We start from the raw sequence: 216,738 nt of genomic DNA on the forward strand, positions 1-216,738 counted from the left end.
GGGCTGATTCCCTCCTTTTTGGGGATCCAGGATCTGGTATAAAAATGAGACCCTTAATTTGGGGGGATCTGTTTTGCCTTCCAGCTGTATGAGCTTATTAGGTCCTAGAAATTAGCTAGGCGTGGTGGCTCACGCCTGTAATCCTAGCACTTTAGGAGGCCGAGGTGGGTTGATCACATGAGACCAGGAGTTCAAGACCAGCCTAGCCAATATGACGAAACCCCATCTCTACTAAAAATACAAAAATTAGCTAGGTGTGGTGGTGCATGCCTGTAATCCCAGCTACTCGGGAAGCTGAGACATGACAATCACTTGAACCTGGGAGGCAGAGATTGCAGTGAACTGATATTGCACCATTACACTCTAGCCTGAGTGACAGAGTGAGACCCTGTCTCAAAAATATGTAAATAATTTTTTTTTTTTTTTTTTTTGAGATGGAGTCTCACTCTGTCACCCAGGCTGGAGTGCAGTGGCCGGATCTCAGCTCACTGCAAGCTCTGCCTCCCAGGTTTACGCCATTCTCCTGCCTCAGCCTCCCCAGTAGCTGGGACTACAGGCGCCCGCCACCTCGCCTGGCTAGTTTTTTGTATTTTTTAGTAGAGACGGGGTTTCACCATGTTAGCCAGGATGGTCTCGATCTCCTGACCTCGTGATCCGCCCGTCTCGGCCTCCCAAAGTGCTGGGATTACAGGCTTGAGCCACCGCGCCCGGCCGTAAATAATTTTTTTAAAAGAAACTACATGCTCTAAAAAGAAAATTAAAAACTGGCAAGTGAAAAATCTTACAACTACTGGATCTTCTGTGTATCTTTATGTGTTGTGTGTGTGATGTTTGTATAAGAAAGAGCTCTGAGGCCGGGCGCGGTGGCTCAAGCCTGTAATCCCAGCACTTTGGGAGGCCGAGACGGGCGGATCACGAGGTCAGGAGATCGAGACCATCCTGGCTAACACGGTGAAACCCCGTCTCTACTAAAAATACAAAAACTAGCCGGGCGAGGTGGCGGGCGCCTGTAGTCCCAGCTACTCGGGAGGCTGAGGCAGGAGAATGGCGTAAACCCGGGAGGCGGAGCTTGCAGTGAGCTGAGATCCGGCCACTGCACTCCAGCCTGGGCGACAGAGCGAGACTCCGTCTCAAAAAAAAAAAAAAAGAAAAAAAAAAAGAAAGAGCTCTGATTAATTGGTTTAAAAATAATAAGCACTTAAATATTTTGTCAGAAAAATAAAAACCGCAATGCTTTTTAGTTCATGTGACTTTAGTAAGCTTTGGGAAATAACGACAGTTTTAAAGATTATTGGTAAAATAAAAATGTCTTCGAAATTTAGATATTTGGTCTAAATTAGGCAGGCCAGCTATTAGGTTTGCTAAATGCTTTAATATCATAAACTGCTTCTTTGACTTTTGAAAATCTTTCCACTGACCTGTTAAGTCATTAAAGTCTGGGGACAGGTGGAGTTAGTCATGACCCGCAGCTGGAAAGAGTTAAACCTCATCTGCATTTCTGTCTGGTGTCTTAGGTTCTACTCCTGGTACATAATTAGAATCACTTACCAGATTTTTCAGCAAAAATAAAAGTTGCTAAGAGTTAACATTGTAACATGTAATTGAGACTACTGAAGAAGCACTTCTACTTGCAAGGTGTGTAAGAAAAGTGAAATGTGAGGCCAGGCCTGGTGCCTCACGCTGTCATCCCAGCACTTTGGGAGACCGAGGCGAGTGGATCACCTGAGGTCAGGAGTTTGAGACCAGCCTGGCCAACATGGCAAAACCACGTCTCCACTAAAAATACAAAAATTAGTCGGGTGTGGTGGTGCGCTACTTAGTCCCAGCTACTGGGGAGGCTGAGGCAGGAGAATCGCTTGAACCTGGGAGGCAGAAGTTGCAGTGAGCTGAGATCGCGCCATTACACTCCAGCCTTGGCAACAGAGTAAGACTCCGTCTCAAAAAAAAAAAAAAGAAAAGTGAAATATGTGTTTGGTAAAAGATTATAAGAAGGCATGGGAATGTGTGTGCTTTCTTTTTGGCCTAGTTTATAGGGTTAAAGGATTGTTTTTTTTTTTTTTTTTTTTTTTTTTTGAGACAGAGTCTCGCTCTGTCGCCCAGGCTGGAGTGCAGTGGCCAGATCTCAGCTCACTGCAAGCTCCGCCTCCTGGGTTCATGCCATTCTCCTGCCTCAGCCTCCCAAGTAGCTGGGACTACAGGCGCCCGCCACCTCGCCCGGCTAGTTTTTTGTATTTTTTAGTAGAGACGGGGTTTCACCGTATTGGCCAGGATGGTCTCGATCTGCTGACCTCGTGATCCACCCGTCTCGGCCTCCCAAGGATTGTTTTAAGTTAGATAGGATAAAGCTGAAGGTTTGAGCAAGTTGCATAAGATTTGTGAAAAATTAATCTTGTAAAAGAAATTCCACTTAGAAAGTAAAAAGTTTCCTCTTCAAAGTTTCTCTTCTTGTTAAAAAATAAATCATAAGTGTTAGAAAGAATATTTCTTTTAAAAACTAACTTCTTCCCAGCTACTCGGGAGGCTGAGGCAGGAGAATGGCGTGAACCCGGGAGGCGGAGCTTGCAGTGAGCTGAGATCTGGCCCCTGCACTCCAGCTTGGGCGACAGAGCGAGACTCCGTCTCAAAAAAAAAAAAAAAAAAAAAAAAAAAAAAAAAAAAAAAACTAACTTCTTTCAAGCCTCCTTGCTTTGTGCTAATAACTCTCTGTTAAGCCCTATTCTATGTAGCTATTAAATATTTTTTTAAAAATACATTCGATGTACTTGTACTTTAATCAAACTATTTATGCTAAACGTGCTCACAGGCATGTTCCAACTTGCAGCTTATGCCTCTTCCTTATTTAAAAATATAATTACTTTTCTAAGTCCTTTCGCAAGCAACTTCCTCTTTTCCTTTGTTCTCTATTGCCTTTACCTATTTTAAAAAGTTTTAAAATATTAGCCAGTCAGGTTTTAGTTTAAATTGTAAGGTCTAGCTCCAGCCAGTGAAGACAAAACACAGTAGCAAAAACAAGCTGCTTAAAAAATAAACAGTGCTGGCCGGGCTCGGTGGCTCATGCCTGTAATCCCAGCACTTTGGGAGGCCGCGGTGGGCAGATCACCTGAGGTCAGGAGTTCGAGACCAGCCTGACCAATATGGAGAAACTCCGTCTCTACTAAAAAAATTAGCCGGGCGTGGTGGCACATGCCTGTAATCCCAGCTACTAGGGAGGCCGAGGCAGGAGAATCGCTTGAACCCAGGAGGCGGAGGTTGCGGTGAGCCGAGATGGCGCCATTGCACTCCAGCCTGGGCAACAAGAGCAAAACTCCGTCTCAGAAAAATAAAAGATAAAAAAAAAGTAAACATTGCTTCCCTCAGTTCAGGTGTGCTCTCGTTATTGTTCCATCTGCAAAAAGCACCCTTTCTGCAAAAAGTAAAATTACCTTGCTAAAAAAACTTTTTGTCTAAATGCTAATTTTTCCTTACAGTACCAAAAAACAAGCATTTTACATATAACATTCTGTGTGTAAACATATTGGCTGAAATTAAAGTTTTTCCATAAATTGAACATTGGAATAAAAGCACAACAGGGTTTTCTATTTTTTCTTTTTTTTCTTTTGAGCCAGAGTCTCTGTCGCCCAGGCTGGAGTGCAGTGGTGTGATCTCAACTCACTGCAACCTCCACCTCCTGGTTCAAGCGATTCTCTTGCCTCTGCCTCCCGAGTAGCTGGGACTATAGGTGCACACCACTCCGCCCAGCTTTTTTTTTTTTTTTTTTTTTTGTATTTTTAGTAGAGACGGGGTTTCACCATGTTGGTCAGGCTGGTCTCAAACTCCTGACCTCTAAAAATCCACCCACCTTGGCCTCCCAAAGTGCTGGGATTACAGGTATGAGCCACCAGGCTTGGCCATGAACAAGATTTGTATGTAATATTAAAGGATAATGAAGATTTTTGTTTGCCTTTTGAATAAACCACAGGAAAAAGAAAGGAAAGACAAGAGATAGATTGTTTGGAAAGCTAAGTCTTCCCTCTATCAATAAGTAAAGTTTTATGCCTTTTAAAATGTTTTGAGTTATTTTTGGCTAAATGAATAACTTAGGGTGACCTAGAATTCTATTTTATAATAGCAAGTATTTTAAACCTTTGATATTTGACAAACTTTCCAAAATCAAATTATAAATTATATCTTTTTCTGACTTAATTAATGTTTTAGATATTAGATCCCCTAAAGTCCAAAAATGACATATTTGACTTATTTGTATAAAAAAATCACCCAGAAGCAGAGCTGGAAGTGGAGTTGGTCAGGTTATCCCCATGGGTGGAGAAGAGGAGGCCCAGGAGGAGGGGGTAAAAAGAAGGTGGAGGATCCTGGCTACCACTGAATCCAATACTGCTTAGCCTAGACCTCAGAGGCATAAAAAGAGAAGGGTGTCTCATCCCCCTTCCTCCTCTCCTCCCTCTCCTGAGCCTTAAGCCATGGCCGAGGCAGGGGCTGGGCTGAGCGAGACCGGCACTGAGACAACGGTTACCGTGACAACCGAGCCCGAGAACCACAGCTTTCCCATCAAACTTTGGAAACGGAAGCCAGAGAAAAAGGTGGAATGGACAAGTGACACGGTGGACAATGAGCGCATGCGCCGCCGCTCATCAAAATGCTGCTGTATTTATGAAAAACCCCGGGCTTTTGGCGACAGCTCCACGGAACGTGATGAGGAGGAATAAGAGGGCTGTGGTCATACACACTGTGTACGTGGCCACCTCAAAGGATGGCGTCGTGCAACCCTGGGACCGACCCCCACCACGCCTTCCGGGCCTCCTGACCCTTCCCAGCCCCCAGCAGGGCCATTGCAGCGCTAAATTCCTCTTTCCCCCACCCTTCCTGAATGTATCCATGTGGCTTCTTCTCCAGTACCCTCCTTCTCTTTCTTCTGCCTGACAGAGGGAAGAGGAAGAGGAGGGTAGACAGATCCTGGAATTCTGACTTGCTGCTATTTCAGAACTCAGACTCCTGAGTTCCCCCAGTTCTCATTTTTCCTCCCAATACCCACCCTTCTCTCTCGAGGGATCTAGGCACCTTGGTCCCAGCCTCTTCCTTTTGTTCTCGCTGTCAAACTGCCTGTCCTGGGATCGGGTTATCTTGGCGGTGCACTCTCAACTTGAGTAGCAAACACGGAAATTGGGTTTTCAACAGTCCCAGCTTTCACTGCCAGGGTCCCAGTCAGATTCCAAAAATTCTCACCCTGACTGTGCTTGCTAATACTGGTTTAGAGCTATCCCACTAAAATATTTAATCCTAATTCTTAGTCCTTGCCTGTGGGATATGAGGTCCTACAGGAGACCTCAGGGCTCCCAGCCCTTCTGCTAACTCTCCTCATGCCCTCAAGAGGAGTTAGTCAAGAGAGTTCCTTGTCATTCTTACCTCTAATGGAAGATGGAACAGAAATAATCATATCCTTTCTTCCCACCCCTCTCCTGTGATCTAGGATTTCTGACAAAGCTGGCTTGAAACTGGTCACTTAGAGCCAACTATCTCCTCAGCCTTTTGTTTTTCAGCTTCAGAGACAGATTCAGTAGAGTCCCAAGGACCTGGGTCCCTGGGAGAGGAAGGAAAAGGGAAGGAGCAAAGAGATGGGGGTATATCCCCTACACTACACTCTTACCTCTTAATTCCTAGGCTTTGATTTCTCTGCCAGCCCAGATGTTCAGTTCTCTTGGCCCTCCCTACCCCTTTGCTGGGATCTGGTTGTCATTTTCTTTTGCCAGTTCTTTCGCCATACACAGTTGTAGAGACCAGTCAAATCCACACCACCACTGAGATCTCATTCATTGCCACAGAGGCACAAAATAAATAACCCAAAATCACACGCACAAAAAGTCATACAGGAAGCATTGTCAAATATGAAACGGTGTTTGGCTTTCTTTGGGTTAGAGTTGTATAAATATGTTATTGGTATGAGTTCCAAAATTATGGGAAACGCCTATGTTATTAATAGTTATCATTGTTATGTAAAATCATTGAAAGCCATAGAAGTAACCACAATTCCTAGTCAAATGTGACTTTAACAATGGCTGTCCTAAGACTTTTTGTCATCCACAGACAATTGTTGTCTTGTTTTAATCCTCTTTGAAAGGTGGTTTATAATTAGCTATAGGTCTTTGACAGGTGCTCTTTTTTTTTTTTTTTTTTGAGACGGAGTCTCACTCTGTCGCCCAGACTGGAGTGCAGTGGCGAGATCTCCACTCACTGCAAGCTCCGCCTCCCGGGTTCACACCATTCTCCTGCCTCAGCCTCCTGAGTAACTGGGACTACAGGCACCCGCCACTGCGCCCGGCTAATTTTTGAATTTTTAGTAGAGATGGGGTTTCACCGTGTTAGCCAAGATGGTCTCGATCTCCTGACCTTGTGATCCGCCCATCTCGGCCTCCCAAAGTGCTGGGATTACAGGCGTGAGCCACTGTGCCCAGCCTTGACGGGTGCTCTTAAAGGCAGGTTTCTGATAACTTTGGAGATTGTGACATTAGAATAGAGGAAAAACTTTCAGGACTGTCATAGAGAGCTAAAATGTTTATGAATATCAAGCAGAACAGGTGTTAATTGCATGGACTGAACTAATAACAGAAGACTGAAATAATCCTTTTATGACTTTTTGCTTAAAATGTTGCTGATCCTTTGTTTTGTTTTTCAGAGGCAAGATAACTTTTAAGTTATTTACATTTTTTTTTTTTTTTTGAGACAGAGTTTCACTCTGTTGCCCAGGCTGGAGTGCAGTGGCGCAATTTCAGCTCACCACGACCTCCACTTCCTAGGTTCAAGCAATTCTTGTGCATCAGACTCCTGAGTAGCTGGGACTACAGGTGCGCACCACCACACCCAGCTAATTTTTTATATTGTTAGTAGAGACAGGGTTTTACCATGTTGACCAGGCTGATCTCAAACTCCTGACCTCACGTGATCTGTCCACCTCAGCTTCCCAAAGTGTTGGGATTACAGGCATGAGCCACTGCGCCCGGCCTAGGCCTATTTGCAGTCTTTGATAATTGAGTGAAGTATACTCCTATAAACAAAAGTTGGGGCATATTCGTTTCTCTCTATCTTATTTATCCAGAATTTGGAAACCACTTGTGAGTATTTTTAACTTATGGCAATATAGTTATTTGCATAAGTGCAGTAAGAATCTGTCTTCATTTGTAACAGGACACAATTGGAGAAACTGGTAATTTTACCAAGGCTTTGACTGGAATGGCATGCTTTCCTTTAAGGAATCAAAATTGACATATAGAGCCAATAAAAGCCCCTTGGGAAAACTGGCTTTATACCTTGTCTACACAGTCCCTGTACAGGGTTCCTGACCTGTGGTAAGTAAAGAATGTCACTTTCTGACAGGCCCAGGAGCCCCAAGTTATATTGGGACCTCAAGAGGAAAGAAATTTACCCAACTCATACAGGTATTTGACAGTAATAACTCATGGCTTGGCTTGACTTTAAAAAAAAAAGTCTTATCCAAGATTCCTTATGGAGCAAAGTTCCATCAAAGTCAATTTTAAAAAGGAGCCTACATGGCAAATAATTATTCTTGTTGCACTTTATACAAATAATCAGGCCAAGTATAATAAGACTAGTGCTTATTTTGCAAACAAATCAGTCTTACAATGATTTGTCTTTAGTAAAAATGAGGGCTGGAGAGAGAAAAATTGTTTCAAGAACTATGGTACACTTGTTATTAAGTTCTAGTCCCGTCAGTTGTTTTGAGTTTTTTTCTACAATTTAGACTGACCCTGCTTATTCCTGTGAACCAACCAATGATCTCTGGCTACAGCTAAGAAGAAACAAGAGGGATGGCTAATGTAAAAATCTAGACCAATATTCCATTTCTGGGCACGTATTGGAATCAGCTAGCAACCTTATGTCAGCTTGGTTCCAACAGTTGCCTGGTTCATGGGAAACCTTCTTAATTTACTTTACCTGGGATAATTTAACTTATTTTGCTTTACTGTTGTGGAATATATTGCCATTGTACTCTTTGTGTAGGAATGCAGGATAAGCTTACTCAATGGTTTCTTAAATTGAACACTTATTAATCTTCCAGATACCACCTTTTGTCAGAACTCAGAGTTATGAGTAGCCCTCACCATACAGATGATTTCTGACCGAACTCCTCTCTACCCTAAATACGAGACCCTAATAGTTAGGCAGGAATATCATCTCCCCTATCCAGCCTGAAGAAGTCACAGAAGATTGATCTTTGTCCCTCTATAACCCTTAGGATTAAGGGGACCCTTGTAAAAGGGAGGGGGAAAATATGTCAGAGGCATTTGAAACAGAGCAATTCCATCTTGAACAGGGAGTGGGTAAAATAAGGCTGAGACCAGGCTGGGCACAGTGGCTCACGCCGGTAATCCCAACACTTTGGGAGGTCGAGGCAGGTGGATCATGAGGTCAGGAGTTCGAGACTAGCCTGACTAACATGGTGAAACCCTGTCTCTACTAAAAATACAAAAATTAGCCAGGCATGGTGGTACACACCTGTAATCCCAGCTACTCAGGAGGCTGAGGCAGGAGAATTGCTTGAACCCGGGAGGTGGAGGTTGCAGTGAGATGAGATTGTGCCATTGCACTCCAGCCTGTCCTGGGATCAAACTGCCTGGGTAACAGAGCAAGACTCTGTCTCTAAATAAATAAATAAATAAATAAATAAATAAATAAATAAAGCTGAGATCTACTGGGCTGCATTCCAAGGAGGTTAGGCATTCTTAGTCACAGAATGACATAGCAGGTCAGTACAAGATACAAGTCACAAAGACCCTGTTGATAAAACAGGATGCAGTAAAGAAGCCAGCCAAAACACACCAAAACCAAGATGGCGATGAAAGTGACCTCTGGTCATCCTCGCTGCTCATTATACGTGAATATAATACATTAGCATGCTAAAAGACATGGCAACAGTGCCATGACAGTTTACAAATGCCATGGCAACACCTGGAAGTTACCCTATATGGTCCTAAAAGGGGAGGAATCCTCATTTCTGGGAATCACCTGCCTCTTTCGTGGAAAACTCATGAATAATTTATCCCTCGTTTAGCATATACTCAAGAAATAACGATAAGTATAATCAGTTGAGCAGCCCATTCCGCTGCTCTGCCTATGGAATAGACATTCTTTTATTCCTTTACTTTCTTAATAAACTTGCTTTCACTTTATAAATTCACCCTGAATTCTTTCTTGTGTGAGGTCCAAGAACCCTCTCTTGGGGTTTAGATTGGGACCTCTTTCTGGTAACATTGTTATCACACTCAAGAATTTTTTATAGCAAATACATTTAAATAGAATTCACATCTCATACAATTCACCCATTTAAAGAATATAATTCTATGCTTTTAGCATACCCAGCGTTATGAAATGATCAGCACAATCAATTTCAGAATATTTTTATCACCCTAAAAAGAAGCCTGTACCCGTTAACAGTCACTCCCCATTTTTCCTTCAAACCTCTTCTCCTGCTCCTTACCCCCCACCCCAGCACTAGGCAGCTACCAATCGACGTTCTGTCTCTGTGGATTTGCCTATTCTGGATATTTCAAAAAAATGGAATTATACAATATGTGGTCCTTTGTAGCTGGCTTCTTTCAGTTTGCATAATGTTTTCAAGATCTATCCCTTTTGTAGCACATATCAGTTCTTCTTTTCTTTTTTGAATTGAGGTAAAAGTCACATAACGTTCACCATTTCAATAATTTTAAAGTGTACAATTCAGTGGCTTCCAGTACATTCACAATGTTAGGCAACTGTCTTATCCTGTTCCTGCTGTTACAACAAAATATCCTAGACCAGGTAATTTATAAACAACAGAAATTTATTTCTCACAGTTCTGGAGGCGTCAGAAGATTTGGTGTCTGATGAGGGCCTACTAATCGTAGATGGTGCCTTCTCTGTGCCTTCACATGGCAGAAGGGTGATAACCAGCTCCTTCTGACCTCTTTTATTTTTTAATTAATTAATTATTATTATTTTTTGAGTCAGGGTCTCATTCTGTCACCCAGACTGAAGTGCAGTGGCAAGATCAAGGCTCACTACAGCCTCAGCATCCCGGGGCTCAGGTGATCCTCCCATCTCAGCCTCCCGAGTAGCTGGGACTACAGGCACGCACAACCATGCCTGGGTAGTTTTTGTATTCTTTATAGAGACAGGTTTTCACCATGTTGCCCAGCCTAGTTTTGAACTTCTAGGCTCAAGTAACCTACCTGCCTTGGTCTTCCAAAATGCTAGGATTATAGGCATGAGCTACCGCACCCAGCCTTCTGACCTCTTTTATAATGGCACTAACCCCATCGTATGACCTTGTCACCTGCTAACGGCCCCACCTCTTAATACTATCCCATTGGGTATTAGGTTCCAACATATACATTTGGGGGGCACACCAACATTCAGACCACAGGATTTTCCCGTGGCTCCCCAAATTCATGGTCTTCTCCATGCAAAATTCCATCTCAATAGCTCCCAAGATCTTGTTCTAGCAACGACTCGAAAGTCTTCAGTCCAGAATCTCATCTAAATCAGATATAAGTGACTCAAAAGTGTGATTAAGGCCAGTTGCAGTGGCTTAAGCCTATAATCCCAGCACTTTGGAAGGCTGAGGTGGGGGGATCAATTGAGGCCAGGCATTTGAGACCAGCCTGGCCAACATGACAAAACCCCATCTCTACTAAAAATACAAAAGTTAGCCAGGCATGGTGGTGCATGCCTGTAGTCCCAGCTACTCTGAGGCAAAAGAATCGCTTGAACCCAGAAGATGGAAGTTGCAGTGAGCTGAGATCATGCCACTGCACTCCAGCCTGAGCAACAGAGCAAGACTCTGTCTCAAAAAAAAAAAAAAAAAAAAAAAAAAAAAGGCCAGGCGCGGTGGCTAACGCCTCTAACCCCAGCACTTTGAGAGCCTGAGACGGGTGGATCACAAGGTCAGGAGTTCAAGATCAGCCTGGCCAAGATGGTGAAACTCTGTCTACTAAAAATACAAAAATTAGCCCAGTGTGGTGGTGGGTGCCTGTAATCTCAGCTATTTGGGAGGATGAGGCAGAAAATTGCTTGAACCTGGGAGGTGGAGGTTGCAGTGAGCCGAGATTGCACTACTGCACTCCAGCCTGGGAGACAGAACGAGACTCCGTCTCAAAAAAAAAAAAAGTGTGATCTATCCTGAGACAAATGGCAAATTCTTCTTCAGCAGTGAGCCTGTGAAATCAAACAAGGTATGTGCTTTCTAAATACAATGGTGGGACAGGCAAGGACAGACATTTTTATTCCAAACAGGAGTAGGAAAGAAGAAAGAAGTAAGAGATCTCAACCAAATAAAAAACCCAACAAGGCAAACATTAAATCTTTTTTTTTTTTTTTTGAGACGGAGTCTTGCTCTGTCGCCCAGGCTGGAGTGCAGTGGCCGGATCTCAGCTCACTGCAACCTCCGCCTCCCGGGTTCTCGCCATTCTCCCGCCTCAGCCTCCTGAGTAGCTGGGACCACAGGCGCACGCCACCTCGCCCAGCTGATTTTTTGCATTTTTAGTAGAGACGGGGTTTCACCGTGTTAGCCAGGATGGTCTCGATCTCCTGATCTCGTGATCCGCCCGTCTCGGCCTCCCAAAGTGCTGGGATTACAGGCTTGAGCCACCGTGCCTGGCCTACATTAAATCTTAAGGCTCCAGAATATTCTTTCTTGACTCGATATTCTGCAATCTGGACACACCAGGTTAGGGACTGGACTCCCAAGCCTCCAGACAACCTTGTTCCCATGGCTTTGCTAGGCCCAGCCCATACCACACCTGTCATAGGTTAGAGTCTGGTGCCTACAGCTGTCCCAAGCTGGAATTGCATGCCCATGGCTCTACCTTTCTAGGGTCTTGGGAACAGCCCCACTCCCACATCTCTGCTAAGGATTTCCCTGTTGGAGGCTCTCTGAGGTGGTCTCACCCTTGTGATAGCTTCTGCCTGGGTCATGATGCCAAGGTTCCGGGTGGCTCCATCCTTTAAAATGTAGGTGGAGACAGGCATGTCCCACATCTCATGCACTCTTTGGACCAGTGGAGATGGCACCATGCAGACTTCGCAAAGGTCTACTGTCTGTGCCTTCTGGAGGAGCAGCCTGAGCTACGCAGCTGGGGTGGCCAAGGAGCACTGAAATCATTTTGTTCCCAAGGCCTTAGCATTCTGGGCCTGTGCTGGGATAAGCAGCCCCAACAGTCTCCAAAATGCCTTTGGGGTCATCCTTCCATTCCAGATGAACAGCGTCTGGCTCTCTTCTATTTGCATGAATCTCCTTACCAAATGGTTGCTTGGCCACACCCTTGGTGTTCCCTCCCAACCATGATTTTTCTTTTCCTTTTTTTTGAGACAGGGTCTTTCTCTGTCACTCAGGCTAGAGTGCAGTGGTGCAATCTCAGCTCACTGCAGCTGCAACCTCCCAGGCTCAAGCAATCCTCCCAGCTCAGCCTCCGGAGTAGCTGGGACTACAGGTGCTTGCCACCGTGCCCTGCTGCTTTTTTTTTTTTTTTTTGAGACAGAGTCTCGATCTGTCGCCCAGGCTGGAGTGCAGTGGCACGATCTCAGCTCACTGCAAGCTCCGCCTCCCGGGTTCACGCCATCACGCCATTCTCCTGCCTCAGCCTCCCAAGTAGCTGGGACTACAGGCAGCCGCCACTATGCCCAGCTAATTTTTTGTATTTTTAGTAGAGATGGGGTTTCACCTTGTTAGCCAGGATGGTCTTGATCCCCTCACCTTGTGATCTGCCAGCCTCGGCCTCCCAAAGTGCTGGGAATACACAGGCGTGAGCCACCACGCCTGGCCCCAGCTGCTTTTTTATAACATGGCCAGGCTGAGAATTTCCTAAATTTTTAACTTCTGCTTCCCTTTTGATTAAACGTTGTCTTCTCATGTTTTACTATAAGCATCAAGAGAAGCTATGCTGCACTCTCACACTTTGCATAGAGATTTCTTCTGTCAATTATCCTATTTCATTGCTTTTAAATTCCTGCTTCCACAAAAAACTAAGACATGAACACAATTCAGCCATGCTCTTTAAAGACCACTTTATAACAAGGATGGCCTTTCTTTCAGTTTCCAACAACATGTCTGTCATTTCCGTCTGTGACCTTTATCGTCCATATTTCTACCAACATTTTAATCACAAGCACTTAGGAAACCTCCAAGAAGATGGAGGCTTTCTCTACAGCTGTCCTCTTCTGAGTCCTCACCAGAATCACTCTTAATGTTCTGTTCACAGCAATAAAGGTTTTTTCTAGTATTCATTTCCAAACTCTTCCATGTCCTTGCCTATTGCCTAGTTCCAAAGCTACTTACACATTTTTAGGTAATTGTTACAGGAGCACCTCACTTCTTTTTAAAATAAAAAAAATTTTTTTTGAGACAAGATCTTGCTGTGTCACCCATGCTGGAGTACAATAGTGCCCTCATGGCTCACTGCAGCCTCTACCTCCCTGGTGTCAGGCATCTGAGCCCAAGCCAAGCCATCATATCCCCTGTGACCTGCACATATACATCCAGATGGCCTGAAGCAAGTGAAGAATAATAAAAGAAGTGAAAATGGCCATGGCGTTCCTGCCTTAACTGATGACATTCCACCGTTGTGATTTGTTCCTGTCCCACCTTAACTGAGCGATTAACCTTGTGAAATTCCTTCTCCTGGCTCAGAAACTCCTCACTGAGCATCTTATAACCCCTGCCCCTGCCTGCCAGAGAACAACCCCCTTTGACTGAAATTTTCCATTACCTTCGCAAATCCTATAAAACGGCCCCACCTCTATCTCCCTTCACTGACTCTTTTCGGACCCAGCCTGCCTGCACCCAGGTGAAATAAACAGCTTTGTTGCTCACACAAAGCCTGTTTGGTGGTCTCTTCACACGGACATGCGTGACACCTGGCTCAAGCAATCCTCTGGCCTCAGCCTCCCAAGTAGGTGGGATCACAGGTGCACTGCACCACACCTGGCTAATTAAAAAAAATTTTTTTTTGGTACAGATGAGGTCTCATTATGCTGCCCAGGCTGTTCTTGAACTCCTGGGCTCAATCAATCCTCCTGCCTTGGCCTCCCAAAGTGCTGGGATTACAGGCATGAGCCATCGCACCCACCTGTCAGCACCTCACTTCTTGGTACCAATTTGTGTCTTAGTTCATTTCTGCTGCTATAACAAAATAACTTAGACTGGGCAATTTATTAACAATACAGATTTATTACTTACAATTCTGGAGGCTGGGAAGTCCGAGATCAAGGCACCAGCAAATTTGGTGTCTATTGAGGTTCCCTCTCTGCTTCTAAGATGGCACCTTCTTGCTGCATCCTCACATGGTGGAAGGGGTGAACACTGTCCTCACATGGCAGAAGGGAACTCACTAACTCCTTCAGGCCCCCCCCTTTTTTTTTTTTTTGAAACAGAGTCTCACTCTGTTGTAGCAGGATGAGCTGAAGACAAAACTCCTCAGACACCGAGTTAAAGAAGGAAGGGGTTTATTCAGCCGGGGGCATCGGCAAGACTCCTGTCTCAAGAGCCGAGCCCCTCCCCCAAGCGAGCAATTGCTGTCCCTTTTAAGGGCTCACAACTCTAATGGGGTGTGTGTGAGGGTCGTGATTGATTGAGCAAGCAGGGGGTACGTGACTGTGGGCTGCATGCACCGATAAATAGATTGGAACAAAACAAGATAGGGATTTTCACAGTGCATTTTCTTTTTCTTTTTCTTTTTTTTTTTTGAGACAGAGTCTTGCTCTGTTGCCCAGGCTGGAGTGCAGTGGCCGGATCTCAGCTCACTGCAAGCTCTGCCTCCCGGGTTTACGCCATTCTCCTGCCTCAGCCTCCCGAGTAGCTGGGACTACAGGCACCCGCCACCTCGCCCGGCTAGTTTTTTGTATTTTTTACTAGAGACAGGGTTTCACGGTGTTAGCTAGGATGGTCTCGATCTCCTGACCTCATGATCCGCCCGTCTCGGCCTCCCAAAGTGCTGGGATTACAGGCTGGGATTACAGGCTTGAGCCACCGCACCCGGCCTTCACAGTGCATTTCTATACAATAACTGTAATCTATAGATAACATAACCGATTAGGTCAGGGGTTGATCTTTAACTACCAGGCCCAAGGTGTGGCGCCGGCCTGTCTGCTTGTGGATTTCATTTCTGCCTTTTAGTTCTTACTTTTTTTTTCTTTGGAGGCAGAAATTGGGCATAAGACAATATGAGGGGTGGTCTCCTCCCTTACTGTCACCCAGGCTGGAGTGCAGTGGCATGATCTCGGCTCACTGCAACCTCTGCCTCCCAGGTTCAAGCAATTCTCCTGCCTCAACCTCCCAAGGGGCTGGAATCACAGGCGCCCGCCACCATGCCCGGCTGTTTTTTATATTTTTAGTAGAGACAGGCTTTCACCATGTTGGCCAGGCTGGTCTCGAATTCTTGACCTCAAGTGATCCACCCGACTTGGCCTCCCAAAGTGCTGGAATTACGGGCATGAGCCACCACGCCCAGCCCCAGGCCTCTTTCATAAGGGAACTAATTACCTCCTGAAGTCCTCACCTCTTAATAGTATTACGTTGGGTATTAGGTTCTAACATATGAATTTTGGGGAGAAATGAACATTCAGACCATAGCAGCAACCATCATCACAAGAACATTGTCATCACCCTAAAAAGACTCCTTGTAGCTCTTAAACAGTCACTCCCCATTCCCCACCCCCTCAGCCCTAGGCAACCGCTAATCTGCTTTCCATCTCTATAGATTTGCCTATTCTAGACATTTCATACAAATGGAATCGTACAATATGTGGCTTTTTATATTTGGCTTATTTCATTTGGTATAATGTTTTCAATATTTTTTCCAGGTTGTACTGTATATTAGTACATCATTCTGAATAGCATTCCATTTTATGGATATACTACATTTTGTTTATCCATTTATGAGTTGATGGACTTTTGGCTTGTGTCTACCTTTTGACTATTATAAATAATGCTGCTCTGAACATTGGTGTGCAAGTTTTTGCTTGAACACTTGTGTTCAATTCTCTTGGATATATATCTAGGAGTGGAAGTCCTGGGTCATATGGTAATTCCATGTTTAACTTTTTGAAGAATTGCTAAACTGTTTTTCACAGAGACGACACCATTTTACATGTCCAGAAGCAATGTATGAGGGTTCCAATTTCTACATATTTTTACACTTCTTTGAGTCTGTCTTTTTTTATTACAGTGAGTGTGAAGTGGTTTTGTTGGCATTGACTAATTTGGTTAACTTGAATCTTAAACTCAGCTGATAAAAAAAGAAATAGATAATTTCCGTTGACCCTACTGACTAATGATGTTGGGCATCATTTCTTGGCTTATTGGTCATTGTATATCTTCTTTGGAGAAATGTCTATTCAAGTCCTTTGCCCATTTTTTTTTTTTTTTTTTTTTTTTTTTTTTTTTGAGAGAGAGAGAGAGTCTGGAGTGCAGTGGTGCAATCCTGGCTCACTGCAGCCTCAAACTCCCAGGTTCAAGCAGTCCTCCCACCTCAGCCTCCTGAGTAGCTAGGACTACAGGTGTATGCCATCATGACCAGCTAATTTTTGTATTTTTTTGTAGACAGGGTTTCATCATGTTGCCCAGGCTGATCTCAAACTCCTGGGTTCAAGTAGTCCTCCCACCTTGGCCTCCCAAAGTGTTGGAATTACAGGTGTGAGCCACTGCACCCAGCCTTTTGTCCATTTTTAAAATCAGACTGTCTTTTTGTTGTTGTGTTGTGGAAGTTCTTTACATATTCTGGATACTAGATCCTTATCAGATATATGATTTGCAAATATTTTCTCTATTTCTGTAGGATGTCTTTTTACTTTATTGTGTCCTTTGATGCACAAATATTTTTTTTTTTTTTTTTTTTTTTTTTTTTTTTTTTTGAGACGGAGTCTCGCTCTGTCGCCCAGGCTGGAGTGCAGTGGCCGGATCTCAGCTCACTGCAAGCTCCGCCTCCCGGGTTTACGCCATTCTCCTGCCTCAGCCTCCCAAGTAGCTGGGACTACAGGCACCCGCCAACTCGCCCGGCTAGTTTTTTGTATTTTTTAGTAGAGACGGGGTTTCGCCGTGTTAGCCAGGATGGTCTCGATCTCCTGACCTCGCGATCCACCCGTCTCGGCCTCCCAAAGTGCTGGGATTACAGGCTTGAGCCACCGCGCCCGGCCGATGCACAAATATTTTTAATGCTGATGAAGTTCAATTCATTTTTTTCTCTTGTAGTTTGGGCTTTTGGTGTCATACATAAGAACTCATTGCCAAATCCAAGGTTATGAAGATTTACCCCTATGTTTTCTTCTAGGAATTTTTTAGTTTTAACTCTTACATTTAGCCATTTAATCCGTTTTCAGTTAATTTTTCTTTGAGAGAGAGGGTTTCGTTCTGTCACTCAGGCTGGAGTGCAATGGTACCACCATGGCTCACTGCAGCCTCAACCTCCTGGGCTCAAGTGATCTTCCCGCCTCAGCCTCCTAAAGTGCTGGGTTTACAGGCATGAGCCACTGTGCCTGGCTCAGTTAATTTTTGTATATGGCATGAGGTAAGGGTGTCTAAACTCAGTCTTGCATGTGAATATCCAGTTGTCCCAGCACTATTTGTTGAAAAGACTATCCTTTCCCCCATTGAATGCTTTTGGCACTCTTGTAGAAAATTATTTTATCATACATTTATGGGTTGATTTCTGGACTTTCATTTGTATTCCATTGATTTCTATATCTGTCCTCCTGCCCAGCACTACACTGCCTTGAATAATGTAGCTTTCTAGTATGCTGTGAAAACAAGAATTGTAAGCCCTCGGCTGGGCGCGGTGGCCCACGCCTGTAATCCCAGCACTCTGGGAGGCTGAGGTGGGCGGATCACGAGGTCAGGAGATCAAGACCATCCTGGCCAACATGGTGAAACCCTGTCTCTACTCAAAATACAAAAATTAGCTGAGCATGGTGACAGGCGCCTGTAGTCCCAGCTACTTGGGAGGCTGAGGCAGGAGAATCGCATGAACAAGGGAGGTGGAGGTTGCAGTGAGCGGAGATGGTGCCACTGCGTTCCAGCCTGGACAACACAACGAGACTCTGTCTCAAAAAAAAAAAAAAAAAAAAGAATTGTGAGTCCTCCAATTTTGTTCTTTTTCAAGATTATTTTGGCCATCATAAGTCTCTTGGGTTTCCATATGCTTGTTCATTTCTGAGAAAAATTTTGATAGGCAGTGAATTGAATCTATAGATCAATTTGGGGAATAATACCATCTTATAAAATAATGCCATCTTATAAACATTAAGTTTTCCAATCTACGAACATGGGTTATATTTCTATTTTTTTAGGTCTTCTTTAAGAAGATTTGGGCGGGGCACAGTGGCTCACACCTATAATCCCAACACTTTGGGAGGCCGAGGCAGGTGGGTCACTTGAGCCTAGGAGTTTAAGACCAGTTTGGATGACATAGTGAGACCTCCGTTTCTACAAAAAATAAACAAAATTAGCCGAGTGTGGTGGCACACGCACCTGTAGTCCCAGTACTGGGGAGGTTGAGGTGGGAGGATCACTTGAGCCTGGGAGGTCGAGGTTGCCTGGGAGCCACTGCACCTGCACTCCAGCCTGGGCAACAGAGTGAGGGTCTGTCTGTCTCCCTCTCTCTCTCACATGCACACATAAAGATTTGCAATGGTATGCAGTTTCAGTGTATAAGATTGCATTTCTTTGGTAGAAATTATTTTATTCTTTTTAATCCTAATGTAAATAAAATTGTTTAATCAATTTTACTTCAAGATTGTCTACTGCTAGTGTATAAAAATACCATTTATTGGCCAGGCGCTGTGGCTCATGCCTGTAATCCCAGCACGTTGGGAGGCCAGGGCAGGCAGATCACCTGAGGTCGGGAGTTGGAGACCAACCTGACCAACATGGAGAAACCTCATCTCTACTAAAAATACAGAATTAGCCAGGCGTGGTGGTGCATGCCTGTAATCCCAGCTACTCGGGAGGCTGAGGTAGGAGAATCACTTTAACCCAGGAGGCAGAGGTTGTGGTGAACCAAGATCATGCCATTGTACTCCAGCCTGGGCAATGAGAGCAAAACTCTGTCTCAAAAAAAAAAGGAAACAAACCAAAAAAAAATTTCTTTTTATATATTAATTTTGTATCCTGCAGCCTCGGTGAGTTTATTTATTAGTTCTAATAGTTTTTAAAGTGGATTCCTTAGGATTTTCTATATACAAAATGATGTCACCTGAGAATTGATATTGTTTAATTATTCCTTTCCAATCTGTATGTCTTTTATTATTTTTTTTCTTGCCTGATTGCTTTGGCTAGCCTCTCCAGTGCAATGTTCAATAGAAGTGGTGAGAGCAAATATTCCTGTGTTCTTGATCTTAGGGGAAACACCAGTAAGTATGATATTAGCTGTGGGTTTTTTATAAACATACATGGTATGGTTTGGCTGTGTCCCCACCCAAATCTCATCTTGAACTCCCATGTGTTATGGCAGAGACCCAGTGGGAGGTAATTAAATTATGGGGGCATGTCTTGCCCATGCTGTTCTTGTGATAGTGAATAAGTCTCACAAGATCTGATGGTTTCAAAAAATGGGAGTTTCCAATTGCACAAGCTCTTCTCTTGTCTGCCATCATATGAGATGTGCCTTTCACCTTCCATCATGATTGTGAAGCCTCCCCAGCCACGTGGAACTGTAAGCTCATTAATCCTCTTTCTTTTGTAAATTGCCCAGTCTTTATGTCTTTATCAGCAGCATGGACTAATATCATCCATTATCAGGTTGAAGAAAGTTCCCTTCTTTTTCTCATTCATCAAGTCTTTTTAACACAAGATGTTAGATCTTTCCAAATATTTTTTTCTGCATCAACTGAAATGATCATATAGTTTTATTCCTTTATTGTGTATTAATATGGTGTATTATATTGATTGATTTTTGTATGGTAAACCAATCTTGTATTCCTGGGATAAATCCCAGTTGGCCATGGCATATAATCCTTTTAAGATGCTGCTGGATTCTGTTTGCTGATATTTGCTTGAGAATTTTTGCATGTTTATTCACAAGAGATATTGGTCTATAGCTTTCTTTTCTTGTGATGTTTCTGTCTGGCATTGGTATCAGGGTAATACAAGTGTCATAAAATGAGCTGGGAAGTGTTCCCTCCTTTATTTTTGGGGAAGGGTTTTAGAAGGACTGCTGCTAATTCTTCCGTAAATGGTTGATATAATTCACCAGTAACACCATGTAGTCCTGGGGCTTTTCTTTGTTGGAAGTTTTTCGACTACTGATTGAATCTCTTTACGTGTCATAGGTCTATTTAGATTTTTTTTTTCTCTTTTTGATTCACTTTTGGCAGTTTGTCTTTTGAGAAATGTATCCATTTCATCTATGTTATCTAATTTGTTAGTATACAGTTGTTCATAGTATTCTCTTATATCCTTTTTATTTCTGTAAGGTTAGTGGTAATGTTCCCATTTTCATTTCTGATTTTTATAATTTGAGTTTTCTCCCTTTTTTGATTGGCCAGTCTAGCTAAAAGTTTGTCAATTCTGTCAATCTCTTCAAAGAAACAACTTTGGTTTCGTTGATTTTATCTATTGTTCCTCGTTTTCTACTTAGTTTATCTCCCTCTAATCTTTATTATTTTCTTCCTTATGCTCGCTTGGCTTCCGTTTGCTCTTCTTTTTTCTAGTTAAAGTGGAAGGTTAGGCTATTCACTTGAGATTGTGGGACATGCTCAGACTCTAGAGTTGACATAAAGATTTTTTTTTCTTTTTTGAGACAGAGTCTTACTCTGTCGTCTAGGTTGGAGTGCAGTGGCACGATCTCGGATAACTGCAACCTCCGCCTCCCAGGCTCAAGTGATTCTCATGCCTCAGCCTCCCAAGTAGCTGAGATTACAGGCATGCACCACTACACCTGGCTAATGTTTATATTTTTGGTAGAGATGGAGTTTTGCCATGTTGCCCAGGCTGGTCTTGAACTCCTGAGCTCAAGTGATCCGCCCGCCTCGGCCTCCCAAAGTGTTGGGATTACAGACATGAGCCACTGCGCCTGGCAGCACGATTGTTTTTAAATGAAAACATTTAAGCCAAAGAAGATGCAGAAATAAATCATATCTGAAATTCCCTTATTTGGCTAGAACAGAACATTATGAGAGTCAGTTGCCAGAAATCCTCCTCTGGGAAGGTCTCCAGTCAGGGAGGCACTAATCTAAACAAATTTCATCAGAACCTTCCATCTATGGAAACTTGAAAACTCCCTGCTTTGTTAAGTTTGATATGTAAATCCTTTATCTCTGAATATTCCATGAGTTCCTTGTCACTGAGTGGATCCTGTGCACGCATAAATAAGACTCGTCTCTTGTTCATCTGCCTATTGTTACCTAATTTGCAGGCCCCCAACCATCAGATCTAAGTTGGAAGAGTAAAAGTTTTTCTCCTAACAAGATTCTTCTCCTTCTTCTACTCCTCCTTCTTCTACAGGAGGCTACAGGAGTGTACTCGGCTAATTTTAAAACTTTTTTTATCGATACGGGATCTCACTGTTTTGCCCAGGCTGGTCTCAAACTCCTAGCCTCCTTTTTTTTTTTTTTTTTTGAGACAGAGTTTTGCTCTTGTTGCCCAGGCTGGAGTGCAGGAGCAGCTCGGCTCACTGCAAACTCCACCTCCCAGGTTCAAGCGATTCTCCCGCCTTAGCCTCCTGAGTAGCTGAGATTACAGGTGCCTGCCACCATGCCTGGCTAATTGTTTTGTATTTTTAGTAGAGACAGGGTTTCACCATGTTGGCCAGACTGGTCTCCATCTCCCAACCTCAGGTGATCCACCCGCCTCAGCCTCCCAAAGTGCTGGGATTACAGGCATTGGCCACCGCGCCAGGCCCTTTTTTTTTTTTAAGATAGGGCCTTGCTCTGTCACCCAGGCTGGAGTGCAGTAGTGTAATCATAGTTCACCGCAGCCCCGAACTCCCAGGCTCAAGAGGTCCTCCCACCTCAGCCTCCCAAGTAGCTGGTACCATAGGCATGTGCCACCTCACCCAGCTAATTTTATTTTTGTGGAGATGAGGCCTCACTATGCTGCCCAGTCTGGCTCTTTTTTTTTTTTTTTTTTCAATGTAGAAGTTTACAGCTATAAATTTCCATCTGAGCAACGCTTTTCACTGCATCTCTTTGTTTATTTTTTATTGCCAAATAATATTCTCTTGTATGGCTATACCACATTTTATTTTCAGATGGAGATTTTCTTTTTATTTGTCTTTGAAGATAATTTATTCACCTTCTATTTGTTTTATTTTTAGAGCAGTTTTAGTCTCATAGCAAAAGTGAGCAGAAGGTACACAGCTATCCCAGATACCCTCTACCCCCTCAGATATAATACAAAGCCTCCACCATTATCAACATTCCTCAGCAAAGTATTAATACCTTGGTTATAATTAATGAACCTGCATTGACATATCATCACCCCAAGTCCACAGTTCACATTAGGGTTTACTGTTGGTGTTGTACACCCTGTGGGTTTGGACAAATATATACCGACAGGTGTCCACCATTGTGGTATCACATAGAGTAGTTTCACTGCCCTGAAGAGCCTCTGTGCTCCACCTGTCCATCCCTCCTTCCCTCCAAACCCTGGCAGACACTGATCTTTTTACTGTCTCCATAGTTTTGCTTTTTTCAAAATGCTGTGTAGTTGGAGTCATAGTCTTTTCATATTGTTTTCTTTCACTAATATACATTTAAGTTTCCATTGTGTCTTTTCATGGTTTTTTTTTTTTTTTTTTTTTTTTTTTTTTTTTTTTTGAGATGGAGTCTCGCTCTGTCGCCCAGGCTGGAGTGCAGTGGCCGGATCTCAACTCACTACAAGCTCCGCCTCCCGGGTTCACGCCATTCTCCTGCCTCAGCCTCCGTCTTTTCATGGTTTTATAGCTCATTTCTTTTCTTCTTCTTCTTCTTCTTCTTCTTTTTTTTTTTTTTTTTTTTTTTGGAGACAGGGTCTCTGTAGCCTCAACCTCCTGGGCTGAAGCAATCCTCCCACCTCTGCCTCCTGAGCAGCTGGGACCACAGGCACAAGCCATCACGCCCAACTAATTTTTGTATTTTGTAGAGATGGAGTCCTAGTTTGTCGCCCCAGTCCTACTATGTTGCCTCAGCCTCCCAAAGTCCTGGGATTATGGGTGTGAACCGCCGGTGCCTGGCTGCTCATGACTTTTTAGCACTGGATAATATTCTGCTCTCTGGGTATGCCACAGTTTATTTATCCATTTACCTGCTCATGGACATCTTGTTTGCTTCTAAGTTTTGACAATTATGCATAAAACTTCTGCAAACATCTGCGTGTAGTTTTTGTATGGACACACATTTTCAACTCATTTGGTAAATACCAAGGAATTAGATTGCTGGATTATATGATATAACAGTATGTTTAATTTTGTAAGAAACTGCCACTATCTTCCAAAGACATTTTGCATTCCCATCAGCAAAGAAAGAGAATTCCTGTTGCTCCACATCCTCGCCAGCATTTGGTGGTGTCAGGGTTTTGGATTTTGGCCATTGTAATAGGTGAGTAGTGGTATCTCATTGTTGTTTTAATTTGTGTTGCCCTCATGACATATGATGTGGAGCATCTTTTCATATGCTTATTTGCCATCTGTATATCTTCTTCTTTTTTTTTTTTTTTTTGGAGACAGAGTCTCACTCTCTTGCCCAGGCTGGAGTGCAGTGACATAATCGTGGCTCACTGTAGCCTCAACTTCCCGGGCTCAAGTGATCCTCCCACCTTAACCTCCTGAGTAGCCGGGACTACAGGTACAAACCACCATGCCCGGCTATTCTTTTGATTTTTTGTAGAGGTGAGGTCTTGCTATGTTGCCCAGACTGGTCTTGAACTCCTGGGCTCAGGCATTTCTCCCACCTTGGCCTCCCAAAGTGCAAGGATAGGTCAGGTGTGGTGGCTCATGCCTGTAATCCCAGCACTTTGGGAGGACAAGCTGGGCAGATTACTCGAGGTTAAGAGTTCCAGACCAGCCTGGCCAACATGGGGAAAGTACATCTCTACTAAAAAATACAAAAATTAGCCGGGTGTGGTGGCAGGTGCCTGTAGTCCCGGCTACTTGAGTGGAAGCTGAAGCAGGAGAATCACTTGAATCTGGGAGGCGGAGGTTGCAGTGAGCCAAGATGGTGCCACTGGACTTCAGCCTGGGAGACAGAGCAAGACTGCATCTCAAAAAAAACAAAAAACAAAAAACCCAAATGCTAGGATTACAGGCGCAAGGCACCACGCCCAGCTGCCATCTGTATATCTTCTCTGGTGAGGTGTCTGTTAAGGTTTGGCCCCTTTTTAATCTTTGTTGTTGTTTGTTTTGTTTTCTTATTGTAGAGTTTTAAGAAGTCTTCGTAGATTTTGGATAGCAGTCTTTTCTCAGATATGTCTTCTGCAAACCTTTCCTCCCAGTCTGTGGCTTGTCTTTTCATTCTCCCGGCATTGGTTTTTGCAGAGCAAACATGTTACATTTTTCTGAAGGCCAGCTTATCTTTTTTTTGCTTTCATGTATCATAGCTTTGGAGTTGTATCTAAAAGTCATCACCAAACCCACTATCACCTAGATTTTCTTCTATTTATTTTCTCTGGTATCTTCCAGGGGTTTTATCGCTTTGCATGTTACATTCAGGTCTGTAACCCATGTAAGTTAAGTTTTGTGAAGGGTGTAAGGTCTGTGTCTAGATTCATTTCTCTTCATGAATGTCCAGTTGTTCCAGCACCATTTGTTAAAAGCCTATTCTTTAAAACATTGTTGGCCGGGCGCGGTGGCTCAAGCCTGTAATCCCAGCACTTTGGAAGGCCGAGGCGGGTGGATCACGAGGTCAGGAGATCAAGACCATCTTGGCTAACACAGTGAAACCCTGTCTCTACTAAAAATACGATAAACTAACTGGGCGCGGTGGCGGGCGCCTATAGTCCCGGCTACTCCGGAGGTTGAGGCAGGAGAATGGCGTGAACCCGGGAGGTGGAGCTTGCAGTGAGCTGAGATCCGGCCACTGCACTCCAACCTGGGTGACAGAGCGAGACTCCGCCTCAAAAAAAAAAAAAAAAAAAAATTGTTAGCATATTTTATTCATTCATTCATCAGCTCATGGACATTTGTGTTGTTTCTACTATCTGGCTATTCTGAATAATGCTGCTAGGATATGAACATTCATGTACAAGTTTTTGTGTGGCTGTGTTTTGAATTATCTTGGGTATACCTAGGAGTGAATTGCTGGATCACACAGAAACATTTGCCATCCAAGAATTTAGCATTAATACAATAATATTATCCAATGTAGATATATTCAAATTTCCCCAATTGTGCCAATAATGCCTTGTATAGCTGTTTTCAAAAGGGAACATTATCAAAGGAGAAACTTTGCATACAGTGAAATTCACAGATCTTAGGTGTACATTTCAATGACTTGCACTAAATATATACTCTTCTACCATCATCCCTATATGTTGATATAGGACATTTCCACTGCCCCAAAACTTTCTCCTTCCAGTCCCTCCCCTTTCCCCTCAACATCTTTTAATTGTGATAAGTAGTTCTGAGGATGATCAATTCATCTACAGCTTTAGAATTTGCAAAACATATCCTCTTCACCTTTTTAAATGGAGGTAGACTAGAGAAAGGGTGAGATGGTGAGTGCTGGAGCTAAACAGACCCTGCCTTTTTTCTCCCCCGCCAAGACGGAGTCTCGCTCTGTCGCCAGGCCGGAGTGCAATGGCGTGATCTCAGTTCACTGCAACCTCCGCCTCCCAGGTCCAAGCGATTCTCCAGCCTCAGCCTCCCCAGTAGCTGGGATTACAGGCATGCGCTACCATGTCGGGGTACTGTTTTTTGTATTTTTAGTAGAGATGGGGTTTCACCATGTTGGCCAGGCTGGTCTCAAACTCCTGACCTCAGGTGATCCGCCCACCTCGGCCTCCCAAAATATTGGGATTATAGGTGTGAGCCACCGGGCCCAGCCCAGACTCTGCTCTTATCCTAATTTTACCTTATTAGCTATGTTCTATGGACAGGTTACCTAACATCTCTGAATTTCAGGTTTTTTCCCCATGTAAAATGGGTCTTCTGTAAAAATTAGGACAACATATCTCAAGCACCTGGTACTATGGTGAGAACTCACCAAACATTGATTCCCTCCCCATTTCCCTCTTTCTCTTTACGTGATACTCAAAATAATCTTCATTCAATCTTTATTCAACAAATTCTTTTTTTTTTTTTTTTTTTTTTTTTGAGACGGAGTCTTGCTCTGTCACCCAGGCTGGAGTGCAGTGGCCGGATCTCAGCTCACTGCAACCTCCGCCTCCCGGGTTCACGCCATTCTCCTGCCTCAGCCTCCCGAGTAGCTGGGACCACAGGCGCCCGCCACCTCGCCCGGCTAATTTTTTTGTATTTTTAGTAGAGACGGGGTTTCACCGTGTTAGCCAGGATGGTCTCAATCTCCTGACCTTGTGATCCGCCGGTCTCGGCTTTTTTTTTTTTTTTTGAGGTAAAGTCTCACTCTGTCGCTCAGGCTGGAGTGCAGTGGCATGATCATGGCTCACTGCAGCCTTGACCTCCCAGGCTCAAGTGATCTTCCCTCAGCCTTCTGAGTTGCTGGGACCACAGGCACGTGCCACCATGCCCAACAAATTTTTTTTTTTTCGTAGAGACAGGGTCTCCCTATGTTGCCCAGGCTGGTCTCAAACTCCTGGGTTCAAGTGATCCTCCCACCTGAGCCTCCCAAAGTGCTGGGATTATAGGCATGAGCCACCCACACCTGGCCTGTGGCTATTTTTACTCATATTGTTTCCCATGAGCTCAGAATCTGACATACAGTAGATATTCAATAAGAATTTGTTGGGCAGGCCCTGTGGCTCATGCCTGTAATCCCAGTACTTTGGGAGGCCGAGGTGGGAGGATCACTTAAACCCAGGGGTTTGAGATCAGCCTGGGCAACATAGGGAGACCCTGTCTTTACAAAAATTAAAAAATTATCCAGGCATGGTGGCACGTGCCTGTGGTCCCAGCTACTCAGGAAGCTGAGGTGGGAGGATTTCTTGAGCCCAAGAGGTTGAAGCTGCTGTGAGCACACCACTACACTCCAGCCTGGGCAACAGAGCAAGACCCTGTCTCAAAAAAATAATAAAATATAAAAAATGAAAAAAAAACAAAAACCCAGAAGTACACCCCAGTGTGCAAGAGGGTATAATGGGGGCTCTAACTCTCTCAGGGCTGCTGATCAGGAAGGGTATGGCATCCAGGAGGAGGTGAACCTTTATCGGAAAACAAAGGAAACAGGACAGAATGAGGCAAGGCTTTTAGAGAGTAGAGCAGGGCTCTCCAGGAAGAAGAGACAGGGTGTGCAGATGTCCTGTGGCAGGAGACAGTATGGTGCATTCAAAGAACTAAAAGGCTCAGGTAGCTATAGCAAGGAGCAAGATGTGGCTGCAGCTGGTAAGGGCCAAGCTTTGCAGGGCCCAGCCAACCCTAGTTGGAAATCAGGTCGTACAACAGCAAGGAGGCGCTGTGGGTGGCTTTTCAGCAGGGCTGTGGTTAGGGGTATGACATGATCAGACCTGCCCTGGGAAGAGAGAGCAGTGTCACTTCCTGAGACCACAGGGACACCTTGCAGCCATCCTGGGGAGGAACTAGTTGACTGGACCAGGATGGTGGTGATGGAGATGAGGAGATGGTCAGATTTTGGAAATATTTAGGGATTATTGGTAAAACTCATAGGACTTGGAGATGGTCTGGACACAGGGAGGAAGGGACAGGGAGGAGGACCAAGTCTCAGGTGTGAGGAGTTGCAGTCAGACAAAGACTGAAGGCTGGAGAGGAGTTGGGTACCATTATCCTACTTTTGAGTTGAAAAAGCCAAGGTTCTATGAGGTAAAAAGACTGAACATGGCCAGAGAGTTCGAGGGGGCCGGGGGTGGTGGCAATGATGCTGTTCTGAACACCTGCTGCTCCGGGACTTCCAGCCGGGGAACGGGGGTGGTGGTAAGAAATGCTCTGTTGCTGAAGGTCTGGGATCATCCACGTCTGGGCAATCTGGAAAAAAACTTCACACCTCATATGGAAGACAGAGCTAGCAAGAATGGAGCCAAGAAACCGTTTCCTGGGAGCACAAAAATATCCTGGGCAGCAGCTGCCCCACTAACGGCACATGGTATGTGGCACACAGTAGGCGCTCAATGGCCCATGACACTCTGCTGAGGCTGGCCCAGCACCTGAAGCCTGGGGGTCGTCGGGGCGACTGCTCTGCCCACTCCCGCTCACCCACCTCTTGGCTACCTCAGATTTTGGGGTCAATCAAGAATAGTAACCTCTTCCCCTACCTGGAAAGCCCAGGTACTAGGACAAAAAAAGAGAGGGTGAATGCTTTTGAAAACCTATGGCTGGGCACAGTGGCTCATGCCTGTAATCCCAACACTTTGGGAGGCTGAGGTGGACAGATCACTTGAGTTCAGGAACTTGAGACCAGCCTGGTCAAAATGATGAAACCCCGTCTCTACTAAAAATACAAAAAAATTAGCTGGGCATGGTGACACATGCCTGTAATCCCAGCTACTTGGGAGGCTGAGGCACAAGAATCACTTGACTCTCAGAGGTAGAGGTTTCACTGAGCCAAGATCAGGACACTGCACTCTAGCCTGGGTGACAGAGTGAGACTCTATCTCAAAAAAAGAAGAAGAAGAAGAAGAAGAAGAAAAAGAAAACTTACTACGTGACAGGGACAATGTTAGGTCTTTACAACTATTCTGAGGATTTAATTACTAGATTGATTTAAGAGTAAATGAATTCCCATTTACTTTTTATTTTTATTTTTTTAGAGACAGGGTCTTGTTCTGTCACCCAGGCTGGAGTGCAGTGGTGCGATCATAGTGATAACAGCAGGAGGCAGACAAATGCTTAGGTAGATATGGGTGGGTCTCTGGTAAAACCCCAGCTTCAAGCCAAAAACAGCCTGGACTGCTGGTTCCAGATGAGTGAGAACTTCTGTTCCTGTTTGCCTACCCTTTACTGACTGATTCTTTCTGAATAATGCTCTTTAAACAATCAAATGTTGCCTTTTTCAATACTACTTACAGCCTGCCCCTCCCCCATTCCATGCCTGTAAAAATCCCAGACTCAGCCACTCTGAGGCAGATGACCTGACTTTGGGTGAGGGACCACCTACCCATCCCCTTTCCTCCGAGAGCTGTTTTGTAGCTCAATAAAATTCTCAGCCCTCATCACCCTTCAATTGTCAGCATGACTTCATTTTTCTTGGATGAGGGACAAGAGCTAGGGACTTACTGAATGTGGGTACTCAGAAGGCTGTGGCACTGTGGCCCTCTGCCCTCTGCTGGTGGAGGGCAGCCACTCCATCTGACAGAAGCAGTGGTGAGGCTGAGCCAGTTCTGGAGCCCTGGGCCAGACTGACTGAGCTGCTAACACACTGCTGTCCATCAGGCTGCAGATGGTGGAACTGAGAGCTAATTAGCACACTGTAACACCCCCTCTGGGGCTTTGGGGTTGAAAACACCCCTGCCTGGGCACCACTGTGTTCCCTTCTGGGCAATATGTCTGGTCCAGCCACCAGACTTACACGGAGCCTGCTCCTGTATTGGTGCTTAGTGCTCAGAACAGCCAACCAGATCCCACAATCACTTACTCACACACCCCCCCCCCCGGGACTGAGTGCACAGTTGCAGGGGCCACAGGATCCACGCTGGAAGCTTGCCTTCAGACACAGCCCAGCGGGCCAAGTTGACAGGGCATCTCCTGCTATGAGCCTGACAAAGGGATCAAGAAAAATCCTGTGTCAATAGCTCACTGCAGCCTTGACCTCCAGGGCTCCAGCAATCCTCCTCCCACATGAGCCTCCTGAGTAACTGGGACTACAAGTGCGCACCACCATGCCCAGCTAAGTTTTGTGACTTTTTGTAGAGATGGGAGTCTCACTATATTGCCTGGGCTGGTCCTGAACTCCTGACCTCAAGCAATCCTCCTATCTTGGCCTCCCAGCATGCTGGGATTACAGGCGTGAGTCACGTTCCCATTTTTATAGATAAGGAAACTGAGGTTCACAGGGGAACACTTTTGGTTGAGTGGACACAGGCAGCAAGTGACAGGGGTGAGGTTTCAAATCCTGTCTGTCCAACTCCTCAGCTCGAGCCCTTTTTGCTGCAGGCAGGACAAGAACTAAGTATTGGGTCAAAGAGGTCAGGATTGGCTCTGAAGCTCCCCAGGGTTCAGAAATTTGGAAACGTAAAATTGATGCTGATGTAATCAGCAGAGTTCAATTTCAATTTCCTTAGCACCTCCCTGCTGCACTCCTTGAGAGTGGGGAGGAGACAAAATTCCCAAGCAGGGGGAAGTGATTACATTTCATTCAAATACTTGGCAACCTGCCCCAAATGGTAATTAGCATTGAGTGCTGAAAATAGGGAGAGAGCAAAGGCTGGGTGGGGCCCCTGGGAGAAGTGGCAACAGATTATTGTTTAGAACTGGGAGTTTCAACAGCAGTGGTTTTCTTCCAGAGAAGAGGTCTGCCTTGCCTTCCTCTCCAGAGCCCTCTAGGTTAGATAAGAGTGGCTCCCATCCCTGCCATTAGGACCCTAGGACCCAGCAGCAGTTCACATCAGTGAGGCTCTGCCTGCGACACTTTTATCCACAGGCTCCCTAAACCTCACTGGTTAGTGCCCAAGAGAGCCTGTTGGTCCCTGGGTTGCTGTGTCCCATAGCAGGCTGCTGTTGTGTGTAGGACACCCGACTGCAGGAAAGGTTTACTGGGCACTTAATATGTGAAAGACCTTGTGCTATTGCTTTGTGGGGAACAGAGGTTAGATCCATCTCTCATCCCCAGGGAGCTCACAGCCTCACAGAAGCTCTACTCCTTGCCCAGAGTAGAAAACTCTCCGGGGTGGTATTCCGATGAGGTCTTAAATAACCCCAACCACAGATTAGGAAGGTTTTCCTTTTTCAGTTTTGTTTCCATCTATCAGAGCCATTACATCTTCAACACTTCCCTACCACTGGCTAAAAGTCTGTGGCAGGCAAATGAGATTGGTTTTCCGTTTATAATGGTGATTTAATTAAAAAATAAATCTATTGCAGTTAAAAAAAGAAAAGGTGACTGGATGCTGCAGCTCACTTCTGTAATCCCAGCCCTTTGGGAGGCTGAGGCAGGAGGAGTACTTGAGTCCAGGAGTTCGAGACTAGCCTGGGCAATATAGTGACACCCTATCTCTACAAGAAAAAAAAAATTATCTGGATGTGGTGGTGCACGCCTGTAGTCTCAGCTACTTAGGAGGCTGAGGCAGGAGATTGGCTTGAACCTGGGAGGTCAAGGCTGCAGTGAGCTGTGATTGTGCCACTGCACTCCAGCCTGGGCCACAGAACAAGACTCTGTCTCATAAAGAGAAGGAAGGGAAAGGGAAGGGAAGGGAAAGGGAAGGGAAGGGAAAGGGAAGGGGAAGGGAAAGGGAAAGGGAAGGGGAGAAAAGGTGCACCCAATTGAAGAAGTATATCCACTAAGTAATAGTACAAGTGGTGACCTTTGGATGTGCCAACAACTAAGAAAGAGGTAAGCAGCTATCTAGAATTTGAGAGAACTCTCTAGAAGGGAAATACACTGCCCCCACCCAGCACCACCAACTCACAAGTATCCTGTGGAATCCCTGTCCCACGTATTTCCAAAATATGCTAAAGATTCGAGGACTTTTCTTTTGGCCCAGGATCAACTGGTAAAGGACCTACTTGGGATAGGAGACCCATGAACAAGTTTGGTATTGTTTTCTGTGAGGATGCTTCCCTCCCTCCACCAACTCCACTCCCTGGGAAAAAAAAAATTAACATAAACAAAAGCACTTGGACTCAATTAACACTGGGTGAGCTGAAGATTGTTTAGAAACTAAAGGTTTTTTTGTTTGGTTTTGTTTTTTTGAGACAGAGTCTCGCTCTGTCGCCCAGGCTGGAGTGCAATGGTTCGATCTTGACTCGCTGCAACGTCCAGCTCCCAGGTTCAAGTGATTCTCCTGCCTCAGCCTCTCGAATTTCTGACCTCGTGATCCACCTGCCTCGGTCTCCCAAAGTGCTGGGATTACAAGTGTGAGCCACTGTGCCCGGCCGAAACTAAAGTTTTAAGTTAATTCAAGGGGCAGTGGTAAAACAGAAAAGGTCTTCTACCCAGAGGGAAAGAGAGAGAGAGAGAGAGATGAGGGCTTGGGGCCACCAGTTCCATTGTTGAAGACTCAACTCCCAGCACTAAGGTCCACTTTAGACCTTAGACTCCCAGAGCGTGGTGAGACCCCCTCACCCACCTCTTCTATGTAATTAGAAATGTCAGCGACAATCACCCACAAACACCTAACATGAATGCCAACGTTGAAAGTAGTTTATACTTTGGGATTGCTAACTTGTTGAATGGACTTTTGTTCTTGGGTTTTGTATAGATTTGGGGGGGTTCTCCCAGTTTCCTAACCTCGCTTTTTATAGTAAACACTGGTTCCTAAGGGAGGATGGGGCTGTGACCTGGCCCAGCTCAGGGGCTGCCGCTGTGCCCAGGTTCAGAGTGTGAACATGTCAACTGCAGGGTCACTCTGCTGTCAGTTCCCTGCTGGTCTGCTAGCCAGTCAGTCAGGAGCCTGTCCCCTCTCCTCAGCACCAGCTGGATTCCCAGGCAGGCAATAATCATCAGAGTTTTCTCCACACAAACCCCCTGCACTGGGGATACTGGGAGATCAGGAAACAGTGTCTGCCTTCACAGGTGCAGACAATGGCCCAATAATAGGGAACAAAGTAGTCTCTCGTTGGCTGGGCATGCTGGCTCACATCTGTAATCCCAGCACTTTGGGAGGCCAAGATGGACGGATCACCTGAGGTCAGGGGTTCGAGACTGGCCTGGCCAATATGGTGAAACCCTGTCTCTACTAAAAATACAAAAATTAGACTGGCGTGGTGGCGTGTGCCTGTAGTCCCAGCTACTCAGGAGGCTGAGGCAGGAGAATTGCTTGAACACAGGAGGTGGAGGTTGCAGTGAGCCAAGATTGCACCACTGCACCCAGCCTGGGCAACAGAGCAAGACTCCATCTCAAAAAAAAAAAAAAAGTCTCTCATCCATTGTCATGACACACAGTAGCAATGAAAGACACATTCCTAGACCAGCAGAGCAGGGCTGGGCCCCAGACCATGCCTCGTCCAACCTTGTCATTTTACAAATAAGGAAGTAAGAGTTCAGTGTTACTAGTGGCTCACATAAAGGAGGGCCAGAGCGTGTGTGCATGTGTCATTTAATTACGGAGGAAAAAATCTTCATTGAATCAGAATAGAACTGTGTTGTAAGTTTGCTAGAGGAGAGAAGAGGTTGGAACCAGGTCTAGTCAAGCTACTTAGGCATGGTGGGGAGACCGTGAGGTGGAAGGAGCTGGGGAGGGTGTACCTGTGGTGGATTCTGACCCACCTCTGTCCATGCGAATGGCTGCTTGGTCTATGAGCAGCCTCTGTATCTAAGCCAGTACAGAAGCACTAAGATTGATACTCCTTTGGTGGAAATATTTTGACGTGCCATAACCAGCCCAGCCCTGAGGCCTGGAGAGAGCTCCCTTCTGCCTGCCCAATTCTGGGGAATGTCCCCTTCTGCCCTCAGGGATGCAGTGCCCACACTCTGGAGCTGGTGGCCATAATGATTGTCTCTACAGACCATTTTGGGCAAGTTGCTTTCTGTCCCCTCTCTCCTGGGGGGAGGTCAGGTGATACTGGGACACGGAGAATCTTCGAGTGTGAACCATCCTTAAATGGAGATGATTCTGTACACGCTCCAGGCGCACACATGGGCACATGCCCGCCCACATGCCCACAGGGCTTGAAGCAGGAGAGGTACAGGGGTGGGTGGGTCGTGTCTTCTCTCCTTGGAGAAATAAAAAAGTTGGATGATTTGTGGCTCATTTTAGAGAGAAATAAGGAAGTGAATTTTTTGAGTAGAACATTTTTTAGTAACACGAAACTAACATTGGGGTGGGGGAAATTGTGAGACTATGACTGGAAATTCCGGGGATCTCCATTGGCTTAGGAAAGCTCCATTTGGTCAGGCTTCTCCCGTACTGGAAGTGGGAACTGGAAAGTCAGAGACTGAAGCTATTTGTCCGGTGTCTTGGGCTCTAGGTGTCTCTTACCTCAGTCTCTCTCTCGGTAACTGCTCTCTTCTCCTCTCTCAGCTCCTCAGATTCCATCAGCTAACCTTGACCCTCAAGACCCAGGAGATGGCCGGGCGCGGTGGCTCACACCTGTAATCCCAGTACTTTGGGAGGCCAAGGTGGGTGGGTCACAAGGTCAGGAGATCAAGACCATCCTGGCTAACACGGTGAAACCCTGTCTCTACTAAAAAATACAAAAAATTAGCCAGGTGTGGTGGTGGGCGCCTGTAGTCCCAGCTACTCGGGAGGCTGAGGCAGGAGAATGGCCTGAACCCAGGAGGCGGAACTTGCAGCGAGCTGAGATCGTGCCACTGCACTCCAGCCTGGGCGACACAGCGAGACTCTGTCTCAAAAAAAAAAAAAAAAAAAAAAAAGACCCAGGAGAATCTGATCTTTCATCCTTCATGGCCAATTTCCCTTCCCTGAGTTTCTTAGTTCAGATTCTGATTGTGAATCTGATTGGCTCAGCTCCTCCTTTTGAGTCAGTAGACAAGACCAGGGATTGTCTGAACCCCATCTAGTCAGCTATGGCTAGAGGAGTGTGTGTGTGTGTGTGTGTGTGCGTGTGTGTGTGTGGTGTCCTGGGATGGCTGCTTAGTGCAACAGGTACTGTGGTAGCTTCCCCAGCATCAGGGAAGCTGCAAGAAGGCCCTCTAGATGTGTCTTAGTTTGTTTTTTGTTGCTTATAATAGAATACCTGAAGCTGAGTAATTTATAAGGAAAAATAATTTGTACCTTACAGTTATGGAGGCTGAGAAGTGCCAGGTCAAGGGGTTGCGTCTGGTAAGGGCCTTCTTGCTGGTGGAGTCCTGAGGCAGTTCAGGGTATCACATGGTGAGGGGCTGAGCATGCTAGTTCAGGTCTATCTTTCCTCTTCGTTTCTTTAAGAGACAGAGTCTCACTCTGTCACCCAAGCTGTAGTGCAGGGGTGTGATCATAGATCAGTGTAGCCTCAAACTCCTGGGCTCTAGAGATCCTTCTGCCTTAGCCTCCCAAGTAGCTGAGACTACGGGAGCTCACAACCACACCTGAATTCTTCTTCTTCTTCTTATAAAGTCATCAGTCCCACTCCTATGATGACTCATTAATCCATAAATGGATTATCTATTCAGGAGAGCAGATCCCCTTATGAGCACTTCTTAAAGGTTCCACCCCTCAATACTGCCACATGCAGGATTGTCAACCTTACTCTTGGAGGGGACATTCAAACCAGAGCAGTGTGTGTCCTCTTAGTTGTAGAACCAAGGGGCAAAAGTAGTTTGTGGCAGAGGCAAGTAGGATAACTGAATTTCATCATCTGGGGGCAGGGGTTTGAGGGTGTCTCATCCCATTCACAGGCCAGTCCCCTCTTCTTTGGGAGCTGCCGTGTTGGCATGATCCTGCCCCTATCCATGGTTGACTGAACCAGGAGTGGACCCAGCTGGGCCAATCCAATTGTCTCTCCTGGGCACTGGGATTGCAAGGCACTTGCTTGGGGAGCCCTGGGGAAGCAAGGTCCTGCTGCAACAACCAGGAGGAGGAGAAAATGGGTCTACAAGTAGAGAAGAACAAGGCAGGCACAGAGAGAAGAAACTCAGATACAGGAAATTGGTTGGACTGGTAACTGATCAAATCTCTACTTCCAGTCTCTTCTGGAGTACTGACGGCCTTCCTGCCCTTGGCTGTCATGGACGAACCCCCCTTTTAATAAAGTGTTCTCTTTGGTTATGCCAGTGGAGAGGTTTTCCATTACCTGCAACTAAATTTTCATTAATATAGATATGCAATCAAATAATGCTTGTAATAGCAGGTATATCTCTTCCAAGGGACTTACAGGTATTATTTTATATAAACTTCTCAACAACCCTATGTGGAAGTTGTTATCATTCCCATTTCACAGATGAAGAACTGAGGCACGGAGAGGCTCACTTGCTCAAGGTCACGCAGCTAGTGGAGCCAGATTTGAGCCTAGGTAGTCTGACTTCAGAGCCTGGGCCACAGTCCATCACTATAGACTTTTTCATTTGCAACTGCTAGGAGATGAGGGCTCAGGGCTTCTGAGCCCAACCCATCACGCGCTCACTCTAGCCCTGCACACACACAGAAAACTGGAGGAGTTGAAATGTGAGGAGGGATGTTTGCCCTCTGTCCCCCGCTGCCCTAACCACTCCCGCCCCCTGGAGGTAGGTGAAGAGTCCAGAGTCCCTGGGATTCCTGACACTGCACTTTGAGGTGACAAACATTAAACCCACTGATCTTCCTTTCTCTGAGTGCCCAGAGACATCTGGGACCACGTAGAAGGAGGCTGGCAAGGAGACAGGACTGTCCTGGAGGTGCGCCACACAGTCACTCTCACCTTCCTTTTTTTTTTTTCGTCTTTTTATTTCTTTGGATTCTCACTCTCACCTTCCAAAAGGGCTTGTGGGCACACACTCTCTCTCCCCTGACGGAAACTATGAGGCCCCATGGTTAGGGGCCTAGGCTGGGAGCCACGTGCTAGGTGCCTGATCTTGATTTAGCCTCCAAGCCTCTGTTTTCATTGTCTGTTGAATGGGGATCATAATAGGCCCTAGCCAGAGGAGTAAATGAGATAATGCATCCAAAGGACTTAAAAACCTGGACAGGATTAGGAAAATGTTGGCGTATGATGGGAGAAAAGCAGGGACTCTCAATATGTATCATCCTACGCACCTATCCTTTTAAGGTTTTTTAAAAAATTAGATTTGGAAAGATAAAAACCAAGGTGTTAAATGGGATATCTCTGTGTGATAAGATTACCAGGTTTTTTAGTTTACTTGACTTTTTGCATTTACACTTCTAGCATGAACCTAGATGATTAATATATTTTAAAATATATTGGACTTTATATATATACAATATTTTTATTATTATTTACTTCAAGGTGCTTTGGCAAAGTGATTGCCTAAATCCTAAAGCACTGTGTGTGGGACATTTGTGAGCTGCCTCTCCAGCACCCACTCCCCTCTTCTCTTTTCAGGGCAGATTGGGTGGGTTACACTCCACTCCATCTCCAAGGGTGGGCCTGGATTGGCTTAAATCAATCACTGTGGTGATAAGCTTAGGGAGTTCATCATGGAGGCTGGGTCCAGGAGATGCAATTCCAAGACTTGTGTTTGTTTGGGGAAATAGGTTTTCTTTCTTTCTTTTTTTCTTCTTCTTCTTTTTTTTTTTTTTTTTTTTTTGATATATTAACAGTGACTTCCATATATCACCTGGGAACCTCTGCTTGGGTAAGAATGGGGCCAAGAGGGAGGAAGAAGAGCTGAGAATGGAAAGACAGAAAAGCAAGGTCCTGATTGTATCACTGAACCACTGGGAAGATGCTCTGGATGTAGACTTTTTTTTTTTTTTTGAGACAGGGTCTCACTCTGTCACCTAGGCTGGAACACAGTGGCGTGATCACTACCCACTGCAGCCTTGACCACCCCATACCCCCCCCCCCCCCACCAGCTCAAGTCATCCTCCCACCTCAGCCTCCAAAGTAGCTGGGACTACAGGCATGTGCTGCAATAATCAACTACTTTTTGTGTTTTTGTTGTTGTTGTTGTTGTTTTTGAAGAGATGGGATTTTGTCACATTTCCCAGGCTGGTCTCCAAGTCCTAGGCTCAAGCCATCCTCCTGCCTGGACTCCCAAAGTGCTAGGATTACAGGCAGGAGCCATCGTGCCCTGCCTCTGGTTATAGACTTTTCAGTTCAGTGAGCCAATACATTCCATTATTTTCAAAACCAGTTTGAGAAGTTGGATTTTCTGTTACTTGGAACTTTCTAACTGGTGATGAAACTGGTACCAGAAGCAGGATGTTGCAAGCAACAGGCCCTGCACTGTGGGACTTGTAGAGCTGACCAGGTAGGTGCAGGAGACCTGGATCCGAGGCTCTTGGCTGGGAAGGTGGCAATTCTCAAATAGTTGGTAGTTAAGGAATTGGTTACTCCACAACCTGCTGAATCTTGGAATTTAAACCATGTGCTACATAAGGCTACTTCTTTAGGAGACTTGTGGGAAAATTTTAGCATTTTGAAATGTTTGGCTGGCCACTTCTTATGGTCATTAGTAAATTCCTACAAGAAAGAAACATTCTTCTTTTGAAACAAGCCTGCTTGAAAGGAGAGAGGGAAGAACTATAGTTTTGCTAAGAGAGGCCCTTTGGACTTGAGTCCTGCAATCCAAGCTGATGGAGAGTCTAGGAGTCCAGCCAAACAGCTAAATTCTCTACTCCAAGCCATATTTAGTGTAAGGGGAGGCCAGGAGGTAGGAGAGAGCAGAAGATAAAACTGAAGAATCTTCAGGCCCCTCCTAAACACATCCTGTTAAGTATTCTTTGTTTGATAAGCAGACCCAGCTCCTCTTCTCATGTCCTTGCTGGGATGTAGACGGTAGATAAGAGGCCAATTACTGGTACCTCTCTGCTCCTATCCATGGCTTTAACCTGCCAAGATAGAAGCCATCCATTAAAACAAGGCCTGGAGGAACTCATAGAGCTCAAGGTCAGTTGTCAGGAGATACATACTCCCAGGTTGTGTTCTGGACACACAGATGTTGAAGGTCGCTGGGTTGGGCTACTGGTCCATGCATTTCAGTGGAAGCAAATAGTCAGGACACCTATTAAGGCGTAAGTCTTTAAAAATAAGCCTTTAAAAATACTGCTGGTTGGCCAGGCACGGTGGCTCAAGCCTGTAATCCCAGCACTTTGGGAGGCCGAGACAGGTGGATCACGAGATCAGGAGATCGAGACCATCCTGGCTAACACGGTGAAACCCTGTCTCTACTAAAAAATACAAAAAACTAGCTGGGCAAGGTGGCGGGCGCCTGTAGTCCCAGCTACTTGGAAGGCTGAGCCAGGAGAATGGTGTAAACCCGGGAGGCGGAGCTTGCAGTGAGCTGAGATCCGGCCACTGCACTCCAGCCTGGGCGACAGAGCGAGACTCCGTCTCAAAAAAAAAAAAAAAATTGCTGGCTTGGGGTGGTGGGTCACACCTGCAATCCCAGCATTTTGGGAGGCCGAGGCGGGCAGATCACTTAAGTTCACGAGTTTGAGACCAGCCTGGCCAATATGGTGAAACATCATCTCTACTAAAAATACAAAAAAAAAAAAAAAAAAAAAAAGAAAACAAAAGTTACCTGGACGTGTGGCATGTGCCTGTAATCCCAGTTACTTGGGAGACTGAGGCAGGAGAACTGCTTGAACACAGAGGCAGAGGTTGCAGTGAGCTGAGATCATGCCACTGCACTCCAGCCTGGGCTACAGAGCGAGACTCCGCCTCAAAAAAAGAAAGAAAGGAGGAGAGGAGAGGAGAGGGGAGGGGAGGGGAGGGGAGGGGAGGAGTGGAGAGGAGAATTGCTAAAAGAATCCCCAATGTGGCCAATACCAGCCTGCCATTGTGCAGGCCCTAAAGCCTCCTTAGGTCCCTGAATTTGCATCTAACAGGAAGCAGGATGCTAAAGTGGTACAGCATCCCAGGGGAAGCACCTCCAAGGTTTATATCCGTTGTATTCATGGAAGACAGGGAGATGATGGCCAGGCTCAGTGGCTCATGCCTGTAATCCCAGCACTTTGGGAGGCCAACGTGGGTGGATCTCTTGAAGTCAGGAGTTCAAGACCAGCCTGGTCAACATGGTGAAACCCCATCTCTACTAAAAATACTAAAATTAGCTGGGCATGGTGGTGCACACCTGTAATTCCAGCTACTCTGGAGGCTGAGGCGGGAGAATCGCCAGGAGGCAGAGGTTGCAGTGAGCTGAGATCGCACCACTGCACTCCAGCCTGGGAGACAGAGTCTTAAAAAAATAAAAAATAAAAAAAAGAAGAAGAAGACAGGGAAATGGACAGGCAGGCTGAGGTACAGGCAGGAAGATGGATGAATCTTAAAGAAGATTTTATCAGAGTTGATGAAAGCCCTGTGTCAGAGGTGAAGGAGATCTTCTCTCTGACATCCTGGGTATAGTCAAGCTTTTGTCCTACTTATTAGGGATGGCTTCTTCTTCTTTTTTTTTATTATTTATTTATTTATTTATTTATTTATTTATTTTTTGAGGCAGAGTCTTGCTCTGTCGCCAGGCTGGAGTGCAGTGGCGTGATCTTGGCTCACTGCAAGCTCTGCCTCCTGGGTTCATGCTATTCTGCCTCAGCCTCCTAGTAGCTGGGACTACAGGCACCCATCACTATGCCCAGCTAATTTTTTGTATTTTTAGTAGAGACGGGGTTTCACCATGTTAGCCAGGATGGTCTCGATCTCCTGACCTCGTGATCCGCCCGCCTCAGCCTCCCAAAGTGCTGGGATTACAGGCGTGAGCTACCGCACCTGGCTTTTTTTTTTCTTTAAATGGGGTCTCACTATGTTGCCCAGGGTAGTCTCAAACTCCTGGGCTCAAAAGCAATACTCTAACATCATCAGCCTCCTGAGTAGCTGGGATTACATGCATGTGTTACTGCACCTAGCAGCGATAGCTTGTTTCCTGCCTCCGTTCTGGAAAATACCACGGACTGCTAAGGCTGGGCCTGCCTGAATCTGTTTTGGCCTCTGGAATCCAGCCCCCAGCACACTCCTTGACCCTTCCTCTTGGCTTGCCGCCTTCTCCAGGGCCAAGAATAGGAAGCAACATGCTCTTTCTGAGCTTGGCACTTCTTCACAAGTCCCTTTAGAAATAAAAGACAAAATGAGGACACTGTTTGCCAGACAATGGGGTTTTCTCACAGGGCAGCCTCCACAGGCCTTTGTTAGGAGGACTTCCTTTAAGGGCAGCTGGAGCTGGAAGACAACCCGGGCCAGGGGCTGGCCAGCTCTTAGGGTACTGAGCTCAGAGCTGACTGCTAGGAGGGACCTGGGGCCTGGGGATGGAGCTGTGGGTGTGAAGCGATATGGTGGATTGGAACAGGAGACTGACTGAGATAGAGAAGATGAGGCTGGAGCAAAGGCTGGAGTCAAGATAGGATGAGGTCAGAAGCTGGGGCAGGATTAGAGGAACAAGCCTGGGACTGGGGGAAGGCTTGAGGGTCAGAACTGGTCCTGGGAGGGCATGTCACACACTGCTCAGGAGCCCAGGCATCAGACACAGGCAGCCTAGGTTCCAACCCTCCTTCTTCCCTGGTTATCTGGGTGGTCTTCATCTCAGTCCCCACTTCCCTCATCTTCACTCCCCTCACCTTCCCTCCAAATCTGCCCCACTTTGGCGCTCCTGTCCCCCTTATCTGCTCCAACTCCTTGTCCATAATCTTATGGTCTTTTTAAATTTATTTATTTATTTATTTATTTATTTATTTATTTATTTATTTTTTGAGACAGAGTCTCACTCTGTTGCCCAGGCTGGAGTGCAGTGGCACAATCTCAGCTCACTGTAACCTCCACCTCCCAGGTTCAAGCAATTCTCCTGCCTCAGCCTCCTGAGTAGCTGGGACTACAGGGGTGCGCCACCACGCCCAGCTAATTTTTGTATTTTTTTTTTTTTGAGACGGAGTCTCGCTCTGCCGCCCAGGCTGGAGTGCAGTGGCCGGATCTCAGCTCACTGCAAGCTCCGCCTCCCGGGTTTACGCCATTCTCCTGCCTCAGCCTCCCGAGTAGCTGGGACTACAGGCGCCCACCACATCGCCCGGCTAGTTTTTTGTATTTTTTTAGTAGAGACGGGGTTTCACCGTGTTCGCCAGGATGGTCTCGATCTCCTGACCTCGTGATCCGCCCGTCTCGGCCTCCCAAAGTGCTAGGATTACAGGCTTGAGCCACCGCGCCCGGCCTAATTTTTGTATTTTTAGTAGAGACGGGGTTTCACCATGTTGGCCAGGATGGTCTCGATCTCTTGACCTCGCAATCCGCCCACCTCAGCCTCCAAAAGTGCTGGGATTACATCGTGACCCACCACGCCTGGCCTATTTATTTATTTATTTATTTAGAGACAGAATCTCCCTCTGTTGCCCAGGCTGGAGTGTAGTGGCACAATCTCGGCTCACTGCAACCTCCGCCTCCCAGGTTCAAGTGATTCTCTTGCCTCAGCCTCCTGAGTAGCTGGGATTACAGGTGTGCACCACCAACCCCAGCTAATTGTTTTTTTTTTTTTTTTTTTTTTTTTAAAGTAGAGACCGGGTTTCTCTATGTTGGCCAGGCTGGTCTCGAACTCCTGACCTCAAGTGATCTGCCCACCTCAGCCTCCCAAAGTGCTGGGATTACAGGCATGCACCACTGTGCCTGGCCCCCTGTTATCTTACTAACTTACTTATTAATGTTTGTTGTTTATTATCTACCTTCCCAACTAGAGTGTCAGTTCCATGAGGATAAACATTCTGTTTTGTTCACTGGTATGTCCAGTTCCTAGAAGGGTGCCTGGTGCAGAGCAGGCATCCAATAAACATTTGTTGAATGAATAAGGTTGCCAAGCCTGCCTGGGATAACAGCCTGCTCACTGGAAAGGTGACGATAACAACACTGACGGTGCTTTGGTGTTGCAGAGAGGAGCAAGTTAAATCTCACATATAAAAATCTTTCCATCAGGCTGCAGACACAGAGGAAGTCCCCAGCAACAATAGCTCATATATGCCTCAGTTTCCTCATCTGTAAAGAGAGAATAAAAGTCCCTACTTTTATTAGCATTCAATTGCCCTGGCCACAGCAGCATTGTCGGTTTAATGATGCTGCTTCAACTGTCGTAGTCTCTTCCACCTGATGCCTTTTGGTTCATTTTTTAACTGAGTTAAAGGTAGGGCTGGACGTGGCACTTGGAATCAAATGGCTGAACCTGTGCTCAGGCCTGGGGTTGAGATAAAATGACCCCTCAAGTCCAAGCATCAAAACAGACCAAGGTTTCCAGGCCCCCTTGCCTTTAAATAGATTTCAGGCATTCTTTTCTCCAGCCCTAGGCAGAGATCCTCACTGCCTCTCCATGAACAGACCTCAGCGTTTTGTTTTTTCTGTCTCTCCGTTCTTTCTCCTCTATCCCTGTCCACTGAGGTCCTGGCTGCCCCCCTTCCCCACCCTACCCTATGCTCATGGGCTTCTGGCCTCATCTCTAACTTAGCTTCTAGTTTTTCCTTTCTTTTTTTCTTTTTTGAGACAGTCTTACTCTGTCACCCAGGCTGGAGTGCAGTGGTGTGATCTCAGCTCACTGCAATCTCTGCCTCCAGGGTTCATGATTGTCGTGCCTCAGCCTCCTGAGTAGCTGGGACTACAGGTGTGCACCACCTTGCTGGGCTAAATTTTATATTTTCAGTAGAGACGGGGTTTCACCATGTTGGGCAGGCTGGTCTCGAACTCCTGTCCTCAGGTGATCTACCTGCCTCAGTCTCCCAAAGTGCTGGGATTACAGGCATGAGCCACCACGCCCGGCCGAACTTCGCTTCTAATTCTAATGCCTGGTGAAATTCTTAAAAAATTTTTTTTTTCCTAAGACAAAGTCTCACTCTGTCGGCCAGGCTGGAATGCAGTGGTGTGATCGTAGCTCACTGCAGCCTCTAACTCCTAGACACAAGAGACTCTCCCATCTCGGCCTCCCAAAGTGTTGGGATTACAGGCGTGAGCCACCATGCCCGGCCTGCCTAGTGAACTTGAAAGTCTAGTTTGTAGGCCGGGCGCGGTGGCTCACGCCTGTAATCCCAGCACTTTGGGAGGCCGAGACGGGTGGATCGCAAGGTCAGGAGATCGAGACCAACCTAGCTAACATGGCGAAACCCCGTCTCTACTAAAAAATACAAAAAACTAGCCGGGCGAGTTGGCGGGCGCCTGTAGTCCCAGCTACTTGGGAGGCTGAGGCAGGAGAATGGCGTAAACCCGGGAGGTGGAGCTTGCAGTGAGCTGAGATCCGGCCACTGCACTCCAGCCTGGGCGACAGAGCGAGACTCCGTCTCAAAACAAAAAAAACAAAAACAAAAGAAAGTCTAGTTTGTGGCATAGGCTAATGGCATGCACTTAACAGATACGGAATAAATGAATGAGTGGGAAAAACCCTGGACTGGGAATAGTAAACCTGGCAACCAAACCCAGTTCTGACGCTGACCTGTAAGTAACTACTGTCTCTGGTCTTGGCATACTCCATCGGTAGTGGGGATTATAAACACCCTCCCTGCCCACCTATGATACTCCTGTGAGACTCAGAACACATCATTAGCTCTTAGGCACAGGGAGCTTGGAGGTTAAATCCAATTTGCTTAGTTTTCAACAAGGAAATGGTGCCCCAGGCACAATGGTGGAGAGAAATCGAATGTAATGAGCTATTGCCACCAGCTGAGTGGTCCTGAAATAGTGGCATCTGGGTTATACTTAGAGATTGTCCAGTTCAAAAGGCCAGAGGGAATCTGAACCTCGATGGGAAGAGTGACTTGCTCAGCTCCCCAGCAAGCCAGGGCAGAGCTGGAGGGTGAACTGGAATCTCCTGGTTCGAGGTCCAGGACTTCCTTCCTCTGTGTTGACAGAGCCAGGAGGAGGGGCACCCGGGGAGCAGGGGAGGCAAGGGCTGCTGGGTGCCCCATCTCACTTGAATTCTCCTTGAGGGACCCAGCCTAGGAGCAGAGTAAGAGGGTGTGAGGGCAGAAAGTGGCAGGGCTGGCCAAGCAGTATAGTCCCTGCTGCTGATAACCAATCCCTGAACTCCCAAGGTGGAGGGACTTGAGGGCAAATCAGACACAGGGGGGCTAATGCTGGTCATGTGGCTCAACCAGAAGTGCCCATCCCTCATAGCTTTGGGGAGATCAGAAGTCAGGGGTAGGGTTGGGTGTGGTGGCTCATGCCTATAATCCCATCGCTTTGGGAGAACAAGGCAGGGGGATCGCTTGAGCCCAGGAGTTCGAGACCAGCCTAAGCAACAGAGCAAAACCCTGTTCTCTACAAAAAATACAAAAATTAGCCAGGCATGGTGGTGCATACCTGTAGTCCTGGCTGCTGGGGAGGCTGAGGTGGGAAGATCGCTTGAGCCCAGGAGGTTGAGGCTGCAGTGAGCTGACATGCCACTGCATTCCAGCCTGGGCAACAGAGTGGGACCCTGTCAAAAAAAAAAAAAAAAAAAACCCGTCAGGGGTGCTGGCACCACGATAGGTGCAAGGGTTGCCTCCAATTCCCTCTGGCTCTGTTTCCCAGCCTCTGTCCAAGCAACAGGCAGATTTTCCAGGCCTGGGGACTTGTCCCTGGCTCACTAATGATTATACCATCTTAAGTCTCCTGGAATCCTTAAACCCTTTTGCATTTGTAAGCAAGTATTGAGCCCCTCCCATGTTTTAGGCCCAGTGCTGGGTGCTTTCACCTGCAATTTCTTACAGAGTACAGCATTTCCTAAACTTAATTTGCTACCTCCATGATTTTTGCCATCATCACCCAACCCATGAAATACATAAACAGTATTTACTCAGTATTTTGACTCACTTTTAAAAAAGATAAACTTATCTGAAAAGGGAAACTATGTCACTCCTGTAAATAAGCAGTATCAACCAAAAATACAAAAAGAAACAAAAATAAATGCAAAGACATTCTTGGTTTCTGGCACCAGAGCCCAGTTCTGGCTCCTGCTTTACTGAGAAGTCACGTGATCTCTCTGGGCCTCAGTTTTCTCCTCTGGTAAATGGAGCTGTTGGAAGTTAATGCATGCACAATGCCTGGCCCTGAGCCTGGCATGGAGTAGGTGGAAGAGAGGTTGCCCAACCTGGCTAAAATTGATCTCTGGGCACTGACACTTTCTCTCTGCTCCAGCCTCAGTTTTCTCCTTAACGATCTTCAGGGGAAAGGTGGCTTCAGGAAGACTGGGACTTGGATGCCCAGGAAGGCAGGGCTCCTGGGGAATCACAGTCTGCGCCTTCAAATGTCTGACTGGCTTCAAATTTCTGACTGGCACAGATTGTTTCAGACAGTCCCAAGGGCCACTGAGAAGACCCTCCTGTTAGGAGTCAGTGAGCTCTCTGTCACTGGAAGCATTCAAACTGAGCCTGCCCACTTCTCACTACGAAGCTGTCCAGAGAATTCAGTGCTCAGAGGAAAGGGAGTGGTTATTCCATCAGAGGTGGAGGTGGTTCCCCAGGAGCGGGAGCAGGGCCTGTAGCACCCAGCATCTGCCCCTGGCTCCCATCTATCCGGGATTTTAGCGTTTCCTCTGTAGTTTTCAAGCACTGTCTCATATGACTCTTGCACCAGCGAGAGGCCAGGGGAGATGGTGCCTGCCTCTTAAAGAGGGGCAGGCTGGTCCACATAGGTCAGGTGACTTGACCAGAGCAGAGTTTTGAACTTGAGCTGTCTGACTCCACTGCCTGGGAAGTGCCTATCCCTCCTCTGGCATCCAGGGAGCATGTCCTGGGGCTCTGGCTGGGACATAGCCCTTTACGTCTCTAAAGAGAGAAAGAGGGAAGGCCTCCTGTCTAGGGGGTGATTTCCCTCCAGATGCCACCCCTCCGAGGTCCCCTTCTGCTTCTTCTTGCGGTAGCCAGGGAGGCAGCCCACGGGCAGGGAAGCGGGGGTGGGGGTGGAGAGTCAGAGGTGCACGTGGACAGAGACAGAGAGACAGGGACACGTGGGTAGAGACGGATAAAGACAGAGACCCAGAGAAAGCCAGATACGTTGACAGACAGAGACAGACGCCAGAGAGGAAGGCAGACAAAGACAGACGGGTAGAGACAAAGACTCCCACCAAGAGACGCAAAAGGAAGATGCCGACGGTAAAGACAAAACAGGAGTCGCGCGCAGGGAGCGGGTCAGAGCCCAGGCTCGCTGAGAGGAAGGGCTGCGTTGGGGCAGCCCGGGGGCAGAGAGCCCGAGAGCGCGGGGCGAGCGAGGGACGCCAGGGCCGCGCCACCCCAGCCCGTTCCTAGCTCCGCTCCCGGCAGGGGGCGCCCTGGCCTCGTGACACTACGCACCAGCCGGGCGCGGGGCTCGGGCCGGGGGCGGGGCCGGGCTGGGGAGGGGTTGGGGGAGGGGGCGGGCTGCCCGGGCCTCGCTCGGGCCCCGCGGCCGCCTTTATAAGGCGGCGGTGGAGGTGGCCCGGGCCGCGTTGCGCTCCCGCCACTCCGCGCCCGCGGTCCCGGCTCCGCGCTCCCACGCGCTTGTGCCTGGACGGACCCTCGTCAGCGTTCTGCGCAGGTAAGGACTCGATGCTGCCCCGCGCCCCGGCTCCCCAGGGCTACCCCGGATGTGGTGGATGCTCGGCCCCTTCTGCATCCTCAGCTGGCCTCGTGTTGAACTTTAATGGGAGGGCCGGGGTCTCCAGCGCCACACCGCCCACAGCAGCCCATTCGGGATGTCCCGCAATTGGTCCTGCCTCTGTCCTCCCGCGCATCCCAAGCTCCCGGCGCGCGCTTTGGGCGGGACAGGAGGTTGGACGTGGCGCCCGCGGAGCCGGCGATATCGGGGGACCGCGCTCGGGACCGCCCTGCAGTCCCAAGGTCTCCTACTTCCCGAGCCGCTGCCTGGGACCCTGCCCTCTGTCTGGGCATCTGCCCTTGGTGCCCTGTGACTGAGCCCCTCCTGGTGCCTCCCTAGCTGTAGCTCTAGAGACTTGGACTGCCAACTCCCATGCCTCGTGCCTGGCAGCCCTCCCAGGCGTCCCACCTGACCCAGTGGGGTCTAAAGCAGTTTGGTTTGGCAGTAGGAGAGGGAGGGAGGCGCTTGGAATGGGGGGCATGGCGGGAGGAGACAGAGGACACCCGTGTGGGCGTCTGTTTGAGAGTGGGCACCCACTGTGGGCACCGCAGCTGTGGGGCAAAGCTCCGGAGCCCGCGAAACCGAAGGAGCCTGCCGCCCTCTTTGGGCTGTGCGAGGTGGACCGCCCAGGGCTGTTTCCCTGCCCAGTCTTGGGAAGAAAGGGTTAAACGCAGGTCACAGCAGAAAGGCAGGAGGCCGAGGTCAGCCTCCCCCACTCCCCATTGTGCCTTATGACTCTTTTTCGGCACACAATGGGGTTGAAGGCGGGGCCTTTATAAAGGCCTCTGGGTGGAGGGTGAAAATCATTGAGATCAAAAGAGGGGGCGATTCTCAGGCCAGGAAGGGCTTTGGGCCCTGGGAAACCATCAGACGGCTCAGGTGGGCCCGGCTGCCCAGGGAGGCAAGGGTTGGGTTCCAGTCTCAGTGTAGATAACTGCAACTATTTTTTGAAGGCCTACCGTGCGTAGAGGGACCTGCTCTGACATCTCACGTACATAATTTCATTTTACAAATGGGGAAACTGAGGCTTAGACAATTTAGGTAAGTGGTGGAACTATTGTTTGAATCCAGACTCCAAACTCTGCAACCCTAGCCTCCTACTCCCACTGTGCTGCCTAAGAGATATGGGGCTGAGCCTTGGTTTTGTCTTCGGGCTCCTCCTGGGCTTAGCCCGCTCTTCCTCCACTCTCCAGTCTTTCCCTTTCCAACTCTTTAGTCCTCCCCACCTATGGGTGTCCCCACCCTGTCCTGCCCCAGCCATCCCACTGCTTGGCCCCATGCATCTTGTTCCTCGGTCACCTTTTTCTTTCTTGAACTGAACACCTGTGAATTCCCTCAGAAGAGGCCCCTGGACACAGCTTCTCACCATCCCAACTGGTGAAGACTAGGCTGAGTGATGATCCGGGTCTGTGTCCGTGAGCCCATTTGTAAAAAGGGGTGTATTCCTCTCTGGGGACTATTGTGAGGAATAAAACTGAACTGAGACCAGAACAAGATGCTGTCTTCATTCAGCAAATACTTAAGCAGCTGCCATGTGTTAAGCTCTGTTCTAGGTGCTGGGAATGCTGCAGTAAATCAGACAAAAGCCCTCTTCTGGATTGGATGTTTGCATAACAAAATTCTTTCAGGTTTTGAGACTATCAAAATTCACGGTGTAGACTTGAAATCAAGCTATTCGCAAGGAAGGAGATTAAGATGCAATCACCTGTTAAATGGATCGACCAACCTTTGGCCCTCATTTTAGCAAAGGCAACCTCACTGTGGGACCTGGGTTCAGTTCTGTTTCCTCTCTGTGCCTCGGCCTCCTCCCATAAACTGTGGAGATCAATAATGCCTACCAGCGGTGAGGTCTAGATATGGTGAATGCTTGCGAAGGGTTTAAGCTGGTACCTGTGCTTAAGAAAATCCTGGCTATCCCCAGCTCTCTTCTCAGCAGAAAATGCAATGCGGAGACCGGATGTTGGGTTATGTCCCTGCCTCTGAACCTGTCACCCACTTCTGCTCAGGCTCTTCCCATCCTGTCAGGCTGCACGTGTGGGGTGGCATGGTGCCCTCCTTGCTCACACTCAGATGCCACCTTCTGTCGCCATCCTAAACACAGCCTGGGCTGGGAGCGCAGAACTCCATGACGAAATCAGCCCTGGAGCCATCATCTCCACAGTGCTTCCTGCCCTCTGCCTGTTCTTGTGCCTCACCATGTCCCAGCTCAGGACCAAACTTAGCCCTGTTCTGTCCCATGACTTACATACCCAACATTCCCTGCAAGCTGGATATGATCTTGGAAAGGGGAAGTGAGTTGCCCAGAGGCACACAGATGCTACCTGGGGAGCTGGGGCTGGATCATGTGTATCTAGAATTCCAGCTCTAGCGATCTCCATGCTGTACCCATCTCTGGGAATCAGGCCTTTTAATCCAGGGAGTAGAATCCGGTAGCAGAGCCCAAGTTCTCACCTTGAAATCAGTCTGACTTGGCCTTTTAATACAAAACCCAGAGCTCCGAGAGAACATTGCTGGGAGAGTGAGCAAGCTGGGCTGAGAACCAGCACTCAGAAATCTCCATGTGGCCACAGGAATGCTGACTTGGCTTCCCAGCACCATGTCGTCGTCATTGGCAGGCTGGAGCTGGGCTTTGTGGTATGTTAGGTTTGTTTTTTTTTCTTCTGGAGATGTCCTCACTTTCAGAGGGCAGTTAGGGGCAGTAGACTCATTCCCAGCACTGCCATGCGACCCTGGACAAGTCACCTTCCCATTCAGAGCCTCAGTTTTCTCATCTGCAGTATGGGTTAACATTATAATATACTTTGCAGGGTTGCAAGATCATAAATGGTTTTCCAACTTTGGGCTGAACCAGCATTGATGTTATTAAGACATTCATATTTCCTGTGGAGCAATTTCAAAAGCAGTTACCTTTATCCCTACCAGGTGATCCTGAGGGCCTGAGGGAAGTCCACGTTTAGGTTACAAAAGCCTATACAGCAGGGAAAACACTGGTTTGGGGGCTGGCGTCTTGGATTCCAGTCGCCAGCTGTGTGACCTGAGGCAAATCACTTTACCTCTCTGAGCTCATAGGATTTCCCCAACATCAAGATAGGATGCTCAGTGTCTGAAGAACATAGTCTCCATATTTTTTTGCCTCATTGTACCAGCCCCCAATCCCCTGCCAACACTTCATTAATTGCTCCCAGAAAAACTCTATGCTTAAAGTTTTCCATGCTTAAATTCTCAGCCTCACTGTGGCATGAAATCAATTGTTTGCATTGAATTTGACTTCTCAAATTTAGGGGTAAAATTTGAGATGAGAGTAGGGGGTTAGGGAGGAGATGAGGACGAAGTTAAACCAGATGTGCTTTTGTTTAATTGTAGGATGGTGGTTAAGCTGCTCAAGTATTACCATCGTTCTTTCTGAATTCCAGTAACCAGGAGTCAGGTTTCACAAAAAATTGTAGTGTTCTTTCCTGGCTGGTGTGGACTCGCCCTCTCTATTATTATTATTATTACTATTTTATATTCATCCGAGGCCACAGAGTACTGGCCAGAGAAGAGACCTCATAGATGCCCAGAATTTCAGTTGGAAGGCCTTGAGAAGCTGGCTCGGTCAACTGGGCTCTTTGCACACCAGGGACACTGAGGCCCAGAGAGGAGAAGAGGCTTGCCCAGGGTCACACAGTTGCTTAGGGCAGAGTGGAGCAGGAGTTCAGTCTCCTGACTCTAAACTACATGATCTTTCCAAAGGCAACCACTTCTCCTGAATTTGGTGTGTTTCATGTCTACAGTATATTCTTAGCATACAATGCTTTTTGAAAAACATTGTTTTTGTTTGTTTGTTTGTTTGTTTTGTTTTGTTTTTTGAGACGGAGTCTCGCTCTGTCGCCCAGGCTGGAGTGCAGTGGCCGGATCTCAGCTCACTGCAAACTCCGCCTCCTGGGTTCATGCCATTCTCCTGCTTCAGCCTCCCGAGTAGCTGGGACTACAGGCGCCTGCCACCTCGCCCGGCTAGTTTTTTGTATTTTTTTTTAGTAGAGACGGGGTTTCACCGTGTTCACCAGGATGGTCTCGATCTCCTGACCTCGTGATCCACCCGTCTCGGCCTCCCAAAGTGCTGGGATTACAGGCTTGAGCCACCGTGCCCGGCCTTTGAAAAGCATTGTTTAAGGGAGGATGCAGATCATGTGGGTTGGTGGGAAAAGATATTAAGCTCAGGAGAGCTGAGTTGAAGTCCTTGAACTACCTCTGTGATCTTGGGCAAGTCACTTCCCCTCTCTGAGTCTCAGATTCTTCATCTGTAAACCAAGATATCTGAGGAGTAGGAGTGGAGAGATGAGACTTCCCTAAGACTTGGAATGGGTCTAATGTATTCAACTGGTCCTCAAATATTTATAGTCTACTGTGTGCTGGGTTATGGGAGGTTCGTCACAAACTGCCTTCCTAAGGCTGCAGGGGGTGGGGGATTGTTGACTTCTGCAGTGATTAAACAACTTTAATTTAGTTGCCGGTGTTGTTAAACCAGGCAGTTTCTTTTTATATAAAAATAAGGGTTTCTGGCTTCTCTTGAAAGATCAGAAGATGTGGCCATATGGGGCTTTGTCCCTGCCTGGCCACAGTGGCTGGAACTGATTAGCCAGCTGCTCCATCCACTTTACCACAGTCTCCACCATGCCCCACTGCCTCACACCAGCCCACCTGCCTCCCTGACATTACCTGTGTACCTTCTGAGCTTGTGGTTTCTGGGCTAGATGCGGTGAGGCCATGTAAGAGGGGCTCAAATTCCACTTGAATGATTGGGTGGGGCTTGGGCCAGCCCTCAGGGGGCTCAGGGTGAGACTATGGGACACGTGAACAGCAGGACACCAGCCCCTCTTCTGTAGCCTGGCAACATCTACAAAACATGTCAGCTAGGTGAAGGAGCTTTCTTCCTGCTTTGGTGGTCCTCAGGAAGAGTCTGAGGGCTCTGGAAGTTTCGGAGCGATAGAGCATCTGCCTGTCAGGGCTCAGTGAGCTGAGCCTAGGGTCTAGCTGGGGACAGGCATCCCTGGGTACTTCCTTCTAAAGACTGCACAGCCCCTGCAGGGAAGAGACTCCCTTGACATCTTCCACCTTACCCCTTGCTCCCCAAGAGCCCTGTGCATTGGTGTGTCACCTCACCCTATGCTCCCTGGTAGCCCTGTGCATCGGTGCATACCCACTTCTCAGACAGGAAACACCATCTTGTACTCTGAACCCACAGCTCTCTGTTCTACCCACTTTGCTGGGAGCCAAGGCCTGGTGATGACAGGCAGGTACCATGGTGGCTGCAGCAAGCATCTCAGAATCGCCATATCTAAACCAGAGGGTAGCACAGGAGGCTGTGAAGCCTGATGGTTACATGTGGGGGCTCTGGAGGCAGCTGCTATATGTGAGATTCTAGGTCTCCATGAATCAGCTGCTCCAGGGGTTATGAGATGGACAAGGGAGCCTGACTGATTGTTGATTGCTGATAGTAACCTCACGTCCTCTGGTCCTTACACCTGCAGACAAGTTCAGAAACGTGCCCTGTGTGGGAAGTGGCATTTTGTGAGCACCGTTGGGTACCAGGCACTTTCACACATTACCTTTGATGCTCATCTACCCCCTACCCTCCGGCATTTTGCGGTTAAGGAGACTGAGGCTCAGAAGGCAGACATCTTACGATTACTCCTCCCCTATGTCTCTATGCCTCTCTGCTTTGACCCAGGGAAGGGAGGAGAGGACAGGCCGGAAGGTCATCTCTGGGAATAAGGCCTTGGAGACCCTGTAGTGAGGCCCTGACCCTCCAGACTTTCTGGGCCACCCCCTCCTCCGCTCCAGCTTGTTTCAGAGATGCTTCTTCATCCTTCCAGAGCTCAGTTTGTCATTCAGGTGCATGAACTTTACCTGGCCAGGTCTGCAAGCTGCTGGGTGGAACTCAGCAAATATTTTATGTTCTTTAAAATAATTTTTAGGTGGCCAAAGCAAATTGCTTTTACTGGAAAAGCCAGAAGTGCAAACTTTATTTTATTTTTGCAGAGATGGGGCCCTACTATATTGTTCAACCTGGGTTCAAGAAGTCTACCCACCTTGGCCTCCCAAAGTGCTGAGATTATAGGCAGGAGCCATTGTGCCTGGCCCATAAGTGCACCCGTTACAAAGACCTACCAGATGACTCTTTTTTTAGACTGAGTCTCGCTCTATTCCCCAGGCTGGAGTGTAGTGGCGCGATCTCGGCTCACTACAACCTCTGCCTCCTGGGTTCCAGAGATTCTCCTGCCTCAGCCTCCTATGTAGCTGGGATTACAGGCACATGCAACCACACCCAGCTAATTTTTGTATTTTTAGTAGAGACGTGGTTTCACCATGTTGGCCAGGCTGGTCTCGAACTCCTGACCTCAGGTGATCCACCCACCTTGGCCTCCCAAAGTGCTGGGATTACAAGCATGGGCCACCACACCCGACCCCAGTGACCTTTTGTTGGGTCAACCTCTTGTCTTCTCTAGTGCACCTTTGCTAGGTCAGTAAAGCCACAGGGTGAGAACCCACTTAGCTCTCAGGCTGAGGTTCTCAGGCCTCTTGTTGGCTGCCACTGAGTGTCTCGGGCTTGTATTTATTTATTTTATTTTGTTGTTGTTGTTTGAGACAGGGTCTAGTGGCTCTGTCTTCCAGGCTGGAATGCAGTGGCACGATCACAGATCACTTACAGTGCAGCCTTGACTGCCTGGACTCAAGTGATTCTCCCACCTCAACCTCCCAAGTAGCTGGGACCACAGGCATTCGCCACCACACCCAGCTAATTTTTTTTATCACTTGTAGAGACGAGGTCTTGCAATGTTGTCCAGGCTGGTTTCGAACTCCTGGGCTCAAGTGATCCTCCTGCCTCATCCTTCCAAAGTGCTGGGATTTCAGGTGTGAGCCACTGCTTCCGGCCAGCCTGGCTTTTCGGAGGATCTCTTCCCCCTCCACCTGTCTCCACCTTTACTTACCTCTCTCTCAGCATACAGGAGTTACTAACTGACCCGTCTGCCACGATTCCGGTTAGAAAGTGTCTCATCTGAGGCCCATTTCCCCTCCTCCACTCCTTCTGAGCCCTTCTACAGCTGCGCTTTCTCTGCCTCATTCCGCTGGTCCCTGCTATGCCACTGCTAACTAAAAGTCCATAGTCTATAAGCCTGACATGTACGTACTAGGCATGGTGCTCAGTGCCTTGCCTGTAATTACTCATTTGGTCCTACAGCAGCGCTGAGTGGCAGGTGCTATTATCCCCACATTACAGACGAGGAAACTGAAACACAAACTCCCCCAGGGGTGAAGTGAGAAATAGACGTGTTTGTTCCCTACCATTACTCATCCAGCCAGCCAGGGCTACTGCTTTCTCCACGATGTGAATGACATAACCCATCATCCTAGAAGAGTCAGTTCTGTATTTATCTTAAAACCATCCAATATGGAATTCATATTCTAGGTCCGTTAGCCTATCAAGATATCGGAGATAAACAGCGTTCCTCTCAACAGCTTGTCCAAGCCCTCAATCACCTACGTGATTTTTTTGTGTGTGAAAATGCTATTTTTTGTTTTTCCCCTTGACCTAATCCTTATTCAGATGCTCCTTGATTTACCAAAGGTTTTTGTCCTGGAATTGTAAGTTGAAAAATATCGTAAATGGAAAATGGATATAACACCTAACCCGTCAAACATGGTAGCTTAGCCTAGCTTACCCTAGATGTGCTCAGAACAGTTACATTAGCCTGTAGTTAGGCAAATCATCTTACATGAGGCCTATTTCATTTTATTTTATTTTTTTTTTTGAGACGGAGTCTCGCTCTGTCGCCCGGGCTGGAGTGCAGTGGCCAGATCTCAGCTCACTGCAAGCTCCGCCTCCCGGGTTCCCGCCATTCTCCTGCCTCAGCCTCCCCAGTAGCTGGGACTACAGGCGCCCGCCACCTCGTCCGGCTAGTTTTTGTATTTTTAGTAGAGACGGGGTTTCACCGTGTTAGCCAGGATGGTCTCGATCTCCTGACCTCGTGATCCGCCCGTCTCGGCCTCCCAAAGTGCTGGGATTACAGGCTTGAGCCACCGCGCCCGGCCCATGAGGCCTATTTCATAATAAAGTGTTGACTATCTCATGTCAATTTCTTGGTTGTACTGTATTGAATGTGAAAAACAGAATGGCTGGCGGGGTACTTGAGGTGTGGTTTCCACTGAACACTATAGCTTTCTCATCATCGTAAAGCAAAAAAATCTTAAGTGTAAGTTGGGGACAGTCTGTAATGAACATTTAAGGGCTTACGCTGTGTCAGAAACTGAGCTAATCACTTTGAATGACCTTATTGTATTGAGCTCGTAATTCTGCAAACAAGGAAACAGAAGCTCAGAGAAGTTGAGTAACGTTCTCAAAGTTTGGAAAGTGCAGGTGAGACTCAAATCCAGGGTTGCCCAATCAGATTGGCATCTGGATTCAAATTTGCATGTTTGGAGACAGCTCTCAGGGCACCTTGTGGTACACATTTGTTTTTCAGTGAGTGTTTGCAAATGACATGGGGGTAGGAGGTCCCAGGGGAGGAGACAGAACATAGACACACCTGGTGGGACAGCAGCGTTTGTTCTCCCAGACAGTGGATCTTAACCTCTTCACCCCCTCATAGGAGATGACAAGCCTACAAGGAAGCATCTTGAGAAACCCAGAGGGTACTGGGTTTGAATCCCAGCCCTGCCATTTCAATGGCCTTAAGTCCCTTTCCCTCTCTTAGCTTCTGGCTACCCTGCCCACCACGCATGATTTATTTGAATGAGGCAAAGCCTTAAGATTTTCCGGTTTGTGGATGGCGAATAGCCAGCATGTCTCCTGCCTCTCTCCTGCCCTGCACCCACATCAGACATCACTAGTCAACCACTGCTCGCTTTCCTTCCCAGGTTCCTTCTAGGTACAGTGTTCCAGGCAGCCATTAGCAACTAATATAGAGTTGGCACAAAAGATAAAAGGACATCCCAGAAACATATTATATTTGGTCATGGTGTGGGTGGGCGTAAGGAAGGGATAGGCCCAGGTGGCACCCAGTTCAGTGTCACGGTGCTCCTTGGTCTTCTTTTCCTTGTCTTTGGTGGAACTAAGCTAGACTCTACCAGGGCCTGCCCCAGGTCTGGGGTAGGAACCTTTTATGAGGCACACAGCTGTGTGCATGTTCAGTCCCAAGGGATGGGCAGGTTTCTGGGCCTGATCACTGCCTAGGCTTAAAGTAAGAGTGACAAGAAAGAGGCTGGTTTCAGGTCCTCCTGGAAGGAGTTAGGCCTGCCCCGCTCCACCCTTTGTAATAATATCCATAGTAGTAATATGAGTTCTTGACACTGACAGACCACTTGTTGCGCACCAAGCCACTCTGCGAAATGCTTTGTTTACATTTACACATTTAATCCTTGTACCAGCCCATTTTTCAGGTGAGGAAAATGACTCAGTAATTTGCTTGGGTTTGCCCAGCTGGTAAGTGTCGGAGCTACGATTTGAATTCACATCTATCAAACCCCGAATAAATAATTCTTACTGCTACTATGGATATTATGACAAAGGATGGGGAGGGGCAAGCCTAACTCTTTCCAGGAGGACCTGAAACTGAGCTTTTTTTTTTTTTTTTTTATGGTATCCAGAATATCACTTTATAAACTGTTGTCAGATTACCATTTAAACATTAATACCCAAATACAGAATTTAGACAATTATTTAAAATTTTAACTGTACCATCCCCAAACTCAGCTATGAATTTGGTCTGGGGAGAGGGCTCCATAATAGGCCACTGAAGTCCCCCATCCACCCCATTATTCTCCCCCAAAAACTGCTGCCCGACTGCTCTGCCAGACTTGGGCTAGAACCTGGCTTCACTGTGGCAGTGGGACCACCTGGGCCCTTACAGTGTGGCAAAACCGACCCACCCACAAACTCCATCCCAGTTGTTGGGATGCTAACACACTGAAGCTGAAAGACCCGACTTGGTTTTGCCACAGATCAAGGTGCATCTGACTAGAAAGCCTGTCCTCTACCTTATTTCCTGCACAGGTCTTTTTCTTTGTAATGCAACAAATGCTACACAGCTCAGATCCAATGGGACACAGGGAAAGGGGCTGTAGTGCAGCCCAGCCTTGCTGAGGGAGACCCCTGCCTCGCCAAAGCTCTTTGCTCACAAAGGTTGAAACTGGCCTCTCTCTTGTCACTCTTACTTTAAGCCTAGACAGTGATGAGGCCCAGAAACCTGCCTCTCCCTTGGGACTGAACATGGGCACAGCTGTGTGTCTCATAAAACGTTCCTACCCCACACCTGGGGCTGGCCCTGGTACAGTCTAGCTTAGTTCCTCCTGCTTTCCTTCACCGCAGGCTCAGTGTAGGGCCTGCAGGCTCAGTGTGGGGCCTGCGGGCTCTGCCTCTTTCTCTCGGCTTACCATGATCATTTCTCATTCATGAGTACCATACGCTTTTGCCTGTGGAAAGCACTTTGCCATTGGCAGAGCCTTCCACATTTACGCATGGGCAGCACAGCAAAGGGCATCTCTATTTTTGCAAGATAGAAAATTGAGGCTCACAGTCTGGGCGCAAGGGCTCACACCTGTAATTCCAGCACTTTGGGAAGCCAAGGCAGGCCGATCACTTAAGGTCAGGAGATCAAGAACAGCCTGGCCAACATGGTGAATCCCTGTCTCTACTAAGAATACAAAAACTAGCTGGGCATGGTGGCGCATGCCTGTAATTCCAAATACTTGGGAGGCTGGGGCATGAGAATCACTTGAATCCAGGAGGCGGAGGTTGCAGTGAGCAGAGATCCCGCCACTGCACTCCAACCTGGGTGACAGAGCGAGACTGCATTTCAAGAAAACAAAAGGAAGATTGGAGCTCAGGGAGGGAGGGTGGTGGGCTCAGGATCACACAGCGAATAAATGGTAAACCCTGCACCAAGGAATTAGGTATCCCACCTGTTCCCTAGGCCTTCCTGAACAAATTGCCTAGGGAAACATGAGGTCAGTGCTGGGCACGCAGGAGTGTTGGCTCAGCAGAGGCAGGGGTTGTTCCTGTCCCCCGCATCCCACCCAGATACACCCTATCCTGTTGTAATCAGCCATTGACCTTGGACAAGTCACTTTAACACTCCCAACCTCAGTTTCCAGGCACTTACTCTATTTTTCAGGATTTTGTTTGTTTGTTTGTTTTTTGAGACAAGGTCTTGCTCTGTCACCCAGGTTGGAGTTCAGGCACGATCACAGTTCACTGCAACCTTGACTTCCTGGGCTCAAGTGATCCTCCTGCCTCAGCCTCCCAAGTAGCTGGAACTGCAGTCTTGTGCCACTGGGCCCAGCTAATTTTTTTTATTTTTTATTTTGTGAGATGAGGTCTTGCTTATGTTGATGAGGCTGGTCTTGAACCCCTGGGCTCAGGCAATCCTCCCTCAGCTTCCCAAAACACTGGGATTAACAGGCGGTGAGCCACTGGGCCTGGCATATTTTTCGGTTTTTAAAGCCATTTCTGTTTTTTCTTTTTTTCTTTTTTTTTTTGAGACAGAGTCTCGTTCTGTCGCCCAGGATGGAGTGCAGTGGCGTGATCTCGGCTCACTGCAACCTCCGCCTCCTGGGTTCAAGTGATTCTCCTGCCTCAGCCTCTGGAGTAGCTGGGACTACTGGCGTGTGCCACCATGCCCGGCTAATTTTTTGTACTTTTAGTAGACATGGGGTTTCACCATGTTAGCCAGGATGTTCTTGATCTCCTGACCTTGTGATCCGCCCACCTCGGCCTTCGGAAGTGCTGGGATGACAGGCGTGAGCTATGGCGCCTGGCCTAAAGCCATTTATTAATGAACTCACCGAACCATCAAAGCAACCCAATAAAGTATTACCATCATTTTGCAAAGTGGGAGACTGAGGCTCGGGGAGGCAAGCAACTTGCCTGAAGTCAAATTGATGGTAAAACCAGGCCTCAAACTCAGGTCAGGATCCCAGGCTGAAGGTCTTTCCCCAGCTGTGTCCCCAGCCTCTCTCATCTTTGCCTTTGTACCTGCCATCCCCTCCCCTGCAGTGACCTCTGCCTGCTTGTGTTGCCAGTTGGCATCACGGCTGTTTTTCTAGAGCTTGGTTGGATATCTTGAACCCTTTGTAATCTGATCATCCGCATTGCTTCTGGCTCAGAGTCTCAGTTCCTGGAGGGCAGGAGCCCCCATCTGAGTCACTCGTTAATTCCCCATGCCTAATAAGATGCCTGCTTTCAGCAAGCATTTAATGACTTATAAGACGGAATCTGCTCTGTCACTCAGGCTGTAGTACAACTGTGTGATCTCGGCTCACTGCAACCTGTGCCTCCCGGGTTCAAACGATTCTCCTGCCTCGGCCTCCTGAGCAGCTGGGATTACAGGCGTGCGCCACCATGCCTGTCTAATTTTTGTATTTTTAGGAGAGTCGGGGTTTCATCATGTTGGCCAGGCTGGTCTCAAACTCCTGACCTCAGGTGATCCACCCACCTCAACCTCCCAAAGTGCTGGGATTACAGGTGTGAGCCACCACGCCCGGCCCATTTAATGACTTTTGAGTTCATGAAAGGCTGCCCCACCTGGCAAGGGTTTCCACAGCTGGCCTGGCTTGGTTACCATGGGGAAGCCTGGGAGGGATCCCCCACTGGGTGTGACCCCTGAGGCACTCCAGGCAAAGCCTGGCCACCCTCCCCAGACCTTCACTGGTGTCCTTCCACTGATGACTCCAGCTCATAAATGGTTAGTGATTGGCAGCAGGACAAGCCAGTGTCTCTGGGTCCAGTTTCCTGTTGGCAGTTCAGGCCTTTAGTCATACTCAAGTAAGAGGTGCCCAGTGTCATACCTCTGGCCAATGTCTTTGTCCATTTTGTTCACAGATGTACCCCAATCCCAAACAGCCTTAATGTCTTTAATAATAATAATCATCATCGCTGTAAATTTGCTGAATCTGCATGTACCATGCTTCCTGGTGCATGATAGGCACTTACTACATATTTGTTGAATGAATGAATACTCGCAGTGAGTAACATTTTATAGGGACTAAGAGTTGTATGACCTTGCGTGACCTCTGTACCTCCGTTTCCTCATGTGTTGACTCCGTGAGAGGTGCTCAGAGGAGTAACCAATACATATGTCGATATATGTTTATTTTAACTATACCATGAACCAGGCTGTGTTCTAAGCGGCTCACACGTATTTATTCATTTATCCTTGCACCTGAAGTTCAGAGAGATTAAGTTCATGTCTCCTAGGTCACCTAGTTGGTGTCATGTGCAAATATTTTAATATCTCCCAGGACATGTGTGTTCCAAATAACATAATATGGGAACCACCTCCCCTACCAGCCTCCTCCCATAACACAGACCTCACGCCCCAGATCCTAGGGTCAGAACAAATCATAACAGTAGTAGGTGAGTCTAGCAGTCATGTTGTCCCTGACTATAAAATGCCTCATCCAGTGTTGGGCACACAGTAGGTCTTATGATCACCATCTGTGGGACAGGCACCAATCATGGTCTGTGCAGAAGCTGGCAGGAGGGAGCCCCGAGTCTGCTGGAGGAAACCGGTGGGCGGGGAGGTGCCTTTGGAGAAGAAATGACAACGGTCATAAATCATGATAACAGTAACAGCTCATATTAACTGAGTGGCAGTTACTGTTCAAGCATGTCAGATGCATTAATCATTTAATCCTCATGTCAGCCCTAGGAGGTAGATACTATTGTCATTGTCCCCACTCACAGATGGGGAGCCAGGCTCAGAAATAAGCTCACTTGGGCCGGGCGCAGTGGCTCTTGCCTGTAATCCCAGCACTTTGGGAGGCCAAGGTGGGTGGATCACCTGAGGTCAGGAGTTCGAGACCGGCATGGCCAACATGATGAAACCCCGTCTTTACTAAAAATACAAAAAATTAGCCAGGTGTGTTGGCAGGGGCCTATAATCCAAGGTACTCGGGAGGCTGAGGCAGGAGAATCGCCTGAACCCGGGAGGCACAGATTGCAGTGATCCGAGATCACGGCATTGCACTCCAGCCTGGGTGACGAGCAAAATTTCATCTCAAAAAAAAAAAAAAAACAGGGAATAAGCTCATTTGTCCAGTGAATGGCTAGTAAATGATAGATCCGGAGTGTGAATGCCTGCACTCAAGCTGTGGCCTCTTGCTGTCCTGCCTCCTTCTGTAAAGACTCGTGAAGCTTCCTGCTGGGTAGTTCCTGGTACCTCTGCCAGGCTGGCCACTGGCAGCAGCCCCATGCCAGGGTGCATGCTGGTGCTGGATGATCCGTGGGGCGGAGAGGAGTCTCCCCATCTCCTCAGAGGCCTCCCCTATGTCACACCCTGAGGCTGGGCCCAGACAGGTATTCAGGAAAGAAAACTGATATGTTATCTCACCCCTGCCTGGGACAGCCCAGCATGTGTCAGCCCCCTGATCCCCAGGTACTGCCCAGGACCAGCAGCAACAGGGACGACCACCCTCCAGACCACCCTCCAATGTGGGGAGACCTGCAACAGCTCTGGGGCAGAAAGAGGCTCAGGGAGGTTAGCAACTTACCCAGGCTCATGGAGCTGGTGGATTGTTGAGCTGGAATTTGGACCCAGGGCTTGGCTCTGGTGAGAGAGGATATGTCTGCCTTGGGGTTGTCTGGTCCAGAGATCCAGGCCTGGCTCCTTATGAAACCTTAATTTGTTCACTAGTAATAGCAAGAGTTATCATTTCCTGAATCTAACCTGCCCAAAGGGTAGATACTCAAATCTCTGCGTTTTTTATTATTTATTTATTTATTTATTTTGAGACGAAGTCGTGCTCTGTCACCCAGGCTGGAGTGCAGTGGCGTGATCTCAGCTTACTGCAACCTCCACCTCCTGGGTTCAAGCTATTCTCCTGCCTCAGCCTCCTGAGTAGCTGGGATCACAGGTGCACACCACCACGCCCAGCTAATTTTTGAATTTTTAGTAGAGATGGGGTTTTACCATGTTGCTCAGGCTGGTCTCGAACTCCTGACCTCGTGATCCGCCTGCCTCAACCTTCCAAAGTTCTGGGATTAGAGGCGTGAGCCACCACGCCTGGCCAAGATCTCTGGTTTTACAGGTAAAGAAGGGAAGCACAGGCCGGGAGTGGTGGTACATGCCTGTATCCTAGCTACTTGGGAGACTGAGGCAGGAGGATTGCTTAAGCCAAGGAGTTCAAAGCTGCAGTGAGATATGATTGTACCTGTGAACAGCCACCACACTCCAGCCTGGGCAACACAGCAAGATCCCATCTCTAAGAATAAAATAAGAAAAAAAATGAATAGAAGCACAAAGGAAGGGAAGGAATCACCCAATGTCCTATAGCTCATACATGGGTTAATCTAGAATTGGAACCCGGGCAGCCTGGCTCCAGAGTCCGGGGTCACTTAATGAGGACTAGATAATTCTCTGCACGTTAGATGGGTACACTCTTCTTGAACCTGCTGGTTCTTTTGGAGCCAGATCTAGGGACGGGGAGCAAGGCAGGAGTTGAGAAAATAGCAGGAACAGACTGCGTGACAGTCGCTGGGAGGCACTGAGGCTCCAGCTCCCTGAGCTTAGGAGTGTGGAGTTTATCTATCCCCTGGGCGATTCCTGGGGGAAGGGAAGGACAGGCGAAGGGGCACGGCAGGGCAGTCCTGGTGTCTCCAGGACCAGGGTCAGGGGGAGGCCAGAGCAATTAGCCTGGTTGAGGCCTCTGCTAACTCAGAAACCTCAGTGGGGGATTGGCCCAGGGCTCTGGCCTCGAGCCTGACCCTCCTGAGTTTCTATCTGAGGCTTCCAGAGTCTTCCTGGGGCAGTGAATCTCAGAGTGCTGGTTTGTGTGAGAACTTTGTTCTGAAATTTCCTCCTTCAACACCCAAATCCCTGGGCTGGCCTGCCTGCCCCACTTCCCCCTCTTAGAGGAAACGGACGCTTTCCTCTTGGGTAGCCACATGATTTGAATAATCAAGTATTCCCCAGCTGGCCTCTGGCCAAGCACAGCTGAGCTGGGCAAGGCCCCCAGTTGGGGCACTGAGGCAAGCCTGCCAACCTCCTCATCCTGCCACACACTCCAGCCACCCAGGGTAAAATACAGGAAAAACGCATGGCCCATAGACTTGGCTGGGCCAGGCCCCAGACTATTCCTGTAACGGAGGCAGTGCTTGTCTTGGGCTTTGTCCCATCTACCTGGAGAAAGCTGAGTAGGGAAAGAAAAAGGCTGCCCCTGCTCAGGAAATTCCTGATGGAGTGGCCTCTCTTGTCGGCTCACCTGGGTGCTGCTTTCTTGGCACCTGTCAGGGTGGAGAGAGGAGGAAGCCAGTCAGGAAGGGGAAAGATGGGTGCAGGAGGCTGAGGCAGGAGAATAGCTTGAACCCAGGAGGTGGAGGTTGCAGTGAGCTGTGATGGCGCCATTGCACTCTAGCCTGGGCAACAAGAGCAAAACTCCGTCTCAAACAAACAAACAAAAAGAATGTGTGCAGAAATGGTCTTGTAAGCAGACCCCCACAGAGCCCCAGGTAGTAGATGGAGGATGAGGGAAAGCATCAGAGGCCACCTAGCTAAGTCTTGGGCAGAATGGCCACAAAGGATTTCTGGAGACAGCGGGATTCATTTATATATTTTTTTGAGATGAAGTCTCTGTCGCCCAGGCTGGAATGCTACAGCTCCATTCGGCTCACTGCAACCTCCGCCTCCTGGATCCAAGCTATTCTTCTGCCTCAGCCTCCCCAGTAGCTGGGTTTACAAGCGTGAGCCACCACACCTGGCGAATTTTTGTATTTTTAGTAGAGATGGGGTTTCACCGTGTTGGCCATGCTGGTCTCGAACTCCTGACCTCAGGTGATCCGCCTGCCTCGGCCTCCCAAAGTGCTGGGATTACAGGTGTGAGCTACCGCGCCTGGCCTAGTTTATTAATTTTTAACCTTTTTTGCTGCATTATGTGATTTTTGATATGTGGTGTTTTTACTATTCAGTTCTAAGTAATTTTAAATTTCTACTATGACTTTTCTTTGATCCTTGACATTTTTAGGGATTTTTTTTCATTTCTAAGTGTATGGGTAATGATTTATACTTTGAAACACTTAGCTTCTCACTGAATTGATGGTCACAGGATGTGGTCTATGTGAAAACTTATTATTTGAACTGTGAGACTTACTTTTTGGCCTGGTAGGTGATACATTTTTTAAATGTTTGCGTGTTCCTGAAAAGAAAGTGTGTTTATGTATTTCGTTTCTACCATCCTACATTTTTATTTCAATTTGTTTTGCTTTTTCTGTTTTATCACTTTAAAAAATTATCTGTGGGTTTTCCCTACAAAGACAAGATTAGCATTTTCTTACGTGCCTTGCTCCCCTGCCTTTCTTAAGTTTCCATACCCTTCACTGACACGCTCCCCTCAGCCCCCATGATGTCATATGAAAATTGTCTGGATTTTTAAAAAATTGTCTAATTCTGAGTTATAGATCTATGTTCTTTTTGTTCTTTTCCCTCTCCTCCCCTCCCCTCCCCTCTCCTCTCCTCTCCTTTTTTGAGATGGAGTTTCTCTCTTTTTGCCCAGGCTGGAGTGCAATGGTGCCATCTCAACTGACCACAACTTCCGCCTCCTGGGTTCAAGCGATTCTCCTGCCTCAGCCTCCCAAGTAGCTGGGACTACAGGTGTGCGCCACCATGCCCAGCAAATTTTGTATTTTTGGTAGAGATGGGGTTTCTCCATGTGGGTCAGGCTGGTCTTGAACTCCCGACCTCAGGTGATCTGCCCTCCTCAGCCACCCAAAGTGCTGGGATTACAGGTGCGAGCCACTGCACCTGGCCCTTCTTGTTCTTTTCTTTGAACTTGAATTTGTTTTGAAAAACTAAACTTTACTAAATTATTTGCTCAGTCTTCAGATATCTTGAATACAATCTGTGGAATCTGCTTATACTAATTAAATCATCCCTTTAAACTTATTTAATTCTTTTTTTGGAAGGGACAAGGGGCTGTCTTTTTGTACAAACCTGAGCCCTTGATGCTGTAACTTTTATTAGCCTTTAATTTTATTATTATTATTTTTTTGAGATTGAATCTTGGCTCTGTTGCTCAGGCCAAAGTGTGGTGGTGTGATCCTGGCTACCACAGCCTCTACCTCTTGCGTTTAGGCAATTCTCCTGCCTCAGCTTCCTCAATAGCTGGGATTACAGGTGCCTGCCACCGCACCTGGCTAATTTTTGTATTTTTAGTAGGGACAAGGTTTTATCTTGTTGGCGAGGCTGGTCTCAAACTCCTGACCTGAAGTCATCTGCCCACCTGGGCCTCCCAAAGTGCTAGGATTATAGGCATGAGCCACCACGCCCGGCCAGCCTTTAACATTTGAATGGGCTGTTTAGCTGGATAGAAAATTCCCAGCTCAATCTTTTTTTCGTTCTGTACTTTGGTCAATTCAACATTTATTCCATTTGTAAGTGTTCTGTTTTTCTCCAAACCTTTAGGATGTTTTCATTGTCTTTTTTTTTTTTTTTTTTCTGAGACAGTCTCGCTGTGTCGCCCAGGCGCCCAGGCTGGAGTGCAGTGGCGCTCACTGCTCAATGCAACCTCAACCTCACCAAATAAAGTGATCCTCCCGCCTCAGCCCGCTAAGTAGCTGGGACTGCGGATGCACGCCACCACATCCAAGTAATTTTTGTATTTTTTGTGGAGACGGGGTTTCCTTATGTTGCCCAGGCTGGTCTCGCGCTCCTAGGCTTAAGCTATCCTCCTGCCATGGCCTCCCAAGGTGCTGAGATTACAGGAGTGACCTATTCGGGCATGAGACTACATACCTGACCTATGCAGTTTCTTTTTTTTTTTTTTGAGACGGAGTCTCGCTCTGTCGCCTAGGCTGGAGTGCAGTGGCACGATCTCGGCTCACTGCAAGCTCCACCTCCCAGGTTCACGCCATTCTCCTGCCTCAGCCTCCTGAGTAGCTGGGACTACAGGCGCCTGCCACAACACCCAGCTAGTTTTTTGTATTTTTAGTAGAGATGGGGTTTCACCATGTTAGCCAGGATGGTCTCAATCTCCTGACCTCGTGATCCAACTGCCTTGGCCTCCCAAAGTGCTGGGATTACAGGCGTGAGCCACCGTGCCCAGCCTATTCAGTTTCTTAATGGTATCTTTTGATAACAAGAAGTTTTCAATTTTGATGAAGTCCAATTTACCTTTTTTTTTTAATGGAGTTAGTATTCTTTGCCTACCCCAAAGTCATGAAAATACTATGGGGTCAGAGCCGTGCGCAGTGGCTCATGCCTGTCATCCCAGCACTTTGGGAGGCCGAGGTGGGTGGATCACCTGAGGTCAGGAGTTTTGAGACTAACCTGGCCAACATGGCGAAACCCTATCTATACCTAAAAGTACAAAAATTAGCTGAGTGTGGTGGCGGGCACCTGTAATCCCAGCTACTCGGGAGGCTGAGGCAGAGAATTGCTTGAACCCGGGAGGTGGAGGTTGCGGTGAGCTGAGATCACGCCACTGCACTCCAGCCTAGGCGACAAGAGTGAGACTCTATCGTAAAAAAAAAAAAAAAAGAAAAAAAAAAGAAAATATTATGGAGTCAGTATTCTTTGCCTACCCCAAAGTCATGAAGATATCCTTTTATATTTTCTTTTTTTTTTTTTCTTTTTTTTTTGAGACGGAGTCTCAAAAGCCTGTACGCCCAGGCTGGAGTACAGTGGCGCAATCTCGGCTCACTGCAAGCTCCGCCTCCCGGGTTCACGCCATTCTCCTGCCTCAGCCTCCCGAGTAGCTGGGACTACAGGCGCCCGCCACCTCGCCCGGCTAGTTTTTTGTATTTTTTTAGTAGAGACGGGGTTTCACCGTGTTCGCCAGGATGGTCTCGATCCCTGACCTCGTGATCCGCCCGTCTCGGCCTCCCAAAGTGCTGGGATTACAGGCTTGAGCCACCGCGCCCGGCCTTCTTTTATATTTTCTTCTAGAAGCTTTGTGATTCTGACTTACAATTAGGTTTATGGTTAATCTCAAATTAATGCAGTAAGATTGAGGTGAATGTTCTTTTAACTTTTCTTTCAATGTTCTGTTTCTTTTCTTTGTTTTTCTGAGACAGGGTCTTTGTCACCCAGGCTGGAGTGCAGTGGCACGAAAATGGTTCACTTCAGTCTCAAACCTCTGGCCTTAAGCAGTCCTCCCACCCCAGCCTCCCAAATAGCAGGGATCACAGGTGCACACCACACTTGACTAATTAAAAAAGAATTTTTTTTTTTTGGAGAGATGAGGTCTTGCCATGTTGGCTGGGTCTTCCAAAGTGTTGGAATTCCAGTCATGAGCCACCAAACCTGGCCAATTTTCTGTTTCTTAATCCTTCCCTGCTTCCTCCTGGAAGCGTCCTCAAGCTAATAACTTAGCTCTCTCCTCCATCGTTCGGCAGCTAGATCTACTTTGTAGTTTGTTCCACTTATGTGTTTGTTATTTCAACTGTTTTTTCACATAGAGTGTTTCCACTGGGATCTTTTAACAGCTCCTCTTTCTGTTTTGCTAATATCTTTGTTCATTTCTTTCGCATGTTTCTCACAGTTTATGGATATTTTTTTGTTTTGTTTTGTTTCTTTTTTTTTTTTGAGACAAGGTCTCCTCTCTTGCCTGGGCTGGAGTGCAGTGGCGTGATCTCTGTTCACTGCAGCCTTGACCTCCTGAGCTCAAGTGGTCCTCCCACTTCAGCCTCCTGAGTAGCTGGGACTATAGGTGTGCACCACCACGGCCAACTTTTTTTTTTTTTTTTTTGTATTTTTTGTAAGGAGTTTCATTGTATTGCCCAGACTGGTCTCAAACTCTTGAGCTCAAGCAATTCACCCACCTTGTCCTCCCAGAGTGCTGGGATTACACGTGTGAGCCACCGCACCTGGTCCTGTTAGTGGTTTTTCTTTAGAATTCATTGTGCTGTGGCTGGTGGTGGGTTGGGGTGGGATTCGGGGGGCATGCACTTCTTGCCCTTAAAACTAGCAGTGAGGGAAGATGTATGGCTCCTGAATCCTTCCTCTCAAATCAGTCCCAAATACTGAAAAGCGAAACATCACTAAACCTAGGCAATTACCATTTTTGCTTATTGTAAAGTCTCAGTTAATCTTATGTAATATGACTGATTCCAGCGGTATCTCTAAGCAGTTTGGGTTTCTTTTGAAGTCATTGTGCTCCTTGCCAGGGCGGGAACCCCTGGACATCAGAAGCGCTTGGTTTCTCATTAGGTTTGACATCAACCGTTCTCCCTCCCCAGTGACTCACTCTACAGGATTGGGCCTCTCTTTCAGACCCCAGGGAGAAACAGTGAGGGGAAGGGGCTGCATGCCTAGGTCAGAATTCTTCAGACTCGGAGTCTGGAAAGGAAGGGGTGGTAGAGTGACTGTAGAGTCCCCCTGTAGTGACTGTCGGTCCCCTCCCAATTCCTGCAGTTCCGCATTGTTTGCTGGCATGCTTTGAATTTTTTTTTTTTTTTTTTTTTGAGACACGGTCTCTCTCTGTCACCCAGGCTGGAGAGCAGTGCCACGAACATGGCTCACTGGAGCCTCGACATCCTGGGTTCAAACCTCTGGCCTTAAGCAATCCTCCCACCCCAGCCTCCCAAATAGCAGGGATCACAGGTACACACCACACTTGGCTAATTAAAAAAGAATTTTTTTTGTAGAGATGAGGTCTTGCCATGTTGGCTGGGTCTTCCAAAGTGTTGGAAGACCCGCCTCAGTCTCCTAAGTAGCTAGGACCACAGGCCGGCACCACCACATCCAGATAATTTTTTGATTTTTTTTTTTTTTTTTTTTTTTTTGGAGACAGAGTCTTGCTGTGTCACCTAGGCTGGAGTGCAGTGGTGCAATCTTGGCTCACTGGGCTCACTGCAACCTCTGTCTCTCAGGTTCAAGCGATTCTCGTGCCTCAGCCTCCCAAGTAGCTGGGATTACAGGCACCCACCACCACACCCGGCTAATTTTTGTATTTTTAGTAGAGATGGGGTTTTACCATGTTGGCCAGGTTGGTCTCAAATTCCTGGCCTTAAGTGATCCACCCGCCTTGGTCTCCCAAAGTGCTGGGATTACAGGTGTGAGCCACGGCACCCGGCTAATTTTTTGATTTTTTTGTAAGAGACAGGGTCTCGCTTTGTTGCCCAGGCTGTCTCAAGGTCCTGGGCTCAAGCGATTCTCCTGCCTTGGGCTCGCAAAGTGCTGGGATTATGGCCCAGCCCATGCTTTGACTTTATCTCAGCAGACACTTGTGCCATCCGCCTGGGCTGCTTTATGCAAGATACTTTTTGTGGGTTTCATGCAAATGTGGGCTTAGTGATAAGCCAGAAGTTAATTGAGGAGGCAGAACAAAGGTGGGTTGCACAATCTGGGGCTCATGTGACCTGGGATAGAGAGCCAAAGGGGCTCTGGGAAAGGGAGGAGGATTCTGGGAGCACATGGAGTCAGCAGAGAGGAGGACGGAGTTTCAACAAGCCTGGAGCTGAAGCTGGAGACTGAAGCCAAAGGTAGCAGATGTGGGCTTTGCCAAGAGGCAGGTCCATAGCGTGGCTGCGGGGCTGAACTCCAACCCTGCACCCAGCTCTGACCTTAGTTGTTCCAGGACAGTGGGTGTGTGTATGGGGGCCTGGGCTTGGAACAAAAAGGCAAGAGGAGAACTCAAACCCTGTTTTCTTTTCCGTAATATTCTCTCCACCCTAAAGACCATGCCCTGCCTTTTCTCCTGGCTGCAGCAACCCCTCCCCACCACCCTACACACACCAGTTTAAACTCTCTTCCATCTCCCCAGAAGACTGTTTCCCTGTTGTTGCCTAGGTTTAGTGGTGTTTTACTCTGTCGTTACTTGGGATTGATGTTGAGAAGGAGGATCCAGGAGCCATATGTCTTCTCTCTCTGTTGGGGCAAGGAGCATATGGATTCCCTGATCCCTTGTCCCACCACCAGCCAGAGCACAATGAATTCAAAAGTAAAACCATAAACTGATTAGAGATACCCTGGAGTCAGTGGTAGTAGAATAAAAAGACCAAGTTTTTTTTTTAATTTTTTATTTTTTGAAATGGAGTCTTGCTTTGTCACCCAGGCTAGAGTGCAGTGGTGTGATCTCAGCTCACTGCAACCTCCGCCTCCCAGGTTCAAGTGATTCTCCCACCTGAGCCTCCCGAGTAGCTGGGATTACAGGCATCTGCCATGCTGCCCGGCTAATTTTTGTATTTTTGTACAGATGAGGTTTCACCATGTTGGCCAGACTGATCTCAAACTCCTGACCTCAAGTGATCTGCCTGCCTCAGCCTCCTAAAGTGCTGGGATTACAGGCGTGAGCCACTGCGCCCAAGATTTTTAAATAAACATTAGAAACATACGGCCGGGCGCGGTGGCTCAAGCCTGTAATCCCAGCACTTTGGGAGGCCGAGACGGGCGGATCACAAGGTCAGGAGATCGAGACCATCCTGGCTAACACGGTGAAACCCCGTCTCTACTAAAAAATACAAAAAACTAGCCAGGCGAGGTGGCGGGCGTCTGTAGTCCCAGCTACTCGGGAGGCTGAGGCAGGAGAGTGGCGTAAACCCAGGAGGCGGAGCTTGCAGTGAGCTGAGATCCGGCCACTGCACTCCAGCCTGGGCGGCAGAGCGAGACTCCGTCTCAAAAAAAAAAAAAAAAAAAAAAGAAACATACAAGAGAAATAAGGAAAAACATTAGCAACATAAAGTAGAATGAGAGAGTGTTAAAAATAAAAGAACTGAAAGCAAATATTCAATATGAGAAACCAGCCGCATTCTCAGCCCCAAACCTCTGCGTGCACCTTACAGCTCCTTGTTCTCCAGGAAAGACGTTTGCGGCCTCTGGACCTCAGCATGGGCTGTTCCAGCAGCTTAGACTTCCTTCCCTCCACTTCTCCTGAAACACAGCATATCCTCAAGACTCCTTCCCTGACCATGCATCATCATCAAGGTGACACTCAGTGATGGCATGGGGTTCTGGACTCAGGACACCAGGGTGCCTGCCCCGATTCTTCAACTAATTGGCTTTGTGACTTTGGGCAGGTCACGCTACCTCTATGGACCTCAGGCTTCTCTTAGGGAAAAAGATGAAGGTGTTGGGTTAGAGTATTCCTAAGTCCCTTTCACCTATGTTGTGATACCGTGGTGGGGAGCACAGGCTTTGGTGTGAGGTTGCTCACCAGCCCTTCCTGGGTCAGCACTTAATGCTGTGTGTCACGGAGCAGTTCTTTCAACACGGAAAGCCACCGTTTACTTATCCTTACATAAGGGTTAAGAGGATGTAGTTTGGAGTTGGATACTTTGGGCTCAGAATCCCAGCTCTGCTGCTGATCTGCTGTGTGACCTCAGGCAAGTTACTTAACCTCTCTGTGCCTTTTTCCTCTTCATAAAATGTGAATGATACTAAGAGTACCTACCTCAAAGTATAGGAGCACAGTGAATGCAGCTGTCATTCTGCTGGTGACAGTTGTTTCACCACTATACAGACGTCTCCTTTCAATTTGGTAGATTCTTGATGATTATCTGCCGGGCTTTGCTTTCCAAATACATTCTGTTGCATTTTAACTTTTAACAGACGCTCTCCACTGTATTGTATCTGTAAACAACCCTGCAAGGTGAGGATGACTAACCCTTGTTTTATGGACAAGGAACCTGAAGCTTCAAAGTTGCTTTCAAAGCTACACAGCCAGGACTTAACCCCAGGTCCACCTCCCACAGGACTAAGGGCTTTCCACCATGCCACACTATTCAGAAGATTAGACTGGGCCTGGACGTGGTGGCTCACGCCTGTAATCCCAGCACTTTGGGAGGCTGAGGTGGGTGGATCACCTGAGGTCAGGAGTTCGAGATCAGCCTGGTCAACATGGTGAAACCCCCATCTCTACTAATAATAAAAAATTATGGGCCGGGTGTGGTGGCTCAAGCCTGTAATCCCAGCACTTTGGGAGGCCGAGACGGGCGAATCACGAGGTCAGGAGATTGAGACCATCCTGGCGAACACGGTGAAACCCCGTCTCTACTAAAATACAAAAAACTAGCCGGGCGAGATGGCGGGTGCCTGTAGTCCCAGCTACTCGGGAGGCTGAGGCAGGAGAATGGCGTGAACCTGGGAGGCGGAGCTTGCAGTGACCTGAGATCCCGCCATTGCACTCCAGCCTGGGCGACAGAGTGAGACTCCGTCTCAAAAAAAAAAAAAAAAAAAAAAAAAAAAATTAGCCAGGCATGGTGGTGGGCGCCTGTAATCCCAGCTACTCGGGAGGCTGAGGCAGGAGAATCACTTGAACCTTAGAGGCGGAGTTTGCAGTAAGCCAAGATTGCTCCATTTCACTCCAGCCTGGGTGACAAGAGTGACAAGAGTGAAACTCTTGTCTCAAAAAAAAAAAAAAGATTAGACTGGGACTTGGGAGATTACCAAATGCAGGCAGATGGGAAAGCACAGTGAGAAGTCTCGCAGGCTGGAGTTCAGTGGCGCAATCTCGGATTACTGCAGCCTAGACCTCCTGGGCTCAAGCAATCCTCCAGTCTCAGCCTCCTGAGTGGCTGGGCCTACAGGTGCGTGCCACCATGCCTGGCTAATTTTTGTAGAGACAGGATTTCGCCATGTTCCCCAGAGTGGTATTGAAATCTTGGGCTGAAGCAGTTCTCCTGCCTTGGCCTCCCAAAGTGCTGGGATTACGCGTGTCAGCCACCACACCTGGACCTTACATGTATATTCTGACTGTCCACCCTTGGCCATTTGTAGTGTCATGCAAATGTGGGCTTAGTGATAAGCCAGAAGTTAATTGAGGAGGAAGAACAAAGGTGGGTTGGACAATCTGGGGCTCTTATGACCTGGGATAGAGAGCCAAAGGGACTCTGGGAAAGGGAGGAGGATTCTGGGAGCACACAGAGTCAGCAGAGAGGAGGACTGAGTTTCAACAAGCCCGGAGCTGAAGCTGGAGACTGAAGCCGAGGGTAGCAGATGTGGACTTTGCCAAGAGGCAGGTCCAGAGGGCAGCTCTGGGGCTGAACTCCAGCCCTGCACCGCTGCCCCTCACCCTGGTGTACTCTTGAGGGTCTGGGTTTGTGGTTTCAGTTTCTTCATCTGCAAAAGGGCTGCTAGTACCACTTAGTAGAGTTAGGGGAGAGGGCACGAGGGAGACAGGAGGTCCTGGGCACGAATCCAGTTGCGCTGGTTGTATTGACATGCATGGACTCGAGAGTTAATCCTGAAACCCTATCCTTCCTTATCTGTGATTTCGGAATCACGTTCTGGCCTGCGTGGGATCGTTGCAAGGCCACAGTGAGATAATTTCCTGGTGAGACCTTCTCTGACCTCTTTATTTAAAACTGCAAACCTCCCTGTCCTCCTCCCTCCCTTCTTTTTCCCCACTGCACTTACCGCTACCTGATGTTCTATTGCTTTTACTTACTTACTTGTTGTCTGCCTGCCACACTGACAGGGATTTGGGCTGTTACGTTCAGCACCTAGAACAGCCCTTGGCGTATAGTGGTTGCTCAGTAAATAGTGATCCATGTTGATTGAATAACATGTTGGTTGAATAACATATAGGGAGAGCCCTAGGGCATAGAGGGTGTTTAGTCAAAGTCAGCTGGATCTTAGAGACATAGGGCAGAGACCTGAGAGAGTCTGGGACAGCTCACTTGGTGTGATGAGGTCTCCCATGAAAGCATTTGGGGTCTGGATTTCAGGGTGGTGCTGGTTTCCTCTCTGGCTACAACCTGCAAGCAGCGAGCCCTACAGGAGAGGAAAGTTTGGCTGGGTGTGGGGCCTCACCCCAGGAGTCCCAGCACTTTGGGAGGCTGAGGCAGGAGGATTGCTGGAGCTTAGGAGTTTGAGACAGTCTGGACAACATAGCGAGACCTTGTCTCTACTAAAAATAAAATAACCAGCCAAACGTGATGCTGCGCGCCTGTAGTCCCAGCTACTTGGTCTCTTGCTGAGGCAAGAGGATCATTTGCGCTCAGGAGGTTGAGGCTGCAGTGAGCTATGATCGTGTCACTGCACTTCAGCCTGAGTGACAGACCAAGACCCTGTCTCAAAAAAAAGAAAGAGTGAAGCTGGATGGGTCAAATACTGGGGCTTCTGAAGAAGTCAAGACCTTCAGGCAGACAGGAAGCTCATGACACTTAGCGTTTTCTTTAGCTTTTTAAATCACTCGGACTGCTCCTGAGTGGAACAAACTATCTCAAAGAAATGATAGGCCCAGTCCACTCCACTCCAATGACTAGGAGAAAAAGCAGTAGCATGGGGCCCAGGCAGATCTGGGGACATGGCCTGGCCCTGCCCCCGTTTAGCAGAGGGACCAGGGCAAGTTACTTCACCTTGCTGAGTCTCTACTTTCTCCTCTGAAATGGGTGTAGTGGTATTCCCCCTCCGGGGCCTTTTGTGTAAAACCTACTAGAAAGGTGAATTATAACCGGTCATTACCAGACTGAAGGGCATGGAAGGCAGAGCTTGTACCTGCAGGTCCTGTCACAGGGCTGGCACACAATAGACACATGGAACCTGGTGGTCAAAGGGTTGTTCTGATTTTCTTTTTTTTTTTTTTGAGGCGGAGTCTCACTCTGTCGCCCAGGCTGGAGTGCAGTGGCCGGATCTCAGCTCACTGCAAGCTCCGCCTCCTGGGTTTACGTCATTCTCCTGCCTCAGCCTCCCGAGTAGCTGGGACTACAGGCGCCCACCACCTCGCCCAGCTAGTTTTTTGTATTTTTTTTAGTAGAGACGGGGTTTCACTGTGTTAGCCAGGATGGAGGGTTGTTAAACTCAATGGACAACAACCTGCATAAAGTGAGGATCCGAGTCCTGCAGGGCTGTTAGGCAAGTCCAGCCCCAAAACTTTCTGTAATTCTACAAGTTTATAGATTCCAAGTAGAAAGTGACTTGTAGGAAGTTGGACTCTTACATTACCACATACTTGAAAGTTGTCAGCTTTAGCTTGTTTGCAAGATTTTTCCTCTGGCAGAAACAGTTGGCAGAATATGAATGACCTGATTTGGTTGTTCACAATCTAAGGGGCTGCGAAAAACTCGCTGAGCTGTAGTTCTGAGGTCAGACTCTCTGTTCCAAGTAACACAAAAGCCAAGACACACAATGGGGAAATTAATTGGCTCATGTAGCCAGGATGTTCAGAGGAAGGCTTCAGGCATGGCTGCATCTAGGAGCCCAAGTGATGCTATCAAAGACTCAAGGTCTCTACCTTTCTCTAGTCCATCTCTGAGAGGTTGCTTCCTCCTCAGGCTACACAAAGCGCCCCTCCCCACCACTTCACACCCTCATGACCCAGTAGGCAGACAGTCTTTCAGCTGGAGCCAGTCAGGGTCCACCTGGAGCTGGAGGTGGGACCAGTCCCACCCAAACCAGGCTGAAAGGGGGAGGGTCACTTCCCAAGGAAACTTGGTGGTATTGTTAGGAAGGGGAAACAGACTCTGGGTGGCCAAAAATGACAGTAGATGTCCACTCCACTCACCAGAGGGAGCGCAGTGGAGAGCCGTAGAAACTTCTGCATTGTACTTTTTGATTTGCAAGGTTCCTTCCCTTCCAAGACGCCGATACGGGAGGCAGAATGGAGTTTATTATCCCTGCTCTATGGCCAAGGAAACAGCCCTTGAATATTCAGCGAGGACTCTGACTTGTAACCCTGGACTGCCACCACTGATCTCAGCCTCTCTGTGCAGAATTATAAACCCAGAGGAGCTGACCTGGGAGGCAGAGGCCAACGTGACTGAAGCCCCTCCCTTTGTGGAACGGGCACTCTGACTAGATATAAGAGGCCCCCAGGAAGCTGCGATCACGGGAAAGTCCACGGGGAGCTGAGACAGGAGCATGACATGAGGACCAGTAACAGGGCAGCAGCCAGGCATGGCTTCCTACAGCTCTTATTGCTAGGACCTCCCCCCTCCCTCCCCCTACACCCCGGCAGAGTGAGCTCATGCAACCCCACTGAGGCAGGGCTCCCTGTGCCTGGGATGGCTGAGGCACGAGCTCTGCCATTGGTGACCGAGGTTGTCATGGCATGTGACTGAGATGGGCGTGGCACGTACACTGGACGTGGAGCTGGACAGGCCTGGCCTGACTCTCAGCCCTCCCATGCGGTTGCTTTGTGACCCTGAACCTCCCTCCTTTTTCTGAGTCTTGGTTTTTCCTCCTGAGCCCTAGCTGATCATTTGCACTTCACTGGAATTGGAAGACTGGGGGAAAAGCCCCCAGTGTGTAGTAGGTGCTGCATAGAGTTTCTCCCTCTTCCTCTTTGGGTCCTGTTGGTAGCTATGTGACCTTGGCCAAATTCCTTGACTTTTCTGTACACTGGGAGCAATGAGGGTGTTGGTGTGAGGACCAGATGGATTTTCTTTTTTTTTTTTTTTTTTTTTTTTTTTTTGAGACGGAGTCTCGCTCTGTCGCCCAGGCTGCAGTGCAGTGGCCGGATCTCAGCTCACTGCAAGCTCCGCCTCCTGGGTTCACGCCATTCTCCTGCCTCAGCCTCCCGAGTAGCTGGGACTACAGGCGCCCGCCAGGTCGCCCGGCTAGCTTTTTGTATTTTTAGTAGAGACGGGGTTTCACCATGTTAGCCAGGATGGTCTTGATCTCCTGACCTCGTGATCCGCCCGTCTCGGCCTCCCAAAGTGCTGGGATTACAGGCTTGAGCCACCGCGCCCGGCCGCTCAGATGGATTTTCGTGTAAAGCGCTTAGAGCAATGCCCAGCACACTCGTGATCACTGTTACTTCTGGCTAACTAACACCTATTGTTTAATGCGTACCAGGCCCCAGGGTCTTTCCCTCCTTGTTTATTGTCTCACTGAATTCTTGTTCCTCCAATGACGTAGGCTCTCACCAGGATGGTCCCCATTTGATGGGTGAGGTGATGTGCCCAAGGTCAACGGGGGCCTGCTGAGCTGTGTGCCCTTGGGTGGGACCTCACCTCCACAGGCCCCAGTTTCCTGTCTGGGGCTCTCGGCGTCAGCCCTGCCCTGCTGTGTCCCAAGGTCGCCGCGGAGATCAAACGCAAAAGCCACCGGGAACCTTCTGCTGCCGGCTGGAGCGTCCTCTGGGAATGCGAGGAACGCTGTTATCTGGAGCCCAGCTGCCCTGAGCACTGTCTCTGGGAACACCCGCGTCCTTCCTCCTCTGACCTGAGCCCTCTGCGCCCGCCACCCAGGGATTCGGCTTGTGCTGGCCGCTGCCCAGCAAGCTACAAGTTCATTGTCCCTTTTCCCACAGCCCGGCGCCTCAGCCTCCTCTCACAGGGCCTGTGCAGGGCCATCTGCACAATGGACACATCCTCTGCTACCGGGAGGGGAGTGGGAAGAGCTGGGATTGGCCAGTACCCTGTCTTGAGGATGGGCTGAAGGAGTGGATTATGGGCGGGGGTGTCCAGGGGGTGCCCACCTGGCCAGGGGCAGAGCCAGGTCTTGAATCTGGGATCCTCCCCTCCCTGCCACTGCAAGCCCTAACTGATTTCCACTGCAGGGCTGGCTACAAGATACTGTGCAAAGATCAGAAGAAGGCCGGGCGCGGTGGCTCAAGCCTGTAATCCCAGCACTCTGGGAGGCCGAGACGGGCGGATCACGAGATCAGGAGATCGAGACCATCCTGGCTAACACGGTGAAACCCCGTCTCTACTAAAAAATACAAAAAACTAGCTGGGCGAGGTGGCGGGCGCCTGTGGTCCCAGCTACTCAGGAGGCTGAGGCGGGAGAATGGTGTAAACCCGGGAGGCGGAGCTTGCAGTGAGCTGAGATCCGGCCACTGCACTCCAGCCTGGGCAACAGAGAGAGACTCCGTCTCAAAAAAAAAAAAGATCAGAAGAGACTGGACCCTAGATGTGACTCTCTCTTGCTGTGTGACCTCCAGCAAGTCACCTCACCTCTCCTATAAAGTTAGGATTGTAGGAAGCCCACCCACTGGGAACCCTGGTGCAGATACAATGAAATAACATTTGGGAACAGAGTGTAGTGAGTATGAATCAAATAGCAGCTGCATGCAATTCCTTCATCTGCAAAAGTATAATGTGTACGTGTAATGTACATATTGCAGAGAGGGCAAATGGTGATTTGTTTCCAGTCTTGCCTCCTGTTTCAGGAGTTTATGCTTAGTCCTGGGAGACAGAAACATCCCCAAGTAAGGCTGAATTCTGGCTCGCTCACTTATTGGCTGTGTGACCTTGGGCATGCTCCTTAACCTCTCTGTGCTTCTGTTTTGTCATCTGTAAAATGGGAATAATAATAGTGCTTACCTTGAAGGTTGTTGTGAGTTAATATAGGTTCTAAACAATGCCTGGCACATAGTAAGGTCTATGAAAAGTTTTGTTATTATTACTCTTATGAATACAATGACAAAATACGTAAAATAGAATTTTTCTAAAATAGTCTCAGTTTGAAATATTTTCATCAGTTGCCGCAAATCACTACGTATGGAAGTCCAAGACATTGGCATCCACGCTGTGCCTTGAACACTGCCTTGCCTTTCTAGTAATTGGCCCCCCAAATCCTCAGCTAGTAAGTGAGTGAGGAGACTTATCCCTGCCCCTGATGTGCTGTGTGACACTGGGGAGGTTGTGTACCCTCTCTGTGCCTTCCTTTTCTTTTCTTTGAGATGGAGTCTCACTGTGTTGCCCAGGCTGGAGCGCAGTGGCGCCATCTCAGCTCACTGCAAGCTCCGCCTCCTGGGTTCACGCCATTCTCCTGCCTCAGCCTCCCGAGTGGCTGGGACTACAGGTACCCACCACCACACCTGGCTAATTTTTTGTATATTTTTAGTAGAGACGGGTTTCACCGTGTTAGTCAAGATGGTCTCAATCTCCTGACCTTGTGATCCGCCCACCTCCGCCTTCCAAAGTGCTGGGATTACAGGTGTGAGCCACCGCGCCCTGCCTGTGCCTTCCTTTTCTTGTTGTTTCTGAGAGCAAGGATGGGACGGCCATGTCTCCTAGTACCAGGGAGGCTCCCCCTGCAGAGTGCTGAGGGAAGTGCTGGAGGAGGTGGTTGGCGAACACCTCAGATGCACAGAGCATGTGCCACCCTCCCCCACCGCTTTCTGTACTTGGCATCTAGGCTTGGCGCAGAGCGAGGTGGCCTGGGGCAGAATATGTCCTTTCCGTAGCATGGCAGAAGGCTGTGTACCTGCAAAGCAGCCATGCCCCACCCCCCACCCCTGCCTGGGCACTGCAGGCCCCAGGCATGGTGTCTGTGGGCCCTGCTGTCCCCTACCCTGTGATCTCCCTCGCGTGCCTGCCTGTTGCTGTCTCTCCTGCCACCAGTCCTCTGGCTTCAGTCCTTTGCCCACAGAGTTGGTTTGGGGCATCATGACTGTCCTGGAGCCTCAGGGACCCCCAGGGAAGCTTTGGCTCCAGAACCCAGACCCTTGGGGTTTCTGATTCCAGCTCTGCTCTGTGGCCTTGAGTAAGTGACAGAAGGTCAGAGCCTCACCCTCCTCGCCTGTAAAATGGGGCTGGAGATGGGGCATGTAGTGAGATGAGGCAGGCAGAGGGCCTGCTCTCGACCAGGCCGTGCTTGGGGAGCAGAGCCCTTTGTGGTGGCAGCCATCCAGGTGAACAGGTCTCTGGGAAATCCCAGAGCACATGGCGGCTTGACCGAGTGCGCAGGGAAGGGTCCATCCCTTCTCAGTTCCAGCCCCTCATCTGCCCCACTTGCCTATCTCTGCCCCGCAGTCTATCCACCCCATTTGCTCCCCCTCCCCATAACCATAGCTCCTGACTGACATTCACTCAGCACCTACCACATCCCAGCCTCCGTTTTACGCCCTTGTGTGTGTGAAGGCATCCTTACAACAATGCAGTGGCTTCTATTAGATGTGGAGGGGTAAGGTCACCTGCCCTGAGCTGCCCAGCTGGTGAGGGGCAGAGGCAGGATCGGAACCCAGGCAACCTGGCTCCAGCATCCATCTTCACTCTGCTGAGCTGTCTCTTCAGCCACCCACCCTCTGACCCCGTCATCCTTCCACCTAGTGACGTTCCCTGGCCACCCGTGCTGGCCTCTGCCAGCCACGGGGCTGCTGCCATCAGCAGAGCAGGATTCCAGCTCCCTAGGAGCTCATCATGGCAAGAGGGTGACAACCGGCGATTCTCTAAGGCTCTGATCAATGCCACCAAGGGCTTCATGGCACTGGGCTCTGGGAGCTTGGGGAGGAGCCGAAACTGCTGTCTGGGCTGGAGTGGGGTAGGGAGAGGGCAGGGGGAGGGATTCATTGGTTGGACAGCATGGAACATTCTAGGCTGGGAAGCACGGTGTGCAGAGGTGTTGAGGCTGGGAGCGCTCAGCGGACAGCTGGCTTCTCATCAGAGCCGTAAAGATGCAGTGGCTTGGCACCAGGCCTCCGGGGCGCTTCCACATTTGTTTCCTGCCAGGATGGGGTGCTGTCAGCGGCTAGAAGTCTGAGCCTTGCTATATCCCCAGCACTGGCCCACGGCCCTCTAGGGAAGTCCTTCCTTGGATCTGACCTGCAGCCCATTCTGAAACCACCACACATTCCTGCCCAAGCACTTCATCCAGCTCTTCATGACAGCCATAAATAACTTCCTCCAGTAATGAATACAGTCCTAGCCAGCAAGGCTTGCCACAGATGCTGGGCTTGGTGGAGAGAGGAATTCCATGTCCCGTCCCTATGACTCTGCAGCTGAAATGTTACTGGGTTGGTCTTCAGCAGGGCTCCCTCCCTAGGCAGCTACACAGGTGCCCCTCAGCCCCTGCCTCATTCCCCATGCCCACCAGGGACACAAGGGCGACTCAGCACTCCTCTCCAGCCACAGCTCCTTGGAAGAGCCCAGAAGGCCCAGCTGACAGGCTAGGGGATGCTGGCTCCAGGCTGACTCAGTTCCCTGTGAGTGTCTCTGGTGGGGAGCAGCTGGGAGATGCAGGGTCTGCTTGTAGTGGTTCCTCTCACCGGGCAAGGCTTTCCTCCTCTTTAGGCCTCAGTCTTCCCATTTGGACAATGGGATGATCTCTAAGACAAAGTTTCCCAAATGAATCTGCTCAGAAAATGACTTGTTAAAAATATAGCTTCCAGCCAGGCACAGTGGCTCACGCCTGTAATCCCAGCACTTTGGGAGGCCAAGGCTGCGGGCAGATCACGTGAGGCCAGGAGTTCAAGATCAGCTTGGCCAACATGGTGAAACCCTGTCTCTACTAAAAACAAAAATTAGCCAGGGATGGTGGTGGGCGCCTACAATCCCAGCTACTAGGGAGGCTAAGGCATGAGAATCGCTTGAACTCAGGAGGTGGAGGTTGCAGTGAGCTGAGATCGCGCCACTGCACTCCAGCTTGGGCAACAGAGCACGATTCCATCCTCCCCACCACCTCCCCCCCCCAAAAAAAATACAGCTTCCAGCTGGGCACAGTGGCTTATGCCTGTAATCCAAGCATTTTGGGAGGTTGAGGCAGGAAGATCACTTGAACCCAGGAGTTAAAGACTAGCCTGGGCAACATAGTGAGACCCCACCTCTATTTTAAAAATGTGAATATTAACCAAATGTGGTAATGTATGCCCGTAGTCCCAGCTACTTGGGAGGCTGAGGCAGGAGGATCGCTTGAGGCTGTAGTGCACTATGATCATGCTACTGCACTCCAACCTGGGCAACAGAGTAAGACCCTGTCTCAAAACAAAAAATAAAAAACAGCTTTCCAGGCCCTGACCTGGGAGATTCTGACTTAGTAGGTCTGGGGTAGGAGAAGTAGGAATTTATTTAGGGGGTTGTTGTCTCTCTAATCTCTCTTTTTAAACTTGAATATAGTCACATCCCTCCACTAAGCCCTTTTTCCCCAACACTCCCTTTATTGAAATCTCATCAGCTCCTCCCCAGAAACCTCGTGATATAGACAGAGTAGGGACAATTAGCCCCTTGATAACTTTTCACAAAAGTACCGACGTTTAAGTACCTCTCAGGTCATGATAAAAAGCATTTCCGGCCGGGCAGAAATACTGTAGTCCTAGCTACTCGGGAGCCTGAGGCATGAGAAGCGCTTGAACCTGGGAGGTGGAGGTTGTGGTGAGCCGAGATCGCGCCATTGCACTACAGGCTTGGCGACAAGAGCGAAACTCCATCTGAAAAAAAAAAAAGAACATTTCCATTGCCCCCGCACTGCCTAGTCAATCCTCCTCCCAAGATAACCACTTGGGAATAAGACTTTTTCCATAAGCACCTCAAGTGATTTTTGTTGGTCCGGGGCATTTGGGAAAATCACAAAAGACCTTCCCAGCCCAGACAGTCTGGGACAGTCTGGGGCTGTGTGCTCTATACCGGGGGCTCCCTAAGGGCAAATACCAGACCCTGTGAGTCCTGCCAGGTACAAGCTGGGGCATACCAGGTGATGCTCCCTGGGGGCACATCAGTTTATTAGGCTGCATGGTGGAGCCTTGGAGGGTGTCCTTGGAGCAGGCCTGGGGGCTGGGTGGGGAAGGCCCCCGGCTGAGCTGATGTGGAGAGAGCTTGGCAGAGGGATGTCCCTGGGTCGGTCCCATATGGAGGCCTGTGTAGAGCCTGGCCCAGTGCGTGCCATCGATGTGATCCTGGGCCATCTTCACCACGGTCAACTGGTCCGTAGAGGGGGACCTGTAGAGGGGGACAGCTCCGTCTCACTCTCAGGGTTGTTAATGAGGACACAGCAGGTCAGGTGTGCCACAGTCAGCACCTGGTGCACCGTAGTTCTTGAATGGGAAACCAATGTTAGACGCCGAAGGAAACAGTTTTGGAGGCGCAGGGACTGACCCAGCCTCCCACACCTGGGAAGGGTGGAGCCTGGGCTTGGATCAGATTTGCTGGCTGTGTGACGGTTGACCCAGTGACTTCACTGCTAGGCCTTGGTTTCAAAATGTGGTGACTGAGAGTGGTGCTAAGGCCCTAAGTTTGGGTCACGCTCTCACCGAAGTGAGAACCTGACCAAAAAGGGGGAATTTTAAAAGAAAATGATGAGTTGGGTGTGGTGGCTCACACCCAAAGTAATCCTAGCACTTTGGGAGGCCGAGGCAGGTGGATTGCCTGAGCTCAGGAGTTCAAGAACAGCCTGGGCAACATGGTGAAACCCCATTTCTGCTAAAAAGTACAGAAAATCAGCTGGGCATGATGGCATGCGCCTGTAGTCCCAGCTACTCAGGAGGCTGAGGCATGAGAATTGCTTGAACCTGGAAGGCGGAGGTTGCAGTGAGCCAAGATCATACCACTGCATGCCAGCCCGAGCAACAAAGCGAAACTGTCTCAAAACAAAAACAAAATTATGAGAGGCTATTGTTTGGACTAAACGCATACTCTAGGCCCCAACAGACCAGACGAAACCTAAATAGAGTCACTTGTGCTAAATGTGATATCATCAAACTAAAACTTTAAAAAGAACACGTAAATGCTAAAACCAGGTTTTGTTTTGTTTTGTCTTCTTGTAAACAGGACATTCCAACATTAAAAAAAAAATACCTTCTAACCCTTAAAGAAAAAACCTAAAGTCTTTATTCCCACCTTACAAAACCCCCTGCCCTGCTGTTTCCCAGTGGGTTTCAAGACCAAATTAGTACATTTACAATGGTGATAGTGACATCAGTGACTCAAGTTTTGGTCAATGTCTCAAAATTTAAAAAATAACTAAAAGAAGGGAATTATTAAATCAAGTCTAGCCTAATGCTGCTTTCTTACATATTTTAAGTTCAGCCTAACGGTTTCTCTGTACATTGTAAACTATAAGTAATAGAGGTATAAGCAGACTATAGCCTACACTTGTGCCAATCACCACTTTTTTTTTTTTTTTTTTGACAAAGTCTTGCTCTGTCACCCAGACTGGAGTGCAGTGTTGTGATCTCAGCTCACTGCAACCTCCACCACCCGGGTTCAAGCGATTCTCCTGCCTCTGCCACCCAGGTAGCTAGGATTACAGGCGCCTGCCACCACGCCCGGCTAATTTTTGTATTTTTAGTAGAGACAGGGTTTCACCATGTTGGCCAGGCTGGTCTCCATCTCCCAACCTCAGGTGATCCGCCCTCCTCAGCCTCCCAAAGTGCTGGGATTATAGGAGTGAGCCACTGTGCCCAGCCACCAATTACCAAGTTTTAGTCAATCAAATGTAGCCATCTGTTCAAACCATGTTCAAATAAGACAAGTGCTAAGCTGTAACCAATCTGACTGCACCTCACTTCTGTCTTCTGTACTTCACTTTACTTTTCTGTCCATAAATCTTCTACCAAGTGGCTGCGCTGGTGCCTACTCTGGCTCAGGAGGCTGCCTAATTTGCAGATTGTTCATTGCTCAATTAAACTCTTCTAAATTTATTTTGTTTTGTTTTATTTTATTTATATATTTTGAGACAGAGTCTCGCTCTGTTGCCAGACTGGAGTGCAGTGGCACGATCTCAGCTCACTGCAACCTCCAACTCTCTAGTTCAAGCGATTCTCCTGCCTCAGCCTCCCGAGTAGCTGGGATTATAGGCACACATCACCATGCCCAGCTAATTTTTGTATTTTCAGTAGACACGGGGTTTCACCATGTTAGCCAGGATGGTCTCAATCTCCTGACCTCTTGATCCACACACCTCGGCCTCCCAAAGTGCTGGGATTGCAGGCAACTCTGTTAAATGTAATTCAGCTGAAGGTTTTCTTTTATCAGTAGGGCTAATAATCCCCACCCTGCCAGTATCACTAGGATGTTGTGAGGATCTGATGCAATTTGAGTTACGGGAATGTTGAGAAAGAAAAGGGCGTAATGGAGTAACGAAATTCGTTTTCCTGTTACGGTGAGGTCAGTGGCCTTTCTGCGGTCAAGAAGAGGGGACTTTCCTTGGCACCAAGAGGGTAAAAGTGTCTCCCCTGACCTTGGGTATTTTGTGCCATGGGATCTGAGGTGTACCAGGAGGCAGGAAGCATGACTGGAAAAGGCCTGGTCTAATGGTGCACAGCTGTGCCTGTGTCACGTGGCTTGACCTCTCTGGGCCATTTCTGAATCTGTGAGGTGGGAATCATAACCACTCTCCTGACTTCATGGGATGTTTTGGGAGAGACTGGATCTGGGTTAGGGGGACAATTTTGGAAGCAGAAAAGACCACTCCGTGCTGGCAACTGCTCGTCCACCTCCGGCCTGTGTGTGCTGCCTCCTGGGTGACTGCTGGCTTTAGGCCAGCGCCTGGCAGGGCTTGACTAAAGCCTCCCTAGGCTGCTGCTATCTCAGTTCTGAGGTACAGGCCATGGAGACCAGCAGATTTGGGCTTAAATCCCAGCTCCACCATTGCACCTCTGAGCCTCTGTTTCTCTGCAAATGGGGATACTAGTCTCTAGCCCAGATGGGGCCTGGTACACAGTAGGTGCTCAATAAGAGCAGTTTGTCTTCTTCCGAACATGGGTGCATCCCTCTGACTGGGGTAAGCACCAACTCAGATTTCTGGGCTCATAGATGGGCTGGAGCAGCTGCTGCTGTTAAGGGAAAACTTCTGCTACTAGCCAAGGGGTTCCCTTCTTTCTGTGTTTTTACCCCACAGGGCACCTGGCACAATGTCTAGCACATAGTAGGTGCTTTGTCTACACTGGTTGGTCAGTTACCTCCAAGCTGTCAGAAACTATGTCTGTCCTGTTCCCGACTGTTTCCCTAGAACCTAGCACAGAGATACCCAGTAGGAGCTCCGTAGGTATTTGCGAGTGAGGAATGAATGAACACAGTTGAGTGAACAAGCATTGGGTCCTCCCCTGGGGCTCAAATGGGAGAGCCTGCTCCCCCTTCCACCACCCCAGCACCCCATTTCATCCCGCCTGACTAATCCACAAAGATTAATTTAGGGATAAAGCAGGTCACGGCCACTGACCCAGGGCTTTGGAGCTAGTGTGACTGACTGTGCGGGCCGTGGTGGCCGCTCCCAGGGGCCCTCTTTGCCTCAAGATGGCCCTCCTGTCCCCCGTCCTGGATGTGATCCTCATGGTGGCCCTCAGCCTCCTCCTTCTAGGGCTGGTCCTGGGCCTCCTTTGTTTCTTCACCTGCCGCCTGGCCAGGCCGCTCAGGTAGGGGAACTCACCTGGCCTGACTCCCCTCACTGCCAAATACCTCGCCCTAAGCTCGTTTGGCTTCCCTTATTCTTGTGGGATGGAGCCAGCGGGGCACTCGTCTCTCTTACTCTTCATGAGGGGGAAACTGAGGCCTGGAGAGGTTGAGCCCTGGAGTCAGCCTGGGCTTGAATGGAGTGTGGTTGAAGACTAGCCAGACCCTCTGCTCGGTTTCCTAAACTACAAAACGGGGGCTGTTCATCCTTATTGTGAGATCAGGGATGTAAACAGCATGGGGCTGAGTGCGACATGAGGGCCGAAGAAACGGTAGTGACACGTTTGTCCCATTCTTCTATCATTTGCCCCAGATCTTCTGAGATGCAGCCCAGGGCTGGCTTTGTGCCCCACTCCGGGATGCCCCTGGGCCCTCTGCCCGGATTGCTGAATCAGTCCTCAGAGCCAAGGCCTGCCTGGCCCCTCAGCCCCCGCCACTGCACTGCCAAGTAGCTGCTCTTCTGGAGCCACAGCCTAGCCCGGGCTTCTATAATCAGGCTACAGAGGAGCCGGGAGCCCAGCAGAGAAGGGAGGGAGGGGGTGGCGATGGGGCTGACACACACCCGGAGGCCCCATTTTAAGCTGACAGGACATTGGCGGAGGGTGGTGGGCAGCCGGGGCCCCCGCAGCCCCAAACTGGGCCCCTCCACTTCCAGGGCTGCCAGAGAGCAGCCAGGAGCCTCTGCAAGGGGGAGGGGTCTGAGGGGTGGGGCCAGCAGGGAGGCTCTGGGTTCTGAAGGCTTTCCCAGGTCCCCACCCGCTCCTTGTCCTGAGCAGAGGCTATGGGAGAAGGCACCTGCCTCCAGGCCAAGCCTATCTCAATGTATCCCTGGGGCCAAAATTCAGAGCATCCCAGCCTGAACTGGTGGCACTTAGGAAACTGCTGCCATGTGCAAGCACTCGGGATGCAGAGATGGGTAAGATGATGGTCTTTACGCTCATAGAGCTTCAGGCTAGCAGGGAGGAGAGACAAACCAATAACCAAAAGAATAATCACGTGGGGCTGGATGAGCCTTTCAGAGTTCCCGGGTCACTCTACACATTTATTTTTCTTTATTCACTCACCTGTTTTGGACCCTAGGTGCAGAGAGAGTGGGATGCGTTATCTCTCTTAGCATATGACATACCCAAATGAGCTCTCAGTTCTTGTTTTATTTATTCATTTTTTCCTTTGTCCCCGCTCCCTGCCTCCCCACTGCCATTCCCACAGCTCCCTGAAGTCCCGATGCTAATGTACGTAATACGGCTTTGGATTTGTAAGTGTCCTTGTACGTTACACAGTGTTCTGTCCGTGGGAGTGGTTTGTACTTACATATACTGCGTTTGATTCTTTACATTCATCACTCGGTCCTCTGCCTTTAGACTCCACCATGCTGCTGTTTTGACGTCTAGTTTTAATACCACTGCCACACAGACATGGCCTCCACCACTCCTTACTAATTTGTTTCGCTAGTTATGGACAACGAGGCTGCCCCAGCTCCTCACCATCATAAGCCAGCGTTAAAAGGAGCCAAAGCTTTCTCCAGTGAGTATGATGGTTTCTGCAGGTTTTTGGCATAAAGCCTTTATCAGATTAAAGAAATTCTTTTCGGCCGGGCGCGGTGGCTCAAGCCTGTAATCCCAGCACTTTGGGAGGCCGAGACGGGCGGATCACAAGGTCAGGAGATCGAGACCATCCTGGCTAATACGGTGAAACCCCGTCTCTACTAAAGAATACAAAAAACTAGCCGGGCGACGAGGCGGGCGCCTGTAGTCCCAGCTACTCGGGAGGCGGAGGCAGGAGAATGGAGTGAACCTGGGAGGCGGAGCTTGCAGTGAGCTGAGATCCGGCCACCGCACTCCAGCCTGGGTGACAGAGCCAGACTCCGTCTCAAAAAAAAAAAAGAAATTCTTTTCAATACCCCTCTCCCTTGATGAGCACGTCAAGTTTCATCAGGGTATTAACCACTACCTCTGTGCCTGTGATTCCCAGATTTTTACCTCTAACCCAGACTTCTTTCTCAAATGCCAGACTCAAATATTCAGCTGCCTCTTTAGTGTCTCCACTTCCAAAAGACATCTCCAGCTCAACATTTCCAAAAACAAGTTCCTGATTGTCGCCACAAAATCTACTCCACCTCATGCCTCAGAAGACCACCCCAAATGCTGAAAGGCTGAATGCTTTTTTCTTTTTCTTTTTTTTTGAGATGGAGTCTTGCTCTGTCGCCCAGGCTGGAGTGCAGTGGTGCGATCTCGATCTCAGCTCACTGCAAACTCCACCTCCTGGGTTCAAGCGATTCTCCTGTCTCAGCCTCTCAAGTAACTGGGATAACAGGTGCACACCACCATGCCCGGCTAATTTTTGTATTTTTAGTAGAGAGAGTTTCACCATGTTGGCCAGACTGGTCTCAAACGCCTGACCTTAAGTGATCCACCCGCCTCAGCCTCTCAAAGTGCTGGGAGTACAGGTGTGAGCCATCGCACTTGACTCAGTAGTATTTTTATGTACTAGTAATGAACAATTTCAGAAACATTGCCATTTACAATAGTTCCCCAGAAAGCGAAATTCATAGGTATAAATCTGGATTCAGAGTCCAGAGTGCTAACCATTACACGATGGAACCTATAGGTATAAACCTAACACAACATATCCAAGATCTACAGGCTGAAGACTACAGAGTGCTGATAGACCTGAAGAACTCTGACTGAATGAGTGGGCGACTCCACGTGCTAGAGACATAAACCCTCCCACATTGGTCTGTGGATTTAATACCCTACCTATCAAAAACACAGTGGTGGAGGACAGATCAGGGATCGCCAGGTTTAGGGATGGGCGGATTGTGTAACTATAAAGAACGTAAGGGAGATTTTTGGGGTGGCGGAGCTGTTCTGGGTCCTGATGGTGATGGTGGTGGTTACATGAATCTATCCATGTGTCAAACGTCAGAACCCTCATTTTACACTTGGGAGCAACAGAAATCCCTTCCTCTGGAGGGGGTGACTGATGGTAACCTGATTGCTAATTCCAGAATCAGGAACCCTGTGGTCAGGTTTCTGCTGTGCAGCTTCCTGTGGGTAACCTTGGGCAAGTCACTTGTCCTTCCAGAGCCTTGGTTTTCTCATCTGTGAAAGGACATGATAGGTCCTTTTCTGTCCACTGCGTAGTTTATTAGTGAAACATCATGGTGAAATTCTTTATAAGCTGTGGAGTGCAGTACATAGGCTTGCTTTCATTTTGTCAGTGTCCTTTATAGATTGTTCATATAAGCTCCCAAAGAGTAGTATTTATTTATTTATTTTTTATTTATTTATTTTTTTGAGACGGAGTCTCGCTCTGTCGCCCAGGCTGGAGTGGAGTGGCCGGATCTCAGCTCACTGCAAGCTCCGCCTCCCGGGTTTACGCCATTCTCCTGCCTCCGCCTCCTGAGTAGCTGGGACTACAGGCGCCCGCCACCTCGCCCGGCTAGCTTTTTGTATTTTTTTTAGTAGGGACGGGGTTTCACCGTGTTAGCCAGGATGGTCTCGAACTCCTGACCTCATGATCCGCCCATCTCGGCCTCCCAAAGTGCTGGGATTACAGTCTTGAGCCACCGCGCCCGGCCTATTTTATTGAAATAAAACACACATAGAGAAAAATGTGTGCATTATACATTGACAGCTGAACCCACTGTGTAACCAGCACCCACCCACCCAGATCAATCATAAACAGAACCGCACCAGCACCCCAGCAGCCCTTTCCTGTTTCCATACCCTCCACGTGGAGCCTCCATTCTGTTTCCCAACACCCTGGGTTAGTTTTTATACTTTCTGTCATCGGAATCACACTGTAAGTGCTCTTGGTTTTAGTTTCCTTTGCTCAAACTTACCTTGTGGGATTCATTCATGTTGTGAAGAGCTGGAGATCATCCATTCTCCTTGCTCTCTGTGGTGGTCTCTGTGTTGTGAACACACACAGTGTATTATCCAGCCTGCCATAGATGGAGGCAGTTTTGAAGCCATTATGAACAGGGCTGATGTGCACATTCTGCTGGAGAGAAACGAGTCCCAGGGTGCAGGTCGGATGATCAGCTTTGGTAGTCCTGCTGGTTTTCCCATGCACTGTGCCGGTCTACACCCCAACGGTGAGCGGACCTTCCGGTAGTTAAAGACCTTCATGAACTCTTGGACTTTCCTGCACACACACAGGAGAGAATTTTGGATGGCTCTTCCCTTCCCCCCACCTCCTTCCTTAGGGCATTGGCATTCAACTGATGTAAATATTTACTGTGCCAAGCACTAGGAGTGCAGAGACAAACAAGACAAAGTCCTCACTCTTAGAAGCTCCCGGTGTGGCAGCTGAGATGGCCCAGGAAAGAATTATATTACCTTCAAAAAGGGAGGTATTACCTTCAAAACGCGGTGTTTGAGGTGGCATGAAGCTGAGTGGTGTTATATTGGAATGAGTGACCATCCTGGAGGCTTCCTGAAAGAGGTGACTTCGTTTTTAAGTGATTTTAAATAATAGTTTAATGTATTCGTATTTTGTATTCAGTTAATAACATTTTTCTGATTTTAGGATTTGCTATAGAAATGTTGGGAAACCATAAAGTAGAACAAAAAAAATGTAGGAATCATCTGAAATTCCAAATTCTACCACTCCCTCACAGTTAAGTGCTGTTAGATGTTAGGTGTGGGGTATTTCCTTTTAATTTCCACTCTGCACTGCCACCCCCAGCCCCTACCCCAGAGCCCTCACTTCTGGCACTGGAGCGCAGCTTGCATGTTTTTAAGGCTGAATCAAGATCCCTTCTTCTGGTGGTAGTGGTTTCTTTTTCTCTCTTTCTCTCTTTCTCTCTCCTCCTCTCCTCCTCCCCTTCCTTCCTTCCTTCCTTCCTTCCTTCCTTCCTTCCTTCCTTCCTTCCTTCCTTCCTTCCTTCCTTCCTTCCCTCCCTCCCTCCCTCCCTCCCTCCCTCCCTCCCTCCCTCCCTCCCTCCTTCCTTCCTTCCTTCCTTCCTTCCTTTTCTCTCTCTCTCTCTTTTCTTTTCTTTTTCTATATTTTTAAATTAAAAAAAAAATCTTGAATGGGCATGGCATCTCACACCTGTAATCCCAGCACTTTGGGAGGCTGAGGCAGACAGATCACCTGAGGTTGGGAGTTCGAGACCAGCCTGACCAACATGGAGACATGGAGAAAACCCCATCTCTACTAAAAATACAAAATTGGCCAGGCATGGTGGCGCAAGCCCGTAGTCCCAGCTACTCAGGAGGCTGAGGCAGGAGAATTGCTTAAACCCCGGAGGTGGAGGTTGCGGTGAGCCGAGGTTGCACTGTTGCACTCCAGCCTGGGCAGCAAGAGCAAAACTCCGTCTCAAAAAAAAAAAAAAAACAAAAGAAAAAGAAAAAATCTTTTTCCTTTGAGCTGGAGCTGCAAAGAGAAGAATTTTTAAAAAGAAAAGAAAATCTATAAAAATTAAAATACAAAAATTTTTCTTAGACACAGGGTCTCGCCGTGTTGCCCAGGCTGGTCTCCAACTCCTGGCCTCAAGCGAACTTCCTCCAACCTCAGCTTCCCAAGTAGCTGGGATTATAGGCATGTACCATCATGCCTGGCTTTTTTTCTTTAAACAACTTTTTAAAAATGTTTTATTTTGTTTTTACTTAACATATAATTGTACTAGAGTAGTGTCTTATCTGTCACAACACTTTTCTAACGGTAGAGTGTGTGTTACTGCCGTTTCCCACAACAAATGGTGTCATATCTTGGTCTTGGTTGAAGCAATAACATTTCTCAGTGAAACTCTTGCCATTTAAAATTCTTCGTCTCGTAACTCATGCACAACAGGGTTAGTACATTTCTCAGCTGCCAGTGAGGTTGTTCCTTGTGATTTAACAGGATGACCACAGTGTAAAAACATTCTTACGCCATTAATACACACTTGTTTTAGGCTACTTGGAAAATTCAAAAACATTTTAAAAAAAAAGAGGAAATAATCATTTATAGTCCTACCACCCAGAGAAAACCACAGTTAATGTTTTGGTATATTTCCTTCCGGTTTTTTATTTTCCACCTAAACTCTTCAATTACATCCAACTTTTTTTTTTAAAAAAAACAATGTTTTTAAAAAAGTATAAAGATAATACTGTATCTCAGCACAAAAGAAAATTTCGGAAATGCAGAAAAGACAATGGAAAAGAAAAATCAGTTGTCTGTGATGTCACCACCCAGAAATAGCCACGCTTCCAGCCAGTCTTTTCACATATGTGACTCCTACCGTTTTTGTATCTCTTACCATAAACGACAAGCTCTAGAAGAGAATGTAGCAAATGCAGGGGTCCTGAAAGAAGGGGTGCACGCTTTGTTTTGTCCCTGATGTTCCTGGGACACAGGTAATTAAAAGGCTGAAGACCGAGTGCTCTAGAACAGGGCTTCTCAAGGTGTGGTCCGCAAAGCAGCAGCCTCTCCTGGGAGCTTATTGGAAATACAATCGGAGCCTCGCGGGTGGGCCGGGAATCTGTTGTAACAAGCCCTTGGGGGAATTCAGATGCTTGCTCTCATTACAGTTGAGAAACACTGCACCAAAAGACTGGACTCTGGGAGGTTGGGGGCTTCAGATGAATTGAAAGTGGAAATTCATTTAGGAAATGGGACGGAACCGCTTTGCAGCATGGAACTCATTGATACTGACACAACTGTTTGCGTGGTTCAGCTTCCTGAGACAGGAACCACCTGGGTTTGGCATCCCAATGTCAAACCCCATGCCTGGTCTGTAATAGGTGCTCACCGAATACTTGATGAATGAATCAAGGAATGACTAAGTGAGTGAAAAAGGGATCTCTAGAGCCGTGCCCCACATGCCTCTTTTTCTCTTTTTTTAATTTCTAGGATTGGAACATCAGTTAACATCTGACCACTGCCAGCCCACCCCCTCCCACCTGCATCGATTCCATCTCTGGGCTCCAGGGATAAAACAGGTCTTGGGGTGCACCATGATTTCACCATTCTTAGTACTGGCCATTGGCACCTGCCTTACCAACTCCTTAGTGCCAGGTATGCTTGGGGACACAGGTGGAGGGATGGGGTAGGGTGAGGGCAGTGTCTATGTTCAAGGTCCCAGAACCATGCAAAGTATTTTAAGAGCTGAAAACAGTGTTCAGAGCAGGAAACCTCAACCCTGCTACTTGCGTGTGTTAGTCGGACAGGTCACTCTTTTCCCATATATATATATATATATATTTTATTCTTCCTTCCCTTCCTTCCTTCCTTCCTTCCGCCCTTCCTCCCTCCCTCCCTCCCTCCCTCCCTCCCTCTCTCTCTCTCTCTCTCTCTTGTGTCCCTGTGAAGAGACCACCAAACAGGCTTTGTATGAGCAACATGGCTGTTTATTTCACCTGGGTGCAGGCAGGCTGAGTCCGAAAAGAGAGTCAGCGAAGGAAGATAGGGGTGGGGCCGTTTTATAGAATTTGGGTAGGTAAAGGAAAATTACAGTCATGGAGGTTGTTCTCTGGCGGGCAGGAGTGGGGGGTCACAAGGTGCTCAGTGGGGGAGCTTTTTGAGCCAGGATGAGCCAGGAGAAGGAATTTCACAAGGTAATGTCATCAGTTAAGGCGAAGACCGGCCATTTTCACTTCTTTTGTGGTGGAATGTCATCACTTACGGCAGGAACAGGCCATTTAAATTTCACTTCTTTTGTGATTCTTCAGTTACTTCAGGCCATCTGGATGTATATGTGCAGGTCACAGGGGATATGATGGCTTAGCTTGGGCTCAGAGGCCTGATACTTTCTTTCTGAGGCAGAGACAGAATCTCACACTCTGTCATCCAGGACGGAGTGCAGTGACGTGATCTCGGCTCACTGCAGCCTTCGCCCCCCAGGTTCAAGTGATCCTCCTGCCTCAGCCTCCCGAGTAGCTGGGATTACAGACGTGCGCCACAACACCTGGATAATTTTTGTATTTTTATTAGAGATGGGGTTTCATCATGTTGGCCAGGCTGATCTTGAACTCCTGACCTCAAGTGATCTGCCCACCTTGGCCTCCCAAAGTGCTGGGATTACAGGTGTGAGCCACTGTGCCCAGCCTTTTCCCTTTTATATTATACTATTCTTTGATTGGGGTTTCTATTCTCTCTTTTATCTTTGATAATTTGGAATATAATGAATCCTATGGACTCTTCCGAGTCTTGGTCCGCTGTGTCTCCTGTCGGTTTTGTCTGCTCATACTCCCTCATGGGATCGCACATTTTCTTGTCATTTGTAGTTCTCACTAGTGAACTCATCTTCAACAGGAGTTTTTTGTTTTTCTATTGGAGACTCATGCGGAAGTGTTTCCACAGCGTGGCATGGTGTTTTCAGGACACGAGGGGTTCAACTAATTCTAGGCCAGTTTTTATGTTAATTTCTTTTTTTTTTTTTTTTTTTTTTTTTGAGACGGAGTCTTGCTTTGTCGCCCAGGCTGGAGTGCAGTGGCGCGATCTCGGCTCACTGCCAGCTCCGCCTCCCGGGTTCACGCCATTCTCCTGTCTCAGCCTCTGAGTAGCTGGGACTACAGGCGCACACCACCACGCCCGGCTAATTTTTTGTATTTTTAGTAGAGACGGGGTTTCACCGTGTTAGCCAGGATGGTCTTGATCTCCTGACCTCATGATCCGCTCGCCTCGGCCTCCCAAAGTGCTGGGATTACAGGTGTGAGCCACCGCGCCCGGCTATGTTAATTTCTTGGTTTGCAATTCTTACACTATAAATTCAGATCCCCACTTAGACCTGGCTCAGATTTGGACTTGAATTCACATTTCTTACGAATGACTGTTTTCTCTGTCCCTTCCATAGCTCCAAGGGAAAATGTGTACCTTAAAACAGCTTCGGCAGGCCTCGTGTGGTGGCTCACGCCTGTAATCCCAGGGCTTTGGGAAGCGGATGTGGGAGGATCGCTTGAGTCCGGGAGTTTGAGGACAGCCTGGGCAACATAGTGAGACCTCCATCTCTAAAAACAAACAAACAAACAAACAGCCGGGCACAGTGCTGCATGCTTGTAGTCCTAGCTACTTGGGAGGCTGAGGTGGGAGAATCACTTGAGCCCAGGATTTCAAGATTACGGTGAGCTATAATCAAATTACTCCAGCCTGGGTGACAGAGTGAGACTCTGTCTCTTAAAAAGAAACCAGCTTCTGCCCAGGTGGCTCACGCCTGTAATCCCAGCACTTTGGGAGGCTGAGGTAAGTGGATCGCTTGAAGTCAGGAGTTTGAGACCAGCCTATCCAACATGGCAAAAACCCCTCTCTACTAAAAATACAAAAATTAGCCGGGCGTGGTGGCACACTCCTGTAATCCCAGCTACTTGGGAGGCTGAGTCAGGAGAATCACTTGAATCCAGGAGGCAGAGGCTGCAGAGAGCCGGGATTGCACCACTGCACTTCAGCCTGGGCAACAGAGCAAGACTCCGTCTCAAAAAAGAAAAGAAACCAGCTTCAGCCTGAACCTGTACCTGGCCTGCCGTCCCAGGCCTTCCTCTCTGCATCAGCTCCTGTGGGCCCCTCTGGTTTTAGATTCCTTCATCAATGCTGCCTCCTGAGGATTTTCCTCCCCCCTTTTCTTCCTTTTTCAAGCTGTGTGCTATTTTTTTTCCCCAGCATTTCTGTATCTGGAGCTGCAGGAGAGCCTTCCTTGGCTCAGTCCATTATGTGGCTAGAAGTCCCCACTTTGCCTTCCCTGCACCCCAGTGTTTCCATCTCTCCAGTGGGGATAAGAGTTCCTCCCGCTTAGGGCCATCATGGGAATCACATGGGATAGTCACAGTGTCTGGCAAGGAGTGGATGCTCAGTGAGTGTTGGTCTCTTCTCTTAGGACGGCTATATTTCAGCAGATGAGGAGACGGGGTGCAGTGGGGCACCGAGCCTGAGCCGATGGGCTCTCAGGCCATTGCTGCCTCTGAGACCCCGTGGTGCCAGTTGCATCCCTGGGGGACCAAGGTCACTCTGGCACAGGGTCCCTGCCTTCTCAGCACTTACAGTCCACCTGGGTGAAAGATGAACTAATGGATGAAAAGGGAAAAGGTGAAACAGTGACAACATGAAAACTCTTCACGGCTGGGCGTGGTGGCTCACGCCTGTAATCCCAGCACTTTGGGAGGCCAAGATGGGCGGATCACGAGGTCAGGAGATCGAGACCATCCTGGCTAACACTGTGAAACCCTGTCTCTATTTAAAAAAAAAAAATACAAAAAATTAGTGGGGCATGGTGGTGGGCGCCTGTAGTCCCAGCTACTTGGGAGGCTGAGGCAGGAGAATGGCGTGAACCTGGGAGGCGGAGCTTGCAGTGAGCCGAGATTGCACCACTGCACTCCAGACTGGCCAACACAGCGAGACTCTGTCTCAAAAAAAAAAAAAAAAAAGAAAAAGAAAAATCTTTAAACGTTCAGCAAGTCAACTTTTTGTATCTGCTGTCGCCAGGCTGGAATGCAGTGGCACAATCATGGCTTACTGTAGCCTCAAACTCCTGGCCTCAAACAATCCTCCCACCATGGCCTCCAAAAGTGCTGGGATTACAGGCGTGAGCCACTGCCCCAGCCTTCTTTTTTTTCCTTCAGTTAGGTATAACTTACAGAAAAAGGCACTGATCTTAAATACATAGCATGAAAAATTTCTGACATGTATTTTTACCCATGTCACCACCACCCAGATCAAGACAGAACATTTCTGGTCATGGGGCATCTGTGGGCTTCCCTGTGCCAACCCTCTCCCAAAACCAGAGGAGATGCCCAGGCTTTCACTGGCCACCAGAGACTCGCTTTGCCTGTTTTGAGCTTCATAGAAATGGAATCATACAGTATGTACCGATCAGTGCCCTTTCCCCAGCATTCTATCGTGAGCATTTGCACATATCATTTAATAGTCTCCAGAAACAATGGCCTCTTGGAATCCAGTTGTCCAGAGCCATCGTTGCTTAAACCAGACTCCAAACCCTTCTCAGAGACAGGCCCTGGGTGGCTCTGGTGAAAAAGACAAGGACTCTGCCCACATGGGACTCCAGTCTAGAGAGAACAAGCCCTCGACCGAGCAGGGGACCTGGTGGCAGAGCCTGGGCTGAACAAGAGCAACAGGTGCAGGGCAGGCTGATGTCAGCCCAGCCCCGGGACTCCAAACTGTTAAGGCAGGGACAGGTTGTCGGTGGTCAGGGTGGGTGAAAGGTCTTCACCACCCAATGGCAGCCAACTGGCCAAAGAGGCTCCATGACCAACAGCACCATGGTGTATTTTGAGGAAGACAGGAGGGAGGTTGGAACCAGCCTGGGCCTGGGGGACCTCCGAGCAAAACTCTTGGCCCCAGCCTTGCCCAGACTTTATCATGTCATCCTACTCATGGATAGCTAAGGGTCTCCCATTTCCTGGGGCGGAAACTCTTGTCCAAAGGCACCCTGTCGGGCAGAAGGGCCAAGGTGCTCCCGATTCCCAGTGGGGACTGCTTGGGGATGTCTGAAATTGATGTCCTCAGCAGACACTTCCAGAAGAGAGAGGGTGGACCTGGGGCTGTCAGGGTAAGGGCAGTGGGCTGAGGGATTGGGGTGGTGGCGACGTAAGGAGAGGCCTCTTGGGGAGGGGTGTGAGGTGTGCTTGGGTCCAACGCTAGAGGTGCATTGCAGCCTCCTGCCCTCTTCTCACCTGTGCTGTCCATAGGCTGGGGCAGAGCCACGGCAGCGCGTGAGTTTCCAGTTCTCCCACTGGGGCCCTGATCTCAGGCTTTCCATTTCCTAATGTGGAGGAGACACTGGTGCCCACCCACCAAGGCAGTTGGGAGGAATAAGAGAAGCTGTGTGGGGGGCCCCTGGCATCTCGCCCAGAGCCGGTGCGTGTGTGAGGAAGGAGGGCTGTTCTTCACCCACCCCACCCCAAGAGCCAGGCACATGTCGGAGCTGGGCCAAAAGATGAGAATTGTGTCCCCAGCCCACAAACATGCTACACGGTCTTGGACAAGACCCTCCCACTCCTCCTGATCTCGCCTCCCGTTCTGTGCAGTGGGAGGCCTCAAAAGAGGAAGCCGCTAGGGAGCCTCCTCTCTAGGCTTCCGAGTAGATCTGATAGGGCCCCGGGACAGAGAGGGGCCCCGCAGACTCTGGGAAGGACTCCAGCTCTCATAGCCAGGATCCTGGTCCAGCCCTGGAGACGGGATAATGGGGGTGGGAGGCAATTTTTGAGCCTCTCCTGTGGGTCAGGTGTGTCACTTGCCTTATCCAGCCCAGTCCTTAGAGTGACACTGAGGGGATGGTGCCAGCAATGTCATTTGACAGGGGAAGAGACTGAGGCTCAGGGAGGTGACACAGCTAGTACTTGGAGCAGCTGGGGTTTTTTTTGTTTGTTTGTTTTTGAGACGGAGTCTCTCTCGCCCAGGCCGGAGTGCAGTGGTGTGATCTCGGCTCACTGCAACCTCCGCCTCCCGGGTTCAAGCAATTCTCCTGCCTCAGCCTCCTGTGTAGCTGGGACTACAGGTGCACACCGCCACATCTGGCTAATTTTTCGTATTTCAGTAGAGATGGGGTTTCACCATGTTGCCCAAGCTGGTCTTGAACTCCTGAGCTCAGGCGATCCGCCTGCCTTGGCCTTCCAAAGTGCTGGGATTACAGGCGTGAGTCACCACGCCCGGCAGCTGGGGTTTTAGTTGAGGTCTGTCTGGCACTAAAGCTGTGGATTCGTTGCTGGACACACACACGTGAGAAAGAGGGAGGGAGAAAAAAGTGTTCTTAGTTCTCATTTTATCTCAAAACCATAAAGCCCCATCCAGAAGTCATTATCAGCCAAGAGGGATGGAGGCGGGTGATGAGAGATGCAGAATGTCATCCTTGATAACTAATCTAGAACTAACAAGAGTGAGATCACCTGGCTCCTTTGAATTTGACACATTAAGCAAAAGGCAAGCTTCGCTTTCCAGCACTGCTATTAACTCTGCCACCAAGTCAGGTTCCTGCTGAGCCTACTTTAATGAATAAGCTAAGCAGAGTTTATAATTGATGGCTGGCTACGTCAGGGGACCCCTGCTGCTGGAAGGAGTTTACTGAATAAGTTAAATATTACTCTTTTAATTGTGCTAGCACAATTCATTTGCTGCCTTAGCAGCTCATCTCCCTACTGGGTAGAAGAAATGAGCATGGGCTTTGGAGCCAAGCCCAGCCCTGCCAGTGTCTGTCTGTGCTGTGTGGCCTTGGGCAAGTCGCTCGTTGTCTCTGAGCCTTGGTTTCTTCATTCTGAGATGTGAGCAGAAGACCCCAGAGTCCACGGGCTTTTCTGGAGGATCTGGATGGCACATATTTATAAACCACAGGTGTGTTGTCTGGGTGGACAGCTATTGCACCCTCCTCCAAGTTCAGGCATTCCAGCCTGAGCAATCAGAAGTAGGGGATCTGTATGTCTGGAGATGGGAGGCTGTCCTCACCCTGCCAAGTAACTCTCTCTCTCTCTGTTTAGAGAAAGAGAAAGACCCCAAGTACTGGCGAGACCAAGCGCAAGAGACACTGAAATATGCCCTAGAGCTTCAGAAGCTCAACACCAACGTGGCTAAGAATGTCATCATGTTCCTGGGAGATGGTGAGGCCCGGGGGCCTGTGGGGGCCGGGTAGGGTGGGGAGACAGGACACCTAGCTAGGAGCCCAGGGAGCCAGGCTGAGTTGAAGGGGGCTGTGCTGAAGGGGCCAGGGCTCTGGAGGAAGGGTGTTTAAAAGGATGAGGGGCCAGGCTGTGGATTCAAGAGGCCTGCTCTGCCAGCCAGCCCCCTGAGGATCTGGGAGGTAAGGGAGAGGGGGGCTACTCCCTGACATTGACAGAGCCATGCCCGGTGCCAACTGCCTGAGCCTGCCTTGGTACCAAACTAGAGAACTTCTGGGTACCCAAGTAGGCTGACTGGAGAGGCAGGAGCACAAGAGACTGAGGCCCCCACTCCCCACCGCAGGGATGGGCGTCTCCACAGTGACAGCCACCCGCATCCTCAAGGGTCAGCTCCACCACAACCCTGGGGAGGAGACCAGGCTGGAAATGGACAAGTTCCCCTTCGTGGCCCTCTCCAAGGTGAGCCCCATCCCCAAGCCCAGTTCAGGTCTGTATAACCAGTATCCAGGTCGAGCATCCGAACATGACAGCAGCCAGAGGTCCCCTGACCTCCCTCCATGCCCAAGCTCACTCCCCACCTGCAGCAGCCACCCTCCTGACTTCTGACACCATAGCATCACTGTGCCTGTGTGTGTGTGTGTGTGTGTGTGTGTGTGTGTTTAGAGAGAGGGTCTTGCTCTGTTGCCCAGGCTGCAGCACAGTGGTGCAGTCATAGTTCACTTTAGTCTTCAACTCCTGGGCTCAAGCCATCCTCCCACGTCAACCTCCTGAGTAGCTGGGACTACAGGTGTGCACCACCACACCTGGATAATGTTTTAATTTTTTTGTAGAGATAGGGATCTCTAATTCTTGGGCTCAAGCGATCCTCTAGCCTTGGCCTCCCAGTCTTGGGATTACAGGCGTGAGCCACCATACCTGGCCTGTATATGCTTTTTTCTTTTTTCTTTTTCTTTTTTTTTTTTTTGAGACAGAGTCTTACTCTGTCTTCCAGGCTGGAGTACAGTAGCATGACCTCAGCTCACTGCAACCTCCGCCTCCTGAGTTCAAGTGATTCTTCTGCCTCAGCCTCCCGAGTAGCTGGGATTACAGGCACGCACCACCACGCCCAGCTAATTTTTGTATTTTTAGTCGAGACGGGGTTTCAACCTGTTGGCAAGGCTGGTCTCGAACTCCTGACCCCAGGTGATCCGCTCACCTGGGCCTCCCAAAGTACTAGGATTACAGGCATGAGCCACCGTGCCCGGCCTGTATACGCTTTTGCATGAAGTTCTAGGTCATTCATTCTTTTCTGAGGTGGTTCGTGAAGTTGATTAAGCTATAGGCATACCTCAGCTATACTTTGGGTTTGATTCCAGACCACTGTAATAAAGCAAATATCGTAACGAAGCAAGTCACACATTTTCTGGTTTCCCAGTGCATATAAAAGTTATGTTTGCACCCTACAGTAGTCTTTTAAGTGTAGGACAGCATTATGTCTAAAAAAAAACATATATACCTTAATTTAAAAATATGCTATTGCTAAATAAAAAACACTAATGAAGTGAGCCCTGTTGTTGGAAAAAATAATGTTGATGGACTTGCTTGACACAGGGTTGCCACAGATCTTCAATTTGTAGCAAACACAGTGTCTGTGGAGTACACTAAAATGAGGTATGCCTGTACTGACCTAGGTTGTTCAAGGCAGTATGCACTGCCGGGTAGCTATTGTTATTGGTGGTGGTGATAGTGGCATTATGTAATAACCTCCAGACCCTGGGTCAGGCCCCAGGCTCACTTCTGGGGGAGTAGCGGGGACTGTGGTGCCTTCTGTGCCTTCATGGCGCTCTCAGGCTGGTGGGGAAGGGAGACAGGCAAATAGTTTCGGGGTCTCTGCTAAACATCTGGATGTAGGGCAACCCTGTGATGGTGGCCACAGGGCAGGTGGCAGAGAAATCAGAGCTGGTCTTGGCCCCACCCTTCCCTTTCCCAGTCCCCCTCCCCCTCACTTTCACTACCCTATCCCTAGGACCCCCACTCCTTCAAGAAGGTCCCTCCCTCTCCCTTCTCCAGGACTCCCCTGCTCCCCAACCCCTCGCTGGCTCCTGCAGCCCCAGGCCCAGAGAGAGGCCTCTGCTGACCCCACCTGAGCCCCACTCCTCTGGACACTTCTCCGTACTTTGGAGAGCTGGGGTCTTGCCCCAGTGCTGCCAGGGTGCAGGGAATGACAGCAGGAAGCAGACAGATAGGTAGTCCTGTGGCTCTTGGGGGCTTCAGTGGGCAGTGGGCCTGGTCAAGGCTATGGGGTCCTCTCTGGTTCCTCACGCCCCAGACCCCATGGTGTGAGTGGAGGAGGGGTGGGTGGCTGTAGGGGCGAAGTCCTGGCCATCTCCTGACCCTCCTCTCCCACCTACAGACGTACAACACCAATGCCCAGGTCCCTGACAGCGCTGGCACCGCCACCGCCTACCTGTGTGGGGTGAAGGCCAACGAGGGCACCGTGGGGGTAAGCGCAGCTACCGAGCGTTCCCGGTGCAACACCACCCAGGGGAACGAGGTCACCTCCATCCTGCGCTGGGCCAAGGACGCTGGTGAGTGCGGGGAGCAGCGGGGAGCAGGGTCAGCTCCATGGCCTGTCCCGGCCTCAGTCTTTCCGACTCTGTCATGGGAAGGGGCTAGAGAAGGCTTCTCTGCAGGGCTCCCAGCTATGATGTCTGGGAGTCTGTAATATCCATGAGATTCCTTCCATGACAGGGGAGGCTGGGGGTTCAGGCTTCACTCAGTGGTGGATTCTGCTCCCAGTTCATTTCCCTGAGTTGATTCTTCATTTGACTGTAAAATGGGTGGGAACATAAAACCCTCATAGGTTTGGTGTGAGGAGGGAGAAGTCAGCCCAGGGCTAGCCTGTGGGGTGCAGTCCATGGCCACGCCCCTTCCCCCCTCAGAATTGGGAGGCCCAGCCCGTGCCCCCAGGAGCTTTAGTCAGGGGCCAAGGCCAAAACACAGGTGACAAGGCCAACACGCAGGTGACAGAGCCACAGTCCACTTGAGATCCCTCAGGGGTTCTGTGGGCACCTTGATGAAAGGGAGGACTCCAGCCCAGGTGCTCACATCTCGAGGGCCTTCGGGGTGAGGGGAGAGGGTCCCAGAGGCAGTGTTCCAGCCGCTCAGCTACTTAGAAGCCACTGCCAGCCACCTACTGCTGTGGATGGGGAGACTGAGACCAGGCAATCCTCGGAACTGAACGGGGGCCTGTCTTTAGCGGGGAGTGGGGGGGGGGAGGAGGCAGCTGGGACACCCCGCTCTGTGGATAAAGCCAAACCTGCCCCTCCTGCACCCCAGGGAAATCTGTGGGCATCGTGACCACCACGAGAGTGAACCACGCCACCCCCAGCGCTGCCTATGCCCACTCAGCTGACCGGGACTGGTACTCAGACAACGAGATGCCCCCTGAGGCCTTGAGCCAGGGCTGCAAGGACATCGCCTACCAGCTCGTGCATAACATCAGGGACATTGACGTGAGTGCTTGGGGGCAGCCAGGCAAGGACGGGGCAAGGCGGGGCCTCTGGTGGGCAGGAGGCCTCAGGCCCAGGCTGGCCCGGAAAAAGCAGCCTGGCCTGACTCCCCACACACCTGGGAGGCTCCCAGCCCATTAGGGGATTTGCGGTTGGGCAGGCAGGCACTGTGGGATTTCTCTGTGGTGGGGCTGCGGGGTGAACCCTCATGTGACCGCCACCACACCCCAAGAACCAGGCACCCAGGGATGATTCCATAAATTGGAACCTGGTGCTGTGCCCACCTCTGCCCCCCACTACACAGGGAGGTGGTGGTGGCCAAGTGGCATCTGCCTGCCCTGTGCATTCACATGGGCACAGATGGGCACATATCTGTACACTCAACCACCAGCATGCCCAGCGAAGAGCTGGTGTGTACAGTGGTTGGTTAGTGCCAGCTCTTGTGTTTAAAATTCGAGTTCCAGGCCGGGCGCGGTGGCTCAAGCCTGTAATCCCAGCACTTTGGGAGGCTGAGACGGGCAGATCACGAGGTCAGGAGATCGAGACCATCCTGGCTAACATGATGAAACCCCGTCTCTACTAAAAAACACAAAAAATTAGCCAGGCGAGGTGGCGGGCGCCTGTAGTCCCAGCAACTCGGGAGGCTGAGGCAGGAGAATGGCGTGAACCCGGGAGGCGGAGCTTGCAGTGAGCTGAGATCCAGCCACTACACTCCAGCCTGGGCAACAGAGGGAGACTCTGTCTCAAAAAAAAAAAAAAAAAAAAAAAAAAAAAAAAAAAAAAAAATTCGAGTTCCAGACCTCGCCCTGCGTTTTGCTAGCTGTGTGACCTTGGGTCAGTTACTTAACCTCTCTAAGGCTTCCCTTTCACAACTCCTTTGTGAACTGTGCCTGCCTCATAAGCTTATGCCAAGAACTGATTAAGATAATCCCTGTGGAGCTCAGCACAAGACCTGAGGCCTAGCGAGTGCCCAGAAGGTGGTGGCACTTATGCAGGAGCCACATGTCCTTGCCCTGAAACACACTTCAGCAAACTGAGCTGACTCATGAGACAGAAGTCATCCATGTGGCGCTTACTCTCTGTTCTTTTCCTTTTTTTTTTTGAGACAGAGTCTCCCTCTGTTGCCCAGGCTGGAGTGCAGTGGCGCGATCTCGGCTCACTGCAAGCTCTGCCTCCCGGGTTCACGCCATTCTCCTGCCTCAGCCTCCCGAGTAGCTGGGACTATAGGCACCCGCCACCATGCCCAGCTAATTTTTTGTATTTTTAGTAGAGATGGGGTTTCACCGTGTTAGCTAGGATGGTCTCGATCTCCTGACCTCGTGATCTGCCCGCCTCAGCCTCCCGAAGTGCTGGGATTACAGGCGTGAGCCACCGTGCCTGGCCTACTCTCTGTTCTTAAGTGAGAATGCCCGGCTCGTTCCTTTTCAGGCTTTTATTGCCTACTGTGGGGGACTGCTGAGGCGATCTGGGGACTTCTGCCCCTTGAGCCTGGAATGGAGATTCGGTGAGGGGCAGAGAAAGCCCCCCCACCCAGCTATGCCTCACCTCTTTCTCCACCACCAGACAAACTCACCTGCCTTCAGCCCTCCATACACTGCCCCCACAAATTTCTGGGGGCCACTTGGCCCCTCTACAGTAGAGACCCATGTCTGCCCTTTTCCCAGCATGGTGGATTAAGTACCCCCTTTCAGGACACACAGTGCTGTTAGCCCCTTTCAGTGAGCAGACATCTGAGGCCAAGCCACCCATCCTGGCTTGCCTTCACCCGACACATGGCCTGGGGTGAGTCCCTTCCCCTCCCTGTGCCTCGGTTTCCCCACCTGTGCAGCAGGAACAAGAGCCACACTTGCCTGCTCTCAGGGCCGTGGGAGGCCATAATGAGGTCATGGACGTGAGAACATTTGTTGTACAGGCACAGAGTATAATTACATGGGGACTGCTCCTCAGAGGGGTTTGTCAGGGACAGCCTGAGCAGGGGACAGAAACTTGAAGGAAATTGGAGGGGAGGGAAGATATTTCAGGTGAGGGGGTGGGAGATGAGGAGGGGGGCCACAGGGGCCACATCAGGGGCACAAGCCAGGGAGTGAATGAGGAGGGAGGACCTGTGTGAGGACCCCTTGCTTTCCTCCTCTTCCTTTCTCTCCCAGCCCCACCTGCGTCTCCATCACCAACACCCCCCCAAAAGCCTCCCAGTCCCTAGACTGTACATGAAACAAAAATCCTGGTGTCCACCCTGAAAATAAATACTGTTGCTTAAAAAGAAAGAAAGAAAGAAAGAAAAAGACACAAACCCAAACCCCAAAGCCAAACAGCAAGTCTGTTATTTGGAAGTTTAATGAGCCCGTGTGAAGTCGCTGCCGGGCTGGAAACGATGAGGCTCCCTGCAGGAAGATTGGGGGCTTCGTTTTCCACTCTGAAGATGCCAAGAGGTCAGGTTCTGTGGGAACAGTTGGGGGGGGGGGGCAAGGGACCCGTGACCTGGGGTCCCCTTCTCCTTCCCCTCCCAGCCCGCCCTGCTCCCTGAGCTCCTGGCTACAGTGGGGAGCAAGGACTCTGCCTCTCTGAACCACTTGTCTCCCCACTGGCAGTAGAAATGCCTTCCAGTGGCAGCCACCCGCTGGGTGCTGGGGACTTCCCTGGGTGACTGCCTTTCTTCCTATGATGGTTCTGTGGATAGATGTTAGTTGTATTTTATTTATCATTATTTTTCTTTTGAGATGGAGTCTCACTCTGTTTCTAAGGCTGGAGTGCAGTGGTGCGATCTTGGCTCACTGCAGCCTCCACCTGCTGGGTTCAAGCGATTCTCCTGCCTCAGCCTCCTGAGTAGCTGGGATTATAGGCGCACATCACCACGCCCGGCCAGTTTTTTTTTGTATTTTTAGTAGAGACGGGGTTTCGCCATGTTGGCCAGGCTGGTCTCAAACTCTGGACCTCAGGAGATCCACCCGTTTTGGCCTGCCAAAGTGCTGGGATTACAGGCGTGAGCCATCACGCCCAGCCTATTTTATTTTATTTTTGAGATAGGGTCTCGCTCTGTTGCCCAGACTGGAGTGCAGTGGCATGATCGTGGCTCACTTCAGTCTCAGCCTCCTGGGCTCAAGTGCTCCTCCTGGCTCAGTCCCTTGAATCGCTGGGAGCACAAGTCTGTACCACCATGCCCGGCTAATTTTTGAAACAAATTTTATTTGTATAGACAGGGTCTTGCCATGTTGTCCAGGCTGGTCTCAAACTCCTGCCTTCAAGTGATCCTCCCGCCTCAGCCTCCCAAAGTGCTGGGATTACAGGCATGAGCCACCGCGCCCAGCCAGTCGCATTTTATGGATAGGAAAACTGGGCTCAGAGAGTTTAGGTGGCAGGCCCTTGATCAGTAGGTGATAGAGTCAGGGTTCAAACCTGTCTGACTTCAAAGCTCATGGCCATGACCATGGCCTGGATCCAGGCTGGTCCTGGGGCACCTTTCCCGCCTCTCCTGCCATTCTGTGCTCCTGGCCCTCTATGCATTCTGCAAAACCTAGGTTCTAAGGTGAGAGACAGAGTGGAGGATAGAGCAGGGGACCTATGAGATGCAGGCCTGGAATGGTGGATCTGGGCCCAGTGTCAGCCAGGCTCTGCACTCCCAAGGTGTCAGCCAGGGGCAGTGGCCCGGGCTGGCGCCCGCGGTGACAAGAGAACACTAGTGTGGTGGTCACCGCAGGCGGCTGCTGTTATGCCCTTGGCCCTATTTTAAAAATAGTCAGGACTTCAAACATGGACTCCCAAGGAAAACAAACAGTCCCGCGTTCGTCTGCCCGCACACACCAGCCGGTGGGTAAAATTAGCCTGGTGGTGACTACACAGCCATGAGGCTCGGCCCCGCTGTTTGCCCAGGCTGCGGTGGGCTGGCTCCCAGCTGTGGGCTGCCCCAGAGACCTCCCTGGCTGGAGCCTCTCCCTGCATGCATTCAGCCTGTCACCGTGGGAGAGTAGGCTCCGGGAGTCCCTGCCCTCTGCCACATGAATACAGCAGGGCCCTAGTGCCATAGCTGGAAACGCCCTGGGTTTGAATCCTGAATCTGCCACTTCCTGGCAGTGTGGCCTTCAGGGGGAAAAAAACCCATTTCTGTGCCCATTTTTTTAGTTGGAAAACAGGTGACCAGCGTTTGTTGCAGCCTCGGGATGAAGTTGAGTCAGAATGTATCTTAAGTGTTTAGTGCCTGACACACAGTTAAGATACATTCTGACTCAACTTCATACCAAGTCTGATGGTCTGATTCTTATTCAAGTGGGAGTTATGTGGATTGCAGGAAGCCAAGTAAGGTAAGTTATCAGCTCCTCTAATATCCCTAGAAGCGCCAAACCACAGTCCCGATAGACTCATGGTTTCATCTCCCCACAGTGGACAAGTAAGGCCCAGAGAGGACTGAGGCCTGGCTCACCAGGCTGGGAAAGTGTCCACACTGACCCCAGGGACTCCAGGAGTCCAGGTTCCAAGCCAAGGTCACTGGGGCTTCTGAGCATCTTGGAACCCTGCAGAAGTGATGGCTCCTGTCTCTTTTAGGTGATCATGGGGGGTGGCCGGAAATACATGTACCCCAAGAATAAAACTGATGTGGAGTATGAGATTGACGAGAAAGCCAGGGGCACGAGGCTGGACGGCCTGGACCTCGTTAACATCTGGAAGAGCTTCAAACCGACACACAAGGTAGCCTGTGTTGGGGCCATGTGGCTGCCGAGGTGGCCTGTGATGGTGAGAGGCTGCGTGACCCCCACTCTGAAGCTCTGTTGTCCTCTATAGAAAGGGCATCAGAATTCTTCCCTCCAGGGGCTCACATGGACTAAGAGATATACAAGTGGTAGATAGTTGGTGACTGATCATTTCCTTCCCTTGGAGGGGACACGAGAGAGAGGTGGACGGTGAGGAGGAGGCTGGGCCAGGGAATAACCTGCATGGAGATTCAGTCACCCTGAGCACCTATTGTATGTAGGTCCCTGGTGGGGCATGCCTGAGACACAGAGGCTGAGCCAGATGGCCAAGGAAACATGGAACGCGGTGTGCCTGCATGGGGGATGCCTGGCTCTGTAGGCACCCTGGGGGGACAGACCACAAGGAGGGGCCAAGAAGCCCTAGGCAAGTAGGAGGGCGGAGGGAAGAGGCAGCACTGTATGGATCAGGGGAGGACATGGTTGGCCCCAGTGTGCAAGCCACAGAGGGAGCAGGGAAGCCCTCCACAGTGAGTCCCCCTTGGCTGGGGGACGGAATGGATTGGGGAAGGGAGGCTGGAGGCACCTCCAGAAGGACCCCAAGCTCCGGCTCCTTGGAGCGGCCTCCGGCCCTTTAAATCTGAGCTGCTGGCCTGCGGGCCTGGGGCAGCTGGGGTCTGGAAATGACTGTGGTCAGGGCTGAAGACAGTGGGGAGTAGCCTGGCAGCCACTTTGATGTCACTCTGGGGTTGGGTTTCTGCGAGTTCCAGGACTGGCCCCTGGGGAGGCTTCGTGGAATGAGGCTGAGCCAAGAATGAGGTGGGGGTAGGGACTAGGGAAGGGCCCTGTGGGGTCAGTGGGGGTGTGGGACTGAGCGGCTTTGAACCCTTTCCAACCCTTCCGAGTCAGCTCAGGCTGGGCCAGAGCCCCCTCCCAGCTCAAGCCAGAGAGACACCAGCCTCAGTTTCTCTACATGGCACATGGGGTCAGAGTTTCAACCTCCTTCCCCAGCTTACCCTGGAGCTCGGTCTAAGCCTCTTAAGATGGGGAGAGAGCATCTACACCATGGCCCCAAGCCTGGCTACATTGGGTATCAGTCAGGTCCCATGTAGGCCCCACATCCCTAGAAAATCATGCCTTAGGAGTAGGTTCCAGGGTCAGTTTCACCTTTACCATTCAGTGGCTACATGGTCTGTGTGCCTCATTGCCCTTATCTGTAAAGAGAGAGTAACAGGAACAACCTTGGAGGGAGAGGGCACAGGAGAGTCACCTCCAGGAAGCAGGGGTTGGGGGTGGCAAAGCCCCACTTTCTGAGCCTCTCTGCCCTCCTCCCCACAACAGCCCCTGAGGCTTGAAAAGCCGCTGATCCCACTGTCATTGCCAAGAGAAGGCAGGGGGTCTTCTAAGGGCACACAGCAGATCCTTGGCAGTGCTGGGACCCTTGGTCCAGGCCAACGTGGTGCCCTCTCCAGGCCTGGCCTGGCTGGCTTCTTTCCATGGACTTTATTCCCTGGGGAAACAGCCCCACCTTTATCTCCCGTCCTAGATGGGGCCCCCAAAGCAGAACTAGGGCTTTGCTTCCTCCCTGGCACTCCACGGCCTCCAGAAAACACAGCCCAGGCCTGTCAGCCCTCGAGGCCTCTAGAGACCTGTGCCTGGCTCTTCTTTGCCCTGTGATCCCTCCCTCCTGGGATAGCCTTCCTGACCCCATGCTGTTAAATTCCCACTTGTCCTCTAGAGCCCCATTAGAACATCACCTCCACCAGGAAGCCCTCCCTGGTCCTGTGTCTGGGCTCACGGCCTCCCTGGGCTCTATCAGAATTCTCATCCCCTTGCATTATACATTATAATGTGCTATTGATTCATCATTTCTTGAGGTTAGGGATGGTGGGTCCTCAGGGAGGGATTTTTAAGTGAAGGAAGGAAATAAGTAAAGGCCTCAGACTCCGATAGCTGCTGGGGTCAGTCCTTCCGACTCTCCCTAGCTCCCGGCATGTGCTGACACAGCCCTTCCTCCTAGCACTCCCACTTCATCTGGAACCGCACGGAACTCCTGACCCTTGACCCCCACAATGTGGACTACCTATTGGGTAAGTGGAGGGAGTGGAGTGGAGAATGCATGGCTCGGAGCCTGGTGGCCAGGGCTGTGTGTGGCCAGCACCTGGGGACAAGGCCCCAGCCTGACACTCAGGGGCCTCTACTCTTGGGCTCCAGGACCTGGAAGAAGGAAGGAAGGGGGTTCTGATTCCTGGAATTAGGCCTGAAATCTGCTGGCTGTGCAGGGGGATTAGCCCCATTGGGCACAAGAAGAAACTGAAGCTCAGAGAGGGGAGTGGCACACGGCATGTGGCACAGCCGACAGGGGTACAGCCCAAACAAATTTGAGCCCTGGCTGGGAACTGGGACTTAACGGCTCCTGGGCTATGGAGCCTGGGACCTGGAGTCATCTCTACTGTGTGCATGGACAGGGCAGAAGCCAGCCAAGTTATCTCTGCCCATCCTGATGACTGCCCTCCTCCCCAGGCAGTGGGGAGCAGGTGGTGAGGGCACAGGGGCAGCTTCAGGTCTGGTGGGATGAGGCCCTGAGCACCACCACGCAGCTATCTATCTGGGTCTTCTTTTCCAGCTGCCTGTAGTGCCAAGCAAGTGATTGCAAAATCTCCTGCAGACATTTCCCAAGGAACACAGCTCCACGTCCTGGGTGTCATTAGAGGTTATGGGCTCAGAGCTGTGCACCTGGTGGGTCCTCCAGACACATACACACAGCCTCTTGCTTGCCTGGTTCACACGGCACATGCTCAGTACCACACGGGCTGTGCATGCACCCGTGTATCATGCTGGTTTTGCTCATGGATCTTAGAGCCAGAGTGCTGGGTTCAAATCCAGCTCTACCACCTCTAAGCTGTGTGACCTTGGGCAAGTGATTTCTCCTCTCTCTGCCTCAGTTTCCTCTTCTATAAAGTAGGGATAATGACTCTCCCATAAAATGAAGATAGTGACGGGGCTGGAGACAACCCCCGGGTTGTCATGAGCATGACATGAACTTGTGTTGTATAAGTTATCTGTTGCTGTGTAACAAATTATCTCAAAACTTAGACCAGGTGCAGGCCGAGGTGGGCAGATCACGAGATCAGGAGATTGAGACCATCCTAGCTAACACGGTGAAACCCCGTCTCTCCTAAAAATACAAAAAATTAGCCTGGCGTGGTGGCAGGTGCCTGTAGTCCCAGCTACTCAGGAGGCTGAGGCAAGAGAATGGTGTGAACCTGGGACGTGGAGCTTGCAGTGAGCCGAGATCGCACCGCTGCGCTCCAGCCTGGGTGACAGAGCGAGACTCCATCTCAAAACAAAAAACAAACAAAAACTTAGGCCAGGTGCAATGGCTCACACCTATAATCCTAGCACTTTGGGAGGCCAAGGCAGGTTGATCACTTGAGCCCAGGAGTTTGAGAGCATCCTGGGCAACATAGCAAGACCTCAACTCTACAAAAAAATTTTTAAAAACTGGCCAGATGTAGTGGCGCACACTTTTAGTCCCAGCTACTCAGGAGGCTGAGGTAGGAGGATCCACCTGAGCCCAGGAGGTTGAGGCTGCAGTGAGTTGTGATTACGCCACTGCATTACTGCACCCCAGCCTGGGTGACAGAGCAAGACCCTATCTAAAAGAAAGAAAGAGGAAAGAAGGAAGGAAGGAGGGAAGGAAGGAAGGAAGGAAAGAAAGAAAAAGAGAAAGAGAGAAAGAAAGGAAAGAAAAAAAGAGAGAGAAAAGAAGAAACCAGGTGTGGTGGTTCAGGAAGCTGAGGTGGGAGGCTTGCTTGAGCCCAAGAGTTCGAGCCTGCAGTGAGCTATGATCATGCTACTGCACTCCAGTTTGGGCAACAGAGTGAGATCCTGTCACAAAACAAAACTTAACACTTTAAAACAAGAGTAGACATTTATTGCCTCACTCAATTTCTTTGGGTCAGGAATCTGGGGATAGCTTAGCTGGGTCTCCCATGAGGTTGCAGTCATCTGAAGGCTTGACTGGGGCTGGCCCTTCCCGGATGGTTCACTCCCATGGCTGGTGAGTTGGTCTTGGCTGTTAGCAGGAGGCCTCAGTTCCTTGGCACATTGCTCTCTATAGAGCAGCTTGAGTGTCCTCATCACATGGTGGCTGGCTTCCCACAGAGATCCAAGAGTATAGAAACAGAAGCTACAACATTTTATGCCCCAACCTTGGAGATCACACAAATGTCATTTCATTTCACTGAAATGTCGTTTCAGTGGCATTCTATTGCATACAAAGGCTAGTGTGGGAGGAGACCACACAAGCGTGTGAATTCCAGGGGGCAGGGATTATTTGGCACCATCTTGGAGGCTAGCTTTTGCCTGCTCCAAAGCGCTAACAGCATGTGGCACAAAATAAACGCTGTATGCGTTGGAGCTATTGTTTGGCTGTGTACCCGTTCACAGAGGACAGGATGTTCTGGAAGGACACGAGAATCAGAAGCACCAGCATAGGACACATGGAATTTTGTGCCATGGGCAAGGAACGGATCATTCTCCTTATGTCACAAGTGAGAAAATGGAGCCCAGTGAGCAGGGGGGACAATGATTCCAAACCTTCTGTTTTGCTGCACAGGCCACCATGCCCTTCAAACCCAACATGTAAATGCACACGCACCCTAGCAGCCCCATCGAGTCCAGGCTGTGGCCCACTGCCTTGGGGCCACAGTCCTGTGTGCTGAGCCCTGCAGGCTGGAGACAGACTGACTGATGGATTTGAACCCCAGATCTGCCACTTCTCAGCTGACAATAGCAAGTTATGGAACACCTATGGGCCTCAGTGCTCCTCCTCTGTAAAATGTGCATGGCAATCCCGCCACGCCATAGTGGTGGGAGTGAAGATGAAAGGAATTGGGGCTGGGCACAGAGGCTCACTCCTGTAATGCCAACACTCTGGGAGGCCGAGGAGGGTGGATGACCTGAGGTCAGGTTTGAGACCAGCCTGGCCAACATGGTAAAACCCTGTCTCTACTTAAAATACAAAACAAAATTAGCCAGTGTGGTGATGCATGTCTGTAATCCCAGCTACTCGGGAGGCTAAGGCAGGGGAATCACTTGAACCTGGGAGGAGGAGGTTGCAGTGAGCCTGAGCCGAGATCGCACCACTGCACTCCAGCCTGGACAACAGAGTGAGACTCTGTCTCCAAAAAAAAAAAGAAAAAGAAAAAAGAAAAAAAAAAAAAGGAATTGGGGGGCCTAATTCTGGGCCCACAAAAATCACCCAGATAAGGATCCTCATAGCCACCATACTCTACCCCCAAGTTGGCTATGGGGAGCCTGTGTCCCCTGAGACACCCCAAGTTCCTTGGGGTCCTCCTAGCAGGGTCACAGCCTCTCAGCATCCGCATCCTCCTGGTGTCCTCCTCAGGTCTCTTCGAGCCGGGGGACATGCAGTACGAGCTGAACAGGAACAACGTGACAGACCCGTCACTCTCCGAGATGGTGGTGGTGGCCATCCAGATCCTGCGGAAAAACCCCAAAGGCTTCTTCTTGCTGGTGGAAGGTAGGAGCCCTAGGTCTGCTGAGAGGGGGCTGCTGGAAACACGGCCCTGGTGTCAGGGGATGGAGAAGTCCAGCCCTTAAGGGGAACTGACTGGGTTTGGGGGTGAAGGGAGAGGTCCCTTTAGGAAAATGGGTTGTGGAAGGAGACGGGTGGCTCTGTGGATGCTCCCAGCCCAGCAAGCTGCTCTCTTTTGGGCATAGAGATGCAAGTCAGGTTCACCAGTCCAGGAAGGCTTCCTGGGAGAGAAGGCAGATTTCTCCCCTTTGGTAGTCTTTCTTGGAGACCTGGCCCTGGAGGGGCAAGCAGCCCCTCAACCTCACTGCCCCGAAAGGCAAATCCGTAGGCTCCGGCTTTCCCACGCTGTGCACTGACATTCCCAGGCTCCTCGAGCGCTGTCCAGGGGCCTTATGGACAGACCTGAATTCTTGGCCTGGCGCTGCCATCTGCTGGCGGTGTGACTTCTACCTGTGTGCTTCTGTTAAGTGAAGTCAAAAATAGCATCTGTCTCCTGGAAAGTGATTCATCTCCATTGTGTTCAGAGACATAAAGTACTTGGAACAGGACCCAGTAAAGAATAAACCATGTGTTTCTATTATTTGCCTTATGGCTACACAATAGTTAAGGCAGGACAATAGGAAAGTGTGAGGAAGTGATAAAGATTCCAGAAACCTTCCAGTGCTAACAGCCCTTGTCCACCGCGGTTCCACATGTTGCCCTGCTGACATCGGTATGTATACACACACGCACATGCACACACGAATATGTTTGCACATATGCTCCCCACGCATACACACACGCTCAGCCCCTCCGCCTTCCAGAGGCGAGTGTCTGCCAGCCCAGCTTGGCTGCTTTCTTGCCAAACCCCGGGGTTCCCACTCAAGCACAGCGGTCTCGGCCTGGCCCCGAACAGGCCTCTGACGCCGAGGAGCCAGCCAGAAACCAGCGGTGGCGAGCACGGGCTCCCCCGGGAGCGGTTCCCTTTGTGAGCAGGGCCAGAATGGGCTGGCCAGGCCAGCTGCTCCCAGAGCCACAACAAAGGGAGGACCCGCCCTGCCAGCCGGCCGGCCCACCATGAGGCTCAGGCTGGTGGGATCAGAGGGCTGCCTGGCGCCCAGGACCCTCCAAGCTGGGAGCATCCACCAGGCAGCGCCCTCCTGTTAGGGAGGGAGGTGTTCCTTTAAGGTCACAGAGCCCTCGGCTGCTGGGCCAAGCCTCCAGCCAGGCCCCTGCACTCACCCCGGGATGGGAGGTGGGGGCGGAGGCAGCGGGGACAGAGCTTTGTGGAACCTGCCACAGGCACTGCCCAGGCACTGGGGACTTTCGCCACCTCTGGGAGCTCCGTGCTTTCTTTTTAGAGGGGATGATTTGAGGTAGAGATGAAAAACGGGATTAGGACGAGTCACACCTGAATTCACATCACAGCAAATCCCACTGTGGGTCTCCCCACGCTAGGCCTCAGTTGCTCCATCTGTAAACAGGACTGATCATATTCCTCTCTCCCAGCACTGCTGTCCAGGGGAAAAGAGACATGTGTCATGCCTGGCATGTTGTAGGGATTCCAGCATGCCCCCTTCACTACCTCCCAAAGGCTTCAGTGCCTCCTTCAAGCAGCTAGAGACAGTGCTGGGAGGGGAGGTGGGAGGAGCATAGCTTCCCGGCCTGGTGGATCTGATTACACATCTGGGCTTTGCAGCCCCCATGCGTGTGCCTTTGGCCCCGGGGCTGTCCCTCTCTAGGCTCCATCAGGTTGAATGACTGCTTGAAATGCCTAGGCAGTGGTGCTAGCACAGAGTGGTGTCCAGCGAAGGTTCCTGTCCTTCCCTAGCTAACAAAGGTTAATCCAGCAGCAGTGTCGTGGGGCCGGGGAGCAGATCTTCCTCCCCTCCTCTCTTACCTGAGGCCTTTGCCTTGGTGTCCCAAGGAGGCAGGATCGACCACGGGCACCATGAAGGCAAAGCCAAGCAGGCCCTGCATGAGGCAGTAGAGATGGACCGGGCAATTGGGCAGGCAGGCAGCATGACCTCTTTGGAAGACACTCTGACCGTGGTCACCGCGGACCATTCCCACGTCTTCACCTTTGGTGGATACACCCCCCGTGGCAACTCTATCTTTGGTAGGTGGGCCTTCTTTGGGGTGGACACTCCTGGGGTCTCTTGTCTACCTACTTGGGAGCAGGAGTGGGTGGGAGAGCCAGCAAGCCCAGAGCATGGTAGAGACTCGATGACAACTGGGTGGGGCGGGAGAGTGACTGGGATGGTGAGAAAATACAGGGTGAGGTGGGGGAGTGAGTTGAGTGGCGGTCGGGTGGACAGGCAGGTGGGTGGATGGATGGCCACATTGAACATGGCTGGGCGAGAACGTGGATAGATGAATGGGAGAGAGGATGGCTGGCTGGCTGGAGGATGGATGGATGGATGGATGGATGGATGGATGGATGGATGGAAGGATGGGTTGATGGATGGATGGGTTGATGGATGGATGGATGATGGATGGATGGATGGATGATGGATGGATGGATGGATAGATGATGGATGAACGGCTGGATGATGGATGGATGGGATGATGGATGGATGGATGGATGATGGATGGATGGATGGATGGATGGATGGATGGAAGGATGGGTTGATGGATGGATGGGTTGATGGATGGATGGATGGATGATGGATGGATGGATGGATGATGGATGGATGGATGGATAGATGATGGATGAACGGCTGGATGATGGATGGATGGATGGGATGATGGATGGATGGATGGATGATGGATGATGGATGGATGGATGGATGGAAGGATGGGTTGATGGATGGATGGATGGGATGATGGATGGATGGGTTGATGGATGGATGATGGATGGATGGATGGATGATGGATGGATAGATGAATGATGGATGGATGGATGGATGATGGATGGATGGATAGATGATGGATGAATGGCTGGATGATGGATGGATGGATGGGATGATGGATGGATGGATGGATGGATGGATGATGGATGGATGATGGATGGATGGATGGATGGATGGAAGGATGGGTTGATGGATGGATGGGTTGATGGATGGATGGGTTGATGGATGGATGGATGGATGATGGATGGATGGATGGATAGATGATGGATGAATGGCTGGATGATGGATGGATGGATGGGATGATGGATGGATGGATGGATGGATGGATGGATGGATGGATGGATGGATGGAAGGATGGGTTGATGGATGGATGGGTTGATGGATGGATGGGTTGATGGATGGATGATGGATGGATGGATGGATAGATGATGGATGAATGGCTGGATGATGGATGGATGGATGGGATGATGGATGGATGGATGGATGGATGATGGATGGATGATGGATGGACAGATGAATGGGAGGGACATGAGTACAATGGGAACTGGGGAATGGTTAGTTGGAAGTTATAAGGTAGTTTCATGGAGGCATTGTGGGGCCCTTCAGAGAAGATCCCAGGGGTTACCAAGCCACCAAGGAGGCCAATCTGAGGGCTGGGGACTGTACTCCTGGTACCCCAACATGACCCCTGAACACCCCCTCCCTGTGCAGGTCTGGCCCCCATGCTGAGTGACACAGACAAGAAGCCCTTCACTGCCATCCTGTATGGCAATGGGCCTGGCTACAAGGTGGTGGGCGGTGAACGAGAGAATGTCTCCATGGTGGACTATGGTGAGACCCTCCAGGACCCAGGGCTGGGAGGGGACAGGGCACCCCTCGGGGAGGGGCTTGGGAATAGGGTGTCAGCTTGTGGTCAAGATCAGGGGTCTCAGAATGACTGGGACTTGAGTCAGAACAACCTCAGTTTGAATTGCCTTCTACAATCTGGCAGCTCTGAGACTTTGGGCATGTGACTTCACCTTTCTCTGCTTCCGTCTCCTCTCTAAAAGGGTTCTTCTACCTTCGAAGGTTGTCTGAAGGACCAAATGGGTCTGATGAGCTTAGCATAGTGCCTGGCGGAAGTAGGTGCTCAATATTTTATACTCATTTTTCTTGGCTCTTTATTTTTATTTTTTATTTTTTTTTTTTGAGACGGAGTCTTGCTCTGCCACCCAGGCTGGAGTGCAGTGGCCGGATCTCAGCTCCGCCTCCCGGGTTTACGCCATTCTCCTGCCTCAGCCTCCCGAGTAGCTGGGACTACAGGCGCCCGCCTCGTCGCCCGGCTAGTTTTTTGTATTTTTAAGTAGAGACAGGGTTTCACCGTATTAGCCAGGATGGTCTCGATCTCCTGACCTCGTGATCCGCCCGTCTCGGCCTCCCAAAGTGCTGGGATTACAGGCTTGAGCCACCGCGCCCGGCCATTTCTTGGCTCTTTAATATTCCAGTATACAAGACTTTGCAGTTAGTTCATCCCATCCCATATCCTTCATTAGTTCTTGATACTCCCAGTGGTTCCAGGGGGTCTAAAGATGCAGCAATGGTAAGAGTCTCCCTCTCAACTCTCCCTGCTAATCCAAGCAGCCCAAATGAGGTTAACTTTCTCTGTTGGGGGTTGAGAATGCAGACTCCTATGTCAGAACAGGCTCAGATTCAAATCCTGTGGCCTTAGGCAAAATGACTTTCCCACATTGAGCCTCCTTTTCCTCTTCTATGAAATGGGAGCATTCAAGCCAGCCTGGAAAAGCTGCGTGTGCAGCGCCAGGCCCCTGGCAGGCTCTCAGCAGGCGTTTCTTCTGGCCCACAGCTCACAACAACTACCAGGCGCAGTCTGCTGTGCCCCTGCGCCACGAGACCCACGGCGGGGAGGATGTGGCCGTCTTCTCCAAGGGCCCCATGGCACACCTGCTGCACGGCGTCCATGAGCAGAACTACATCCCCCACGTGATGGCGTACGCAGCCTGCATCGGAGCCAACCTCGACCACTGTGCCCATGCCAGCTCGGCAGGCAGCCTTGCTGCAGGCCCCCTGCTGCTCCCACTGGCCCTCTTTCCCCTGAGCATCCTGTTCTGAGGGCCCAGGGCCCGGGCACCCACGAGCCCGTGACATGCCAACTTCCCACTCCCCAGTGCTGCCCGGCAGCCCACCCCTCAAGGGGCAGGGAGGTGGGGGCCTCCTCAGCCTCTGCAACTGCGAGAAAGGGGACCCAGGAAACCAAAGTCTGCTGCCCACCTCGCTCCCGTCTGGAATCTTCCCCGAGGGCCAAACCCACTTCTGGCCTCCAGCCTTGCTCCCTCCCCGCTGCCCTTTGGCCAACAGGGTAGATTTCTCTTGGGCAAGCAGAGAGCACAGACTGCAGAAATTCTCAAAGCCTCTTATTTTTCTAGCAAACATATTTCTCCAGACCCAGAGGCCCTGAAGCCTCCATGGAACATTCCGGATCTGACCCTCCCACTCTCATCTCCTTCCCTCTAGAACCCCCCAGGCCCTACCATGCTCATGTCCCTGTCCTCAGGCCCAGCCCTCCTTCAGGGGAGATGAGGTCTTTCTCCTCAGGACAAGGCCTCGCTCACTCACTCCAAGGCCACTGGGGTCCCAGGAAGCCGGTGCCTGGGTGGCCATCCTACCCAGCGTGGCCCAGGCCAGGAAGAGCCACCTGGCAGAGCTCACACTCCTGGGCTCTGAACACGCATGCCAGCTCCTCTCTGAAGCCATTCTCCTGTTTGGAACGGCAAAAAAAATTTTTTTTCTCTTTTTGGTGGTGGTTAAAAGGGAACACAAAACATTTAAATAAAACTTTCCAAATATTTCTGAGGACAGAGCTGAGTCTTTGTGGTTGGTGAGAAAAAGACTGAAAGAAGCTTATTTCTCTGGGAATAAATGGCCTCAGGGCCCAGGGTACAGGTGGGTTGGACAGGGTGGAAAGGCCTTCTGCTGTCCTGGGGGTTTCACACTCCCTACCTATGCCACTTTGGACACATTGCTTTGTGTCTCAGTTTTCTTGTCTGTGAAATGGGAGACAATCCACTTCTGGGTTGCTGTGAGGATTAAAGAGGAGGCCGGCCGGGCGCGGTGGCTCACACCTGTAATCCCAGCACTTTGGGAGGCAGAGGCAGGCAGATCATTTGAGGTCAGCAGTTCAAGACCATCCTGGCCAACATGGTGAAACCCTGTCTCTACAAAAAAATACAGAAATTAGCTGGGCATGGTGGCGTGCGCGCCTGTAGTCCCAGCTACTCCAGAGGCTGAGGCAGGAGAAATCGCTTGAACCCGAGAGGCAGAGGTTATAGTGAGCCGAGACAGCGCCACTGCACTCCAGCCTGGGTGATGGAGTGAGGCTCTGTCTCAAAAAAAAAAGATTAAAGAGGAGTGTCTGTGTGCCCAGAAACCCACAGCAAGGAGGACTTCAGGGGCCCAGTGGCAGCCCGGCTGCATGACACCCACAAACAGCACTACATACCTTGGCCCATTTCATTCATTCATCAATACTGACTACATGCTAGGCATGGTATTAGGTCTTAAGAATTGTTGGCCGGGCGCGGTGGCTCACACTTAGGGAGGCTGAGGCAGGTGAATCATCTGAGGTCGGGAGTTCAAGACCAGCCTGGGCAACATGGAGAAACCCCATCTCTACTAAAAATACAAAATTAGGAGGGCACGGTGGCACACGACTGTAATCCCAGCTACTTGGGAGGCTGAGGCGGGAGAATCGCTTGAACCCAGGAGGCGGAGGTTGCGTGAGCCGAGATCCCACCATTGTACTCCAGCCTGGGCAACAAGAGTGAAACTCGGTCTCAGAAAAAAAAAAATAATAATAATTTAGTGGTGAACATGACAAGGCTGAACAGACAGAGGGCTCCTTGCCCTCACAGAGCGTCAGCCTAGCTTAGCAACTGTGATCTTTCCATTTCTGATATTCACACACCTCGGTACTAGACTCAGGACTGCAGCTGACCTTGTGGGGATACAGACTTGTCCAAGTTTGCTCCTCTTGCTTCATTGAAATGAAAATTCCTTTAATAAGGATGACAATCATGATGATTAACACTGATCATTTATAACATGCCAGGTCTGTGCTTGACGCTCTATGTGGATTCATTGCATTTAATCCTCATTAGGAAATAGGCCCCCATCATCCACATGTATAGGTGAGGACGCTGAGGGTTCGGAAAGTGAGGTGATTGCCCATACACCAGTTAAATATAAACTCATGACATACACCAGTTAAATATAAACTCAGGAAGATGAGAAACCATATGTCAGAAGTGGACTTCTTCAGGATTGAAAATGCAAACTAAGCAGATTTGTCTTTTAGCTTCCTAGCAGTCCTGACAAAAAGGGAAGCACAGCCAAGCTGATGCTGGGATAAAAGATGAAACTATAGGCCAGGCACAATGGTGCATACCTGTAATCCCAGCACTTCAAAAGGCTGAGGTTAGAGGATTGCTTGAGGGCAGAAGTTCAAGACCAACTTGAGAAACATCGCAAGACCCTGTCTCTACAAAAAAATTAAAAAATTAGCCAGGTGACACATGCCTGTAGTCTAGCTACTTGGGAGGCTGAGGCGGGAGGATCACTAGAGCCCAGGAGTTAGAGGTTGCAGTGAGTTATGATCATGCCACTGCACTCCAGGCTGGGTGAGAGAGCAAGACCTTATCTCTAGTTAAAAAGAAAAAAGGCGGGGCGCGGTGGCTCAAGCCTGTAATCCCAGCACTTCGGGAGGCCAAGACGGGCGGATCAGGAGGTCAAAAGATTGAGACCATCCTGGCTAACACGGTGAAACCCCGTCTCTACTAAAAATACAAAAAGCTAGCTGGGCGAGGTGGCCGGTGCCTGTAGTCCCAGCTACTCGGGAGGCTGAGGCAGAAGAATGGCGTGAACCCGGGAGGCGGAGCTTGCAGTGAGCTGAGATCCGGCCACTGTATGGCACAGCGAGACTCCGTCTCAAAAAAAAAAAAAAAAAAAAGAAAAGAAAAGAAAAGAAAAGAAACTGCCAGGAGTGGTGGCTCACACCTGTAATCAAAATATTTTGGGAGGCTGAGGCCGGAGGATCCCTTGAGCCCAAGAGTTTGAGACCAGCCTGAGCAACAAGGCAAAACCCATCTTCATAAAAAATACAATAATTATGGGGGCATGGTGGCAGGCACCTGTATTCCCAGCTACTTAGGGGCTGAGGGGGAGGATCACTTGAGCCTGGGAAGCAGGGGTCGCAATGAGTCGAGATCGTGCCACCCTGGGGAACAGAATGAGACCCTGTCTCAAAAAATAATACATAGAAAAAGAAAATAAACTATATGCATACGTTCTGGCCAGGACCAAGGGGAGACGCCTCATCTCGAATTGTACGATGCAGCATTTTCCAGGTGTTATTTTCACACCACCTTCACAATTGTTGCCATGTCCATACGATTATTTCCCAAACACTCCTTTGAAAGAATTCACATTTAAGCAGTCAATTTTTTTTTTTTTTTTTTTTTTTTTTTTTTTTTTTTTTTTTTTTTTTGAGACGGCGTCTCGCTCTGTCGCCCAGGCTGGAGTGCAGTGGCCGGATCTCAGCTCACTGCAAGCTCTGCCTCCCAGGTTTACGCCATTCTCCTGCCTCAGCCTCCCGAGTAGCTGAGACTACAGGCGCCCACCACCTCGCCCGGCTAGTTTTTTGTATTTTTTTAGTAGAGACGGGGTTACACCGTGTTAGCCAGGATGGTCTCGATCTCCTGACCTCGTGATCCGCCCGTCTCGGCCTCCCAAAGTGCTGGGATTACAGGCTTGAGCCACCGCGCCCGGCCTAAGCAGTCAATTTTTAAGTGTTCCCAGTACCACCTGAAGACAATTTACATGTCTCAGGGGTGTGCAAACCATACTTTGTTTTGTTTTGTTTTTATTTCTATAGGTTTTTGGGGAACAGGTGGTGTTTGGTTACATTAGTAAGTTCTTTAGTGGTGAGTTGTGAGATTTTGGTGTATCCATCACGTGAGCAGTATACACTGAATCCAATTTGTAACCTTTTATCCCTCACCCCCTTTCCCACCCTTTCCCCCGGAGTCCCCAAAGTCCATCCTATCATTCCTATGCCTTTGCATCCTCACAGCTTAGCTCCCACTTATAAGTGAAAACGTATGATGTTTGGTTTTCCATTCCTGAGTTACTTCACTCACAAGAGTAGTCTCCAATCCCATTGCTGCAAATGCTATTAATTCATTCCTTCTAAAAGAGTAGTATTCCATCATATTCATATATATATACACACATACACATATACATATACATATATACACATATACACATACACCACAGTTTCTTTATCCACTTGTTGATTGATGGAGATTTGGACTGGTTCCATATTTTTGTAATTGCGAATTGTGCCGCCATAAACATGCATGTGCAAGAATCTTTTCTGTTGAAGGACTTCTTTTCCTCTGGGTAAATGCCCAGTAGCAGGATTGCTGGATCAAATGGTAGTTCTACTTTTAGTTCTTTAAGGAATCTCCACACTGTTTTCCATAGTGGTTGTACTAGTTTACATTCCCAACAGCAGTGTAGAAGTGTTCCCTTTTCACTGCATCCATGACAACATCTATTATTTTTTGATTTTTTGATTATGACCATTTTTGCAGGAGTAAGGTGGTATTGCATTGTGATACCACCTTAATTTGCATTTCGCTGATCATTAGTGATGTTGAGCATTTTTTCATATGTCTGTTAGCCATTTGTATATCTTCTTTTAAGAATTGTCTATTCATGTTCTTAGGCCACTTTTTGACAGGAATTTTTTTTTTTGAGATAGAGTCTTGCTCTGTCGCCCAGGCTGGAGTGCAGTGACACGATCTTGGCTCACCACAAGCTCTGCCTCCCGGGTTCACGCCATTCTCTTGCCTCAGCCTCCTGAGTAGCTGAGACTATAGGCGCCCGCCACCACCACCGCCACCACGCCCGGCTAATTTTTTTCTTTTTTTTTTTTGTTGAGACAGAGTCTCGCTCTGTTGCCCAGGCTGGAGTGTAGTGGCCGGATCTCAGCTCACTGCAAGCTCCGCCTCCCGGGCTTATGCCATTACTCCTGACCTCAGCCTCCCAAGTAGCTGGGACTACAGGTGCCTGCCACCTCGCCCGGCTGGTTTTTTGTATTTTTTTAGTAGAGACGGGGTTTCACCGTGTTAGCCAGGATGGTCTCGATCTCCTGACCTCGTGATCCGCCCGTCTCAGCCTCCCAAAGTGCTGGGATTACAGGCTTGAGCCACTGTGCCCGGCCTAATTTTTTGTATTTTTAGTAGAGACGGGGTTTCACCGTATTAGCCAGGATGGTCTTGATCTCCTGACCTGATCTGCCCACCGGCCTCCCAAAGTGCTGGGTTTACAGGCATAAGCCACCGTGCCTGGCCTTTTTTTTGTTGTTGTTCCTAATTTGTTTGAGTTCCTTGTAGATTCTGTATACTTGTCCTTTATTGGATGTATAGATTGTGAAGATTTTCTCCCTGTGGGTTGTCTGACAAACCATACTTTGTTATCTTGCGTTGGGTTTCCACGGAGACAGAACCTGCGACAGGAATCAGCACAAGTAGTTTGTTTATAAGAAGAACACAGAAAGCAGCACCAATCGGGGAATGAGGAAGCAAGACAGGAAAGGGAAGGATGTTGAGAAAGGTGTGTTTTTCAACAGGTTGCCACTGAGGCTGGCCAGGTCTCAATCCAATGAAGGACCTCTGGGAGACAGTGTAGGGGCGACACTTCAGAGATATCTCACCCAAGGGGCGAGGGAGCAGGGGTATTTATTCTCCAACTCTCACCTCTCATTGGCCGAGGGCTGCTCCTGAGGAAATTAACACTGGCACTTCTGACCTTCCCCATGAAGGGCTGACAGAAAGCCCCCAGGCCTGGTGCTGGAACATCAACTGCTCAAAGGACACAAACCAACAGCTTCTGTTGAACTTTGGGATACACTGCTGGGGTAGAAAGCACGGACTGTGAGTCAGAGAGATGAGGGTCCACATCTCTGCTCCATCACTTTCTCAGTTCTATAAACTTGGGCAAGGGATTCAGCTTCTCTGACACCCTGTGTCTAGTGATGCCTCGCACGTAGTGAGGACTTAGGACCCCATTAGGAGCCAGGAGCTCTTCCTGCCCACACTCCCGGCTGTGGGAAGATGTGTCCTTCAAGAAGCAGTCACTGAGGTGCTCAGGCACCCATGGCTTCAGCGTCTCCCCACGCTCAGGCTGGGCCCTGGGTCACTCATCACCTTATATTTTAACTATTATGGGCCCTGCGTCCTAACTGGAGCCGGGGTTCAGGCATAGGTCCCAGCTCCATTCACAACTAGGGCCTGTGGCCATGGACCTAGACCCTAAGGCCCACAGCACGGGCTTTCTGTTGCCCTCAGATGCCTTCTCCCAAGGGAAGAACAAAGACGAGCCGACATGCCCTCTTGTGTTCACTGAGATAACCCTGCCTTCTGTTAAAGGTAAATTCAGAAAACTTGACACCTGAGGATGTATTCTTACCTCCAATATCAGCGTCCCTGCTCAGGTGGCTGGGACTCAGGATCTTTCCAGGGGTGGCTCTGCCACCCCCTGTAAGTTCTGGATGTCCTTCCTATCTGGCCAGCACCTTGATGGTGGGAACCACGCCTGCTTTTTAACCACTTCATCCTGGAAGTGACACACATCACTTCTACCCTTAGTGCATTGGCAAGAACCAGTCCTGTGATCCTTCCTGGATGCGAGGAAGGCTAGCAAATGCCGACTTCACTTGGGCAACCGCTGCCACCAACACCAACACAGCAGGTTCTCATCCTGGGGGCAGAATCACCCCCACATCAGTTGAAAACCTCTGCTCTGTAGGAAGGAAGAGGCATGGGAGGCTGGGATGGTCAACTTGGCTCAGGCTGGAGACATCCTCCGACTCACACACTCCCCAGCCACTGCTGAGCACGGGTGCCATGTTTTAAAACACTGGGGGCCAGGCACGGTGGCTCACACCTATAATCCCAGCACTATGGGAGGCCCAGGCAGGTGGATTGCTTGAGCCTAGGAGTTGGAGACCAGCCTGGTAACATAGTGAGACCCTGTCTCTACCCAAAAATAAACAATTAGCTGGGCATGGTGGCACAAGCCTGTGGTTCCTGTACTCAGGAGACTGAGGTGGGAGGAAAGCTTGAGCCCAGGAGGAGAAGGTTGCAGTGAGCCAAGATCACGCCACTGTACGCCAGGCTGGGTGACAGAGTGTAACCCTGTCTCAAAAAAATAAAATAAAATAAAATTGGGAAATTCTCTGTAAGATTTGGGATTCTGGCTTTAAAAAAAGGGTGATCCAGCTAGCAGCGGACCCCACATTTCTGCAGGGCAACGGTCAGTTGGAGCTGAGCGACAAGCCTGTCAGGGGACTGTGCTCTTCTGGATGCTACAGCCCCCAGTGTGTCCTGTATTCTGACACTGGGCCTTCAGATGTAAGTCACCTGTCTGGTCATGGTAGAGACCAGGCTGTGGCCCCTGCCTTACTGAGTACCATGGCCCGTGCCACAGTCTTGTCCAGGGAATAGGCAGTGGACAAGTCCAAGGCTGTCCTCAAGTTCATACCTCATGACAGAGACTTACAGAGACCACCCCAGTGTGTGGCGAAGCCAGGAGCTGTGGGGACAGGAAGGAGACATGGTGGGGGCAGGTGCACAGGGCACAGAGGGCAGTGAGTAAGCTGAGGCTTAACAAAGGGAGGAGGACCAGGGAGTGAGGATACTGAGGGTAATTCAGAGGGAAACGCTGTGGGGAGAGGTGGGCAGAAGGGCCTCAAATGCCATTTGGAGAAGCAAGGGTTGACCGTGAAGACCCTGGGGAGGCATGGAAGGCTCTGGAGCTAGGGAGTCAGCATTGTTTTTGAAAGATCATCCTGGTTGGGCTCATGCCTGTAATCCCAGCACTTTGGGAGGCTGAGGCGGGTGGATCACCTGAGGTCAGGAGTTCAAGACCAGCCTGGCCACCATGGTGAAACACTGTCTCTATTAAAAATACAAAAATTAGCCAGGTATGGGAGGCTGAGGCAGGAGAATTGCTTGAATTCGGGAGGCGGAGCTAGCAGTGAGCCAGGATCACACCACTGCACTCCAGCCTGGGTGACAGAGAGAGAGACTCTGTCTCAAATAAATAAATATCATCCTGGCCATCAGTTTCAAGGGCGCTTCAAGCAGAGAAACTGGAGGCCAGGAGACCCACCCAGAGACTGCTATAATAGGCCAGGCAGCAGAAACTGGAGCTGTGGAAATGGAGAGGGGAGGGACAAGCCCCAAATTTGGCCCTGTGAATCCCAGCTCCTGTTTATCAAGAAGGAAGCCGGCCCAGCAGGTGAATAGAAGGATTATGAGCAAATCAAATGCTCTGGGATGGAGAGCGGGAGGCAGTAAAGTGCCTACTGTGTGCCACATACCCTACTGAGTGCTGAGACCTGGCAGTGAAGTTGTCGCCTTGGGGTTACATGTTCCATATCTGCCCATCCTCTGAAGTGGGCACCCTCCGTTTCACAGATGGGAAAATCAAAGTTCAGCAGGATATAGTGACCTGCTCCTGGGCCTGTGACTTGTAGGTGACAGCTGCAAGTTGAACCCAGGACTCCTTGGCTCCCAGCCCATGTTCTTCTCCTTGTCTCTGGGGCTCTAATCTCTCCAAGGAAAACAACCCCAGCCCCACGAGCCACAGAACCGTGGGCTCCCTGGGCCCCCCAGAAGCCCAGAAGCGACCATGGGGGGGTGATGAGACAGCAGCGTTTGTAATTAACCCCGTGGCTGAACCGAAGACCTCCCACCAGGATCCAGCCAGAGCCCATCTCGGGGGAAGGCAGGTGGGGATTAAGTTCTCAGAGGAGGATTTGGGCTCCCGAGTGCCTGTGTGGTTTCCTCTGAGCCTTGCGGGGACTCTGCCTTGATCACAGCGCCAGGCCCTTTTCTGGCTTCTCAGCAGTCTGTGAACCTTGAGATGGGGCGGGCACATGTGGCCTCCCCAGCCAAGCAGGGGACGGGCCAGACCTGGTCCTCCAGTGTCACTTCTCCCTCCTGCCACTGGAACCGAGGCTTAGAATGACTGAGGTGGTGGGAACAAAGCCATGGGCACAAGAGTGGACGTTTCTACGGCGTTTCCTGCTGACCAGGCGCTGTTCTTATGTTCTTCACAGCACACGTTAGCTCATCTTCCCCGCAACCACCCCTGGAGGGCAGGACTGTGATTATCCCCATTTTACAGATGAAGAAACAGAAGCAGAAATGATTAAACGTATCGGAAGTCACAGCACTAACCAGGGCCGGAGCCAGGACTCTAGCCACGCAGTGTGGCTCCAGAGGACAGGATTTTAATCATCCCGTTGCATCCCCTGGCGTTGGGCAGGGCTGTACTTCAGGACGGGTTTTCCCCATTCCCAGCTGCGCCCACGTCGCGTCTTCTCCTGGAGTCTAAGTTTCCTGTGCTGTGACTGCAGGCGGAGAGGAGGGCCCAGTGTTTAGGGGTGAGTCACCACGTGCCCATTCTCTGCTCCTAGAGCCGGGGCCTAGCTAGTCACTGCCACCCACTGGCTGGAGTCCAGTGCCCTCATCTGTGGACTCCTTGATCTTGAAGCCACAGCCTCCCATGTGCTGTGGTATGGGCAGGCAGGGTGCGGGGAAGGCTCGGAGGCCATGGGTGGGGAGTAATGAGGAGGTCTCAGGAATCTCACTGCAAGGTTTGAAGTGGTGGGGGTGGCGGTGGAGGTGGGGGTTCAGTGGCTGGGAATCCTGTCCTCCTGGCCTGTACACAGGGCACCCATGGCTGTGCCCTTGACCTGTGGGGAGTGCCCAGCAGCCTCCACCCACCCATGCTAGGGGCAGCTCCAGGGTTTCTGGATCCCCAAGTCAGCCCAGGCATGACCATGCTGCCTGCAGGACTGTCATCGGCCTCCAGCCCACGCAGGTCACCTGGTTGGGGAAAAATGGCAGTGAAGGGGCAGAGTGCTGGGTCAGGGTGAGAGGAGGGGCCTGGGGCAGGGTCTGGAGGCTTTGAGATGTGATCATTGCCCCTCTTTGCCTCCCAGTGCCCTGGGCCAAGGCCTGCATAGCTGCTGCCTCCTCTCAGGTTGTGACAGGTGCTAGATGTGCCCTTTGTGCTCTGAGCCCTCCACTGTCGAAGAGTCTCCTGGGGCAAAGGCCTCTTTCCACAGGTTCCCAGACAAAACTCAGCCTGGAATGGGTTTCTACGACCAGGGAGGAAGGCGGTCCAGGAAGGGTCAGACACCAAGTTGCAGCCGCACAGCAAAATGGGCAGAGGAGCCCAGCTTCCATCTCCAGCAAGGGGTTCTCACAGCCTTCTGACCCTGGGTCCGGCCAGTGAGAAGGAGGGACTCGCAGGTACCCAGTGCGTGTCTGATTCTGGCACTTCAGCCCCCAATCCCAACAGTCTCTTCCCACCCTCTTAACAACACCGGTGCTGGCCCCATTTTACAGATAGGAAAACCAAGAGCCAGAGTAATTGGGGCACTGCTCTAGCTGGTGGTGAGGGAAGGCCTGTCTGAGGGAGTGACATTTGCACGGAAAATGCCTTGCAAAGACCTGGAGGAACAACTGCTCCAGGCAGGCAACAGATCAAGTGCAAACAACTGGGGCAGAAATAAGGAACAGAAATAAGGTGATGTGGCTGGAACCCAGAGAAACGGGGATCCGTGAGTGGGACAGACGCTGCATGAAGGGGTATGGCAAGAAAGGAGCTGGCATTTTCTTCTGGTCGCAGCGGGGAAGTCACTGCAGGGTTAGAAGCAGGGGAAACAAGTGACTGGCTTGTGCTTTGATCACTTGAGTGGCTGCGGAGCAGAGGAGGCCAGGGAGCTCCAGGAGCTGAGGCCAGAGCACAGTCTGGAGCTTTCTCTGTCTGGGTTGGAGGTGGTGGTGGCTTGGACCAGGCTAAGTGTGGTGGTGGCGGGAAGGAGCTGGTTCCAGACAAGCTGGGAGGGAGGGCCAGCAGAGCTCCCTGGTGGACTGCACGTCAGGAGGGGAGGGAACAGGGGAATGGGGGCTGGGCACCTGGGTTGATGGAGGTGCTGTTTACGGATATGGGGAACCAGGTATAGGGAGAAAATAGACAGTTAGGTTTGGATCACACTGGGCTGGAGGTGCCCATTGGACCTTGGAGTGGAGACGCTGGGTAGGTAGGAGGAAAAGAGTATGGAGTTCAAGGGAGGAAATAGAAAGCTGAGGGTCAGGATGGTATTTATAGTTATGGGCTGGAGAGAGCAAGTGACTTGCCCAAGGTCACAGAAAGCCAGTGGTCAGGATTTGAACTGGGCTCTGCCAGGCTCTGAAACCCACAGGGGCTCTTTCCACTGCAGGAGGCGTTCACCCCAGACAGCTGGGAACAGAGAGGGCTTTGTCCAAGGTACAGGGGGTGCTGCAGGACTCAGGGGTGGGGCAAGGAGAAGCCCCTCAGGAAAACACAAAACCAAAATAAAGAAGTAAAGTGAATGTAATCCTAATCAAAATCCTGTTGGTCAGGCCAGATGCGGTGGTTCATGCCTGTAATCCCAGCACCTTGGGAGGCTGAAGCAGGAGGATCACTTGAGCCCAGGATTTCGAGACCAGCCTCAGCAACAAAATGAAGCCCCATTTCTACAAGAAGTTACACATGAAAAATGAGCTGGGTGTGGTGTTGCATGCCTGCAGTCCAGGGTGTCAAGATGAGATGGGAAGAGCGCTTGAGCCCAAGAGTTGAAGGCTGCCGTGGGCTATGATCACGCCACTGTGCACCGGTCTTGGTGACAGAGCGGGACAGTGTCTCAAAAACAAATAATAAATAAAAAGACAAGTCCCTGAGAATGAATTTGGGAATGACTGAGATCCTTCCAGCCTGGGCTGCCCACCTCCCATCCACAGCCTGGTCAGCTGGAAGAGTTCATGTCAAGCACGAGGTCCTGTCCCCTGCCCATTGTACAGATGGGGAAACTGAGGCCTGAAGGAAGGCAGGGCTGGGGTCTAGGTCTTCTGTCTGCCAACCCTGACTCTTCTGCCAGCCCCTAAGGTGGACTCCTGTCTGAGCCAACTCAATGGCTGGGTTGAAACCTTCCAACTGGGGCATTTCTGAAGGGGGTGAGTGTCTCTCTTGAGGTCCTCCTGTAGATGGAACTGGGGCCTGGAGTATTCCCCTCCTGGGTCTCCCCCAAGGCAGTGTTTGCCCATGCCAGCCTCTGCCCCTGGTCCGGCCCCGCCCTGGGCTTCAAGACCCCTCTAGGTCCCTGGCAGAGCAACCCCATGCCTGGCTCTGGTCATGGTTCCTGCCCTGTGGCCAGGACCAAGGCCCCCCCGGCCCCTGCCCAGACCACCCAGCGCCAAGGCCTGGCGGAGCCCGGGTGGCTGGCGGGCAGTACTCCCAGGCTGGCCAGCCATGGTCTGGCCCCGCCTGAGGGGCTGTGGCCTGGGAACCGCCAGCTGTCTCCTTGGGGAAGCGGCTGGGATCTCCAGAACAAACAGGGAAACCGCAGGCTCCCCCACCACGCCCCCAAGGAGGGGCACTGCCTCTGGCCTTGCCCGCCAACACCCCACTCTCCAGGCCTGGCTCCCCACTTCTGGGTGAATAGAATGGAGGCCTGGCAGTGAGCAGGTCCCAGAAGTGCCTGATCCCCAGGAGGTGAAATGACACAGAGTTCCCTGGACGGAAGCGCACAGCACAGGGCACTGCACATGGGAGGCTCCTGAGAAACAGCAGCCCTGGATTCATCCACCGCTAGCTCAGTGGGAGCCACAGCAATCCTGGGGGATTCCTGGGCCTGGCAGGGCAGGCTGGGACAGCCGCCCTAATTCAGACCGGCTGGGGGATGGGGTGCATGTGACTCCACGAAAAGCCGCAATTAGAGCCCAATTGAAAGAAACGCTGTGTTAGTTCCTCCCCGGGTAGATGTGATTACAGGCTCGAAGCTAAACCATTTCTAACAGGATGACACATGGAGGAGGCCCCTTCTGGGGTCTGGCAGGATGCCCAGCCCAGCCCCCGGCTGCGTGACTGGGGAAACCAAGGCCCGGAATTCGCACTGCAGGTGAAGAGGGGGCGAGGCTTGAGGCTCCATCACCGACTCTCACTTTTCTCTAAAGGATTTCGTGCCGCATCCAGAAGCCAAGACGTTGACACCCCTTGAAAAGGAGAGCTGGGGACTGAGATGATTGACTCCCCAAGAGGAAGGAAGCAGGCGCTTCCCAGAACGACCTCGGCGTGACCTGGACATGGAGCCAGGCGGCTGCTCCCTGCCCAACCCATGGGGGCCTTGAAATGATTAATAATAATAAAGATAATGGTGCCAGCAGCAGCCGTGGCTCCCTTTGGAAGTGCTCCCCGGGGGCAGGCATCATCTTGCACGTTCTCACAATCCTGCCAGGGAGCTGCTAGTGTAGCCACATTGCAGGGCTTGGGAAACCAAGGCTCCAAAGGGCCAATGACTTGCCCAGCGTCACGCCAGGAGCCAGTGGTGTGTTCCTGCTGGAAATGGACAAGCCGCTGAGATCCTGGGCAGGGGACGCAGTTCGGGGGCCGGTTAGGGGGTCATCTCAGTGAATGGCAACGAGTGAGTAAGCGAGCCTGTTAGCAAGTGAATAAACGAATAAAAAGGCTGTTTAGGTAATTCTGCCCCTGGGGAGGCATGAAAGGGCCACAGGTCTCTCCCTAGTTGCCCCCCGCCTTCAGGGAGACCCCTGAGATGAATGGGCCACAGATAAAGGCCCAAGTCTCGCCTGCCCAGAAACAAGGACCGCTCACTTCCCGGGTTCCAGGGAACCCCTGGCCCGTCCAATGTCCCGCTAGGACACAGGGCACTGCACACGGGAGACCGCTGAGAAACAGCAGTGCCACTGAGCAGTGCCTCTCTGGCCTGTCCCCTGCCACCTTCGTCCCAGCCATCCCCCAAATGCCACAAGGGTAGATCACCTGCCCTAGTCTCCACCGCCACCTGCACCCTTGCCCAGGGTGGAATTCCCACATAGAATTGGGGTCTGGGGAGGGACCAAAATAGGGGAAAAGCTGACCTCCTCTCTTCACCCACTCTGCCCCCTCCTGTCCCCTTTGCAGCTCATACTAGGGAGTCCCCAGGTTGGGGGTGGTGCACACTTGGTTCCTAAGAGCTTGGGCAGTAGGGTGCTAGAGCCCCCTGCTGGCCACACATCCCCCTCCATTCCCCAGATTCTTCATTCATTCAGCAAATATTTATGGCGCTCCTACTGTGTGCAAGGTGCTGGGCTCAGCCATTAGTGCACACACAGACCTTCCTTCTGATGTCTCTGGTTCCACTAAGAAGACTGTGTGTGTCACGTGCCTCCCCACCATGTTCCCGAGGACTGTCCCCACACCAACTCCTTGTGGTCTGAAGCTGTGCATCCCTCATCAGACTGGGATTTCTCCAGAGCATGGTTGTGACACTGCCATCAGACTGGCCTATGCAACCTGCCTTTCCTGAGAAACCTCTCCCTTCACTCCAAGAGCCTCCCTGGAGAGGGTTGCCAGATAAAACACAGGACGTTCAGTTAAATTTGAATCTCAGACAAACAAATAATAATTTTTTAGTATAAGTATGTCCCAAATATCACACAAGGTATACTTAAACTAAAAATTCTTCCTTGTTTATCTGAAATTCAAATTTAACTGGGCACCGTGGGTTTCTATTTGCTAAATCTGGCAACCCTAGACCTGGAGCTCTTTCCTCCTGCTGGAAGTGGGCCTGGCCAGATGGCCCAGGTCGTGTCTGGACTTGGCTCCTGCTTGCCCAGTTATAGCTCCTGTTGGTCCCCAGGACTGGTTCCCTCCCTCACTGGGCCGCACCTGAAACCCCAGCTCCTAGGTGGATACAGCCGCCCACCACCCGGTGCACAGAGCCCAGCGCATGGACCCTTAGGAGCACTGCGTCCCACCTCCTGCGTGATGGGTCCAGGGAGAGAGGGGGAGAGAACCACAGCTGCAGAGAGAGACCACGAGTGTCAGAGACAGACAGAGGCAGAGACACAGAGATAAAGGGACACAGAGACTGAGCATTGGAGACAGAGGGGGAGACAGCCCAGAGACAGACAGACAGAGACCTTCAGGGCCCCTGCCCAGAGCTGCTTTGGGAGACCAGTGAAGGGGGTGGAGGGTCCTGAAAGTCCACTGGGATTTGCCTGAGTGGATTGGGCAGGAGGAGAGGTGGGGCCCCTGAGCCCCAACATTGGGCCCCAAACTGGCCGGCCCTGGGAGGCAGGGGTGGGAGTCCATTCAGAGGCCGGCCTCAGCCCTGGGGCTCTCCCCTTGCCCTGCCTCCTAGGGGCAAACACAGGGACATTCATGGCTTCCCAGAAGGGCCTATGGGGCAGCCAGAGTGGCTTTTAAAATTAGCCTCACTAACCAGATCTGGTTATTTCAGGAGGCAGGGCGGGAGCAGGGAAGAAGGGAGGAACCTCCACATTCCAGGGTCCCTGGCTGAGTACCCCCTGTGGCCTGGGCAGCAGAGAACGTCCAGCTCCCAGTCCCCTGGCATGGCCAGCCCGGGTCTGTGGTCATCTCCTTGGCAGAGTTGCCCCAGGGTTGGCCATGGATGTCCAGGGACACCCCAGCTGGGGGCGGGCAGGGGAGGACCCCTTCGTACTGGGCATGGGTTCTGTGCCAGCAGCCATCCCGGTACCTTAGAGGCCAAGACAGCCTCTTCAGAGCAATAGGTAGGGGCCTTGTCTTCATTCTCCAAGTAAGGAAACTGAGTTGCTGTGAGGCAGGGGAGATGGGGGAGGTCAAGTCTTCCAGACACCCAAGTCCGTCCATGGGAGGCCTCTTCCCTCCTGCGTCGGGAGGAACCCCCCGGCTGCTGTTTCCACTACGAGAGTAATTTCTAAGCAGAGTCCAGTGCTTCCCGGAGCCTGGTACCCCCCGCCCAAGTCCTAATTCCAGCCTCCAGTCAGAGTGTCCCGGCTCGCCCTCCCACCTCAGGGCCCAGGGTGAGCACAGAGCTGGCGCAGGCACAAGAGAAACAGCACTGGACACTTTCATCCCAGAGGCCCGCTCCGTCGCCAGCCTCCCCTGACCCCACCTCAGAGCTTGGAAGGGTGCGGTGGGGTGAAACTCAGCCCAGAGGCCTTCCTTCCCGCAGACGGCCTGGCACCAGCTGGACAAGGATGGGGCAAAGGCAGGTTCTGCCCACCAAGCTGCCCATCTGCTCTGCCACGGCAGCCCCTGCTGCTCCGTCTCAGCTGCGGGATAGAGTGGAGTGGGGGTGCATTGCTAAGTACAGGGAGACAAGCCGGGGACCTCCCCCGCCAGCTCTGTTATGGGAGCATCATGACCCCAGGCAAACCTGGCAAGCTGAGGCCCAGGAAAGCACCTGACACCTTCCATTCCCAAAGCCTCATATCCAGGCACCTGTGCTGGGCCCAGCAGGTGGGCGTCCTCCACGCACCGAGCGGACCCCACGTGTTCTGAATTACGGACGTCATTGATCCCCTCCCCCAGTATGCACACTCTCTTTGAGCCCACCATGTGCTGGGGCTGCACCGAGAATGTTATGAGATGTCACCTCATTTAATCCTCATGCCAGGGTGCCAGTGAGGGCAGGGCTGTCAGCACCCCCACTGCGCAGATGAGGAAACAGGCCCAGGGAGCCAAAATCATGTCTCCATGGTCATAGAGCGAGGAGGCGAAGCAGCTCAGAGCTGACTCTGAAGAAGCTCTTAACCGTGGTGCTGAACTGTGGCGGCCGGCCCTGCAGAGGTGGGGCGGGAGGAGAGAGGGCAGAGGACTGCCACGGAGGGGGAACTGAGGGATAGGGAGCAGGGGTGAGGCTGGTGGGTGGGCAATTCACAGGGGACTCACTGGGTCCAGAGTAGCCTAGAGCCAAACTGAGTTAGGTGGGGCTGGGGTTTGGGTGTGAGTCACCACCCATGGGTGGCCTGAGGCATCAAAGGGTCACAGAAGCGCCCTGTCAGGAAAAGTGTGGCACTCCCTGAACAACCCCCCGGGGTGCCTGGGAAGGGGGCAGGGCCAGCAGGGGTTGGGGGGCACTGCCAAGCTGTCAGGGAGGCCAAGGCACGGCTGATCCCTTCGGAGCCTAATTTGGTGCCTGCTCCCAAATGTCCCCAAACCCACCCCGCAGACCTGCTCTCCTCTGTGGTCCTCCACCGGGGGAGGAGTCCTCTTATTCACCCAACTCCCAGTCTGTACCCCCAGGAGTCTCCCGATTCCCCTCTTAGCCCCACAGCCCATCAGGCGCTTGGTCCCCCTGCTCAGGCCTGCCTGCTGTCCTTCTCAGCGTCCTCCTGGCCACCCTCTTACCCCATCAACAGCCTCATTGGTCCCCTCCTGCCTCTGCTGGTGCAGCCTCCACCAGCAACTACCGGTCCTGCCCGGGGCTCCCCCTACCCTTGTCGCAGAGCCCTGGCCCCTCTGTCTGGAGTTCAAGGCCACATTGCCTCTGGCCTCATCCCTGCCTATCTCCCTGTCCCCTCCATTGTCACCTTCCCACCATTTGGAACTGGTTGCCACCTTCCCGGTTCCAGGGGTGCTCTGCCTCCCCACCTCTTACTCGAGGCCCCCTCCTGCAGGGTCCCTCCTCCCTAAGCCTTCTCAGGAACAGGGAGCAACTCCAGGGACTTTCCCTGACGCCTCTCCCCCCAGGCCCTGCTGGTACACACCTCTCCTGTCCCCAGCTGCCCCTCATCACCCATCATCCTACTGTCCCAGCTGTGAGTTCCTGGTAGAGGGATCTTGGACTCATCCCCATCTCCTGGGCCCCTATCGGGTCCCGTAAGTGATCCCTTGGCGCCCCCTTGTGGCCATATAAGGGGATTCACTGAATATGAGAACAGGAGCAGGAAGTAATTAATTGAGCACCTAATGTGTGCCAGACACTGCGTGCTATATGTTTGATACCCACCAGCTCATTGAATCCTCACAACAAACCCTTGGGAGAAACACTACCTCTCCTGTTTTACAAAAGGAAACACTGAGGCTCACGGAAGCTAGTAAGTTTTTCAATGCCACCCACCCAGATGGTGCCAGGACTCAAACCTAGGTCTGCCTGACAGCACAGCCATGTTCTTCCTGCAGTGAGGAAGGGGCCCAGGGTGCAGGGAGGGACAGTACCCCGGGGAGGAAACCACGGGCCATGCTCACAGAGCTGGTGGCTTGGCATTGGAGGTGTCCCCAGGCCCAGCAACTCTGATGGGGACAGGCTTGCTCCTTGCCACCTTGGCATCCCTGGACGTCTGTCTGGGGTCAATCTGGCCACAGTTCACACAAAGCCAGGCCCAACTCTGGGTACAATAGCGATAAATAGAATTTATTTTATACAACTGTTACCGACATCCACACGGCCACAGGGGCTTCCAAAATGGGTGTTGGGGCTGGGAGGCTGGCCTTTGGCTTGGCGCCTAAAAAGTGTGACCAGACACACAAGGGCTCCCAGCAACTGTGTCTGGCTGCCTCCTCCATGGCGGTCGGGGGAGGCAAGGCCTGGACTCTAGGCCAGCTGAGACTCTTGGCCTGGAGGGCCCAGCATGGGATGGCAGGGGTTAAGCTGGGTGCTGGCTGAGGAGCCAGGTAGGTCCCCATCCCCCATGAGGGGGTCACTTGTCTGTCATGTGTAGGCAGTGGACAGGGCATTGGCAGACCTGTGGCAGAACTGGAGGGTCCAGGAGGCACACTGGGCACAGCCAGCTCCCTGCCCCTCAGCCCACCTGGGGCTCCAGGGACCTCAAGAAGCAGGGTAGGGTGACGGGAGGTCCCTGGGAAGAAAATCCCACCTTCTAGGGCAGGTGCATGTAATCACAGTCTTCAGTGACCTCTGAAATAATTTTGTCCATTTGTAGCAGAAGCGCCCAGAGAGGGAGAGTGACTTGCCCAGAGTCACACAGCAGAACCCAAATCAGAAACCAGGATCCAGCTCCCATCCCAGTGTTCACTCCCCGACACATCACATCCACCTCGTGCTGCCTCCAGGTGGTAAGCTCTCCACACGGAACTGTCTCAATCCCTCTCTCCCACCTTGTTCCCTCTGAGTCCAGAGGGATGCTCAGGGATGATAGAGGCCCTGGGTGGGGGCAAGCTAGGCCCCTGGTCCTGCTTCCACTAAGCAATCCCTGCCCCAGCCGGGACCCCCAGGCTGGGGGTGGGGACGACGCCAGCAGCTTCCCCGATCCCAGGTCTGGACGGCTCTGCCCTGCAGAGATAGCCCAGATGGGTGGACCACGGGGAGGGTGGGGAGGCAGGGGGCAGCCCACAGGCTGGTGTTGGTCTTCAGGGCAGAGGTCCCGTCTGCCTGGGCTTGACACGACACCTTCCCCTTGTGCTTCTGTGGCCTCATCTGCAGGGCAATGGGGGATGGAGACACCATGAAACATAGCATGGTGGGTGGCTGGCACTAGTGTGCCCTAACTCTGCCAAGTCCCTGCCTCAGGGAACCCCACCCTGGGAGAGGGGCCCACCCTTGGAATTCCAGGCTCTGGGTCTTTCTATCGCATTGGGAACCCCTGAAACTTCTCGCCACCCGGCAACTGCCAAGTCCCTTTCACACTCCCATCAAATCCTCCAACAACGCAAGGGCAGAGGTCACAGGCAGGCGCCATGGCCTGCCCAAGTCACCCAGCAACTTAGTGCCAGGGGCTCAAACCCAGACACATAGCTCCCACCCCAGAGAGGTGACAGAGCAACAGGGAGGAATCAGCTCAGCCCCCTACACACCCCCACCCTCTCCCACCAAACACAAGCTGAAGGGCTAGGTCTAACCTGCTCAGTTTCACCTTCAGAGGGGGTGGCCCGGCTAACAGCCCTGGAGTCAGACAGTGGTGGTGAGGCAGGTAGCAAGACGGGAGAGGCAACGGGGCGGGAGACACAGGTGTGCAAAGTCACTGGCTGTATCCAGGCCAGGCGAGCCCCACCCCTCCTGGCCTGGGGGAACCTCTTGGTCCAGCCTCAGCTCCCAGCCTCCCCGCCAGCTCATCCCCTCCCAGGTACGGCTCCCTCAGCACCAGCCCCAGGAGGTTGCACCTACCAGCTGGGGCATGTGCTGCTCAGATGCTTCCAGCTGGATCTTGATCTCGGGACATGCAGGGTCCCCCAACTTGCCGGCGTCTGGGTGGGGTGATCGAGAGGGGCCTGGGGAGGGGGGCAGGAGGGAGCCACCTCACTGGCCGCGGGGAGGCACCAGGGAGACGGGGGCACAGGTGGGCGGTCGGCACCAGTGCGCTCCAACCCCACCCTTAACTTTCATCCTTGCCATCCCCCATTATCCTCCAAGACCATTCCAGAAGAAACCAGCCCTCCAATCCACGCAGCCACCCTAAGCTGGACAATGACCTGCCCGCTGTCCTCCAAGGCAGGGGCAGTCACATCACACACCGACTGTGTGGGGCATGGGAACTGGTGCCCAGCCCTGTCCCCCCCCTACCCCAAGGGTAGCCCTGCTTCGTGGGGAAGCTGCCCTGTCCTGGTACCTGGGGAGCTGCCCCCACTAGTGTTGCTGACACTGTCCTCCAGCCACGTGCTATAGATGAAGGAGTCCCGCTTGTGAGGTGTTCCTGAGGACGACACACTCTCCTGGTGAGGGGGTGGAGAGAGGGAGGGAGGTTAGCCCATGCCCTTGGCACTGGCTAGGGCTCCCTCCCAGCCCCTCTCCCTCACTGCACTCTACAATCCCCCACCCATACTCCCTGCAAGGAGGACGGGCCTAGCCATGTCTGCCCCAGGGAGATCACGGGAGGGCAGAGTCAGGGCAGGCAAAGACCCAGGCACACACCACCCCCTGCCACTCATTCACTCAACAAACATTCACGGATGTTCTCCAGGGCTTGCCACTGACATAAATCAGGCATGGGCCCTGCCCTCAGGAGCCAGATATCTGGGAGGCAAGGCAGGCTATGAAGAGACCATTGTAATTCTAGACTCTGCCCCAGCGGGCAGGGCCTGGGTCTGCACTGTTTCCAGCTGCACCTGTTGTATCTGGGGCAGTGCCTGGCAAGCAACAGGGGCCCACTGATGGTTTGCAGAATGAAGAATGACAAAGGGTGTTCCGGGCAAAGCCCAGGGACTGTGAGAACGCAAAGGGGGTTCCTAACCTACCCTGAGACTAGGAAATCAGGGAAGGCTTTCAAAAGGAGGTGTGTGAGACTCAGTTAAGAAGGATGAGTCAGAGCCAGCCTGGCAAAGAAAGGAGGAGGCGGCAGAAGAGTGTTCCAGACAGAAGAGATGGTACACGTGCAAAGGGTCAGGGGTGCAGTAAGCCTGGGAGGCTTGGGAGACCACAAGTGAGTCCAGAATGTCTGAAGTGGTAAGAGAGAAGACTAGAGAGGAAGGAGGAAGGGAGTGACCAGATCTCCAAGAGCTCCAGAAACTGAGCTTCCTGTGGACAGTGCTGGGGAGCCATGGAAGGCTTCTGAGCAGGGTAGGGTTCATCTGCACTGCTCCTTTGGGCCGGGTCCCCTGATCACATCTCAGCCACGCCCAGGCTCGTGGTTCTACTCAGGGCATCTCCAGGGAGCAAAGAGCCCCCTTCCAAGATCCTGTGGAGCCCCCGACCCCCTGAGCCTCTCACCAGGCCTGTGTCCTCTCCATCCACGCCCTCTGTCTCCTCCACCACGCTGGCGAAGCTGCTGGCACTGGATGAGGAGCGGGAGAAGTCCTTGAGCGCCTCTGCTCTCTGCGCGGCGGTCTCCGCTCTGCCACAGACAGCGCCCCATTAGCCGGTGTCCACCCCGAGCCCCGCCTGAGCCAGGCCCTCACTCCCTTGCCCTCCTCAACCCGGGAGGCCCAGCCTGTAGCAGCCAAGCACCCTTGGGGACCCCTTACGGATCCTTGGGCCTCTGAGCCCCCCAGACTCCCCCTGCAGCCTCCTCCTACCCCCACTGGTCCTTCCTAATTCATAAATCTGACCATGTCCCTCCCCTGCTCAAAACCCCCTCCTGGTTCCCCATTTCCCCAGGTAAAGCACAATGTCCTTGGCCTAATGTTCAAAAACAGCAGCAATTCGTGACACTAACGTCATCGACTGCACGTCCACTCTGCGCTGGGCACTGCTCTACGTGCCTTTACCTGAATGATCTTATCACTATGATTATTATACCCATGTTCCAGATGAGGAGACGCCAGGCATAGAGGGGGCAGGCACACAGCCCAGGGTCACTCAGCACAGGTGGGAGGGCAGTGGATGAGGTCCAGGCAACTCCACAGTCTACTCTCTTAACCCCACAAGGTTTTCATGCTCAGGGCCTCCGCACCTCCTGCCTGGAGTCTCAGTCCTCTCAAATCCCAAAAAGCAAATGTGTCTTTCAAAAATCAGCCTAGGGCTCCCACTCCAGGAGTCCTTCCCCGATTCCTCCTCCCAAGGTGAGAATGAGCCTCCCCACGCTGGCTCCTGCATACTGCGTCTCCCCTGTCCCTGCCATCCTTTCCTGCCTCTCTGTTCGCCTACCCGGCTCTTTAGCCTGGGCTGAGTCCTCTCGATTCCCACAGAACCCGACACAGAGGCAGCTCAGCCAACGGACACCAAATGCAGGCACAGCTTTCTCACTGGCCTCTCTGCTTCCATCCCACCCCACTCCAACCTCTTCTCCATAGAGCAACCGTGGTCAGCTTCTTAAAGCATCACCCTCATGATTAAAATCCTCCCAAGGCTCCCTGTCACACTTAGGATAAAAGTCAAAGTTCTTAGGCCAGGCGCGGTGGCTCATGCCTGTAATCCCAGCACTTTGGGAGGCCGAGGCAGGCGGATCACAAGGTCAGGAGATCGAGACCATCCTGGCTAACACGGTGAAACCCCGTCTCTACTAAAAAATACAAAAAATTAGCTGGGCGTGGTGGTGGGTGCCCGTAGTCCCAGCTACTCGGGAGGCTGAGGCAGGAGAATGGCAAGAACCCAGGAGGTGGAGCTTGCAGTGAGCTGAGATTGTGTCACTGCACTCCAGCCTGGCGACAGAGCGAGACTGTTTCAAAAAAAAAAAAAAAAAGAAAAGGAAAAAAAAAAGTCAAAGCTCTCGTACAGCCTGCTAAGCTATAAGCCAGTGTCTGCCCACCTCTCCAACCTCCTCCCTGCCACCATCCAGCACAATGTCACAATGTCTGTCTGGGCCCAGCCCCTCAGGTACTCTTTTTTTTTTTTTTTAAGTGATGGAGTCTTGCTATGATGTCCAGGCTGGAGTGCAGTGGTTATTCACAAGCATGATCATAGCTCACTGCAGCCTCAAACTCCTGGGCTAAAACCATCCTCCTGCTTCAGCCTCCCAGGTAGGTGGACTCCAGGCATACGTCACCACTTCCGGCCACCTTTCTTTCTGTCCCTGGAGTGTGTCCCAGGCCTCTGCACTGGCCGAGCTCCTTACCTGAATGCTCTTCTCTCTGCCATGCCAGTCCTAGCAGGGCTGGCTCAGTTCCCAATTCAAATGTCACCCCATGGAGGTGTCTCCCCTGAGGACCCATCTAAAGCACCCCTGCCCCCAGTCCTTCTTCATCCCCCCCAACCCTGCTTCGGGTTCCTCCTATCACCATGATCCGGAAACAGCTGATGAGGCCATGTTCTGGTGGATCTGCGGCCGTGAGGCGGGGACCTATGTGCAGGGCACCTCTGTGCCCCAGAGCCGGGCGTGGGGCTGGGCATGCACAAAGTGTTCGCTGGGTATATGTCAAAGGAGGGCCCCAGAGAATGCCCAGGCCCCCCTGACACCCTGCTGTGGCAGAGTCAAGGCTCCTGGGCTGTCCCGGGCCCAGGCAGGGGAGGGGAAGGACGGTTCACCACTCCCAAGCCCCCAAGCCCCACGTGCCCTGAGCCCCAACCTGTTCTTGGTCGTGGGCATCTCTGGGGAGCTCTGAGTGGATGAGTTCTCCGACTTGGGCTCCTGTGAGACGTGCCCGCTGTCTGGGGTCTTCTGACCAGCCGGAGGGCTCTCCCTGCGGGGCACACGGGGGCAGCGGGGGGATTCAGCTCCGGGCCTGGCATCAGGGGTAGCATGAGGCCCAGGCGGTGAGGGGGGTCACGGTGCCTCCTGCCTCATACCCACACCCCTATCCTCAGGGCCAGCCCTGGAGCAGTCTTGTGGGCTCCCTGGCGAGCCTGGCCAGTGATGGGGTTGGCACTGATGGGGCTTTATGGGACAGGGATGGGACTCCTCCCAGGTCCTCTCCACAGGAGCAGGTATAGCTGTCCCATTATGGATAAGGAACCTGCCCAGGGATGCAAAGCTAGGACGTGGCAGTGCCAAGACCTGAACCCAGGACTCACAGCACGTGGAGCTCTGGCAGCAGCAAGGACAATGCCCGCTCCCCTCCTGGAGCTCTCAGGGGGCCTGGCCCTGGCCTCACATGCAGCGCCCCAGGTCCCCACAGCAGCCCCACACCATGGGTTGTGTTCTTGTCCCTTTTCCAGGTTGGGACAGTAAGGCTCAGAGGAGCTCAGTGACTCACCCAAGGTCACACATGGTTAGTACCAGGGAGGCAGTACTCACACCCAGGAGCTAGCCTCAGATGTCCGGGGGCAGCCCTGCTGCTGGCCTGGGCTCACTGCCCTTATGCTGCCCACACTCGTTCACCCCCCAGGCCCATCTGTGGCTACCCCAAACATCAGCACTAGGCCCTCCCACATGCGCTGGGGCCGTGGGAAGAGCATGGGTGCTGGCCCTAGACAGATCAGGGCTCAGATCCCAGCTCTGCCCATCACTGGCTGTGTGACCTGGGCAAGCTCCTTGACCCCTCTGACCTACGGCTTCTTGATCTGCATGTGGCACGTTAGGTGACGTGCTGGCCCTGGTGCCCGACACGCAGCAGAGACTTGACCACAAAGCTGTCACTAGTGGGGACAGAGAGGCAGAGGGGCGGCACTCCCTTCTGCCTGCTCTGCTTTGCCACCAAACAGGGATCAGGGATGGGGGTGCAGGGGAACAGGGCACTGTCCCCCCCCTCACCCACCTCTTCTCCTGCACCTCCTGTATGTTCTCGATGCCAATGGCGCTGCTGCGGCGGGAGCCAAACGGGCCCGACTTCTTCCTCGTGGGGCTCTTCCCAGGGACAATCAGTGACTGTGGGGAGAGGCCCCAACTCAGTGCCACCTTCCCTGGGAGCCCCAGTGCCCCCCAACATCCCCCCTGGGGACCTTGCTACCCCAGGCCCTGAAGCAGAGTTGGTGAGCAAGAAAGAACGAGAGAAGATATCCATCCCCAGAAATAGCCCTCCCAGTTTACAGAAAGCGACAGTCCCCAGGAGGGCAAGGGGCTCTCCCAAGCTCACACGGCAGGACCGCCAACACAGGCCCAGGATTAGGGCAGGGTCCTGAGGGGGCTGGGGTGGGAGGAGGCCGAGTCCTCAGAATAGCTACCACTCCCGGCCCCGCAGGGCTCTGTGGGATCTGCAGCCTAAGGGCGGTGGTCAGAGCGTGGTGCAGCAACCCAAGCCCCACCCCGTACCAGCTGGGCCCTTCCCGGAACTCCAAATTGGGTGGGGGAGGTTCTGGCCCAATAGCTGGAAGACCCCCCGCCAGCTTCCCACACACTGTGCTGGGATGCCCCAGGCCCCAAAAGCCTGCCCCCAGCTTCTCTGGAGGCAGGAAGGGGTAGGACCCCAGGCCAGTTTGTGGCGGGGAGGAGGAGTCAGGGCAGAGGAGAGGGATGGCGCTCCATGCAGACCGGCGATATTGGGGGACGTGCGGCTGGGTGTAGGGCCTTTGGGTACCGGATCCTGGCAGGGACTGGGCCAGGGTCCCAGGGGCCAAGGCAGGGCCAGAAGCCCCTGGTGAGGGGCACTGGCTCTGGCACAGGTACCAGGCCCCAAAGCAGGTGCTGAGTGCCATCGGAGCTGCCGCCACTCCATCCCGCACGCCCTGGGGCCTGTCCCGGGGGCAGAGGGGCAACGTCCCCAATATGGCCTCCGTCCTGAGAGCGAGCAGAGAACAGCGCGTGCAGGCAGCCTCCAGAGCCGGCGGCCCCGCGGACGACAACCTCTTCCACGGTTCCTATGCCTATGGCACTGCCCCGGCGTCCGAATCTACTCGCACTTTTCCCAGGAATAAGCAATGACTGGCAAGCAGCAGAGGGCGAGGGCAGAGAGAGAGAGACAGAGAAAGAGTCAGAGAGCGAGAGAGATGGTGGGAGGGAGACAAAGAGAGGAGGAGAGGCAGGGAAAGGAGGAAGACAGAAAAAGGAAGAGAATGGCGCAGGAGGCAATGGGAGAGATAGGGCCAGGGGAAGGGAAGGCGAGAAGCACAAGGAGAGACAGACGACAGGGGAGACAGGGAGAGAGATGGACAGATAGACAGTTACCCGGAGACAGGGACACGCGTGAGCCAGCGAGGGCACACCAGACGGGCACAGAAGGAAATCCAGAGAGACAGGGACACAAGGACACAGAGACAGGCCCAGGGAGGGTCAGAGACGGAGAAGGAAGACAGGGGAAGGCCGAAAGGAAAAAGCGAAGGTGAGAAGAGCGGAAAAGGGAAGGAGGAGAGGGAGCAAAAAGACAGGTGCGAGAAGGAAGGAGAAACAGAGAGCCAAAGGGCAGAGAGGCCACAGCAGGGGAGAGGGAAGGGAGGAGGGAACAAAAAAACAAGGAGAGAGAGTGGAATGAAAGGAGGAAACACAGAGAGAGGGAGAGTTGTGCAAAAACAAAACAGAAATGGGTCCAATTACTGCCATGGTGGGTGCTGCTGGCCTGGTCCTGTCCCTGGGGCCCCTCTCGGCCACCCATAGGAGGCTGGGTCACTCTGGTGAAGAGGAAGGGAGGGGTTGATAAAACTGGGTTGTGGGGGAGGTTGGGCCTGCTTCTCACATGACAGTGTGCTTGGTGACTGCTGGACAGCAGAGGTTGGGAGAATTCCCTCCTGCCACGTGACATAGCCTCACAGCACTGAGCGCAGGGCTTGGCATGCAGTAGACAGTCAATAAAGGATGGATGGATGGATGGATGGGTGAATGAATGGAGTGGATGGATGGATGGATGGATGAATGGATGGATGGATGGATGGATGGATGGAGATGGATGGGTGAATGGGTGAGTGGATGGATGAATGGATGGACGGATGGATGGACGGATGGATGGATGGATGGATGGATGGATGGATGGGTGGATGGGTGGGTGGGTGGGTGGGTGAGTGGATGGATGGATGGATGGATGGGTGGATGGATGGATGGATGGGTGAGGAGCACAGCAGTGGGTGCAGTGTCCTGGGGTGGCCACTAGGCAGTGGACAGCAGTGAGGCCCACAGCCATAGGCCGTATTCATCCATGTGCCCAGCACTCCTGAGTGTGAGCAGCAGAATCCCAGAACCTGGACAACAGTCAGTGATCACACAGGAGGTGCTCCCTCTGGAGATACTCACACAGAAGCCAGATTCCCGACACACAATAGGCAGCCACACCACAGAGGCCCTGGCTGCTGCAGACACACAGTAGGAGGTGCTCACAGAAAAAGTACCCACACAACAGCTCACTTCCTGACACACAGTAGGTGTTCACTGACATCTAGGGTTTAGCACACACGATGTGCTCATATAGCAGTCCATTTTCTGACACAGAGTAGGTTCTCACACAGCAGCCCAGGGCTGTGCACACAGTAGGCGCTCACAGAGTCGATGCCCACACAGCAGCCCAGGACCTGACACACAGTGGGTGCTCACAGGTACTCAGGGCCAGGCCCACAGTAGATGCTCACAGAGTGCACGTCCACATAGCAGCCCAGGGCTTGACACACAGTGGGTGCCCACAGCCTGACACACAGTAGGTGCCCACAGACACCCAAGGCTTGACAGTAGGTGCCCACACAGCAGCCCAGTCCCCAGCAAACAGATAGTAGATACTCAATAAGGAATGAGACACAGAGGCTGCCCCAGGGCTGACCTGCGGAAAGTCACACCTCAATGTATAAGGGGCCAGGAGGAGGGGAGGGCCAAGGAGCTTGGGAAGGGGCCGCAGGCTGCAAGCTGTCAGCACCGCAGTGTCCTGGCCTGGGCACTTCACCCCTCTCCCAAGGAAAGCAGTGGCTAGACCAAATCCAGAGCCTAGGATGGGCACATGGGCAGCAGGGCAACAGAGAGAGGGGGGCCAGGCCTCAAGAGACAGAGGAGAGCTGAGGGCCCCCCCAGGGAGGGACAGGGGCCTGGGCACAGGGAGGGCACTCACTATTCCAGCTGCCTTGGCCAGGTCGGGGTTGTTGGGCGCGAAGCTCCCGCTGTGGCTGGTGGACACGGTGTTGGGCTTCTTGTTGCTCAGCCCCATGGCATCCATGGACTGGCTGCGGCTCCGGATGACCCTCTGTGAAGGGGGTGGCGGTGGAGGAGGCACAGGATTCCTAAGGGCCGTCCCCTTGGGGAAACCCAGGAGCCCAGGCATCTGGTCCCTCCCCGGCAATGCCACTCTGGATGAGCCCTGGAAATCCCTTCCCCTGGGCACATGGACAGCAGGGCAACAGAGGGAGGTGGGGCCAGGCCTCAATTTCCCTGTGCGTCACATGAGAAGCAGGTACATATGGGGCCTGCCTAAGGGTAGCTCAGGTCTTGGCTCTGCCACCAACTTGCCGGGTGGCCTGGGGGACACGACTTCACTTCTCTCAGTCTCTGGGACACACAGGCTGCTCTGTGCTGAGTGTCCTCATGTGGCTGCGTAAGGACTGCAGAAGATACTGAGTGTACAGAGAGCTCTCTTGACACCTGAGTTTCACTCCTGTTAAGGCCTCTTAGAGCTCTCCTGTCTTCTTTCTTTTCTTCCCTCACACCCTTCTTCCTTGTTTTTTTCAGACCAATCTATACCAAATGTTTGCTGTGGGACCAGTGCTTTACAATCACTCTGTCACTGGATACCCCTGCAAGAAGGGGACTAGCAATCATGCCCATTTCACACATGATGGAACTGAGGCAGGGGCAAGCCCAGCATGCCAGGACCCATGCCCTCAACTCTGGACTCTGCTGCTTCTGAGAAATTATTTGACCTAATCTAGGTCCACCATCCAGCACCTACCAGATGTAGGACCATCGGAGCCCTCCTCAAAGGAGACACCCCAGATCCATACTGACCCCACCTGTCCTGTCTCCAGTCTCCAAGCCTCTTTCTCAAAGATGATCTATTCCCCTCAGTTCCTGGGCAGGCCTGGGCAGCTGGACTAATTCCCTTATTCCAACCCATATCTCCAGCTGTGTGACCTGCCCTGGGTTGAGGGTGAGGTGTGACCAGCTGGCTGGGCACCTGGAAGATGGGCAGGTGGGTGGAGACGGTGGCAAAAAGGCTACCACCTGGGGCCCTGTAGCCTGGGTGAGTCCAGACCCTGTCCAGGAACTACTCCACTCCCCACACTTCTCATTTCAAACAATAGTTGCTGAGGCAGACAGGCAAGGTTTTGCATTTTGCTTTTAAACTTATATTGCACTAACCTAACTCTTTTAAAGATAACAATAACTGTATGAGGTAAGTTGCCATTACCCTACTCAACAGATAAAGAAACTGATGCTCACGGAACGCCCAAGCTGGTAAGTAGCAGAGTTGAGATTTGAAGTGTCCGTGCTCTTAATGCTAAGCTAAACCAGGGACAGGCAGGGTGGGTCACACAGGTCAGGTCCCTCTCCAATGATCATGGTTCACACACCCCTTCTGAGAACTCTATTTCTTTCTCTCAGTCAAGACAGAGCCTCTTCCTCTTTTCTCTGCCTGCTGACCTGGCAGCCTTTGTACCAGCAGCCCTTGCTGTCTCCCAGAATCCTCCAACCTTCAGCAGAATTCCCAGGTGAATTCTCCACCTAGGCCCCACCTCCAACAGTTACTCCTCCTCAAACCAGGGCCCCACCTTACACGCTGCTCCCTCAAACTCTACTCAAGGCAGACTATGTCCGCCAAGTGTAAGCCCATTGTAAAGCCCAAATCCACCTCGAGCCCGGCCCTCCTCCCAGACTAGGGCTTCCTCTAGCCACACCCCCACGCCATGTCCATTAGCCCCGGCCCCTGACTCCACCCCCAGCCACGTCCCCTCCCAGACTCTACCCCCATGCGAGCGGCCTCTAGCCATACCTCCACACCATGTCAATCAGCCCCAGTCCGGGACTTCGCTCTAGCCACACCCCCTCTCAGATTCCACCTCCAATGCCAACCGCCTCTAGCCACTCCCCATGCTGTGTAAACCTCCCAGTCCGGGACTCCACCCCCTAAGCCACGCCCCTTCTGCCAGACTCCACCCCCACACCGTGTCCATCGGTCTACCAGCCTCAGCCTGGGATTCCGCCCTAGCCGCATCCCTGCTATCCGGCCAGTTAGATCTGGGGCCCTTCACCTTGAAAGACTCAAAGAAGCCGCCGCCCCCACTGCCATTCTCCATCTTGTCCTCGTCGCCGCCCAAGCCCATCATGGACTGGCTGTGGATGTGCAGTTCCTCATAGAGTGTCTCCAGGAGGGCGGCGCGCGTCCGCTCCTGTGGGCCAGGCTCGGGCCGTCAGGAAGGACCCCAGCGATCAGCCCTTCGGCCCACAGTTCAAATCCCAGACACCTTCTGAGGCACGGGACACCTTCTCTGAATGAGTGGGGAGTGGGGAGGGCCCCTGCACCGCCTTCCCCCAGGCCACTCCACAGCTCAAGCAGCCCCCAGGGACCCTCATATGAAGGGCCCCTCACAGCCTCTTCAAGGTCTGGCTTCACGGCCCCACCCCCCCAGGTTCGCCCCCTACCCAGACCCAAGGTGTCCCCCATCAGCCTGCCCGCATCCCAGCATCTCCTGGGCACTCCTCACTATCCCTCCGGCTTCCTCTCCCCAACCTCCTACTCATCCATCAATCCATCCAGCCCCAGGTGTCCCCACTAAGGCCAGGGTCTGAACATGGCTTTTCCCTTCCCAGGGACAGGACTGAAGTTCTAGGTTGGAAGGTGAGAAGAGGGTGACCCAGCTCTTACAGCCCATCCTCACCTCCAGTTTGGCAAACTTCTCTGCCTTGTAGCAGGCATATTCAGCATTGATCAGCTTTGTCAGCAAAAATTCCTGGAACTCAGGCCCCTGGAAACCCCCAGTGTGGAGGAGATGAGAAAGGGAGGTTCAGATGAACACATAAACAAGAGTCTGAAGCCCAGTGAGGCAGAGGCTGCAGCTCCTGAACCATGCTCTGCTGGGGCCTGGGGTCACCCTCTTCACTCCCAAAAGGGCATCTCCCTGGGTTCAGCTCCCCAGGCACCTTCAAGGGGCCCCAGTGCCCTTCATGGCTGCCCATGCCCTCAGGAGAGCAAACCCCACAGATGTTAGGGTCTGAGTTGGGGTCTCGACCTACTGCTTCAGTCTAAGGTAGCTGAGTTGTGTACAGAGCTGAAGCCCAAGCTTGAAGTGTGCCCCTCCCCAAACATTTTAGAAGAAAGAAGAGACTGGAACTGTCAGAAAGAGAACAGAAATGAGGAAAGGCCAGTCTACTACATGGAAAGTATAAAACAACTGTGTAGTTTATTCTGTGACCTTGTGAAAAAAAAAAAAAAAATGTGTTTTCAAGATGAACGGAAAAGCCAGTCCCCAGTTGCAGTTAGGGGAGCCCAGCTGCCCTGGCACACAATGCAGCTTTGGGACCCCATAAGGCAGAATGTATGTGCACCCCCCAGGCCCCCACCCATTTTGTCCTGCTTTGCCCATGACTAGGGGCTGCCCCTCACCTTCCTGAACACGGCGGGGTCCGGGAGGGGGGGTCCGAAGAAGGGCACATCATCTCTTGCAGTGACAGAGACCTGGAAGGGAGGGCAGCTGTCTGTTCCTGTGGAGTCTGGGGTCTGCTCTGCCCCACCCTAGCCAGAAACCTCTACTTTGCCTCCCTGGCCTGCCCCTTGGTCGGGGAGGCTCAGTGATTGTGGGCTGGATGAATCTTTCTTCCAGGGATTTCTGCCCTCTATCTTTTGCCCTGAATTTTAGTGGTGGAGAGGGGTGAGGGCTACAGGAATCATCGGGATGGTGAAGGCAGAGGAGGCTATGGGAGGTGGAGGACAGTGATACCAGGCCAGGAGGCAGAGGAGGGAAACCGTCCTCTCTGAGGGGGTGAGCTTTGGGGAAGACAGAGGCCATGGTGTGAACAGTGCACCACTGAAGCCTTCCATGGTCCCCCGTTACAGCTGGTAAAAGTGAGGCTCAGAGGGGCATCCCAGGGAGGGCAGAGCTGCAGCCAGGGTCCTTGCTGACGCCCCTGGGAGGCTCCAAGAGCACCCACCTTGTAAAGGGGGCCATCAGGGCCCCCGCCCTCAGCCTGCACCACTACGTAGGCATGCAGGAAGTTGGACGCGATCATGTCGGGCACAAAAGGAGTGTTCTCATCCTGGAAGACCACAGCCACGATGTCGTTCCCGATGTGCCGCTTCCGCTGCAACTGAGCACAAGGCCACGGGCCTTCATGGTCTGGCCACAGGGGCCCACCGGGGAGAGGGGTGCCCGCAGGGGTTTAGGAGGGTTTGGGGTAGTCAGAGTGCACATCTAAGGATTTGCTTTCCTCAAAATAATGTAGCAAAATAAACTTGTCTTAAAACGATTTTAGTTGAAAAATGGCCTGTTTGGAACAACGTACACTCTTCAGGTGACGAGGGTACACTAATGTCCCAGACCTCACCGCTATTCAATTCATCCACGTAATCAAAACCCACTTGTGCCTGGACACCTATTGAAATTACAAGAACAATTCCTTTAGGTTTTTTGGAGTGCTGTGACAGATGATGAAACCAAGGCCGAGAGCAGTGACTTGGAAGGTGCTATAATGAGCTATAATGAGCTTGGGGACTCGAGCCCAGGTCTCTCGGTCCCTAGACCCTACCTCTCAGCCCTTCTCCTGTATCAATGCCCCAAACATGGCCCCCGATTGAATAAACAAGCTCTACTTGGTATACATTCATGTTGCTAAACTGAACGCAGACCCTCAGTAAAAGAAAGTTAAAAAGACACTAAAAATAAGGAATAACTATTTCCATTTTTCTCACATTTCCCTTTTATTCCCTTGGGCTGGGGACCTGATTGGGAAGGCAGATAGCCCTGTAGGAGGCTCAGGACAAGGGGACACACTTCTGAGTTCAGTTCCTGGAACATGCCTTGCATGTCCTCGAGTCCAGGCCTTTGCAGAAGCTGTTCTCGCCACCTGGAACATTTCCCTGCCTTCTCCCAGCTCCTTCACAGTCTAAAAGTCACTTTCTCTTGAAAGCTCCCACCTCTGCCAAGACTACATGTCCCCACATGACCCCATGATGCTCTCCACTCCCCATAAAGCACCAGCTCAGATCTGCTAAACTCTTGCAACGTACTATGAACTGTTCTAGTCCCTCTACGCACTCACGCATTTATGCTCACCTAGGAGATGGGTGCCATTCTGACTGTAGAAACCAAGGCTTTCCCAGCATTGAAGCAGCCTGTCTCCCCTGACCCAATGAGAGCCCACAAGTGGGGACGCTGATCATTTCCATCTCTGTCCCAGGGCCCGGCGCTGAGCCTGGCGTGATGCAGGCTGAACGGACAGGTGGAGGGGGAGGACAGGTGGAAGGTGGGAGGCAGGTGGGGGTGCCCAGGCTACCTGCTGGGCGTCCCCTTCTGTGTAGGGCAGCTTGGTGGACACGTGAAACATGATCTCCTTGTTGCGGAAGTTGCAGTACACAGATTCGGTCCCCGTCTGCCCGTGGGTCACGTCCAGGCCTCCTCGGAACCTGCCCCCGGGCCCCCCAGGCCACGGCTCAGTCTCCAGCCCCGGCCAGGCCTCCACGGGGCCAGGACAGGGGCTCCCTCCCTGCCCAGGAGCACAGGTCAGATTACACTCTGCTCAGCCCACCCTAATACTCACCCCTTAAAGTCCTGCAGTTTGACCTTCTGGCCAAGAAATTCAAGGAACTCCACGAAGGCGGGACTTTCCTCATTGGTGCTGAAGAGTTCTTCCTCGGAGGTCTGGGAATGAGGGGCCAAGGTCATTGAGCAGGAGTTCCTGAGAAGCCCCTGCCCTCTGTCCCTACTAGGACCCAGAGAGGGCTGGAGGGAGGACCTCTGGCAGCCTCCTGGGCTCCCGAGTCCCTTGGCCGGTGTGCTGCCCTGGAAAAGGTGTCAGGCTCCAGATACGGGGCCGGGTGGGGAGGGGCAGCAGGGAGGAGGAGGTGAGCACACCTGCCCGAGCTTCTGATAAATGACGCCAAACTTGAAGTTATTGCTGATGACATGCTCGTCAAAGGTGACGATGAGCCGGGAAGCCTGCAGGAGAGGACGCCGGGTGAAGAGGCTGCATGTGCAAGCTGCCATTCGACGTGCTCTTCCCCTGTGCCAAGCACTGAGCCAGGCGCTCTACACGCATCACGTCATGTAATTCTCAGAACAAGCCTGGGAGGGAGACAGTCCAGCTGTCCCCTCTGAATCTCAGGTTCAGAGACCTTAAGTGACTCACCTAGGGTCAATGGCTTGCAAGCACGTACAGGCTTGGGATTTGACCCCAGGTCTGTTGGATCCCAAAGCTTAAGCTCATCACTCCTGAATTTGCCGTGAGTCCCAGTCCTGCCATGCCAAGCCCGCCCCTACTCCAGTCTAACTCCCAACTCACTCCTCGGCTTCTCTGTAAACCCACATCATTCTTCCAGAACAGGCCACATCTCACCAATCTGCTGTGGGCATTGAGCAAGTTCTCCTCCTCACCTTAGGCCTCAGTTTCCTCTCCCATAAGCAGGAGGTGGGCCCTGATTTCTGAAGCCGCTTCAGGATACCTGTCCTGGACCACACCACCTCTAGAGACCTCACACTGCTCCAGAATTCAGTCAGGGACACAAGGGTTTACCTGTCTGTCCTCTTCCAGGAGGTGCCCCTGGCTCATCCAAGGCAGAAGCCCCTGCCCCTATCCCCACACTGTCACCGTGTCTAGAGCCCAGCTCCCAGCACCCGGGCAGGAAGTGCCGGGGCTATTCTTTCTCTACAGGTCTCCTCTGGGATAAAAAGGCAAGGCCAGTAGAAAAGACACCCGTTCCAGGGGAGGACTGCGGCACAGACTGCTCTCAGGAGGGTCTCCAAACATCACAGAGGTTCCAGATGTTAGCGAGGCCAGCCTCGAAGGCAGACAAACCTAGGCTTAAATGCAGGCCCTCCTTATCTGCTGTGCACCCTGGGGTAAGGCACAGGCCCTTTCGGTGGCTCCTCTTCTGCAAATTGTGGACTTCACAGGGTTATTGTGAGGATTAAATGAGAGAACCTGGGGAAAAGTACCTGGCCCACAGAAGGTGCTTAATAAATGCTCAGTCTTCCAGTTACTCACCCACCCTCAGTGAGTTGTGACAAGATCCAGTCATACCTTGGGGTAGAGCACAGGATAGAACCGATCCACGTTGACGTCTTCACACACCAGCTGCAGGAGGAGATAAGGGAGGGGTGTGAGGCATGGGGCCAGGGAGGAGAGGACGGGGCTGCCTGGGCCTCCCTGGTCAAGGTCTGGGGAGGAGCCATGCTGGGGACGGCCAAAGCTGAAGCAGGACTCGGGGTTCACTGTTGCTTAGGGAATGGAGGTCCCCTGAGATCTGAGGGTGCCATAGAGAAAACCGAAAGCACACAGGCAGGGGACGGGGGCCCGGGAGAACACATGGCAGCCCAAGACACGGTGGGAACACGTGAGAGACGGCCTCAGGATAGGGCAGCAGCCCAGGGCAAGGGCCTACGGCTGAAGGGGACACACCGAGGCAGAGCTGAAGCCCCACAGGTGCCCATCTGCGAGGCCAACCAGGGAAGCTCAGGGGAGCGGAGGCCTCACCTTTGCCATCTGGACGACATTAGGGAACTCGGTGAGGCAGGAGATGGGGATGACATCATGGTATGTCCGGCACTTGGTCCTAGGAAGAGAAAGTCACATGGTGAAGGCCTGGGAAAGGAAAACGGGAACCCCACCCCCACAAAGTAAGGCCAGAAGGGGGTGGATCACAGCGAGGACCAGAGGTGATGATGGGTGTCAGGCTGACTCGGGTACTAACTTGCTGTGCAATCTCAGGCAAATCCCTGCCCCTCTCTGGGCCTTGATGAAGAGAGTGGGTCAACTGAGATGGGTTCTGAGATTCTAAGGCCTCAGCCCTTCCTGCCATCTCGGGACTCCCCCATCACCCTCACCTGAGCAGCAGCCGCAGGTGCTCTTGGTCCCCGATGACATCGTACTTGAGTGAGAAGACAAGGTGGCCGAGGGCAGTGTCCAGTGAGTAGTAATTGAAATGCTCCTGCAGTGGGAGGTGGGGTCCAGGGGAGTGGGTGAGGCTGAGCATGGGGCTTCCTGAAACCAGGCCAGAAAGCCAACCCACTCCCAGATGGGGGGTCCTTCGCCCATAGCAGGTGTTATGGCTGATAGCAGATCCCACGTCAGACAGACCGGCACTCAAAGCCCCCCTCTGCCACTGACCAGCTGGGCAGCCTGAGGAGGTCACTTGGCCTCTCTGTGCCTTGCTTTCCTAGTCTGCCAAATAGGAGGGAACCCTGTACTTTGGTGGCGGCCAGGACTGAAAGGGATGAAGTGCCAGGCTCAGTTCAGTGAGGGTGGGTAGTAACACCGGATCTCTGGGTGCTCATCGAGTCGGGACCATATTCGGACCTCCATGCCTGTCTTCAGCCTTGGCCCTTTTCAGGGCTGGGCCCCCAGCAGGTGTTCAATGAGCAAAAGCTGATTGCCCAACCTGTGACTCTGTGGCCCCTGAAGCCAGGGCCTATGAGAAACAGGAAGCGAAACATCTCACAACACACAGGGCGGCTAGCCAGGCAGGTTTCCACCCTCCTGTCTCACCTGGAGGAGAGGGCACAGGGTTGGGAAGACACCCCGAGGAGTATCAGGGGTGGCTGCTGCAGGGATGGCACCCCTAGAGAGGAGCCCAGGGCTGGCTCTTCCAGGTGGGGAAGTCCCAAAGCCAAGGGCTGGAAGTTCAGGGAGACACCACCCAGCCCGGCCCCAGGCTCCCCCTGCCAACCCCAGCCCCAGCCCTAGCCCAAGCTCTGGGAGTGGAGCTGACTGCCCGGCCACACCCGCCCCAGGAATCATCCTAGAAGTAAATCCTGTTCAAACATGAACACCTGTGCTCAGAGGCCAGGAGCAGACAGAGGCAGGGGCCAGTGGACGTGCCCCGTGAATCCGTAGCTCAGGGGCATTCTCAATGGACCCGGGGAAGAGTCCCCCAGTCCTGCCTGGGCACAGAGTAGCAGAAACCCCCAAATGCTTGACACCGTCCAGCAGAGAGGGAGTGGCAGGCACTTGATAAGGAGGCACTCGGCAGGGAAGTCCAGGGAGCGGGGAGTTTCCCTGGACACCCCCAAGCCCAGAGGAGCCCCTGGGACACAGTGGGAGAGCGGGCTTAGGGTCCCAGAAAGTCAACGCCCAAAGTCATCCTAACCTCCCCCCTCTGCCAGGATAGGGTCCAGTGCCTGAGCACCTGGCTGCTTCCCTCGTTACCCCACCCAGAGTCAGAAAGGGGGCCTGCCCTTCTGCCAGCCCTGGGACTTCTCCCCTCAGTACTGCTAATCTGATCCTGGACATGAGACCTCTTCCTTTTTTTTGAGATAGAGTTTTGCTCTGTCGCCCAGGCTGGAGTGCAGTGGCACCATCTCAGCTCACTGCAATCTCCACCTCCTGGGTTCAAGCGATTCTCCTGCCTCAGCCTCCTGAGTAACTGGGATTACAGGTGCCCAGCAATATACCTGGCTAATTTTTGTATTTTTAGTAGAGACGGGGTTTTGCCATGTTGCCCAGGCTGGTCTTGAACTCCTGACCTCAAGTGCTCTGCCCACCTCGGCCTCCCAAAGTGCTGTGATTACAGGTATAAGCCACGGCGCCCAGCCACCTCTTCTGACCCTCCAGCCTGCACTTCTTCAGATCCTATTGCATTCAAGGTCCACTACCTTCATCTGTTCCTGCCTTCATCTGTCACTTGTCACTCTTTCAACAAACTTTTCTGAGTGCCAACCATGTGTTTGGCATACACAGTATCCCCAGATCCTACCACCTGCCAGACCCAGCTGGGAACCTCTGGACAGCAGATGCCTAGGATGCAGGTCTCTCTCCACCTCTCAGCTGGGAAGTGGAATTGCATGCTGGGTTCTGGGTTTGTTCCCAGGCAAAGGCTCCTGAACCTGGCTTGCTGGTTTAGTCTCAGTCACAATGGATCCTCCCCTAACTCCACTGGTTAGCACCAGTGTCTCCCAGAGTCAGGCCAATGCCCAGGCCCAGACTGAGGTCACACAGCTTCCCAACCCCCAAGTAGTCACTCCCTCTTCCCAACACACACACACATACACACACACATACACACACACACACACACACACACACACACACACACACACACACACACACACAATGGCTAAGAGCATGATCTCTCCCATGCATCTTAATGGAAGGTCAGCCAAAGCTGGTTCAATTCCCAGGCTTAGTCATTGTGTGACCTTGACTAAATCATTTACCTATCTGAGCTTCGGTTTCCTCTTCTGAAAAAACAGAATAATCCTGATATCACCAAGTAATTATGAAGACGTGACAACAGCTAACATTCACTGAGTATTTACCATGTGCCAGGCATGGTTCTAGAAGCTTTGCCTGTACTTTTATTATCCCCATTTTCACAGATGAGGAAAGTTAAATAGCTTACCCAAGGTCACACTATCAGTTAATGGAAGAGCCAAGATTCCCACACATGCCATGAGGCTCCAGAGTCCACGACACACTTCCCCATTTTGGCTCTACGCTGACAAAGAGACAGCACCCGGCCTGCAACCTGACACACACGTTCCCGGCATGGGACCTCCCCTCGGCTCCCTCAGTGCTCTGACAAGTGGTTGCTGGACAGGGTCCCTGCTCTGTGCTGGTGGCAGGGCAGGGGCTGCATCAATCCATGACGTTACTGTTCCCCTAACTCCAAGTCGCCCGAAGGGAGGGGCTGGGTCTATTGTGTTGGCTGCTGTATACCCTGTGCCTAGAACAGGGCCAGGCACACGGCCTGTCCTCATTATTTGCCACCCCTGACTGAGCACTTCCTCTGTCCCAGATGCCACTGTAAAGACCTGACAGATAACAGCTCACTGAAGCCTCATAGCAACCTCATGAGGTGGGTATCATTATCACCAACCACCATTTTCACAGATTAGCACATGAGGCACAGAGAAGTTAAGCGATTTCCCGATGTCCTGTGTAGTGGCTGGCAGAGCCAGGATTCAAGCCCCGGCAGAGTCTCTGCCGTGAACCGCTGTGCCATAATGCTGCCTTTGCAATCAATGCTTGTTGAATGAACAAGAGATTCCGCCATGCGGGTTCCCTGGGGACTGGAAGTGTGTGTGGTGGGAGCACGTTTACTCAGGGCTCTAGGACTGTCACAGAGCCCTGGCCCGTGAGTTCTGCTCCCTCCCAGGCCCAGCCTCGAGTGGAGCTGAACTGTGACCCACCCCAGCCAGCCCCGCTACACCAGCCGGCCACCCACCTTGCCGAGAAAGTGCTTCCGGTAGATGCGGGCCGTGGGGTTGCACTCGAGCTTCACCTTGGTCGTGGGCGACTGCAGCGGCTCTGTCTCGGGGATGCTGGTGATTTCGTGGTTGGTGCCCTCAATCCAGTAGCCCCCAAACTGGGGCAGCAGGATAAGGGGGAAGGGTCCTTCTCGCCCCAAGACCTGAAGAGGGACTCGGCTGAGAGCCACCCCACACTGTACCCCACCAGTGACCCCAGGACACCCTCCCAACTTAGACCTGGAGCCACTTCTGTCATGGCTAAGGGGTATGAGGGGACAGGCCAGAGCCTGTGTGGGCCCCAGAGTTCTGCTCCAGCCCTTTCCCTCAGCCAGACCCAGACAGTGCCGAGACCCAAGTCTCCAAGAAGGGGTGTGGGGGCAGATAGAGCTGGAGCATGACCTTGGCCCAGGAAGCTGGAACATTTGGCTCAGAAGGCCTAAGGTTTCAAATGGGCTCTGAGGTCTTGGGCCTGGAAATTAAGTCTCCAGCCTGTAGCAAGGCCTGCGGGTCAGGCTCCTAAGGAGGAGGACCTGGTATCCAGAAGCCCTGCGTAAGTGCCTCCTGGGCTTGGGTAAGGGTGGATAGGGGGGTCTAGCCGAGTACCTCGTGCACACTCGGGTAGGGAATGTAGTCCTCCTCTGTCTGCAAAACACAAACAGGACAAGGGTCTCTCCATCTTTCCGTCCTCCAGGCCCCCCAGCGCTCGCCTCTGCTTGGCCAGCCTCAAGGCTCAGGGTGTGGATGGGGCCCTGGCCTCATTGCCTCTTACAGATGGGCACGGGCTGAGGCAGGCTTAGCGTGCTGAGTGCTGGCATCTTCTGGGGTTCTCTTTGCCTGGGGAAAGGAGGGCTCACTGCCTCCCCAGAAGAAACCGCTGGACTGCCTGGAGGGCTTGTTAACATGGGTTGCTGCACCCCACCCTAGAGCTTTGGATGCAGCGGTTTGGGCGGGGTCTGAGAATGCACATTTCTCACAGGCTCCCAGGTGGCACTGACTGCTGGTGTGAGGACCTCTGCCCTGAAGAGAGCATCAGGCTTACTGCCCATGCACCCTCCTCTAACCCTCACCCTGCAGCCCTGGGCCCACTCTACCAGGCCTGGTCTTCTAGGGTCTCTGGGGTCCCAAGTCCCAAGAACCATATGCTAAGAAAAGTGGGTCAAAAATAAGAGGCTCCCCTTCATCTCCCTGGGTGCCCCCCCTCTGGTCAGTCTCCTCACCAGCGGCTGGGGGCACCCAGGCCTGCCTCCCTATCACTCCCTCCCCATCCAGACAGCAGCTTCATGGAGCAGGAGCTCATAAGTCTCCTAGGGCCTGGGTTGCAGTCTTCCTGCAACTGCTGGTCATCACTGGTTTCAGGGAAAACATTTGGCAGCAGCTGTCTTTGAGAGATGAGGGCTTCGAGTTTGGGGCGGGGACGCCTGGAGAAGCAGGGGGAGTCTGCAGCGGTGAAGACAGAGAGGAGGAGCTAGAATAGAGGCCCCAGCCCTCTAGCAAGAGAGGGGTTCTCCTCATCACAGAACTCCTAGAGGGCAGGGGCTGGGTCTACCCTGCTCGCGGCTGTGGCCCCCCGCACCTGGCACACTATAAGACTACTTCCTGAAAGGGGATGGATTTCCTGCTTGATGGGCAGTGGTGGCAGCACTTCCCAGATCCCCTCCACCCCCTAGAGAGGGAGGCAGACTGCCAGGCCCACCTACTTTGAGGGGCGGCGGGAAGGAGCAGCGTTGTTCATCCATCCTGCTTCCCTGTAAGAGAAGGCAGCACTGTTACACTCTCCCAGGCCCGCCGCCAGGCGCTGCCTCCCCTCCCCAAGGCATGCAAGGGGAAAGCCCTAGGAGGTGGGCCACGAAGATTGGGGTACTCCCAGGGCAGGGTGCTAGCTGGCTGGGGGCCCTGGGCCTCTCTGAAGGGCTGGCTGTCCTGGTAGTGACTGGGGCTGGAGGCTGGCAGCCTCAGGGAAGGCTGAGGGCTCTGCGGGAATGCACGTGCCACTGGGAGCGGGGGCAGGGGAGGTGCACACGACACTGTGTGAGCTGGGGGGGGCTGTTATCTACACAGATATGTGTTGAGGGAGAGAGGGGGAGGGAGAGGTAGAGATGAGACAGAAAGACAGAGAAATAGGAGGCATTGGAGAGAGACAGAAAGAGAAACAGGAGGCATCGAAGTTGAGAGGGTATTCAAGGCACTCCCACCCCAGCACCCCCTGCCCACCTCCCAGTGCATACCTATGTGAAAAGCATACGGGGCTGGGGGGTGGAGGGTGTAGGGGTAATACCTCCCACTCCTGCAGCACAGTCACTGGCTGACAGGCCCCCAGCATCTGTCCCCTCCTCCAGCTCCATTCCACCTGGGCCCCCTACCGCAAAGCCTGTGGTGTCTCTCACTGGGTGAGGGGCAGTGTGTGTCTGTGGGGTGGGTTGATGATCTGACCCCAGCCCTGTTGCAGTTCCACACAAGGATGGGAGCTGGGAGCCTAGATGGAGAGGGCTGGGCATCCTGTACCCTGACCTCCAGACAGAGGATCCTGGACAACCAGTAGCCACCATCTTCTACTGGCGTGGCCTGTCCTCAGAGAGGTGAAGGGCTGGAGATGCAGCAAGGGCCCCCCAGCCCCAGCCCAGCCAGCTCTGTGGCTCCCCAGAACAGGCCACAGAGCCATCCTCACCTGCATCTTTTCAATCATCTCAAATAGATCTGTGTTCTGCAATAGAGACAGAGGAGAGTGGGGTCAGCTGACCCTGCCAAGCCTCAGAGGAGCCTCCACCCGCCCCGGCCCTCCGGGTCCCACCAGCTCTGATCAGTGATCAAGGCACCTGTCTGAGCAGCAAGTGGGAGTGGCGGGAGCACTGTGGGAGGGGGCTCTGTGTGGGAGACCCGCGTAGTCTGGCCAACTGCCAAGTGAGGTGAGCCCAGGGCCCAGGGCCCAGGGCCCAGGGCCACCCACCCACTCAGTCCTGCTCCCTGACAGGCTGCTACCCTTGGGGAGGGACAGGTAGCCCCAAGTCCCAGCCACAGAGATGAGCCCATCCTGGATCCCCAGGAGGGGTCTGTGCTTCTCTCCACCTCTCCTGGAAGGGGGCAAGGCTCAGTCAACCAGGCCACAGCCCACTGCTCAGACAGCCCACCCCTCTCCAAGCAGAGTGAGCTGAGGGCGCTTCAGGGGAGAGGACACTGGGATGCCCACAGGCCCGGCACCTGTGCATGAACCAGCTGAACCCTCGCACACTCGAGCTAGCCTCTCCTGAGGTGAGCCAGGGCACACGCAGAGTTAATCCGGTGTCTGCCAGCTGCGCTTGGCAGCCCTGGCCTCTCCAGCGCCAACTCCCTGTGAGCCTTCCTGGAAGGCGGCAGGGATGCCGGCTGGCCCGGCTCAGGATGGTGAGCCTCCAGGATGGTGACCCTCCCCCTGCCCCTCCAAGGCTCAGCTCAGGCGGCTCCTGCTGACACATGTGCTACGGAGTTGTACACCAGGAAGCATGCACACTCTCTCTCTCTCTCTCCATCTCTCTCCCTCCCCTCCTGCTCACACACACAGAAGCCTGCACAGCAATATTTAAAGTCCCACTGCACCCTATACCTGTTTCATGTACCAAGAAAACAACACACACAAACACATATGATGGGGACTGTGCATAGTGATTCTTAGAGCTATATACTAACACACAAATATACACGTTGGGTCTGAGTTACACAGGAGCACACCCACTCACACACATGCAGGTCCAAGTACCAGGAGAGATACACACACAAATGCAAACCCAAACCTGCGCAGGTCTGCACACCAGTAACTGCACACAAAGCTACAGTAACACCACAAACCACTCTCATGTGTGAGAACAAGAGGCATGACAACACACAGCCACAGAGGCAGGCGGGTGTGTCCAGGCAGACCCAGATGCAGCCCCACTCACGGCTACAAGCCCTGCCTGCCTCAGCAGGGTCACATAACAACAGTGAATGAGACTCAAAAGGTATCCAGCAACTGCTGGGGTAGATAATCCCCAAGGATGAGAGACACGGTCTGAACCTCACACAGCCCTCACCTGCACACACACACAGAGCCCTGGGAAAGGTCACAAGATACAAGCCCGTGTAAATGTGCACGCTGTGAGGCCTGCCCATAGAGGCAAGACCCACCTGTAAAACCCACCACAGGAGTCCATGGGACACCCTGACCCATGGTCCCCTATGGTCACACCCAACACCTCTGCATTTGAAAGCGACAATTCCGCAGGCAGTTACAGCAGAAACCACAGACACACACCTGAAGTCCAGGCAGACAAACATGCCCGTCAACACAACACACTGTATGACAGCAACTTTGGCTTCTGTGACCAGGTCAGCCACACAATCTCAGCTGGGCACGGCCCCAAAGAGTCACAGTGATGATGGGTGCATTAATGTCCCCCATTAAGACACCCCTCTCAGGGTGACCAAATGTAGCCAGGAACACTCTAATACGCCTTGTTGCACTGGGAATCAGTCACATAAACACTGACACATGGTCCTGTCACCCAGAGTGTACACACAGCAACAAGCAACACCCACAGCTACAGCCTCACAGGGAGCAGCAGACGCCCTGACACATGCGAGGGCTCTGAGAGATGGGGCCCAGATGGGGGTGCCCCACGTGCCAACACCACCACAAAGTGGCCCTGGAGCATTCAGAGCCCCCCAAACGCAGCAGGGGCAGGGTAAAGTGGTCTCGACGGTAGCACGCGCCCACACACATCCTGCGGCTGCAGCCCAGAGCTACAGTGCCACTCGGCAGGCCACTGCAAGAGCCCCAGGCTCCGGGACCCCAGGTTAGGGGTGTGCCCCGCGGCCGTTGTCAGCCCAGAAGCTCACACGCCCACCATGACGGAGCCTTGCGCGCCCTCCGTGGCTGGGGCAGAGCCGGCCCGGCTCCTCAGCAGTTGGGGTGACCCAGCCCCGAGGTCCCTTCGCCACGCCGCCCCGCCCGGGTCCTCACCTGCCAGCCGGCCCCCGCGGGCAGCGAGCCCCTCCGCGGACGGCCGGGGGGCGCCGGGAGCCGCGGCTGTGCCATCCTGAGCCCGGCCCGGCCCGGCCCCCGCCCAGGCGGCACTTCAGCTGGCCCGGCCGGCTCCCGGCCCGCGCGCGCCCGGGTCCGTGCCCCACAGCGCCGAACTCCGCGCTCCCGGCTCCCGGCAACAGCGCTGCCTGCGATGGGCTAGCCCCGAGGACGGGCCAGGAGGGGGCGGGGCGCCAGGTACGGGCGGCACGGCGCGGGGCGGGGCAGGGGAGCTGACGCCACGCCCCCCGGGGGGCGGCCCGGCCCGCGGCCCCGGGACACTGCGCCTGCGCGCTCCAGCTGGAGCGCTAGATGCTTTGGGTGCTTCGGACTCCCCGCTTGGCTCTCCCCAGCGCGCCCCCACCCCACCTTCTCCATCTTCCCAGGCTCGGGATACCCCGCCTGAGGGCATCAAGGACGGGGTTGGGTTACCTTGCAGACAGAGGGCTTTTCCTGAGCACCTACTTAAAGCTGGGTCCTGGCCGGGCGCGGTGGCTCAAGCCTGTAATCCCAGCACTTTGGGAGGCCGAGACGGGCGGATCACGAGGTCAGGAGATCGAGACCATCCTGGCTAACACTGTGAAACCCCGTCTCTACTAAAAAATACAAAAAACTAGCCGGGCAAGGTGGCGGGCGCCTGTAGTCCCAGCTACTCGGGAGGCTGAGGCAGGAGAATGGCGTGAACCCGGGAGGCGGAGCTTGCAGTGAGCTGAGATCCGGCCACTGCACTCCAGCCCCTGCGACAGAGTGAGACTCCGTCTCAAAAAAAAAAAAAAAAAAAGCTGGGTCCTTCGCATGTGTCGTAATCTCGTCACAGCCCAAGAGGTACAAATGTCATCTCCATTATACAGATGAGAAACTGGTTCCAAGAGGTGAAATAGTTTGCCCGAGACCACACAGTCAGGAAGAAGTCAAAGTGGAATCCAGAGAAAGGCCTGGTGCTACTCTTTGGAGTCTCTCCCTTTTCCTCCTCCTCTCCTCCACCCTGCTTTCCATGCCTGACAGTGGCTGGCCTGCCCCGTCCCTTCCCCCGCCCTAGCTGCTCCAGATCCTGGGGTAGATGGCCACAGCACCTAGGGAGGGGCTGCCAGGCCCGTGGTATGGAGGAAAGGGCCCAGGTAGATTTTGGGACATGTGGATACTAGCTACAATTTGCTGAGTGGCCTTGAGTGAGTCCCTCCCTCCTCTCTGGACCTCAGTTTCCCCATCTGTAAAATATAAGGCCTCTGTAGGCCCTTCCAGCTGACTCTGCACTGTGTCCCTGGCCTGGTATAGCCATATAGGAGGGACAGGGACAGGGCCTTGCTTCCGCTTCCTCCAGACAGATGTTGGGAACACAGCAAATGCTTCCTGAACTGTGGCCAAGGAGACACAGCTGCTTTGGATGTTGCGGAGGCAGGGCTGCCCACCAGCTCAGAGCCATACCTCTGTTCAGCTTCCTGAAAGAGCTGCCAGCAGCTGCCTACCACCCTCCAGCCCCAGAGCCAAGGGCTCCTGGAAGGAAAGCACTGTGCCCTCCCTTTCCCCCTAGACCTGGCCTTGAATCAGGCTTGGGCCTGGAGAGCCAGCAGGAACTCTGGAGATGTGTGTTCCAGATAGGGTGTAGCTTTGGTTTTAATAATTAACAACAGCAAATATTGATTTATGCAGCCACTTCCAGGCCTGAACACTTCCGGGCACCCATTGAAATCTAGCCAGAGAAACATCCATTCCCACACTGCCCCCGCGGGAGGTGAGACCGGCTCACAGCACCAGAGATGGCTGTGTGCCAGGTGGTGTGGAAGGTGTGTGCACATATGCATGCAGCCATGTGTGCATGCATGTGAGACTCCACAACCGGATGTGGCTGTATATACGTGGGCATACTGTCTTTCTGTGTGTGTATGGGAATGCCTGGGTATGGGAATTTGTGTTTGTACATGTGTATCTCATGCATCTATACACGTGCAAGTCTCTGAATATATTTACAGACCCCTGGCTGTGGCTGTGTGTTTTGTGTCTGTAACTATGTCCCTGTATGTAGGTGTGGGTAGGCTGCGTATGTATGTGTGTGCAGGTTTCTGAATCCCCGAGTGGAGAAACCCCTGCAGTGGGGAGGGAAGGAGGGTCCTGGGCAGCTCAATGCCTGTACAAATGTGGGGCCTGAAGGGAGGAGAATGTCCCTTCTGGGTGCCCTGTCCAGCCCTGGGAATGTAATGATGCTGATAAGAGCGCAACTTCCTAATTTCTACTTTCCAAAGTACTTTCACCCAATTGCAAGCTGGCAAGGTGGGTAGAGAAGAAACCGTCACCTGTTTTACAGATGAGGAAACTGAGGCCCAGAGAGGGGTAGGGAATTGCCCACTGGCAGAGGAAGGCCACCTGCCCTTCAGACAGATGCCATCAATGTTATAAATGTGCACAGAGCTAGGGGCACCGGGCGGGGGAGGATGGAGAAGATGTCACAAGCCTGGGTTCCCTCAGCCCAGCATTGGCTTGCTGGAGACCCCAGATGAATCATTCAGTCTCTCTAGTCCCTGGCTTCCTCTCCCGTCAAAGAAGGATGATCCACAGACTCTCTTGATTCTGAGGTGGGGGTGGGCTGTCGGGAAGGGGAGGTTCGGAGCCCACTCTCTGAGCTGTGTTGGCACAAACGGAGGCTTCTAGCCAGACTGGGTGGAAGCCAGGAAGCCCGAGGACAGGCAGCTTTTCAATAATCCGAGAAGGCCAACCCCAGGCTGTCTAGCAGGCAGGGCCCACGGCGATGGCCTGCTCTCTCTCTCGTCTCCTGATGGGAAGACTGAGGCCCAGGGAGGGGAAGCTGTGGCCCAAGGGCACACAGCCGTTGGTGAGAACCCAGGGCTCCTCCTGAGATACTCGGGGAGAGGGACTGGGAGCTTCATTCATGAACCCAGCTGTCAAGTGAGGGCTGCCATTGAGTCTCTCCCTTCCTGCCAAGCCCCGGATCCACATGCCCCAGTCTTGGGCTGTTGCCCAGACAGAGAAAACAGGAGTCGGTCTCAGGAACCTCCTTCTGCTGCTCCCAGCAGCCCTACGTGGGACCCCCATGGAGGTGGTGGTCCCACACATGGACACCATTCCTTGGCCATCTGCCCTCCCAGCCTAGGCAAGGTGCCTGGCCTTTATTCCAGGCCAGAGCTCTCGGGAAGGAGCCTGGTGGATCTTGCCTCTGCTATTTTCTGGCTGTGTGACCTTGGGAAGACCACTTTACTTCTCTGAGCTCCTGCATCCTCAACTAGAGAATGCCTACTACCCAAGGTTTACTAAAAGGACCAGGTGGCATGAAGTCTGTGGATGTGCTTTAGAAACTGCAAAAAGTACTGCAAAAGCGAGAACTTATCACCCCTGCATCAGAGAGGCCCTAACACCAGGCCCTCTGGTCAGACAGCTTGCATCCAGTTGTGGCCCCACCACATCCAACCTGAGTGACTTTGGGCAAGTGACTGAACCTCTCTGAGCCTCAATTTTCTCATCTGCAAAATGGGACTGATTATAGTAGCTATCACATAGTTCAAGGATGAGATGAAATACTGCAAATAAAGCATGAAGTACTCATTTGGCACACAGTAAGTCTCAATAAATATTAGCCGTTATTTCTGCTATTTGATGTTCTGCATACGTTGTTCAGTTATCTGTTGCTTTACTGGACTGTGGCTCCTTGAGAGCAGGATCTGTATCAGATTGGTTTCTGGTCCTTTGGCACCCAGCACATGGCTTGGCATGAAGCAGGCACTGGTCAAACGTTTGATTTTAATGATAATGATAGGGGCTTGTTGACAGAGCTCTCACTCTGTGTCGGATGCTGTGCCCGGGCCGCCCTGTCTGTATTTTGCAGTAATCTTCACAATGACCCTGTGAAGTGGGTCCTCTCATTGCGCCTGGTTTACAGATGAGGAGACTGATGGTGACGTTGATTGTGGAGATGATAAAGATAGCTGGGGGGCTGGTTTATTCCCAGCTGTTTTGCTTAGATTCGCCCTAAGCCCTTCCCCACAACAGTCTACAGACCCAGGTTAAACCTTTGCGACTGCACCAGGCTCACCCAGGGCTCAGGAGTGGCAACCCCTTAGGAGCTAAACCCCATCAGCATTTGCCCATTTTACCTTTGCCCAAAAGTCATTCGTGGGCCCTTCCCAGCCCTGGACATGTGTCAGGGGTAGGAGGCAGACCAGGGGCCATAGGTATGGGGGGGGACACTTACCTTAGGGTAGAGTGAAGGAGTATAGGAGGGAACTAAGTTCACTCGTGACAGGTCTAGTGCCTGAGGGAAGCGCTGGTTCTGCCCATCACTCCTCCTGGAAGAGAAAGAGTCTGAGGTCAGGGAGAGCCCCAAGCCAGGAAATTTGGGAACTCTGGGAGAGTCACTCTCAGAGCTGGGGGATGTGAGGGGGTTAGATTTCATGGAAGAGAGGGTCATGGGTTCCCCAAGAGGAGGGAGAGGAGGGGCTTCGTGAGCAGGGCTGCCACACAGGCTCTCCTTCCCTGGAGATCAGAGACGTGGACAGAGTCTCTCCCCAAGCTCTCCATTAGCTCTCCAGCCAAGCAGTGACCTACTCTGAAGATGAGTAGACCGAGGCAGGTGTACTGAGGGTTGCTGTGGAGGGTGAGCTTTCTGGACTAAGCAGGGTGCCCCCACCTCTACAATGGACTCCTCCCTGAGCCTCTGGGAGTAGCCACCTTGGCACTGAGAGGCTACCGGGGCTACCACTATTATGAATGACAGTGACCATAACTGACACTCATTGGGCCTACTATATGCCAGGCCCTGTGCCGAGCCCTCGTTCCAGGCCTGAGGGCATGGCCTCCTCACCACACTGGTATTCCCACTTTACGGACAGGACCCAGCTGTGCACAGAGGTCACATGGCTAGCCGGCAGCAAAGCTAGCATCTGCGTGAGACCTGCCTGACTCGAAGCCCGGACTCTCTGCCCAAACCACACCCTTCCCTGAGGAAAGAAAGCAGGTCTGGCGAGGGTGAAGTCAGCTCCTGTCACCCTAAAAAGCCTGCTGAGGCCACCTCTGGGGCAGGGAGAGGAAATGCCCAGTGGTTCCCGGGATCCAGGGGACCTGGGGCTGGGCAAGTAGGCCTGGCTTCTGCTGCTGCCTCGGGCCACCCTGACGTGGCTGCACCTCCGCTCAGGTCCTATCAAGAGAGGCTGGTCCCTCCAGGGTGACTCAGATGATCGCTGGTGGCCTACAGCAGGCTTGAGTCAGGCAGAGCTGGGCTGCCACACCCCAAGAGGGGAAGGACCCGAAAAAGTCTGGCCCAGGAAGAAGACTGAGAAAGCTCTGAGCCTCCGTTCTTCTTCTTTTTTTTGTGACGGAGTTTTGCTCTTGTTCCCCAGGCTGGTATGCAAATGGCTTGATCTCAGCTCACCACAACGTCTGCCTCCTGAGTTCGAGCGATTCTCCCACCTCAGCCTCCTAAGTAGCTGGGATAACAGGCATGCGCCACCATGCCCAGCTAATTTTGTGTTTTTAGTAGAGATGAGGTTTCTCCATGTTGGTCAGGCTGGTCTTGAACTCCCGACCTCAGGTGATCCGCCTGCCTCAGCCTCCCAAAGTGTTGAGATTACAGGCGTGAGCCACTGCGCCCGGTCTGAGCCTCCCTTCTAATTCCACTCAGCCCAGCTACTCCAGCAGGAGAAATGGTCCAGAGGAACCATCCACAGCCCCACTTATGCACTAGATGCCTCTCCACCTCCCAGGAGTGATGGCATCTTACAAGAGGGGTCTGCACTGGCCAGTGCTTGACCCAAAAGGAAAGATATGGTGGCAGTGGCATTTCAAGCCTGTGGCATCAGTGTGGGGGAAAGTCTCAGGCACTGACTGGCTAGGTGATCTTGAGTTAGTGACACAGCCGCTCTCAGCCTCAGCTTCCAAAAACATTCATCGTAGAGCCTGGGCAGCTCACGGGAATTCACTCAATGAATACTTTCACATCATTTGTTCATGGTAAACTCTGGCTCCCCAAGTTTCACTATTTGTTGAATGACCGAATGAATGAATGAAGGTTGGGGGGGTCACTGAATGTGAGCAAAGGAATGTCCCTACGTGCAGGTTCCTGCATATTGCAGGGTACACTGACATGGGGAGAGTCTGGAGTGGGAGAGTGGGGACTAAAGAGAGGTCCATAGAAATGGTTACAGGCGGGCCGGGTGTGATGGCTCAAGCCTGTAATCCCAGCACTTTGGGAGGCCAAGGCAGGCGGATCACCTGAGGTCAGGAGTTCGAGACCAGCCTGGCCAACCATGGCCAATATGGTGAAACCCCATCTCTACTGAAAAAAAAAAACAATACAGGCGGGGCGTGGTGGCTCACGCCTGTAATCCCAGCACTTTGGGAGGCCGATATGGGCAGATCATGAGGTCGAGAGATCCAGACCATCCTGGCCAACATGGTGAAACCCCGTCTCTACTAAAAATACAAACATTCTCTGGGTGTGGTGGCGTGCACCTGTAGTCCCAGCTACTTGGGAGGCAAGGCAGGAGAATCTCTTGAACCCGGGAGGTGGAGGTTGCAGTGAGCCAAGATTGCGCCACTGCACTCCAGCCTGGCAACAGAGCGAGACTCCATCTCAAAAAAAAAAAAAAAAAAAAAAAAAAAATTAGCTGGGTGCAGTGGTGGGCACCTATAACCTTAGCTACTTGGGAGGTTAAGGCAGAATTGCTTGAACCCAGGAGGCAGAGGTTGCAGTGAGCTGAGATCACACCACTGCACTCCAGCCTGGGCTCCAGAGGGAGATTCCACCTCAGGAAAAAAAAAAAAAAAAAAAAAAAAAATGGAAGGAAGAAAGGAAGGGAGGGAGGGTAGGTTCCAGGCAATTCCACTGAGGCTCCCATGGGGTCTCTTTGGTGGAACCTACTACGTGACTGGGACTGGGTCAAGCATCCTCTCCCCCAGCGACTGTGCTAGAAGGTGGGTATTATTTCTCTCCATTTTCACAGATAGAGAAGCTGAAGCTCAGAGAGGCGAAGCCACTTCCTCTAGCGAATGGGGGATACAGCTGGAATTTAAAGTACATGCCCTTGAGGAACTAGGGATCCTGCAGTGGGATGGAGGGCAGAGGCTGCCTGGGGGTCAGGAAGTCCTGGGGTAGAAGCAGGTAAAGCTGGCCTCCCCTGGAGTGCTGAGTGTGGCTGTGGCTGTCCAGTGGTGGCTGTTGCTTGTGATCAGGCTAGTCCCGGTGCCCTTCTGTCTTCCCCTAGGCTCATATGATAGCCATGCAGTAGTCCCTGACAAACCCCCTTCCAGAACCCTCTCTGCCTCAGTCTCCCCAGGTGTAGGTGTCCATTTCACTCAGGATTGCTCATGTGGGTGCGGAACCAGAGTGGCCTCTGAAGGCCAGGGTGCTCTGGCTTCCACCTGGGACCCCATCCCAGGGTCCTTGGCTCTCCAGTTCCTGGTTGGCCAGAGTCCTGCTCCCCGAAGGCAACTCCACCTAAAAAGCCACTGCTGAGGTCGTAAGGGGCAGGGGAAGGGAGGGGCTCCAGGATGGGGACAGAGAAGGAAACTGGAGGCTCTGGGCACTGCCTATTCATCCATCCCCAGACCTGAAGGGGTAGAAGAGGGACAGGAATGACAAAGCCACGACCTACCGGGCATCTTGCATAATCTAATTTAATCCTCACAGCTCCCCAATGAGGCAGATGTTCAGAAACTGCCTGCTTTCCACACGAGGCTCAGAAAGGTGTGTTAACTTGCCCAAGGCCACACAGGCAATGAGGCAGGGCAGGCATTTGGACACAGGTTTGTTGACTTCAGAGCCCAAGATCTGAACTTTATAACACGTGTGGCCAATCCTGTGGACCTCCCCACAGAACCTTACAACTTCCAGCTCAGGAACTCGACCCAGCACCTCAAGTCAAGTTGGAAAGGTAACAGTAACAACAGCAATGGCAGACACAGCTGATACAGAACTTACTATGTGCGGGCTCTGCTCTACTTTATTGTATTAACTCATTTAATTTGCATTTTTCAAAGGAGGGAACTAAGACACAGAGAGGTTAGGTAACTTGTCCAAGGTCACACACAGTAAATGAAGGTCTGAAGATCTGACCTCCCCCAACATCTCGTTGTGGTACCCTTAACACTACACTATACTGACACTTATTAAATAGCAGTTGCTCAATAAATACTTTTTTCTTTTTCTTTTTTTTTTTTTTTTGAGACAGGGTCTTGCTGTTGCTGCCCAGGCTGGTGTGCAGTGGCGTGATCAAAGCTCACTGCAGCCTTAAACTCCTAGGCTCAAGCCATCCTCCCTCCTCAGCCTCCCAAGTTGCTGGGACTACAGGCACCACCATGCCCAGCTAATTTTAGTAGAGATGAGGTCTCCCTGTGTTACCCAGGCTGGTCTGGAACTCGTGGGCTCAAGCGATCCTCCCACCTCAGCCTCCCAAAGTGCTGCAATCGCAGGCATGAGCCACTGCGACTGGCCTTTTGTCGTTGTTAAGAAATGGGGTCTTGCTCTGTCACCCAAGCTGGAGTACAGTGGCATGATCATGGCTCACTGCAGCCTTGAACTGCTGAGCTCAAGTGATCCTTCCCCCTCAGCCTCCTAGTAGCTGGGACAATAGGTGTGTGCTTGGCTAATTAATTTTTTTTTTTTTTTTTTGAGACGGGTGTCTTGCTGTGTTGCCCAGGCTGGTCTGGAACTCCTGGTCTCAAGTGATCCTCCCACCTTGGCCTCCCAAAACACTAGGATTACAGGACTAAGCCACTGTACCTGGCCCCAATAAATACTTCTGAAGCAATGAATGAAAGCCTCTCCCCTCCTCACCAGCCCTCTGCCCTTCTCTGCTTCACATCCTTTCCTGCTCAGCCTTCCTTGCCAGCTCGCCCGTCTCTGCCCCACCTTTCCCAGCACCCCTCCAATCCCCTTCTTCCTCTGGCCTCGGCAGACCACCCACAATGTGGTCATTTCCTCCCACTTCATGAACCCGAACCTCTCTGTCACTCCCCTTCTCTCTCCTATCCCACCCTGGTCTCCTCCTGGTCTTCTCCATTCAGTTCACATCATGGAGGTCCCCCTGGTCTCCATCCCTTCCTTATGTCTCCAAAAACCTCCCTGGCCTGGCTCAGCTTAAAATGCTTTGCATTCCTCCTGGGCGGCAGCAGCTGGGAGGAGCCCAGAGCATGCCGGGACATGGGGAGCTCTCCCCTCTCCTCCTTCCCCCTGCCATGACCGTGGTCACATCTGCGCAGCACCCTGGAGCTTACAGTGGCATTGTTTCATTCGAGCGCCACAGCAACTTATTAAAAATCCAGATGAGGCCGTGCACAGTGGTTCACACCTGTAATCCCAGCACTTTGGGAGGATGAGGCGGGTGGATCACCTGAGGTCAGGAGGTCGAGACCAGCCTGGCCTACATGGTGAAACCCTGTCTCTACTTTAAATACATAAATTAGCTGAGAATAGTGCCACGTGCCTGTAGTCCCAGCTACTTGGGAGGTTGAGGCAGGAGAATCGCTTGAACCCAGGAGGCGGAAGTTGCAGTGAGCCGAGATCGCACCACTGCACTCCAGCCTGAGCAACAAGAGCAAAACTCTGTCTCAAAAAAAAAAAAAAAAAAAAAAAAATCCAGATGAGATATAAACCTTTTTTCCAGATGAGAAAACTGAGGCTCAGAGAGGTTCAGTGACAAGCCCCAGGTCGCACACCGGGAAAGGGCAGAGCTGAGGTGTGACTCCAGTCCAGTGTCCCTTCCACAGCGTGCATCCCACTGCCCTCAGCCCAGGCCCTCAGTCCCGTCACCTGGCCTCCTGCCCCAGTGACCTCCCATCATGGCCCTGGCTCCTGCAGCCACTGCCGAGCGCCTTCCCTAGGCCCAGCTCCAGCTCTGCCCTGTCTGGCCTGGACACCTGCCCGCTGCTTCCTCTGACACATGAAATGGGAGCAGCCAGAGAGGAGGTGACTCGCCCAAGGTCACATGGAAAGCTGTAGCCAACCTAGAGTCTGGGCCGGGCACATTCCGGGGTCACCTTCAGCCCCTGTGTCTGTGTGGTGGCCGTCTCTCCCTCTCGGGGAGAACACGCACCTTTTCCAGGGAAAGGGCGAAGCAGGGGTGTGGGGGAAGGGCCCAGCTCCTGAGTGGGATGGGCCCGACCGGAAGCCGCTGCTGACAGCTCCCGGGTTTCTTGGCAACTGTCACTGCACCTCCTCCCCCTCCCTTATCTCTGCATGGAGGTAACAATAATAATCGCACCATCATGAGTGCAGCTCTTTGTACTTTTCAAAAGCCTTCTTTATCTGCTCACTCCTGGGACTCTCACCGGAACTGGAGTGGAGATAAGGCAGTCACTAGGATCCCCAATTCCCAGAAGGGCAAACTGAGGCTTAGAGAGGTGAAAACATGACCTCAAAGTCAGCCCGTAAGGCCTTGGGCAGCAGATCAGGGATAAGATCACGGGCCTTCCTCTAGTCCAGGGCGGGCAGATCTCAAGGGAGTTCCACACTGCAAAACAGCAGGGCCAGCCCAGGCTCCGTGGTTCATGCCTGCAATCCCAACACTTTGGTAGGCTGAGGTAGGCCATCTTTACAAACAAATTAAAAAACCAGCCCACTGCAGTGGCTCACACCTATAGTCCCAGGCACTCAGGAGGCTGAGGTGGGAGGATCACTTGAGCCAGAAGTTCCAGGCTACAGTGAGCCGTGATGGTGCCACTGCATTCCAGCCCAGGTGACACAGCAAGACCCTGTCTCTACAATGAAAACAAACCAACAAAACATCAGGGTCAGACCCAGAAATGGTGGGGGAGGAGGGGACACCAAGCACGGGTGGCCAGATGCCTCTCTGGGGTGCTTCTCACATGTTAACCAGCTGGAGGGGTGGGGAGAGGCTCCTTTTTCTCTCATCTGCAAAATGAGAGATAATGTACCCACTTCACAGAGTTGCTGTAAAGTGCTTCTAACTATTATTATTGGTCAGTGTTCTGGAGAGCCCAACCCTTTCAGGGCACCAGAAGTGTGGTGGGGCTATCCTGGGTGGTGGGCTTGGCCCTTTGGCCCCCCAGAGATAGCTGCCCTGGATGGTGGTCTCCGAGTGGGTCCAGCCCCTGCCGACTCCCTCCAGCCTCAACCTCATACCTCCCCTTTCCTGTCCTGCCCCAGCTGCCTGTCCTGGCTCTGTCCTAACCTCCCCAGGCTGCAGGCAGTTTTCCTAAGCAGCCACACTGTTCACAGGCACTCCCCTCTGCTGATGGTGCCTTCTCCTGCTTTTCTGCCTAGTGAACCACTGATGGTTTGAAATTCAACTTAACCAGGTGAAACTCTGGTGGCCAGGGCAGGTGGAACAGGACCATCAAGGCAAGAAGGCCAGGACCGGGAGCAGGGGAATGGGGATCTGGACAGGCGACAATGCCTGGAGCAAGAGCAGGAGGAGCCCACCCTGAGGACAGCCACCCACTGCACGCAGGCTGGGAGACCGGACATGGAAAGAGGGGGTGGTCTGGGAGGGCGGGGGAGGGGTTCAGGGAGCCAATGAACACAGGGCAGAGAAGAATTCGGTAGGGGGCAGCAGCCTGGAACAGGGGCCTGAGGGGTTCCGGCCAGTCCAGCACTGGTCATCAGAAGTCAGGAGGGGGAGGCCTGGGTCCAGTTCCCTGGGGTCTTCCTGGTTTCTAGATCAACCTAGTTCTACCAAGTTCTACCACCCAGGTAGGGTGGAGGATGAGGACAAAGGCACAGACCTCCCAGTGACAAGGGGGCTGTGGAGGGCAACCCTGAGAGAGGCTCCTCTGGATGGGGGTTGGGGGGCTGCCAGAGCCAGGTCTCCTAGCCATGAGCATCAGGTCTGAGGGGACTCGAATCTCCTGAAACCAGAACCAAGTGGCTGCCCCGGAACTGCCCCCTCCCAGGGGTGCACAGAGACCCATTGTTTTCTGAGCTCAACCAGCCGGCACTGCCCTCCCCTTGGCTTGCCCCTGTCCCTGCCAAGATGCCAGGGAAGGTGGCGGGGCAGCCAGTTGAGCAGGTTTCCGAAGCTAGGTCCAGGGAACCTGGCCCCTTCCTCCCCAGCCCACCAGGAGCCTAAGCAGCCAGGCATAGACACGGGAGGCTCCTGTGTCCCCTTTCCCTGGGCACCTTCCACCTCTCCCAGGACTCTAGAGGGAGTGTGGGGATGGAGTAGGGGAGGGGCGGGGGACTGCTTGCCATGTGGGCACTGCGATGTCATTTAATCCTTATGACAACAACCCTAACCTCAGGCTGCTATCTTCACCCATTTCAGAGATACAGAGACAGAGGCTTAGTGAGGTTTCATGATGGGCCAAGGGCCTCAATAGCTACCAAGTGTCATAGCTGTCAGGGTCCCCCTGGGGGTGTGGGTGGGGGACTCAGGCTCCAATCTGGGCAGAGGGGTGGGCAGGAAGGTGGCACATGGGGCCTCCACCCTCGCCCCATGCTGGCTGTGTGCCGAGACACCCGGATCCCGGAGCTGGGCCAGGCAGAGGCCTCCTGAACAAATAACAGGTTGGCAGCCCAGAGAGGTGGTCACGGGACCAGTCCCTGCCCAGAGTACAGCACCTGGGCACCGGGCCACCCATTTACCTGCTGTCTGCCCAGCGTCTGTCTCCCTTGCCCAGGTGGCCTGAGCCCCACTGTGGCCAAAACCCGACCCTTCCCACCTCCCTGTGGACTTCAGTGAGGACTGACTCCTCCCCTGCACTGGAGTAAGGAGGAGGAGTGACTCTGAGATGACCTGGCCACAGGGTCTCTTCCTGCTGGACAACAACATCTGCTTCCCTAGCCTGGCGCTTTACAGTTTACAAACTGCCTTCGCCATCAACCCTCTCAACAGCCTCCTGAGGAACGCAGAGCAGTAACGCCATCTCCATTCTGCCCGGAAGAAAACTGGAGCCTGGACGGAGATCATGACTTCCAAGCTTCCAGCCCGAAGCTCAGCCCCAGCTGCTCTGCCCCTTGCCCACGTCCACGCAGGACAGAGCTCCCACTGATGGGCAAGGCTGGGCCAGGGCGAACTTCTTAGCACCCGTCAGCCCATACGCTGTATTACAGCCGCCTGCGCTTTCTGTCTCTCCTCACTCCCTACATTGTCCCCTGCAGCCTCCGCAGCCCAGGGGGTCTCCCTTCTCTGAGCTCCAGGCATTCCTTCGCTAGCTCACCCACTCGGTCATCCACCCACTCCCCCATCTGCCCTTCATTCCTCTGCTCAGTCATTCATTCAGAACACATGTCCTGAGGTCTGCTCTGGACAGAACAATGGTGCTGGGTGTTGGGATCAGAGGTGGGGTGAACTAGGCCTCCCCCATCTCAAAGCAGAGCCTCAGAGATACCTGCCTGGACTGTTCCTGAGGCGCCTCTGGTTTCACTGCCTAGACAGTGAGTCCCCCATCGCTGAGGCCTTGCTTAATCCTTCCCTCCCGCTCTGCACCAGCCCTAGCTGGAGTTGGGGTTGCTGCCTCATAGGCTCCAGGCCAGGCTGGTGAGCAGAAGTCCCTGCCTCTCACAACTCCCCTGACCGCCCAGGCCAAGGTGAAACCCCCATGGGGATAGACAAGGTCACCATCTCCTAACCAAAGGTGCCATGGAGAAGCCCTCCCTCTGCCCCTAGATCACAGTGTGTGCAGGATTAAGTCACCATAACCTCTCCAAGCTTCAGTTTCTCTACTGAAAATTGGGTCTCAGGCCGGCTCTCCCATCCTACAGAGGGCGAATGGGAGGAAGAGAAACTGGAAACTGAGTCCACCAAGGATTGGTTGGAAGCAGAACCCTGGAGGAGGGCTTTCCCAGTGGAGAGGACTCTTCTAAGTCACTTCCCTTCTCTGAGCCTCAGTTTCCTCAGCAACAAAATGGGAGAGTAATACCAACTTTGCAGGATTGTTGTGTGGAATAAATTAGGTATTATATGGACAACCTGACTAGCCTAGAGCTGAGGACACAGTAGGTGCTCAATAAATTGCAGGCTCCTGCCTGGAGAGACAGTGTAGCGTCAGCGTGGGCTCTGGAGCCAGATCCTTCAGTGAGAATCCTAACTCTGCCACATAACAGCTGTGTGACCTTGGACAAGTTACTTAACCACTGTGAACCTCAGTTTCCTCATCTATAAAATGGGGACAGCAGTGCTGACCTCTGAGGGTTAAATGAGTGCATGGGTGTAAAGTGCTTAACATTCACCATGAGCATTTCCTGGCCTTCCCTTCTCTTCCTCCCTTTCTTCCTTCCTCTGTAGGCGCCTGAGGACTGAGACAAGACTCCGAGGTGTTGGCCGGGCGCGGTGGCTCAAGCCTGTAATCCCAGCACTTTGGGAGGCCGAGACGGGCGGATCACAAGGTCAGGAGATCGAGACCATCCTGGCTAACACGGTGAAACCCCGTCTCTACTAAAAATACAAAAAACTAGCCGGGCGAGGTGGCGGGCGCCTGTAGTCCCAGCTACTCCGGAGGCTGAGGCAGGAGAATGGTGTAAACCCGGGAGGCGGAGCTTGCAGTGAGCTGAGATCCGGCTACTGCACTCCAGCCTGGGAGACAGAGCCAGACTCCGTCTCAAAAAAAAAAAAAAAAAGACTCCGAGGTGTAAGTTGTGAGAAGGTAGAAAGACAGGACAAACACAGCTGCCCAAGAGTAAAGCAACCTAGACTGGGCACGGTGGCTCACGCTTGTAATCCCAGCACTCTGGGAGGTCAAGGCAGGCGGATCACCTGAGGTCGGGAGTTTGAGACTAGCCTGACCAACATGGAGAAACCCCGTCTCTACTAAAAATACAAAAGTTAGCCAGGCGTGGTGGCGCATGCCTGTAATCCCAGCTACTTGGGAGGCTGAGGCAGGAGAATGGCTTGAACCCAGGAGGCAGAAGTTGCAGTGAGCCGAGATCATGCCATTACACTCTAGCCTGGGCAACAAGAGCAAAATTCCATCAGAAAGGGGAAAGGGGAAAGGGGAAAGGGGAAAGGGGAAAGGGGAAAGGGGAAAGGGGAAAGGGAAGGGAAGGGAAGGAAGAAGGGAGGAAAGGAAGGAAGGAAGGAGAAAGGAAGAGAGGAAGAAAGGAAGAAAAGGGAAGGAAGAAGGAAAGAAGGAAAGAGAGGAAGAGAGAAAGAAAGAGAGAGAGAGAGAGGGAGGAAGGGAGGGAGGAAGGAAGGGAAAGCAACCGGAGCAACCTGCCATGTAAGGTGCTGAGCTCCCCATCAAGCAAAGGCAGAGTGAGCTTCTCAGAGGTGCAGCCAGGGAGATCTCAAGGTGTGGGAACGGGAGGAGTGGTGGGGGGTTTGACTAGAGGACCTCAAGTGCCTCCCACGTTTGAAATCATTATTATTATTATTATTATTATTATTATTATTATTATTTGGTGGTGGGGGGACAGGGTCTCACTTTGTCACCTAGGGTGGAGTGCAGTGGTAAGATCTCAGCTCATTCCAACTTCTGCCTCCTAGGCTCCAGTGATCTTCCCACCTCAGCCTCCCAAGTAGCTGAGACCACAGATGCATGCCACCACATCCGGCTAATTTTTTATTTTATTTTATTTTTTGTAGAGACAGGGTTTCACCATGTTGCCCAGGCTGGTCTGAACTCCTGGACCCAAGTGATCCACCCGCCTCAGCCTCCCAAAGTGCTGGAATTACAGGAGTGAGCCACTGCACCCAGCCCCACATCTGGAATTCTATGCCTCTTGATGACTCCAGGATCCCTGTGCTGAGGGCAGAGGCAATGGATGAATTCCCAAAAGGGAACAGACTTTTCCAGATCTGCTGGGGGCACAGAGATTGCCGCTACTTCTTAGGAGGCCTGTTTCGCCTCCTATTAAAGATTAAAATGTGCATACTCTTTGGCCCAGCAACCCCATTTCTAGGCATTTATTCTCCAGAAATAGTACACAAATGCATAAAGATATATGAACAAAAAACAGTCATGAAGCACGGTTTGTAACCGCAAACATCTGGACACCACTTCAATGTCCATTATAAGGAGATTAGTTAAATATATCAGACTATGAAATACTATACAGCAATGACAAAGAAGGTCTTCAGTCTTGATGGAAAAGGGTGTTTGAGGCATATTATTAAGTGAATAAAGTGGGTTACACACAACAAAAATCTCATTTGTAAAAATTTAAAATTACATGTCAAAGTTTACATGGCTGGCTGGTAGTGGTGGTTCATGCCTATAATCCTAGCACTTTGGGAGGTCAAGGCAGGCGGATCTCTTGAAGCCAGGAGTTCAAGATTCAAGACCATCCTGGGCAATGTAGCAAAACCCCACCTCTACCAAACAAAAAAAAAAAAACCCACAAAAATTAGCTGGGCATGGTGGTGCATGCCTGTAGTCCCAGCTACTCAGGAGGCTGAGGTGGAAAGACCGATTGAGCCTGAGAGGTTGAGGCTGCAGTGAGCCAAGATCACAGCACTGTACTTCAGCCTGAGTAACAGAGCAAGATCCTGTTAAAAAAAAAAAAAAAAAAAAAAAAAAAAAAAAAAAAAAGGCCAGGCGCGGTGGCTCACACCTATAATCCCAGCACTTTAGCACTTTTGCCAAGGCGGGTGGATCACCTGAGGTCGGGAGTTTGAGACCAGCCTGACCAACATGGTGAAACCCCATCTCTATTAAAAATACAAAATTAGCTGGACGTGGTAGTGCATGCCTGTAATCCCAGCTACTCAAGAGGCTGAAGCAGGAGAATCGCTTGAACCCAGGAGGCAGAGTTGCAGTGAACCAAGATTGCACCACTGCACTCCAGCCTGGGCGAAAAAAAAAAAAAAAAAAAAAACAGAGAGAGAGAGAAAAGGGGTTTACTGCGTATGGGACCCTAAGGCCCAACAGCTCTCAGAATTTTGAGTGGGATGAAGCCCAGTTGGGCCATGCCTGTCTGTCCGTCCTCTCTCTCTTTAAACAAAAACAAAAACAAAAAGCAAGTTTACATGGCTTATCTCTGAGAAGCAGGACCACTAGGAACTTCTGCCTTCTGTGGCAAAAACTTTTCTGCACAGTTAGGATGTTTATAATGAACACTTAGTATTTGTGTAATCAGAAAAAAAATTAAAGATTTTAGAGAGCTGAGCACTCACTCTGACTCAGCTCTCTGAGCACCTGACTGCTTTACCCTTTTCCATCACCTTGAGAGGGAGGTATGACTCACCCCTTATTCCAAGGGGGAGAAGCTGACACGAAAAGAGACTAAACACCATGACCAATGTCCCTGAGCCAGGCATGACAGAGCTGGGTCCATTCTGGCTGGCTCCCAAGCCCACACTGTTTCCCCTACGTTAGGCATTAGGCAACCTGCTCCAAGGGTCAGGGAAGAACAGAGGCAGCACAGAAGCGGCCCAGGCAGCTGGACCCAGGGATGTGCCCTGAGACTCCAGCTGGCACGTCCTGCAAGCCAGGCCAGCCGGGTTAGCATGTGTGGGCACAGAGCTATCTACCTCATTTGTAAATGTAAATGTAGGCTCTGCTCCTAGCACAGGCTTCACGCCCTGAGCTGCCCCAGGCTGGCAGGTGCCCAGCCCCACCTCTGGCACTACCCCCAGAAGCCTCAGGGTCACCAGGCAGGTGGGCACGTGCTGGCCCAGGCCCTTCCCTGGAGCTCTAAATAACTTTCTGTGTTGATCAACCTGTTTGTGGATGGATTTGCCATTGAAGGTCACTTGCCACCTTCTCACTGAGAGCCTGGGAAGGTGACAAGCACACCTGAGTGCCTGAGTCTGGATGGGCCACAGAACAAGACCTGGAAGTCAGATGAACCTGAGTTCAAATCCTACCTGTGCCAAACTCTAGCTGTGTGGCCTAGGGAGAGTCCCTTCACCTCTCTGAGCCTCTGTTTCCTCGGCTATAAAATGGTGTTGAGAGAATTTCTCCCTGCAGGGCTGCTGAGAGCATTCAATGAGAGAACGAGTGAGAAAGTGCCCCCTAAGCTAGAAGCCACCTTGCACGTGTAGAAGAGAGTTATGACCTCACCCGTGTGGGGGCGGGCGGGGGTCAAGTGCACATCTGCGCCGATGTGGAGTGAGCAAGGATCCACCCTGGCTGGACCAGAGGGCCCTGCTGCACAGACTCAGCCGGTGGGCGGGGCGGCGTCTGACACTTTTCCTGGGAGTCGGCACCGGGTGTTCCGAAGCTCTGCCTGGTGGTGCGAGAGGGTGTGTGTGACTGTGGGTGAGAATGGAGATGGGAGGCCCCGGCAGGAGCGTGAATGGGTGTGGGAGGGAAAGCGCTTGTGTCGCATGTTTTGGATCTGATCACGCCACCCACCTGCCTAGAAGGCCCCAATGGCTTCCCACTGTGAGCAGGATCCAGACGCAACCGCCTCACGTGGCCCACGAGGCCCTGTGTGTCTGCTCCCCATCCCCAGCCCCCCTCCCGCCCGCTCACTGTCTGGCTTCATCCAGGGCCTCTTTCCTCCTTCCCCAGACTCCTTCCCGCTCCTCAAACCCAAGGTGCTCCTTCCCACCTGCAGGCCTCTGCACAAGCTGTGCCCCCTGCCTGTTACCCACGTCCTGTCCGTCTGGATCACATTTCAGGTGCTATGTCTGTATTCAGTCTTCCAGAGCTCCCTACCTAGACCAGGAGAAGCTGCTCCCAACCTGACCAGCTTTCCCAGAAGCCCATCCTGGGCCTTCATGGATTTACCTGTTGCGTTTGCACATTTCATGGTGTGACCATTAGGCTACTGTCAGTCTCTCCCGCTAGAAATGGAGTTTCCTCAGGTCATGCCTGGGTCTGTTTGGGTCTGATGTGCTGCATGAATGAATGTGTATGTCTGTGCCTCTATGTTCATGATGCAGCTGTTTCTACGAGGGTCAGGTCTATGGGTGTGAGTAGGGAAATATGTGTGTGTGTACACGTAGCAGGTCATCTCAAAGAACCTTTCCTCGGCCTGCAGGCAGGTGGGCTGGGAAAGGGCCAAGGCAACCTGCGGCCAGTGCCCAGGCTGGCTGGGGTGAGGGAGAACAAGCACAAGTTCCCTTGCCCCCCGCTACGCCCCTCCTAAAATAGGTCCAGGATCTTTGTGCAGGTAGGTCCAGTTAGGTGGGCTCCAGGTTGGCAGCCTGGCTCTGCTCTGCAGCGAGCTCTACCCCTGCCTGCTCCTACAGGTTGGAGCCCAGCCTCCTGCCTGCACAGCCCAGCTCACTTGAGGCTCAAGCCAAATCTGGTCTTCCATGGCTGCCCACGCTCCCCACCACCCCACAGGGCCTGCCCAGTGGGCAGCAGTTCTGGTTTTTTTTTCTGTTTTTTTTTTTTGAAACGGAATTTTGCTCTGTTGGCCAGGCTGGAGTGCAGTGGCGTGATCTCGGCTCATGGCAATCTCCACCTCCTGGGTTCAAGTGATTCTCCTGCCTCAGTCTCCCGAGTAGCTGGGATCACAAGTGTGCACCACCATGCCCAGCTAATTTTTTTTTTTTTTTTTTTTTGTATTTTTAGTAGAGATAGGGTTTTACCATGTTGGCCAGGCCGGTCTTGAACTCCTGACCTCAGGTGATCTACCCGCCTCGGCCTCCCCAGAGAGCTAGGATTACAGGTATGAATGAGCCACCACACCTGACTAGGCAGCAGTTCCTGATCTGAAAGAAGTGGGCTTCCAGCCTCTCTACCTTCTCAGCCACTTCCACCTGCTGCCAGGAGATGATCTGGAATGTTTCAGCTGTAGGGCAGGGGAAGGAGTCCTATTCCTGCCCCCAATCCTTTACACTTTCTCTGCCCTCTGCCTGGACTACCCTTTCCACAGCCAGCTCCTTCCCATTCAGGCCTCAGAGAGGCCCCTCCCTGATACCCTTGGCAAAGCCAGCTCTTACACCCACCCCATCCGTACTGCACATTGCCCATCTGAAACTTTCTTAGCTCTCTGTCTCCTGCACTGGAGGATAATGGGCGTGAAGCAGGGACCATGTCTGTCAGGTTCACTGCTGCATCCTCAATTCTTAGACTAGTACCTGGCATGTGGTAGGAACTCCGTATTTGTTAAATTAACAAATGGCTAATGGAAGCCTTGAAAGACCCCATGAGGTGAACATTACCGGTTTGCAGGCACGGAAACTGAGGTTCCAAGAGGTTAAGTCTCTAGCCCAATGTCACAAAGCAAAGAGCTGGACCAGGTCAAACTTCTGACAAGCTAACTCCACTAGAACCCCAGCACATCAGAGTGCATCACAACTGATCTTCCCATTTCATAGGTATGAAAATGAGCCTCCGAGAGGGAGGGTGATGTTTCTCTAGGTCATGTGGGTCCGAGGCACGTGTTTCTTCCCTCCTGCAGCATGGGGTCAGAAACAGCTGCATTGTTACACCGGCCAGCCCTTTAAAAGCACCTCCTCACTGCCTCTCGCTCACCGTGAGGCCGGAGCCATGAACACCCCCACTGCACAAAGGAACGAGCCAAGGCTCAGCAAGGTGAGAGACTCCTCAAGGTCACTGGCCAGGACCTGGCACCAGGCCTGTCAGACTCCAAAGCCAATGTTCTCAGGGTCAGTGCCTAGGGCCAGTGCCTAAGGCCAGTGCCCACGGCTGGGGCGTACAGTCACGTGTAGGCAGGCAGGTCACCCCCTGGCAGGCAGCAAGCTTCCAGAGGACACAGTCTACACACTGAGTGAGATTCCGCACCCACTGCGGGCACAGCAGGTAACCATGACCACGATGATGGCAGTAACTGCAATAGCTGGCATCGATGGAGGACGTGCTCCGTGCCAGGCCCTGGTTTCAGGCCTTGGCACCCATTATCTCATTTAATCCCCACACCAATCTTCCAGGTAGTACTTTCATTGCCCTCATTTTATAGGTGAGGAAACTGAGACCCAGAGAAATCATCCAGCCATCTGGTGGCTGAGACGCATCTGCAGTCCCAGCCCACACTGGCTCCAGGGCTTCCACAGCTCTGCACTAAGGGCACAGCCAGGGCCTCCCTGAGCTGGGGACTGACTCAGTATCAAACAGCAGCTCCTTGGAGCAGGGAGGAGGGTGGGCGACTGGCACCCTAGCAGGCCTCTTCCCATGGTGGCCTGGGGGTTCAGAGCCTTCCAGTGTAGCCCACAGAAGTCCCAGTGGGACCTGCAGGGACATGACCTGGTAACTATCTCTCTTCCCTTCACCTGTCAGGCCCAACTCAGTCCAGCACATGCCACCACACGCTTTTCTCCTCCACAATGATGACCTGCCACCTCCTATCCCTGGAACATTCTCATTCAGTGCACCTCCTTCCCCACTACACACACACACACACACACACACACACACACACACACACACACACGCTGCCACTTGGCCCACTTTGACTTTTGAGTCACCTCCTCCAGGAAGTCTTCCTTGATTCCCAGATGTGGGCAGGAGTCCCTTCTCTGAGCTCTCAGCAACACTCACATCTCCCTAGTCAGCACATGTCATTCCCATCAAACCACCTCTTTCCTTATGACCCTCTCTAGAGTCTGAACCCCAGAAGAAGTGGCCTCATCTACTATCTCCACCATCATGTCCCCAGCACCCAGCACAGGGTTTGGCCCTAGGAGGGTGTCCCCACACTAAATGCTTGTTGAATTAGTTTGCTGAATGAATGAATTTTGGGGAAGATCCTGAACTCAGAAGGCTTTTCCAGGATCTGGGCTACTAGAAAATCCCCTCCTTAATCATCTACTCAGCCTGTGGCCACCACAGTGCCTAAAATTCTATCACTAGAGAATCCCTCTTTGGATGAATGAGTCTTTCCTCCCAAAATGCAAATGCTTAGTTACAAGGGAGAACATCCCCCTGAGCATACACTCTGCACTAATTTCATTCGAAGCAATACTGTTTCCATTGTTATGGACAATCTGAGGTTCAGAGAGGCAGAGTAGATGGGGTAAGGCCACACAGCAAGTAAATGGAAGTTGAGCTGGGTATTTGAACTCAGGTCTGCCTAACAGAACTCAAATATTCCCATGCATCCCAGACAAATAGACCAGAGTTGGAGCATCCCCAGGAGGTAGGGGCACACAGGGCCAACCAGACCAGGGACCTCAGGGCTGCAAGAGCCCCCCTTCATGATGCGGAGGATAGACGTGGGAGAGCAGGGTTGCACACAAGTGAGATGGGGACCCACTTCTCAAGATCACACAGCCAAACAGTGGCAGTCCCAGAGCCACAACACATGTGGAGGGGATTTTCTCTTGTCTCCTGAAGCTATAGGGGATCCTTCCTGGAAGGGGAGGGGGTCTCTCTGTCACTAGGTTCATCCCTGCCTCAGAGTCTTTGCACCTGCTGCTCCCTCTGTCTGGACATCTGCCAGCTCCCTCATGGCCAGCTCCTCTCATCCTTCAGGTTTTGGTTCAAACATCCCCTCTTCAGAAAGGCTTTCCAGGACTCCTTCACTTTCCAGCCATACAGCACGGGATGGCAGGCAAACTGGAGCCTGGCTACTTAGGCTCTAATCTCAGCTTTTCCAAGGGATCTTGAACAGGTTACTTAACTTCTCTTTGCCTCAGTTTCCCCAGCCCTAAACCAGGGTTCCTAACGGTCTTGCCTCGCAGTGCTGTTGTGAGGATCAAACCCATGAATGTGTGCAAAGTGCTCTGAAACACAGCCCGGTGCACGCTCAGCTCTCGGCGAGGACCAGCTCTTTTTAGCATGTAGCCTTGCTTTGAAATTCAGTGGACCCGGCCAGGCGCGGTGGCTCACGCCTGTAATCCCAGCACTTTGGGAGGCCAAGGCAGGCGAATCACAAGGTCAGGAGCTCAAGACCAGCCTGGCTAAGATGGTAAAACTCCGTCTCTACTAAAAATACAAGAAAAAAAATTTAGCTGGGCGTGGTGGCGAGTGCCTGTAATCCCAGCTACTCAGGAGGCTGAAGCAGAGAATTGCTTGAACCCGGGAGGTGGAGGTTGCAGTGAGCCAAGATGGTGCCACTGCACCCCAGCCTGGGTGACAGAGCGAGACTGTGTCTCAAAAAAGAAAAAAAAAGAAAAAGAAATTCAGTGTACCCATCAGAGGTTATTTCCTTGTCTATTTACTTATAGTCTGCCTCCCCCATTCCGGATTTTACAGATGAGGAAATCCAGGTTCAGAGAGGTGAAGTACTGCCCAAACCAAGCTCTCTGAGGATAGGGGCTAGGCCTGTCTCGTTTTCTGCTGAATCTGCAGTAACTAAAACCATGCCTGGCCTATAGTAGGTGTTCAGTGGTTACTGTGGCTGGATGAATAAATGATGAACAAATGACCACAGCTCTATCGCTCTGACGCTCTGTGCAGCCAGGAGCTTGGGCATCGAAGATTCTATTTCAGCCCACCTCTGCCCACTCTGGTCCCAAATGACCCTTAGCTCAACCGAAGTCTCAGCCTGTCTTAGAAGTGGCTGTTAGGGGCTGGGCACAGTGGCTCATGCCTGTAATCCTAGCACTTTGGGAGGCTGAGGGAGGAGGATTGCTTGAGCCCAGGAGGTCGAGGCTGCAGTGAGCTGAGATTGCCCCACTGCACTCCAGACTGGGTGACAGTGTGAGACCCTGTCTCAAAAAATAAAAATAAAAATAAAATAAAGAAAAGTGGCTGCTAGGATAGATACAGGCTAATGAGCTGGGGACCAGCATCCATATCCCTGACCCCAGTAGAATCCCCTTACCCTGGCTGGGCCAAGGGGATGAGGCAGGAGGCCTTGGCATTTGCCTTGGGAGATCCCTGCCCAGAGGTATAGTGGCAGCTATGGGCTCAGGAAGCAGCTGCTAGTTCCCCCATCCCATGCACTGCCAGCTGCCCGCCGGGGGCCTACCCACCAGATGCATAATAGATGAGGAGGCCCAGCGGGACGTGCCTGCTTGGCATTTCAGAGCCACTAATGAGGCCAGCCTCGTGCTTCCTGCAGCAGCACACAGGCCCCAGGGCCTCTGGCTCAGTAATCGCCACAAGGAGCCACCTGAGGACAGGGCCACCCACCCCAGCCTACCACTTAGCACAAGCAGCATCCAGGAGATCAAGGGCTAAAGGCATGGCCTCAGAGTGGCACCACTGTCAGTCTAGGTTTGCCCCTCACTGACTGCATGTCCCTGGGCCACCGCTTCCTCTCTCCGAGCCTCAGTTTCCTCATCTGTAAAATGGGGATGGACAGTAGTAAGGGACGGATAGTATTCTGTAAGGCTGGTGTCAGGATGGAATGAAATGATTCAGGGAAGTGCTGGGCCCAGGGCCTGCGATACAGGAAGTGTTCCATATATGGGAGCAACTGGTACCAGTTCTGTTAAGAGGAAACATCTCACCAACCAGAAGGGCCTTCCCAGTAGGACACATGGACTGAGCAGTGACTCCCGTCTGGGTGGCATTCAAGGCTACATCACTCCTCGCTCCTCCCTTGCCTCATAACCAAGACCTTCCCCATTTCTGCAGCTTCACTGTCTCTGACCAAGGTCCCTTCCTTAGCAGAAGAAAGAGCTGGATTCAAATCCAGCCCTCACCAGCTGTGACTTTGAGCCAAAGCCTCCACCACTCTCAGCCATGGTTTTGGCCTCTAAACTGGGAACAACAGGCCAAATTGCAGGAACGATGCCATGATTTAATGAGACCTCCAGAGTAAAATGCCTGGCACACTGTCAGCTCTTAATCCTTGCTGGATTCTGCCTCCACCTCCCAGGCTCCTAGTTTTAAGGCCAAAGTTGACTCTCCTCTTCCCAAAGATATTTTCAGAACCCTCCTGCCTTGTGCTAGTCCACTTGGCCATTCCTCTACCCTAACACCGCTCCACCTCCCACCATCCATTTGAATACACTTTAAATGTCCAGCCCCCATTCTAGGACATCTGGGTCCCTTAGGGCTGCAGAATCAGAGTCACTCACTGTCCCACTGGCTCCCAACCCTCACACTGGGCCTCCTTCCTCTTGCATCTGCACACCTACTCTGAGGTCCCCCACTGCAAACAACCTGCTGAGAGGGGTTGGCGGTGCGTAGGGGAACTTAGCCATGATCACATCTGGCCTCTACCAAGACTCACTGCTCCCTTAATCCAAGCTCTAACCTCTTAATCCTGTTTTGTAAAGGGGTGGGGGAAAATCACCTCCTCCAGGAAGCCTTCCCAGACTACTGACAAGGTTTTACTCATTCCCTTCCCTGAACACATTCAATTCAATTCCACAAGCATTAAGCATTTATGGGCATGGTAGTTGTACAAGACCATGTGGAGGACAGAGACATGAGAAAAGTACAGCCTGGCCTTTATGGGAGAAAGTGGGGCTAAGTTGAGTTCAAATGTAACTCAGTGGGAGGCCGAGGTGGGAGGATCACTTGAGCTCAGGAGTTCAAGACCAGACTGGCCAACATGGTGAGACCTTGTCTAAAAATACAAAAATAATTACCCAGGAGTGATGGCACACATCTGTGGTCCCAGCTACTCAGGAGGCTGAGGCAAGAGATTCACCTGAACCCAGGAGGTGGAGGTTGCAGTGAGCCGAGATTGCACCACTACACTCCAGCCTGGACGACAGAATGAGACCCTGTCTCCAAAAAAACAAAAAGTGACTGAAGCACCTCTGCTTTCAAGGAGTTCAGAGCCTGCTCTGCACTGCAGGGTTATGTGAACACATGCAGCTCACCCGAAGTCAACTTCCGGAAATGCCCTACTCAACGAGCACATGTTGAGTAGCAAGTGCGGCCCAGAGAGGGAAAATGATTTGCCAAAGTCACACAACTAGAATGTGGCAGAGGCAGATTCCAGTCCACACCTGTCAGACTCTGAAGTCCATGCTCTTTCCCCTAACCCAGGAAGATTCACGAGTGCATGCTCTATAGCAGCAGAGGAGGCATTCTGAAGAGGGAATGGGGGTGTGGGGATCAAGAAAGAAAACACTCAACAAATGGTGACAAAGGTGGGCTGGAGGTGTGGCGAAGGCCTGTGGAAATGGAAGTGGAGGGACATCAAGGGGAGGTGACGCTGACTGGGGCCATGTTCCCGTTGATCAGAAATACAGGGCATGGGAGAAGCAAGCCCCAAACTAGAAAAGGAGGTGGAGACAGGCCTTGAGTGCCGGAAGATCATGATTAATGGTCAAAATGACCACCACTGACTGAGCACTAACCATATGCCAAGCATGGACTGGAGTTAAGCGATGGCCTTTGGCAGCTGGGAAGGGAGGGCCTACGGTTAGCACCTTGGACAGCGGCTCCAGCTAGGCGGGCACAGGCAAGGCATTTTGGGTAATGGGGCGTGTCCTGGAGGAATGGCCAATCTTTACTTGATAGATGGGTCAACTGGGAAGCCTAGAGAGGGGATGGGACTCGCCCAAAGTCACACAGCTGGCCAGTTACAATCAGTCCTGGGCTGTCAACTCTAATTCTTGGCTTAGGGCTCCCTAGAGTGGGCCTTCTGGGTGGCCCCTGTCTCTGAGTTTTCCCTCAAGCACATCCTTTGTTCAGACCATCCCTGTGGCCTGGTGGCCCTGGGACAGAGTAGGTGAGGCTCTGGGTTCTGCACAGGGTCTGGAAGATCAAGGTTCAAATCCCAACTGCTTGTGTGACCTTGGGCAACTCATTTCCCACTCTGGGCTTCATTGTTCTTATCCGTAATTAGAGATAATAGTCCCTAACTCTGAGGTATGGTCTAAGTTACATGAGATAACACATGTCAGGCACCTAGTGCAGTAACCAGTAGATAGCACGTGCCTAAGAAGTGGCGGTTGTCAGTGGTGTTATTACTGAACTCCCTGAAGGAAAGGATGGCACCTTCCTCACCTCTGCCTGTATCCCCCACCCAGTCTGCCCCTGCTCTGAGCATAGGACACCATCTTGCAGAAGGAGGGGTTCAAATGGACTAGGCACAGCAGCAGGAGACGATGCCCAGAAAGGGAGAGGAAGCAGCCCGAGGTTGCATGGAGAGCATCAAAGGGAAATAGAAAGGCAGGCTGGGAGCTTAGCCGAGGCACCCTGTGTGCCTCCCACCCCAGGCCTGGCTTCCCAGGAGGGCTCTGTGGGGACCATGGTGCCAGATGGGAGTCGCCCAGCAGCTGGGGGGTACTGCAGGACCCACGGACCCCAGGAAGCCCTGAGCAGGGGCAGGAAGCAGCAGCCAGAGCAGTTGGGGGGCTCTCCTGCTGGAGGTGAAGCAGCAGGAGGAGCAGCCAGCCAGGCCCACATGATGCTGATGCCAGGGAAGACAGGAGGCACCTGCCTGCTGGGGCATCAGGGTGCTACGGTGTATCCCGAGGTGAGGCTGCACCTCCACCCATTGTCTCTTGGTGTTGGGAAGCTCCAGACATGGTTGCCTCGTTCCCTCCTCCTCCAGAGGGCAGCCCCAGACACAGGAAATATGGGAGGGGGGGCGGTTCTGAGGGCTGTCACGGGAAGTAACTAGAGGATTCAGGGTCAGTAAAGGCTAAGGGAACCCTGGCCCAGCAAGGAGCCACCTGAGGTGGGAAGAAATAGAGAAGAAAAAAAGGAAGGAAGCATTTAAGCAAAAGGGCCCACAATATGTCAGGTCCAGTTTTTGTTTTTGTTCTTTTTACTTTACACCCTATTAACGGGCATTTTAATCCCCATTTCACAGATGAGAAAACTGAGGTTCAGAGAGGTTAAGGAATTGTTGAAAGTCACACAGGCAGTGGCAGAGTGAAGATGTGAACCTGCTTTGCCTGCCTCCAAGGCTCTCTAAAAAAGTACTCTGGGGACAGACCTGGTAAGACGGTCTGCCCACCCCCTTGCCTTGAGAGGATGCTTGGAGGCTTGGTGAGGTCTGGCCTGGCATCGCAGGGGTAGGAATGGATTGGGGGTATCTGCAGGGACCAGCCAAGGCAACCCAGGCCCTCCTGAGAGTCCCCAGTACTCACCATACACTCCGGCGAGGGGTGAAGGACTTGTCCACCCTGAAACACAATAAGAGGGGCCACAGGTGAGGGGACATCCCTTCTCACTAGCTTGGTCCAGCAAATCAGACCCACCTGCACTGCGCCACCCTCCCAGCAGGGCTGGAGAAGGTCCTGTTTCTAAGGATACCTGATGCAGTCACTATCATCCTTAGGCTTGCAGGGGTTCAACTGTCAGATTAGGGACATGGGAAGGCATGGGGGTTAAAGAGCCAGGAAAAGAGGCAAGACTGGGGGCAGTGGGGCAGGGGGCAGGGCTGTGGGGTATTAGCAGGGGTAGGGGGACAGGTGGAGTAGGACAGTGACTACAGCAGTTTGGATCATGGCAAGGATGTAGGTGTGCAGCTGGGGCTAGCTTAGAGCTTTTCCAGGCAGGATGGAGCAGTTTGCTGGATGTCTATGGTTTATGGTGGGCAGAAAGAACATCAGCCTCAAGGCCCACAGCCTGCCTCAATCCTGAAGCTGTTCATTCATATCCACCCAGGAAGCAAATGTCTGCAAATCTGGGAGGAGATCTAGGAGGAGCTTCCCCCCACCCTCATCCCAACACACATACCCTGCTCCCCAAGACTTCAGGGGCACCTCAGACTTTGTCTTCCCCAAATCCTTCCAGATCCAGCCCCAGAACACATGTTTGGGTAGCACTCCCTCCCCGCCCTGATTCTCCTACTGCACTCTGAGGGCACCCTGGTGCCGCTGGGGGCAGGGGCTGAGCAGCTGTTGGGACAACAAACAACTCGCCTCCTGCCCAGAGCTAAGAAGGGGATGAGGAGGGAGCCCAGTCCACTCTGCCAGTGAAGGGGCGTCCTCCGAAGGGCAGGGCTGGGGGCTCCCAGGGACAGCTGATGGGGAAGGCCGACTCTGCAGACAGGGAGGTCAGAGAAGCCAGGACTTGCCCAAGGTCATAGAACAGGACCCAGCCTGCGAGCTGCTCCTCGGTGTCGGCTGGCCAGGAAACTCAGGGCCTAGCCCAGCTGTCACCTGACAGCAAGCAAGACCCCAGATGGAAGGGCAGCCTCTGGCCTCCCACCCCACCCCGCCCCTCTGCTGGGGTCACCTCAAAAGTTGAGCGTCCACAAGGGGAAGGCAGTTTGGACAAAATCCCCATAGCTCAGCGAGCACTGACCATGTCCACACACAAGCCCCAGCACTCCACTCCCCAAGGTGAGTCCCAGGGTCCCTCTGACCACTGAGAGGCAGGGCTGGTGAAAGTCATGGAGCTGCTTGTCTGGCTGGGCAGGGGCTCTGAGAACACTCTGTCTAATCCATCTTCTCTCCAGTTTGCCAAATCTCCGCAACAGGCATAAATCCCCATCCCACCTCTGCATCCCTTGACCCCAAGATGAACCTGCTGCCACTCTGATCTCCTCCAGGCCTTCAAGCCCAGGCAGCCAGTGGCACAGGGAGGAGGGGGTTCCCGAGAGCCAGGATGCAGGAAGGAGGGCAGCCTGGTGCCCAGAGTGGGCAGGGCCTACTAAGGGCTTCTAGAGTCCCTTTATCCAGAGCCTCACTGAGAGGCTCAGCAGCTGCAGAGGCAAAGTGGGAGGTCCAGCAGAGCCTCCCCCTGACCTGCCTGCCCCCACTCCCACATACCTATACATGTGAGCAGGCGCGCACACATGCATGCACACACACAGGCCCAGAAGCCCCGCAGCCCCAGTCACATACATAAGCGCCACTATCATGTACTTAGACACAAACACGGCAATGTCCACCCTGCACTCACCTCCCCCCACAGGCACATGCACACGCAATGGGAACACACAGACACAGAAACACACACGCACGCACGCACACACACACACACACACACACAGGCGCCGCAACATGACAGCCATGCGCGCACTGAGGTCAAACGCTCAGCCCCCATAGCAGTCACAGCTCAGGCCCATCCGCCCGAGCGCGAGCACACCCCGCACGGGGCTCCCCCCACGCGTGCACACGCGCGCACGCGCCCTGCCCCGCCCCGCGCCCTACCCGCCGTAGGCCCCGAAGGTGAAGCTGCGCTTCCGGCCGCTCATGGTGGTGCCGCCGCCGCCGCCTGGCCCGGCCCGCGCAAGCTGGAGCCGCCTTCCCGCGCCCGGGTCACCTTGGCAACGCGGCCGCCCCGCCCCCGCCCCCGCCCCAGATGGGGTCTGTCATCGCCCGAGCGGGCCGCGGTCCAGCTGCCGGGGGCCGCCGGCGCAGAAAGGGCCGCTTGTTCGCGCCGCCCTGGGCCGGCCGGGCGGGGGCTTCGCGGGACTTTCCGAGCCGGGCCCGGCCGGGCGGGGATTGAGGGGCCCGGGGCAGCCCCTCCCCAACCCCCTTCCCCGCCACCGCCCCCCGTCCAGGCCGCAGACCCTCTGCTGGGGGGACGCCCTCCTCCCGGCCCCTCGAGCCGCCGCGCTCCTCGGCGGATCCGTCCCCATCATCACGAGCTGGGAGCTCCCTCCCAGATGCCTGGGTCTGCATGGCAGGCATGTCCCGCTCCTTCCTGTCCCTCGAATTTCTCATCTGTAAAGTGTGATTCCTGCCGCCGGCCTCCTAGGACCTGGGGATGACGAAATGAGTTCACGCACGTAAAGCGCTCGGCCCAGGTCCTGGCGTACAGTAGATGCTTAATAAATGCCGGGTACAAGAGTTCCACAGCGGGGTCAGGCGTTCTGCCCTTCCCGCGAACAAATGAGTGAAGAACAGTCTCCAATAACCCCTCCTTGCCCACCTGTCTCCCCTTCCCCCAGGAGCCCCCTTCCCCTTTGCCCTGGTGAGGAGGAGGAGCAAAGGGGAGGAGTGGAGACACCTCCTCCATTCCCCTCTTGAAAAGTCATGCAGCCCAGGTCCCAACCTTGAGAGGAAACTGGGCTCTGAGTTCTGCAGCAGGTACTTATTCACTCAACAAATACTCCAAGTCCCTCTTCTGCACCCAGCTCGCCCAGAACTCAGTCCAGTGCTCTTCCTCAGAGTAAGCTGTTTCCCCCACCCAACTGGAGCTGTGTCAGCAGGCACCGGGTCACTAGCCCCGACCCCTGAGCACACTGCCCTCCACCCCAACACCCACTCTTCCCCCGATAGAGGGAGAGATCCTTCCCCCAGGCCCTGCACCCGAGGAGGCAGGCTCCCACAGTCTCGAGGTTTTCTACGGGATTTTCTGTTTAAACAAACTGCAGGGCGCAGATGCAGCCGGGGATAAGGGAGGAAGGATGACCAAGGGCACAAGGACAGTGCAGCAGGGATTCTGCAGAAGCCTTTCAGGAGCTGTTCCACCTGGGACCCGGCCTGGGCTTGGTGAGCTGCAGCTCACCTAGGAAATGACGTCTCCACAGTTTGTCTCACCTAGGCAGGATAGGTGGCGCTGCGGTTTCCCCATTTTAGACACAAAGAAATTGAGATCCTCGCTCACACCAATTACTTCTCTCTTGGGGATCTGCCCTCAGCCCCTCTCAGCTCCCACCTGCGACCTCTTCTCTGCACATTCTGGTGGGTACAGGGGCCCTCAAAAGCCACTTGCAGGGTTCAGAGCCTGGGCAGAACAAACATTATTTCCTCATTCCTAGAACTATGTCCCTTGGTTTGCAGTCCTCAGAGAAGGGTCTGGCTCCCCCTTGCAAGGTGCTCTGGAGCCTGGAATGGGCCCCTTCTGCTCTGGGCAGCGCTGCAGATTCCTGCGGGGAGGAAGCACTCCAGGGCAGGCTCCTGAGGAGTGGGTCCTGGGAGCACTGAGGTCTGCCTGAAAAGGGAGGAACTTCCTTCCTTCCTTCCTTCCTTCCTTCCTTCCTTCCTTCCTTCCTTCCTTCCTTCCTTCCTTCCTTCCCTCCCTCCCTCCCTCCCTCCCTCCTTTCTTCCCTCCTTCCTTCCCTCCTTCCTTCCTTCCTTCCTTCCCTCCTTCCTTCCCTCCTTCCTTCCTTCCTCCCTGCCTCCCTCCCTCCCTCCTTCCTTCCCTCCTTTCTAAGTAGTAGCAGCAACAGCCTCCCTCCCGCCCTCCCTTCCTCCCTCCTTCCTAAGTAGTAACAGCAATAGCCTCCATCCCTCCCTCCCTCCCTCCTTCCCTCCTTTTTTCTAAGTAGTAGCAGCAACAGCCTCCCTCCCTCCCTCCTTCCTAAGTAGTAGCAGCAGCAGCAGGGGCTCTCAGAGAGGTGGGAGGCGGTTGGGGTAGAGGACTGAAAAGCTAGGCCTGGGCTATGGGGATGTGCACAGTGCTTGGGCTGGGGCCTGGACTCCAGCCACATCTGGGCTGCTGCATCCCCTTAGACATGGACCTATGCCTCACCAGTCTTTTCAGTGGGAATGATCCCTGAGTGGGTTCTGCATGCCCAGTTGGCAGAGTGGCCAAGGGGCCGCCAATGTGCCAAGTTTCCCAGCCAGGCCTCGCCCCTGGGAGGCCCTGCTAGTACTGGGACAGTGGGCCCTTGAGAGGAGCCATGGGGGCCGCAGGGTTCCCACCGAAGACAAAGAGCCCAGTGTGGGCTCCAGCCTCTCTGCTCTGACCAGCTGCAGCTGCCTCATTGGCAAGGGATGGGGGTGGGGGTGGGAGTGGGGGTGGTTAGTGGGGGTCACGTTCCCTTGGCCAGGGTTGCAGCAGGACAGTCCCTGACCAGCTTCTGGTCCCTTAGTGACAGCTGAATTTAAATGCATCCTGTTAACCTACAAGACCACTTCCAAGAATTTACCGTCTGCATCATAGCACGTGAGCCTGTAGATGAATGGCAAGGACAAGGGACACTGAGGCATGTGCTTATATCCTCACCCTTGAAGGCTACAATCTCAGCTCTCCCACTTGTCACCTGTGTGACCTTGGGCAAGTTACTTAAGCTTTCTGTGCCTCAGTTTCTTCATCAGCAAGATGGAGTTGATAATGAAAATAACAGTACCTACATCAAAGGGTTTTGCCAAGGATTAAATAAGTTACCAATGATAAAGCATTCAGAAGAGTAGAGTATTTGTCACTTAACATGTGTTTGTTAAATAAAACACTTGCTGGCTGAGCTCAGTAGCTCACATCTGTAATCCCAGCACTTTAGGAGACTGAATAGGGAGGATCACTTGAGACCAGGAGTTGGAGACCAGCCTAGGCAACACAGTGAGACCTCGTCTCTATAAAAACTCAAAAAATTAGCCAGGTGTGACAGTGTACATATGTAGTCCTAGTGACTTGAGAGGCTGAGGTGGGAGGATTGCTCAAGCCTGGGAGGTTGAGGCTGCAGTGAGCCCTGACTGCACCACTGCACTCCAGCCTGGGTGACAGAACAAGACCCTGTCTCAAAAAGAAAAGAAAAAAGAAAAAGAAAGACCAGGCACGGTGGCTCACATCTGTAATCTCAGCACTCTGGGAGGCCGAGTTGGGTGGATCACTTGAAGTCAGGAGTTCAAGACCAGCCTGGCCAACATGGTGAAGCCTCATCTCTACTAAAATACAAAAATCAGCCGGGCATGGTGGTGGGTACCTGTAGTCCCAGCTACTAGGGAGGCTGAGGCAGGAGAATCGCTTGAACCCAGAAGGTGGAGGTTGCAGTGAGCCAAGATCACACCACTGCATTCTACCCTGGGTGACAGAGCAAGACTCTGTCTCAAAGAAAAAAGAAAAAAAAAAAGAAAAAAAATTGTTGTAGCGACATCATTTTTATTAGGCTAAACTATATGAAGTTGCCATTTTTGTAGGGCTAGCAAATATTTATTCGTAAGAATTCTAAAACTAAATGGCCACCCAGAGGAAATGTGATAAATTATGGTTCACGTATGCCATGCAGTGCCATGCAGCTATGGAACAGACTGGGAGAGATCTGTGTGTGGGCATGTGGAACAGCCTCCAGGACTGACACACCCACACAGAGGCAGTGTGACAGGGACCAGGGTTGGACTAGGCTCTGATGCTTCCTAGCTGTGTGACGTCAAACACATTAGTAACATCCTATGACACTGGTCTCACTGGCCCACTGTGATGGGGACAGACGTCACTGCTCCACAGTCAGCACAGACAGGGTGCCTGCTGACTGGCACTGGGAAGTCACTGACATCTTTGAAGGAGGTTTAGCCCTCTTCCTCCTTGGCCTCCAGTCTCATACCTAGAAAACAGTGCCAGGCTGCTTTCCAGGGTCCGGGCCCTCCTTCTGAGAGGAAGCCTCCCTGTGGGCCTCCGAGGTTTGTACCCAAGTTGTTCAAACAGCTGCCAGACTGTAGAGGAAGAGAGAAGAGCACAAGGTGGAGGGTTGCAGAGCTGCCTTTCCAAGTTCACCTCTCACTGAACTCTGGGTATTCCACCCACCTACCTCCAGCTCCCCCTTTCCAGGGAAATGCAAGGGGAGAGGGAGGAGCAAACCCCGGGAAGATCTCAGGTCTGGGCTCTAGGTGGGGCTGGTGGAGCCAGCGCTTGCCAGGACCCCCAATAGCCTCCTCCCCTCCCCCAATCATACTCATTCAGGATATCTGCCCCAGGCCTTTTGGGCAGGAGAGGAGGCAGTCCTGGGCTTCCTGCCCTGGCCCAGGCAGCCTCCTGTGTGGCTTTGCATTAATCAGTTTTCCTCTCTGGCCTCAGTTTGCTCATCTGTTAAAGCCCTACTCTCACTTTGCTGGGTTAAAGACCTAATAATGGGCTGGGTGCAGTGGCTCACACCTTTAATCCCAGCATTTTGGGAGGCTGAGGAGGGCGGGTCACAAGGTCAGGAGTTTGAGACCAGCCTAACGAACATGGTGAAACCCCGTCTCTACTAAAAATACAAAAATCAACTGGGCGTGGTGGCACCCAGCTACTCAGGAGGCTGAGGCAGGAGAATCGCTTGAACCTGGGAGGCAGAGGTTGCAGTGAGCCAAGATCACACCACTGCACTCCAGCCTGGGTGACAGAGCAAGACTCCATCTTAAAAAAAAAAAAAAAGAAAAAAAAAAGGAAAGATGCATTTGCCTTGACAGAATTCTGCTAGCTCTGGAAGTATGATTATCCTTACTTTGCCCATGGCCTTTCTAGCCAAGCCACACCCACCCAATCCCAGGAAGCTTCTGGAAAGAGTCTCCTTGAGGTTCCCCAGCCCCTGGGAAGGGAGGGAAAGTGGGTGTGACTTGGCTCACAGCCCTTCCCTAGGCAGCTGGCCAGTGAGGTTACTGAGCCAGCCTCTGCCCTGGCTCTGAGACTCCTGCTCTATTCAATGGGTTTCTGAGACCCCTGCCTACTTAAAGGGACCCCGTCACGGACCAGGAAAATCTGGCCTGACCAGAATACCTAACACCACTCAGGCCCTACCCCTGAGGATGTGTTTCTCATCTCCATGCAGATCATGAGCCTTGAAAGGCCCTGGGAAGCAAAGCCCTTCTGGAGACAGCACCCAGGTGTATATTCTTTCATTCCTTCCCCCAATCATTCAGCAGGTGTGTATCAAGCACCCACTATGTGGCTGACACTGTATTGAGCACCCACTGTGTGGCTGACACTGTTCAGACACTGGTGATAGAGTCTGAACAGACAGACAAGGTCTCTGGTAGACCTCTGTGCACACTTGCACACAAACTTTCCCAAGTCACACATGCACTTGGCCTAGTACTGTGCCATGCACATGCAAAGAGACATCTAACTCATGCCCATAGAGATCACGTCAAGATCAAATGCTTGTGGACAGGCTCACATGAACCTATGCTGCAAACCCACAAGCACATGCACATGTCCGCCGCGGTCTCGGGCGCCACCAACTGGCCTTCACGAGAACTGCAGGCGAGGGCCGGCCGGGCTCCAGGACCAGGGACAGCGCCCCGGGTGCCTTTCCGAGAAGGGTGGGGACCCGGAGCCGCCGGGACAGAGACCAGAGTAGCCGACCGCGCGCTTGCCGCCCCTCACACTTCCTCACCCCTCCCTTACACGGAGGCGTCTCCAGCGCCCGTCCTCGCCCTCTCCCGGCGCCAGGCGCCGCACGTCTCCCAGCTCACAAGGGCGCACCTGCGCCCGCACACCGCCCCCTCCCGCGGGACCCGTTCTCTCAGTGCGCAGATCACGGGGCCGCACCTACGCGTTCCGGGATCTCTGTGATCCTGACAACAGCCCCGTGAGGCCGATCATGCAAGAGTTACATGTCTGCCATGGCTGACGGGGGAAATTGAGGTGTGCAAACAGAGCAGATCCAGCTCTTCCGAGCTCCTCGGGACCTAGGTCCCTATCACCCGTTCACTGCGGCTCAATGGCACAGCCCCTTTTAGTTCCCGAGGCCCTGTGCCAAGCGCTTTCATCCAGTCCTTAAATCCACCCTGTAAATTAGGTACAATCATCTTCCCCATTTCACAGATCAGAAAGCCCAGGTCCCAGAGACCTAATGACTTGCCTAAGGATCAGTGGATGCAGATATGGCTACAAAACCTCTCTGAGGTCTTCACACTGCTCTGAGTCACTGTGAGGGACGCTCCTGCCAGGAAGAAAGTCCTTCCCACAGTACTCGCTGCCCTGCCCTGGCTGCTCTGTCCTGGCATCCTCGGGGGCTTGAATGCCTTCTGCGGTAGGATGGGGGCATGCAGCCTCGAGATCTCTCACAGAGGAACCCAATCTCTCCATCCTCACAAGCTTTAGCCTCACAAAGCACCTCCCCAAAACACACAGTAGGTGCTTAATAAACCTGTTGCTTGGCTGAAGCCCTTCCTTCCAGAAACCAGGGCTCTAAATGCATAACTACACAGCCTGGATACCAAGCAGGGCAGAGTGAGCCAGTGAGGAAGGGCATAGGCTTGAGAGAGCTCGACAAAGTGGGTTCCAACTCAGCCTTTTTTTTTTTTTTTTTTTTTTTTCTGAGACAGAGTCTTGCTCTGTCGCCCAGGCTGGAATGCAATGGTACAATCTTAGCTCACTGCAAGCCTCCAGGGTTCAAGTGATACTCTTGACTCAGCCTCCTGTGTAGCCTGGGCTGCAGGCACCCACCACCATGCCCGGTTGATTTTTGTATTTTTAGTAGAGATGGGGTTTCTCCATGCTGGCCAGGCTGGTCTCGAGCTCCCAACCTCAAGTGATCCTCCTGCCTCAGCCTCCCAAAGTGCCGGGATTACAGGCAAGAGCCACTGCACCCAGCCCCAACTCAGTCTTGAGCTGTGACTGTCAGCCTTAGTTTCCAATCTGAAAAATGGAGATGATACTAGCTCTTAGCTCACAGGGTGATGGTGTGTTAAACAAGGTGATGTACACAGACACCTTCGCATGGTGCCTTGTGCTCACAAACGGCTTGCACAGTGGTGGCTGTTAACACCATTGCCACTAGGGCCTTCTTTGGGATATACAAAGCCCAGGAGCCCTAGCTGAGTCATGCCCTCATTTACCTCAAGGGTAAAACAGATGGGCAGGAGGAGCAGAGGAAGAGGCTGCAAATGTAGTCAGGCTGGGTTGGGGACAGAAGGAGGAGGGAGATGGCTGGGGCACGGTGCCTCATGTTTGTAATAATCCCAGCATTTTGAGAGACCGAGGCAGGTGGATCGCCTGAGGTCAGGAGTTCGAGAATAGCCTGGCCAATATGGCGAAACCCCATCTCTACTAAAAATACAAAAATTACAGGTGGTGCATGCCTGTAGTCCTGGCTACTCAGGAGGCTGAGGCATGAGAATCACTTGAACCCAAGAGGCCAAGGTTGCAGTGAGCTGAGATTGCACCACCGCGCTCCGGTCTGGGCAACAAAGCAAGACTCTCCAAAAAAAAAAGGAGGGAGAGGCAGCCATCCTTGGTGGAGGCAGAGAGCCTAGCAGTGTCTGAGACCCCCTGCCTCATGACCTAATTTCTGAGCCTCAACCCTGATCAGCCCTATAGTCTGCTTGTTTTAGTGAGGACTCCATAAACGTTCAATGAATGAATGATATCCTACGTTGACTATGAACAAAAAGAAACAAAGTCAACTTTAGTCCTATTGTAATATATACAAGACCTGGCATCAGTATGGGTTTGGAATCACATGGACCTGTGCTTAAATTCCTGCTCTGCCACTTCCTGGCTTGTGACTTTGGGCCATTTTCATAACCTCTGAAAGCCTCAGTTTCTTCATCTGTAAAAGGGGATGGTAATGATAATAAAAGTACTTACCACATAGGATTGTTCTTAGAATTCAGCATAAAGAGCTCACCCCTGGCACATAGTAGGCACACAATAAACGGGGACTGTCTTTAGTACTGCTACTGGACACATGCAAGGACAGTTATGAGCTGAGCCAGGAAAGCTGAGTTCTAAGCCCAGTGCCACCACTGGCTCACAGCATGACTGTGGGCAGCTGCCCAGTTTCCTTCTCTAAATAATGAGGCCCCTCCAAGGGCCCTTCTCAATCTGATTTTCTGGGGCAGCATAGCCCCCAGAAAGCCACCATTTGCATGGTGGGCAGAGAAGTCTCTTGGAAACAGCTGTGCCCACCAGTCTGTCTCTTTCAGACCACGCCACTGAAGGGGGTGGTGTTCCCATGACAGGGAGGTAGGCAGGCATCACTGGGAGTCTCAGAGCCTCATCTGATAACTGCCGTGGCCCCATACAGACCTCTTAGGACCAGCCCCACTCCAATGCAGGGTGCAGCCCCAGAGCCACATCACATAGGCACTGGGTTTCAGAAGGGAGAGACCTGTACCAAGGTCAACTGTGTGCCCCTAGGTCCATCTCCTTGCCTCTATGAACCTCAGTTTCCTCACCCACAAAATGTGGATGAGTCTTGTTGGCCCCAAGGACTCCGGCACACCCAGCAGCAACCCAGATGTGAAAGTCCTTTGTGAATTGCTCCCATCAGGCATAATCATGATAATTACCATCTGTCAAACGAGTGGGTTGGACCAGCTGATCTCTGTGGGCTTCTTCCCAGCTCTGAAGCTGGGGATTTCTTGGGGTTCTGAGCTGGGAATTCACACAGACATAGGAGGCCAGGAGAAGTCAGGGTCTACAGGGATTGTGTGTCCAAGGGAACCCCTGAAAAGTCATCCTCATTCATCCTTTTCCCCCAAGCCAGCTTGGGGCACTGGGCCCCAGGGATAGGTCATGGGGAAGGGGAGCTGGAAGCTTCAGGGCCAAGTCCTGCAGGTGTGAGCCTCCGAGTCTGAGCCTCACCCCTGCCCCTGCCCAGAACTGCACCCATTACCCAGGGGACAGACTCTGTGTGGTGCCCTCCCCAACCCCTTCTCATTCTGCATGCAGTACACAGAAATGGCTAAAAGTAGAGTCACACAACCCTCATTTCAAATCTCAGGCCCAGCCACTCACCAGCTGGGTGACCTGGGGCAGGCTATTTAACCTCTCTGAGCCTTTGAGGGTTGTTCTGAGGATTAAATGAAATAGATCCATGAAAAGTGCTTACATAGGGCCCAGCAAGTGCTCAATGAATGCCCCCATCTGCATCCGATTGCTCAGGCCCCATCCTGCCTCCCCGCAACCAGCATCTTCCTAGAATTCCTGAGCTACCTGCCCAGTTCCCACCCTGACTGCCATGGGCGGGCCCAGCGTTGTAGAGTTTGGGCAGGTCCCAGCCTTCTCCGCCCTTCGGAGGACTACAGAGCCCACACCTCTCCAGCCAGGGAGGGCTGTGGGTTTTGGGGACTGGGACAAGTGAGGTCTTTGTCCCAGTGGCTCTGCCCAGTCCTGTTTCTAGAGGCAGGGAGCCCTGGGAGAGGGGCTGTAAGGGCAACTGTCTATCCCTGGCAGAGCTCCCACACCTCAAGTGAAAGGCAAGTGGTGAATGAGGCAAGGCTAGAGCCTGCAGCCCCATGGTGTCCTGAGCCTGCTGCCTGGGTGGGCACAGTGCCTATAGCAGTCTGCCAGGGGGTGGATGACCTCTCTCTGGACCTCCAAGATAGGGTAAGATGCAAGAGGCTGGTGATGGTGACATCAGCTCAGGCCTTGTCCTGGCAGCCTCTCGAGGGTCCCTGACACTGCCAACTTTTGAGCAAGAAGAATCAGGGCTGCCCTGGAAATTCTGGCACCGAGCCTGCAGGCAGGAAGAAGTTCCCAAGGTCACCCTCCATCAGCCGCCTCCACCCTACCCCTCGAGCCCTAAATCAAGGAGTGGGGCCTTGGAGAGGGCTGTCCTCTGAGCGGGGTACGGAGATGGCTTTCCCTCGCAGAACTGGGGCCCGGAGTTCAGGAGCCAAGCAGAGGGTTGCACCCATCTGCCCCACCTCCACCTTCCCTCTGCTGCCCCCACAGCCTGGCTCCGGCAGACACATGGCTCCTGTGGCCTTGAAAAGGTCACAGCCTCTGAGATGCTCAGGCGTCTGATCCTCACCCACTGCCCCCCAACCCCAGCCTTGCCAGCAGATCCACATTCTCAGGGGAGCCTGAGGAACAGGTACTGTAGTTTCAAGAAATATTGCAAGTCCCCCAGAAACACACGCTTGAGGCTTATACAACACAGCCAGCTTCAACTCATGGGAGTTGTATTGCAAAGAGAGAAACCACATCCTCCCATTCCACAGATGGAAAGGGAGCCTCAAAGAGGCTCGGTGGCTTGCCTGAGCTCACCCATCTAGTGGGGTGGGGCCAGCAGGGGAACACAGGGTTCCTGACTTCCTGAACCAATGACAGCCCCCGGCTCCCGGCTATCCTAGCAACCTAGCTCTTGGGTGGCTTGGTGCCTTGATCCTCTTGCCTGCCCCTGGGATGGAAGAGGCTGGAATCCTCTCCTTCGCACACTGGGAGAAAAGGAGGTCCAGGGAAACAGGCGAGGGGGCCATCCTTACACAGCAGTGGCAGGGCAGAGAACTGTGCCAGGTGGTTCCTCATTCCAGGCTAGTGGGCTCAGCCCGCCCCTCCCGTGTATCCCACATTGATTTTGGGGAAATGTAAACTCCTCAGCCTGCCATTCAAGGCCCTTAATAGACTGACCCTGATTTGTCCCTACACATGCCTTCCATGAATCCAACCCAGTGTCCACATTGCCACCTCCCCGCCCTTGCCCACGCTGTAGCTGGTCTCGCCTCCAGGAGCGCCTCCACTCCTCCTCTTGCTGTGCAACTCGTAATTCTACCACTAACATTATCATTTACTGAACAGCTAATATGTGCCAGGCAAGGACTCCTCAAGGAGGAAACTTACCCAGTTCACCTGGTGATAGCCATACCAACTACCTCGGAAATGTGAAGTGTCCAAGGTAGTTTTCCAAGGTAGTAAGAAAAAATTCTTACTACCCTCAAAACACTGAAGAAAAGCCTTATTTTTTTTCTGGCTGTAGAGAAATATTTGATGTTTTTAGAAAAGATTTTTCTCCAGATTTGTCTGGTGTTTGCCTTTCCTTCAGTGTGTCTCTGTGTGTTTTTCTGAGTGCAGCTTTATATTTTTCAAAGCAGCTCCCAGCCAGTATGTCTGGCCCCACAAACAGCATCCCCAGGGAGGCAGGCAAATAAAAGCTCGTCATCCCTGTTCTAGGGAGAAAGAAATGAGGCACAGAGAAGGCAGGTGACTTGCCCAAAGTCACACAGCAGAGACTGGACTTGGCATCCTGAGGACTCCTAATCTATGTCCTTTTTAGACCCAGCAGAATGCCTAGGGTAAGCTTGGCACTGCCCTCAGTGTTTGCGCGCATTCGCCTTCGTATCCCTTGAAACATACCCACCAGGCAGGCGCTATGATTCCCACTTCCTAGATCAAGAAACAGACTCAGAGGGAGAGAGGAATTCACCAAAAGTTGTATGGCTGCTCGGTGGCAATGTCAGAATTTGAACTTGGGTTTGCTTCCTCCACATGGGGGCCCGAGGGAGGGTGGCCTCGGTTGGCAGAGGTATTAACCAGTAGAGTGGGCAAGTCACTTTCTGTCTTTGAGTCTTACCTCCTCATCTGAGACAAGGCACCTGGCTGTGGCAGGGACCACAGGACCCAGCTCATCTCTGTGTCCCAGTGCCTGTCATGGTTCCCAAAATCTACTACATGCCCATTAAATGCTTAGTGGGTAGGCACACGAGGCAGCTCTCATTGTGCTGGTGCAAAGCAGGAGTGTCATGTTTCCTTTCTTCCAGTAGGAAAGGCTGGAATCCCTGGGACCTTTCTGTTTTGGGGTGTCTCCCCACCAGCACCCCCTGCCTCTTTTTCCTTCTTCCTCTCTGAGTCACCACCTGCCTGCCAGTGCCAGTCTTTAGCCCTAAATATAGAGCACATTTTGAGGCATAAAATGTCCACAAAGGTGAGCAACAGCTGCAGCCCCCTACCCCTGTGTCCCCTCCTCCTAGGCTGACCCCAGGGTGGCCGCCCCAGGAAGCCCTGAGACTGGCGACCCCTGCTTGGCCCTAGTGTGGATCCAGAGGCTGCACTCTGCAGAAAGTCCTCAGCCTGGGGCCTCATGTGCCCACACTGCCACCAGAGCTAAACTTCCTTTCCTTATTGGCACAGGGCTGCCACCTCACACCTCTGACTTTCCTCATCCCCCAGCCAGGCTGAGTTGCCTCCCAGAGCTGGAGCTGGGCCCAGAGAGCGAAAATGACTTGTCCGGGCCACACAGCCAGCAAGAGGCAGGGCCAGGATTGGACAGGGAATCAGCACTCTGGCAGGCTTGGCGTGAGTGCTGAGGGAGCGTGCTGGAGCTGGGAGCCACTCACTGCTCCCCCTCTAGCATGCCTGCCCTGGAGGCCTCACCTAAGCCCACAGAAGCACCTCTCCACAGCGCCAGTCTCTCAGAGGCACAGGGTGCCAGGGCCAGCCTGGCAGAGGTCCTGCCATGCAAGGAGGTGAGCAGAGAGTGCTGAGGACTCCCTTCCCCTCACACCAGCTGGCCCCTAGCCTTGCTGGGAGGACAAAGCAGAAACTGGGGCCTGGTAATGCCTCTAGCAAAAGTGGAAAGGAAAGGGAACCCCAGAGCCACTTGGAGCCTGCGCTGGGGCCTGTCCTGTCTTGGGAAGCACCTGCAGAACAACACCTTCAGGGGCAGCAAAGGAGCAGCCTGGGGAGAGGCTCCCCTGGCAACCCGGTGGGTGTGTGCACAGAGGGGCGGCAGGAGAGGAGGTGCTTCCCACTGAGCGGGAAGCACCAGGCAGTTTCCCAGGATTCTTAGGGTCAGCCAAGATGGGTCCACATGAATCAGAAAAGAGGGAGGAAGGGGAGGCTTTGCTGGGGATGGTTGGGGGCCTCCACTCCCCTCCCCGGGTGATGAAGCGTTCACATCCCACACGCAGGAAGCTGATGTAATGCATGCGTGTGTGCACCCATGATGGCCTGGGTGTGGGTGTGTGTGTGTGCATGTCTGCCAGGTTCATTTTTAAGGGCGTAGGGCGTCCTCGTGTTCTTCCTGCGTGCGTGTGTACCATGTGTGCACCCTGGAGGAGATGATGGAGGCAGACAACAGCAGACGAGGGCTTCCGAAGAGGCTCTTCTTGCTGACAACCTCCATCTCTCTGTGTGTACACACATGCCAGCATCTGGATGGTGTGTCTCTCAGTGTTTGTGTGTCAGGCAGAGCCTGGGTGTGCCCGTGTGTTCCTGTGTCTAGGTCTCAGGGTATCTGTCAGTCAAACTGTATTTGCGTTTGTGTCTGGCCGTGCTCAGGTCCGGGTTGTTTGCACAGCACGTGCGGCTGCTCAGCAGCCTCTGACAACCAGGACAAAGGCCTCCGCAGACAGACGGCAGCATGGAGGACAGATCTGCCCGAGGAGTCCTCAAAGGGCCTCTTGGCCCCAGAACTTGACAGCAGGGCAGGGGCAGGGCCAGGTGAGAGAGGTAGAGGCCCTGCTGTGGGAGCCTGTGGCCTGAGCAGCAGAGACCTCTCTCCCTGCTGCCCTCCAAGAGGCCAAAGGAAGAATCCTTTTGTCTCCTAAGGGTGGAGGGTAGTCAGAGCCAGGAGAGGGGTCTCCTGAGACCCCTGCCAGGCAGGCACCTTGGGAAGAAGAGGAGAGGGTTTTGCCCAAGGAAGCTGGGAAGGTGCCAGGGTGAAAGCACCATTATGGTGCTCCATGGGACAGCCCTCCCTCCATGGGAAGGGGTGGCAAGGTGAGCTTAGGACTCTGGACCCTCTCCTCAACCTGACCCAGCTTCTGGCCACAGGCACCTTCCCCTCCTGGCAGCAAAGGGGAACAGGTCCACATGGAGCACTCTACCACAGCGTTCCCCTTTCCCCCACCCCAACGCTGTGGAGATCTGCTCCCACCAAGAGTCAGAGAACCACGATTCTAGACCTTGCAGAAGGTGACTAGGTGACCTCAGGTAGTTCATTTAGCCTCTCTGAGCCTCAGTTTCCTCATCTGTGCAATGGAGGCTTCAGCCCCTGCCTTGAAATATTGCTGTGAAGGGGGAAATTGCTCGTGCCACCTGAGGATTAATCATTACCCTGGAATCCTTCCCAAGGCCATCAAGGAACACTCACCCCTTGCCAGACCCTCCAGCTGCTGGGGGCTCTCAGAGGGAGGCTGAGGTCCTGGAGGGGGCCCCCATGGCCAGCTGGACCTGACCACTGCCTCCCCACTCAGCCACAGCCCTCAGGGCCCTGTGCCAGTCCAGAAGCCCATTCAGGGACACCTTTGGCCAATGTTCTGTTTCATCTGCGAGGCAACCTTCCCCAGTGCCCCCACCGTAGCGTTTTTCCCCAAACACCCTCAGGAAGGAGGGACCACTACCTGTGCAAAGCGGCCAGGAGCCTCCTGGGAGCCTCCTATGGAGAGGAAGTGATACCATCTCACCCCCATTGCCTTTCTCTCCTACTTCCACCTGGCCAGCTTCCCTCAGTGCCCCTCCTGCCTCAGTGCCCCTTCCCTCAGTGTCCCTCCTGCCTGCTGCCCCAGGGGCCTGACCTCTGGCTTGGCAGGGAGGGGAATGGAGCCCAGGGACAGAGGCCAATGCGCCCTGTGAGCGGTGGATGTTCTTCCCGACCCCACCACCAGGCCTGTGCTATGACCCTAACAAGGACTCCGAGGGCAGGCACAGGCTGGGGTCTAACTGTTAGGGTAGGGAGGGGGCCGCTCACCTCCGGAGACTGTGTGCGCGCGGGTGTGTGTACACAGGGTTTCTTCCCCAAGCCCAGGCGCCCCGCAGCTGGCACCAAACCCTGCAGGGCACGGAAACCGCCCGTGAATTCCCACCGAGTCCTCAGATCCTGACGAAGCAGGGGAGGCGACGAGGGGGCGCCCAACTGCGTGACGCGTGTGCCCCGCTCTGCCGCGGGTCAGGGACAGGGGAATTCGCCCTGTCTCTGGGGATGCAAGGACATCACCGCCCTCCCCGCTCAGGGTCGTTGATCTGAGGCCCCCTCTTCCCTTCTTTGAGAACAGGAGCGCCTCCTCTTGGGGGGCGCTAGGGCTTGGGCCCCTCCCCAGGGATGGAGGAAACGCGCCCACTTTCCACAGTCCCTCCTCTAAACCCCAGGCGCTCCCACCTCGGGGTGGGCGGAAAACCGGACTCCCCACCCACCCAGGGGGGTGGGACCAAAGCCCCCTGGCCGCGGCCTGGACCAAGTCCCGCAGGCTGGGGGTTCAGCCGGCTCAGCCCAGGCCTCCCCCGACTTCTCCAGCCGCCGTCAAGCCCGGGCTGCGCGACCCCAGCTGCGCCCACCCCTCGCCCCTTAAGACCTGGGTCCTCCGCGCGTTCGCCCCCACCCTCCCTCCCCGCCCGCCCGCGCAGGGTCTTGGCTGCGGGCCGACGGGAGCCCGGACACCTCCGTCCCCTTCCCCTTTCCAGGGCCGCAGCCCCGGCGGGGCGCACTCACCCGCGGGCCTGGGCCGGGGGCGTCCTGGGCTCGGCACTCCGGTGCCCGCGGCCGCCGCTGCAGCTCTGCTCAGACGCGGCCGGCGCTCGCCGCCGCCGCAGTTCGGGGAGGGGGACGTCACATGACCGGGGAACGCTCCTTCCCCGGCGCCGCTCCCCCCTCACTGCGGAGCCCGAACCATGGGAGCGGGAGCGGCGGGGAGGCCCCCGCCCTGTCGCCCCGCCCCGCCGCAGGTCCCGGAGGAGGGCTCTGGGTGCCCCCATTTTACAGGTGGGGAAACTGAGGACCAAAGAGGGGCAGGAACTGGCTTAGGGTTACACAGCTAGACAGTGTGGTAGGACCTGGGCGAGAGCCCAGCGGTCCAGGCAACAGCTCATGCTCCAAGGGGACTGGGACAACTTCTGGAACAAGTGGAGACGTCGGGATAGGTGGGGGCCACGGCCCCCATGGGCTCCGCTTGTCTGCAGGGGCGGAAGGAAGGCGCACAGGCTTCGCTGGGCGAGGAAGCTGCTGCGCCCTGGCTGACGCCCTCCTCGCCCGGGCACTTGGTGCGCTTCCTGGCAGAGGCCACGCGGTTGACCCTCGCCATCCCATTCGCGGTTCTTGGACTTTCTGGACTGGGCAGCTCGACCGCCCCCCCAACCTAACCCGGGCCCAGGGCGGGTATGGGGAGGGGAGCCGCAGGCCACGGAGAAGTGGAAGGGAGGCACCAGGAGGAGAGTGGGATCAGGATAAGAGCGAAAACCCAGGCAGGGAGGGGGCGCAGAGATCACCTCAGCCTGAATTCCAAGGCCCAGGGAGAGTTAGAGACTTGCCCAACGTCCACAGCAAGTGAGCGGCCTGCCCACTCAAGTCCCTTCTTTGATGGTCAACAGAGCCCGAAGCTCCTGTGCCCCACTCCCCACCAAGGGGGAGCCCACACCCACACCTCTTTCTGTTCTCCACGGAGCTCCCTCCCCAGGGGACAGCCCACACGAAGCAAAGAAACTCGCAGTCGGTCTGCAAGGCCAGAACTGCGGGAGACAAGGGGTGAGGGTATGGTTGGTGGCTCCAAGGTCATGAACTCGTCGCAGAACACTCGTGTTCCAGGGGGATCTCTGAGATCTCTGGATCTCACCCCAATGTTCTAAGAACTGGGAAAACAGGCTGCAAAAGGTGTAAAGACAAACCTCTGTCTCAACCATTTGGAATTGGTGGCTCAAGCCACCTCCAAGGTCAGCAAGTCCAATAGGCCCGCTTGACAGATAATATTTAGGGAGGGGAAAGTCCAAGTCATGTACTCAATATATTTCTTGAGCATCTACTGTGTGCTTAAAACCACAACTGTCACTTCCAGCTCCCACTATTTTCCTGGCCACATGGGCTCCTTTTCACAAAAGAAAAGATCCGAGGTCTTCAGCAACCCTTACATCAGCCTCTGGAGGATCTGAGACACGCAAGCCTCCGGGTTTTCAGTCCCACAGGGGCTGGGGACCAGAGCCATGTTTCCCGGTCAAGACTCTCACCCCCGTGGATAAGAGGTAAGGGGGGAACAGCAGGAAATGCCCCACCATCATCCCACCCATCTACCCACTTGTGAAAGAGCAGAGGGGAAGGTAGATCAGGCACTTGTTCTTTTCAGTCCCATGTCGATTTCTCCCTCCAGCAAGCTTCCCCAGCTGCCTATGGGAAAGAGACCCCAGCCCAGAGGGTTTCTCAAACTTCTAAGAGCACTGGAGCGGTCTGTAGACGCAGATTGAGATTCAGTGGACCTGGAACCTGAGCTCCTGCATTTATAATGAAGCTTTGTGGCACTGCTGGCGCTGCCGGGCCACAGACATCCTGAGCAGCACTGGTAGAACAAGGCAAGTTGTCAGGGCAGGAGGAAGACTCCTGCAGTATCACATGCTCACTCACCCACCTGACCCCGGGGGCCCTTTGATCTCCTGCCTAGGAATACACTAGGACTATGTAGTTGGCTCAAACACCGTAATAAAATGGCAAGAAGTTGAATGAGGCTGGCCAAGGCGCTTCTGGGGATGGTGTGGAAGGGGCTATGGGGGGTAGCAACTGCCCTAGACAGGTATGTCCTGAGGGCTCTCGTCCTGGGAGATGCTTGGTGAAATACATCCTATTTAGGAAATGCCAACGGAATGCCTATAGACCTTCAAGGGCAGCATGTACTGGGGCTAGCTACTCTTCAGCAGGGGCGGGGCTCACAGATCTCAGAAGTACATGAATTCCAGGATCCTTTTAAGCACCATGTCTCTGCCCATCCTTTGGCTTTTTTATGCATTGCTCCTTGAATTCAATTCTGAGCACAATCTCCATGCTTCTTGCTTCCCTAACTCCTGTTCCAAAAGGGCCCCTTTTTCCACCATGCTGTAAGACAGACCCTCAATTCTGGCCAGGTATTGTTGATGGTACATCCCAGAGTGCTGAGTGGAGACAAAGGTGTGCCACCTGAGCTGGAGGGAGGGGCAGATGGAGGCACTGGAGATGCAGAAATGCAGCAAGTCAAGGAGTACAGCTCTGTGACCTCCTTCATGGTCCCATAACCTTCTGGAGTCTGGACCTGCAGACTCCAAGGTCCCTAAGAGCCCAAGAGCCTATTAGCATGGGGGGTACTAAATGTCCCCAACCCTGGCTGAGTAGACCAAAGAACGAAGGCTCTCCTGTGCCAGGCGTCTCTATTTCTTTATAATCAAGGAGCTTTTCAATTACAGCATTTTCCTCTTTACAGAAAACCTCCCTCAATGTAAGAGGCTTATAATCTCCCTTGTGTCCTAGGGGGCACCATTCTGAGACTATCAGGGCCCCTGGTGAGGAGGCAGCACGTGCCATAGGGGGCTGGGCACAGAGCTTGGCATGGAGCCTAGCTACTGAGGGGAAAGATTGGACAAAGGCCCCGGAGCTTTGCTTTCCCTGTCCTATTTCAATCCAAACCACTCAGGACTGACCACTCACGCATGGCTGCCTCGGGGCACAAGCCTTGTCTCAGACACTTAATATGTTGCGACTCAGCCACCATCTCTGTGCTCCCGATCACTGAGGAATGAAAGCTGGCTTTAAAAATCTGGCATCCAAGAAGGCCAGAGAACGAAAACATGGGTGGCACCACAGTAAACTCCAAATAATGCACTAGACTGCGGGTGGGGGACGGGGGAAGAGTCCTAAAATGGGAATGATGCCTCTTGGAAAGAACTCCCCATCTCTGCCCACCCACTCTTTCCCAGTCAGATCAAATGGGAGAAAAACTGAGATAGGGCCTGCCCACCAGAGCAAGTAGAAGAAAACCCAAAGCAGCAAGTCCTCAAGGTGTGCTGTCCACACAGCAGCAGGTAAGGTCTAGGAAAGGCCAGCAAGGAGGGTGGGTTTCAGGGGTGGCTTGGAGCACAGGACAGTTCCACTGTAAGCAAAGCAAGGCAGGATGAAGAGTGGCAGTTGGCGCCAGGGCACATGCATCAGGGAAGGGCCAGAGGCCCCCGTCTGGGCAGGAGGCTGCCAAGCTGGTGCAGCAGACATGGCAGAGACTACTGGGGGACCCACCCTGGGGTTAGAGGTCTTTGGATCATGAATATGAATAGTTAAGAAGTCCCTGTTTTGAGGACAAAGAAGCCTGAAGGTGGGGACAGTACTGGTCAAACCAAAGTAATAAAAAGAGCTCTCCCCCAAGGGGCCACGGGAAAACTTCTAACAGATTCTGAAGTAGCCGTTCATTTTTCCTTACTGAGGACGTATCATGTGAGCCACTGTGGGAACACAGTGGTAGGATGGCCAGAGTCCTGCTCTCAGGGAGCTACAACAGTCTAGCACTAATTAGGTTGATTCATTTCTGGGGGATGGAGTGGTTTTAGGTGCAGACATAAAATCCTGCCCGGCCCTAACTCTGGCTTCCAGTACAGGAAATAAACAGTACACTCTAGTTCCAGTACTCAGTCTAGTTACGACTTGGAGCCTCCTTCATCCAGAGAACCAGAGACATGCTGTGGATGAGTGACAAGATGCTACAAAAACTCCAGACAAACCAACCAAAGAGGCAGCTCAGAGACTAATAAAACAAGAGAAGTCCTGAGAGGTAGTCCTGTTTGGTGGCTTTCCATATGTACTGCCTGGAGCTTCCTCAAGGGAGTAGGTGGGTGTGGGAGGAGGCCCCACTATCTCCTTCCACGGAGTTCATGTTTGACAACTTCTACACATCCCACTTCCTTTCAGAGAGAACGCTGAGGCTCAAAGGGGAACACACTTGTCCAGGATCATAAAAGGAACTGGTTGCAGTTTAGCATTCCCTTGGTTACAAAACACCAGAGCACCAGGGAAAGGAAAACCCAGATAGAACTGTGCAGAGGCCAGTGTGCCAGCAGGCAACAATCCAACCCAGGCAGTGGCTGCGCCGGCCTCCTGGCCTCCCTGGAGTGCATGCCCCACTTCCTGTGGCTGAGGGCCTGCCTTGCCTGGCAGCACTAATGCAGATTTGGAATTCAAGCAGCCATTCCAGCTGCTGTTATAAGGCTGGCTCCCTCCCTGTCCGAGAGCAATTTCACTTCAAAGGCCCTCCAAGTCCTTGAAAGCAGGGTGTTTTTTTTTTTCAGCATGTTGGGGAGAAACAGATGATGCCCTCTATTTGAGATCAATACAGTAATTATGTTGGACAAGCTCTTAGGGCTAACTTGAGGGGGAATTCACAGCCTCATGAATGAGGAGTATGAAAGCACACGGAATGAAGCCTGCCACCCGCGCTTCGCTCGTGGGATGCAGCCCATTACACAGTAGGATCCCCTTCTGCAGCAACCTTGGTCTGGCCTGTGCTGGGTGAGACACTACAAGCTGGTGCAGGTCTCAATTCTAAAGTCAAACCAGGCCAGGCACAGTGGCTCACTCCTGTAATCCCAGTACTTTGGGAGGCCAAGGCAGGCAGATCACTTGAGGTCAGGAGTTTGAGACCAGCCTGACCAACATGGTGAAACCCTATCTCTATTAAAAATACAAAACTGCTGGGTGCAGTGGCTCATGCCTGCAATCCCAGCACTTTGGGAGGCCGAGGAGGGTGGATCACAAGGTCAAGAGATCGACACCATCCTGGCCAACATGGTGATACCCTGTCTCTACTAAAAATACAAAAATGAGCTGGGCATGGTGGCACGTGCCTATAGTCCCAGCTACTGGGGAGGCTGAGGCAGGAGAATCACTTCAACCCTGGAGGCACAGGTTGCAGCACTGCACTCCAGCCTGGTGACAGAACAAGACTTAACCTCAAAAAAAAAGAAAAAAAAAAAAAAATAGCCAGGCATGGTGGCAGACATCTGTAATCCCAGCTACTCGGGAGGCTGAGGCACAAGAATCACTTGGACCCAGGAGGCAGAGGTTGCAGTGAGCCAAGACCGTGCCACTGTACTCCAGCCTGGGCAAGAGAACAAGACTCAGTCTCAAAAAATAAAATAAAATAAAGTTAAACCAATGTCACTTTGAAGAGGTCATATAACTCCTGGCAAGCCACAATTCTGCAACCTCCTCCTTCCTAATATCTAGTGAGGCTCAAGAGATACTTAAACCTTACCATATGCAGGTATCTCACATGGTTAGTATCATGTATTTATTTGGTAACTGGTTCTATCATTTGTTGGGGGAGAGGAGACTTAAGAAATACCTGTTTCGGGTACTCTACCCTTAAATGATATTATTCACTAAGTGTCACCAGGTAAATAAATAATGAAAAACACAATTCTCAGACCAGGAAGTGACCTCTGAGCACCAGCCACAGGCCTCCACATGGCTTTGCTTCCCGGTGCCCGTAGAGCCCTGCCTCAGCAGCTCGAGACATCTGTTCCTGATATTCTTGGCAATGACGATCAAAACAACTGAAGCTGCCCCTTTGGGGCAGAAACTGCCCATCACTGAGACATAAATCTTCAACATGCATTCTAAGCATGTTTCAAATACCTTTCAACACGACCCTGCAAAATAAACACCGAATCGAGAAGCCTTGCAGTTTGGCCATTGGCTTCATTATCCTTATGGGACAGAAGGAAAGATTATGTAGCAGGATGGCGGAACCCCTGTCTAGCTATCATTTTAGCTGGAAGGGCTTGAAGTAAAACGTAGTTTCTAAAGTTCTCAGGGAAGATGCTCCAGGTAACTTGGCTAGGTGGTTACAAGACTTCCTTTTGAAGACTTGCAGAAGAGATTCCAACAGCATTTCCTCAGAAAGGCAACAGTTTTTCTAAATACAAAGAAAAATACAAAGCCTTTTGCCTCAACAATATTATTGCTTAATCCTCTGAGCGTAGTAAACAAAAATGGCAAATACTGTTACTTTTAGAGATGAAGAAATTAAGGTAAAGCAAGATTAAGTCACTTTTCTTAGTTACAAGGTAAATGGTGACATTATCTGTAACACAGGTGGTCCAACTTCTACAACTCCACACTTTCAACACCTGCCTGTATGTTTATGTGCTATCTGGATAGCTAGCAGACTCCATAGCCCAATTAATAGTCAGAAGGGGGAAGAGGAATCCAAGGTTTGGGATATATGGGATGGAGAAGTGGTTTTGTCTTCCAATGAGACTGTCTACCTGGCACACAGGACCTGACACAGAAATGTTGCTCAGGGAAATCAACAAAGTGCTACCCACCATTTTACAAATGTTTATAATTTGTACTTTAATGAAAAATAGAGGGTTCCAATAATGTTGATAATCAAATCCCCAGCCAGTATTTCTGCCCATAGAATGTCTAGGAGATGGGTGTGTGTGTCAGGGGGTGGGGGTAGGGGGAGAGTGATGCCAGCTTTCAGAATTAGAAATGTTGTTGACAAAACCCTGTACTCTGGGGTGGGGGTGGGAGTATGGGACATTATCATAGATGTGCACTTTTTTTTTTTGTGACAGGGTCTCACTCTGTCGCCCAAGCTGAGTGCAGTGGTGTGATCACAGCTCACTGCAGCCTTGACCTCCTGGGGTCAAGCAATTATCTTGCCTCAGTCTCCTGAGTAGCTGGGGCCACTGGCATAGCTGGGGCCACTGGCATACCTGGCTAATTTTTGTTTTTTTATAGAGATGAAGTCTCACTATGTTGCTCAGGCTGGGAAAATCTTCGTAAAATGCAAACGCTGGCTTTTCATCTGCATGCACTGTGTTCGCAGTCCCCTGCAACACTGAACGAGCTGAGGACCAAAGTGCCCGAGAGAAAGGATATGATTCTGACCCACGATTCTGTAACAGGAAAGACAGGCTTTCCTGCTCATTTCGCTTCAGCAGTTTGTTTAGACAGAGATAAATCATCCCCTGGGTTTTTAAAACAGGTTATTCAACCTGAGCATTAGATTCCAATATTAACCAGAGTCTGATGAGCAGATCTATGACCACATGGACCAACCAAAAGGACATTTAAAATAACTGAAAAATTCACTCTGCATTATGATTCCACAGAAATAAAAGGACACTCACATCTTTTTAATTTGGCCGGAAGGTTAACAGTAATTCTAAACAATAGAGTTCATAAATACACAGAAATATACTTACTCCCCAGGAAATGAAGACACCCAAATGCAGCCTATTTCAGTTCGTGGTGACAATCTGTACCAGTGTAGTATGTTGTACACATCCGTTTGAGATTAAAGAATGGTCAGAAATATAAAAGGGAAAAGACCCAAGCTTCATTACACCTTGTACAGGAGACTAATCTAATATCAAAAAGTACACACGCACAGCATTAGAACCCCAACAAAAAGAGGCTCTGAACTTTTCACAGTCCAGAAGGCAAATGGACTCCATCTAGTCGTAATTACAGAAACGAGAATCGGGCTTTAGATGATACCCTTTACCTGTTTTCCCTGTACAAAGTGAGAAGGGTGGCAATGCAAAGCCATTCAATACAAGCATACGTTTCTTTGCAACTCTGCCTACTATGGGTGGCAGAGGCCCCAGTCCAGGGTTTCTAAGAGCACAGGAGTGGCCTATGGATGCAGATTCCGATTCAGTGGGTCTAGGGCCTGAGCTCCTGCCTTTGTAATAAAGCTTCATAGTGTCGCTGGAGCCGCTGGGCTGCAGTTACTTTGAGCAGTGCTGGCAGAACAAGGCAAGTTGGCAGAGCAGGAGGAAGACGACCCTGAGCTGAGGGCAGAGACTCCTGCAGCATCAACTGCTCGCTTGGTGTCCACCCCACCCCTGGGCAGAGGTAATAAAGAAGCCAGTACTCAGAGCAGGTACCAGCCTGAAAGATTTACAAAAGGCTGTTATTTTGTAGCACTGCAGGAGGAAAAAATACCCAAATTTCAAAACTGTTATCAACAGCAAATTGGGGAAAATGTATCAGATTTCTGGGGGCTACTAACATGTTTATGTCAATCCCCGAAAAGAACCTTCTCTGGCCAACGAGCTTCTTTGTAAGGAAAAGGAAGCGGCTTCATTAAGCATTATGCGAACTTGTATAAAAGTCTTTACCTTGAGAAAGAAGAAGTTTGTGTTACTACTTTTAGGCTCCTGCATTCATTTCTTTGGAGCTAATAAAACAATGAGATCTAAAAATCAGGATCCATCAGCTCAACTTCAAGTCCTTCACCTGTGCCAACCTCAAGGCCAGAACAGCTGGTCTCTTGGTTCCGCTCCTAGGATGGCTTCTGAGGGGGGACTATGTGCAGCTCTCACCTTCTCCCACAGGCTCATT

The 216,738-nt window shown here is 52.2% G+C and overlaps 2 protein-coding genes, 1 long non-coding RNA gene and 1 pseudogene across 11 annotated transcripts; 2 read left to right on the forward strand and 2 right to left on the reverse strand.

Moving 5' to 3' along the window:
• Positions 1-4,257: 4,257 nt before the first annotated feature.
• On the forward strand, positions 4,258-5,080 carry LOC104663213 (annotated as a pseudogene). The gene has a single exon (XR_748111.2). The product of XR_748111.2 is annotated as an E3 ubiquitin-protein ligase PPP1R11 pseudogene (transcript).
• Positions 5,081-47,073: 41,993 nt separating this feature from the next.
• On the forward strand, positions 47,074-119,210 carry ALPL (alkaline phosphatase, biomineralization associated). 2 transcript variants are annotated; one of them, XM_010364341.2, is made up of 12 exons: positions 47,074-47,228; positions 93,088-93,252; positions 99,654-99,773; positions 100,135-100,250; positions 102,184-102,358; positions 103,110-103,285; positions 107,819-107,962; positions 109,982-110,051; positions 113,375-113,509; positions 115,431-115,622; positions 117,067-117,186; positions 118,199-119,210. In XM_010364341.2, exons 2-12 carry the CDS (start codon positions 93,192-93,194, stop codon positions 118,462-118,464), a joined length of 1,575 nt encoding a protein of 524 aa, XP_010362643.1. In that variant the 5' UTR covers positions 47,074-47,228; positions 93,088-93,191; the 3' UTR covers positions 118,465-119,210. The 2 variants fall into 2 exon arrangements, with proteins under 2 accessions (XP_010362643.1, XP_010362644.1); XM_010364342.2 differs by lacking the exon at positions 47,074-47,228 and adding an exon at positions 90,516-90,696 and having other exon boundaries at positions 118,199-119,201.
• On the reverse strand, positions 89,778-90,690 carry LOC115900665. The gene is made up of 3 exons (XR_004060319.1): positions 90,612-90,690; positions 90,092-90,396; positions 89,778-89,826 (listed from the first exon to the last, which is right to left on the reverse strand). It is a non-coding gene; the product is annotated as an uncharacterized LOC115900665 (long non-coding RNA).
• A 17,426-nt stretch (positions 119,211-136,636) lies between the features above and the next one.
• On the reverse strand, positions 136,637-167,072 carry RAP1GAP (RAP1 GTPase activating protein). 7 transcript variants are annotated; one of them, XM_030913577.1, is made up of 24 exons: positions 162,723-162,949; positions 160,416-160,451; positions 159,448-159,495; positions 158,354-158,392; positions 157,726-157,911; positions 154,388-154,491; positions 154,038-154,116; positions 153,585-153,638; positions 152,420-152,503; positions 152,106-152,206; positions 151,842-151,971; positions 150,501-150,656; positions 149,956-150,027; positions 149,231-149,317; positions 148,604-148,741; positions 146,470-146,601; positions 144,117-144,371; positions 143,269-143,378; positions 142,141-142,254; positions 139,907-140,030; positions 138,810-138,912; positions 138,368-138,447; positions 138,103-138,145; positions 136,637-137,680 (listed from the first exon to the last, which is right to left on the reverse strand). In XM_030913577.1, the coding sequence occupies exons 1-23, from the start codon at positions 162,795-162,797 to the stop codon at positions 138,137-138,139; spliced, it is 2,316 nt and encodes a 771-aa protein (XP_030769437.1). In that variant the 5' UTR covers positions 162,798-162,949; the 3' UTR covers positions 136,637-137,680; positions 138,103-138,136. The 7 variants fall into 7 exon arrangements, 4 of the variants coding, with proteins under 4 accessions (XP_030769437.1, XP_010362646.1, XP_030769436.1 ...); XR_004052253.1 differs by lacking the exons at positions 144,117-144,371; positions 162,723-162,949 and adding an exon at positions 166,984-167,071 and having other exon boundaries at positions 138,368-138,502; XR_004052251.1 differs by lacking the exon at positions 144,117-144,371 and having other exon boundaries at positions 138,368-138,502.
• Positions 167,073-216,738: the final 49,666 nt, after the last annotated feature.

This window comes from Rhinopithecus roxellana, chromosome 12, assembly GCF_007565055.1.
Source record: "Rhinopithecus roxellana isolate Shanxi Qingling chromosome 12, ASM756505v1, whole genome shotgun sequence".
In the NCBI taxonomy this organism is placed as follows: domain Eukaryota; kingdom Metazoa; phylum Chordata; class Mammalia; order Primates; family Cercopithecidae; genus Rhinopithecus; species Rhinopithecus roxellana.

Coding starts and splice junctions, on each gene's coding strand:
- ALPL (XM_010364341.2), top strand. CDS start 93,192: ATGATTTCACCATTCTTAGTACTGGCCATTGGCACCTGCCTTACCAAC. Junction 102,359..103,109: donor GCGCTGGGCCAAGGACGCTG/GTGAGTGCGGGG, acceptor CCTGCACCCCAG/GGAAATCTGTGGGCATCGTG. Junction 117,187..118,198: donor TGTCTCCATGGTGGACTATG/GTGAGACCCTCC, acceptor TCTGGCCCACAG/CTCACAACAACTACCAGGCG.
- RAP1GAP (XM_030913577.1), bottom strand. CDS start 162,797: ATGGCACAGCCGCGGCTCCCGGCGCCCCCCGGCCGTCCGCGGAGGGGC. Junction 151,972..152,105: donor AAACTGCAGGACTTTAAGGG/GTGAGTATTAGG, acceptor GCCCGGGGGCAG/GTTCCGAGGAGGCCTGGACG. Junction 149,318..149,955: donor ACCCCGCCGTGTTCAGGAAG/GTGAGGGGCAGC, acceptor GGGGGTTTCCAG/GGGCCTGAGTTCCAGGAATT.